Genomic DNA, 288,358 nt, shown 5'->3' with positions numbered 1-288,358 from the left:
ATCAGGACGCTGGAGTCTCTCAGTGTGCTGTGGATCAGGATGCTGGAGTCTCAGTGTGTTGTGGATCAGGATGCTGGAGTCTCTCAGTGTGTTGTGGATCAGGATGCTGGAGTCTCTCAGTGTGCTGTGAATCAGGATGCTGAAATCTCTCAGTGTGTTGTGAATCAGGATGCTGGAATCTCTCAGTGTGCTGTGGATCAGGATGCTGGAGTCTCTCAGTGTGTTGTGGATCAGGATGCTGGAGTCTCTCAGTGTGTTGTGGATCAGGATGCTGGAGTCTCTCAGTGTGTTGTGGATCAGGATGCTGGAGTCTCTCAGTGTGTTGTTGAACAGGATGCTGGAGTCTCTCAGTGTGTTGTGAATCAGGATGCTGGAGTCTCTCAGTGTGTTGTGGATCAGGATGCTGGAGTCTCTCAGTGTGTTGTGGATCAGGATGCTGGAGTCTCTCAGTGTGTTGTGGATCAGGATGCTGTAGTCTCAGTGTGTTGTGGATCAGGATGCTGGAGTCTCTCAGTGTGCTGTGGATCAGGATGCTGGAGTCTCTCAGTGTGTTGTGGATCAGGATGCTGTAGTCTCAGTGTGTTGTGGATCAGGATGCTGGAGTCTCTCAGTGTGCTGTGGATCAGGATGCTGGAGTCTCTCAGTGTGTTGTGGATCAGGATGCTGGAGTCTCTCAGTGTGTTGTGGATCAGGATGCTGGAGTCTCTCAGTGTGTTGTGGATCAGGATGCTGGAGTCTCTCAGTGTGTTGTGGATCAGGATGCTGGAGTCTCACAGTGTGCTGTGGATCAGGATGCTGGACTCTCTCAGTGCGTTCTGAATCAGGTTGCTGGAGTCTCTCAGTGTGTTGTGAATCAGGATGCTGGAGTCTCTCAGTGTGTTGTGGATCAGGATGCTGGAGTCTCTCAGTGTGTTGTGGATCAGGATGCTGGAGTCTCTCAGTGCGTTCTGAATCAGGTTGCTGGAGTCTCTCAGTGTGTTGTGGATCAGGATGCTGGAGTCTCTCAGTGTGTTGTGGATCAGGATGCTGGAGTCTCTCAGTGTGTTGTGGATCAGGATGCTGGAGTCTCTCAGTGTGTTGTGGATCAGGATACTGGAGTCTCTCAGTGTGTTGTGGATCAGGATGCTGGAGTCTCTCAGTGTGTTGTGGATCAGGATGCTGGAGTCTCACAGTGTGCTGTGGATCAGGATGCTGGAGTCTCTCAGTGCGTTCTGAATCAGGTTGCTGGAGTCTCTCAGTGTGTTGTGAATCAGGATGCTGGAGTCTCTCAGTGTGTTGTGGATCAGGATGCTGGAGTCTCTCAGTGTGTTGTGGATCAGGATGCTGGAGTCTCTCAGTGTGTTGTGGATCAGGATGCTGGAGTCTCTCAGTGTTTTGTGGATCAGGATGCTGGAGTCTCTCAGTGTGCTGTGAATCAGGTTGCTGGAGTCTCAGTGTGTTGTGAATCAGGATGCTGGAGTCTCAGTGTGTTGTGGATCAGGATGCTGGAGTCTCTCAGTGTGTTGTGGATCAGGACGCTGGAGTCTCTCAGTGTGTTGTGGATCAGGACGCTGGAGTCTCTCAGTGTGTTGTGGATCAGGATGCTGGAGTCTTTCAGTGTGTTGTGAATCAGGATGCTGGAGTCTCTCAGTGTGTTGTGGATCAGGATGCTGGAATCCCTCAGTGTGTTGTGGATCAGGATGCTGGAGTCTCTCAGTGTGTTGTGGATCAGGATGCTGGAGTCTCTCAGTGTGTTGTGGATCAGGATGCTGGAGTCTCTCAGTGCGTTCTGAATCAGGTTGCTGGAGTCTCAGTGTGTTGTGGATCAGGATGCTGGAGTCTCTCACTGTGTTGTGGATCAGGATGCTGGAGTCTCTCAGTGTGTTGTGGATCAGGACGCTGGAGTCTCTCAGTGTGTTGTGGATCAGGATGCTGGAGTCTCTCAGTGTGTTGTGGATCAGGACGCTGGAGTCTCTCTGTGTGCTGTGGATCAGGATGCTGGAGTCTCAGTGTGTTGTGGATCAGGATGCTGGAGTCTCTCAGTGTGTTGTGGATCAGGATGCTGGAGTCTCTCAGTGTGCTGTGAATCAGGATGCTGAAATCTCTCAGTGTGTTGTGAATCAGGATGCTGCAATCTCTCAGTGTGCTGTGGATCAGGATGCTGGAGTCTCTCAGTGTGTTGTGGATCAGGATGCTGGAGTCCCTCAGTGTGTTGTGGATCAGGATGCTGGAGTCTCTCAGTGTGTTGTGGATCAGGATGCTGGAGTCTCTCAGTGTGTTGTGGATCAGGATGCTGGAGTCTCTCAGTGCGTTCTGAATCAGGTTGCTGGAGTCTCAGTGTGTTGTGGATCAGGATGCTGGAGTCTCTCAGTGTGTTGTGGATCAGGATGCTGGAGTCTCTCAGTGTGTTGTGGATCAGGATGCTGGAGTCTCTCAGTGTGTTGTGGATCAGGATGCTGGAGTCTCTCAGTGTGTTGTGGATCAGGACGCTGGAGTCTCTCAGTGTGCTGTGGATCAGGATGCTGGAGTCTCAGTGTGTTGTGGATCAGGATGCTGGAGTCTCTCAGTGTGTTGTGGATCAGGATGCTGGAGTCTCTCAGTGTGCTGTGAATCAGGATGCTGAAATCTCTCAGTGTGTTGTGAATCAGGATGCTGGAATCTCTCAGTGTGCTGTGGATCAGGATGCTGGAGTCTCTCAGTGTGTTGTGGATCAGGATGCTGGAGTCTCTCAGTGTGTTGTGGATCAGGATGCTGGAGTCTCTCAGTGTGTTGTGGATCAGGATGCTGGAGTCTCTCAGTGTGTTGTTGAACAGGATGCTGGAGTCTCTCAGTGTGTTGTGGATCAGGATGCTGGAGTTTCTCAGTGTGTTGTGGATCAGGACGCTGGAGTCTCTCAGTGTGTTGTGGATCAGGACGCTGGAGTCTCTCAGTGTGTTGTGGATCAGGATGCTGGAGTCTCTCAGTGCGTTCTGAATCATGTTGCTGGAGTCTCAGTGTGTTGTGGATCAGGATGCCGGAATCTCTCAGTGTGTTGTGGATCAGGATGCTGGAGTCTCTCAGTGTGCTGTGGATCAGGATGCTGGAGTCTCTCAGTGTGTTGTGGATCAGGATGCTGGAGTCTGTCAGTGTGCTGTGGATCAGGATGCTGGAGTCTCTCAGTGTGTTGTGGATCAGGACGCTGGAGTCTCTCAGTGTGTTGTGGATCAGGATGCCGGAATCACTCAGTGTGTTGTGGATCAGGATGCTGGAGTCTCTCAGTGTGTTGTGGATCAGGATGCTGGAGTCTCTCAGTGTGTTGTGGATCAGGATGCTGGAGTCTCAGTGTGTTGTGGATCAGGATGCTGGAGTCTCTCAGTGTGTTGTGGATCAGGATGCTGGAGTCTCTCAGTGTGCTGTGAATCAGGATGCTGAAATCTCTCAGTGTGTTGTGAATCAGGATGCTGGAATCTCTCAGTGTGCTGTGGATCAGGATGCTGGAGTCTCTCAGTGTGTTGTGGATCAGGATGCTGGAGTCCCTCAGTGTGTTGTGGATCAGGATGCTGGAGTCTCTCAGTGTGTTGTGGATCAGGATGCTGGAGTCTCTCAGTGTGTTGTGGATCAGGATGCTGGAGTCTCTCAGTGCGTTCTGAATCAGGTTGCTGGAGTCTCAGTGTGTTGTGGATCAGGATGCTGGAGTCTCTCAGTGTGTTGTGGATCAGGATGCTGGAGTCTCTCAGTGTGTTGTGGATCAGGATGCTGGAGTCTCTCAGTGTGTTGTGGATCAGGATGCTGGAGTCTCTCAGTGTGTTGTGGATCAGGACGCTGGAGTCTCTCAGTGTGCTGTGGATCAGGATGCTGGAGTCTCAGTGTGTTGTGGATCAGGATGCTGGAGTCTCTCAGTGTGTTGTGGATCAGGATGCTGGAGTCTCTCAGTGTGCTGTGAATCAGGATGCTGAAATCTCTCAGTGTGTTGTGAATCAGGATGCTGGAATCTCTCAGTGTGCTGTGGATCAGGATGCTGGAGTCTCTCAGTGTGTTGTGGATCAGGATGCTGGAGTCTCTCAGTGTGTTGTGGATCAGGATGCTGGAGTCTCTCAGTGTGTTGTGGATCAGGATGCTGGAGTCTCTCAGTGTGTTGTTGAACAGGATGCTGGAGTCTCTCAGTGTGTTGTGAATCAGGATGCTGGAGTCTCTCAGTGTGTTGTGGATCAGGATGCTGGAGTCTCTCAGTGTGTTGTGGATCAGGATGCTGGAGTCTCTCAGTGTGTTGTGGATCAGGATGCTGTAGTCTCAGTGTGTTGTGGATCAGGATGCTGGAGTCTCTCAGTGTGCTGTGGATCAGGATGCTGGAGTCTCTCAGTGTGTTGTGGATCAGGATGCTGTAGTCTCAGTGTGTTGTGGATCAGGATGCTGGAGTCTCTCAGTGTGCTGTGGATCAGGATGCTGGAGTCTCTCAGTGTGTTGTGGATCAGGATGCTGGAGTCTCTCAGTGTGTTGTGGATCAGGATGCTGGAGTCTCTCAGTGTGTTGTGGATCAGGATGCTGGAGTCTCTCAGTGTGTTGTGGATCAGGATGCTGGAGTCTCACAGTGTGCTGTGGATCAGGATGCTGGACTCTCTCAGTGCGTTCTGAATCAGGTTGCTGGAGTCTCTCAGTGTGTTGTGAATCAGGATGCTGGAGTCTCTCAGTGTGTTGTGGATCAGGATGCTGGAGTCTCTCAGTGTGTTGTGGATCAGGATGCTGGAGTCTCTCAGTGCGTTCTGAATCAGGTTGCTGGAGTCTCTCAGTGTGTTGTGGATCAGGATGCTGGAGTCTCTCAGTGTGTTGTGGATCAGGATGCTGGAGTCTCTCAGTGTGTTGTGGATCAGGATGCTGGAGTCTCTCAGTGTGTTGTGGATCAGGATACTGGAGTCTCTCAGTGTGTTGTGGATCAGGATGCTGGAGTCTCTCAGTGTGTTGTGGATCAGGATGCTGGAGTCTCACAGTGTGCTGTGGATCAGGATGCTGGAGTCTCTCAGTGCGTTCTGAATCAGGTTGCTGGAGTCTCTCAGTGTGTTGTGAATCAGGATGCTGGAGTCTCTCAGTGTGTTGTGGATCAGGATGCTGGAGTCTCTCAGTGTGTTGTGGATCAGGATGCTGGAGTCTCTCAGTGTGTTGTGGATCAGGATGCTGGAGTCTCTCAGTGTTTTGTGGATCAGGATGCTGGAGTCTCTCAGTGTGCTGTGAATCAGGTTGCTGGAGTCTCAGTGTGTTGTGAATCAGGATGCTGGAGTCTCAGTGTGTTGTGGATCAGGATGCTGGAGTCTCTCAGTGTGTTGTGGATCAGGACGCTGGAGTCTCTCAGTGTGTTGTGGATCAGGACGCTGGAGTCTCTCAGTGTGTTGTGGATCAGGATGCTGGAGTCTTTCAGTGTGTTGTGAATCAGGATGCTGGAGTCTCTCAGTGTGTTGTGGATCAGGATGCTGGAATCCCTCAGTGTGTTGTGGATCAGGATGCTGGAGTCTCTCAGTGTGTTGTGGATCAGGATGCTGGAGTCTCTCAGTGTGTTGTGGATCAGGATGCTGGAGTCTCTCAGTGCGTTCTGAATCAGGTTGCTGGAGTCTCAGTGTGTTGTGGATCAGGATGCTGGAGTCTCTCACTGTGTTGTGGATCAGGATGCTGGAGTCTCTCAGTGTGTTGTGGATCAGGACGCTGGAGTCTCTCAGTGTGTTGTGGATCAGGATGCTGGAGTCTCTCAGTGTGTTGTGGATCAGGACGCTGGAGTCTCTCTGTGTGCTGTGGATCAGGATGCTGGAGTCTCAGTGTGTTGTGGATCAGGATGCTGGAGTCTCTCAGTGTGTTGTGGATCAGGATGCTGGAGTCTCTCAGTGTGCTGTGAATCAGGATGCTGAAATCTCTCAGTGTGTTGTGAATCAGGATGCTGCAATCTCTCAGTGTGCTGTGGATCAGGATGCTGGAGTCTCTCAGTGTGTTGTGGATCAGGATGCTGGAGTCCCTCAGTGTGTTGTGGATCAGGATGCTGGAGTCTCTCAGTGTGTTGTGGATCAGGATGCTGGAGTCTCTCAGTGTGTTGTGGATCAGGATGCTGGAGTCTCTCAGTGCGTTCTGAATCAGGTTGCTGGAGTCTCAGTGTGTTGTGGATCAGGATGCTGGAGTCTCTCAGTGTGTTGTGGATCAGGATGCTGGAGTCTCTCAGTGTGTTGTGGATCAGGATGCTGGAGTCTCTCAGTGTGTTGTGGATCAGGATGCTGGAGTCTCTCAGTGTGTTGTGGATCAGGACGCTGGAGTCTCTCAGTGTGCTGTGGATCAGGATGCTGGAGTCTCAGTGTGTTGTGGATCAGGATGCTGGAGTCTCTCAGTGTGTTGTGGATCAGGATGCTGGAGTCTCTCAGTGTGCTGTGAATCAGGATGCTGAAATCTCTCAGTGTGTTGTGAATCAGGATGCTGGAATCTCTCAGTGTGCTGTGGATCAGGATGCTGGAGTCTCTCAGTGTGTTGTGGATCAGGATGCTGGAGTCTCTCAGTGTGTTGTGGATCAGGATGCTGGAGTCTCTCAGTGTGTTGTGGATCAGGATGCTGGAGTCTCTCAGTGTGTTGTTGAACAGGATGCTGGAGTCTCTCAGTGTGTTGTGGATCAGGATGCTGGAGTTTCTCAGTGTGTTGTGGATCAGGACGCTGGAGTCTCTCAGTGTGTTGTGGATCAGGACGCTGGAGTCTCTCAGTGTGTTGTGGATCAGGATGCTGGAGTCTCTCAGTGCGTTCTGAATCATGTTGCTGGAGTCTCAGTGTGTTGTGGATCAGGATGCCGGAATCTCTCAGTGTGTTGTGGATCAGGATGCTGGAGTCTCTCAGTGTGCTGTGGATCAGGATGCTGGAGTCTCTCAGTGTGTTGTGGATCAGGATGCTGGAGTCTGTCAGTGTGCTGTGGATCAGGATGCTGGAGTCTCTCAGTGTGTTGTGGATCAGGACGCTGGAGTCTCTCAGTGTGTTGTGGATCAGGATGCCGGAATCACTCAGTGTGTTGTGGATCAGGATGCTGGAGTCTCTCAGTGTGTTGTGGATCAGGATGCTGGAGTCTCTCAGTGTGTTGTGGATCAGGATGCTGGAGTCTCTCAGTGTGCTGTGGATCAGGATGCTGGAGTCTCTCAGTGTGCTGTGGATCAGGATGCTGGAGTCTCTCAGTGTGTTGTGGATCAGGATGCTGGAGTCTCTCAGTGTGTTGTGGATCAGGATGCTGGAGTCTCTCAGTGTGTTGTGGATCAGGATGCTGGAGTCTCTCAGTGTGTTGTGGATCAGGATGCTGGAGTCTCTCAGTGTGTTGTGGATCAGGATGCTGGAGTCTCTCAGTGTGTTCTGAATCAGGTTGCTGGAGTCTCTCAGTGTGTTGTGAATCAGGATGCTGGAGTCTCTCAGTGTGTTGTGGATCAGGATGCTGGAGTCTCTCAGTGCGTTCTGAATCAGGTTGCTGGAGTCTCTCAGTGTGTTGTGAATCAGGATGCTGGAGTCTCTCAGTGTGTTGTGGATCAGGATGCTGGAGTCTCTCAGTGTGTTGTGGATCAGGATGCTGGAGTCTCTCAGTGCGTTCTGAATCAGGTTGCTGGAGTCTCTCAGTGTGTTGTGGATCAGGATGCTGGAGTCTCTCAGTGTGTTGTGGATCAGGATGCTGGAGTCTCTCAGTGTGTTGTGGATCAGGATGCTGGAGTCTCTCAGTGTGTTGTGGATCAGGATACTGGAGTCTCTCAGTGTGTTGTGGATCAGGATGCTGGAGTCTCTCAGTGTGTTGTGGATCAGGATGCTGGAGTCTCTCAGTGTGTTGTGGATCAGGATGCTGGAGTCTCTCAGTGTGTTGTGGATCAGGATGCTGGAGTCTCTCAGTGTGTTGTGGATCAGGATGCTGGAGTCTCTCAGTGTGTTGTGGATCAGGATGCTGGAGTCTCTCAGTGTGTTGTGGATCAGGATGCTGGAGTCTCACAGTGTGCTGTGGATCAGGATGCTGGAGTCTCTCAGTGCGTTCTGAATCAAGTTGCTGGAGTCTCTCAGTGTGTTGTGAATCAGGATGCTGGAGTCTCTCAGTGTGTTGTGGATCAGGATGCTGGAGTCTCTCAGTGTGTTGTGGATCAGGATGCTGGAGTCTCTCAGTGCGTTCTGAATCAGGTTGCTGGAGTCTCTCAGTGTGTTGTGGATCAGGATGCTGGAGTCTCTCAGTGTGTTGTGGATCAGGATGCTGGAGTCTCTCAGTGTGTTGTGGATCAGGATGCTGGAGTCTCTCAGTGTGTTGTGGATCAGGATGCTGGAGTCTCTCAGTGTGTTGTGGATCAGGATGCTGGAGTCTCTCAGTGTGTTGTGGATCAGGATGCTGGACTCTCAGTGTGTTGTGGATCAGGATGCTGAAGTCTCTCAGTGTGTTGTGGATCAGGATGCTGGAGTCTCTCAGTGTGTTGTGGATCAGGATGCTGGAGTCTCTCAGTGTGTTGTGGATCAGGATGCTGGAGTCTCTCAGTGTGTTGTGGATCAGGATGCTGGAGTCTCTCAGTGTGTTGTGGATCAGGATGCTGGAGTCTCTCAGTGTTTTGTGGATCAGGATGCTGGAGTCTCTCAGTGTGCTGTGAATCAGGTTGCTGGAGTCTCAGTGTGTTGTGAATCAGGATGCTGGAGTCTCTCAGTGTGTTGTGGATCAGGATGCTGGAGTCTCTCAGTGTGCTGTGGATCAGGATGCTGGCGTCTCTCAGTGTGTTGTGGATCAGGATGCTGGAGTCTCTCAGTGTGTTGTGGATCAGGATGCGGGAGTCTCTCAGTGTGTTGTGGATCAGGATGCTGGAGTCTCTCAGTGTGCTGTGGATCAGGATGCTGGAGTCTCTCAGTGTGTTGTGGATCAGGATGCTGGAGTCTCTCAGTGTGCTGTGGATCAGGATGCTGGAGTCCCTCAGTGTGTTGTGGATCAGGATGCTGGAGTCTCTCAGTGTGTTGTGGATCAGGATGCTGGAGTCTCTCAGTGTGTTGTGGATCGGGATGCTGGAGTCTCTCATTGTGTTGTGGATCAGGATGCTGGTGTCTCTCAGTGTGTTGTGGATCAGGATGCTGGAGTCTCTCAGTGTGTTGTGGATCAGGATGCTGGAGTGTCTCAGTGTGCTGTGGATCAGGATGCTGGAGTGTCTCAGTGTGTTGTGGATCAGGATGCTGGAGTGTCTCAGTGTGCTGTGGATCAGGATGCTGGAGTCTCTCAGTGTGTTGTGGATCAGGATGCTGGAGTATCAGTGTGTTGTGGATCAGGATGCTGGAGTGTCTCAGTGTGCTGTTGATCAGGATGCTGGAGTCCCTCAGTGTGTTGTGGATCAGGATGCTGGAGTCTCAGTGTGTTGTGGATCAGGATGCTGGAGTCTCAGTGTGTTGTGGATCAGGACGCTGGAGTCTCTCAGTGTGTTGTGAATCAGGATGCTGGAGTCTCTCAGTGTGCTGTGGATCAGGATGCTGGAGTCTCTCAGTGTGTTGTGGATCAGGATGCTGGAGTCTCTCAGTGTGTTATGGATCAGGATGCTGGAGTCTCTCAGTGTGCTGTGGATCTGGATGCTGGAGTCTCAGTGTGTTGTGGATCAGGATGCTGGAGTCTCTCAGTGTGTTGTGGATCAGGATGCTGGAGTCTCAGTGTGTTGTGGATCAGGATGCTGGAGTCTCTCAGTGTGCTGTGGATCAGGATGCTGGAGTCTCTCAGTGTGTTGTGGATCAGGATGCTGGAGTCTCTCAGTGTGTTGTGGATCAGGATGCTGGAGTCTCAGTGTGTTGTGGATCAGGATGATGGAGTCTCTCAGTGTGTTGTGGATCAGGATGCTGGAGTCTCTCAGTGTGTTGTGGATCAGGATGCTGGAGTCTCTCAGTGTGTTGTGGATCAGGATGCTGGAGTCTCTCAGTGTGTTGTGGATCAGGATGCTGGAGTGTCTCAGTGTGCTGTGGATCAGGATGCTGGAGTCTCTCAGTGTGTTGTGGATCAGGATGCTGGAGTGTCTCAGTGTGCTGTGGATCAGGATGCTGGAGTCTCTCAGTGTGTTGTGGATCAGGATGCTGGAGTCTCAGTGTGTTGTGGATCAGGATGCTGGAGTCTCTCAGTGTGTTGTGGATCAGGATGCTGGAGTCTCTCAGTGTGTTGTGGATCAGGATGCTGGAGTCTCTCAGTGTGTTGTGGATCAGGATGCTGGAGTCTCTCAGTGTGCTGTGGATCAGGATGCTGGAGTCTCTCAGTGTGTTGTGGATCAGGATGCTGGAGTCTCTCAGTGTGTTGTGGATCAGGATGCTGGAGTCTCTCAGTGTGTTGTGGATCAGGATGCTGGAGTGTCTCAGTGTGCTGTGGATCAGGATGCTGGAGTCTCTCAGTGTGTTGTGGATCAGGATGCTGGAGTGTCTCAGTGTGCTGTGGATCAGGATGCTGGAGTCTCTCAGTGTGTTGTGGATCAGGCTGCTGGAGTCTCAGTGTGTTGTGGATCAGGATGCTGGAGTCTTTCAGTGTGTTGTGAATCAAGATGCTGGAGCCTATCAGTGTGCTGTGGATCAGGATGCTGGAGTCTCTCAGTGTGTTGTGGATCAGGACGCTGGAGTCTCTCAGTGTGTTGTGGATCAGGATGCTGGAGTCTCTCAGTGTGCTGTGGATCAGGATGCTGGAGTCTCTCAGTGTGCTGTGGATCTGGATGCTGGAGTCTCAGTGTGTTGTGGATCAGGATGCTGGAGTCTCTCAGTGTGCTGTGGATCTGGATGCTGGAGTCTCAGTGTGTTGTGGATCAGGATGCTGGAGTCTCTCAGTGTGTTGTGGATCAGGATGCTGGAGTCTCAGTGTGTTGTGGATCAGGATGCTGGAGTCTCTCAGTGTGTTGTGGATCAGGATGCTGGAGTCTCAGTGTGTTGTGGATCAGGATGCTGGAGTCTCTCAGTGTGCTGTGGATCAGGATGCTGGAGTCTCTCAGTGTGTTGTGGATCAGGATGCTGGAGTCTCTCAGTGTGTTGTGGATCAGGATGCTGGAGTCTCAGTGTGTTGTGGATCAGGATGATGGAGTCTCTCAGTGTGTTGTGGATCAGGATGCTGGAGTCTCTCAGTGTGTTGTGGATCAGGATGCTGGAGTCTCTCAGTGTGTTGTGGATCAGGATGCTGGAGTGTCTCAGTGTGCTGTGGATCAGGATGCTGGAGTCTCTCAGTGTGTTGTGGATCAGGATGCTGGAGTGTCTCAGTGTGCTGTGGATCAGGATGCTGGAGTCTCTCAGTGTGTTGTGGATCAGGATGCTGGAGTCTCAGTGTGCTGTGGATCAGGATGCTGGAGTCTCTCAGTGTGTTGTGGATCAGGATGCTGGAGTCTCAGTGTGTTGTGGATCAGGATGCTGGAGTCTCTCAGTGTGTTGTGGATCAGGATGCTGGAGTCTCTCAGTGTGTTGTGGATCAGGATGCTGGAGTCTCTCAGTGTGCTGTGGATCAGGATGCTGGAGTCTCTCAGTGTGTTGTGGATCAGGATGCTGGAGTGTCTCAGTGTGCTGTGGATCAGGATGCTGGAGTCTCTCAGTGTGTTGTGGATCAGGATGCTGGAGTCTCTCAGTGTGTTGTGGATCAGGATGCTGGAGTCTCTCAGTGTGTTGTGGATCAGGATGCTGGAGTGTCTCAGTGTGCTGTGGATCAGGATGCTGGAGTCTCTCAGTGTGTTGTGGATCAGGATGCTGGAGTGTCTCAGTGTGCTGTGGATCAGGATGCTGGAGTCTCTCAGTGTGTTGTGGATCAGGATGCTGGAGTCTCAGTGTGTTGTGGATCAGGATGCTGGAGTGTCTCAGTGTGCTGTGGATCAGGATGCTGGAGTCTCTCAGTGTGTTGTGGATCAGGATGCTGGAGTCTCAGTGTGTTGTGGATCAGGATGCTGGAGTCTCAGTGTGTTGTGGATCAGGACGCTGGAGTCTCTCAGTGTGTTGTGAATCAGGATGCTGGAGTCTCTCAGTGTGCTGTGGATCAGGATGCTGGAGTCTCTCAGTGTGTTGTGGATCAGGATGCTGGAGTCTCTCAGTGTGTTATGGATCAGGATGCTAGAGTCTCTCAGTGTGTTGTGGATCAGGCTGCTGGAGTCTCAGTGTGTTGTGGATCAGGATGCTGGAGTCTTTCAGTGTGTTGTGAATCAAGATGCTGGAGCCTATCAGTGTGCTGTGGATCAGGATGCTGGAGTCTCTCAGTGTGTTGTGGATCAGGACGCTGGAGTCTCTCAGTGTGTTGTGGATCAGGATGCTGGAGTCTCTCAGTGTGCTGTGGATCAGGATGCTGGAGTCTCTCAGTGTGCTGTGAATCAGGACGCTGGAGTCTCTCAGTGTGTTGTGGATCAGGACGCTGGAGTCTCTCAGTGTGTTGTGGATCAGGATGCTGGAGTCTCTCAGTGTGCTGTGGATCTGGATGCTGGAGTCTCTCAGTGTGTTGTGGATCAGGATGCTGGAGTCTCTCAGTGTGCTGTGGATCTGGATGCTGGAGTCTCAGTGTGTTGTGGATCAGGATGCTGGAGTCTCTCAGTGTGCTGTGGATCAGGATGCTGGAGTCTCTCAGTGTGTTGTGGATCAGGATGCTGGAGTCGCTCAGTTTGTTGTGGATCAGGATGCTGGAGTCTCTCAGTGTGCTGTGGATCAGGATGCAGGAGTCTCAGTGTGTTGTGAATCGAGACGCTGGAATCACTCAGTGTGTTGTGGATCAGGATGCAGGAGTCTCTCAGTGTGCTGTGGATCAGGATGCTGGAGTCTCTCAGTGTGCTGTGGATCAGGATGCAGGAGTCTCAGTGTGTTGTGAATCAGGACGCTGGAGTCTCTCAGTGTGTTGTGGACCAGGATGCAGGAGTCTCTCATTGTGTTGTGGATCAGGATGCTGGAGTCTCTCAGTGTGTTGTGGATCAGGATGCAGGAGTCTCAGTGTGCTGTGGATCAGGATGCTGGAGTCTCTCAGTGTGTTGTGGATCAGGACGCTGGAGTCTCTCAGTGTGCTGTGGATCAGGATGCTGGAGTCGCTCAGTTTGTTGTGGATCAGGATGCTGGAGTCTCTCAGTGTGTTGTGGATCAGGATGCTGGAGTCTCTCAGTGTGTTGTGGATCAGGATGCAGGAGTCTCTCAGTGTGTTGTGGATCAGGATGCTGGAGTCTCTCAGTGTGTTGTGGATCAGGATTCTGGAGTCTCTCAGTGTGTTGTGGATCAGGATGCTGGAGTCTGAGTGTGCTGTGGATCAGGATGCTGGAGTCTCTCAGTGTGTTGTGGATCAGGATGCAGGAGTCTCAGTGTGCTGTGGATCAGGATGCTGGAGTCTCTCAGTGTGTTGTGGATCAGGATTCTGGAGTCATTTGGAAATGTCTCCCATTTTAGATGGACAACATGGACTGGTTTTTACCAAGCCCACGATTTTGGGCTGCATGGCTGTGGGCCGAAGATTGTTCAGGCAAAGGCCCACCATGGAGGTGCATTCCAGGGGGGCCCATCCGAATCTCCTGGCTGCACCGAGGCTCCATGGTGGCCCCCCCCGCCCACCCCCCCCCCCCACCGCTGGGCGATGGCAGCAGAATTACAATATTTAAATGAATGGGATGAATACATTTATATCAACTTACCTTTAATCTTCCCAGCCCGCCCCATTCCTTAGTGCATAGGCCAGCACTCCTGTGCCTTCAATTCTCTATCTCGGGAAACCCAGCATCACACTGTTGAGGAGGGGGAGGAGTTAATATTTTCATTGTGGGGGTGGGGAATGGGGTCAAATAAATGTAATGGCTGTCGGAGATGGTGGGATGGGGTGAAGTCTGGTGGGGAAACGGTCAGATTTAAAAGCTAAGTGTTTTGGGGGAGGGGCAATTAGTTGATGTAACTGTTATTGGGGAGTGGGGAAGGGGCATTAGAAATTTATTTGTTACATTTTGGGGGGGTATATCTTTAAAAATGTAAATATGCCGGCAGGGCTGGCTGTCTTTTAAAAATGGTGCCAGCGCCCGTGCACAGGCAGCTGATGCCATTGCGGGTGAAGGACAGCCTGTCCACTTTACATGATTGGGGGGGGGAGGTTAGGGGCGGGCTGCCCCGACGATTTAAATGAGCCGTCGCGTGGGAGATCGTGGCAGCTGTTTGGCGTGTGGCCCACAGGTGCATGCTGCCATTTTTTGAGCTGGCTCTTAAAATCCAGCCCCATGAGTGGGAAGCAGCTATGGATTTTCTTTCCAGGTCAACCCAGCCACAAAGTGGATGGAGACCAGGAGAGACCCAAGAGATAAGCTTTTAAATGATACTTTTACTTTCTTGGTGGGGTCAGGAGGTTCAGGAGTGCTTACCTGGCCCAACAAGGAAAGCATGCAATCCGTGCCCACTCTCCCAATTGTGGACCCCCCACCCCCCACATCCCCCCCCCCCCCCCCCCACCAACGGGGAGTCCTGGCAGCCAATCCTCCATTACCTGTTGCCACTGGATATCCTTCGTGTGGGGAATCGGCCAGGGAAATTTTCATGCCCGGGTCCCATTATTGAGTGGGTGGGCAGGAAGTTAACTCACCAACACTATTTCCTGACAGATACCCATTGGCAATTAAAATCCAGTCCAAAGTGATGGTTGGCAGGCTTCAATTATTTTAGTGCAGTTACAGTTAAGAGTAAGAATTATCAGTTGCTCATAACAGCAAGCCAACTTGCGTAAGCTCTTCCATTTCTTTCTCCAGAAAAGACAGCACTCTCCTGAAATAAATACAACCACACAGTCTAGAGATGGAGTACAGTAGGCATGGCGAAGATTGCAGAGGGTGTGATAAGTTTTTTTTGAGTATGTAAACTGCTGGGTAAAGTTTTTGTCATAAAAATAGAAGGGGTGTATCTCTTGCTGCAGATCAAGTTGTATCTGAGGTTGGCTCTTGGCAGCCCTCGAATCCTCCACGAATTGAGCTCTGTCCCTTCAACCTGGTCTCATTCTAAAGTTTTCCCTGGCTTGGAAGCTGTGTTTGAGGGAAATGCAAATGGAATAAGTAATGGTGAATAAAAGACATAAGTAGGTGGTTATATTTTTCTTCGCTTTCAGCATAAAAGGATTCCTCCTTTCAAACCACGTGGGTGAGAGGTGATTTGTTGTCTTATTCTTTTGGCAGTAGTTTTCCTTGACATCAAAATTGCCATGGGTGCTGAACAGAATATTTAATTTCTTAAACAATGGTGAAAATGTGTATAATTGTATATTGTACAAGTATAGTAGAATTCCCCTTTAACATGTTAATTAAGTTGAAGATCAGGCAACACTTTTGACAAATCATAAAGAACCAAACCTCGGCTTGCTGTTAGGGATACAATTCCTAATATTGTGATTCATTAGTGGTGTCATTTATTTAAAAACATCTTAATGATTCATGGCAGCTATGTTTTTGCACTGCAGTGCCAACTGCAACACTCGTAGGCTTAAGCTCCAATAAATTTCAATGAGTTAGTAATGATGCTGCAAAGCATATCATTAGGGACTGATGATTCAGAATCCTTAAAATACACTATATAAAAGAGTCCCAGTATTCAAGGTCAACAGCTTTGGAATTCTAATCTCTTTTTTTGGCTTTCGTATAGTGTGTACATTTTAATTAATAATTTAGTAAGCTAAATAAAAGGGTACTCTTTCTACTGACACAATCTTCAGCTTCAGTCAAATAGCAGCTTTCATGCAGAAAGAGACCCGCAAAAGCATTCGACCTAGTTTCAGAAAGTTTCAAGGCCTTTTTCAAAAAACCGAGTTACTTTGGAAAAATAACCTTTGATGTTTCTGAGAGTCTTCAGCAACTGGAGGCAATAGCTTAAAAAGTGGGAAATGGAGTTTTGAAAGCACATTATTGTCTCAGTTGCTCCCTTTTATGTTCTCATTGCTTTCTCCTTTTGCTCGACCTGGTAGAAATGGAAGTCTAGAAAGAGTTGTGGTGATCTTCATAATCCATAGCTCTAGGCTACGTACAAACCTGAATTTCCTGAGTTTTCCAATTTGTGCGCAAGATTCCTCACGGCCCGCACATACAGGGAAGATTACCCTCACAAAGTCTGAATCAATGTTCCTATTCACTTGTCATATGGTCTTCCACTTTCGCATGCATCCACGAATGAGGCAGCAGCACCAAAAACAACCCCATAAAATTAGACCAGGACACACCAGAAAATAAGGAATATAAGAGCAAATAGAACCAAATTGCCTGGTGTTCAATGGCCAGATTGTCAAGAAAAGGAGGCATTAGTACGTGGCATTGGGTCACAGTTTAGATACTGCTGGATTAGGTAATGGATTGCTCTGCAGTTGTTGATAAGGGAGATTGGAAGCCTGGGATCAGGAGATAAGAGGCCATGGAGAGGGAACAAAGACTGGGGTTAGGTGTTAAGAGCATAGGTAGAAGGAACAGAATCCCACAGTTGGGAGATAGGAGGTTGGGGAGGGGAACAGAGGCCCAGGGTTGGGAGATACATTGTTATTATCCTGTAGTTTTTTTCTTTTCCGGGAAGTATGCAGTGTGCCTTTAAGGCTATAACAAGATCAGTACTGCTTTAAGGCAGCAAACTCCATGGACTGAGTCTAAGGATGCATTCTTGTTGCCATAGGATACAGTGACTCAGGACCAAGGACACAAGATACATTGTTGCTGATTGACATGTGAAAGTAGCTGAAAAACTGGCTTTTGAGACACAGTTAACAGAGACACGGTCAGACAGCTGGAGCAGCATATACTGAATGAAATGAGAGCTCTCCCTTGGTTTATTTAAAACCTATTTATTATAGTCTCAGAATTCTGATGTCAAGCCAGATTAATTTCTTAAAAGAAAATAACCAATTCCTTTAATTACTGAACTGTAATTGCTGAAATTCATCGCTGGAAAAGAAGAGCATCAATTTAACTCTTGAATTAGACGATGGACTGTTCTGCTGTTGAAGAAACTTTTTTTTTCCCCATCGGACGGCTGTGAGGACTTCAAGCAACCTTGGACTGTTCCACATTGGAAGATTTCACTTCGGCAGGAGCGCAAGGACATTAATTTTTCTATTTTAAATGTCATTTATATCTTAGTAGTGTTTAAGAATTTAGTTTTTATAGTTACTTTGTTGATCTAAAGACACCTGGTTTGGTTAGCCTCATTCAGGAGTTAATAGATGGTCTTTAATTTGTAAAGTTTAAAAATGATATGTTAGGCGATCTGTGGAGGGACGGGATTGAATTAACAGTGCATTTCTCCCACCACAATCAGAATCGTATATTTTGATTAAGGCTCTGTCTTGAGTGGTCGGTCATAACATATTAATTGGGGGCTTGCTCGAGATTGAATCACATATTAATTAGGGGCTCGCTCGAGATTGAATTATATATTAATTGGGGGCTTGCTTGAGAGTGAATCATATTTAATTCAGTGGCTCATGTCTGGGATCAGAATCAGACTAATTTGGAGAGATCACATTTGGAATCATAATAATTACTCGTTTCTTGGATAACATATTTAAATTGGGGTCTTGCATTTGGCATCATTTTTATTTCTCTCGCATTTGGGTTCATAGCAATTGGAAATTCAATTGCTGGGATCTAAGTCTAATACTAATTACAAAGAAATAAAAAATCCAGGTCTCTTGTCGAATAACATCCAGTCTATACCATTGTAATGGCATTAGTGGTTGCAGCAGAGTTTTTAGGAAAGCAGAATGTTTCCCTGAGTGACTTGATAACTTTAACTAAGAACAAGTTAAAAGAATTGGCAGCGAAATTGGGGTAGGAATTGAAATTAGGTGCCAAAAAGGCAGAGATAATTGACATAATTGCCGAATATCTGGAATTAGTAGATGACGACGATGATGATGATGATGATGATGAGGGGCAATATGAGGAATAAGAAGGTTGTAGATCCGAGAGTGATGCAGTGGCATTGGCTAGGATTCAGTTAGAAACAAAAAAACGTGAGATGGAAAAACAATTAAGAAAACTTGAACTTCAGAGAGAGAGTGAAAGAGGAGAGGGAATTTAAGTTAAAAGGGATAGAACTAAGTCAGAGGGGTAGTCTTAAAAGTTCGGGTCAGAAAGAATCTGAATTTAGATCAGGACACAGCGAAAAGTTGTTTAAATTTATACAGACTTTTCCTAAGTTCAAGGAAAGGGACGTACATGCATTTTTCATATCTTTTGAAAAAATAGCCAAACAGATGAAATGGCCGAAAGAAAGCTGGACATTGCTCATGTAAGGCAGGCTGGTAGGCAGAGCTCATGAAGCTTATGCCATGCTTCCTGAAGAGGCTTCTGCAGATTATGAGATGGCAAAAAGGGCTATTCTCACTGCGTATGAGTTAGTCCCTGAAGCTTACAGTCAGAAGTTTAGGAACTTACGGAGATTGGCTGGGCAGACGTATTTAGAATTTGAGAGGGTGAAGCAAATGGATATTGACCGTTGGATACAGGCATGAAAGATGGAAACCATATATGAGAACCTTCGAGAATTGATTCTCTTAGAAGAGTTTAAAAACTCCATTCCTTCAGTAGTGAGAACTCATTTGATAACCTGAAAGTTTTGAAAGGTAGGCAAGCAGCAGAGATTGGTGATGATTTTGAGCTTGTGAATAAGGCACCCTACTTGTCCGTCACTCCCATAAACCCGAGAAGGATAGAAAGTGGGAGAGTGAAAGGTAGGCAAGTAGCCGGGGACAAGAAGGAACAGCTGGGAATGCCCCAGGATCACCTCCTCAGGTCAGAAAGGAAGGTGCTGAGGGTAGAAGAGTGGTTCGCAAGCCAAAGTGTTATCATTGCAACAAAACAGGTCATCTTCGTTCAGAGTGCTGGAAATTGTGAGGAAAACCCTGAGGACATGTTGGGGTACGCAAAGCTAGTGCAGAGGAAAAGACTCTGACTGAAAATATAACAGACCAGGCATTAGCTTTAAAGACAGTTGTGAAACCAGATACTAAAACTGAAAGGAGTGTAGAGGTTAAGAATAAAATACCCAAGAGTTATAAGGAATTTTTGTCAAAGGGGAGAGTAACTTGTATCCTGTGAGTGAGGTAGGAAAACCTATCATTATACTCACGGACACTGGAGCAACCCAAACATACTTGCTGGGGAAAGGTATAATGTTTCCATCAGAGAGCGCCTTGAATGCTAAAGTTTTAGTTAATGGAATTGGCGGGCGGTATAAACCCATACCTTTGTATAAAGTACACCTAGAGAGTGACTTAATATCTGGGATAGTAACTGTAGCTGTTGTCCACAGTTTACCAGTAAAGGGAATTGATCTACTCCTAGGAAATGATTTTGCTGGATCAAAAGTATCAGTTTCTCCTATAGTTACAGAGGAACCAAGTGAAATTAAGGAAACTGAGCAATTACAGGAACAAGTTCTGGGAATATTTCCTGCGTATGTAAGCAATGGCTAAACATTGTCGGAGGTAAAAGGGGCACCACAAATGTATAGCCAAGTATCTGAAACCTTATTTGGGGATTTAGATAATCCAAATGAGATGTTTAACAGATCGTCTATCATTGCAGCACAGCAAGTTGATCCAGAGATATACCAAATAGCACAGACGGCTCTTTCAGAAGCTGAGGCGAAAGGAGTTCCAGAAGACTACTATTTTGCAAACAGGGTTTTGAGGAGGAAACTGAGACTGCCTCATAGAGCTGCTGATGAAGACTGAACAGTTGTTGAACAGATCGTGGTACCACCTAAATATCAACAAGGTTTATTAAGGTTAGCACCTGACACCTTTTGCAGGACATAGGGGAATTCGGAAGATCAAATCACGCATAAGCCAACATTATTACTGGCCAGGTCTTACAAAGGATGTGAGGCAATTTTGTAGGACATGCCAAACCTGTCAAATGGTGGGAAAACCACAACCTACCATAAAACTAGGGGATAAAGTATTAGTGTTGTTACCATTGCAGGGAGAACCATTAAAAGCATGGTTCAGTGGCTCATATAGAGTGATCAAAAGATTGGGTAAGGTAGATGACTTAATTGACACCCTTGATTTCTGGAACAAGAATTGGCTGTGTCATAGTAATATGCTCAAACAACATTATCGCAGGGAGGAGGATGAGCCAGTACAGGTATGTCAGGTAATCAGGACTGTTGAGAAGGAAAAGGATAGTGAGGATGAGGCAGAAGCAGGCCCAGGAAATTCTCAGATTGAACTTCCAACGATCCAATTAGCGAATACGGAATGGCTAGGAAAATTAAACAATCGGCTTTTAACACTTAGAGGCAAAACAGTGTCAAGTCCTAACCAGGGTTTTCACAATATTTCAAAAGGTTTGTAGGGATAAGCCAGGATGTACAACCCTAGCCGCACATGATGTGGGTATAGGGGGAACAATTCCTTTAAAGCAACACCCTTGCCGCTTAGATCCAGCCAGACAGGCCCAAGTGGAAGCAGAGGTACAATGCATGCTGAAGAGCAGCTGAGTTGAACCTAGTCAGGACAGATGGAATTCGCAGGTGGTCTTGATGTCTAAACCTGGTGCGTCCGCTCAAACTTGCATAGACTCTAGAAATGTAACTGCGGTAAAGAAGGCAGACTTCTACCCAAATTCTTATTTAAAGGACTGCATGGACCGAATGGGCAACACCATGTGTCTTAAAGAAACAGATGTGTTGGAGGGATACTGTCAAATTCGTTTGACACCCCAGGGTAAGAGAAAATCAGCTTCTGTTACACCAGACAGGGTTTTCCAGTGTCAAGAGATGCCACATAAGTTATGGGTACTTGAGAAAATTCTCAGAGAAAAGTGAACCCAATAGTGGTCTGTGCTCCGAGCTGTGCAGTTCACCTTGCCAAGGTGATGGACAATAGGGACAGTTGGAAGGAAAACACGAAACAACTGGAAAACTATGCATGAAAATTTGAAATGGGTTAATTGGGACAACATTGTTTCTAATTTAAAGCTGAAAATGTTCTGGTGGAACTTGTTGCTGTAATATTACCATTTTATAGAGATTGTATACCTGTAAATGCAGGAAAAAATGTGTTAGCTTTTTTTTTTCAAATTGTATTTTTTACACATAGTAATGAAACGCATTTCAGGAATGGTGTATAATCCGCCAGGGGTGAAGGTGTTATGATCCTGTAGTTTTTTTTTCCCGGGAAGTATGCAGCATGCCTTTAAGTCTGTAACAGGATCAGTACTGCTTTAAGGCTGCAAGCTCCATGGGCTAAGTCAAAAGATGCATTTTCATTGCCACAGGATACAGCCAGCTTCAAATATGCATTCTCATTGCTGTAGGATACAGCGACTTAGGACCAAGGACACAAGATACATTGTTGCTGATTGACATTTGAAAGTAGCTGAAAAACTGGCTTTTGAGACACAGTTAACAGAGACACGGTCAGACAGCTGGAGCAGCATATACTGAATGAAATGAGAGCTCTCTCTTGGTTTATTTAAACCCTATTTATTACAGTCTCAGAATTCTGATGTCAAGCCAGATTAATTTCTTAAAAGGAAATAACCAATTCCTTTAACGGCTGAACTGTAATTGCTGAAATTCATCATTGAAAAAGAAGAGCATCAATTTAACTGTTGAATTAGACGATGGACTGTTCTACCGTTGAAGAAACTTTTTTTCCCCCATCGGATGGCTGTGAGAACTTCAAGCAACCTTGGACTGTTCTACATTGGAAGATTTCACTTTGGCAAGAGCGTAAATATGCAAGGACACTACTTTTTTATTTTAAATGTTGTTTATATCTTCGTTGTGTTTAAGAATTTAGTTTTTATAATTAAACAGCTAATTAGTTGATCTAAAGACACCTGGTTTGGCTAGCCTCATCCAGGGGTTAATAGATGGTAGAATTTGGCTCGGTCTTTCTTTAATTTGTAAAGTTTAAAATGATATGTTAGGCGATCTGTGGAGGGACGGGATTGAATTAACAGTGCATTTCTCCCACCACAATCAGAATCGTATATTTTGATTAAGGCTCTGTCTTGAGTGGTCGGTCATAATGTATTAATTGGGGGCTTGCTCGAGATTGAATCACATATTAATTAGGGACTCACTCGAGATTGAATTATATATTAATTGGGAGCTTGCTTGATATTGAATCATATTTAATTCGGTGGCTCATGTCTGGGACCAGAATCAGACTAATTTGGAGAGATCACATTTGGAATCATAATAATTACTCGTTTCTTGGATAACATATTTAAATTGGGGTCTTGTGTTTGGCATCATATTTATTTCTCTCACATTTGGGTTCATAGCAATTGGAAACTCAATTGCTGGGATCTAAGTCTAATACTAATTACAAAGAAATAAAAGAACCAGGTCTCTTGTCGAATAACGTCCAGTCTATACCATTGGAATGGCATTAGTGGTTGCAGCAGAGTTTTTAGGAAAGCAGAATGTTTCCCTGAGTGACTTGATAACTTTAACTAAGAGCAAGTTAAAAGAATTGGCAGCGAAATTGGGGTTGGAATTGAAATTAGGCGCCAACGAAACAGAGATAATTGACATAATAGCTGAACATCTGGACTTAGTAGAAGAAGATGATGATGATGAAGGGCAATACGTGGAATAAGAAGGTAGTATGTCCAAAAGTGATGCAGTGGTATTGGCTAGGATTTAGTTGGAAACAAAAAAGCTTGAGATGGAAAAAGAATTAAGAAAACTTGAACTTCAGAGAGATAGTGAAAGAGAAGAGAGGGAAGTTAAGTTAAAAGAGATGGAACTAAGACAAAGGGGTAGTCTTAAATCCAGGGAAAATTCAGGTCAGGAAGAATCTGAATTTAGATCAGACACAACAAAAAGTTGTTTAAATTTATACAGGCTGTTCCTAAGTTCGAGGAAGGGGACGCAGAGGCATTTTTCATATCTTTTGAATAAATAGCCAAACAGATGAAATGGCTGAAAGAAAGCTGGACATTGCTCATGCAGGGCAGGCTGGTAGGCAGAGCTCATGAAGCTTATGCCATGCTTCCTGAAGAGGTTTCTGCAGTTTATAAGATGGCAAAAAAGGCTATTCTTGCTGCGTATGACTTAGACCCAATATTGTATACAAAGGTCAACTAATCACCCTTGTGCATTCTCTTAGTGCCTGCCTTCCGCGTGTCTTTGCCTGGCCGTGTGCTCCTATACAGTGCTATCCCAGTATCTGCAGCATGGCTGTTGGAAGGCTGCTGGCTTTCGGTAGGGAGACTGCAGATGGCCTTGTGGAATGTCTTCGAGTGGCTCTGTCCATAAAATGTCCGGCATTGGACAACATAGATGGCAGCAGCCTGGGCTGGCTGACTAACAAGCAGAGTGACAATGGTGAGAAGAAGAATTCTGTCTTACTGAGAGAGGGGAACGTCAGTGTTCCATGGAGTCACTGACACTCCCCTGGTGTGGGGGCTAGGTGGGGAGACACCTTAGTAATCCTCGGAATATATTGGATGACAGAACGCTGGACTGCTGTGAGACCCTGCAAGCCCCTTTGAACACTGGTATCTCTACCCAGGATGGCAACAGTCAGAACTTGTGTGGCAGCAAGCTCAGCTTGCATGACTTCAGTATGAGCTTTCACTGTAGCTGCCAGGCATTCATTGGCTTCTGTTTGTGCTGCAATGGAAGCTGAGGCATCGGCCATCCGATGCTGCATCATGGTTGAATCTGCATGTGGGCTAATGGAGTTGGCCAGCACTTCCACATTGGAAAAGATGGGCTCAAGCTCTGTGCAAAACCTTGTGCCAAGCTGGTGCCAGACTCCTCTATGCTACTTGCCATTGACCATAAGCTTTCTGGCAGGCCTGCCAATGCACCAAGCATTTCATTGTGCATGCCCATCAGTCTTCCGCTGTAGGCCACCCCATCTAAGTCCTAATCTGACCCCTCTGCAGCAGAAATCATGTGCGACCTCACCCTTCAGCGAAATGGCACCTATGCTACCTTTGTCCCCTGCCCTGGCTGCAGGATACTAGTGCCCTGTTTTCTCACCATGTGCTAATCCCGTCTTCATGCTATCCTCTAAAGTATAGGCATGTCAGTGTCAGAACTGGTGGCTGTGAATGTGTGAGTGAGTGATGGCATTTCTTCTTCATCGCTGTCCTCTTGCTCTTTTGCCTCTTGCTCTTCCACCACTGCCTGGCCAGGTTACAGTTCTTGGGTATCTAAAAGGAGAAAGGCAGGCAGTAGAACTGTGGTGAGTGGAACAGGGAAAAGCAAGAGGTGCATGCTTACACTGTCTGCAGCTTGTAAATCAGAAGAGATTGTGGGATGAAAGTCAATAGAGATATGAGAAGGACGATGAGGTAATAGGATATTGTCATCTTCTATGGTTTAGCTCTGCTACTGGCCATGGTTTCAGCCATGACCACTCAATGACTCTCAGCACCGTCTCCTCCTTTGAAGTAAGGACTTGCAGCCGTGCCTGTCCCCTGCCGGTTCAGCCCTTTTGCCTCCAGTTATGCGCCACCTTATTCTGCAAGAGAGAGTGAAGTGTGTCAGTGAGTGTGGTGCAATGTGTTTGAGTGATGTGGCCATCATGGTTGAATAGCTAGCAGTGTGTGCAAACTTTGAGATATGGTTACGAAGCTTGTAGCAGCGCTAAGTGCATAAGGTGACGGGAAGTTATGAATGTTGGATATCAGTCTTGATTGATGGAGATTGTTGGCAGTTGAGTGATGGGGGATGTGGTGTATTGAGCAGTGTGTGATGTGAGTGGTGCAGTTGGTAGGATATGGCATTTGAGGATGAATTCACTAACCTTGGCTATTTGTGTGAGGTTGAACCTTTTACAGCTCTGCATCCAGGTCCTCGGGGCTCGACTGCTAACATTGACCATCACAGCTATTTAGTCTCACAGCCTTTGCCAAGTTTGTCTGAAGAGTCTCCTGGTCCCCTGTGAACAGAAGACATCTCTTCTCCTCTCTGCCTCCTGTCCTAAGGCCTCCAGTGCAGCGTTGAAAAATCTTGGAGCCCAGTCTCTGCCATTATAGAGTGTTTCCACATCAAAATCACTCAGAATGACTTCCAGCACCTGCCCCAACCACAATGCACCTCCCCTTTAAGAGGTGCAGGCTAGCTTTAAGTAGTACAAACCCGACTTAATGCATTCTTGCCTCTCTCAATTTTGAAGCCCCTGCTCAGGCATGGAGCCGGTCAACAGCATGCTTAGCATTGGTTACACTCTACAATCATTTAGATTAGCAGGCAGCATGACATTTGCATGCTGTTTGCATCGGAAGAAATGGGTGCGGGTGCTCCTGTATTGGGATCCCTGCGTTTGTTTTCAGGGCCTGTTCAATTTTGTGCTTAATTTCAGTTTTTAAGGGCCAGTTTGCCTATCCTATGTTCTTAAGAAACACTCTATCCCAAGTCACATAGGAGAGGAAAGGGGAAGGAGATCCATCACACGTGGTCTCTGGCCCCATTACATTGCCATGTGATTTTTGGGATTTCCCAGGGAAGGCATGGGGAGTGCTTGTTCCAGCAAAAGGTGTAAGCAGGTGCAGGGAAGGTAATAAGGTGGTCGAGATTGTACATACCTCACCTTACCTTCTCAATGACAGAAGAAAATATACTCTGAGGGGTGTCTGGAAGAATGGGACTTTAGGCTCTTCACACGCTCCATCCTCAACAAAGGATCGGGAAGAACAAGACAGAAAAAACCAGAAGACCAAGAAGGTAAGTCAACTGTTTTTTTAGGGATAGCAGGACATGAATTGGCACTGGAGGCCTTCAGACAATTGTTTCTGGGCAGCGGCCAGGAAGTTCTGATGTTATTGGCCATTACCACTGCTACAGGCTGTTCTGGTGAAAGGTCCTGTCAAGGGCTGGGCACTCTCCTCAGGTGCACTGGGCCTAGACAACTAACCTGAACAAGAAGCATGGTAAGATTTAGCTCAGGTCTGGTAAAGTGCACTTCAGGTGTATTCTACCTGACCAGTGCTCCAGCAAGGGGAACAGAGTCAGGGCAAAAAAAAAAAAAATCAGCCTTTCGTTTTCCCTCTGCCCTAGTGCTGCACATTGGTTTACAGACTGTTATATTTTACCTAATGAGCACGAACATGGAAAATGGAACATCAGGGCAGAGAGAGTGTTTCGGGCTGATGGGTGCAGCACCGGAGGTATTAGTATTGTGGTGCACAGGAGGAGGGATGCCATGATTCCTCAAGGGCCACCCTCAGAAGGGAATGGGAGCAGTTGGCCAGGGAGGCCAATTCCGAGTCTGGACACGAGGACCTGGCAGTAGTGCTGCAAGAAGTCTAGTGACTACAAATGGGTGCTCATGGTCAGTGAGTGCATCCTCATATGGCTCAGTCACAGCATCCTCCGGAGGAGGTGAAAGAGTAATAGCACAACCCTAATGAAGAGGTCCCATACTTGATCTGATACTTACAGTCACCAGCTCAAGTACTGGCACTGTACATAGCTTGGAAGCATGTATAGAGTTGGGATCAGCATGTGGTGAGTCATTCGGGCATCAGTGGGCTGCAGCCAGGCCGGGGGAAAGGATGGTTCATTTGTTAGCTTGCCAGAGGGTGAGGCACTGACGGGTTCTGCTCCAGAGGACTCAGATGAGGCTGGCATGCAGGATAGTGCTGAATGGCATGCACGCTGAGACACTGGGTGCATTGGCTGGCCTGCCAGGCAGCCTCCTGTCACTGTCAAGGAGCATGGAGATGTCCAGCTCCAAGTTGGCAGAGGGCATTGCACAGAGCTTTCCGTCTCCACAGCCTTTTCTCCATCTTCCTGTGTCTGGACATGTCACCTAATCTTTGGCCCTCACTGTGAAGATGCAGCAACACTTTCTGGCAAATGTAGAAACTCACCACAACACCTCCCAAAGCACGTTCAGAGTACTTCCAGTGACATTGCAATAGCAGAGGCCTTACCTGCAATTTGAATGCTGGCCCTTTAACTAATGCTGGTGCAGGTCCCATATTGTAGTTTAGCACTTGTTTGCAGTTAGCAGCGTGACATGCAAATTCATGGCCTGGATCTGTGTGGTCCAAATTAGATAACCTGGCCTCACATCACAAGAACATAAGAAATCGTAGCAGGAATAGGCTGTTCAGCCCTTTGAGCCAGCTCTACCATTCAGTAAGATTATGGCTGATTTTCTACCTCAACCCCACCATCCTGCACTATCCCTATATCCTTATTCCCATAGTACTAAAAATCTATCAGCCTCTAATTTGAATATATTCAATGACTAAGCATCCACAGCTCTCTGGGGTAGAGAATTCCAAAGATTCACAACCCTTTGAGTGAAGAAGATTCTCCTTATCTCTGTCCTAAATAGCCGATCCCCTTATTTTGGAACAGTGACCCTGTGTTCTGGATTCCCCAGTCGGGGGAAACATTTCTCAGCATCTACCCTTTCAAGCCCCTGAAGAATTTTATATGTTTCAATTAGATAGGCTCTCATTCTGCTAAACTCCAGGCCTAGTCTACTCAATCTCTCCTGATAGGACAATTGCCTCATCCCAGGGATCAATCTATTGAGCCTTTGTCGCACTCACTCTAAGGTAAGTGTATCCTTCCTTAGGGAAGGAAACCAAAAGTATACACAGTATTCCAGATGTGGTCTCACCAAGGTCCAATATAATTACAGTAAGACTTCTTCACTCTTGTACTCTAATCCAGGGTTGTCCAACATATGGACCGTGAGCTAGGATCCGGCCCGCCAAAGGTTTCCATCCAGCCCGCGGCTGTTCCTCATTCTTGTCAATGCTCCATGAGTGGAGATGGGAAATTTTCTTTTGTCTTCCTGCAGAGTGACCTTTTTAAAAGCATCACACTGTCAGTTTCACAGATGACAGCTGCTGAAGCAGGAATGTGCTTCCTAACATCGGACAGATTTGGGGTTTTCTGATGTTTTTGAAAAGCCCACCGGAAAACTCCGAATCTGTCCTATATTGGGAAGCACATCCCTGCTTCAACAGCTGAGCTGTGAAACTCAGCGCAATGTTTTTAAACAAACTGACCAACCACAAAGCTGCTGTGCTGAGTGCTCCCGCTCAGTGCAACCATCAGAGAGAGACGGAGAGAGAGAGAGGAGGAAAACAGAGAGAGGGGGAGAAACAAAGAGAGAGGGGACAGGGAGAGAGGGGGGGAAAGCAAAGAGACGGGGAAACAGAAAGGGAGGGGGAGAAACAAAGAGAGAGGGGACAGAGGGGAAAACAAAGAGAGTGTGTGGGGGGAAAGTAGAGAGAGAGGGGAAACATAGAGGGACAGAGAGATTGAGTGGGGGGAACAGAGAGAGAGGGGGCAACAAAAAGAGGGCAGCACAGAGAGAGGGGGAACAATACAGAAATGGGGGAACACAGGGAGAGACAGAGAAGAGAGATAGGAACACAGGAAGATAGGAACAGGAGTAGGCCATTCAGCCCCTCGAGCCTGTCCTGCCATTCAATGAGATCATGGCTGATCCGCGGCCTAACTCCATATACCTGCCTTTGGCCCATATCCCTTAATATCTTTGCTTAACAAAAATCTATCTATCTCAGATTTAAAATTAACAACTGTTCCAGCTTCAACTGCTGTTTGTGGGAGAGAGTTCTAAACCTCTAAAACCCTTTGCATGAAGAAGTACTTCCTAACATCTCTCCTGAACGGTCTGGTCCTAATTTTTAGACTATACCCCCTAGTTTTAGAATCTCCAACCAGTGGAAATAGTTTATCTTTATCTAGCCTGTCTTTTCCTGTTAATATCTTGAATACTTCAATCAGATCACTCCTTAACCTTCTAAATTCTAGCAAAAACAGGCCTAATTTGTGTAATCTCTCCTCGTAACTTAACCCCTGTAGTCCAGGTATCATTCTTGTAAACCTACGTTGCACTCCCTCCAAGGCCAATATATCCTTCCTATCACTCCTGAAAGATGGACATCTATCCTGAATACTCTGCATCGCTACATCTTGCGAGGGCAGAGATTGACTACTTATACAAGCAAAAACAATGCCAGGTATGTCACTAAATCAGTTTTCAATATAATGGCGAGAAAGTAAGTGAATAAAATAGTCTTCTCATTTTAAGCTTCTTCACAAAAATGCACATTTGTTGTTTTTATTCGTAAGATAAATTTTTAACTTTAACTTTATCTTTCAAGATTTGCTCACCAGCCCCCTGGGCCGCGCAAAGATCACAATGCTGCCCTCTACCCGAAAAGGTTGGACCCCTGCTCTAATCCCTTTGTAATAAAGGCTAACATACCAATTACCTTCCTAATTGCTTGCTGTACCTTCATGTTAACTTTCTATGATTCATGCACAAGGACCACCAGCTCCCTATGAATACCAACACTTCCCAGCCTCTCACCATTCAGAAAATATTCTGCTTTTTTATTTTTCCTACCAAAGTATAGCTTCACACTTTACCCCATTGTATTCCACCTGCCACATTCTTGTTCACTCACCCAACCTGCCTGTATCCTTCTGCAGCCTCTTTGTGTCCTCCTCATAGCTTACTTTCCCACCTAACTTGGTATCGTTAGCAAGATGGATATGTTACACTCAGTCAGTAATACAGATTGTAAATAGCTGAGGTCCAAATAATGATCCTTGTGGTACCCCACTAGTTACAGTCAGACAACCCAAAAATGTTTCGTTTACTCCTAGTTTTTGTTTTCTGTCCATTAACCAATTCTCAATCCATGCTACTGTATTACCCCCAATCTCATGAGTCATAATTTTGTGCAATAACCTCTTGTGTGGAACCTTCTTGAATGTTTTTTGAAAATCCAATATACTACATCCACGGGCTCCCCCTTATCCATCTTATTATTTACACCTTCAAAAACCTCTAACAGATGTGTCGGACACAATTTCCTTTTCATTCATCCGTGTTGACTCTGCTTAATCGTACTTGGATTTTCTAAGTGCCCTGTTACCAAGTCCCTGATAATAGATTCTAACATTTTGCCTACTACTGATGTTAGGTTGACTGGCCTACAGTTCCCCATTTTTGCTCTTCCTCCTTTCTTAAATAGTGGGATTGTTTGCTACCTTCCAATCTGAGGGAACTGTTCTAGAATCTAAGGAATTCTGGAAGATCAAAACTAATGCATTCACTATCTCTTCAGCCATCTCTTTTAAAACCCTCAGATGCAGGTCATCAGGTCCAGGGGATTTGTCACCACTTAGTCCAATTAATTTCTCCAGTACTATTTCTTTATTTATACTGATTTTTTAAAGGTTCCTCATTCTTGCTCAACTCTTAGTTTCCTCTTATTTCCAGGATGCTTTTTGTGTCTTCTATCATGAAGACAGATCTAAAGTATTTGTTTAATGCCTCTGCCATTTCCTTTATTCCCTATTATAATTTCACCTTTCTCTGCCTTTACTGGGCCCACATTTACTTTCACTAGTCTTTTTCTATTTGCATACCTATAGAAGGATTTATAATCTGTTTTTATGTCTCCTGCTAGTCTACTTTCATATTCATTTTTACTCTTCTCAATTACTTGGTCCTCCTTTGCTGCATTCTAAAATCCTCCTAATCCTCAGGTTTACTGCTCTTTATGGCAACATTCTAAGCCTCTTTTTTTTGATCTAATACTATCTTTAACTCCTCTTGTTAGCCACAGTTGGACCACCTTTTCTGTGGGCATTTGTGCTTAAAGGATTTTTTATTTGTTGCAAATTATACATTAATTCTTTAAACACCAGGCATTGCTTGTCTACCATTTTATCTTTTCATGTAGTTTAATGTACGTTAGCCAACTTGCCCCTTGTACATGGTGTAGTTTGCTTTGTTTAGGTTTAAGACCCTTGTTTCGTACTTAACTCAATCACTTTCAAACTCAATATAAAATTCTATCATATTATGATCACTCTTGCCTACAGGCCCCTTTACTACAGGTTATTAACCCTTTCTCATTGCACAACACAAGATCCAATAGCCCATTCCCTAGTTGGCTCCTCAACATACTGATCTAGAAAACTATCCCATCAGTCAGTTGGGCTGTCTAACATAAGGATAGCGCTCCTTCACAGGCTTCCAGTCCACTTGGGTGCCTGCGGGGCTGCCCTTCTCAAGAAGTTGCACTATGAGGGCTGCACCGGAAGCAGCTGGCAGTGCTAGGCCTCCAGCAGCGCTACGGAGATGACATTCATGCCCAATCTCTCCTTTTGCAAAGGCACAGGCTCCTTGCTGAGATAATTGCATCATATTGTACCAGCAATCAGTAGCAGGAAGACTGACCAATTTTCCACACTCTATGCCATGGTGCTGAGGCCCATAGTGCTGGTCACTTCCCCAACACACAGCAGAAATAAATGTGGGACCATCTTGGTCTGTATCTTTGTGGCATTCTGCAACCCTACAACCCTTCAAGATGATGTGCTCCTTTAATTCTGGCCTCTTGTACATCCCCCACTCCCTCACCCCAACATTGGTGGCCCTGCCTTCAGCTATCCAGACCCTAAGCTCTGGAATTTCCTCCCTAAACATCTCTGCCTCTCTCCTTCTCTCTTCCCCTTTAAGGCACTCCTTGCAACCTACCTCTTTGACCAAGCTTTTACTCACCTGTCCAAGTAGCTCTTTATCTAGCTTGTCAAACTTTATCTGGTATTTCCTGTGAAGCACTTTGAGATGTTTTACTATGTTAAAGGTGCTATATAAATTCAAGTTGTTGTAAGGCTCAGCGATTCACTGGATAAATTTGCTGAGCTTTGGGAAAGCTCTTGTACAACAATTCAACTTGGACATAATGTTGGACAGTGTCTTTCAGATCAGTTGGAGCAAGTACAGTTAAGTGCTTTCATTTTGCCTATAGACAATATTCTGTGAACATGGCCACATTTTACTGAATCAATTTATTTTTATCATCATGCAGCACAAAGAATGTTGAGACAAGCATTTGAGACAAGGCAAACTAAAACTACTCACATCTACAAGCAACAACCTATTCATAAGTATCAGCTGATGAACATTTTTTTCAGTTTAATCGTTTTTCTTTCCCACAGAGACCATGGGCGTGAGTAGCCCTACATACCTTTTAGATGTATCTGTACTAAAGGCACTATGCTGGCAGTCTCATAACAAGTCAACACAGAAACAATGGGCTGCATATTTGGAAAGACATGGCATTCACTTTACAGCTTTATATATATTTAATAAGATTACAGGATTCTTTTCAAGGAAATCACAAAATCCACACATAGGCTATTGCTTTTGACATGAAAAACTAATTCCAGTCCTTTGTCACAATAAAAACTCTAAACTCACAAGTGATTTCTGTGAAATAATTTTTCAGGATTCTCTGTAGCTCGTCTTAGAAAAACACTAGGGATTCATCGGCAGCAGCAGGCTCATCCTTTGCCATGCCAATGACACGATTCTGCAACTCAGTGCACCATACTATTCAGAGGCTAAAACCGAAACAATCTACCCCTTGCCTTTGTTACACAATCCTGCATTCAAGAACTGCTGCAGGTTTAAAAAATATGTGAGCTTACTGCTGTTACAGCAACAGAGCAGCGTGCCAAATAGCCACTGAGAGATACAGCTGCCTTCAGAAATCTCTTGAGTACGGCAATAAAACATCGAAGAGAAACAAGGAATATTCTAAAATTATTCGCAAGTATTCAGCATAAATAGAAATCAAGGAAATAGAATTAACATTGGAAGCAGGGTGGAGCTGAAATAATTTTGTTTAGGCTGTGCAGGTGATTTTGCAGGGCCAAACCCCAGTCTGTTTTTAAATGGTTATCTGTACATCCCCATGGAATGGAGGGCAGGCAGGTCAATCTGAAAGACAAATGGAGCAATTTTAACCTATCCTGCCCTTCAGATGCCATGCTAGTTTTACAGCACATCTGATTTAATCTTGATTGAAGTCAATGGAGAGTGATATTGGGAGGGATGTAGAACCGGTACTGCATCCAATCCAATGGGATTCCCGTTGGCTGGGTTTGGTTAAAATAATCCCCAACATCACAAATGAGTCATTCAGACATGCTTTAGTACAATCCAGAAGGAGCCCATTATTACTATTCAATCATTTTCAGCTACTCTTTGAACCACCACATTGTGTTTTCTTTTATTTGAGGTTTCACAAGTTGCTGTACTGGGACACACGGTGGTAGACAAATCTCACAAAGTGAGTGGCAATTATTGAGGTTGCTCTCAATCAGACCTGATATTTGTCCACTGAGTTACAGTGGATGGTATTGAGTCTTGGACCAGTCACATAAATACTGTGGCTGCAACAGCAAGTCAGAAACTGTGTATTCTGCGGAGAGTAACTCACCTTCTGACTCATCAAAACCTTTCCACCAACTACAAAGCGCAAGTCAAGAGAGTGTTTTTTTTATTTGTTCACAGGATGTGGCTAGCAAGGTCAGCATTTGTTGCCCATCCCTAACTGTGATTGGAAAGATGGTGAGCCACCTTCTTGAACTTCTGCAGCCCATGTGATGAAGGTACTCCCTCAGTGCTTTTAGGGAGGGAGTTCCAGGATTTTGACCCAGCGCTGATTAAGGAACAGCAATATAGTTCCAGGTCAGAATCGTGAGTCACTTGCAGTGGAATTTGCAGGTGGTGGAGTTCCCATGCACACACTGCCCTTGTCTTTCTAGCTGGTAGAGGTTGCAGGTTTGAGAAATGCTATTGAAGACATCTTGTCGATGGTACATACTGCTGCCGTAGTATGTAATTGCACTAGACAGAGTACAGAGGAGATTTACGAGGATGTTGCCAGGACTGAAAAATTGCGGTTATGAGGAAAGATTGGATTGGCTGTGGTTGTTCTCCTTGGAACAGAGGAGGCTGAGGGGAAATTTGTTTGAGATGTACAAAATTGTGACATGACCTGGATAGAGTGGATGGGGAGGGCCTATTTACCTTAGCAGAGAGATCAGTGACTAGGGGGCATAGATTTAAAGTGATTGGTAGAAGGATTAGAGGGAAGATGAGGGAAGTTTTTTTCACCCAGAGGATGATGGAGGTCTGGAACTCACTGCCTGAAAGAGGCAGAAACCCTCATCTCATTTAAAATATGTTTGGATGTGCACATGAAGTGTCATAACCTGCAGGGCTACGGACCAAATGCTGAAAGTGGCAATAGGCTGGGTGTTTTCTTTTGGCCGGCGCAGACACAATGGGCCAAGTGGCCTCTTTCTGTGCCATAGACTTTCTATGATTCTATGATTCTAAATGATGTCAAGTAGTTTATACTCGCATGTTGGTCCTCTCACCACCTGCTGCAGGCCCAGTTTGGCAGTTATGTCCTTCAGGACTCAGTCAGCTCGGTCAGTAGTGGTGCTACTGAGCTAATCTTGGTGGTGGACATTGAAGCCCCCCCACCCAGAGTACATTCTGTGCCCTTGCTACGCTCAGTGTTTCTTCCAAGTGGTGTTCAACTGTATTAATTGATCAGCTGAGGGGGGGAGATAGGTGGTAATCAGCTATGTTTGTCCTGATGCAATGAGACTTCATGAAGTCCAGAGTCAATATTAAGGACTCTCAGGGTCACCCCCATGACTGTATATCACTGTGCTGCCATCTGTGGTGGGTGTGTCCTGCCGGTGCAACAGGACATACATAGGGATGGTGATGCAGGAATCTGGATGTTGGTTGTAAAGTATGTTTTTGTGAGTATGACTGAGCTGTGGCTGATTATGGAATACTCTCCACTTGCTTGCACAAGTGCAGTTCCAATAATACTGAAGAAGCTCGACACCATCCAAGATAATGCAGCCCACTTGATTGGCATCCCATTCGCCACCTTAAGCATTCACTCCCTGCACCACCGGCACACAGTGGCAGCAGTATCTTCTTCTTCTTAGGCCGTCCTTCAAGATCGAGGATCACTTGCTTCAACTCTGGTTCTGTATGTTTTAATATGGATAAAGTGTCTGATGCGTGAACCGCAGACTCTACCACATGTAGGGCAGGTGGTGTTTGAAGAGTTGAATAGGCAAGTTACGTGGGGGACTGAGCACTCCTTCCACTGCCTGGACTTGGCCTCCGCGTGCTCCTGTCGATGTCTCCCAAGGGGCTTTGTGTCTTCCAGAATGTTCCTCCTCCATTTTGAGCAGGCCGGGGATTCCTATGAATTAGTGAGGATCTTAGATCTCTTAAGAGATGCTTTGAGAACACCTGTAAAGTATTTCCTCTGTCATCCTGGGAGTCTCTTGCCCCAGCGATGTACGGAGTAAAGCAGTTGTTTCGGGAGCATGGTGTCAGGCATGAAACAACATGATTGGCCCAGCGAAGCTGCTTTTGGGAGATTAGCACCTCAATGCTGGGAATGTTGGCTTGGGATAGGAGGCTGACATTAAACCACTAATCCTCCCAACAAATTTGAAACATTTTTGGAGAGACAGTGGTGGTGGTATTCTCCAGTGCCTTGAGGTGCCTGCTGTAGATTGTTCAAGTCTCTGAAGCATATAGGAGCACCGGAATCACCGCTGCCTAATAAACCATGACTTTAGTCCCAGGTTTGAGGTCCTGATCCTTGAATACTCTTTTCCCTAGCCATCCGAAGGTTGAGCTGGCACATTGAAGACATTGGTAAATTTTGTCATCTATGCCTGCCTTCACTGAGAGGAGACTCCCAAGATATGGAAAGTTGACTACATTTTCCAGGGTCTCATCATGGATCTTGATCAATGTTGAGTGATGTTGTGCTGCAGGAATGGGTTGCTTTCTGGGTAAGGCCCATCCTCTCATATGCTTTGGTGAAGAAATTAACAATGATTTGGAGCTCAGCCTCCTGGTGAGCACAAATACAAGCGTCGTCTGTGTACTGAAGCTCCATAACTGAGGTTGGAGTGACACTGGTTTTGTACTGGAGGCAATGAAGGTTGAATAATTTCTTGGCCATCCTATAAATTATCTCCACTCCTGTGGGGAGAATGCTGGAGCTGAGGTGCAGAACTATGGCAAGAAAGATTACAAAGAGGGTTGGTGCAAATGACACAGCCTTGTTTGACCCCAGTCTTCACTGAGATAGGGTCCATGATTGTTAATTGTACATCAATTGTGTTTAATTCTATGTAGGTGGAGGGTGTTAATTGGGGTCTTACTTGAGCACATTTATGGATACACTTACTGAAACTGAGTAAGGAGCTATATGTCTATAACCTTTACTCTGAATAAATCTAAGACTGTGTAAAGATTGGCTCCAGTTTCATCATTCAACTGGCTTTCTGCAGTATAACAATAGTTGTCCCATTAGTAAGGATCACACTTGCATGTCATCATGTAGTAGAGAAGGGTGGGGACAAATTTCTGAGGGCAGCCAAATTTGAGGAGGACTCTCCATAAACTCTCATGATTTATGGAGCCAAAAGCTTTCACAAGGTTGGAAAAGGTTCTGCATAGCAGTTGTTGCTCCCTACATTTTTCTGGATTTTGGGTGGAGTAATTTCTCCTCATCTCAGTCCTGAAGAATTGGCCCCTTATCCTGAGACTGTGTCCCTGAGTTCTAGATTCCTCAACCAGTGATAAAAATCTCTCAGTTTCTACCCTATCAAGCCCTTTCAAAATCTTGGATGTCTCAGTTAGATCGCCTCTCATTCTTCTAAACTCCAGAGAATGTAGGATTGAGAAGGATCCTTGCAGTGATCTTCCCTTGAATTGCCACAACTGGATTTGTCTTCTTTCCTGAAGATGGTCATGACTACAGCATCCCTCAGATCCCCTGGCATGTGCTCCACTTCCCAGATGAGGGATATGAGGTTGTACTATTACGCCAAGAGCATATCTCTGCTGTGTTTTAGGCTTGCAGCAGGGATTCTGTCTGCTCCCAAGGTCTTGTTGTGTTTCAGCTGATGAATGTCTTTTTTAACTTCATTTTGGGCCAGGGTAGCATTGAGACTGAGCCAGGTAGTGTACTGAGGGATGGAGTCGATGACACTCAGGTCAAAGACTGAGGAGCTCTTTGAAAGTTCCCTCCAATGGGCACTGACTGTCTCCCTGTCTTTGATGAGCTCTTCTCTGTTCTTGGCTCTCAGCGGGGTGGGCTCTAGGATGTTTGAGCCATGGACAGTCTTAACAGCACTGAAGAACCCACCCATGTTGTGGTTGTGTGCAAGCTGTTGGATTTCCCATGCTTTTTCCACCTGCCATTTGTTCCTCATGCCTCGGGTTTGTTGTTGTACTGCTGCCTTCAGATAGCCATAGGCTAGCTGCTTCTCTCTTGAAGTGTAGTGATGTTTCCAGTCTATGAACATTTTGCATTTACGCCCAATTAGCTCCTGTATCTTTTTGACATTCTTGCCAAACCAGTCTCTGTATTTCCTGGTAAAGAAGCCAAGAAACTCTTCACAGGTGCTGATTAAGGTTGGACTTTAGAGTGGACCAGGCATTGTGGACATACTGCGGCTTCAGTTGGCCTAGAACAGAGGTTGCCTGTGAGGCACTGGTTGATGAGAGCTGCCTTTGTGGGAGCTTTGAGACTTTTAATGTTAATTTTTTTGTGGCAGTGTTTCTGTTGCCTGTTTTTTTTTTAGAGATACAGCACTGAAACAGGCCCTTCAGGCCACCGAGTCTGTGCTGACCATCATCCACCCATTTATACTAATCCTACACTAATCCCATATTCCTACCACATCCCCACCTGTCCCGATATTTCCCTACCACCTACCTATACTAGGGGCAATTTATAATGGCCAATTTACCTACCAACCTGCAAGTCTTTTGGCTTGTGGGAGGAAACCGGAGCACCCGGAGAAAACCCACGCAGACACAGGGAGAACTTGCAAACTCCACACAGGCAGTACCCAGAATTGAACCCGGGTCGCTGGAGCTGTGAGGCTGCGGTGCTAACCACTGCGCCATTAGGGGTCAGATTGATGGGGATGATAGATTGGATTAGGCAGTGATTGGTGCAGCAGTCGTCAGCACCAGTCATGGCGTGAGTGACACAAACATCCCTATGATCTCTCACTCGAGTGTCAGTGCTTAAATCCTGGGTGTTGCCATGAGGTCTTGTGCTTGTTTCTTTGACAAAACTGTGTGTTGGTTATGACAAGGTAATATTCTAACCATTGCGTCAGAAGAAGGACTCCTTCGGAGTTTGCTTTCCCTACTCCTTCCTTGCCAATCACACCCTTTCAGAGGTTCATGTCCTTCCGGACTCTAGCATTAAAGTCACCAAGGAGAATCAGATTGTCCCCTGCTGGGAACTGGGTTAGGGATTGCTCGATACTGGAGTAGAATCCCTCTTTGGCCTCGCCTGTTGCATCCAGGTTAGGAGCCTGTGTGCTGACAACAGTGGTGTACTGATTCCTTGTTAGGGCGCCAGAGGATCATGAGGTGCTCGCTTATCCCACAGGGGGAGTCACTGAGACACCAGACAAGCTCGATCTTGATGGTGAAACCCACCCCATGAAAGCGCCATTCCTCTTCTGGATTGACTTCCAGAAAAAGGTGTACCTGCCGCCATGTTCCTTGAGCTGGCCTTCTCTTGCCCACCATGTCTCACTTAGGGCAGTGAGATCAATGTCATGGTACCTGAGTTCCCAAGCTATGATCGTGGTGCGGTGCACAGGTCTGTTGTTGTTGGAGTTGTCCATGAGGGTCCTGATGTTCCAGGTCCTGAGCTTCATTTTGAGGAGTGAAAGATGCCTGTGGGTGATTTCCTTTGATGTGCGGTGGCCGTTGCACACCAGCTACCACACGGTTTGGATAGAGCTACGTCTTGATCCAATGGCAACGAGGTCCTAGACGATTGGAGACCAGACCCTGCTGCATAACATTAACACAGCCAACAGAGACACACACCAGGTGTGTAGACAGGCACAGAGACACGCACAGATTCCCCACACCCCCCAGCCTGCTCCAACCCTAAAAATACCATAACCCTAAATGCATTAATTACACACCTAACCACCCCAAGAAAACTCTAAACCTAAAACTTAAACCTTCAAAATCTAAAAGGTCTTAAAAAAAAACAAGTCCCTAAAAAATACACTAAAACCCTAAAATCATGTGATGTCTCTCAAAAAATCTGAAATCTAAAATCTAGGGGGAAACAAATACATTGTGGTTGTTTTCCACAATGTGTCGCAAAGTATTCAGCACAGTTATCGGACCCCAGAACCCAGACCCTCCCCAGCTCTCCCAGGCTCTGGACCACCGGCTTTCCCTGACTCTAGGCCCCGGGATCTCCCCAGCTCTGGGTCCGGGGCACTCCTCGGCTCTGGACCCTGGGATCTCCCTGGCTCTGGGTCCTAGGATTTCCCTGGCTCTGGGCCCTGGGATCTCCCCAGGCCCCAGGCTCCACCCGGCTTCATGGCCCAGGCTCTCCCAGGCTCCGGGCCCCCGATCTCTCCAGCTCTGGGCCCCGGGATCTCCCCAGCTCCAGGCCATGGGATCTCCCCGGCTCTCTGCCTCAGGATCTCCCTGGCTCTGGGCCGTGGGATTGCCCCAGCTCTGAGCCAGGGATCTCACTGGTTCTAGGCCCTGGCATCTCCTCGGCTCTGGGCCCCGGGATCTCCCGGCTCTGGGGCCCAGGCTCTTCCTAACCCTGGTCTCCAGACACCTGTCTCTATCATAGTCTTGCTGTCCCTGTGCCCGGGGTCTTGGGTCAGGCCTGCGCTGATCTGCCCTGAGCTGTGGTGAGTGTCGGCCCCGCTTGCCTCCATCACTCGCACAGCTCCATCATGAGTCCAGCATTCACCTCATTCCACAGAGAGGCTGCAATGTATAGATGCACTGCAGCAACTCACTTCTTTGACAGCATCACCCAAACCCACTACCTCCACCACCTAGAAGGAGAAAGGCAGCAGGCACATGAGTTCCAAGTTACACACTTTCTTGACTTGGAAATATATCAGCATTGCTTCATCGTTGCTGGTTCAACATCCTGCAACACCCTCCCTAGCCGAACTGCGGGAGCATCTTCACCACACAGGCTGCAGTGGTTCAAGAAGGCGGTTCACCACCAACTTCTCGAGGGAAATTCGAGATGGACAATAATTGCTGACCTTGCCAGCAATGCCCTGGCATCCTATGAATGAATTTTTTAAAATGCTAATTTCTTTAAGAATCTCAGGCAAGATATGTGGCACAGTAGCACTTTTACAGTGCCAGGATGATGGAATGCAAATTCAGTTCCTACCTGTCTGTTGATGAAAATAAATAACTTGAATGGAAATAGCACCTTCCACAACCTCAGGATGTCCCACAAAACGTGACAACAAATGAAATACTTCTGAAGTGTTGTCACTGTTAGAATGTAGGGAAATTGCAACAACCAATTTTCACACAGTAAGGTCCATAAATAGTAATGGAATGTATGACCAGTTAATCTGTTTTAATATTGTCGGTAAAGGAAAAATATTGGCCAGGACACCAGGAGAACTTCCCCATGCTTCTTCAAAAAGTGCCATGGGATTTTTTTTACATCCACCTGAGAGGACAGATCTGGCCTTGGTTTAACATTTCAATTAAATGTCTCAAGGGGGCAGTGTGTCATTGGTGTCAGTATGTCATTCAGACAAGTCACAATCTTCACCAATTTTCTTTGCTGAAACAAACTCAACAGAAACCAAGAAAAAGCGAAAGGCAGTGAAATTTGGCTTCATAGTGTGTGTTTTGTCAGCGTTATGGGTGGTGTTTTCCCTCCACAATGGTGTCTCTGGTGCCGATACACAGTTCTGGCGCTCGCCACACTGGACGCCATTTTGGTGAGGGTGTGAGCATGCATGCAGGCAATGTCCTCTGGAGGGATGCAGAGTTGTTGCGCCGATCAGCGTGTAATGCCGGCTTGATACCAGTGCTGCCATTTTGTAGCTTTTTGGAGCTCAGTGCTCCAACTAGGGCTGCGCAGTGGTTAGCACCGCAGCCTCACAGCTCCAGGGACCCGGGTTCGATTCTGGGTACTACCTGTGCGGAGTTTGCAAGTTCTCCCTGTGACCGCGTGGGTTTTCGCCGGGTGCTCCGGTTTCCTCCCACAGCCAATGACTTGCAGGTGATAGGTAAATTGACCGTTGTAAATTGCCACTAGTGTAGGTAGGTAATAGGGAATATGGGATTACTGGAGGGTTAGTATAAATGGGTGGTTGTTGGTCGGCACAGACTCGGTGGGCCGAAGGGCCTGTTTCAGTGCTGTATCTCTAAATAAATGAAATAAATAAATAAACTAATACCCTGTCCTGATCCTCCAGCCTCCCTTAACCTTGCATGGCTGAACAAACATTCAGCAGCATGAAGGACCCCCTCCCCCGACTAGGGCTGTTTAAAGGGATCATCAACTACTTTCAGTTACGGATTGATTTCTATTGGCTGTTGTTGCAATTGTAGAAGTGTTTGCTGGTTTCCAGAGCTGTTTATAGTTGCTGATGTCTATGTGGATTTTGTTCTGACTTCAAGGATTCTGCACAAACCACTTGCTCCCAAACATGGTGCAGTGGTTTGCAACCCCCTTAGACTACAGCGTGCAGATCAAGAATTGGTCTCTTCCATCACCAATGATCATGCCAGCTACCGTAGAAACAAGTCTTCCCATGATCTTGGCTTGTGAAGAATGTTCCATCAGACTACAGCATGACAGGAAAAATGAGTGGAGGTGACACAGAGCAGGCTAAACTGCTCGAAGAGGGAGGAGGAGGAGGAGAAGGGCTCTCAGCAGGAGTCCATAGGCACCCAGGGTACTCAGGGAGCATATCTTCTACCTGAAGCTCAGAAAGGAACAGTGTGTCAGATTCTCTACTTCACTATGAAGGTCCTCACTGAAAACTGTTACCTGCTGCAGCCATAACTGCAACATCAGAGTAGGCCAGGGACGGCATTTCTAGTGGCTGCGAAGAAGACCATGGCCATGAGCTTTTATGCATCTGGCACCTTCCATGCTGGAAGCTGGAGTTATTTGCAACATTTCCCAGTACATCATCCACTGTTGCATTAGGGAGGTCACTGAGACTCTATTGCCGGTATTTTATGGGGCCCCAGGGAGCAGATGGAGAGGTGGGAGTGGGGGGGAAGGGGTCCTAAAAAATCAGGTGGGAGGGCGGTGGATGGCGTACCAGTCACCTTCCTGACACCCCTGGCATTTTGCCAGCGGTAGGGAAGGTGGTGGACAGCCCTCCCACCCAGAGGCCAATTGAGGCCCTTAAATGGCCAATTAAGAGCCACGTAAGGGCTTTCTCCCATCACTACTTGTATTTTACCAACAATGGGGGGGGGGGGGGGGAAGCCCTCCCCCATGTGGTGAGACCACCAGTTATACCCCAGTAGCCTCCCTGCTGAGGCATCAGCAGACGCTGCACCATCGTCAGGTCTACAAGTGTGGTGATAGAGTTGATCACCATTTCCATGCTGAAAAGGATGGGCTCCAATTTCTGCACAAAGCCCAGTGCATGTTGGTGCCTGATAATGACTGCAGACTTATTGGCAGGCCTGACAATGCACCAAAGCATTTCATTGTGCATACCTATCAGCCTTTTTTCTGTACGCTTCCCCACTGAAGTCCTCATCTGAGTCCTCTGCAGCAGAATTCATGTGCGACTTCACCCTTTGGCGAGCTGGTACCTGCGCTACTATTGTCTCCAGCCTTGACTGCAGGCCACTCTTGCCCATTGTTATGCAGATCCCGCCTCAGTGCTACCCTCTAAAGTACACGCACTGTCAGCATCTGAGCTGTGCGAGAGCGAGTTACAATGTCCATTCTTCATCACTGTCTTCCTGCTCTTCCACCTCTTTCTCCTCCACCACTGCCTGACCAGCTTGCAGCTTTTGGGTATTGGAAAGGAGAAAGGCACAAGGGTAGGGTTGTGCTGAGGGGGTGGGGAGGGGGGGTGGGAAAAGCAAGAGCAAGCTTACGACATATACACCTTGGAGATCAGAAAAGATTAAGAGATGAGGGGGAAGGGGGAATGTAAGCAGGAGGATTATGTATCAGGATACCGTCATCTTTGATGCTTTCAGCCCTATCGCTGGCCACGGTCTTAATAATGGCCGCACCAATAATGGCAACCATTAGGGGCAGTCATGCCTGTCCCCTGCTGGTTAGGTGCTGCCTCCTGTCATGCAGCATCTTGTCCAGTAAGAGAGAGGGAAGTCTGTCAGTTAGTGTGGTGCAATGTCCTCACTGTTTGGGTGATGTTGCTGTCATGGTTGAATAGCTGGCGGTGTGTGCAAGCTGTGAGATGTAGGTATGAGGCTTGCAGCAGTGCAAAGTGTGTGAGGGTGAGGTGAATGTTAGATATGAGGCTAGTGCAGTAGTTGGTGGGATATGGCACTTGAAGATAAATTCACAGACCTTGATGATTCATGTGAGGCCAATGAACTTCCTGCAGCACTGCATCCAGGTTGTCAGGGCTAGACTGCTGGCAATGACTACCACGGCTATCTGCTCTCACTGCCTTTGCCAAGTTTGTCTGGGAGGCCTCCTGGTCCCCTGTGGTGAGAGGATCTCTCTCCTCCTGTCCTGATCCTTCACTAAGGCATTCAGAGCAGCATCAGAGAACCTTGGAGCATGCTCCCTACGCTGTTGCACCATAATTCAGTGCTCTTACTCAGATTCTTTTCTGCAACCAGTTCCAGCACCTTCTCGAACCAGAATGCAATTCTCTTTAAGAGGTGCAGGATAGCTTTAAGAGTTGCAGGCTAGCTTTTACTGGTGCTTACTTGGGCCCCCTTGCATCGAATGCAACTGCCACTGGTTAATTACACATTGTGATACCCATGCCCATTTTCAGGCTCGGTCCAGTTTCACAATCAGTTTTCACATTCTGAAATAGACTGAGTATACGAATCTCAGCGTTAGGAATATGTGGGTTGAATTTATAAAGGGACTCCAATCTCCCAGTACTTCTCCAGGTTTTTCACCAATCACCTGCCTAAGTTATTGTGGAAAAGTGGGAGAACTCCTTTTACCCTTGGATATGCCAGAGTGTATCAATAGAAAAATTCAAGATAATAAAGATCGACAAACCTTCATAAAGTGTGCCCTGAGAACTGAAATGAGGAGAAATTTCTTCACTCAGTGGACAAGGAATTTTTGGAATTCTCAACCCCATTGAGAATATTCAAGACTGAGGCCGATAGATGTTTGGGCACCAAGGGAATCAAGGGATAAGGGATATGGTGGGAAAGTAAAGTTGATGTGCAAGAATGGGCTACTCCTGCTCCTATTACTGATGCTGGTATGTTCTTGCGAGCATTTTTTTTGTTCAGTCAACTTTGAACAAATTGAAATGCGGGGAAAGAAATTTGTCGTTGCCCAGTTTCAGGTGTAAAGGCAGCCAGAGACCCTGAAAAATAGCCTGACCAGTATCATCATGGAAATCTTTCAGGTGTTCTTGGGTGTAGAACATTTGTCCCTGAAATTGGACTTTGTTGCACCCGTTTGTAAAAGGTCCAATTTTAACTCCATAGTTTTCTCTTTTGATGGTTTCTGACTGAATTTCTTTCCTATTTTGCCAGAAAAATGAGGATAGATTTTTTTGAGTCCTCATCTGTGAAGAATATACATATCAGAAAATTACAGGTGTGCTGTCCGCATAATTCTCTGTCACAATCACAAACAGGGAAGTGGAAAAATTATCCATTAACTGCTTGCTGGTGTATGATTCTATGGGTGCCGGCACTCTCTAATGAGCATTATTTATGGGTGTATTGTGTTACAGCCACGTGGTGAGGGATGTGGGTCTTCCCACTGTTCAACTCCCACCCGACCGCATCAGGTGTTTTTTGATATTTGGATTTAAGCCTTTTGTGTTTTATTTGTCAAATAAACAGACAGTGACAGGTTTTCTTGTAGGTTTAATCAGAAGATTAATTATTTATTGAGCATTGTCCCGAAATTGTCACAACCGCATCCACTCACGCATTCACTATCACATGCATTCTCAAGAAAAGATAGATAGAAAAGTACAGGGTAAAAATGGTTCAGAGTTCAGGTTGTAAAAGTCTGTTGTTTCAGGAATAACGTGTGGAATCCTCTCGGAAGGTGAATTTTACAGTTACAGGCCTGGTGCTGGTTGCCTGGTAATTGCTGGGCTGTTGCAGCCTTCTGGCAGTCCACTCCGGTTGAACAAGGTGCTGATGGCTTAGTTCAATTCTCACAGGTAGTTTTTACAAAGGCACTCTCTTGTCTCTGCTCATCACAGCAGGTCTCAGCTGTGTTGGCTGGATATGATCTCTGTCTTTTTCTCTCTCTCTCTGTCCCAGCCTGGCTGGAATTCAAGATGGCTTATTGTTGCTGTACTGTGAGAGCTGAGAAAAGATCAGTGATGTTGTCTCTGGTCCTGTCCTGAAAAGACTGCCCCTCTGTTCCTCAAAACGATTATCTTTTAAGGTGAATATTTTCACAAGGATTGGCCTCACCCATGTGACTTCAGGTTTCAGTCCCAGCTGGGCTGTATAATGGCCTTGATGATGGCCCCATTTCTGAAGAGATGAGGATGATTCACACTCCATTGTAATGGAGGTTATTCAGAGATAAGGGGCTGAATTTTGTTGAGTTCCTGACATCAGGATCCATGGTGGGGAGGGCGGGGAGGGGGTGGGCCAGAAAATCATACTGGCAGCGGCTTACCACGGGGCCTGACGCTGGGAGTGCCGGGCCTGATCTTCCCAGCGGTGGCAAGGCTCTGTGGCGGATCCCCCGCCGCTGGGTGACGGGACCTGACTTTAAATATTGAAATAAGGTAAATGAATACATTTAAATAAAATTGACAGCGATCTTACTGGCTGGACGGGATCTTCCATGTGGCTGCCAGCACTCACATGCCTTTACTTTCCCGTCCAGGGAAAGCTGCCGCAACCGAGGTGGGGAAGGGGGGTACTGAGGATTTTTTGTGTGTTGGGTTGGGGGGGGGGGGGTCAAATCAGCATGTTTAGTGTAGAGGAGGGGGGAAGGAGTGTCCTCTGCACTTTGAATAGTTGTTAGGGGGAGAGGGCAACTATTATATGTAAGTGTTATTATGGGGGAGGAAAGGGTCAGTTTTTTTTACGGTGTACTGGGGGGTTTGGGTTTAAATATTTAAATTTAGCGGCAGGTCTGGCTGCCCTTTAAAAATGGTGCCAGCACCTGCACAGAGACAGCTGACGCTGTTGCCAGCACACAGAGCTCGCCCCCACCATGTGTTTGGGGGAGGGCAGACTGACCAGCGTATTATCGAGCCACCGCATGCTAGGTCACGGCGGCATGTCAGCGCGTGGCTTGCACGTGTGGGCCGCCTATATTTTGCCCGCCGCCGCTCCCAGTGGTAGAAGGGTTAAATCCAGCCCAAGAAGTCTGAGGAAGGTCTTGTCTCTTTGGGCTGGATTTTACCAAGCCGTCGGCATCAGGCTCAATGGCGGAAGGTTGCCTGAAGATGGGTCCGGAAAAGACGCGCCACAGATCTCGATGCCAGGAGCGCCCAGCCTGATCTTCCCGGCAGCGGTGAGGCTCCATGGCAGCACACCTACCCTCCACCCCACCACTGGACAATGGGACCTCAATTAAAATATTCAAATGAATAAATTTACATAGACTTACCTGCAATATTGAGGGCCCACCGCAATCTTTGGCATGGCGGCCAGCAGAACTGTGTCTTCCATTCCCCGTCCGGCGAATGACGGCACGACACTGGTGAGGTGGGGGGTGTAAATAAAATTCTCAGTGCGGGAGGTGGGGGCACGGGAGCAAATAAATGAAAAGTGTGCAGGGAATGGTGGGAAGGGTTGAACTTCAAACTTTGTGCAGTCTGTTGGGGGAAGGTCACTGTTAAAATGTAAGTGTTTTGGGAAGAGACGGTTGCCCACCTCCTTCTGGAATGTGTCTTTGCAAAGCAGTTGTGGAAAGAGATGCGGTGGTTTTTGTCGAGGTTCATCCCAAGCAGCTCTGTAACACAGGGGTCTGTGCTCTACGGGCTGTTCCCAGGGACACACACCGTGATAAACATCAACTGCTGCTGGAGGCCTATCAATTCGGTGAAAGACGCCCTTTGGTCTGCCCAAAACTTTCTGGTCTTCCAGCGCAAAGAGTTGTCCACAACCGAATGTTGCAGACTGGCACATTCCAAGGTCCAGGACTACGTGCTGAGGGACGCACTAAAGCTTGGGGCAGCTGCAGCAAGGGCTCAATGGGGAAAGACCACAGTGTCAGGTCCCCCCACCAAGCTGAACTGAGGGGCTGGATCCATGGAAAACCCCTCGAACTGTATCTGGAAAATTTTTGTTTGTTGTAAAATGTATATGGCTGGAAAAATGAAATGGAAGGGTTGTGAGGCAACTCACTCCTGTATTGAAGGAAAATGATCTCCTTTGCACTCTTTGTATTTTTTGACTTGGTGCTGTTTGGAACTGTTTTGTCATGTATTTTTTACAGATTTTTATGAATAAAGTATATTTTGGAAATAAAAAAAAGTTTTGGGGGCGGATAGAGCAAATAGTTGTAATTGTTATTGGGTGATGAAAAAGGGCGTTAGAAATTTGTTTATTTAATTTTGGGGAGTATGTCATTAATAATTTTAATTGGGTGGCAGGGCTGGCTGCCCTTTAAAAATGGCGCTAGCGCCTGCACATAGGCAGCTGTACCATTGCTGGGGACGGACAGCCCCCCCCCCCTCCACAAGATTGGTTGGGAGAGGGGCGGGGGGGCGGCCCTGGCTATTTAAATGAGCAGCCGCGCTTGAGATTGCAGCAGCTCTTTGGGCCGCCATTTTCTCAGCTCACCGCCCTCTTAAAATCCAGCCCATTGTGTTTGGGTATCGCTCACATCCTGGTGTGATTATCCGTCACATTTCCATGCAGATGGGGCTTAATTGGTTTTCTGTCTTAGTAGACATGGATGTGGATTTGAGGTCAAGAGATGCTGAGAGTCATGTGTTTTGTCCTCCATTTTGTTGACAGCACATTGTCCATTTTTTAAAAGAAGAGCATTTCTATAACTCTTCAGTTTGAGTTCTGTGTTTTCTATCGCTGCACTTTGTGTGAGCGTAACACTTAACGGTGAGACTCAGTACCCTCTTCTACTGTGTGGAATAAGGAGGAGGGCTTGAGGGCAATAGGGGCAATACTGATTGGTGAAAAGAGAGATTTTTTTAAAGTTGTGCTCCTTAATTCAAAACCTAAATGGGTTGAAGTGGTGAAATTCCCAAAATCGCACTTATGATGTTTGAGTTCATATTTTTTGTTTATGAAAGTGGTTTAATTTGAGTGAGGCAATTTAATATAAAAAGATTGAGACAATTATTGAGACAACTATTGGCTTAGTGGGCAGCTTGGCAGGATGTCCAAGTGCATGTTGGAAGACCAGGAGGGATAATTAAAAATGAGAGACTCTCATTAAAGACAGCTAATGGAAAAAGAGAATTAATATTTACAAATGGTCTCCACTCTCTATTCCCAAAGTAAACTGTGTGTTGGCAAATGGTACAAGTGTGTTTTTGACACTGATTATTGCTGAAAGTTTGAGTGGCGATTACTGCAGCTAGGAATTACATTTTGGAGTGATTTTCTGGCATCACGTTGATCTTGATTGTTAGTCTATGGGAGTGTGAGATAGCCCAGGAGAAATTGACCCCCTTCCTCACATTGAGAGCTTCTCCAAAGCAGGTATGTCATTCATTATTAGTATGTTTGTATGCCATTATCACAGAGGAGAAGAAGGAGCAGGAAAGGATGGAGGAAAAGGCAGTGAAGCAAGCATTAAGAATTTTTTACCCTACCACCAAAGAGGCAATGGACCAACTATGCCAGCTACTGCCTGAGAAGCTGCAATGGCAATTATCTGCCTACACCATCAAGGTGATGACTGCACTCAACTGTTATGGCACTGAGCTATTCGAGGCAGCCCCGAGGGAATTTTATAATAATAGCTAAGGCTTCAGTATGGGCCTGCATTTGTCAGGTGATGGCCGTACTTTTCAGGAGGGCTGGGGAAATCATTGACTCCGGCATCACAGAAAGTCAGCTGGAAATTGGGTCATCCAGTTGTACAGGGTTGCTAGATTTCCCAAGGTCCAGGGTTCAAATGAAGGCACTAACATTGCTTTGTGAGATCTCACACTTGAACCTCACCCAACAGGGAGGGTTTCTATCCTTATGTATGGATGTGTGAAACAACATGTGAAGGATCCAGTATATCAACACAAGATATGCTGGATGTTGGTATGATGCATTCATCCTTCAGAAATCATCCCTCCCTGGGTTCTTCAATGAAAAGAAATCATGTCAACAAATGACTTGTGGGTGATGAGGCAAACCCCTTGCACCCAAGGATAATAACTCCACTGAGAGTTGCACAAACAGTAGCAACAGAAGAGCACTAATGAGGCACATACATCAACACGAGTTGTTATGCAGAGGACCAGAGCAGACTTAAAGATTCAAGATAGTCAGGCGGAGTCAACATGGTTTTGTGAAAGGGAAATCATGTCTAACCAATTTATTGGAGTTCTTTGAAGAAGTAACATGTGCTGTGGATAAAGGTGAACCAGTGAATGTACTGTATTTAGATTTCCAGAAGGCATTTGATAAAGTGCCACATTAAAGGTTATTGCAGAAAATAAAAGCTCATGCTGTAGGGGGTAGTAACATATTGGCATGGATATAAGATTAGCTGGCTAACAGGAAACAGAGAGTAGGCATAAATGGGTCATTTTCTGGTTGGCAAGTTGTAACAAGTGGTGTGCCACAGGGATCAGTGCTGGGGTCTCAACTTTTTACAATTTATATAAAAGACTTGGATGAAGGGACCAAAGGTATGGTTGCTAAATTTGCTGATGACACAAAGATAGGTAGGAAAGTAAGTTGTGACGAGGATGTAAGGAAGCTGCAAAGGGATATAGATAGGCTAAGTGAGTGGAAAAAGATCTGGCAAATAAAGTATAATGTGCAAAAATGTGAAATTGTCCATTTTGGTAGGAAGAATAAAAATGAAACACATTATCTAAATGGTGAAAGATTGCAGAGCTGTGAGATACAGAGGGATCTGGGTGTCCTAGTACATGAATCACAAAAGGTTCAGCAAGTAATTAGGAAAATTTATAGAATATTATCGTTTATCGCGAGGGGAATTGAATGCAAAAGTAGGAAGGTTATGCTTCAGCTATACAGGGCATTGGTGAGACCATATCTGGAGTACTGTGTACAGTATTGGTCTCCTTATGTAAGGCGTTGGAAGCAGTTCAGAGGTTTACCAGACTAATACCTGGAATGGGTGTGTTGTCTTATGAGGAAAGATTGGACAAGCTAGGCTTGTATCCGCTGGAGTTTAGAAGAGTAAGAGGTGACTTGATTGAAACATATAAGATTTTGAGGGGTCCTGACAGGGTGGATGTGGAAAGGATGTTTCCCCTTGTGGGAGAATCTAGAACTAGAGGTCACTGTTTAAAAATAAGGGGTGGCCCATTTAAGACAGAGATGAGGAGAATGTTTTTTCTGTCAGAGGTTCGCGAGTCTTTGAAACTCTTTTCCTCAAAAGGTGGTGGAAGCAGAGTCTTTGAATATTTTTAAGGCAGAGGTAGATAGATTCTTAATAAGCAAGGGGGTGAAAGGTTATCGGGGGTAGACGGGAATGTGGAGTTGAGGTTACAATCAGATCAGCCATGATCTTATTGAATGGCAGAGCAGGCTCGAGGGGCCGAGTGGCCTACTCCTGCTCCTAATTCATATGTTCGTAAAGGGGCACTTTCACTACAGGTCGCAAGAGGTTTTGCATTATGCTTCAGTTTGTGTGTCCAACACAGTTGCAGCCTGCTGAGCCCTGCATTTGGCTTTGCCAAACAAAATGGCCTGGACTGTGACGTTCCTGTGCAAGTGGCCCTGGCAGTATTGGAGACAGATGTACATGAAGGAAAGCAGTGACTTAAACAACTCTTCAGTGACTGTTGCAAGAAACATCAAAGCACAACTCTTCACTGAAGTCATCTTTTCTCTGTAACACAATCTACCTTTGACCAGAAACGTACTTCCTTCGTTACCACTTTCAAATAAAGGAACATTCCCTCATTCTAGTACCCATCCTTTAATAGCAGGCCTCTTTGTCCTGACATGACCATACTAATAATAATCATCTAAGTAAATAAGTGCACTCATTCCTGTATAACCAATCACCATCAATAACAGGGTATGACATCAGGATACATTATCTTTTAATACAACAAACTCCAAAGTGAACACAAGCCTCGAGCTACTGCTATTCTGCTGGGCCCTGGATCTATGTGCCTACTGATCAGCAGGCTGGCTGGTCTTAAGGCAGCTATCAAGATCTTGAAAAATCTGACAGAAAGCAGACTGCATCCTGGTCACCATGGTTTGGATGCCAATATATAGGATACCATCAATTCTATCCTGCACCCTGCCGCCAGAGCTGGTCTATACTTCTGTGGAGCTGGAGGCATCGACTGCTCCCTGGCCACGTTTTAGGGGACGTGCTGCAGATTTCAGTGAAGCTGCGACACACTTCATTGTTTTCTACAAACAAGAACAAGCTTCCTTGCTGTTGCCGCAAATGAGGGTTGGAGAGACTGGAGTCACACCTGTCAGTTTCCACACCTCTTTGGAGACTGACCTCTGGGGCTGTAAATAGGTATGATTTGCCTCAAATATCATTTTCTTCCTGTGAGCACCCATGAGTTTTGGGTCCCACAACTCTGAAGACATGGGCAGCCTTCTCCTCAGCCTCCACTGGGAAGGTAACACCTGACTCACTCACTCCCCAGTCTTTCACTCCCTTGTGCTCTGTAAATCACACAATGCCCCATTCTCATTAACATTATCAAAGTCCCACTGATGTTTTTCTGAGGACATGAGCACTTTAATATGGGGATTTTCCCTCCAGTCACTACCTCAGGCAAATATTGTACAGAGGTTTCTTCTACAATCTGATTAAGTTAATTTGGTCAAAGCTATCAATTAAGGGCTATCTCCCTGAAGACACTGGACAGCAGATGTCAAAGATCTCTGAAGGTGGGGGAGGGAGGGGCTGAAATTGAAGGAAGAGCTTTTAAGGTTCTGAATGCAAGTATTGAATGAGAGGTGATCTCACTGAAACCTACAAAATACCTAAAGGGTTAAACAGGGTAGATGCAGGTAAGATGTTTCCCCTGGTTGGGGAGTTTAGCACCAGGGGACACAATTTCAAAATAAGAGGGAGGTCACTTCGGACCAAGATGAGGAAACATTTCTTTAGAATTAGAATTAGAACATTACAGCGCAGTACAGGCCCTTCGGCCCTCGATGTTGCACCGACCTGTGAAACCATCTGACCTACACCATTCCATTTTCATCCATATGTCTAACCAATGACTACTTAAATGCCCTTAAAGTTGGCGAGTCTACTACTGTTGCAGGCAGGGCGTTCCACGCCCCTACTACTCTCGGAGTAAAGAAACTACCTCTAACATCTGTCCTATATCTAGCTCCCCTCAACTTAAAGCTATGTCACCTCGTGTTTGCCATCACCATCCGAGGAAAAAGACTCTCGCTATCCACCCTATCTAACCCTCTGATTATCTTATATGTCTCTATTAAGTCACCTCTCCTCCTCCTTCTCTCCAACGAAAACAACCTCAAGTCCCTCAGCCTTTCCTCGTAAGACCTTCCCTCCATACCAGGCAACATCCTAGTAAATCTCCTCTGCACCCTTTCCAAAGCTTCCACATCCTTCCTATAATGCGGTGACCAGAACTGCACGCAATACTCCAGGTGCGGCCTCACCAGAGTTTTGTTCAGCTGCAGCATGACCTCGTGGCTCCGAAACTCGATCCCCCTACTAATAAAAGCTAACACACCATATGCCTTCTTAACAGCCCTATTAACCTGGGTAGCAACTTTCAGGGATTTATGTACCTGGACACCAAGATCTCTCTGTTCATCTACACTACCAAGAATCTTCCCATTAGCCCAGTACTCTGCATTCCTGTCACTCCTTCCAAAGTGAATCACCTCACACTTTTCCGCATTAAACTCCATTTGCCATCTCTCAGCCCAGCTCTGCAGCCTATCTATGTCCCTCTGTACCCTACAACATCCTTCGGCACTATCCACAACTCCACCGACCTTCGTGTCATCCGCAAATTTACTAACCCACCCTTCTACACCCTCTTCCAGGTCATTTATAAAAATGACAAACAGTAGTGGCCCCAAAACAGATCCTTGCGGTACACCACTAGTAACTAAACTCCAGGATGAACATTTGCCATCAACCACCACCCTCTGTCTTCTTTCAGCTAGCCAATTTCTGATCCAAAGCTCTAAATCACCTTCAACCCCATACTTCCGTATTTTCTGCAATAGCCTACTTTGGGGAACCTTATCAAACGCCTTACTGAAATCCATATACACCACATCCACTGCTTTACCCTCATCCACCTGTTTGGTCACCTTCTCGAAAAACTCAATAAGGTTTGTGAGGCACGACCTACCCTTCACAAAACCGTGCTGACTATCGCTAATGAACTTATTCTTTTCAAGATGATTATAAATCCTGTCTCTTATAACCTTTTCCAACATTTTACCCACAACCGAAGTAAGGCTCACAGGTCTATAATTACCAGGGCTGTCTCTACTCCCCTTTTTGAACAAGGGGACAACATTTGCTATCCTCCAGTCTTCCGGCACTATTCCTGTCGACAATGACGACATAAAGATCAAGGATCTCCTCCCTGGCTTCCCAGACAATCCTAGGATAAATCCCATCTGGCCCAGGGGACTTATCTATTTTCACACTTTCCAAAATTGCTAACACCTCCTCCTTGTGAACCTCAATCCCATCTAGCCTAGTAGTCTGAATCTCAGTATTCTCCTCGACAACATTTTCTTTCTCTACTGTAAATACTGACGAAAAATATTCATTTAACGCTTCCCCTATCTCCTCTGATTCCACACACAACTTCCCACTACTATCCTTGATTGGCCCTAATCTAACTCTAGTCATTCTTTTATTCCTGATATACCTATAGAAAGCCTTAGGGTTTTCCTTGATCCTATCTGCCAATGACTTCTCGTGTCCTCTCCTTGCTCTTCTTAGCTCTCCCTTTAGATCCTTCCTGGCTAGCTTGTAACTCTCAAGCGCCCTAACTGAGCCTTCACGTCTCATCCTAACATAAGCCTTCTTCTTCCTCTTGACAAGCGCTTCAACTTCTTTAGTAAACCACGGCTCCCTCGCTCGCCAACTTCCTCCCTGCCTGACAGGTACATACTTATCAAGGACACACAGTAGCTGCTCCTTGAATAAGCTCCACATTTCGATTGTGCCCATCCCCTGCAGTTTCCCTCCCCATCCTACGCATCCTAAATCTTGCCTAATCGCATCATAATTTCCTTTCCCCCAGCTATAATTCTTGCCCTGCGGTATATACCTGTCCCTGCCCATCGCTAAGGTAAACCTAACCGAATTGTGATCACTATCACCAAAGTGCTCACCTACATCTAAATCTAACACCTGGCCGGGTTCATTACCCAGTACCAAATCCAATGTGGCATCGCCCCTGGTTGGCCTGTCTACATACTGTGTCAGAAAACCCTCCTGCACACACTGGATAAAAACTGACCCATCTAAAGTACTCGAACTATAGTATTTCCAGTCAATATTTGGAAAGTTAAAGTCCCCCATAACAACTACCCTGTTACTCTCGCTCCTGTCGAGAATCATCTTCGCTATCCTTTCCTCTACATCTCTAGAACTATTCAGAGGTCTATAGAAAACTCCCAACAGGGTGACCTCTCCTCTCCTGTTTCTAACCTCGGCCCATACTACCTCAGTAGACGAGTCCTCAAACGTCCTTTCTGCCGCTGTAATACTCTCCTTGATTAACAATGCCACACCCCCCCCCTCTTTTACCATCTTCTCTGTTCTTACTGAAACATCTAAATCCCGGAACCTGCAACATCCATTCCTGCCCCTGCTCTACCCATGTCTCCGAAATGGCCACTACATCGAGATCCCAGGTACCAACCCATGCTGCAAGCTCACCCACCTTATTCCGGATGCTCCTGGCATTGAAGTACTCAGAGAGTTGTGAATCTTTGGAATTCTCTACCCCAGAGGGCTGTGGAATCTCAGTTATTGAGTATGTTTATAGCAGAGATTGACAGATTTCTAAATACCATTGACGTAAAGGGATATGAGGATAGTGTGGGAAAAAGCATTGAGGTGGATGATCAGCCATGATCGTATTGAATGGCAGAGCAGGCTCGATAGGCTGAATGGCCTACTCCTGCTCCGATGTTCCTATTGCTGTCAGAGACCTGCAGGTACATGTGCACAAATCGTTGAAAGTGGGACAGCAGGTTGAGAAATCGGTTAAAAAAGCATGCAGGCTCCGAGGCTTTATAAATAGAGGCATAGAGCACAAAAGCAAGGATGTTATGATGACCCTTTATAAAACACTGGTTCAGCCTCAACTGGATTATGTGTCCAATTCTGGACTTTAGAAAGGATTTGAAGGCTTTAGAGAAGGTGCAGGAAAGATGTACGAGAATGATTCCAGGATGAGGGACTTTAGTTACATTGATCTATTGGTGAAGTTGGGTTTGTTCTCCTTAAAGATGAGAAGGTTGAGAGGAGATTTGATAGAGATGTTCAATCATGAGAGAGCTAGACAGAGTAGATAGAAAGAAACTGTTCCCATTGACAGAAGGGTAGAGAGCCTGAGGGCACAGTTTTAAGGTGATTAGCAAAAGAGACAAAGGTGCATGAAGAAAAACCTCTTTATGCAGTTTGTGGTTAGGATCCAGAATGCACTGTCTCTAAGGGTGGTGGAGGTAGATTCAATCATAGCTTTCAATAGGGATTGTGTAAGCACCTGAAGGAAAAAGAAATTGCAGTGCTACAGGGAAAGGGCAGGGCGTGGGACTAGCAGAGTTGCACTTGCAGAAAGCCGGCACAGACACAGTGGGCCAAATGGCCTCCTGCTGTGTTGTAACCATTCTATGATTCTATTCTACACTCCATGAACCCAAGCTAATGCCCCTTTAACTGGAGTGTAATGTGAAGGGATAGTTTTACAGCTGTTAATTTTAGAGATTGAGAAGTGTACTGATGTTTAGGGTGCCCAAGGAAGAAAATGTAGAATAACCATTGTGTTACCTTATCTGTCCTGGCCATTTAACTTTTAATTTCACTGGGATGTGGTCCTGAGGATGAATGTCATTCCCCTCCATATGACATGAGAGACATTAGGTTGTTGCAAATATGTCAGCCATGGCTCAGTTGGTAACTCTCTGAGTCACAAGGTTCTGGGTTCATGTCCCACTCCAAGAATTAAGGCTGATGCTCCAGTGTAATATTGAGGGAGTGCTGCATTGTCAGAGGTGTTGTCTTTTGGATGAGACATTACACCGAGGCCCTATCTGCTTGCTTGGGTGGATGTAAGAGGATCCCTTGGCACTATCTGAAGAAGAGCAGGGGAGTTATCCCCAGTGTCCTGGCCAATATCTATCCCTCGATCAACATCACAAAAAAACAGATTACCTGGTCATTATCACATTGCTGTTTGTGGGAGTTTGCTGTGCACACATTGGCTGTTGTGTTTCCTACATTACAACTGTTGCTACACTTCAAAATTACTTCATTGGTTGTAAAGTGCTTTGAGACACTGGTGGTCATGAAAAGCACTATATAAATGCAAGTCTTCCTTTTCTTTCATCCTCCCATGGAGACCCAGCAGTCTCTCTCTTCTGCTGAATCTCCTCAGAGAGGATTTGGAGATCACTCTCACTTAAATTGTGGGCTCTTCTTCTGTTCCTTACATTACCCTTGTCCCTTCTGTCTGTCAGTGCCACATCATCCAGTGAAGACATTCTTAAAAAGTAGGATAGAATCACGCTTGAGTTATCCAGTGCAGCTACCTGACAGTGAGGTCAGAGATCCAAGGAGTATCTACTTACCTGCTGCTGCAATCTTCAACCAAACTTGGCTTTTATTTCCAAGCAACCCAGCACATCACTACTGTTTTATGTGGGATGTGCACTGAATTACTCCAATGACTATGTGAATAAGCTAGTGGATTCAGCTCTGCAAAGCATTGTTGGGCACAATTAGTGCAAATCGCCAAATGGCATTTTGGGGCCAAGAAGGGTGTTTAAATATGAAGCTGAAGTTGTTGTAGGAATCTTAGTCTATTGACATTCAACATGCCCAACAAAGGCAGAGCTACAACAGCAAAGCCAATAAAAAGTTGAACTACATAACCAAAACAGTAAAATACAGGTCAGAGAAAGTGGTGATTCCTATGTTCATGATCAAACTGTTCAGTACAGAGCTCAGACTTCACCTTGAGCATCGTGTTTTGTTCTGATTGCCAAGAAACAAGAGAAACACTTCAATCATTGGAGGTAATACAGCGTAGAGCATCAAGTTGATCCTTTTGTGTCAGGTGTCTGAATTAAGAGGAAATATTGGCAAAGCTTGTACATTTCGTTCTTGTAAGGGGGCGTCTGAAGGCTGCATTTATATGGGTCGATTTTAATTCTCAGCAGGTTTTTGGCAGTAAACTGCAGAAGATAGTCCACAGCAGTATCAGGCCACGATAATTTTAACCACTGGGCCTCACTAGCACACAACCAGTTCACTCTCTGAAGGGCAGAGAGTGGCAGCAAGCAGCTCCTGGCCTTCTGAAAATCGGGCAGCCTCCTGGCACTGACCAGCACGCAGGTTGGCTTGGTGGAGGGGTTTCCCGGATTGTTTCATGGGAGGCAATGATGATGGAGTCTGCAGCAGGGAAGATCTAAACTTTCCTTGTGCGGTTTGAAGGAGCGCTGCTATTTCCCAGATTCCACAAAGGAAAGGAAAAAACCTCACTCAGGCCTGTTCTTGTCTTGACCCTCTTCTGACTTTCTTCAGTCTGATGGACAAGTGGCAATGGTTTCCTCATTCAGGCCCGAGTTAAAAGGCCACCAGAACCCAATAATGTCATTGAACCCTCATTCCCTCTCCGAGCTCATCTTATCCATGAGACCCACCTCCTGCTCACTCGATCCTATTCCCACTAAACTGCTGACCACCCCACTTCCCCTCCTGGTCACTATGTTTGCTGATATTGTTACTGGGTCTCTCTCTTCAGGTGTTGTCCCTCCCTCCTTTAAATCTGCCATCATCACCCCTCTCAAATAAAACAACCCTTGACCCCACCATTCTTGCAAACTACCATCTTCAACCTTCCTTTCCTCTCCAAAGTCCCAAATCTGTGCCTATCTTTCCTGGAACCCCATGTTTGAATCCTTCCAATATGATGTGTTTCAATCCCTGCCACAGTAACGAATCAGTTCTTATCAAAGTCACAAATGACATCCTATGCAATTGTTACAAAGGTAAACTTTCCCTCCTTGTCCTTCTTGACCTGTCTGCAGTCCACACCATCCTCCTTCAATGTCTCTGCAATGTCATCCAGATGGGTGAACTGCTCTCGCCTGCTTCCATTCTGATCTATATAATTGCAACCTGAGTATTACTTGCCAATGCTTCTCTTCCCACTCACACACCATTACCTCTTGTGTCCTCCAAGGGTCTATCTTTAGTCCTCTCCTATTTCTCATCTACATGCTGCCCCACAGCAACATCATCTGAAAGCATAGAAGCAGTTTTCACATGAATGCTAATAACACTCAGCTCTATCTGAGCACCACCTCTCTCAACTCCTCCACTGTCTCTAAATTATCAGACTGCTTATCTGACATCCAGTACTGGATGAACAGAAATTTCCTTCAATTAAATGCTGGGAAGACCAAAGCCATTGTCTTTGGTTGCCTCTACAAACTCGGTTCCCTAGCTACTGACTCCATCCCTCTCCTTGGCAACTGTCTGAGGCTGAACCAGGCTGTTTGCAAACTTGGTGTCATATTTGACCCCACGATAAGCATCCGACCACATATTTACACTATAACCAAAACTGCCTCCATAACATTGCCCAACCCCACCACTACCTCAGCTCATCTGCTGCTGAAATCCTCATCTATGCCTTTGTTACCTCTAGACTTAACTATTCGAATGCACACCTGGTCAGCCTCCCACATTCTATCCCCACCCCACTACTATACTTGAGGTCATCCAAATCTTTTCTGCTATGTCCTTACTCACACTAAATCACATCCACCAATCACTGCAGTGCTCGCTGAACTACATGAGCTCCTCTTTGGCCCCATCTGTTGCTTCTAGGGTTGGAACATACCCGCTGATGACTGCGCCATGCTGTTTCTGGTTTAGGGTGAGCCGGAGGGTCATGAGATGATCGTTTAATCCACAAGGGGGTCGCTGAGGCGGTTGGGTAGTTCATTTTATATGGTGAAGCCAACCCCGTGTAGTCGGTGCACTTCTTCTGGTTTATCTTTCCAGAAGGTGATGTATCCACCACCTTGTTCCTTGAGCTGGCCTTCTCCTGTCCACTGTGTCTCACTCACGGCAGCAATATCAATGTTGTAGCGGTGGAGTTCTCAGGCTATGATAACAGTATGACATTCAGGTCTGTCGCTGCTGGGGTTGTCTGTGAGAGTCCTGATATTCCAGGTCCAAAAGTTCATTTTGAGGGGGAGTAAGATGCCTGTGCATGGGTCGTTTTAGCGTGGGGTGGCCATTGTACACTGACTACTTCACGGTCAGAGTGAAGCAATATCTTTGGCCAATGGCAGGGATGGCTAAGATAATTGGAGACCAGGCTCTACTACACGGATGGGGACTAATACATACATATAGCCAACATGTTCAGCTGGCGAGCCCAGAAGCTGGGGGGGAATGTGAGCTGTGAGGGGGATGCAAAGAAGCTCCAATGTGATTTGGACAAGTTGGGGGAGTGGGCAAATGCATGGCAGATGCAGTGTAATGTGGATAAATGTGAGTTTATCCACTTTGGTTGTAAAAACAGAAAGGCAGATTATTATCTGAATGGTGATAGATTGGGAAAGGGGGAGGTGCAACAAGACCTGGGTGTCCTTGTACACCAGTCGCTGAAAGTAAGCATTCAGGCGCAGCAAACAATTAGGAAGGTGAATGGTATGTTGGCCTTCATTGCAAGAGTACAGGAGCAAGGATGTCTTACTGCAGTTGGACAGGGCATTGGTGAGACCACATCTGGAGTATTGTGTGCAGTTTTGGTCTCCTTATCTGAGGAAGAAAGTTCTTGCCTTGGAGGGAGTTCAAAGAAGATTTACTAGGCTGATTCCTGGGATGGCAGGATTGACGTATGAGGAGAGATTGGGTTGACTAGGCCTGTTTTCACTAGTGTTTAGAAGAATGAGAGGGGATCTCATAGAAACCCATAAAATACTAACAGGACTAGACAGGCTAGAGGCAGGGAGGATATTCCCGATGGCTGGGGAGTCCAGAACCAGGGGTCACAGTCTCAGTATACAGGGTATGCCATGTAGAACAGAGATGAGGAGAAATTTCTTCACGCAGAGGGTGGTGAACCTGTGGAATTCTCGACCGCAGAAGGCAGTGGAGGCCAAGTCATTAAATATATTCAAGAAGGATATAGATATATTTCTTAATGCCAAAGGGATCAAGGGATATGGGGAGAAAGCGGGAACAGGGTACTGAATTAGACGATCAGCCATGATCTTTTTTGAATGGCAGAGCAGGCCCGATGGGCCGTATGGCCTACTCCTGCTCCTTTTGCTATGTTTCTATGCTTCTATGCAGGCCTTGTGAACCTGCATTACAAAGAGGAATTCTACTCCAGTCTTGATTGCTTGTTGTCGCATGTTCGCAAGGAAGACAAGCTGACAGAGACAGACAAAAAGAGAGTGAGGAGCACAGCAGGAGCTGAGGTTTAAAAAGCGCGCCAAAAGCCCAGAGTCAGAGAGCGGAGATAGACAGAGAGAGTGTGAGAGAGAGAGGGAGGAGCACAGTGGGGGCAGAGCAGGAGAAAAATTCGAAAAGTGACATCAGAGTGACACCACTATCAACAGTGAGAGCAGGGAAACAGAGAGCCGCCGGAGTATTTGGTTCTTGCTTCGGTACAGTGGAAGGAGCTGTTTGGTGAGTACCTGGTAAACTGTGACATCACAGGCAAGCAGGTAGGTGATTGGTTTGGGAAGAAATTACCAGTTTGGTGAGTATCTGGTGAGTGATTAAGGTCCATTCTAATCCTAATATTTAAAATAGTAAAGACTTTAGTGGTAAGCTTAATAAAATATATAAAAAAGGAAAATAAAATAAATAATTGAATAAGATAATTAAGTAGTTCATTAAACCACATTAAGGATGGCAGGACACATGATATGTCATGGCTGCAGCACGTGGGAGCTCCTGGATGCCAGTGTGATCCAGGGCAAACACGTCTAAAGTAAGTGTTTGCGGCTCGAAGAGCTTCGGCTCAGAGTCATTGAACTGGAGTCCGAGCTGCAAACACATCAGGGAGGGGGAAAGTTACCTGGACATTTTGTACCAGGAGGTGATCACACCCCTTAGGATAGGGTCTTCTGATTTGCTCAGTGGTCAGGGACAGGAGAGTGTGGCTGCAGCTGAGGCAGGTAAAGGGACCCAGAGGGCAGGAGTGCAGGAGCCTCAGCCTTTGCAAGTGTCCAACAGGTTTGAGGTTCTTTCAGCTTGTTTGGATGAGAGTGGGAGCTGAAGGGTGGATGAGCAACCTGACCATGGAAACATGGTATAGGAAGCCATTCAAGTGGAGGGAGAAAAAAGGAATGTAGTGGTAGTAGGGGACAGTATAGTTAGAGGGATTGACACTGTTCTCTGCAGCAAAGAGCGAGTGTCCAGACAGCTGTGCTGCCTGCCCGGTGTCAGGGTTCAGGACATCTGCTCAGGGCTGGAGAGGAACTTACAGTGGGAGGGGGAGGATACAGTCATCATGGTCCATGTCGGTACCAACGACATAGGCAGGACAAGGAAAGAGGTTCTACATAGAGAGCACCAAATTAAGAAGCAGAACCTCAAAAGTAATAATCTTTGGATTATTACCTGATCCACGTGAAAATTGGCACAAGGCAAATCAGATCAGAGAAATTAATGCGTGGCTCAAAGACTAGTGTGGTAGAAGTAGGTTCTGGGTCGTGGGGCTCTGGCACCAGTACTGGGGGAAAGTGGTGACTGTACCATTGGGATGGTCTACACCTGAACTGTGCCAGGGCCGGTGTTCTTGCGAGCCACATAACTAGGAAAGTGGAGAGGGTTTTAAACTAAATAGTGGGGGCAAGGGATCGAATTTGGGAAGATATGATAAATCAAGAAATAGAGACAAGGCAAGAGAGAAAGGTATTAATATGGGAAATGATAAACAGACTCTAACAGGAAGGGACAGATCATACAAATCTGAGAGTAAATCAACAGATAAGCTAGAGGTTACAAAAATAATAAAAGGACAAACTGAAGGCTCTGTATCTGAATGCACTTAGCATTCGAAACAAAACAGATGAACTGAGAGCACAAATAGAAATAAATAAGTACAATCTCATAGCCATTACAGAGACATAGCTGCAGGATGACATTGATTGGGACCTGAATATTGAAGGGTACATGGCATTTAGGAAGGACAGGAAACTAGGAAAAGGTGGAGGGGTAGCTCTGTTGATTAATTATGGTATTAGCGCAATAGAGAGGAATGACCTAAGTTCAGGAAACCAGGATGTCGAAGCAGTTTGGGTCGAGATGAGGAATCATAAAGGCAAGAAGTCACTTTGGGAGTGCTGTCCAGGCCACCTAACATTAACCACACCGTAGGACGGGGTATAAAGGAAGAAATAATGGCAGCCTGTCAGAAAGGTACAGCGATAATTATGGGGGATTTTAACCTACATATAGACTGAAAAAATCAGATGGGCAGAGGTAGCTGAGATGAGGAGTACATAGAATGTTTTTGGGATAATATCTTGGAACGATACGTCTGGAGCCAACCAGAGAGCAGGCTATACTAGACCTGGTATTGTGCAACGTGATAGGATTAATCAATAATCTCACAGTTAAGACATCCGAGGTAGCAGCGATCATAATATGATAGAATTTTACCTTCAGTTTGAGGGAGAGAAGAGTGGATCTAAGACTAGTATTTTAAACTTAAATAAGGACAATTATGAGGGCATGAAAGCAGAGCTAGGTAAAGTGAATTAGGTTAAGGGATAGGTCAATAGAGATACAGTGGCAGACATTTAAGGGGATATTCCAGAATACACAGAATAGATACCTTTCAACGAGAAAGAAAAATTCCAAGGGTGGGACCCGCCAGAGTTAAAGATAGTATCAAACTTAAAGAAAAAGCCTATAATTGTGAAAAGAAGGGAGGCAGTTCAGAAGATTGCACAGAATATAAAAAACAGCAAAGAATGACTAAAAGATTGATAAGGAAGGTACAATTAGAGTACGAGAAAAAGCTAGCTATAAATATAAAGACAGATACTAAGAGTTTCTACAGATATTTTTTTAAAGTGTTAACAAAGTGAACATTGGTCCTATAGAAAGCAAGTCTGGGGAATTAATAATGGATAATATGGAAATGTTTGATGAATTGAACAGGTATTTTGCATTGGTCTTCACTATTGAGGATACAAGTAACATCCCAGTATTAGCTGTAAGTCAGGAAATGGAAGGGAGGGAGGAACTCAAGAAAATTAGAATCACCAGGAAAGTGGTACTGGACAAATTGTTGGAACTGCAGGCTGACAATCCCCGGGTCAAAGAACAACGAACAAAGAAAATTACAGCACAGGAACAGGCCCTTCGGCCCTCCAAGCCTGCGCCGATCCAGATCCTCTATCTAAACATGTCGCCTATTTTCTAAGGGTCTGTATCTCTTTGCTTCCTGCCCATTCATGTATCTGTCTAGATACATCTTAAAAGACGCTATCGCGCCCGCGTCTACCACCTCCGCTGGCAACGCGTTCCAGGCACCCACCACCCTCTGCGTAAAGAACTTTCCACGTATATCGCCCCTAAACTTTTCCCCTCTCACTTTGAACTCGTGACCCCTAGTAATTGAATCCCCCACTCTGGGAAAAAGCTTCTTGCTATCCACCCTGTCTATACCTCTCATGATTTTGTACACCTCAATCAGGTCCCCCCTCAACCCCCGTCTTTCTAATGAAAATAATCCTAATCTACTCAACCTCTCTTCATAGCTAGCGCCCTCCATACCAGGCAACATCATGGTGAACCTCCTCTGCACCCTCTCCAAAGCATCTACATCCTTTTGGTAATGTGGCGACCAGAACTGCACGCAGTATTCCAAATGTGGCCGAACCAAAGTCTTATACAACTGTAACATGACCTGCCAACCCTTGTACTCAATAACCCGTCCGATGAAGGAAAGCATGCCGTATGCCTTCTTGACCACTCTATTGACCTGCATTGCCACCTTCAGGGAACAATGGACCGGAACACCCAAATCTCTCTGTACATCAATTTTCCCCAGGACTTTTCCATTTATTGTATAGTTCACTCTTGAATTGGATCTTCCAAAATGCATCACCTCGCATTTGCCCTGATTGAACTCCATCTGCCATTTCTCTGCCCAATTCTCCAATCTATCTATATTCTGCTGTATTCTCTGACAGTCCCCTTCACTATCTGCTACTCCACCAATCTTAGTGTCGTCTGCAAACTTGCTAATCAGACCACCTATACTTTCCTCCAAATCATTTATGTATATCACAAACAACAGTGGTCCCAGCACGGATCCCTGTGGAACACCACTGGTCACACGTCTCCATTTTGAGAAACTCCTTTCCACTGCTACTCTCTGTCTCCTGTTGCCCAGCCAGTTCTTTATCCATCTAGCTCGTACACCCTGGACCCCATGCGACTTCACTTTCTCCATCAGCCTACCATGGGGAACCTTATCAAACGCCTTACTGAAGTCCATGTATATGACATCTACAGCCCTTCCCTCATCAATCAACTTTGTCACTTCCTCAAAGAATTCTATTAAGTTGGTAAGACATGACCTTCCCTGCACAAAACCATGTTGCCTATCACTGATAAGCCCATTTTCTTCCAAATGGGAATAGATCCTATCCCTCAGTATCTTCTCCAGCAGCTTCCCTACCACTGACGTCAGGCTCACCGGTCTATAATTACCTGGATTTTCCCTGCTACCCTTCTTAAACAAGGGGACAACATTAGCAATTCTCCAGTCCTCCGGGACCTCACCCGTGTTTAAGGATGTTGCAAAGATATCTGTTCAGGCCCCAGCTATTTCCTCTCTCGCTTCCCTCAGTAACCTGGGATAGATCCCATCCGGACCTGGGGACTTGTCTACCTTAATGCCTTTTAGAATACCCAACACTTCCTCCCTCCTTATGCCGACTTGACCTAGAGTAATCAAACATCTGTCCCTAACCTCAACATCCGTCATGTCCCTCTCCTCGGTGAATACCGATGCAAAGTACTCGTTTAGAATCTCACCAATTTCTCTGACTCCACGCATAACTTTCCTCCTTTGTCCTTGAATGGGCCAATCCTTTCTCTAGTTACCCTCTTGCTCCTTATATATGAAGTCCTGATGGACTTCATCCTCAGGTCTTAAAAGAAGTGGCTAGTGAGATAACTGATGCGTTGGTTTTAATTTTCCAAAATTCCCTAGATTCGGGGAAGGTTCGGTTAGATTGGAAAATAACCAATGTAACTCCTTTATTCAAAAAGGGAGGGAGACAGAAAGCAGGAAACTACAGGCCAGTTAGCTTAACATCTGTCTTAGGGAAAATGTTAGAAGCTATTATTAAAGACATTATAGCAGGGCACTTAGAAAAATTGAAGGTAATCAGGCAGAGTCAACATGGTTTTGTGAAAGGGAAATCATGTATAATCAATTTTTTGGAGTTCTTTGAGGGAGTTCCATGTGCTGTGGATAAAGGGGAGTTGGTGGATGTATTGTACTTTGATTTCCAGAAGGCATTTGATAAGGTGCCACATCAAAGTTTATTGCAGAAAATAAAAGCTCATGGTGTAGGGGGTAACATTTTGGCATGGATTGAAGATTGGCTAGCTAACAGAAAACAGAGAGTAGGCATAAATGGGTCATTTTCTGGTTGGCCAAGATGTAAGGAGTGGTGTGCCACAGGGGTCTGTGCTGGGGCCTCAACTTTTTACAATTTATATAAATGACTTAGTTGTAGGGACCGAAGGTATGGTTGCTAAATTTGCTGATAACACAAAGATAGGTAGGAAAGTAACTTGTGAAGAGGACATAAGGGGGCTACAAAGGGATATAGATAGGGTAAGTGAATGGGCAAAGACCTGGCAAATGGAGTATAATGTGGGAAAGTGGGAAATTGTCCACTTTGGCAGGAAGAATAAAAAAGAAGCCTATTATCTAAATGGTGAGAGATTGCAGAGCTCTGAGATGCAGAGGGATCTGGATGTCCTAGTGCATGAATCACAAAAGGTTAGTATGCAGGTACAGCACGTAGTTAGGAAAGCTAATAGAATGTTATTGTTTATCACAAGGGTAATTGAATACAAAAGTTGGGAGGTTATGCTTCAGCTATACAGGGCATTGGTGAGACCACATCTGGAGTACTGTGTACAGTACTGGTCTCCTTATTTAAGGAAGGATGTAAATGCATTGGAGACGGTACAGAGAAGGTTTACTAGACTAATACCTGGAATGGGTGGGCTGTCTTATGAGGAAAGATTGGACAAGCTAGGCTTGTATCCGCTGGAATTTAGAAGAGTAAGAGGTGACTTGACTGAAACATATAAGATCCTGAGGAGTCTTGACAGAGTGGATGTGGAAAGGATGTTTCCCCTTGTGGGAGAATCTAGAACTAGGGGTCACTGTTTAAAAATAAGGGGTGGCCCATTTAAGACAGAGATGAGGAGAAATTTGTTCTCTCAGAGGGTCGTGAGTCTTTGGAATTCTCTTCCTCAAAAGGCGGTGGAAGCAGAGTCTTTGAATATGTTTAAGGCAGAGGTAGATAGATTCTTGATAATCAAGGGGGTGAAAGGTTATCGGGGGTAGGCGGAAATGTGGAGTAATCAGTTCAGCCATGAACTTATTGAATGGCAGAGCAGGCTCAAGGGGCCAAGTGGCCTACTCCTGCTCCTAATTCGTATGTTCGTATGCTCTCATGTTCGTGTTCTTCTCGCACACTTCAATGCTAGAGTTGGAAGGGACACAAACCTTTGGAAAGGTGTGTTTGGCAAGAAAGGTGTTGGAAGGGCTAACACCAACGGAGTCCTTCTTCTGATGAAATGCCTTGAACGTGGCCTGATCATAATGAACAACCTATTTCACCAGAGAAACAAATACAAGAACTCATGGCAGCACCCTCTTTCCAGGCATTTTCATTTGTTTGACTATACCATCGTCCAAGTGAGGGACCGCAAGGATGTTCGCATCACCTGTGTCATGCTAGGAGCCGATGACTGCTGGACCACCCATCGCCTACTCCGAGCTACTATCTCCATAAAACCAGACCAAAAACGGCAGCAGCAACCGAAGCAATGCTGCAGGAAAATCAATGTCGATGGTATCAAGGATTCTGTGAAGAAAGACCTACTCAGGCAGCATCTTAGAAACAACTTGGCGAAGCTCAACTAACAGGAACCACAGAATGTCCACAATGCCTGGTCTGCCCTCAAAGTTACCATAATCAGCACTTGCAAAGATCCTCTTGGTTTCTCAACTGGTTTGACGAGAACAACCAGGAGATCCAGGAGCTAGTAAATTGCAAACACAAGACGTTCCTGAACTGGAAGCATCACCAAAATCCGAGCGAAAAAAAGTAGGTATACAGACAATTGAAGGCCAAGGGTCAACAAAAAACTCGTGACCTAAAGAACAGCTGGTGGGCTGAAAGAACGCAGGAAGTACAGCAACTCTCTGTCAGCCACAACATGCGTGGATTCTTCAGCACAGTCAAGACCATTTACAGCCCAAGTACCCAAGGACCTACCCCACTGAGAGTAAAGAATGGAGTGGCACCGATCAAGGACAGAGAGGCAGTCAGCGCACATTGGAAGGAGCACTTTGAAGATCTCCTCAATCGTGGCTCAGTCCTTGATGCAAGTGCCCTCATCCACATTCCACAGCATGCTACCCACCACAACCTCAGCACAGCCCCAACCCGACATGAGATCAGAAAGGCCATCCAACAGCTAAGAAACAATAAGGCCGCCGGCGTAGATGGGATTTCCGCCAAAATTCTAAAATACGGTGGAGAAGCACTCTTGACACAAATACATGGTCTCATCTCCCTCATCTGGAAGGAGGAGAGCATGCCAGGGGATCTCCGAGATGCCGTAATTGTGACCATCTTCATAAAAGGCGACAAGACCGACTGGAGTAACTACAGAGGGGTATCCCTGCAGTCCCCCACAGGGAAGGTCATCGTAAGAGCCCTTCCCAACCGCATCCTCCCCTGGCTGAAGAGCTCCTACCGGAATCACAATGTGGATTCCATCCATCAAGAGGCAGTGGACATGATCTTCACAGCAAGCCAACTCGAAGAAAAATGTAGCAACCTTTATACATGGCCTTCTTTGACTTCACAAAGGCCTTCAAATCTATCAACCAGGAGGGATTATGGAACATCCTCCTCAAATCTGGCTGCCCGGAGAAATTCATCACCATCCTCCGCCTGCTACATGACCACATGCAAGCTCTAATCCTTATAACGGATCTCCCACTGACCCAAGCAAGGCTGTGTCATCTTTTCCATCTTCCTCGCCGCAACTCTCCATCTCATCTCCCCGAAGCTCCCTGCCAGAGTAGATCTACTCTACAGGATGAGTGGCAAACTATTTAACCTTTGTCGCCTCCAGTCCAGAACTAAAGCCATTCCAACCTCTGTCATCGAGCTGAAGTACGCTGATGATGCTTGCGTATGTGCACACTCAGAGGCCGAGCTTCAAACCCTCGTCAATGCATTCACGCAGGCATATGAAAGAATGGGTCTTAAGCTAAACATCCAGAAGACAAAGGTCCAGCCTGCTCCTGCAACACAAAACGGCCCTCGACTATCAAGATCCATGGCGAACCATTGGACAATGGGATGTTGGCCTGAGAGAAGACACTGATGTTGCAGCACCTGTCCTACCACTGAATTTGTAGGATATTGCGGAGGCACCGCTGATGATATTTCCCCAGGACTTTGAGATGTTTGCTGTACAGTGTCCACGTTTCTGATGCATACAGGAGGGCAGGCAACACCGCGGCCCTGTAGACCATGAGCTTAGTGCCAGGTTTGACAATGATCGCTTCCCATACCTTGGAAGCCTCCTCTCAGCAAGGGCAGACATCAACGATGAAACTCAGCATTGCCTCCAGTATGCCAGCGCAGCCTTCAATCGTCTGAGGAAAAATGACAAAGACCTCAAACCTGGCACCAACCTCATGGTCTACAGGGCTGCAGTGTTACCTGCCCTCCTGTATGTGTTGGAAACATGGAAACTGTACAGTAGACATCTCAAAGCCTGGGAGAGATATCACCAGCTGTGCCTCTGCAAGATCCTGCAAATTCAGAGGCAGGACAGGTGCTCCAATATCAGTGTCCTCTCTCAGGCCAACATCCCCAGTATTGAGACACTGGTCATGGCTACTCAGTTACGCTGGGTGGGCCACATCATCCACATGCCTGGCACAAGACTCCCAAAACAAGCTTTCTACTCCGAACTCCGTCACAGCAAGAGACTACCTGGAGGGCAGAGGAAATGCTTCAAGGATGTCCATACATCCTCCCTGAAAAAGTGTGACGTCTCCACCAATTCATGGGAATCTCTTGCCCGAGACTGACCAAAATGAAGCAGAAGCATCCGCGACAGTGCCAGCCAGTTCAAACAACATCGACATGCCCAGGCAGTGACCAATTGCAAACAGCGGAAGGAGCGTTCGGAATGTTGAGCATCCCATTCACTCGCCTCACCAAACACCACCTGCCCCACCTGTGGCAGAGTGTGCGGATCCAGAATTGGACTATTCAGTCACTAAGGACCCACAACCCCGGAATGAAAGAAAGTCAACCGCGTTCCTAAGGGACTCCCTAAGTAGAGAAGACATTAGCTCCCAGTTAAGCAATGATTGCGCAATGCTCCGCAACATCCTCAGATACTGAAGCAGTCCATGCAGAAATGCAGCAAAACCTGGACAATATCCAGGCTTGGGCTGATAAGTGGCAAGTAACATTCGCGCCACACAAGTGTCAGGCAATGACCATCTCCAACAAGAGAGAATCTAACCATCTCCCCTTGACATCCAATGGCATTACCATCACTGAATCCCCCACTATCGACATCCTAAGGGCTACCATTGACCAGAAAGTGAACTGGAGTAGACATTTAAATACTGTGGCTACAAGAGCAGGTCAGAGGCCAGGAATCCTGCGATTAGTAACTCACCTCCTGACTCCCCAGAACCTGTCCACCATCTACAAGGCACAAGTCAGGAGTGTGATGGAATACTCTCCACTTGCCTAGATGGGCACAGACCAAACATCACTCAAGAAGCTTGACACCATCCAGGGCAAAACAGCCTGCTTGATTGGCACCCCATGCGCAACATTCACTCCCTCCACCGACGCACAGTGCCAGCAGTGTGTACCATCTACAAGATACACTGCAGCAACGCACCAAGGCTCCTGAGACCTTCCAAACCCATGATCTCTACCAAGGACAAGGGCAGAAAATGCATGGGAACACCACCACCTGCAAGTTCCCCTCCGAGGCATACACCATCCTTACTTGGAACTATATCGCCGTTCCTTCACTGTCGTTGGGTCAAAATCCTGGAACTCCCTTCCTGACAATACTGTGGGTTTACCTACCTCAAATGGACTGCAGCGGTTCAAGAAGGCAACTCACCACCACCTTCTCGAGGGCAATTAGGGATGGGCAATAAATGCTGGCCTGGCCAGCGTCGCCCACATCCCATGAATGAATTTTAAAAATGCCTTGATTTAAAAGTTTTCATCCTTGCTTTCAAATTCCTCTATGGCCTCGCTCTTCCTTATCTCTGTAATCTCCTTTCGTCCCATAACACTCCAAGATATCTGCACTCCTCTAATTCGGGCCTCTTGAGCATCTCAGATTTTAGTTGCTCTCCCATTGGTGTCTGTGCCTTCAGCTGCCAAGGCCCTAAGCTCTGAAATTCCCTCCCTATACCACTCCACCTCCCTACCTATTTTAATTTTTTTAAGACACTCTTTAAAACCGACCTCTTTGACCAAGCATTTGCTCACCAGTCCTAATATCTGCTTACATGGCTCAGTGTCAAATTTTGCTTTATAACAGTCCTGTGAAGCAGCTTGGGATGTTTTATTATGCTAAAGGCATTAAATAAATACAAGTTGTTGTTGTAAAATCACAGTGGTGCAGCAGTGAATACTCTTCTATAGTTCAGTTTTGATCAATTGTACCAGAGTCCTCTCTATAAATTTTAATATGAAGGCATTTCACCATCTGCTCTGGTGTTACATTGAAATGTTATTCATAAACTCCTATGAGCTGCTTGTACTTTAACATTCTGAAACCTTTAGAGTAACATATTCAATTTGTTAGCTTTCAAAGCTGTACAATGCAATTTGTATTTTCATTTAATTCTCCTTGCAGCTATACAGTAACTTTTTCTAATGTCAGACCATCAACAAAATAAAGGGGAGGAAGGTTTTGTTAAGATAGATAACATTTTCACTTATTCTAACTTTTTTCTTTCCTTGACTTTCTTTTTTATTCATCACCCAGATTATACCGCTGGCTCTAGTTTTAGTGGCAGGAAGGAGGGGCTGAATGGCCTATTTCTGTTCCGATATTCATATGAACTAGCTACAGTTGGATTATTGCATGCATTTCTAAGCACTCCATTATAGGAATGGTATTAGAGCCATGGAAAGAGTACAATGAAAATTCACTATAATTATGTCAGGAATAACAGGTCAAAGTAATTAAGGAAGACTTGGAAAATTGGGACTTTTTCACAGAAAGAGAATATTAAAGGGAAATCTAATGTGAGTTTTATAAACTCTGTAAGGTTTTGGGAGGGTAAATAGGTAAAACGTTGTTCCCACAGGGTGGTGAATCAGTAACATGGGGATATACACTTAGGATTATCAGAAGGAAACTGAAGGGTAAGTCCAAAGAAATTTCTGTGCACAGAGGGTTCTTAGAACAGGGAATATTTTATCACAAATTACTGAAATGACAGCTATTGCGATGGAATTTAGAAGTGAACTGCCTGAGTATTTAAAAAAGAATATAAAAGATTACAGGGAAAGGGCAGAGAAGTAGGATTAGAGTAAATAGCTCCAATGGAAGAGCTTGGATGAGCACAAGTGTAATGGACTGGGCTTCTGATGCAGTAATTTCTATGATTCTAAGTTATTTACATAGGAAAACATCCCAAGATGCTTCACAGAGGGTAAGTAGACAAAAATTGATGAACGACTAATTTGTCATTAATGAGCAAATCTTCTCTTTCGCATCTCATTCAACTCCCATGTGGCGTTTCTCAAACGTTTCTGCTGCACTGGGCCCTGGAGTTTTCTCGTTTTGGGAACGTTCCTTCTAACGTTGTATCGAACAAAATGTACAAAATTGTTCCTCAAATATTAGAAGTATTTTATATCTCAGAGATAATTTGATAAACAATGTTGAATTTGGTTCTCTCACATTCTCCATAGTGAGATGCAATGGAGGTTAGTTTGGAGAGAGGTTGAAAAGTGGTTCTTAGTGGGTGCTGTACTAATAAGACATACCTGTTTAAAAGTTTGGTTTTAGCATGCAATTCTGGGGCTAATTGGTGATAACCGTGATTTACAATTGCCTAGAGGAACTGAAGCAGAGACTTGCAGGTTTAGCAGTCAAGCACCGATTGGGAGCAACTTTCGTCGAGAGGTACATGTAACCTCCAATTCTGCTGGACATGTGGCATGTACTGGCTGATACACAATGAGGGAGAGGACTCACAGGTTCTCAGCAGCACTGGAAGTCCTGGAGGACGAAGCTCCGAGGAGGATGGAAGTCCTGGAGGACGAAGCTCCGAGGAGGATGGAAGTCCTGGAGAACGAAGCTCCGAGGAGGATGGATGCCCTGTACCTGCATGGAGGAAGGAGCTTACCTCTCCCTCCTGTCCCTCTCTCCTATAGATGCTGGCTCTGCCTGGCCTTATCTTCCCCTTGCATTCCTCTTCCAAACCAAGGAGATCCCCTAACAAGATCCCCATCAACAAGCACTTCCTTTGGCCTGGTGACTGCTATATGGTCTCCAATGAGGTTCAGTTGCTCAGCACTCACTGTCTTTAGGAGAAATCTTCAGATAATCCGCGGGAAAAAAATGTTGATAAGAATCTTGGTGAAGTTGTGACAAATTGCCTCAGAAAGTCTTCCAATGTGTCTCAAAAGTCTTCAAACGAAGTATAGTCAGTCCATCTCCAGCAGCAAGTGAATAGTGAAAGCTAAGCATGGCTTTAAGTAGCATTCGAAATACTTGGCATCAGTTTACTTCCTATTGTTAGGCGAGGTTCTTAATTGCAGCACTAGCCAGCAAAACGGCAAGCAACCTCTTTAATGAGCACTAACAGGTAAGTTAATTGTCAATCAGTCTTAACAATCCTAACGTGCATGTCAACTACTTTGCAAAGCTGGTGTCTTATGCTAAAGGTCGCCTAAATCACTGTTGCAGCTCAAGACGCCATCTTGGCCACTTCAGAGACTATTTAGCATTTCAAGTATCCATGGAAAATCATCCCCTAATTCTTTGCTACAGAAGTTCTTTTTGCATTTCCTCCATCACTTCCTCCAACAGTGGTAGCTTTGTCAGCATTCTTCAACGATCAAGAAACATGTAAATCATTGAAAAGTTTGTATATTCTCTGATTTGATTTGCCTTCTGATGATTATAAAAGCCCACAAGATGTTAATTTATTTTTCTGATTCATAGGTTGTTTGCACTCTTCCTCTATTTAATCCTTTAGAACATTAATTGTTTCCAATCACCCAGCTACCAGTTTTCTTGGTTTATTGCCAAGCTCAGAATAGTGCCTTATTAAGATGAGTGCATACTCTGTCCACTCCATACTAATTGTATTTAATTGGTACTTAGTGGATGAATTTTTTCGTTAAAGCTGTGGTGAATGGCTTACCTGCATTTCCTTGGCTAGCTTTTGTGTTGTTTCCAATGGTTTACTTACATTTATTACTTTAAGCATTGTCAAGGCACGGTAATAATTCTCCTAAAATGCCTCCCAAACTGTGGCAGGCATGTCAGTGGGCCCAGCAACACTGGGAAATAAGACTGAGGCCAGTAACTTCCTCAGAAGTGTTCCTGCACCATCACTGTATCTTTCTGGAAGTGCTGTGGAAACCCTGATTATATGTATAAACAGAGTTTAAACGGCACTGCCGACATTTGGGTGGCAAAGCAAAAGCAGTTCTGAGGAAATTCTGGGCCATAGTTTCTAATTATTTTTGATCACATGTAATTCGTGATTTCATGAATTGGTTTATGTCATTAAGAATATGCGTGCATGTTCAGAAATATGTCAGTTTCAGAGATTCTTGTAACCCTGACTAAATTTTATGCTAAAATAAAAGCAAAATACTGCAGATGCTGGCAATCTGAAACAAAAACAAAAAGTGCTGGAAATACTCAGCAGGTCTGGCAGCATCTGTGGAGAGAGAAGCAAAGTTAACATTTCAGGTCTGTGACCTTTCATCAGAACAGTTCTGAGCCACCTTCTTAAACTGTTACAGTCCATCTGGTGCGGGTACACCCACAGTGCTGTTAGGCTGGGAGTTTCAGGATTCTGATCCCATGACAGAGAAGAAACGATGATATCTTTCCAAGTCAGGATGGTGTATGACTTGGAGGGGAACATTCAGGTGGTGGTCTTCTCATGCTTCTTCTGTCATTGTCCTTCAAGGTGGATGAGGTCGCAGGTTTGGAAAGTGCTTTAGAAGGAAGCATGGTGAGTTGCTGCACTACATCTTGTATGTGGTACACACTACCACCACTGTGCATCGGTGGTGGAGGGAGTGAATGTTTAAGGTGGTAGATGGGGTGCCGATCAAGCAGGCTGCTTTGTCCTGGATGGTGTTGAGCTTCCTGAGTGTTGCTGGAGCTGCACCCGTGCAGGCAAGTGGTGAATATTCCATCACACATCTGACTTGTGCCTTGTAGATGGTGGGCAGGCTTTGGGGAGTCAGGAGGTGGGTAACTCGCCACAGAATTCCCAATCTCTGACCTGTTCTTGTAGCCATAGTATTTATGTGGCTGCTCCAGTTCAATTTCTGGTCAATGGTAACCCCCAGGAGGTTAATCTGTTAATTGTGGATCAATGTTTTGAGTATATGCAGGTGAAGGGTGTTAATCAGGGTCTTAATTGAGCACCTATAAGCTGATCCTCACTGATACTGGCGGAGGTTTTTGAGTGAGGAGCTAAAGTTTGTACTCCCTTCACTATATATTTATATTTTTATATTTAGAGATACAACACTGAAACAGGCCCTTTGGCCCACCGAGTCTGTGCCGACCAAGAACCACCCATTTATACTAACCCTACAGTAATCCCATATCCCCTACCACCTACCTACAAATTGTCAGGGTATGATTACCCTTCAATGTTCTCTGAGTCTGAACCATATGACCAGTGGAAGAAAGAGGTGGCTATTTCGACCCGGGTTACATGTCTACCAAAGAGGAAATAAGGTTTGGCCTTGTCGTTGTCACTTCCTACCAAAAGTAAAATCGGAAGTAAAGTGTTTTGTGAACTGGATGCTCGTCAGTTCGATACTGATGAAGGGTTGGATCTTCTGTTAGAATTCTTGGATGAAATTTACAAGAAAGATGACTTATTTAATGCGTATGAAGCTTGTTCAGACTTTGATAGATTTTTGGAAAACAAATGGTTATTCAATGGAGGAATATATCATGGACTTTAACAGACTGTATAGAAGATTAAGGAAATTCAATTTGGGGATCCCTGGTTCAGTGTTAGCATTTAAATTGCTAGATTGTGCTAGGGTGTCACATATGGACAGGCTCCTGGTTCCAACTGGGGTTCAGTTCATGGACGAAGACTCCCTGTTGGATCAAATGTCTGCTACCTTAAAGAAATTCCTGGGCAAACAGTCATTTCCTGCAGCCCTGTTAGAACAAACAGGGAATTCTGCGGTGACAAAAAGAATGGAGGACTCAATGTCTACTAGATTTTGAAATGGTCCTGGTACTGGAAGCAGGCATAAGTACAATGGAAGAGTTAAAGACAGGAGGAATGAGGATGAAAGCACTTTTAGCAGGTCTGACTATTATAGCAATTGGAACAGCAATTGTAGGTAAATGAATCCCAGGAATACCCAAGGAACAGTTAATAGGTGCTTCCGATGTGACTCAAAAGTATCATTATGCAATGAACAGCCCTAAGTGGAGGGGCAGAGTCCTCAAAATAACACACGATACAGAGAATTCTGAGGCAGAAGAGGAAGATACTCATGAATCTGAGTGAATTGTACCAGTCACAAGGAGTTTTAGTCCTGTGATGAATATTTTACTTGCAGATTCTTTCAACTGTGCTGTATTGGATAGTGCTTGCACGTTGACAGTATGTGGAACTGACTGGTTACAGTGTTATAAAAACAAGAAATGCTGGAACCACTCAACAGGTCTGGCAGCATCTGTGGAAAGAGAAGTGAGTTAACGTTTCGGGTCAGTGACCCTTCTTCGGAACCGTTACAGTGTTACAGTGTTATCTGGATTCACTCAGTAGTGAAGATCGATACAAACTTAAGGAGTATAAAAGTACTACTAGCTTAATGTTTGATGATGACAACATATTGAAGTCACTGAAGAGAGTAGCAATTCCATGTAAAATAGCTGGGGTAAGCCACTATATCAGTGCTGATGTAATATCTAGTGAGATACATTTACTGTTGAGTAAGCCTTCAATGAAAAATGCACAAATGAAACTTGATATGGAGCATGATAAGGCAATTGTATTTGGGAAGTCAGTAAATTTGCAGTTTGCCCAGTCAGGGCATTATTGTATCCCCTTAACAAATCCTGACGTTTCTCGTCAGAGTATTAGAAAAGTACTACTGGCATCAGGTGTTAAGAATCAAAGAGATAAAAGGCAAATTGTCTTAAAGTTGGACAGAAAATTTGCTCACCCTTCTTGTCAGAGATTTAAAAAACCTGCTAAAGGATGCAGGTGTGATTGATGCAGTGTATAAGAGGATAATAGAAGGGATTAGTGCAAAGTGTGAAATCTGTGCAAAGTATCAGAGGACACTATCATGTCCTATTGCCGGCCTTCCATTGACGTGTGACTTTAATGAGGTAGTTGCCATGGATGTAAAGGTATGGGACAAAGACATGAATATTTTCATTCTACATTTTATAGACCTAGCAACTAGATTTAGTCTTTCTACAATAATAAATAGTAAGGACAAAAAGGTAATTATAGACAAAATTATGGAGAAATGGATAGGGACTGGGCTTGGGGAACCAACTAAGTTTCTGACTGATAATGGAGGGGAATTTGCCAATGACAAGTTCAGAGACATATGTGAAAACATGAACATTATGGTTATGAATATTGCAGCTGAAAGTCCTTTCAGCAATGGGCTTTGTGAGAGGAATCACACAGTGGTTGATGAAATGCTGCATAAAATCTTAGATGATCAGCCAAACTGCAAGTTGACAGCTTCCCTGGCATGGGCAGTTCATGCGAAGAATTCATTTCAAATGGTTGGAGGATATAGTCCCTTTCAATTGGTCTATGGGCGGTATCCCAAATTGCCTTCTGTACTGTGTGACAGTCCTCCTGCTCTAGAAGATACCACAATTAGTTCAATTTTTTCTGCACATTTTAATGCTTCACATGCAGGGAGATCTCTGAGAAAATTCAGAGAGCTCTGAGGCATTGTACAAGGCCATCTGAGGTGGAATTTAATTCAGGTGATTTGGTGTGTTATAAGAGAGAGGGTCATAGGGAATGGAAGGGCCCTGGTAAGGTAATCAGTCGGGATAGTAAGACAGTAGTTATCAAGCATGGAAATCAAACTGTTAGGGTTCATTCCTCACGATTAATCGGGGTTAATTACAAAATCTCAGAATCTGAGCAGCTGATAGAGGGAAAAGAGGCATCTTGTACCTCAAATACTCACGTGTTTTGTGATGAAGATCCTGAGGAACAGAATACGGCAGATCAAGGGTTGGATAGTAATGTGAGCGACCATGATGCTCGGGAAAGAGCTATCACATCCAAAGACCAATTGCCCCGCGTTGGTACTCGGGTGACATATATTCCAGAGGTCTAATAAATGGAGGGATGCAACAATTGTGGGATGTGCAGGAAAATATTAGTTAAATGTTCAAGATGATAGCCAAGAAGCAAGGTCCATGGACTGGCAGAGTGGGGTGAAAAAGTGGAGGGTAAGAAAGCACAGTGCCACTTCCAGTAGTGGGTCAGGAAGTAACTCTTGTGTAAGGAAACAATCATGTACTGGAGAAAGGGCCTCTGATAATGTGCAAGGGAAATCTTCTAGCAGTAGTCCTGAAATACATCAAAGTGCTAATAGAGGCCATAGTCTAAACAGATTTCCCAATAAAACTAAGGCGAGAGAGCAGTCTCGAAATAGAACTAGAAGCAGAAGTCCTTGTGACCATGAGTTTTAGTAATTGCCAGTAAACATGAAGATAAACTAATAAGAGAAGCAAAACATAAGGAATTAGAGAGTTGGAGAGAGTTTGTAATTTATTTGGAGGTACCAGATAGGGGATATCCAGCCTTGTGACATGGATGGATTTGCACTGAAAAAGCCCTTCCCGATGGAACTTATAAGGCTAAAGCGAGGCTAGTTGCGAGTGGTTTTGAAGATCCATTGGGTGATACCGATGTTAGAGTGGACTTTCTGACAGCTGGTAAAGTAATCTTGAAAATCTTTTTGGCTCTTTTAGACACATATTCATGGGAGTGTAGAACCATTGACATAAAAGCCGCATTTCTGCAAGGTGATACTTTTCAGAGAGAAGTATATCTGAAACCACCTGAAGAGGCAGCAGATGCAGAAGGAAAATTATGGAAACTGAACAAATGTGTCTATGGGCTTAATGATGCTTTCAGGGTGTGGTATTTCTCGGTGAGATCTAATTAATTGTGTTCAACTAAAAGCAGATCCTGCGACGTTTTATTGGTATCATAAAGAGAAACTTTCAGGCTTCTTCATGATGCATGTTGATGATTTCTTATGGGGTGGTACTGCGGATTTTGAGAAATATGTTATTAATAAGATTAGGGCAGAACTTAAGATTAGGAGTCAGGCTTGTGGGGCCTTTAAATATATTGGTTCCGATATTAAGCAGACTAAGTCTGGAATAAGTTTAAATCAACAATCCTATTTATAGAGTGTTACTCCCATCCCGGTTAATCGTATTAGGTGATAACAGAAAGGTGATTATCAGTCTAAAGCAGAGATTGAGCAATTGCAAAGCTTGGTTGGTCACTTAAACTGGTTGGGCTCTCAGACTAGGCCCGATACTAGTTTTGATGAGCTGAAGTTAAGCACGATGATTAAACATTCAAAAGTTGAGAATGTTTTAAGGGCAAATAAAACATTAAAAAATACTAAATCTGGAGAAATGTGTACTGAAGTTCCCATCTTTGGGTGACCTAAAGAACATGAAGCTAATAATTTTTCATGATGCTTCACATGTTAATCTTCCTGATGGGTATTCGAGTGCAGCTGGTTTCATAATGTTTCTAATGGGTGAAAATGGGAAATGTTGTCCTTTAGTTTGAGAGGTCACGAGAAAAGAACAGGTTGTTAAAAGTACTTTAGCTGCAGAAATACTGAGTCTTGTTGGGACAGTGGATATGGGGTTCTATTTGTCAACTATTTTGGGTGAAATTCTGAAAAGGGACATAGTGAAGTAGGATACAGATTGAATGTTATGCGGATAATCATTCTTTGTGAGATAATGCACACTTTACAAAAATTGTGAGTGAGAAAAGACTACATATTGACCTTGCTCGTTTGAAACAAATACCGGAGAGAAAGGAAATCCCCAAACTTAAATGGGTAAATGCAAGTCATCAACTATCTGATTGTTTCACAAAAAGAAATGCGAGTGCAAAGAAATTGTTAGGGGTGCTGGGGTCGGGGGGTGGGGGTTGGTGGAGGTGGCATCTCACAATATAATACTTTGTACCCAATATGGAAGTTATTTTGATTTATTTTGAAATGTTCTTTGAGCACGTTAATCCAAGTTGTATTATAAAAGAAAGAAGGGAATCTGCTAATCTGTTAATTGTATATCAATGGTTTGGGTATATGCAGGTGAAGGGTGTTAATTGGGGTCTTAGTTGAGCACTTATAAGCAGACACTCACTGAGACTGGCAGAGAGCTTTGTGTGAGGAGCTACATGTTTGTAATCCTTTCGCAATAAATGTGAAACTGAGTGAAGATAGCATTATCCTTCCATAACAAGCTTTTTGGAGTTTAACACAGGATGTTGATACTGGGGAATTCAGTGATGATAATGCAGTTGAATGTCAAGGGGAGATGGTTAGATTGTCTTTTATTAGAAACCGTCATTTTCTGGCACTTGTGTGGCATGAATGTTACTTGTCACTTATCAGCCCAAGCCTGGATGTTGTCCAGGTCTTGCTACATATTGACACGAACTGCTTCAGAATCTGAGGAGTTGCAAATGATACTGAATGTCATACAATCATCAGTGAATATCCCCACTTACGACCTTATAACGGAGGCAAGGTCATTGATAAAGCTGCTGAAGACGTGTGGGCTTAGGACACTAACCTGTGGAATGTACTGGGGCTGGGATGATTGACCTCCAACAAACACAATCATCCTCCTTTGTGTTAGGTGCGACTCCAACCAGTGGAGAGTTTTCCCCTTGATTCACATTGATTTCTGTTTGGCTAGGGCTCCTTGATGCCATACTCAGTCAAATTCTGCCTCAATATCAAGGGCAATCACTCTCACCTCACCTCTGGAGTTCAGTTCTTTTGTCCATGTTTGGACCAAGGCTGTAATGAGGTCAGGAGCCGAGTGGCAATTATCCACATAACCAAGCTGAGCATCGATGAGCAAGTTATTGCTGTTTAAGTGGCTTTTGATAGCACTGTCGACGACACCTTCCATCACTTTGCTGATAATTGAGAATAGACTGATGGGGCAGTAATTGGCTGGATTCAATTTGTCCTGCTTTTTGTGGGTAGGACATACCTGGGCAATTTTCCACATTGTCGTTGTTGCTGTACTGGAATAGCTTGACTAGGGGCACAGCTAGTTCTGCAGCACAAGTCTTCAGTACCTTATCTAGCCCTCTCATAATCTTGTACGTCTCTATCAAATCTCCCCTCAATCTCCTTTGCTGCAAGGAGAACAACCACAGCTTTTTCAATCTCACCTTGTAATTAACATCCCTCATTCCTGGAAACATTCTGGTAAATTTCTGTTGCACCCTTTCAAGGACCCTAACATCCTTCTTAAAGTGTAGTAATCAGAACCGGATGCAAAACTCTAGCTGTGGCCTAACCAGAGCCCTAGAAAGATTCAGCATAATATTCCTACTTTTATACTGTTACGACCAGGTGAGAAAGGTGTCTTGGGGTCTTTTACTGTCTTCACCTGGTCTTATTGTAACAGCGTATAATTTTTAAACACACTGTGTTTTGAGCTCCCCCTTTGTGAATCCTTGTTCACAGCTTTCCAATTATAAGGCAAGGAAATGAGCACACCAGGTTTTCTTTAGGTTAAAAGAAGAAAAGTGAAATGTATTAAACTTTAAACATAAACTCTAATACGGTTAACGTCTATGGATATACGGCACGCCCACACTAACATGCACGCAATACACACATGCAAATTGGGACAGAAAAGAGCAGAAGAAAAATAAAATGGAGAGGTTTGAGGCAATATCAAAAGGGGCTTTCTTGTTACTGTCTCTGTGTTTCCAGCTTGCCGTAGAGTCTTTGATTGTAGACAGCTCTTACTTTTCGTTGGGGCCCAGTATTCTTCTTAAACCTTGTTCACTGGAGGAGACTTTTCTCTCTTGGGGTTCATATATCTTCAATGGTTTCCAAAGCTGGTGAGAGCGAGATGAGAGCAGACAGGAGAGAGGTGTTCTCAGTCCAGGAGCTAACAGCCTTCTGATTTCAAATTCCTTGATGGAAGCTTAAATTCAAAAAACTCCAACAGTGAGCCAGCCATGTGACCAAACTGGTCTGACCACGTCTGTTTGTGTATTCGGCCATCTTAGCAGTTAACCTGGAATGCTAACCTTTCCACCTTTAATGTTTGGTAATGAAAAGTCCATTGTGGATTAAACTGGAGCAGGGAACAGTCCCTTTATTCTTTGAAGTACTGTCTGTGGATATACTAATATCTCTCTCCAGCCTAAGTCTCTGATTGTTTTTTTAAAGCAAGTTCTTTCTTCACCAACAACTGTTTAAAATCAATGTTCATGTGACGAAATTAATTTTCCTCATTCTTGGCATGCGGGGGGCTTGCCTGACAATACTCAATACCTATATTTGAGAAACCGAAGATCCCATATGCTTTGCTATCTACTTATTCAATATGTCCTGCCACCTTCAAAGCTCTATGCACATGAACCCCCCAGTTCCCTCTGTCCCGGTATAGGCTTTAGAACTGTGCTGTTTAATCTATATTTCCTCTCCCTATCCTTTCTGCCAAAATGCATCATCTCACACGTCTCTGTATTAAATGCCATCTGTCACTTGTCTGCCCATTCCATTAGTTTATCGATGTCCCATTGCAATTCATTGGTATCATCCTCACTGTTTGCCACTCCTCCAAGTTTGGCATCATTGGCAATTTTTGAAATTTTACTCTGTATTCCAATATCCAAGTCATTCATATATATCAAAAAAGGCTGTGGCCCTAGCACTGAACCTTGGGAATCATTGTCTACCATCTTCCAGTCTGAAAAAGAACCATTTACCAAGACTCACTGTTTTCTTTCCTTAAGTCAATTTTTTATCCAAGTTGACACTGACCCTCTTATTCCATGAGCATCAATTTTATTAACTAGCCTTTTATGTGGTACTTTGTTGAACACTTTCTTAAAATCCATATAGATAACATCCATGACATTCCCTTCATCAACCTTCTCTGTTACTTCATCAAAAAATTAAAATAGATTGGTCAAGCATAATCTGCCTTTTAGAAATCCATGCTGTCTATCGTTAATTAACTCAAACCTCTCTAAGTGCCTGTTTTATCCATGATTATTGTTTCTAAAACCATGCCCGCCACTGATGTTAAACTGTCTGGCCACTAGTTACAGGGATTGTCCTTACACCCTTTCTTGAATAAGGATGGCACATTTGTCACTCTCCAATCTTCTGGCACTTTCCCTGTATCTAGGGAAGATTGGAAGATTGTGGCAACCACTTCTGCTATGTCCACTCCACTTCCTTTAGCAACCTCGGTTGCAAGCCATCCGGACCAGGTGACTTATCCACTTTAAGCATAGCCAGCCTTTCCAGTACATCCTGCCTATCAAATTTCACCCCATCCATTAACTCTACCATCTCCACGTCTGCTGATATTTTGTCAGCATCCTCTTCCTTAGTAAGCAGTGATACAAAGTACTTGTAAAATATTCCAACATTGCCCAGTGCCTCTAAGTATATATCACCCTCTTTGTGCCTAATAGGCTCTGCCCCACCTCTTACTACCTGCTTACTATTTACATGCCAGTAGAATATTTTTGGGTTCCCTTTTATATTAACTGCCATTCGATTCTCATATTCGATCTTTGCCAGTGTCCTGTAGCTTCTTTTTTCCAGGAATATGCGGTTTGCCTTTAAAGCTTGTAAAGGATCAGTATTGCTTTAAGAACCAGCAAGCTTCAGGAGTTATAGGAAGGTGCATTATTGTTGCCTTAGAAACAGCCATTTGGAGATTGCGATTCAAAGGGTGCATTCTTGTTACCATAGATATAGCCACTGGGAATGAGTATTAAGCAATACATTTGTTACAATTCAATTTTGAACTGGCCTTTTAGTTGAAGACAGTTCTCACAGAACACAGACACAGAGGAAACACAGACACAGACAGCTGTGGTGTTTAGCACCTGAAAAAAGAGCTCTCAGCCATTTAAATTAAAGGAATAGGATTTTAGTCTGTTTAATTATTATCTCTCAAAATTCTAAAAAAAAGTCAAGCCAAAATAGAGATCTCTGGTAATTTAAACTGAAGGAAGGGAAGTTAGACTGTGACAATCTCTCAAAAGCTCTAAAGTCAGATTGATTCTATTGAAAGTGTTTGCAAGTTGTTAATTGTTGAAATCTATCGTGGAGGAAGGAAAGCATCACCTACTGCTAGAGTTAGACTACGGACTATTCTACTGTGGAAGAACCTTTTTTTCATATCGGACGGCTGCAAGGACTTCAAGCAACATTCTGTGAGGACTTCAAGCAACATTGGACAGTAAATTTACAAGGACTCTAATTGTTTCTATTTTAAATGTTGCTTATATCTTCATAGTGTTTAAGAATTTAGTTCTTCTAATTAAAGAGTTAATTTGTTGATTCAAAGACACCTGGTTTGGTTAGCCTCTTTCGGGGGTTAATAGATGGTACAATTTGGCTGGGTCTTTCTTTAATTTGGAAAGTTTTTAAATGAAATGTTAGGTGACCTGTGGAGCGACGGGATTGAATTAACAGTGCGTTTCTCCGACCACAATCAGAATCATATATTTTGATTCGGGCTTTGGCTGGAACAGTCAGTCATAACACCAGTCATATTTTCCTCTTAAATTATCCTCTCAAATTACTGTCTTTGGCCTGGCTCTCCCTTGAAGAATTCACCCGACATGTATCATACACCCTCTTTTTCTGCTTCATCATCTGCTCTATCTCCCTTGTCACCTACGGAAGCCTGGTTTTGCTACCCTTACCTTCCACCTTTGTTGGAATGTACCTAGCCTGTACCTGAAGCATTTCTTCCTTAAAGATAACCCATTGTTACGTTACAGTTTTTCCTGTCAAACTTTAGTTCCTTTTTACCCTAGATCCCTTCTGATACCATTGAAGTTAGTCTTCTTCTAATTTAGAAGTTCTACTATGGATTGTTCCTTGCTCTTCCCCATTACTAATCTAAACCAATGATCACTCTTACCCAAGTGATCCCCCACAGACACTTGATCCACTTGGCCCACCTCAAACCCCAGGACCAGATTCAGTGATGCCTCCTTCCTAGTTGGACCAAGAACATATTGGTTCAGGAGGTTCTGCTGAATACATTTCAGAAATTCTTCCTCCTCCTTACCCTTTACTCTAACAATATCCCGATTGATTTTTGGGTAATTAAAGTCCCCTAATGTCACCACCTCTATCTCTCTCTTACTATTTGAGGTCTATATAATACCCCCAGTAGTGTGATCATAACCTTTCTGCTTCTTAACTGTAACCAAATGGATTCTGCCTTTGCCCCCTCAAGGATATCCTCCCCTTTCCAACAACACAATGTCTTCCCGAATCAGTACTGCCAACCCACCTCCCTTTTTTACTTTCCCTATCTTTTCTGAACACTTTGTATCCTTGAATCTTAAGTGCCTAGTCCTCACCATTTTTAAGCTGTGTTTCCATTATTGCCACTACATCATATTCCCATATGGCTGTTTGTGCTTGTCGCTTGTTATGACCAAGGCTGGAGTAATGCACTGTTAATTCTGTCCCACTACTCCACAGGTCACAGCATATTAGTAAAGTTTCCCACCTACTGGAAAATAGACAAATTAAACACTTTATCCCCCAGAATAAAGCATACCAAACCACGTTTCTTTAAAGAACAACAAAATTAACTATTTCTTAAGAAACTAAATCTTAAACAATAATGGGATAAATCTATATATATGAAAAGATTTTATAACTTTTTATTCTTCCTAACCCTCATGCACACACACATACATTTAAAACCCAATGGTTAACTGGTTTTCAAAGGATGTTTTGAATTACAACAGTTTCTTAGAAATAATAAAATGATTAGTTGTCATGGTCTGGTAGGATATTTCCAGACCGGTGAGGTGTCCCAGAGTCGAATTGTTGGATGCCACTCAAAGACTATCTAAGTGAGATTGATGAACAGTCTGTGATGGGTAGGCATTCAAGGAAATTCATCTGCAGTAGGTGTCACAGAAGGTTTTCCATCAGGAGTGCAGCAACAGATCTACTTGGATTTTGAAGTGGCAGTCTAGCAATAGAAGCTTTCTTGAGATTTCAAGATCTCTCAAAACATAAAAGGCAACACGAATCACTCATGAGGCAGGGATTCTTCGGAGACTGGAGGCAACCGCAATCTGCCACACCCAAAATACAAGGTTTCCTCTCTTCCTCTCAAAGCAGTGTTCTTCCACAGAGTGTAGCAACTCCTCCTTTTCTGGGTCTTTTCTCTCTCTTCAGGCAGGTCAAAACCACACCTTAAATGTAGAATGTCTTTCTAAGAGATGCAAGGCTTCTTTTGCAGAGTGGTAACACTTTTCTGGGTCTTACTCTCTTTCTAGGCAAGGTAAAGCAAAGATTTCAAAGCCTGCTCCTTGTAGAGTTCACTAGTCTCTTTTAATCCCAAAATGAAACTAAAACTTTCAACAGTCAATTCACAAGACAGTCATAAATATTCCTGGTTGCTTAGTAACAGGTCTTGCAGTCCGCACTCTTCAAACACCAAGCCTCAGCGTTCACTGTTCACAGAAAGTCCTTTTTTCTCAGTATTTTAAAAACACACAGAGTTCTTAGCTTTAAAAAAAAACTTGTGACAAGCTCAGCAACCTTATTCACCACACTTTGTGTATTTACATACATGCATTGTAAACCTGTCTTTATATTCCTCATAGTCCTTCATATTCTGCTCCTATCTAATATGGTACTACTTCCTTGACTAGTACTATCAAACACTCTCACTCCTTTTTTACTTCTGTATGCTGATGCCCATCCCCCTGTCAATTTAGTTTAAACCCTCCCCAACCACACTAGTGACTCTCCCTGACAGGACATTGGTCCCAGTGCTGTTGAGGTGCAACCCATTCCATTTGAATAGGTGTCTTCAGCCCCAGAACTGGTCCCAATGTCCAAAGAATCTGAAGCCCTCGCTCCTGCCTCAAGCCATGCATTGATCCTCCCTATCTTCCTATTTCTATTCACTGGCGTGTAGCGCTAGGAGTAATTCAGAGATTACTACCTTCGAGGCCCTGCTCTTTAACTTGTGATGAACATAGGGAGAGAGGAAGTATTAATAGGATTAGCATTCTTGAAAGTTGATAAATTTGCAGGGCCAGATGAAATGTACCCTAGGCTGTTAAAAGAAGCAAGAGGGGAAATAGCAGAAGGTCTTACCATCATTTTCCAGTCCTCACTGGATACAGGTGTGGTGCCGGGGGATTGGAGAACTGCTAACATTGTACCTCTGTTTAAAAAGGGAGTGAAGGACAGACCGAATAATTACAGGCCAATCAGTTTAACCTCAGTAGTGGGCAAATTTATTGGAATCTATTCTGAAAGACAGGATAAGCTGTCACTTAGAAAGGCACAGGTTAATCAAAGATAGTCAGCATGGATTTGCTAAGGGAAGATCTTGTTTGACCAAGCTGATTGATTTTTTTGAAGAAGTAACAAGGAAGATAGATTTTAGCAAGGCTTTTGACAAGGTCCCACATGGTAGATTGGTTTAAAAAAATAAAATCCCATGGGATCCAGGGAAGTGTAGCAAGGTGGATACAAAATTGGCTCAGTGGCAGAAAACAAAGGGTAATTGTTGATGGGTGTTTTAATGACAGGAAGGCTGTTTCCAGTGGCGTTCTGCAGGGCTCAGTACTGGATCCCCTTCTTTTTGTGGTATATATTAACGATCTGGACATAAATGTAGGGGGCATGATCAAGAGGTTTGCAGATGACACAAAGATTGGCCCTGTGGTCGATAATGAGGAGGATAGCTGTAGGCTGCAGGAAGAAATCCCAAGGCGTTTTATAAGTATATTAAGGGCAAGAGGATAACCAGGGAAAGAGTGGGGCCCATTAAGGGCCAAAATGGCAATCTGTGTGTGGAGTTGGAGGACATGGTGAGGTTTTGAATGATTACTTTTCATCTGTGTTCACTATGGAGAAGGACGATGTAGGTGTCGAGATCAGGGAGGGGGATTGTGATATACTTGAACAAATTAGCATTGAAAAGGAGGCAGTATTAGCAGTTTTAGCGGGCTTAAAAGCGGATAAATCCCCAGGCCCAGATGAGAGGTATCCCAGGCTGCTATGTGAGGCAAGGGAGGAGATAGCAGGGGCTCTGACACAAATTTTCAAATCCTCTCTGGACACAGAAGAGGTACCAGAGGACTGGAGGACAGCAAATGCGGTACCATTATTCAAGAAGGATAGCAGGGATAAACCAGGTCAGTGGTAGGGAAACTAGTGAAAAAATTCTGAGACAGGATTAATCTCTACTTGGAGAGGCAGGGATTAATCAGGGATAGTCAGCATAGCTTTGTCAGGGGGAGATCGTGTCTAACAAATTTGATTGAATTTTTCGAGGAGGTGACTAGATGTGTAGATGAGGGCAAAGAAGTTGATGTAGTCTACATGGACCTCAGTAAGGCTTTTGATAAAGTCCCGCATGGGAGATTGGTTAAGAAGGTAAGAGCCCATGGGATCAAGGGTAATTTGGCAAATTGGATCCAAAATTGGCTTAGCGGAAGGAGGCAGAGGGTGATGGTCGAGGGTTGTTTTTGTGAATGGAGGCCTGTAACCAGTGGTGTACTGCAGGGATTGGTGCTGGGACCCTTACTGTTTGTAGTGTACATTAATGATTTCGGCTTGAATATAGGAGGAATAATCGGCAAGTTCGGAGATGAGACGAAAATTGGTGGTATCATAAATAGTGAGGAGGAAAGCCTTAGATTACAGGACGATATAGATGGGCTGGTAAGATGGGCGGAGCAGTGGCAGATGGAATTTAATCTTGAGAAGTGTGAGGTGATGCAATTTGGGAGGACTAACAAGGCAAGGGAATATACAATGGATGGTAGGACCCTAGGAAGTACAGAGGGTCAGAGGGAGCTTGGTGTACTTGTCCATAGATCACTGAAGGCAGCAGCACAGGTAGATAAGGTGGTTCGGAAGGCATATGGGATACTTGCCTTTATTAACTGAAGCATAGAATATAAGAACAGGGAGGTTATGATAAAGCTGTAAAAAACTCTAGTTAGGCCACACCTGGAGTACTGTGTACAGTTCTGGGCACCACATTATAGGAAGGATGTGATTGCACTGGAGAGGGTGCAGAGGAGATTCACCCGGATTTTGCCTGGGCTGGAGCATTTCAGCTATGAAGAGAGACTGAAAAGGCTAGGGTTGTTTTCCTTGAAGAGGAGAAGGCTGAGGGGGGACCTGATTGAGATATACAAAATCATGAGGGGCATTGAAAGAATATATAGGAAGAAACTTTTTCCCTTAGCAGAGGGGTCAATAACCAGGGGGCATAGATTTAAGGTAAGGCGCAGGAGGTTTAGAGGGGAGTTGAGGAAAAAGTTTTTCATCCAGAGGGTGGTTAGAATCTGGAACCCACTGCCTGAAGGGAAGGTAGAGGCAGGAATCCTCAACATTTAAGAAGTATTTAGATGAGCACTTGAAATGCCATAGCATACAAGGCTACGGGCCAAGTACGGGAAAATGGAATTAGATTGGATGGGTGCATGATGGTCGGTGCAGATGCGTTAGGCTGAAGGGCCTGTTTCTGCGCTGTATAACTCTATGACTCGATATTGATGGTCTGGTCAGATGGACAGAAAAGTGGCAAATGGAATTTAATCCTGAGAAATGTGAGGTGATGCATTTGGGGAGGTCAAAGAAGGCAAAGAAACAGATGATTAATGGGAAAATACTGAGAAGTGTAGAGGAAGTGAGGGACCTTGGAGTGAATGTCGACAGATTCCTGAAGGTAGCAGGACAGGTCGATAAGGTGGTTAAGAAGGCATATGGAATCCTTTCTTTTATTAGCCGAGGTGTAGAATATAAGAGCAGGGAGGTTATGCTGGAACTGTATAACTCATTGGTTAGGCCACAACTTGAGTATTGTGTGCAGTTCAGGTCACCTCATTACAGAAAGGATGTAATTGCACTAGAGAGGGTACAGAGGAGATTTACGAGGATGTTGCCAGGACTGGAAAAATGCAGCTAAGAGGAAAGATTGGATAGGCTGCGGTTGCTCTTCTTGGAACTGAGAAGGCTGAGAGGGGCCTGGATAGAGTGGAGGTGAAGCAGAGAGGTCAATGACAAGGGGGAATAGATTTAAAGTGATTGGTAGAAATATTAGAGGGGAGATGAGGAAAAGCTTTTTCAGTCAGAGGGTGGTGGGGGTCTGGAACTCACTGTCTGAAAGGGTAGTTGAGGCAGAAACCCTCAAGTCATTCAAAAGGAGTCTGGATATGCACCTCAAGTGCCGTAATCTGCAGGACTACGGACCAAATGCTGGAAGGTGGGATTAGAATGGATGGATCAATTTTCAGCTGGCACATTCATGATGGGCCAAGTGGCCTCTTTATGTGCCTTAAACTTTCTATGATTTCTATGATTCTACTTAGCTGCTGAAATCTGACCATAGGACCTCAATACCTGCCCTCTCTCTGTTGTTGGTACCAATATGTACCACAACTTCTGGCTCCCTCCCTCCCCCCCTGCAGAATATTCTGCACGCTCTCCATGGTGTCCTTTACCCTGGCACCAGGGAGGGAACATACCATGCGGGACTCATGATGGCGGTTACAGAAATGCCTGTCTGTGCCTTTAACAATGGAATCTCCTATAACAACTACATTCCGACTCTTTGCAGTTCCCTCCTGTACAGTCTCTTGCCCATTGGTGCCATGGTCTGGACTGCACTCTTTCAAGGTGTCATCACTCCCAGGAGTTTCCGAAGCTGAGTACCAGTTTGAGAGTGGAACACACCCTGAAGGCTCCTGCACCTCCTGCCTCATCCTATTCTTCTGTATGGCCACCTACCTAGTATCCTGAGCTCCTACTACCTGTGGAGTGACCACCATCTGGAGTGCATGATCCAGGAAACTCTCATCCTTCCTGATGCTCCAAAGTGACTCCAGCTGCCCCTGAAGCTCAGAAATCCTGACCTTGAGCTCAAGCAGCAGAAGACACTTCCGACACACGTGGTCCCTCAAGACACATGAAGTGTCCTGAAGTTCCCACATGGAGCAGGAATTGCAAGAAACAGGTTTCAGCTGCCCATCCATAACTTAAAAGAAAATCACGATTCCCTCATTTAGACTCCAGTTAGTATTTTGTATAAACTACAAATTTTAATTAATGTCTCTGGACCTGCTCTGTGCTAATACTCTTATTAATTCACTTACTTTTATACTTACCCCAATTGAAATTTTATTAATTAAGCGAAGCTGTAAATTTAATACAGTCCTTTATAGTTTCCCGGTCCTAGTTTAAATCACTGCCTTTGTTTAGAGAGAAAATAAAAACATTAAAACTCACCAAGCAATCACCCACCTGCTGTCCTCTGATATCACTTATTGTTTTCTTTTGTAAACACCGTGGAAGATCGACTCTTCCCCCGCTCTGATTTATCAGCTGCTGCCACCAATCAGATCCACTCTTCTCCTGCTCTGATTTATCAGCTGCTGCCGCCAATCAGATCCACTCTTCTCCTGCTCTGATTTATCAGCTGCTGCCACCAATCAGATCCACTCTTCTCCTGCTCTGATTTATCAGCTGCTGCCGCCAATCAGATCCACTCTTCTCCTGCTCTGATTTATCAGCTGCTGCCGCCAATCAGATCCACTCTTCTCCTGCTCTGATTTATCAGCTGCTGCTGCCACCAATCAGATCCACTCTTCTCCTGCTCTGATTTATCAGCTGCTGCTGCCACCAATCAGATCCACTCTTCACCTGCTCTGATTTAACAGCTGCTGCCACCAATCAGATCCACTCTTCCCCCGCTCTGATTTATCAGCTGCTGCCACCAATCAGATCCACTCTTCCCCTGCTCTGATTTATCAGCTGCTGCCACCAATCAGATCCACTCTTCCCTTGCTCTGATTTAACAGCTGCTGCCACCAATCAGATCCACTCTTCCCTTGCTCTGATTTAACAGCTGCTGCTGCCACCAATCAGATCCACTCTTCCCCCACTCTGATTTATCAGCTGCTGCCACCAATCAGATCCACTCTTCCCTTGCTCTGATTTAACAGCTGCTGCTGCCACCAATCAGATCCACTCTTCCCCCACTCTGATTTATCAGCTGCTGCCACCAATCAGATCCACTCTTCCCCCACTCTGATTTATCAGCTGCTGCCACCAATCAGATCCACTCTTCCCTTGCTCTGATTTAACAGCTGCTGCCACCAATCAGATCCACTCTTCCCTTGCTCTGATTTAACAGCTGCTGCCACCAATCAGATCCACTCTTCCCCCACTCTGATTTATCAGCTGCTGCCACCAATCAGATCCACTCTTCCCCCACTCTGATTTATCAGCTGCTGCCACCAATCAGATCCACTCTTCCCCCACTCTGATTTATCAGCTGCTGCCACCAATCAGATCCACTCTTCCCCCACTCTGATTTATCAGCTGCTGCTGCCACCAATCAGATCCACTCTTCCCTTGCTCTGATTTAACAGCTGCTGCCACCAATCAGATCCACTCTTCCCTTGCTCTGATTTAACAGCTGCTGCCACCAATCAGATCCACTCTTCCCCCACTCTGATTTATCAGCTGCTGCCACCAATCAGATCCACTCTTCCCCCACTCTGATTTATCAGCTGCTGCCACCAATCAGATCCACTCTTCCCCCACTCTGATTTATCAGCTGCTGCCACCAATCAGATCCACTCTTCCCCTGCTCTGATTTATCAGCTGCTGCCACCAATCAGATTCACTCTTCCCCTGCTCTGATTTATCAGCTGCTGCCACCAATCAGATCCACTCTTCCCCCACTCTGATTTATCAGCTGCTGCTGCCACCAATCAGATCCACTCTTCCCCCACTCTGATTTATCAGCTGCTGCCACCAATCAGATCCACTCTTCCCCTGCTCTGATTTATCAGCTGCTGCCACCAATCAGATTCACTCTTCCCCTGCTCTGATTTATCAGCTGCTGCCACCAATCAGATCCACTCTTCCCCCACTCTGATTTATCAGCTGCTGCTGCCACCAATCAGATCCACTCTTCCCCCACTCTGATTTATCAGCTGCTGCTGCCACCAATCAGATCCACTCTTCCCCCACTCTGATTTATCAGCTGCTGCCACCAATCAGATTCACTCTTCCCCTGCTCTGATTTATCAGCTGCTGCCACCAATCAGATCCACTCTTCCCCCACTCTGATTTATCAGCTGCTGCTGCCACCAATCAGATCCACTCTTCCCCTGCTCTGATTTATCAGCTGCTGCCACCAATCAGATTCACTCTTCCCCTGCTCTGATTTATCAGCTGCTGCCACCAATCAGATCCACTCTTCCCCCACTCTGATTTATCAGCTGCTGCTGCCACCAATCAGATCCACTCTTCCCCCACTCTGATTTATCAGCTGCTGCTGCCACCAATCAGATCCACTCTTCCCCCACTCTGATTTATCAGCTGCTGCCACCAATCAGATCCACTCTTCCCCCACTCTGATTTATCAGCTGCTGCTGCCACCAATCAGATCCACTCTTCCCCCACTCTGATTTATCAGCTGCTGCTGCCACCAATCAGATCCACTCTTCCCCCACTCTGATTTATCAGCTGCTGCCACCAATCAGATCCACTCTTCCCCCACTCTGATTTATCAGCTGCTGCCACCAATCAGATCCACTCTTCCCCCACTCTGATTTATCAGCTGCTGCCACCAATCAGATCCACTCTTCCCCCACTCTGATTTATCAGCTGCTGCCACCAATCAGATCCACTCTTCCCCCACTCTGATTTATCAGCTGCTGCCACCAATCAGATCCACTCTTCCCCCACTCTGATTTATCAGCTGCTGCTGCCACCAATCAGATCCACTCTTCCCCTGCTCTGATTTATCAGCTGCTGCTGCCACCAATCAGATCCACTCTTCCCCCACTCTGATTTATCAGCTGCTGCCACCAATCAGATCCACTCTTCCCCCACTCTGATTTATCAGCTGCTGCTGCCACCAATCAGATCCACTCTTCCCCTGCTCTGATTTATCAGCTGCTACTGCCACCAATCAGATCCACTCTTCCCCTGCTCTGATTTATCAGCTGCTGCCACCAATCAGATCCACTCTTCCCCTGCTCTGATTTATCAGCTGCTGCTGCCACCAATCAGATCCACTCTTCCCCCGCTCTGATTTATCAGCTGCTGCCACCAATCAGATCCGCTCTTCCCCCACTCTGATTTATCAGCTGCTGCTGCCACCAATCAGATCCACTCTTCCCCTGCTCTGATTTATCAGCTGCTACTGCCACCAATCAGATCCACTCTTCCCCTGCTCTGATTTATCAGCTGCTACTGCCACCAATCAGATCCACTCTTCCCCTGCTCTGATTTATCAGCTGCTGCCACCAATCAGATCCACTCTTCCCCCACTCTGATTTATCAGCTGCTGCCACCAATCAGATCCGCTCTTCCCCCACTCTGATTTATCAGCTGCTACTGCCACCAATCAGATCCACTCTTCCCCTGCTCTGATTTATCAGCTGCTACTGCCACCAATCAGATCCACTCTTCCCCTGCTCTGATTTATCAGCTGCTGCCACCAATCAGATCCACTCTTCCCCTGCTCTGATTTATCAGCTGCTGCCACCAATCAGATCCACTCTTCCCTTGCCCTGATTTATCAGCTGCTGCCACCAATCAGATCCACTCTTCCCCTGCTCTGATTTATCAGCTACTGCCACCAATCAGATCCACTCTTCCCCTGCTCTGATTTATCAGCTGCTGCCACCAATCAGATCCACTCTTCCCCTGCTCTGATTTATCAGCTGCTGCCACCAATCAGATCCACTCTTCCCTTGCCCTGATTTATCAGCTGCTGCCACCAATCAGATCCACTCTTCCCCCACTCTGATTTATCAGCTGCTGCTGCCACCAATCAGATCCACTCTTCCCCTGCTCTGATTTATCAGCTGCTACTGCCACCAATCAGATCCACTCTTCCCCTGCTCTGATTTATCAGCTGCTGCCACCAATCAGATCCACTCTTCCCCTGCTCTGATTTATCAGCTGCTGCTGCCACCAATCAGATCCACTCTTCCCCCGCTCTGATTTATCAGCTGCTGCCACCAATCAGATCCGCTCTTCCCCCACTCTGATTTATCAGCTGCTGCTGCCACCAATCAGATCCACTCTTCCCCTGCTCTGATTTATCAGCTGCTACTGCCACCAATCAGATCCACTCTTCCCCTGCTCTGATTTATCAGCTGCTACTGCCACCAATCAGATCCACTCTTCCCCTGCTCTGATTTATCAGCTGCTGCCACCAATCAGATCCACTCTTCCCCCACTCTGATTTATCAGCTGCTGCCACCAATCAGATCCGCTCTTCCCCCACTCTGATTTATCAGCTGCTGCTGCCACCAATCAGATCCACTCTTCCCCTGCTCTGATTTATCAGCTGCTACTGCCACCAATCAGATCCACTCTTCCCCTGCTCTGATTTATCAGCTGCTACTGCCACCAATCAGATCCACTCTTCCCCTGCTCTGATTTATCAGCTGCTGCCACCAATCAGATCCACTCTTCCCCCACTCTGATTTATCAGCTGCTGCCACCAATCAGATCCGCTCTTCCCCCACTCTGATTTATCAGCTGCTGCTGCCACCAATCAGATCCACTCTTCCCCAGCTCTGATTTATCAGCTGCTACTGCCACCAATCAGATCCACTCTTCCCCTGCTCTGATTTATCAGCTGCTGCCACCAATCAGATCCACTCTTCCCCCACTCTGATTTATCAGCTGCTGCTGCCACCAATCAGATCCACTCTTCCCCTGCTCTGATTTATCAGCTGCTGCTGCCACCAATCAGATCCACTCTTCCCCTGCTCTGATTTATCAGCTGCTGCTGCCACCAATCAGATCCACTCTTCCCCCACTCTGATTTATCAGCTGCTGCCACCAATCAGATCCACTCTTCCCCCACTCTGATTTATCAGCTGCTGCTGCCACCAATCAGATCCACTCTTCCCCCACTCTGATTTATCAGCTGCTGCCACCAATCAGATCCACTTTTCCCCCACTCTGATTTATCAGCTGCTGCCACCAATCAGATCCACTCTTCCCCCACTCTGATTTATCAGCTGCTGCTGCCACCAATCAGATCCACTCTTCCCCCACTCTGATTTATCAGCTGCTGCTGCCACCAATCAGATCCACTCTTCCCCTGCTCTGATTTATCAGCTGCTGCTGCCACCAATCAGATCCACTCTTCCCCTGCTCTGATTTATCAGCTGCTGCTGCCACCAATCAGATCCACTCTTCCCCCACTCTGATTTATCAGCTGCTGCCACCAATCAGATCCACTCTTCCCCCACTCTGATTTATCAGCTGCTGCTGCCACCAATCAGATCCACTCTTCCCCCACTCTGATTTATCAGCTGCTGCCACCAATCAGATCCACTTTTCCCCCACTCTGATTTATCAGCTGCTGCCACCAATCAGATCCACTCTTCCCCCACTCTGATTTATCAGCTGCTGCTGCCACCAATCAGATCCACTCTCCCCCTGCTCTGATTTATCAGCTGCTGCTGCCACCAATCAGATCCACTCTCCCCCTGCTCTGATTTATCAGCTGCTGCTGCCACCAATCAGATCCACTCTTCCGCAGCTCTGATTTATCAGCTGCTGCTGCTGCCACCAATCAGATCCACTCTTCCCCCGCTCTGATTTATCAGCTGCTGCTGCTGCCACCAATCAGATCCACTCTTCCGCAGCTCTGATTTATCAGCTGCTGCTGCTGCCACCAATCAGATCCACTCTTCCCCCGCTCTGATTTAACAGTTGCTGCTGCCACCAATCAGATCCACTCTTCCTCTGCTCTGATTTATCAGCTGCTGCTGCTGCCACCAATCAGATCCACTCTTCCCCCGCTCTGATTTAACAGTTGCTGCTGCCACCAATCAGATCCACTCTTCCTCTGCTCTGATTTATCAGCTGCTGCTGCTGCCACCAATCAGATCCACTCTTCCGCAGCTCTGATTTATCAGCTGCTGCTGCTGCCACCAATCAGATCCACTCTTCCCCCGCTCTGATTTAACAGTTGCTGCTGCCACCAATCAGATCCACTCTTCCTCTGCTCTGATTTATCAGCTGCTGCTGCCACCAATCAGATCCACTCTTCCGCAGCTCTGATTTATCAGCTGCTGCTGCCACCAATCAGATCCACTCTTCCTCTGCTCTGATTTATCAGCTGCTACTGCCACCAATCAGATCCACTCTTCCCCCGCTCTGATTTATCAGCTGCTGCTGCTGCCACCAATCAGATCCACTCTTCCGCAGCTCTGATTTATCAGCTGCTGCTGCTGCCACCAATCAGATCCACTCTTCCCCCGCTCTGATTTAACAGTTGCTGCTGCCACCAATCAGATCCACTCTTCCCCTGCTCTGATTTATCAGCTGCTGCTGCCACCAATCAGATCCACTCTTCCCCTGCTCTGATTTATCAGCTGCTGCTGCCACCAATCAGATCCACTCTTCCCCCACTCTGATTTATCAGCTGCTGCTGCCACCAATCAGATCCACTCTTCCCCTGCTCTGATTTATCAGCTGCTGCTGCCACCAATCAGATCCACTCTTCCCCCGCTCTGATTTATCAGCTGCTGCCACCAATCAGATCCACTCTTCCCCTGCTCTGATTTATCAGCTGCTGCTGCCACCAATCAGATCCACTCTTCCCCCACTCTGATTTATCAGCTGCTGCTGCCACCAATCAGATCCACTCTTCCCCTGCTCTGATTTATCAGCTGCTGCTGCCACCAATCAGATCCACTCTTCCCCCGCTCTGATTTATCAGCTGCTGCCACCAATCAGATCCACTCTTCCCCTGCTCTGATTTATCAGCTGCTGCTGCCACCAATCAGATCCACTCTTCCCCTGCTCTGATTTATCAGCTGCTGCTGCCACCAATCAGATCCACTCTTCCCCTGCTCTGATTTATCAGCTGCTGCTGCCACCAATCAGATCCACTCTTCCCCCACTCTGATTTATCAGCTGCTGCCACCAATCAGATCCACTCTTCCCCTGCTCTGATTTATCAGCTGCTGCTGCCACCAATCAGATCCACTCTTCCCCCGCTCTGATTTATCAGCTGCTGCCACCAATCAGATCCACTCTTCCCCTGCTCTGATTTATCAGCTGCTGCTGCCACCAATCAGATCCACTCTTCCCCTGCTCTGATTTATCAGCTGCTGCTGCCACCAATCAGATCCACTCTTCCCCTGCTCTGATTTATCAGCTGCTGCTGCCACCAATCAGATCCACTCTTCCCCTGCTCTGATTTATCAGCTGCTGCTGCCACCAATCAGATCCACTCTTCCCCCGCTCTGATTTATCAGCTGCTGCCACCAATCAGATCCACTCTTCCCCTGCTCTGATTTATCAGCTGCTGCTGCCACCAATCAGATCCACTCTTCCCCTGCTCTGATTTATCAGCTGCTGCTGCCACCAATCAGATCCACTCTTCCCTTGCCCTGATTTATCAGCTGCTGCTGCCACCAATCAGATCCACTCTTCCCTTGCCCTGATTTATCAGCTGCTGCCACCAATCAGATCCACTCTTCCCCTGTCCTGATTTATCAGCTGCTGCTGCCACCAATCAGATCCACTCTTCCCCTGCTCTGATTTATCAGCTGCTGCTGCCACCAATCAGATCCACTCTTCCCTTGCTCTGATTTAACAGCTGCTGCTGCCACCAATCAGATCCACTCTTCCCCTGCTCTGATTTATCAGCTGCTGCTGCCACCAATCAGATCCACTCTTCCCTTGCTCTGATTTATCAGCTGCTGCTGCCACCAATCAGATCCACTCTTCCCCTGCTCTGATTTATCAGCTGCTGCTGCCACCAATCAGATCCACTCTTCCCTTGCCCTGATTTATCAGCTGCTGCTGCCACCAATCAGATCCACTCTTCCCTTGCCCTGATTTATCAGCTGCTGCCACCAATCAGATCCACTCTTCCCCTGTCCTGATTTATCAGCTGCTGCTGCCACCAATCAGATCCACTCTTCCCCTGCTCTGATTTATCAGCTGCTGCTGCCACCAATCAGATCCACTCTTCCCTTGCTCTGATTTAACAGCTGCTGCTGCCACCAATCAGATCCACTCTTCCCCCACTCTGAATTGTCAGCTTCTGCCACCAATCAGATCCACTCTTCCCCCGCTCTGAATTGTCAGCTTCTGCCACCAATCAGATCCACTCTTCCCCCGCTCTGATTTATCAGCTGCTCGCACCAATCAGATCCACTCTTCCCCTGCTCTGATTTATCAGCTGCTGCCACCAATCAGATCCACTCTTCCCCTGTCCTGATTTATCAGCTGCTCCCACCAATCAGATCCACTCTTCCCCCGCTCTGATTTATCAGCTGCTGCTGCCACCAATCAGATCCACTCTTCCCCTGTCCTGATTTATCAGCTGCTCCCACCAATCAGATCCACTCTTCCCCTGTCCTGATTTATCAGCTGCTCCCACCAATCAGATCCACTCTTCCCCCGCTCTGATTTATCAGCTGCTACTGCCACCAATCAGATCCACTCTTCCCCTGCTCTGATTTATCAGCTGCTGCCACCAATCAGATCCACTCTTCCCCTGCTCTGATTTATCAGCTGCTGCCACCAATCAGATCCACTCTTCCCTTGCCCTGATTTATCAGCTGCTGCCACCAATCAGATCCACTCTTCCCCTGCTCTGATTTATCAGCTACTGCCACCAATCAGATCCACTCTTCCCCTGCTCTGATTTATCAGCTGCTGCCACCAATCAGATCCACTCTTCCCCTGCTCTGATTTATCAGCTGCTGCCACCAATCAGATCCACTCTTCCCTTGCCCTGATTTATCAGCTGCTGCCACCAATCAGATCCACTCTTCCCCCACTCTGATTTATCAGCTGCTGCTGCCACCAATCAGATCCACTCTTCCCCTGCTCTGATTTATCAGCTGCTACTGCCACCAATCAGATCCACTCTTCCCCTGCTCTGATTTATCAGCTGCTGCCACCAATCAGATCCACTCTTCCCCTGCTCTGATTTATCAGCTGCTGCTGCCACCAATCAGATCCACTCTTCCCCCGCTCTGATTTATCAGCTGCTGCCACCAATCAGATCCGCTCTTCCCCCACTCTGATTTATCAGCTGCTGCTGCCACCAATCAGATCCACTCTTCCCCTGCTCTGATTTATCAGCTGCTACTGCCACCAATCAGATCCACTCTTCCCCTGCTCTGATTTATCAGCTGCTACTGCCACCAATCAGATCCACTCTTCCCCTGCTCTGATTTATCAGCTGCTGCCACCAATCAGATCCACTCTTCCCCCACTCTGATTTATCAGCTGCTGCCACCAATCAGATCCGCTCTTCCCCCACTCTGATTTATCAGCTGCTGCTGCCACCAATCAGATCCACTCTTCCCCTGCTCTGATTTATCAGCTGCTACTGCCACCAATCAGATCCACTCTTCCCCTGCTCTGATTTATCAGCTGCTACTGCCACCAATCAGATCCACTCTTCCCCTGCTCTGATTTATCAGCTGCTGCCACCAATCAGATCCACTCTTCCCCCACTCTGATTTATCAGCTGCTGCCACCAATCAGATCCGCTCTTCCCCCACTCTGATTTATCAGCTGCTGCTGCCACCAATCAGATCCACTCTTCCCCAGCTCTGATTTATCAGCTGCTACTGCCACCAATCAGATCCACTCTTCCCCTGCTCTGATTTATCAGCTGCTGCCACCAATCAGATCCACTCTTCCCCCACTCTGATTTATCAGCTGCTGCTGCCACCAATCAGATCCACTCTTCCCCCACTCTGATTTATCAGCTGCTGCCACCAATCAGATCCACTCTTCCCCCACTCTGATTTATCAGCTGCTGCTGCCACCAATCAGATCCACTCTTCCCCTGCTCTGATTTATCAGCTGCTGCTGCCACCAATCAGATCCACTCTTCCCCTGCTCTGATTTATCAGCTGCTGCTGCCACCAATCAGATCCACTCTTCCCCCACTCTGATTTATCAGCTGCTGCCACCAATCAGATCCACTCTTCCCCCACTCTGATTTATCAGCTGCTGCTGCCACCAATCAGATCCACTCTTCCCCCACTCTGATTTATCAGCTGCTGCCACCAATCAGATCCACTTTTCCCCCACTCTGATTTATCAGCTGCTGCCACCAATCAGATCCACTCTTCCCCCACTCTGATTTATCAGCTGCTGCTGCCACCAATCAGATCCACTCTCCCCCTGCTCTGATTTATCAGCTGCTGCCACCAATCAGATCCACTTTTCCCCCACTCTGATTTATCAGCTGCTGCCACCAATCAGATCCACTCTTCCCCCGCTCTGATTTAACAGTTGCTGCTGCCACCAATCAGATCCACTCTTCCTCTGCTCTGATTTATCAGCTGCTGCTGCTGCCACCAATCAGATCCACTCTTCCCCCGCTCTGATTTAACAGTTGCTGCTGCCACCAATCAGATCCACTCTTCCTCTGCTCTGATTTATCAGCTGCTGCTGCTGCCACCAATCAGATCCACTCTTCCGCAGCTCTGATTTATCAGCTGCTGCTGCTGCCACCAATCAGATCCACTCTTCCCCCGCTCTGATTTAACAGTTGCTGCTGCCACCAATCAGATCCTCTCTTCCTCTGCACTGATTTATCAGCTGCTGCTGCCACCAATCAGATCCACTCTTCCGCAGCTCTGATTTATCAGCTGCTGCTGCTGCCACCAATCAGATCCACTCTTCCCCCGCTCTGATTTATCAGCTGCTGCTGCTGCCACCAATCAGATCCACTCTTCCGCAGCTCTGATTTATCAGCTGCTGCTGCTGCCACCAATCAGATCCACTCTTCCCCCGCTCTGATTTAACAGTTGCTGCTGCCACCAATCAGATCCACTCTTCCCCTGCTCTGATTTATCAGCTGCTGCTGCCACCAATCAGATCCACTCTTCCCCTGCTCTGATTTATCAGCTGCTGCTGCCACCAATCAGATCCACTCTTCCCCCACTCTGATTTATCAGCTGCTGCTGCCACCAATCAGATCCACTCTTCCCCTGCTCTGATTTATCAGCTGCTGCTGCCACCAATCAGATCCACTCTTCCCCCGCTCTGATTTATCAGCTGCTGCCACCAATCAGATCCACTCTTCCCCTGCTCTGATTTATCAGCTGCTGCTGCCACCAATCAGATCCACTCTTCCCCTGCTCTGATTTATCAGCTGCTGCTGCCACCAATCAGATCCACTCTTCCCCTGCTCTGATTTATCAGCTGCTGCTGCCACCAATCAGATCCACTCTTCCCCTGCTCTGATTTATCAGCTGCTGCTGCCACCAATCAGATCCACTCTTCCCCCGCTCTGATTTATCAGCTGCTGCCACCAATCAGATCCACTCTTCCCCTGCTCTGATTTATCAGCTGCTGCTGCCACCAATCAGATCCACTCTTCCCCTGCTCTGATTTATCAGCTGCTGCTGCCACCAATCAGATCCACTCTTCCCCTGCTCTGATTTATCAGCTGCTGCTGCCACCAATCAGATCCACTCTTCCCCCGCTCTGATTTATCAGCTGCTGCCACCAATCAGATCCACTCTTCCCCTGCTCTGATTTATCAGCTGCTGCTGCCACCAATCAGATCCACTCTTCCCCTGCTCTGATTTATCAGCTGCTGCTGCCACCAATCAGATCCACTCTTCCCTTGCCCTGATTTATCAGCTGCTGCTGCCACCAATCAGATCCACTCTTCCCTTGCCCTGATTTATCAGCTGCTGCCACCAATCAGATCCACTCTTCCCCTGTCCTGATTTATCAGCTGCTGCTGCCACCAATCAGATCCACTCTTCCCCTGCTCTGATTTATCAGCTGCTGCTGCCACCAATCAGATCCACTCTTCCCTTGCTCTGATTTAACAGCTGCTGCTGCCACCAATCAGATCCACTCTTCCCTTGCTCTGATTTATCAGCTGCTGCTGCCACCAATCAGATCCACTCTTCCCCTGCTCTGATTTATCAGCTGCTGCTGCCACCAATCAGATCCACTCTTCCCTTGCTCTGATTTATCAGCTGCTGCTGCCACCAATCAGATCCACTCTTCCCTTGCTCTGATTTATCAGCTGCTGCTGCCACCAATCAGATCCACTCTTCCCCTGCTCTGATTTATCAGCTGCTGCTGCCACCAATCAGATCCACTCTTCCCTTGCCCTGATTTATCAGCTGCTGCTGCCACCAATCAGATCCACTCTTCCCTTGCCCTGATTTATCAGCTGCTGCCACCAATCAGATCCACTCTTCCCCTGTCCTGATTTATCAGCTGCTGCTGCCACCAATCAGATCCACTCTTCCCCTGCTCTGATTTATCAGCTGCTGCTGCCACCAATCAGATCCACTCTTCCCTTGCTCTGATTTATCAGCTGCTGCTGCCACCAATCAGATCCACTCTTCCCCCACTCTGATTTATCAGCTGCTGCCACCAATCAGATCCACTCTTCCCCCACTCTGATTTATCAGCTGCTGCTGCCACCAATCAGATCCACTCTTCCCCCACTCTGATTTATCAGCTGCTGCCACCAATCAGATCCACTTTTCCCCCACTCTGATTTATCAGCTGCTGCCACCAATCAGATCCACTCTTCCCCCACTCTGATTTATCAGCTGCTGCTGCCACCAATCAGATCCACTCTCCCCCTGCTCTGATTTATCAGCTGCTGCTGCCACCAATCAGATCCACTCTCCCCCTGCTCTGATTTATCAGCTGCTGCTGCCACCAATCAGATCCACTCTTCCGCAGCTCTGATTTATCAGCTGCTGCTGCTGCCACCAATCAGATCCACTCTTCCCCCGCTCTGATTTATCAGCTGCTGCTGCTGCCACCAATCAGATCCACTCTTCCGCAGCTCTGATTTATCAGCTGCTGCTGCTGCCACCAATCAGATCCACTCTTCCCCCGCTCTGATTTAACAGTTGCTGCTGCCACCAATCAGATCCACTCTTCCTCTGCTCTGATTTATCAGCTGCTGCTGCTGCCACCAATCAGATCCACTCTTCCCCCGCTCTGATTTAACAGTTGCTGCTGCCACCAATCAGATCCACTCTTCCTCTGCTCTGATTTATCAGCTGCTGCTGCTGCCACCAATCAGATCCACTCTTCCGCAGCTCTGATTTATCAGCTGCTGCTGCTGCCACCAATCAGATCCACTCTTCCCCCGCTCTGATTTAACAGTTGCTGCTGCCACCAATCAGATCCTCTCTTCCTCTGCTCTGATTTATCAGCTGCTGCTGCCACCAATCAGATCCACTCTTCCGCAGCTCTGATTTATCAGCTGCTGCTGCTGCCACCAATCAGATCCACTCTTCCCCCGCTCTGATTTATCAGCTGCTGCTGCTGCCACCAATCAGATCCACTCTTCCGCAGCTCTGATTTATCAGCTGCTGCTGCTGCCACCAATCAGATCCACTCTTCCCCCGCTCTGATTTAACAGTTGCTGCTGCCACCAATCAGATCCACTCTTCCCCTGCTCTGATTTATCAGCTGCTGCTGCCACCAATCAGATCCACTCTTCCCCTGCTCTGATTTATCAGCTGCTGCTGCCACCAATCAGATCCACTCTTCCCCCACTCTGATTTATCAGCTGCTGCTGCCACCAATCAGATCCACTCTTCCCCTGCTCTGATTTATCAGCTGCTGCTGCCACCAATCAGATCCACTCTTCCCCCGCTCTGATTTATCAGCTGCTGCCACCAATCAGATCCACTCTTCCCCTGCTCTGATTTATCAGCTGCTGCTGCCACCAATCAGATCCACTCTTCCCCTGCTCTGATTTATCAGCTGCTGCTGCCACCAATCAGATCCACTCTTCCCCTGCTCTGATTTATCAGCTGCTGCTGCCACCAATCAGATCCACTCTTCCCCCACTCTGATTTATCAGCTGCTGCTGCCACCAATCAGATCCACTCTTCCCCTGCTCTGATTTATCAGCTGCTGCTGCCACCAATCAGATCCACTCTTCCCCTGCTCTGATTTATCAGCTGCTGCTGCCACCAATCAGATCCACTCTTCCCCCGCTCTGATTTATCAGCTGCTGCCACCAATCAGATCCACTCTTCCCCTGCTCTGATTTATCAGCTGCTGCTGCCACCAATCAGATCCACTCTTCCCCCGCTCTGATTTATCAGCTGCTGCCACCAATCAGATCCACTCTTCCCCTGCTCTGATTTATCAGCTGCTGCTGCCACCAATCAGATCCACTCTTCCCCTGCTCTGATTTATCAGCTGCTGCTGCCACCAATCAGATCCACTCTTCCCCTGCTCTGATTTATCAGCTGCTGCTGCCACCAATCAGATCCACTCTTCCCCCGCTCTGATTTATCAGCTGCTGCCACCAATCAGATCCACTCTTCCCCTGCTCTGATTTATCAGCTGCTGCTGCCACCAATCAGATCCACTCTTCCCCTGCTCTGATTTATCAGCTGCTGCTGCCACCAATCAGATCCACTCTTCCCTTGCCCTGATTTATCAGCTGCTGCTGCCACCAATCAGATCCACTCTTCCCTTGCCCTGATTTATCAGCTGCTGCCACCAATCAGATCCACTCTTCCCCTGTCCTGATTTATCAGCTGCTGCTGCCACCAATCAGATCCACTCTTCCCCTGCTCTGATTTATCAGCTGCTGCTGCCACCAATCAGATCCACTCTTCCCTTGCTCTGATTTAACAGCTGCTGCTGCCACCAATCAGATCCACTCTTCCCCTGCTCTGATTTATCAGCTGCTGCTGCCACCAATCAGATCCACTCTTCCCTTGCTCTGATTTATCAGCTGCTGCTGCCACCAATCAGATCCACTCTTCCCCTGCTCTGATTTATCAGCTGCTGCTGCCACCAATCAGATCCACTCTTCCCTTGCTCTGATTTATCAGCTGCTGCTGCCACCAATCAGATCCACTCTTCCCTTGCCCTGATTTATCAGCTGCTGCCACCAATCAGATCCACTCTTCCCCTGTCCTGATTTATCAGCTGCTGCTGCCACCAATCAGATCCACTCTTCCCCTGCTCTGATTTATCAGCTGCTGCTGCCACCAATCAGATCCACTCTTCCCTTGCTCTGATTTAACAGCTGCTGCTGCCACCAATCAGATCCACTCTTCCCCCACTCTGAATTGTCAGCTTCTGCCACCAATCAGATCCACTCTTCCCCCGCTCTGAATTGTCAGCTTCTGCCACCAATCAGATCCACTCTTCCCCCGCTCTGAATTGTCAGCTTCTGCCACCAATCAGATCCACTCTTCCCCCACTCTGAATTGTCAGCTTCTGCCACCAATCAGATCCACTCTTCCCCCGCTCTGATTTATCAGCTGCTCGCACCAATCAGATCCACTCTTCCCCTGCTCTGATTTATCAGCTGCTGCCACCAATCAGATCCACTCTTCCCCTGTCCTGATTTATCAGCTGCTCCCACCAATCAGATCCACTCTTCCCCCGCTCTGATTTATCAGCTGCTGCTGCCACCAATCAGATCCACTCTTCCCCTGTCCTGATTTATCAGCTGCTCCCACCAATCAGATCCACTCTTCCCCTGTCCTGATTTATCAGCTGCTCCCACCAATCAGATCCACTCTTCCCCCGCTCTGATTTATCAGCTGCTGCTGCCACCAATCAGATCCACTCTTCCCCTGCTCTGATTTATCAGCTGCTGCTGCCACCAATCAGATCCACTCTTCCCCTGCTCTGATTTATCAGCTGCTGCCACCAATCAGATCCACTCTTCCCCTGTCCTGATTTATCAGCTGCTCCCACCAATCAGATCCACTCTTCCCCCGCTCTGATTTATCAGCTGCTGCTGCCACCAATCAGATCCACTCTTCCCCCCCGCTCTGATTTATCAGCTGCTGCTGCCACCAATCAGATCCACTCTTCCCCCGCTCTGATTTATCAGCTGCTGCTGCCACCAATCAGATCCACTCTTCCCCCCCGCTCTGATTTATCAGCTGCTTCTGCTGCAGTCCTTTTCAATTTGTTGGAACTCCCCCCGTGGACTCTCAGACAACATGCAGTGGTGCTACTCTGAGATGTTTGCATGCATTTAAGAGATTTTTGGAAACCTACAGAGTACCGTAGACTGTGTTGCAACTGTCGAGGAGCTTTAGTGGATAGATGATCCAATCCATTGCTCTCCACTGTGTTAGCTTCTATTAAGATCCTGAGCTTCAATTTACACATGACCCTTAATTCTAGACCATTTAGGCTGGGGTATTAGATGGGAGTATCTTGATGGCAGGATTCATGCCCTTTAATGCTAGCCAAAGGTCTGTCCCCCAGAAATCCCTGGTCATCAGTAAATGCAGCTTTGGATGTCGAACATCGATATGCGAGGATAAGGAATTATCCTGAAAGTGCAGTGGAGCATTGGCTTGTCATCGCCGAAGCAGCACATATGCCCCACCCTCCATCACTTGTATTGTGGTACACAAAAGCAGTTACCAGATATTACTGGAGGGGATGCTGAGTGTTGAAGGCATGTGAATGATTTTCTATGGGATCATTCCTATCAGAACATTTCAATTTTGACAGCTCATTTGGTGCAGATATTACAGTAATTCTGAGTATGAACTCCAATGCAATTTTTTGAAATTAAAATATATCACTTTTTTTTCCAAATCATGGCAGTTCCGCAAGTATACGGACAGTAACTGTAAAATAAAGCTTGTTAATGCACTTATACAAGGGAGTGCAACCTTAAGCAAAAAAGCAACAGCCATGAGCCGTGAAACCACACAATACAGACATTTACAATAATGAAGTTCTCAGTGGTACACAGCAAGAACCTCCATTGCTAGCAGCGATATCCAGATGCAAAATTATGGGCTTTGGTCTCTAATTGTCATTGCTCGAAGACTTACAAGCACGACATCCCAGTGTTCCTCTTCCCTCCAACCCCATCAGTGCATTCTGCACACTGGCATCACCCTTGCATTTTTTTTATTGGCTCCAACAGATAGTTGCCGAAAGCCAGTGGGTGCTGTAATGCTAGGGCTAAAATTGTCCAAGTTAATAACAATTTGAAAACTAACATTGATGTAAAGAATTGCAGACAGCACCTCAACAAATTCAAAGAGTGCTAAGTGTGAAACTGGCTCATAATAAATGCCTGTAAAGCAGTAGCAAAGGCACATCCTTGTCACCCAGAACAAATTGCTGATTGCTGGATAAAGAAAAACAGCCAGGTATCTTAACCTCATGTACAAGGAGATGAGCACCTCCTCCAGGTGCTCCACTCAATTATTTTTCAGTATTTCATGTCATTTATCCTGCAGCAAGATCTGTTGTGTAATTTATAGAAATACAACATATTACACGATGTAAGTCACAGCCTGTAATGTTTATTGTGCACTTTTTTCTGTTTTCAAGATAGTGAGACAGCAGGTGACAAGTGGTAAGAAATGTTTTTGATGCTGTGTAGACTGGATTTTATTTACTTAACTGGTTGGCTGTCTTGCCAGTTTGTTGACCCCATTGATACATCACCTGCCACCCTTCTCTCTGCAGTTCTGGGATATCACTAGATAGGCCTCCTTGAGTCCCCTGCTGACGAGATTGGTGAGATTACTGAGAGAGGTTAGAGTGCTATCATGGGAGATCAACCACTCCTCTGAACTTTTGAAGAGTAACTTTTTAGTAATTTTAGGAAACAGTTCAGAGTTTATCTACAAGATTATAGTGAAGTTAACAGCTAACTTTTCACTGTGAAAATATCAATGTCATATATTCAGCCTTTTTGAAAATTCAGGGGCCACAAAATTCGGCTCAGTGATGCCCATTGTTGCAGATTAGTTGCTGATTGATTTCTACTGGCTCTGTCTGAGTTTGTAGTACTGTGAGTTTTTGACTGCTGTTTAAATGTGTTGAAGTTGACAAGGAGTGGTGCTGCATGTGGAGATGGCCTTGAGTCTGACTTCAAAGATTCTTGTCAGATCACTTGATTCCAGTCATGGATCATGTAGTTATTGTCCCCTTTGGTCTGTAGCATGATAGAGAGATTGATCAGAGGTGACAGAGGTGCACAAGCAAAGGAGGAAAACGGGAGAAGGGCGCTCAGTAGGAGGCCTTATCCACTAGGGTCTTCAAGGAGCATTTTTCTTAGTTTTATCTAAACCAGGAACAGTGTGTGCATCGTTTTACAAAGGAGGTGCTCATGGAAATCTGCCACCTCTTGCAGGCAGACCTGCAGCCTGAGAGCAAAGCAAGGATGACGTTGCCAGTGGTTGTGAAGGTGATCATGGCCATGAATGTCTTCACTTTGGGAGCCTTCCAGGTGACATGTCTAACATCTCCCAGTTCACAGCCCAGTGCTGCATAAGGGAAGCAACTGATGCCCTTTAGGCCAGGAGAGGAGAATACATTATCTTCTTTCTGACCAAGAAGAACCACAAAATCACAGAATAATAAAGCGCAGAAGAGGCCCTTCGGCCCTTCGGCCCATCGAATCTGCACCGATGCATTAAAGACCCCTGACCTGTCTACCAAATCCCATTTGCCAGCACTTGGCCCATAGCCTTCAATGCTATGACGTGCCAAGTGCTCATCCAGGTACTTTTTAAAGGATGTGAGGCAACCCATCTCTACCACCCTCCCAGGCAGTGCATTCCAGACTGCCACCACCCTCTGGGTAAAAAAGTTCTTCCTCAAATCCCCCTTAAACCTCCTGCCCCTCACCTTAAACTTGTGTCCCCTCGTAACTGACCCTTCAACTAAGGGGAACAGCTGCTCCCTATCCACCCTGCCCATGCCCCTCATAATCTTGTACACCTCAATCAGGTCACCCCTCAGTCTTCTCTGCTCCAGTGAAAACAACCCAAGCTTATCCAACCTCTCTTCATAGTTTAAATGTTCCATCCCAGGCACCATCCTGGTGAATCGCCTCTGCACCCTCCACCAGTGCAATCACATCCTTCCTATAATGTGGCGACCAGAATTGCACACAGTACTCCAGCTGTGGCCTTACCAAAGTTTTATACAACTCCAACATGACCTCCCTGCTTTTGTAATCTATGCCTCGATTGATAAAGGCAAGTGCCCCATATGCCTTTTTCACCACTCTATTAACCTGCCCTTCTGCCTTCAGGGATCTATGGACAAACACGCCAAGGTCCCGTTGTTCCTCGGAACTGCTCAGTGTCAGGCCATTCATTGAATACTTCCGTGTCACATTACTCCTTCCAAATTGTATCACCTCACACTTTTCAGCGTTAAATTCCATCTGCCACTTTTCTGCCCATTTGACCATCCCGTCTATATCTTCCTGTAACCCAAGACACTCAACCTCACTGTTAACCACTCGGCCAATCTTTGTGTCATCCGCGAACTTACTGATCCTACCCCCCACATAGTCATCGATGTCGTTTATATAAATGACAAACAATAGGGGACCCAGCACAGATCCCTGTGGTACGCCACTGGACACTGATTTCCAGTCACTAAAACAGCCGTCTGTCATCACTCTCTGTCTCCTACAGCTAAGCTAATTTTGAATCCACCTTATCAAGTTACCCTGTATCCCATGTGCATTTGCTTTCTTGATAAGTCTCCCATGTGGGACCTTGTCAAAGGCTTTGCTGAAATCCATGTAAACGACATCAACTGCACGACCCTCATCTACACACCTGGTCACATGCTCAAAAAAATTCAATCAAATTTGTTGGGCATGACCTCCCTCTGACAATTCCTAATCAAATTTTGCCTCTCCAAGTGGAGATAGATTCTCTCCTTCAGAATTTTCTCCAATAGTTTCCCTACCACTGACATGAGACTATAGGGTCTATAGTTCCCTGGCTTATCTCCACAACCTTTCTTAAATAGTGGGACCACATTAGCTGTTCTCCAATCCTCTGGCATCTCCCCGGTGGCCAGAAAGGAATTAAAAATTTGGGTCAGAGCCCCTGCAATCTCCACCCTCGCCTCCCACAGCATCCTAGTTCACAAATCGTCTGGACCTGGAGATTTGTCCACTTTTAAGCCTTCCAAAACCTCCAATACCTTGTCACTCCCTATAACAATTTGTTCAAGAGCTTCACAGTCTCTCTCTCTGAGTTCCATATCTACATCCTCATTCTCTTGGGTGAAGACAGTTGTGAAGTATTCATTCAACACCCTACCAATGTCCTCTGCTCCACCCATAGATATCCCCCTTGGTGCCTAATGGGTCCTACCCTTTCCCTGGTTATCCTCTTCCCATTGATATACTTATAGAATATCTTGGGATTTTCCCTACTTTTACAGAGCTTTCTCATATCCCCTCTTTGCTCTCCTAATTGCTTTCTTAAGCTCCATCCTACACTTTCTGTACTCCACTAATGCTTCCACTGATTTGCTCTCTTTGTATTTGCTAAAAGCCTCTCTTTTCCTACTCATTGTACCCTGAATGTTTCTGGTCATCCATGGTCCTCTGGGCTTCTTTCTCCTACCTATTACCCGAGAGGGAACATGTTGGGCCTGTACCCTCCCCATTTCCTTTTTGAATGCTGCCCACTGCTTTTCTGTAGATTTCTGTAGAAGCAAGCAGAGCATGCATATGGCATCGCCAGGAAAGGGAGCTTCCCCATGGTACAGGGTGCCGATGACTGCACATGTGTGGCTTTGAGGGCGTCTCATTTAAATGCAGGGAGGTACCACAACTGCAAAGGGTTCCGCTCCCTAAATGTGCAGTTGGTGTGCGACCACGCTCAGCACATCATGCAGGTGAATCTCCAGTATCCTGGGAGTAGTCAGGATGCCTTCATTCTATGCCAGTCTACTGTTCCCTCAATATTTGAGCCAGTAGGTCAAATCAGAGGAGGGCTGCTGGGCGGCAAGGGCTATTCGTTGACCACCTGGCTCATGAATCCAGAGCTTAACCCAACCACACATGGCCAGCATGCATAAAATGAGAGCCATGTTGCCACATGAAACGTCATTATTGGTGCTCAACCAACGGTTCCGCTGCCTGCACTGTTCTGGAGGAGCACTTGCCAGAGTGTGTGTCGCGATACATCGTGGTCTGCTGTACCCTACATAACCTCGCCATCATGAGGATATAGCCCTTGCCATCAGGGAAATAGCAAGCAGCTGAGAAGAGGAGAGAAAAGAGGAAGAAGAGGTAGAGCAGGAGAAGGAGGAAGGGAGGAGGCAACCAACGCAGCCCCTTCCTGGCCGGGCTGACAGTGATTGCCTCACCTGACTATGGTTTCTGTGAAGACAACCCCAAATCCTCATTGTGCAACAGTCACACACCTTAACATCCCTATGATACTGACCACCTTGGCCACAATGCTGAAATAAAATCTATCACAAAACTACCACTCCAAAACAAATTTACTAAACAAACTATACTATACTGGTCAGTGTGCTGTTAATATTAAATGAGGATAGTAGACTTTGGGTCAAAGTAACAGGAGTTTATTTACAGGGGTCTTATCTCTAACACTGAGCAACACTGTGCAGACTCGTGATATCACAGCCTGTGATGATGGTTAAGGTCTATATACATCATCTACCCAGCAACACCAAGTCTCTGACTTCCTTCATCAAGGCTGTAATGCTGTGGGGTTCTCACGACTCTGCCATAGTCTGTTCTACTTTAACTTGTTTGGGGTATTGGGTCTTTCAGTTCTTCTTCCTCACTTTCCTGTGTGTGAGTGGAACTATCAGATGACTCATGTTCTCTGTCTTCACTGACGTCTGGGTTATCTATTGTTGGTTATATCTTCAGTTCATCAGCTCCCGCTAGTAGCCGATTCTCTTGATTTATATCTCTTCTGAATGGTATCATCCCTTTGCGAGATGGAGGAGAACCATAACTGTCCCTTTGGCGTGAGGGAGGTCCTCTTGAGCCACTTCCTCTTTCCCCCATTCCTCCACTTTGTGTTGGCCTTGATGGAAGGGGCCTTTTAGGTGGTGGTACATTCCTCTTAAGGTAGCACTGTTCTTTCTCCTGAATCCATTCACCTTGCCCACCTTTCTGAGGGGCCTCTGATTCCTCCTCAAATCCTCCTAGGAGGACCATGGCTTCTTGGGGTGGAGGTGGTCCACGTCGTCTACTATTTTCAAATACTGGTCTAGTTGCTTGCTCTACTTTAATGGGTTTTCCATGCAAAGGCTTTCCATTCATTTCCCTTACATCTCCTGGACGTTCGAAGGTAACAAAAGCAAACCCCATCGACTTATTTGTTTCACGATCTTTTATTCTACTATTCTTCCATATTTGCTAAACACTGCTTTAAGTGCCTTTTCATTTGTTTCAGCATTCATACCACCAATGAAGAGTTTTCTGGATGATCTGCTTCCACCCTACGTAACATCTGTAAGGCTAAGCGCATTCTTTTGCTAAGCAGCGGATAGGCTTGGTTCCTAATAACATATAGGGTTTCCAAGATGGTGCCATTTCTGTGTGTTATGGTTGTTTGTATTTATCCTACAACCTTCAACTGAATCCCTCCTGGCTCATATAGTTTCTTGTTGATTTTCCAAACGCCTTTCCTTCCTCAACCATGGTGTATTTTCAGATAGGACAAAAATACTGTTCTGTATCTAACTTGAAGTTTGTATTATGTTTCCCACTAAGATTTCTGCTTTACAGGAAGCTTTGTTTTTCTCTTGCACTTCCCGAAGGAAGGGAATATTGATCATTTGTTTCCCTTTTATTTCATCTTTTTTTTGCTAGTCTGCAGCATCTGTTGAATTTCATCCTTTCTACGATAAAATTCTTTCTGATCTTAAAGTAGCCCTCCAAGGCTTTTATTACTTCGATATATGGGGTTTCCTTTCCATCGATCCCCAGGTTAGTCAAAATGTCGTCCGCACTGTCTCCCAATGGTGTACAGTAAAACACTGGCCTGTTCCCTGTGTGGTCGTGCCGTTAAATCCGACATAGAATGGTACCTGTCAAATCTTCAAATCCATCTCAGCCATGCCTTGGCCTGGTTGAGCCCTGCTGCGCGCTCAAAGCTCTCCATGCTTCTCACTGATGTTTTCAAGATCTTCTGTCTTTACCCTACAAAGGTCATTTTTAAAACTGTCACTATATACTATACTGGTCAGTGTGCTGTTAATATTAAGACTGCATTTGCTGACAATGCAACCACTAAGTGGTGCAATACTTGCACATGTGCCAACGCAGCCTCATGCACTGATACATCGCTGTGACATTTTTGGCAGCTACTCAGTTTATCACAAAAACAAAAACAAATGAAACCCAAATGCCCACAATGGCTGCAATCGCTGCCTCTATCCCACCCCAACAGTACCTCCTGCCATCACATTTCTCTTCGCCGCTGCCTCCCGTGCCCAACAGCTCCACACCTCATCACTTCTCCCTCTTCAGCCACTCACTCTTTGCTTCACCCCCCCCCCCACCTGTGGGCCACTCGCTCCCGGCCTCGCCACTTCATCCCCTCTGCTCCCCACTCCCTCCTGCTTCTGCTCCCCACTCCATCCCACTCGCATTCTCCCTCCACTCCCCTGCCTATCTTGTCACTCTCTCTTGCCCCCACTTCCTCTGTGCAGGGAAGAAAGGGAGTGATCGCAGGAGGGAGCAGGGAGCAGAAGTGGGAGGGAGCGGGGAGCAGAAGTGGGAGGAAGTGGGGAAGCAGAGGCAGTGCAGAGGGGAGGAAGCGGAGAGGTGGGGAGTGAGCAGCTGACAGGTGGTGGTGGGGGGGGGATGTGAAGCGGGGAGTGAGCAGCCGAGGGTGGAGAAGTGGGAAGGCAGGGAGCAAGCGGCAAGCAGACATTGCAGTACATGATGATGTTTTTGCATGCATGCGTGAATTAGTCGTGGCAAGCCGGATGCTGACAGCAAGGGTCCATTCTGCACATGATGTCAGTCCTGGGCTGCGTTGTCAGGAGTCACTTTGTAATATTAAATGAGGATAGTAGACTTTGGGCCAAAGTAACAGGAGTTTATTTACAGGGGCCTTATCTCTAAGGCATCTACATTAACACTGAGAAACACGAGGTGCAGACTCGTGACATCACATCCTGTGATGATGCTTAAGATCTATATACATCATCTACCCAGCATTAGCTTATGTACATTATACTACACAAGCCATTAAATAGTCCATACAAAAGTCAACCAATCATACCTTTGCATTCCATTAGTGCCTGTCATGCCTTGCCTCGCCCAGTACTCATCTGAAGTGCCTCTCCTGTGGGTTCAGTACAGCTGGCAGAAGGCTGCTGACTTTCAGTGCGGGAGACTGAAGTTGGCCTTGTAGGACGCTCTCAACAACTCTGGGCCTCAAAGGACTGCACCACCTCATAGTGGACAGCAGCAGTCTGGGCTGGCTGGATGGTAGGCAACAGCCAGGACACTGACAGGAGGATGAATGCTGTCATCCTGAGAGAGGGAGGACAGCAGGTCTGTGCTTCATAGAGCCACTGCTATTACCCTGGAACAGAACCTCAGCAATCCTAGTCATCTGAGATAAGAATAGAAAATGCTGGAAATACTCAGCGGGTTAGGCAGCATCTGTGGAGAGAAAAACAGTTTAACGTTTCAGGTCTATGACCTTTCATCAGAACTGGAAAAAGTTAGAGATGTAACAGAGGCAGGGAAAGTGGGAGGGGAGGAAAAGAACAAAAGAGTGATAGGGTGGAAAGCAGGAGAGATTAAATGGCAAAATCCCAGTAATCTGTCGAGGCCAGATTTCTGGATTGCTGTGAGACCCGGCAAACCCCTTCAAACACAAGTATCCACAGTCATGATGGCAGCAGTCTGAGCCTGCTTGAGAGCAAGCTGAGATTGCATGACCTCCATCTGAACTTCCACTGCAGCACTCAAGCATTGGGTGGCTTCTGCCTGTGCTGCAATGGAAGCTAAGACACTGGCCATCAGACGCTGCATCATGGTTAAATCTGCAAGTGTTCTCCACCACTTCCCTGCTGGAAAGAATGGGCTCCAAGACCTGTGCAAAACTCCATGTCAAGTTGGTGCCAGACTTGTCCCTGTGCTTTGGCAGTGACAACATGTTTTCTGGAAGGCCTGCCAATGTAGCAAGCATTTTGCTGTGCATGCCCAATTGCCCTTTTTTGTGCACCACCCTGATAAAGTCCTCATCTGAGTCCTCTGCAGCAGAACTGGTGGGCAACCTCGTCCTCCAGGGAGCAGGTACCCACGTGACCCTTTCCCTTTGCCCTGGCTTCACTCGTGCCTGGTGAGTCAACACGTGCAGATTCCACCTGTAATACCTTCTAGAGAATGACAGTGTAAGATTCTGAGCTAGAGGCTGCCAGTGTGAGATAGAGTGATGGTCCTTCAACATCATCAGTTTACTGCTCCTTTTGGATTTCATGCTCCTGTGCCACTGCTTGTTTCTGTGCAAGGTCTTGTGTATCTGAAAGGAGAAAGGCACAAGGGTCAGTTTGCTGGGAGGGAAGGGGGAAGAGGTGCGTGCTTACACCATCTGCAGCCTGTAAATCAGAAAAGAGTGAGGGATGCGGGGGAAGTGGGATGTGGGAAGGTGGATTAGATAGAAACATGCAGTCATCTTCTATGGTTTCAGCCTTGCTGCTGGTCATAGCCTCAGTCATGGCTGTTAATTGCGTATCAATTGTTTAATTATATGCAGGTGGAGGCTGTTAATTGGGGTCTTCCTTGAGCATTTAGAAGCAGACATTTACTGAGACTGGTGAAGGTTTGAGTGAGGAGCTACATGTTTGGAATCCTTTTACCCTGTACAATAAATGTGAAACTGAGTAAAGATAGGCTCCAGCATTATCCTTCCACGAGCTTTCTGGAATTTAACAATGGCCACACCAATTATTGCAAGCACCATCTCCTCCATTGGAGTAAGGACATGTAGCTGTGCCTGTCTCCAATTGGTCAGATTGCTGCCTGCAGTTGTGTGCCACCTTGTCCTACTGGAGAGAGGGAAATATGTTAGTGAGGGTGGAGTAATGTATTTGAATGATATGATTGTCATAGTTGAATAGCTGGCAGTGTGTGCAAGATGTGAGATGTGAGTGTGAGGCTTGCAGCAGTGCTAAATGTTTGAGGGTGAGGTGAAATTATAAAAGTTATGAATGCTAAGCATGTGTCGTGCTTGATAGAGAATGTTAGTAGGTGAGTGTGTGGTTGGGGGGTGCGAATTGCAAAAGGAGTAATGTGTGAGGCTAATGGTTCATCTGTAAGAACATGACAATTGTAGATGCATTCACCAACCTTGTCCACCTGTGTAAGGTCATTAAACCTCTTCTTGCACTGCATCCAGGTACTCAGGGCGAGACTGCTTACATTGACAGCGATGACAACCTACTGGCTCTGCCTTCTCAGTATCTGCCTGGAAGGCCTCCTGGCCCCCTGGGGTAGAGAACCTCACTCGCCTCTTGTCTAACCCCGCACCAAGGTTTCAATTGCTGCATCAGAGAACCTTGGAGCATGTTCTCTGACCTATTGCACCAGTTCCAATCGGCTTCCTTCTCAGTATGTCGTCTGCAACCAGTTGTAGCCTGGCTTTAAGTAGTACAGGCTAACTTTAACTGGAGCTAGCTTTGCCCAAGCGTGGAGCTTCTGCTGAGGAATGCAGCCACGCAAGTCTATTTTTGCTGCTCAAACCTGCTGTTGTTCCTACATCATCTGGCCTGAGATCTTTACATTTATCTGTGGTAATGAATTAAGCCTGTGGCTAACTAAAGAAAATGCAAGATTGCAGTAATTATGCAAAACGCAGGAATTCGCGAAATAATCATTACTGCAAGCAGTATAATTATGTTTCAAATCCCATAATCCATGATCAAAATTTCAAAGAATAAGTGTGCTTTTGGTGCCTATTGATAGTAATCACCACAAAATCTTCATATTAATAAATACTACAATCCATTAAATGAGTTTGTATGTCTGCAGACAGAGGATTCATAACAGTTATATGCATGATTTCAAATAGCAAACCAGATATCAAAATCTGTAACTCAGATGCATAACGGACAATGAAATTAATGTTTTCCCTTCTTGCTATGAATGAAAGAAGCTCTAGAGCAGGCACTGGTGCTACACTTGTTGAACCTGTTATTATGCCACCAATTATATTAGCAATCTTTTGCATGACTACCAAAGAATGACTCAGGATAAGGCTTGTGGGATCATAAGGACCAGCATGGACCCATGTGACCTGCTCCAAGGGAGTCACGGGTCTAAGATTTATAAGCATTTATAAGTATCACAAGTACAACTGAATAAATCATGCAGTTTGTGTTTGTTCAGAATTAGCTTGACTCCCCCTCAGCTTTACAGACAACAAAATTAAACTGAAATAAGTGTGAGACAAGATTCAGGCTGCAGCGAGTTTCTTTCAAACTCCTTGGCCTGGAAATTCATTTAGAAAACCAGCAATTTCCTGGTAGTTTAGAGGCAGAAAACAGCGTATAAATTAGCCATTGCGATTTAATAATAAACTCCTGCCCCAAAAGTTGACACTAGGGCCTAGAAAGTCATTGACACTGCACCTGTTTTGCAGGGGCACGACAGACACCTAGGAATTCAATATGACGGGCAGTATGCATGCACACGTACCGAGATGAAAGTGCTCCTTTTGCTACAATGGTAAAGGCTGAAGAATCCAGGGCACATGTCTGACACTAGCGTTACGCTATTTGGAAATGCTGTTTCAGGAACACACCTTTGAGATTGCACTAGTGGCTGCAACAATTGCTTAATCTGAGTCTTGAGCCTTGAAGACGATAGCCAATTCCACTTGATGCCTTAGCGATCGCCTGCATCCCACAGCACCCCACCCCCAACCCAGACCTATCTAAGAGCTATTGTCATCAATGTGAAATTCAAATTCACTTCACCAGCTCAGCTTCCAGCTGTCATTACCATTCACTGTGGGCCTGTACCACAGCATATAAATGGAGGCAAATCAGTACAGTCAAATTGACTCTACAATTTCCCCCAATTAACCTGACCACAGGAAACAATGTCACTATATAAGTAGTAGTATTTTTCTATAATTTTCCCAGCACAAGGTTTTTTGTTACTTGGTTTCCTAAAGCTTCACTGAAGCATTATTCTGGCATTAAAGTAAATGCTGGAACAGATGACAATTTGGACTGTGAAAATAGATTCCGATGGGAGTCCCTCTCTTCCTCTGTAACAAAGAGAAGGTATATGAGGAAATAAAAGAGGTTAGATTGGAGGAACTTAGAGTATTGTGACACAGAAGGCACATGTTTTCAGAGTCATGCCCACTCTGTAGTGTGTAAAGACTGGAAAGTTTTAGATTTATTGGGAGCGGAGAGACAGAGAGAGAGGAGCACGGTGGGGGCGGAGAGACAGAGAGAGAGGAGGACGGCGGGTAGGAGAGACAGAGAGAGAGGAGCAGGGCAGGGTGGAGAGACAGAGAGAGAGGAGCACGGCGGGGGCAGAGAGACAGAGAGAGAGGAACACGGCGGGGACGGAGAGACAGAGAAAGAGGAACATGGCGGGAGCGGAGAGACAGAGAGAGAGAGGAGCACGGCGGGAGCGGAGAGACAGAGAGAGAGGAGCACGGCGGGGGCAGAGAGACAGAGAGAGGAGCACGGCGGGAGCGGAGAGACAGAGAGAGAGGAGCACGGTGGGAGCGGAGAGACAGAGAGAGAGGAGCACGGCGGGAGCGGAGAGACAGAGAGAGAGGAGCACGGCAGGGGCAGAGATGCAGAGAGAGGAGCATGGCGGGAGCGGAGAGACAGAGAGAGAGAGCAGCACAGCAGGGGCGGAGAGACAGAGAGAGAGGAGCACTGCGGGAGCGGAGAGACAGAGAGAGGAGCACGGCAGGGTGGAGAGACAGAGAGAGAGGAGCACGGCGGGGGTGGAGAGACAGAGAGAGAGGAGCACAGCGGGAGCAAAGAGACAGAGAGATAGGGGCAAGGCAGGAGTGGAGAGACAGAGAGAGAGGAACATGGCGGGGGCGGAGAGACAGAGAAAGAGGAACACGGCGGGAGCGGAGAGACAGAGAGAGAGGAGCATGGCGGGAGCGGAGAGACAGAGAGAGAGGAGCACGGCGGGAGCGGAGAGACAGAGAGAGGAGCACGGCGGGAGCGGAGAGACAGAGAGAGGAGCACGGCGGGATTGGAGAGAGAGAGAGAGAGGATCACGGTGGGAGTGGAGAGACAGAGAGAGAGGAGCACGGCGGGAGCGCAGAGGCAGAGAGAGAGGGGCATGGCGGGAGTGGAGAGACAGAGAGAGAGGAACACGGCGGGAGCGGAGAGACAGAGAGAGAGGAGCACGGCAGGAGTGGAGAGACAGAGAGAGGAGCACGGCGGGAGCGGAGAGACAGAGAGAGAGGAGCACGGCGGGGGCGGAGAGACAGAGAGAGAGGAGCACAGCGGGAGCGGAGAGACAGAGAGAGAGGAGCACGGCGGGAGCGCAGAGACAGAGATAGAGGAGCACGGCGGGAGCGGAGAGACAGAGAGAGAGGAGCACGGCGGGAGCGGAGAGACAGAGAGAGAGGAGCACGGTGGGAGCGGAGAGAAAGAGAGAGAGGAGTACGGCGGGAGCGGAGAGACAGAGAGAGAGGAGCACGGCGGGGGCGGAGAGACAGAGAGGAGCACGGCGGGGTGGAGAGACAGAGAGACAGAACCACGGCGGGGGCAGAGAGACAGAGAAAGAGGAGCACGGCGGGAGCGGAGAGACAGAGAGAGATGAGCAGGGCAGGGTGGAGAGACAAAGAGAGAGGAGCACGGCGGGGACGGAGAGACAGAGAAAGAGGAACACGGCATGAGCGGAGAGACAGAGAGAGAGGAGCACGGCGGGAGCGGAGAGACAGAGAGAGAGGAGCACGGCGGGAGCGGAGAGACAGAGAGAGGAGCACGGCGGGGGCAGAGAGACAGAGAGAGGAGCATGGCGGGAGCGGAGAGACAGAGAGAGAGGAGCAGAGCAGGGGGGGAGAGACAGAGAGAGAGGAGCACGGTGGGGGCGGAGAGACAGACAGAGAGGAGCACGGCGGGGTGGAGAGACAGAGAGAGGAGCACGGCGGGAGCGGAGAGACAGAGAGAGAGGAGCACGGCGGGAGCGGAGAGACTGAGAGAAAGGAGCACGGTGGGAGCGGAGAGTCAGAGAGAGAGGAGCACGGCGGAAGCGGAGAGACAGAGAGAGAGAAGCATGGCAGGGGCAGAGAGACAGAGAGGAGCACGGCGGGGTGGAGAGACAGAGAAAGAGGAGCACGGTGGGAGCGGAGAGACAGAGAGTGATAAGCAGGGCAGGGTGGACAGACAAAGAGAGAGGAGTACGGCGGGGGCAGAGAGACAGAGAGAGAGGAACATGGCAGGGATGGAGAGACAGAGAAGGAGGAACACGGCAGGAGCGGAGAGACAGAGAGAGAGGAGCACGGTAGGAGAGGAGAGACAGAGAGAGAGGAGCACGGCGGGAGTGGTGTGACAGAGAGAGAGGAGCACGGCGGGAGCGGAGAGACAGAGAGAGAGGAGCACGGCGGGACCGGAGAGACAGAGAGAGAGAGGAGCAAGGTGGGGGCAGAGAGACAGAAAGAGGAGCATGGCGGGAGCGGAGAGACAGAGAGAGAGGAGCACAGCAGGGGGGGAGAGACAGACAGAGAGGAGCACGGTGGGGGTGGAGAGACAGAAAGAGAGGAGCACGGCGGGGTGGAGAGACAGAGAGAGGAGCACGGCGGGGGCAGAGAGACAGAGAAAGAGGAGCACGGCGGGAGTGGAGAGACAGAGCGAGAGGAGCACGGCAGGAGTGGAGAGACAGAGAGAGAGGAGCAGGGCAGGGTGGAGAGACAGAGAGAATGGAACATGGCGGGGGCAGAGAGACAAAGAGAGAGGAGCACGGCGGGAGCGGAGAGACAGAGCAAGAGGAGCAAGGCGGGAGTGGAGAGACAGAGAAAGAGCAACATGGCGGGGGCGGAGAGACAGAGAAAGAGGAACACGGCGGGAGCGGAGAGACAGAGAGAGAGGAGCACGGCGTGAGTGGAGAGACAGAGAGAGAGGAACACGGCGGGAGCGGAGAGACAGAGAGAGAGGAGCACGATGGGAGCGCAGAGACAGAGAGAGAGGGGCATGGCGGGAGTGGAGAGACAGAGAGAGAGGAGCACAGCGGGGGCGGAGAGACAGAGAGAGGAGCACGGCGGGGGCGGAGAGACAGAGAGATAGGAGCAGGGCGGGAGCGGAGAGACAGAGAGAGGAGCACGGCAGGGGGCGGAGAGACAGAGAGAGAGGAGCACGGCGGGGGCGGAGAGACAGAGAGAGAGGAGCACAGCGGGAGCGGAGAGACAGCGAGAGAGGAGCACGACGGGAGCGCAGCGACAGAGAGAGAGGGGCATGGCGGGAGTGGAGAGACAGAGAGAGAGGAACACGGTGGGAGCGGAGATACAGAGAGAGGAGCAAGGCAGGGGTGGAGAGACAGAGAGAGAGGAGCACAGCGGGAGCGGAGAGACAGAGAGAGAGGAGCACCGTGGGAGCGGAGAGACAGAGAGAGAGGAGCACGGCGGGAATGGAGAGACAGAGATAGAGGAGCAGGGCGGGAGCGGAGAGACAGAGAGAGAGGAGCACAGCGGGAGCGGAGAGACAGAGAGAGAGGAGCACGGTGGGAGCGGAGAGACAGAGAGAGAGGAGCACTGCGGGAGCGGAGAGACAGAGAGAGATGAGCACGGTGGGAGCGGAGAGACAGAGAGAGAGGAGCACGGCGGGAGCGGAGAGACAGAGATAGAGGAGCACGACGGGAGCGGAGAGACAGAGAGAGAGGAGCACGGCGGGAGCGGAGAGACAGAGAGAGAGGAACACGGCGGGAGCGGAGAGACAGAGAGAGAGGAGCACGGTGGGAGCGGCGAGACAGAGAGAGAGGAGCACGGCGGGAGCGGAGAGACAGAGAGAGAGGAGCACGGCAGGGGCAGAGATGCAGAGAGAGGAGCATGGCGGGAGCGGAGAGACAGAGAGAGAGAGCAGCACAGCAGGGGCGGAGAGACAGAGAGAGAGGAGCACTGCGGGAGCGGAGAGACAGAGAGAGGAGCACGGCAGGGTGGAGAGACAGAGAGAGAGGAGCACGGCGGGGGTGGAGAGACAGAGAGAGAGGAGCACAGCGGGAGCAAAGAGACAGAGAGATAGGGGCAAGGCAGGAGTGGAGAGACAGAGAGAGAGGAACATGGCGGGGGCGGAGAGACAGAGAAAGAGGAACACGGCGGGAGCGGAGAGACAGAGAGAGAGGAGCATGGCGGGAGCGGAGAGACAGAGAGAGAGGAGCACGGCGGGAGCGGAGAGACAGAGAGAGGAGCACGGCGGGAGCGGAGAGACAGAGAGAGGAGCACGGCGGGATTGGAGAGAGAGAGAGAGGAGCACGGCGGGGGCGGAGAGACACAGAGAGGAGCACCGCGGGAGCGGAGAGACAGAGAGAGAGGATCACGGTGGGAGTGGAGAGACAGAGAGAGAGGAGCACGGCGGGAGCGCAGAGGCAGAGAGAGAGGGGCATGGCGGGAGTGGAGAGACAGAGAGAGAGGAACACGGCGGGAGCGGAGAGACAGAGAGAGAGGAGCACGGCAGGAGTGGAGAGACAGAGAGAGGAGCACGGCGGGAGCGGAGAGACAGAGAGAGAGGAGCACGGCGGGGGCGGAGAGACAGAGAGAGAGGAGCACAGCGGGAGCGGAGAGACAGAGAGAGAGGAGCACGGCGGGAGCGCAGAGACAGAGATAGAGGAGCACGGCGGGAGCGGAGAGACAGAGAGAGAGGAGCACGGCGGGAGCGGAGAGACAGAGAGAGAGGAGCACGGTGGGAGCGGAGAGAAAGAGAGAGAGGAGTACGGCGGGAGCGGAGAGACAGAGAGAGAGGAGCACGGCGGGGGCGGAGAGACAGAGAGGAGCACGGCGGGGTGGAGAGACAGAGAGACAGAACCACGGCGGGGGCAGAGAGACAGAGAAAGAGGAGCACGGCGGGAGCGGAGAGACAGAGAGAGATGAGCAGGGCAGGGTGGAGAGACAAAGAGAGAGGAGCACGGCGGGGACGGAGAGACAGAGAAAGAGGAACACGGCATGAGCGGAGAGACAGAGAGAGAGGAGCACGGCGGGAGCGGAGAGACAGAGAGAGAGGAGCACGGCGGGAGCGGAGAGACAGAGAGAGGAGCACGGCGGGGGCAGAGAGACAGAGAGAGGAGCATGGCGGGAGCGGAGAGACAGAGAGAGAGGAGCAGAGCAGGGGGGGAGAGACAGAGAGAGAGGAGCACGGTGGGGGCGGAGAGACAGACAGAGAGGAGCACGGCGGGGTGGAGAGACAGAGAGAGGAGCACGGCGGGAGCGGAGAGACAGAGAGAGAGGAGCACGGCGGGAGCGGAGAGACTGAGAGAAAGGAGCACGGTGGGAGCGGAGAGTCAGAGAGAGAGGAGCACGGCGGAAGCGGAGAGACAGAGAGAGAGAAGCATGGCAGGGGCAGAGAGACAGAGAGGAGCACGGCGGGGTGGAGAGACAGAGAGAGATAAGCAGGGCAGGGTGGACAGACAAAGAGAGAGGAGTACGGCGGGGGCAGAGAGACAGAGAGAGAGGAACATGGCAGGGATGGAGAGACAGAGAAGGAGGAACACGGCAGGAGCGGAGAGACAGAGAGAGAGGAGCACGGTAGGAGAGGAGAGACAGAGAGAGAGGAGCACGGCGGGAGTGGTGTGACAGAGAGAGAGGAGCACGGCGGGAGCGGAGAGACAGAGAGAGAGGAGCACGGCGGGACCGGAGAGACAGAGAGAGAGAGGAGCAAGGTGGGGGCAGAGAGACAGAAAGAGGAGCATGGCGGGAGCGGAGAGACAGAGAGAGAGGAGCACAGCAGGGGGGGAGAGACAGACAGAGAGGAGCACGGCGGGGGTGGAGAGACAGAAAGAGAGGAGCACGGCGGGGTGGAGAGACAGAGAGAGGAGCACGGCGGGGGCAGAGAGACAGAGAAAGAGGAGCACGGCGGGAGTGGAGAGACAGAGCGAGAGGAGCACGGCAGGAGTGGAGAGACAGAGAGAGAGGAGCAGGGCAGGGTGGAGAGACAGAGAGAATGGAACATGGCGGGGGCAGAGAGACAAAGAGAGAGGAGCACGGCGGGAGCGGAGAGACAGAGCAAGAGGAGCAAGGCGGGAGTGGAGAGACAGAGAAAGAGCAACATGGCGGGGGCGGAGAGACAGAGAAAGAGGAACACGGCGGGAGCGGAGAGACAGAGAGAGAGGAGCACGGCGTGAGTGGAGAGACAGAGAGAGAGGAACACGGCGGGAGCGGAGAGACAGAGAGAGAGGAGCACGATGGGAGCGCAGAGACAGAGAGAGAGGGGCATGGCGGGAGTGGAGAGACAGAGAGAGAGGAGCACAGCGGGGGCGGAGAGACAGAGAGAGGAGCACGGCGGGGGCGGAGAGACAGAGAGATAGGAGCAGGGCGGGAGCGGAGAGACAGAGAGAGGAGCACGGCAGGGGGCGGAGAGACAGAGAGAGAGGAGCACGGCGGGGGCGGAGAGACAGAGAGAGAGGAGCACAGCGGGAGCGGAGAGACAGCGAGAGAGGAGCACGACGGGAGCGCAGCGACAGAGAGAGAGGGGCATGGCGGGAGTGGAGAGACAGAGAGAGAGGAACACGGTGGGAGCGGAGATACAGAGAGAGGAGCAAGGCAGGGGTGGAGAGACAGAGAGAGAGGAGCACAGCGGGAGCGGAGAGACAGAGAGAGAGGTGCACCGTGGGAGCGGAGAGACAGAGAGAGAGGAGCACGGCGGGAATGGAGAGACAGAGATAGAGGAGCAGGGCGGGAGCGGAGAGACAGAGAGAGAGGAGCACAGCGGGAGCGGAGAGACAGAGAGAGAGGAGCACGGTGGGAGCGGAGAGACAGAGAGAGAGGAGCACTGCGGGAGCGGAGAGACAGAGAGAGAGGAGCACGGTGGGAGCGGAGAGACAGAGAGAGAGGAGCACGGCGGGAGCGGAGAGACAGAGATAGAGGAGCACGACGGGAGCGGAGAGACAGAGAGAGAGGAGCACGGCGGGAGCGGAGAGACAGAGAGAGAGGAACACGGCGGGAGCGGAGATACAGAGAGAGAGGAGCAAGGCAGGGGTGGAGAGACAGAGAGAGGAGCACGGCGGGAGAGGAGAGACAGAGAGAGAGGAGCACCGTGGGAGCGGAGAGACAGAGAGAGAGGAGCACGGCGGGAATGGAGAGACAGAGATAGAGGAGCAGGGCGGGAGCGGAGAGACAGAGAGAGAGGAGCACAGCGGGAGCGGAGAGACAGAGAGAGAGGAGCACGGTGGGAGCGGAGAGACAGAGAGAGAGGAGCACTGCGGGAGCGGAGAGACAGAGAGAGAGGAGCACGGTGGGAGCGGAGAGACAGAGAGAGAGGAGCACGGCGGGAGCGGAGAGACAGAGATAGAGGAGCACGACGGGAGCGGAGAGACAGAGAGAGAGGAGCACGGCGGGAGCGGAGAGACAGAGAGAGAGGAACACGGCGGGAGCGGAGATACAGAGAGAGAGGAGCAAGGCAGGGGTGGAGAGACAGAGAGAGGAGCACGGCGGGAGAGGAGAGACAGAGAGAGAGGAGCATGGCGGGAGCGGAGAGACAGAGAGAGAGGAGCACGGCGGGAGCGGAGAGACAGAGAGAGGAGCACGGCGGGAGCGGAGAGACAGAGAGAGGAGCACGGCGGGATTGGAGAGAGAGAGAGAGGAGCACGGCGGGGGCGGAGAGACACAGAGAGGAGCACCGCGGGAGCGGAGAGACAGAGAGAGAGGATCACGGTGGGAGTGGAGAGACAGAGAGAGAGGAGCACGGCGGGAGCGCAGAGGCAGAGAGAGAGGGGCATGGCGGGAGTGGAGAGACAGAGAGAGAGGAACACGGCGGGAGCGGAGAGACAGAGAGAGAGGAGCACGGCAGGAGTGGAGAGACAGAGAGAGGAGCACGGCGGGAGCGGAGAGACAGAGAGAGAGGAGCACGGCGGGGGCGGAGAGACAGAGAGAGAGGAGCACGGCGGGAGCGGAGAGACAGAGAGAGAGGAGCACGGCAGGAGTGGAGAGACAGAGAGAGGAGCACGGCGGGAGCGGAGAGACAGAGAGAGAGGAGCACGGCGGGAGCGGAGAGACAGAGAGAGAGGAGCACGGCGGGAGCGGAGAGACAGAGAGAGAGGAGCACGGTGGGAGCGGAGAGAAAGAGAGAGAGGAGTACGGCGGGAGCGGAGAGACAGAGAGAGAGGAGCACGGCGGGGGCGGAGAGACAGAGAGGAGCACGGCGGGGTGGAGAGACAGAGAGACAGAACCACGGCGGGGGCAGAGAGACAGAGAAAGAGGAGCACGGCGGGAGCGGAGAGACAGAGAGAGATGAGCAGGGCAGGGTGGAGAGACAAAGAGAGAGGAGCACGGCGGGGACGGAGAGACAGAGAAAGAGGAACACGGCATGAGCGGAGAGACAGAGAGAGAGGAGCACGGCGGGAGCGGAGAGACAGAGAGAGAGGAGCACGGCGGGAGCGGAGAGACAGAGAGAGGAGCACGGCGGGGGCAGAGAGACAGAGAGAGGAGCATGGCGGGAGCGGAGAGACAGAGAGAGAGGAGCAGAGCAGGGGGGAGAGACAGAGAGAGAGGAGCACGGTGGGGGCGGAGAGACAGACAGAGAGGAGCACGGCGGGGTGGAGAGACAGAGAGAGGAGCACGGCGGGAGCGGAGAGACAGAGAGAGAGGAGCACGGCGGGAGCGGAGAGACTGAGAGAAATGAGCACGGCGGGAGCGGAGAGTCAGAGAGAGAGGAGCACGGCGGAAGCGGAGAGACAGAGAGAGAGGAGCATGGCAGGGGCAGAGAGACAGAGAGGAGCACGGCGGGGTGGAGAGACAGAGAAAGAGGAGCTCGGTGGGAGCGGAGAGACAGAGAGAGATAAGCAGGGCAGGGTGGACAGACAAAGAGAGAGGAGTACGGCGGGGGCAGAGAGACAGAGAGAGAGGAACATGGCAGGGATGGAGAGACAGAGAAGGAGGAACACGGCAGGAGCGGAGAGACAGAGAGAGAGGAGCATGGTAGGAGAGGAGAGACAGAGAGAGAGGAGCACGGCGGGAGTGGTGTGACAGAGAGAGAGGAGCACGGCGGGAGCGGAGAGACAGAGAGAGAGGAGCACGGCGGGACCGGAGAGACAGAGAGAGAGAGGAGCAAGGTGGGGGCAGAGAGACAGAAAGAGGAGCATGGCGGGAGCGGAGAGACAGAGAGAGAGGAGCACAGCGGGGGGGAGAGACAGACAGAGAGGAGCACGGCGGGGGTGGAGAGACAGAAAGAGAGGAGCACGACGGGGTGGAGAGACAGAGAGAGGAGCACGGCGGGGGCAGAGAGACAGAGAAAGAGGAGCACGGCGGGAGTGGAGAGACAGAGCGAGAGGAGCACGGCAGGAGTGGAGAGACAGAGAGAGAGGAGCAGGGCAGGGTGGAGAGACAGAGAGAATGGAACATGGCGGGGGCAGAGAGACAAAGAGAGAGGAGCACGGCGGGAGCGGAGAGACAGAGCAAGAGGAGCAAGGCGGGAGTGGAGAGACAGAGAAAGAGCAACATGGCGGGGGCGGAGAGACAGAGAAAGAGGAACACGGCGGGAGCGGAGAGACAGAGAGAGAGGAGCACGGCGTGAGTGGAGAGACAGAGAGAGAGGAACACGGCGGGAGCGGAGAGACAGAGAGAGAGGAGCACGATGGGAGCGCAGAGACAGAGAGAGAGGGGCATGGCGGGAGTGGAGAGACAGAGAGAGAGGAGCACAGCGGGGGCGGAGAGACAGAGAGAGGAGCACGGCGGGGGCGGAGAGACAGAGAGATAGGAGCACGGCGGGGGCGGAGAGACAGAGAGAGAGGAGCACAGCGGGAGCGGAGAGACAGCGAGAGAGGAGCACGACGGGAGCGCAGCGACAGAGAGAGAGGGGCATGGCGGGAGTGGAGAGACAGAGAGAGAGGAACACGGTGGGAGCGGAGATACAGAGAGAGGAGCAAGGCAGGGGTGGAGAGACAGAGAGAGAGGAGCACAGCGGGAGCGGAGAGACAGAGAGAGAGGAGCACCGTGGGAGCGGAGAGACAGAGAGAGAGGAGCACGGCGGGAGTGGAGAGACAGAGATAGAGGAGCAGGGCGGGAGCGGAGAGACAGAGAGAGAGGAGCACAGCGGGAGCAGAGAGACAGAGAGAGAGGAGCACGGTGGGAGCGGAGAGACAGAGAGAGAGGAGCACTGCGGGAGCGGAGAGACAGAGAGAGAGGAGCACGGTGGGAGCGGAGAGACAGAGAGAGAGGAGCACGGCGGGAGCGGAGAGACAGAGATAGAGGAGCACGACGGGAGCGGAGAGACAGAGAGGAGCACGGCGGGAGCGGAGAGACAGAGAGAGAGGAACACGGCGGGAGCGGAGATACAGAGAGAGAGGAGCAAGGCAGGGGTGGAGAGACAGAGAGAGGAGCACGGCGGGAGAGGAGAGACAGAGAGAGAGGAGCATGGCGGGAGCGGAGAGACAGAGAGGAGCACGGCGGGAGAGGAGAGACAGAGAGAGAGGAGCACGGCGGGGGCGGAGAGACAGAGAGGAGCACGGCGGGGTGGAGAGACAGAGAGACAGAACCACGGCGGGGGCAGAGAGACAGAGAAAGAGGAGCACGGCGGGAGTGGAGAGAAAGAGAGAAATGAGCAGGGCAGGGTGGAGAGACAAAGAGAGAGGACCACGGCGGGGGCAGAGAGACAGAGAGAGAGGAACACGGCGGGGACGGAGAGACAGAGAAAGAGGAACACGGCAGGAGCGGAGAGACAGAGAGAGAGGAGCACGGTGGGAGCGGAGAGAAAGAGAGAGAGGAGTACGGCGGGAGCGGAGAGACAGAGAGAGAGGAGCACGGTGGGGGCGGAGAGACAGACAGAGAGGAGCACGGCGGGGTGGAGAGACAGAGAGAGGAGCACGGCGGGAGCGGAGAGACAGAGAGAGAGGAGCACGGCGGGAGCGGAGAGACTGAGAGAAAGGAGCACGGCGGGAGCGGAGAGACTGAGAGAAAGGAGCACGGCGGGAGCGGAGAGACAGAGAGAGAGGAGCACGGCGGAAGCGGAGAGACAGAGAGAGGAGCATGGCAGGGGCAGAGAGACAGAGAGGAGCACGGCGGGGTGGAGAGACAGAGAAAGAGGAGCACGGCGGGAGCGGAGAGACAGAGAGAGATAAGCAGGGCATGGTGGACAGACAAAGAGAGAGGAGCACGGCGGGGGCAGAGAGACAGAGAGAGAGGAACATGGCAGGGATGGAGAGACAGAGAAGGAGGAACACGGCAGGAGCGGAGAGACAGAGAGCGAGGAGCACGGCAGGAGAGGAGAGACAGAGAGAGAGGAGCAGGGCGGGAGTGGTGTGACAGAGAGAGAGGAGCACGGCGGGAGCGGAGAGACAGAGAGAGAGGAGCACGGCGGGACCGGAGAGACAGAGAGAGGAGCAAGGTGGGGGCAGAGAGACAGAAAGAGGAGCATGGCGGGAGCGGAGAGACAGAGAGAGAGGAGCACAGCAGGGGGGGAGAGACAGACAGAGAGGAGCACGGCGGGGGCGGAGAGACAGAAAGAGAGGAGCACGGCGGGGTGGAGAGACAGAGAGAGGAGCACGGCGGGGGCAGAGAGACAGAGAAAGAGGAGCACGGCGGGAGTGGAGAGACAGAGCGAGAGGAGCACGGCAGGAGTGGAGAGACAGAGAGAGAGGAGCAGGGCAGGGTGGAGAGACAGAGAAAGAGCAACATGGCGGGGGCGGAGAGACAGAGAAAGAGGAACACGGCGGGAGCGGAGAGACAGAGAGAGAGGAGCACGGCGTGAGTGGAGAGACAGAGAGAGAGGAACACGGCGGGAGCGGACAGACAGAGAGAGAGGAGCACGACGGGAGCGCAGAGACAGAGAGAGAGGGGCATGGCGGGAGTGGAGAGACAGAGAGAGAGGAGCACAGCGGGGGGGAGAGACAGAGAGAGAGGAGCACGGTGGGGGCGGAGAGACAGACAGAGAGGAGCACGGCGGGGTGGAGAGACAGAGAGAGGAGCACGGCGGGAGCGGAGAGACAGAGAGAGAGGAGCACGGCGGGAGCGGAGAGACTGAGAGAAAGGAGCACGGCGGGAGCGGAGAGACTGAGAGAAAGGAGCACGGCGGGAGCGGAGAGACAGAGAGAGAGGAGCACGGCGGAAGCGGAGAGACAGAGAGAGGAGCATGGCAGGGGCAGAGAGACAGAGAGGAGCACGGCGGGGTGGAGAGACAGAGAAAGAGGAGCACGGCGGGAGCGGAGAGACAGAGAGAGAGAAGCAGGGCATGGTGGACAGACAAAGAGAGAGGAGCACGGCGGGGGCAGAGAGACAGAGAGAGAGGAACATGGCAGGGATGGAGAGACAGAGAAGGAGGAACACGGCAGGAGCGGAGAGACAGAGAGCGAGGAGCACGGCAGGAGAGGAGAGACAGAGAGAGAGGAGCAGGGCGGGAGTGGTGTGACAGAGAGAGAGGAGCACGGCGGGAGCGGAGAGACAGAGAGAGAGGAGCACGGCGGGACCGGAGAGACAGAGAGAGGAGCAAGGTGGGGGCAGAGAGACAGAAAGAGGAGCATGGCGGGAGCGGAGAGACAGAGAGAGAGGAGCACAGCAGGGGGGGAGAGACAGACAGAGAGGAGCACGGCGGGGGCGGAGAGACAGAAAGAGAGGAGCACGGCGGGGTGGAGAGACAGAGAGAGGAGCACGGCGGGGGCAGAGAGACAGAGAAAGAGGAGCACGGCGGGAGTGGAGAGACAGAGCGAGAGGAGCACGGCAGGAGTGGAGAGACAGAGAGAGAGGAGCAGGGCAGGGTGGAGAGACAGAGAAAGAGCAACATGGCGGGGGCGGAGAGACAGAGAAAGAGGAACACGGCGGGAGCGGAGAGACAGAGAGAGAGGAGCACGGCGTGAGTGGAGAGACAGAGAGAGAGGAACACGGCGGGAGCGGACAGACAGAGAGAGAGGAGCACGACGGGAGCGCAGAGACAGAGAGAGAGGGGCATGGCGGGAGTGGAGAGACAGAGAGAGAGGAGCACAGCGGGGGCGGAGGGACAGAGAGAGGAGCACGGCGGGGGCGGAGAGACAGAGAGATAGGAGCAGGGCGGGAGCGGAGAGACAGAGAGAGGAGCACGGCAGGGGGCGGAGAGACAGAGAGAGAGGAGCACGACGGGAGCGGAGAGACAGAGAGAGAGGAGCATGGCGGGGGCGGAGAGACAGAGAGAGAGGAGCACAGCGGGAGCGGAGAGACAGCGAGAGAGGAGCACGACGGGAGCGCAGAGACAGAGAGAGAGGGGCATGGCGGGAGTGGAGAGACAGAGAGAGAGGAACACGGTGGGAGCGGAGATACAGAGAGAGGAGCAAGGCAGGGGTGGAGAGACAGAGAGAGAGGAGCACAGCGGGAGCGGAGAGACAGAGAGAGAGGAGCACGGTGGGAGCGGAGAGACAGAGAGGGAGGAGCACGGCGGGAGCGGAGAGACAGAGATAGAGGAGCACGGCGGGAGCGGAGAGACAGAGAGAGAGGAGCACAGCGGGAGCGGAGAGACAGAGAGAGAGGAGCACGGTGGGAGCGGAGAGACAGAGAGAGAGGAGCACGGCGGGAGCGGAGTGACAGAGAGAGAGGAACACGGCGGGAGCGGAGATACAGAGAGAGAGGAGCAAGGCAGGGGTGGAGAGACAGAGAGAGGAGCACGGCGGGAGAGGAGAGACAGAGAGAGAGGAGCATGGCGGGAGCGGAGAGACAGAGAGGAGCACGGCGGGAGAGGAGAGACAGAGAGAGAGGAGCACGGCGGGGGCGGAGAGACAGAGAGGAGCACGGCAGGGTGGAGAGACAGAGAGACAGAACCATGGCGGGGGCAGAGAGACAGAGAAAGAGGAGCACGGCGGGAGTGGAGAGAAAGAGAGAAATGAGCAGGGCAGGGTGGAGAGACAAAGAGAGAGGAGCACAGCGGGGGCGGAGGGACAGAGAGAGGAGCACGGCGGGGGCGGAGAGACAGAGAGATAGGAGCAGGGCGGGAGCGGAGAGACAGAGAGAGGAGCACGGCAGGGGGCGGAGGGACAGAGAGAGAGGAGCACGGCGGGAGCGGAGAGACAGAGAGAGAGGAGCACGGCGGGGGCGGAGAGACAGAGAGAGAGGAGCACAGCGGGAGCGGAGAGACAGCGAGCGAGGAGCACGACGGCAGCGCAGAGACAGAGAGAGAGGGGCATGGCGGGAGTGGAGAGACAGAGAGAGAGGAACACGGTGGGAGCGGAGATACAGAGAGAGGAGCAAGGCAGGGGTGGAGAGACAGAGAGAGAGGAGCACAGCGGGAGCGGAGAGACAGAGAGAGAGGAGCACGGTGGGAGCGGAGAGACAGAGAGAGAGGAGCACGGCGGTAGCGGAGAGACAGAGATAGAGGAACACGGCGGGAGCGGAGAGACAGAGAGAGAGGAGCACAGCGGGAGCGGAGAGACAGAGAGAGAGGAGCACAGTGGGAGCGGAGAGACAGAGAGAGAGGAGCACGGCGGGAGCGGAGAGACAGAGATAGAGGAGCACGGCGGGAGCGGAGAGACAGAGAGGGAGGATCACGGCGGGAGCGGAGAGACAGTGAGAGAGGAACACGGCGGGAGCGGAGATACAGAGAGAGAGGAGCATGGCGGGAGCGGAGAGACAGAGAGGAACACGGCGGGAGAGGAGAGACAGAGAGAGAGGAGCGCGGCGGGGGCGGAGAGACAGAGAGGAGCACGGCGGGGTGGAGAGACAGAGAGACAGAACCACGGCGGGGGCAGAGAGACAGAGAAAGAGGAGCACGGCGGGAGTGGAGAGAAAGAGAGAAATGAGCAGGGCAGGGTGGAGAGACAAAGAGAGAGGAGCACGGCGGGGGCAGAGAGACAGAGAGAGAGGAACACGGCGGGGACGGAGAGACAGAGAAAGAGGAACACGGCAGGAGCGGAGAGACAGAGAGAGAGGAGCACGGCGGGAGCGGAGAGACAGAGAGAGAGGAGCACGGCGGGACCGGAGAGACAGAGAGAGAGAGGAGCACGGTGGGGACAGAGAGACAGAAAGAGGAGCATGGCGGGAGCGGAGAGACAGAGAGAGAGGAGCACGGCGGGAGAGGAGAGACAGAGAGAGAGGAGCACGGCGGGAGCGAGGAGACAGAGAGAAAGGAGCACGGCGGGAGCGGAGAGACAGAGAGAGAGGAGCACGGCGGGGGGCGGAGAGACAGAGAGGAGCACGGCAGGGTGGAGAGACAGAGAGACAGAACCACGGCGGGGGCAGAGAGACAGAGAAAGAGGAGCACGGCGGGAGTGGAGAGACAGAGAGAAATGGGCAGGGCAGGGTGGAGAGACAAAGAGAGAGGAGCACGGCGGGGGCAGAGAGACAGAGAGAGAGGAACACGGCGGGGACGGAGAGACAGAGAAAGAGGAACACGGCAGGAGCGGAGAGACAGAGAGAGAGGAGCACAGCGGGAGAGGAGAGACAGAGAGAGAGGAGCATGGCGGGAGCGGAGAGACAGAGAGGAGCACGGCGGGAGCGGAGAGACAGAGAGAGAGGAGCACGGCGGGGGCAAAGAGACAGAGAGAGGAGCACGGCAGGAGCGGAGAGACAGAGAGAGAGGAGCACGGCGGGAGCGGAGAGACAGAGAGAGAGAGGAGCACGGTGGGGGCAGAGAGACAGAGAGAGGAGCATGGCGGGAGCGGAGAGACAGAGAGAGAGGAGCACAGCAGGGGGGGAGAGACAGAGAGAGAGGAGCACGGCGGGGGCGGAGAGACAGACAGAGAGGAGCACGGCGGGGTGGAGAGACAGAGAGAGAGGAGCACGGCGGGAGCGGAGAGACAGAGAGAGAGGAGCACGGCGGGAGCGGAGAGAAAGATAGAGAGGAGCACGGCGGGAACGGAGAGCCAGAGAGAGAGGAGCATGGCAGGGGCAGAGAGACAGAGAGGAGCACGGCGGGGTGGAGAGACAGAGAGAGAGAGCCACGGCGGGGGCAGAGAGACAGAGAAAGAGGAGCACGGCGGGAGCGGAGAGAGAGAGAGAGATAAGCAGGGCAGGGTGGTGAGACAAAGCGAGAGGAGCACGGCGGGGGCAGAGAGACAGAGAGAGAGGAACACGGCGGGAAGGGAGAGACAGAGAAGGAGGAACACGGCAGGAGCGGAGAGACAGAGAGAGACGAGCACGGCGGGGGCAGAGAGAAAGATAGAGGAGCACGGCGGGAGCGGAGAGACAGAGAGAGAGGAGCACGGCGGGAGCAGAGAGACAGAGAGAGAGGAGCATGGCGGGAGCGGAGAGACAGAGAGAGAGGAGCACAGCAGGGGGGGAGAGACAGACAGAGAGGAGCACGGCGGGGGCGGAGAGACAGACAGAGAGGAGCACGGCGGGGTGGAGAGACAGAGAGAGGAGCACGGCGGGGGCAGAGAGACAGAGAAAGAGGAGCACGGCGGGAGCAGAGAGACAGAGCGAGAGGAGCACGGCAGGAGTGGAGAGACAGAGAGAGAGTAGCAGGGCAGGGTGGAGAGACAGAGAGAATGGAGCACGGCGGGGGCAGAGAGACAGAGAGAGAGGAGCACGGCGGGAGCGGAGAGACAGAGCCAGAGGAGCAAGGCGGGAGTGGAGAGACAGAGAAAGAGCAATATGGCGGGGGCGGAGAGACAGAGAAAGAGGAACACGGCGGGAGCGGAGAGACAGAGAGAGAGGAGCACGGCGTGAGTGGAGAGACAGAGAGAGAGGAGCACGGCGGGAGCGGAGAGACAGAGAGAGGAGCACGGCGGGGGCGGAGAGACAGAGAGAGAGGAGCACAGCGGGGGCAGAGAGACAGAGAGAGGAGCACGGCGGGGGCGGAGAGACAGAGAGATAGGAGCAGGGCGGGAGCGGAGAGACAGAGAGAGGAGCACGGTGGGCGGCGGAGAGACAGAGAGAGAGGAGCACGGCGGGAGCGGAGAGGCAGAGAGAGAGGAGCACGGCGGGAGCGGAGAGCCAGAGAGAGAGGAGCACTGCGGGAGCGGAGAGACAGAGAGAGGAGCACGGCGGGGGCGGAGAGACAGAGAGAGGAGCACAGCGGGAGCGGTGAGACAGAGGGAGAGGAGCAGGGCGGGAGCGGAGAGACAGAGAGAGGAGCACGGCGGGAGCGGAGAGACAAAGAGAGATGAGCAGGGCGGGAGCGGAGAGACAGAGAGTGAGGAGCACGGCAGGAATGAAGAGACAGAGAGAGGAGAAGGGCGGGAGCGGAGAGACAAAGAGAAAGGAGCACGGTGGGGGCGGAGAGACAGTGAGAGAGGAGCACGGCGGGAGCGGAGAGACAAAGAGAGAGGAGCAGGGCGGGAGCGGCGAGACAGAGAGAAAGGAGCACGGCAGGAATAGAGAGACAGAGAGAGGAGAAGGGCGGGAGCGGTGAGACAGAGAGAGGAGCAGGGCGGGAGCGGAAAGACAGAGAGAGGAGCAGGGCGGGAGAGAAGAGACAGAGAGAGGAGCACGGCGGAAGCGGAGAGACAAAGAGAGAGGAGCAGGGCGGGAGCGGAGAGAGAGAGAGAGAGGAGCACGGCAGGAATGGAGAGTCAGAGAGAGGAGAAGGGCGGGAGCGGTGAGACAGAGAGAGGAGCACGGCGGGAGCGGAGAGACAGAGAGAGAGGAGCAGGGCGGGAGCGGAGAGACAGAGAGGGAGGAGCACGGCGGGAGCGGAGAGACAGAGAGAGAGGAGCACATTGGGAGTGGAGAGACAGAGAGAGGAGAAGGGCGGGAGCGGGGAGACAGCGAGGGAGAAGCATGGCGGGAGCGGAGAGATAGAGAGACATGAGGATGGCGGGGGTGGAGAGACAGAGAGAGAGGAGCACGGCGGGAGCGGAGAGACAGAGAGAGAGGGGCATGGCGGGAGCGGAGAGACAGAGAGAGAGGAGCACGGTGGGGGCAGAGAGACAGAGAGAGAGGAGCACGGCGGGATTGGAGATCCAGAGAGATAGGAGCACGGCGGGAGTGGAGAGACAGAGAGAGAGGAGCACGGCAGGGTGGAGAGACAGAGAGAGAGGAGCACGGCAGGGTGGAGAGACAGAGAGAGAGGAACAAGGCGGGAGAGGAGAGCCAGTGAGAGAGGAGTATGGCAGGGTGGAGAGACAGAGAGAGAGGAGCACGGCGGGAGCAGAGAGACAGAGAGAGAGGAGCACGGCAGGGTGGAGAGACAGAGAGAGAGGAGCAAGGTGGGGGCAGAGAGACAGAGAGAGAGGGGCATGGCGGGAGTGGAGAGACAGAAAGAGAGGAGCACGGCGGGAGCGGAGAGACAGAGAGAGAGGAGCACGGTGGGGGCGGAGAGACAGAGAGAGAGGAGCACGGTGGGGGCGGAGAGACAGAGAGAGAGGAGCACGGCGGGAGTGGAGAGCCAGAGAGAGAGGAGCACGGTGGGGGCGGAGAGACAGAGAGAGAGGAGCACGGCGGGAGTGGAGAGCCAGAGAGAGAGTAGCACGGCGGAGGTGGAGAGAAGAGAGAGAGGAGCACGGCGGGAGCGGAGAGACAGAGAGAGAGGAGCACGGCAGGGTGGAGAGACAGAGAGAGAGGAGCAAGGCGGGAGCGGAGAGACAGAGAGAGAGGAGCACAGCAGGGGGGGAGAGAGAGAGAGAGAGGAGCACGGCGGGGTGGAGAGACAGAGAGAGAGGATCACGGCGGGAGCGGAGAGACAGAGAGAGTGGAGCACAGCGGGAGCGGAGAGACAGAGAGAGAGGAGCACGGTGGGAGCGGAGAGACAGAGAGAGAGGAGCACGATGGGAGTGGAGGGACAGAGAGAGGAGAAGGGCGGGGGTGGAGAGACAGAGAGAGAGGAGCACGGCGGGAGCGGAGAGACAGAGAGAGAGGAGAAGGGCGGGAGCCGAGAGACAGAGAGGAACACGATGGGAGTGGAGAGACAGAGAGAGAGGAGCACGGCGGGAGTGGAGAGCCAGGGAGAGAGGAGCACGGCGGGAGCGGAGAGACAGAGAGAGGAGCACGGCAGGAGCAGAGAGACAGAGAGAGAGGAGCACGGTGGAGGCGGAGAGACAGAGTGAGAGGAGCACGGTGGGAGTGGAGAGCCAGAGAGAGAGGAGCACGGCGGGAGTGGAGGGACAGAGAGAGAGGAGCATGGCAGGGTGGAGAGACAGAGAGAGAGGAGCACGGCGGGGGTGGAGAGACAGAGAGAGAGGAGCACGGCGGGAGCGGAGAGACAGAGAGGAGTACGGCAGGGTGGAGAGACAGAGAGAGAGGAGCAAGGCGGGAGTGGAGAGACAGAGAGAGAGGAGTGCGGCAGGGTGGAGAGACAGAGAGAGAGGAGCACGGCGGGAGCAGAGAGACAGAGAGAAAGGAGCACGGCAGGGTGGAGAGACAGAGAGAGAGGAGCACGGCGGGGGCAGAGAGACAGAGAGAGAGGAGCACAGCGGGAGCGGAGAGACAGAGAGAGAGGAGCACGGCGGGAGTGGAGAGACAGAGAGAGAGGAGCACGGCAGGGTGGAGAGACAGAGGAAGAGGAACACGGCGGGAGCGGAGAGACAGGAGCACGGCGGGAGCGGAGAGACAGAGAGAGGAGCACGGCGGCGGCGGAGAGACAGAGAGAGAGGAGCACGGCGGAGGCGCAGAGACAGAGAGAGACGAGCACCGCGGGTGCGGAGAGAAGGAGAGTGAGGAGCACGGCGGGAGCGGAGAGATAGAGAGAGAGGAGCACGGCGGGAGTGGAGAGACAGTGAGAGAGGAGCACGGCGGGAGCGGAGAGACAGAGAGAGAGGAGTACGGCGGGAGCGGAGAGACAGAGAGAGAGGAGCACGGCAGGGTGGAGAGACAGAGAGAGAGGAGCAAGGCGGGAGTGGAGAGACAGAGAGAGAGGAGTATGGCAGGGTGGAGAGACAGAGAGAGAGGAGCACGGCGGGAGCAGAGAGACAGAGAGAGAGGAGCACGGCAGGGTGGAGAGACAGAGAGAGTGGAGCACGGTGGGGGCAGAGAGACAGAGAGAGAGGAGCACGGCAGGGTGGAGAGACAGAGAGAGAGGAGCACGGCGGGGGTGGAGAGACAGAGAGAGAGGAGCACGGCGGGAGCAGAGAGACAGAGAGAGAGGAGCACGGCAGGGTGGCGAGACAGAGAGAGAGGAGCAAGGCGGGAGTGGAGAGACAGTGAGAGAGGAGTATGGCAGGGTGGAGAGACAGAGAGAGAGGAGCACGGCGGGAGCGGAGAAAAAGAGAGAGAGGAGAAGGGCGGGAGCCGAGAGACAGAGAGGAACACGATGGGAGTGGAGAGACAGAGAGAGAGGAGCACGGCGGGAGTGGAGAGCCAGGGAGAGAGGAGCACGGCGGGAGCGGAGAGACAGAGAGAGGAGCACGGCGGGAGCAGAGAGACAGAGAGAGAGGAGCACGGTGGGGGCGGAGAGACAGAGTGAGAGGAGCATGGCGGGAGTGGAGAGCCAGAGAGAGAGGAGCACGGCGGGAGTGGAGAGACAGAGAGAGAGGAGCACGGCAGGGTGGAGAGACAGAGAGAGAGGAGCATGGCGGGGGTGGAGAGACAGAGAGAGAGGAGCACGGCGGGAGCGGAGAGACAGAGAGAGGAGCACGGCAGGGTGGAGAGACAGAGAGAGAGGAGCAAGGCGGGAGTGGAGAGACAGAGAGAGAGGAGTACGGCAGGGTGGAGAGACAGAGAGAGAGGAGCACGGCGGGAGCAGAGAGACAGAGAGAAAGGAGCACGGCAGGGTGGGGAGACAGAGAGAGAGGAGCACGGCGGGGGCAGAGAGACAGAGAGAGAGGAGCACGGCGGGAGTGGAGAGACAGAGAGAGAGGAGCACGGCAGGGTGGAGAGACAGAGAGAGGAGCACGGCGGCGGCGGAGAGACAGAGAGAGAGGAGCACCGCGGGTGCGGAGAGGAGAGTGAGGAGCACGGCGGGGGCGGAGAGATAGAGAGAGAGGAGCACGGCGGGAGCGGAGAGACAGTGAGAGAGGAGTACGGCGGGAGCGGAGAGACAGAGAGAGAGGAACACGGTGGGAGCGGAGAGACAGAGAGAGAGGAGCACGGCGGGAGCGGAGAGACAGAGAGAGAGGAGCACGGCGGGAGCGGAGAGACAGAGAGAGAGGAGCACGGCGGGAGTGGAGAGACAGAGAGAGAGGAGCACGGCGGGAGCGGAGAGACAGAGAGAGAGGAGCACGGCAGGGTGGAGAGACAGAGAGAGAGGAGCAAGGCGGGAGTGGAGAGACAGAGAGAGAGGAGTATGGCAGGGTGGAGAGACAGAGAGAGAGGAGCACGGCGGGAGCAGAGAGACAGAGAGAGAGGAGCACGGCAGGGTGGAGAGACAGAGAGAGTGGAGCACGGTGGGGGCAGAGAGACAGAGAGAGAGGAGCACGGCAGGGTGGAGAGACAGAGAGAGAGGAGCACGGCGGGGGTGGAGAGACAGAGAGAGAGGAGCACAGCGGGAGCGGAGAGACAGCGAGAGAGGAGCACGACGGGAGCGCAGAGACAGAGAGAGAGGGGCATGGCGGGAGTGGAGAGACAGAGAGAGAGGAACACGGTGGGAGCGGAGATACAGAGAGAGGAGCAAGGCAGGGGTGGAGAGACAGAGAGAGAGGAGCACAGCGGGAGCGGAGAGACAGAGAGAGAGGAGCACGGTGGGAGCGGAGAGACAGAGAGAGAGGAGCACGGCGGGAGCGGAGAGACAGAGATAGAGGAGCACGGCGGGAGCGGAGAGACAGAGAGAGAGGAGCACAGCGGGAGCGGAGAGAAAGAGAGAGAGGAGCACAGTGGGAGCGGAGAGACAGAGAGAGAGGAGCACGGCGGGAGCGGAGAGACAGAGATAGAGGAGCACGGCGGGAGCGGAGAGACAGAGAGAGAGGAGCAAGGCAGGGGTGGAGAGTCAGAGAGAGGAGCACGGCGGGAGAGGAGAGACAGAGAGAGAGGAGCATGGCGGGAGCGGAGAGACAGAGAGGAGCACGGCGGGAGAGGAGAGACAGAGAGAGAGGAGCGCGGCGGGGGCGGAGAGACAGAGAGGAGCACGGCGGGGTGGAGAGACAGAGAGACAGAACCACGGCGGGGGCAGAGAGACAGAGAAAGAGGAGCACGGCGGGAGTGGAGAGAAAGAGAGAAATGAGCAGGGCAGGGTGGAGAGACAAAGAGAGAGGAGCACGGCGGGGGCAGAGAGACAGAGAGAGAGGAACACGGCGGGGACGGAGAGACAGAGAAAGAGGAACACGGCAGGAGCGGAGAGACAGAGAGAGAGGAGCACGGCGGGAGCGGAGAGACAGAGAGAGAGGAGCACGGCGGGACCGGAGAGACAGAGAGAGAGAGGAGCACGGTGGGGACAGAGAGACAGAAAGAGGAGCATGGCGGGAGCGGAGAGACAGAGAGAGAGGAGCACGGCGGGAGAGGAGAGACAGAGAGAGAGGAGCACGGCGGGAGCGAAGAGACAGAGAGAAAGGAGCACGGCGGGAGCGGAGAGACAGAGAGAGAGGAGCACGGCGGGGGGCGGAGAGACAGAGAGGAGCACGGCAGGGTGGAGAGACAGAGAGACAGAACCACGGCGGGGGCAGAGAGACAGAGAAAGAGGAGCACGGCGGGAGTGGAGAGACAGAGAGAAATGGGCAGGGCAGGGTGGAGAGACAAAGAGAGAGGAGCACGGCGGGGGCAGAGAGACAGAGAGAGAGGAACACGGCGGGGACGGAGAGACAGAGAAAGAGGAACACGGCAGGAGCGGAGAGACAGAGAGAGAGGAGCACAGCGGGAGAGGAGAGACAGAGAGAGAGGAGCATGGCGGGAGCGGAGAGACAGAGAGGAGCACGGCGGGAGCGGAGAGACAGAGAGAGAGGAGCACGGCGGGGGCAGAGAGACAGAGAGAGGAGCACGGCAGGAGCGGAGAGACAGAGAGAGAGGAGCACGGTGGGGGCAGAGAGACAGAGAGAGGAGCATGGCGGGAGCGGAGAGACAGAGAGAGAGGAGCACAGCAGGGGGGGAGAGACAGAGAGAGAGGAGCACGGCGGGGGCGGATAGACAGACAGAGAGGAGCACGGCGGGGTGGAGAGACAGAGAGAGAGGAGCACGGCGGGAGCGGAGAGACAGAGAGAGAGGAGCACGGCGGGAGCGGAGAGAAAGATAGAGATGAGCACGGCGGGAACGGAGAGCCAGAGAGAGAGGAGCATGGCAGGGGCAGAGAGACAGAGAGGAGCACGGCGGGGTGGAGAGACAGAGAGAGAGAGCCACGGCGGGGGCAGAGAGACAGAGAAAGAGGAGCACGGCGGGAGCGGAGAGAGAGAGAGAGATAAGCAGGGCAGGGTGGTGAGACAAAGCCAGAGGAGCACGGCGGGGGCAGAGAGACAGAGAGAGAGGAACACGGCGGGAAGGGAGAGACAGAGAAGGAGGAACACGGCAAGAGCGGAGAGACAGAGAGAGAGGAGCACGGCGGGAGAGGAGAGACAGAGAGAGAGGAGCACGGCGGGAGTGGAGTGACAGAGAGAGAGGAGCACGGCGGGAGCGGAGAGACAGAGAGAGACGAGCACGGCGGGGGCAGAGAGAAAGATAGAGGAGCACGGCGGGAGCGGAGAGACAGAGAGAGAGGAGCACGGCGGGAGCAGAGAGACAGAGAGAGAGGAGCATGGCGGGAGCGGAGAGACAGAGAGAGAGGAGCACAGCAGGGGGGGAGAGACAGACAGAGAGGAGCATGGCGGGAGCGGAGAGACAGAGAGAGAGGAGCACGGCGGGAGCGGAGAGAAAGATAGAGATGAGCACGGCGGGAACGGAGAGCCAGAGAGAGAGGAGCATGGCAGGGGCAGAGAGACAGAGAGGAGCACGGCGGGGTGGAGAGACAGAGAGAGAGAGCCACGGCGGGGGCAGAGAGACAGAGAAAGAGGAGCACGGCGGGAGCGGAGAGAGAGAGAGAGATAAGCAGGGCAGGGTGGTGAGACAAAGCCAGAGGAGCACGGCGGGGGCAGAGAGACAGAGAGAGAGGAACACGGCGGGAAGGGAGAGACAGAGAAGGAGGAACACGGCAAGAGCGGAGAGACAGAGAGAGAGGAGCACGGCGGGAGAGGAGAGACAGAGAGAGAGGAGCACGGCGGGAGTGGAGTGACAGAGAGAGAGGAGCACGGCGGGAGCGGAGAGACAGAGAGAGACGAGCACGGCGGGGGCAGAGAGAAAGATAGAGGAGCACGGCGGGAGCGGAGAGACAGAGAGAGAGGAGCACGGCGGGAGCAGAGAGACAGAGAGAGAGGAGCATGGCGGGAGCGGAGAGACAGAGAGAGAGGAGCACAGCAGGGGGGGAGAGACAGACAGAGAGGAGCATGGCGGGGGCGGAGAGACAGACAGAGAGGAGCACGGCGGGGTGGAGAGACAGAGAGAGGAGCACGGCGGGGGCAGAGAGACAGAGAAAGAGGAGCACGGCGGGAGCAGAGAGACAGAGCGAGAGGAGCACGGCAGGAGTGGAGAGACAGAGAGAGAGTAGCAGGGCCGGGTGGAGAGACAGAGAGAATGGAGCACGGCGGGGGCAGAGAGACAGAGAGAGAGGAGCACGGCGGGAGCGGAGAGACAGAGCCAGAGGAGCAAGGCGGGAGTGGAGAGACAGAGAAAGATCAACATGGCGGGGGCGGAGAGACAGAGAAAGAGGAACACGGCGGGAGCGGAGAGACAGAGAGAGAGGAGCACGGCGTGAGTGGAGAGACACAGAGAGAGGAGCACGGCGGGAGCGGAGAGACAGAGAGAGGAGCACGGCGGGGGCGGAGAGACAGAGAGAGAGGAGCACAGCGGGGGCAGAGAGACAGAGAGAGGAGCACGGCGGGGGCGGAGAGACAGAGAGATAGGAGCAGGGCGGGAGCGGAGAGACAGAGAGAGGAGCACGGCGGGCGGCGGAGAGACAGAGAGAGAGGAGCACGGCGGGAGCGGAGAGGCAGAGAGAGAGGAGCACGGCGGGAGCGGAGAGCCAGAGAGAGAGGAGCACTGCGGGAGCGGAGAGACAGAGAGAGGAGCACGGCGGGGGCGGAGAGACAGAGAGAGGAGCACAGCGGGAGCGGTGAGACAGAGGGAGAGGAGCAGGGCGGGAGCGGAGAGACAGAGAGAGGAGCACGGCGGGAGCGGAGAGACAAAGAGAGATGAGCAGGGCGGGAGCGGAGAGACAGAGAGTGAGGAGCACGGCAGGAATGAAGAGACAGAGAGAGGAGAAGGGCGGGAGCGGAGAGACAAAGAGAAAGGAGCACGGCGGGAGCGGAGAGACAGAGAGAGGAGCACGGTGGGGGCGGAGAGACAAAGAGAGAGGAGCAGGGCGGGAGCGGCGAGACAGAGAGAAAGGAGCACGGCAGGAATAGAGAGACAGAGAGAGGAGAAGGGCGGGAGCGGTGAGACAGAGAGAGGAGCAGGGCGGGAGCGGAGAGACAGAGAGAGGAGCAGGGCGGGAGAGAAGAGACAGAGAGAGGAGCACGGCGGAAGCGGAGAGACAAAGAGAGAGGAGCAGGGCGGGAGCGGAGAGAGAGAGAGAGAGGAGCACGGCAGGAATGGAGAGTCAGAGAGAGGAGAAGGGCGGGAGCGGTGAGACAGAGAGAGGAGCACGGCGGGAGCGGAGAGACAGAGAGAGAGGAGCAGGGCGGGAGCGGAGAGACAGAGAGAGAGGAGCACATTGGGAGTGGAGAGACAGAGAGAGGAGAAGGGCGGGAGCGGGGAGACAGCGAGGGAGAAGCATGGCGGGAGCGGAGAGATAGAGAGACATGAGGATGGCGGGGGTGGAGAGACAGAGAGAGAGGAGCACGGCGGGAGCGGAGAGACAGAGAGAGAGGGGCATGGCGGGAGCGGAGAGACAGAGAGAGAGGAGCACGGTGGGGGCAGAGAGACAGAGAGAGAGGAGCACGGCGGGAGTGGAGATCCAGAGAGATAGGAGCACGGCGGGAGTGGAGAGACAGAGAGAGAGGAGCACGGCAGGGTGGAGAGACAGAGAGAGAGGAGCACGGCAGGGTGGAGAGACAGAGAGAGAGGAACAAGGCGGGAGAGGAGAGCCAGTGAGAGAGGAGTATGGCAGGGTGGAGAGACAGAGAGAGAGGAGCACGGCGGGAGCAGAGAGACAGAGAGAGAGGAGCACGGCAGGGTGGAGAGACAGAGAGAGAGGAGCAAGGTGGGGGCAGAGAGACAGAGAGAGAGGGGCATGGCGGGAGTGGAGAGACAGAAAGAGAGGAGCACGGCGGGAGCGGAGAGACAGAGAGAGAGGAGCACGGTGGGGGCGGAGAGACAGAGAGAGAGGAGCACGGTGGGGGCGGAGAGACAGAGAGAGAGGAGCACGGCGGGAGTGGAGAGCCAGAGAGAGAGGAGCACGGTGGGGGCGGAGAGACAGAGAGAGAGGAGCACGGCGGGAGTGGAGAGCCAGAGAGAGAGTAGCACGGCGGAGGTGGAGAGACAGAGAGAGAGGAGCACGGCGGGAGCGGAGAGACAGAGAGAGAGGAGCACGGCAGGGTGGAGAGACAGAGAGAGAGGAGCAAGGCGGGAGCGGCGAGACAGAGAGAGAGGAGCACAGCAGGGGGGGAGAGAGAGAGAGAGAGGAGCACGGCAGGGTGGAGAGACAGAGAGAGAGGATAACGGCGGGAGCGGAGAGACAGAGAGAGTGGAGCACAGCGGGAGCGGAGAGACAGAGAGAGAGGAGCACGGCGGGAGCGGAGAGACAGAGAGAGAGGAGCACGATGGGAGTGGAGGGACAGAGAGAGGAGAAGGGCGGGGGTGGAGAAACAGACAGAGAGGAGCACGGCGGGAGCGGAGAGACAGAGAGAGAGGAGAAGGGCGGGAGCCGAGAGACAGAGAGGAACACGATGGGAGTGGAGAGACAGAGAGAGAGGAGCACGGCGGGAGTGGAGAGCCAGGGAGAGAGGAGCACGGCGGGAGCGGAGAGACAGAGAGAGGAGCACGGCAGGAGCAGAGAGACAGAGAGAGAGGAGCACGGTGGGGGCGGAGAGACAGAGTGAGAGGAGCACGGCGGGAGTGGAGAGACAGAGAGAGAGGAGCACGGCGGGAGCGGAGAGACAGAGAGAGAGGAGTACGGCAGGGTGGAGAGACAGAGAGAGAGGAGCAAGGCGGGAGTGGCGAGACAGAGAGAGAGGAGCATGGCAGGGTGGAGCGACAGAGAGAGAGGAGCACGGCGGGGGTGGAGAGACAGAGAGAGAGGAGCACGGCGGGAGCGGAGAGACAGAGAGAGAGGAGTACGGCAGGGTGGAGAGACAGAGAGAGAGGAGCAAGGCGGGAGTGGAGAGACAGAGAGAGAGGAGTACGGCAGGGTGGAGAGACAGAGAGAAAGGAGCACGGCGGGAGCAGAGAGACAGAGAGAAAGGAGCACGGCAGGGTGGAGAGACAGAGAGAGAGGAGCACGGCGGGGGCAGAGAGACAGAGAGAGAGGAGCACAGCGGGAGCGGAGAGACAGAGAGAGAGGAGCACGGCGGGAGTGGAGAGACAGAGAGAGAGGAGCACGGCAGGGTGGAGAGACAGAGGAAGAGGAACACGGCGGGAGCGGAGAGACAGGAGCACGGCGGGAGCGGAGAGACAGAGAGAGGAGCACGGTGGCGGCGGAGAGACAGAGAGAGAGGAGCACGGCGGGGGCGCAGAGACAGAGAGAGACGAGCACCGCGGGTGCGGAGAGAAGGAGAGTGAGGAGCACGGCGGGAGCGGAGAGATAGAGAGAGAGGAGCACGGCGGGAGCAGAGAGACAGTGAGAGAGGAGCACGGCGGGAGCGGAGAGACAGAAAGAGAGGAGTACGGCGGGAGCGGAGAGACAGAGAGAGAGGAGCACGGCAGGGTGGAGAGACAGAGAGAGAGGAGCAAGGCGGGAGTGGAGAGACAGAGAGAGAGGAGTATGGCAGGGTGGAGAGACAGAGAGAGAGGAGCACGGAGGGAGCAGAGAGACAGAGAGAGAGGAGCACGGCAGGGTGGAGAGACAGAGAGAGTGGACCACGGTGGGGGCAGAGAGACAGAGAGAGAGGAGCACGGCAGGGTGGAGAGACAGAGAGAGAGGAGCACGGCGGGGGTGGAGAGACAGAGAGAGAGGAGCACGGCGGGAGCAGAGAGACAGAGAGAGAGGAGCACGGCAGGGTGGCGAGACAGAGAGAGAGGAGCAAGGCGGGAGTGGAGAGACAGTGAGAGAGGAGTATGGCAGGGTGGAGAGACAGAGAGAGAGGAGCACGGCGGGAGCGGAGAAAAAGAGAGAGAGGAGAAGGGCGGGAGCCGAGAGACAGAGAGGAACACGATGGGAGTGGAGAGACAGAGAGAGAGGAGCACGGCGAGAGTGGAGAGCCAGGGAGAGAGGAGCACGGCGGGAGCGGAGAGACAGAGAGAGGAGCACGGCGGGAGCGGAGAGACAGAGAGAGAGGAGCACGGTGGGGGCGGAGAGACAGAGTGAGAGGAGCACGGCGGGAGTGGAGAGCCAGAGAGAGAGGAGCACGGCGGGAGTGGAGAGACAGAGAGAGAGGAGCACGGCAGGGTGGAGAGACAGAGAGAGAGGAGCATGGCGGGGGTGGAGAGACAGAGAGAGAGGAGCACGGCGGGAGCGGAGAGACAGAGAGAGGAGCACGGCAGGGTGGAGAGACAGAGAGAGAGGAGCAAGGCGGGAGTGGAGAGACAGAGAGAGAGGAGTACGGCAGGGTGGAGAGACAGAGAGAGAGGAGCACGGCGGGAGCAGAGAGACAGAGAGAAAGGAGCACGGCAGGGTGGGGAGACAGAGAGAGAGGAGCACGGCGGGGGCAGAGAGACAGAGAGAGAGGAGCACAGCGGGAGCGGAGAGACAGAGAGAGAGGAGCACGGCGGGAGTGGAGAGACAGAGAGAGAGGAGCACGGCAGGGTGGAGAGACAGAGAGAGGAGCACGGCGGCGGCGGAGAGACAGAGAGAGAGGAGCACCGCGGGTGCGGAGAGGAGAGTGAGGAGAACGGCGGGAGCGGAGAGATAGAGAGAGAGGAGCACGGCGGGAGCGGAGAGACAGTGAGAGAGGAGTACGGCGGGAGCGGAGAGACAGAGAGAGAGGAACACGGTGGGAGCGGAGAGACAGAGAGAGAGGAGCACGGCGGGAGCGGAGAGACAGAGAGAGAGGAGCAGGGCGGGAGCGGAGAGACAGAGAGAGAGGAACACGATGGGAGCGGAGAGACAGAGAGAGAGGAGCACGGCGGGAGCGGAGAGACAGAGAGAGAGGAGCACGGCAGGGTGGAGAGACAGAGAGAGAGGAGCAAGGCGGGAGTGGAGAGACAGAGAGAGAGGAGTATGGCAGGGTGGAGAGACAGAGAGAGAGGAGCACGGCGGGAGCAGAGAGACAGAGAGAGAGGAGCACGGCAGGGTGGAGAGACAGAGAGAGAGGAGCACGGCGGGGGTGGAGTGACAGAGAGAGAGGAGCACGGCGGGAGCGGAGAGACAGAGAGAGAGGACCACGGCAGGGTGGTGAGACAGAGAGAGAGGAGCAAGGCGGGAGTGGAGAGACAGTGAGAGAGGAGTATGGCAGGGTGGAGAGACAGAGAGAGAGGAGCAAGGTGGGGGCAGAGAGACACAGAGAGAGGGGCACGGCGGGAGTGGAGAGACAGAAAGAGAGGAACACTGCGGGTCGGAGAGACAGAGGAAGAGGAACACGGCGGGAGCGGAGAGACAGGAGCACGGCGGGAGCAGAGAGACAGAGAGAGGAGCATGGCGGGAGCAGAGAGACAGAGACAGGAGCATGGCGGCGGCGGAGAGACAGAGCGAGAGGAGCACGGCGGGGGCGGAGAGACAGAGAGTGAGGTGCACGGCGGGAGCGGAGCAACAGAGAGAGAGGAGCACGGCGGGAGCGGAGAGACAGAGAGAGAGGAGCACGGCGGGAGCGGAGAGACAGCGAGAGAGGAGCACGGCGGGAGTGGAGAGACAGAGAGAGAGAAGTACGGCGGGAGCGGAGAGACAGAGAGAGAGGAACACGGTGGGAGCGGAGAGACAGAGAGAGAGGAGCACCGCGGGAATGGAGAGACAGAGAGAGGAGCACAGCAGGAGTGGAGAGACAGAGAGAGAGGAACACGGTGGGAGTGGATAGACAGAGAGAGAGAAGCAGGGCGGGAGCGGAGAGACAGAGAGGGACGAGCACGGCGGGGGCGGAGAGACAGGGAGAGGAGCACGGCTGGAGCGGAGAGACAAAGAGAGAGGAGCAGGGCGGGAGCGGAGAGACAGAGAGAGAGGAGCACGGCAGGAATGGTGAGACAGAGAGAGGAGAAGTGCGGGAGCGGTGAGACAGAGAGAGGAACACGGCGGTAGCGGAGAGACAGAGAGTGAGGAGCACGGCGGGGGTGGAGAGACAGAGAGAGAGGAGCACGGCGGGAGCGGAGAGACAGCGAGCGAGGAGCACGGCGGGGGTGCAGAGACAGAGAGAGAGGAGCACGGCGGGGATGGAGAGACAGAGAGAGAGGAGCACGGCGGGAGCGGAGAGACAGAGAGAGGACCACAGCAGGAGCGGAGAGACAGAGAGAGAGGAGCACGGCGGGGGCGGAGAGACAGAGAGAGACGAGCACGGCGGGAGCGGAGAGACAGAGAGAGGAGCACAGCGGGAGCGGAGAGACAGAGAGAGAGGAACACGGTGGGAGTGGAGAGACAGAGAGAGAGGAGCACGGCGGGGGCGGAGAGACAGAGGGAGGAGCACAGTGGGAGCGGAGAGACAGAGAGGGAGGAGCACGGCGGGTGCGGAGAGACAGGGAGAGGAGCACGACTGGAGCGGAGAGACAAAGAGAGAGGAGCATGGCTGGAATGGTGAGACAGCGAGAGGAGAAGGGCGGAAGCGGTGAGACATAGAGAGGAGCACAGCTGGGGTGGAGAGACAGAGAGAGAGGAGCACGGCGGGAGCGGAGAGACAGAGAGAGAGGAGCAGGGCGGGTGCGGAGAGACAGCGAGAGAGGAGCACGTCCGGAATGGAGAGACAGAGTGAGGAGAAGGGCGGGAGCGGTGAGACAGAGAGAGGAGCACGGCGGGAGCGAAGAGACAGAGAGAGAGGAGCAGGGCGGGAGCGGAGAGACAGAGAGAGCGGAGCACGGCGGGAGCGGAGAGACAGAGAGAGGAGAAGGGCGGGAGCGGAGAGACAGAGAGGGAGGAGCACGGCGGGGAGTGGAGAGACAGAGAGAGGAGAAGGGCGGGAGCGGAGAGACAGTAAGGGATGAGCACGGCGTGAGCAGAGAGACAGAGAGAGAGGAGCAGGGCGGGAGCGGAGAGACAGAGAGAGAGGAACACGATGGGAGTGGAGAGACAGAGAGAGAGGAGCACGGCGGGAGTGGAGAGCCAGGGAGAGAGGAGCACGGCGGGAGCGGAGAGACAGAGAGAGAGGAACACGATGGGAGTGGAGAGACAGAGAGAGAGGAGCACGGCGGGAGTGGAGAGCCAGGGAGAGAGGAGCACGGCGGGAGCGGAGAGACAGAGAGAGAGGAGCACGGCGGGAGCGGAGAGACAGAGAGAGGAGAAGGGCGGGAGCGGAGAGACAGAGAGGGAGGAGCACGGCGTGGAGTGGAGAGACAGAGAGAGGAGAAGGGCGGGAGCGGAGAGACAGAGAGGGAGGAGCACGGCGGGAGCGGAGAGATAGAGAGAGATTAGAATGGCGGGGGTGGAGAGACAGAGAGAGAGGAGCACGGCGGGAGCGGAGAGACAGAGAGAGAGGAGCAGAGCGGGAGCGGAGAGACAGAGAGAGAAGAACACGATGGGAGTGGAGAGACAGAGAGAGAGGAGCACGGCGGGAGTGGAGAGCCAGGGAGAGAGGAGCAAAGCGGGAGCGGAGAGACAGAGAGAGAGGAGCACGGCGGGAGTGGAGAGACAGAGAGAGAGGAGCACGGTGGGGGTGGAGAGACAGAGAGAGAGGAGCACGGTGGGAGTGGAGAGCCAGAGAGAGAGGAGCACGGCGGGAGTGGAGAGACAGAGAGAGAGGAGCACGGCAGGGTGGAGAGACAGAAAGAGAGGAGCACGGCGGGAGCGGAGAGACAGAGAGAGGAGCACGGCGGCGGCGGAGAGACAGAGAGAGACGAGCACCGCGGGTGCGGAGAGAAGGAGAGTGAGGAGCACGACGGGAGCGGAGAGATAGAGAGAGAGGAGCACGGCGGGAGCGGAGAGACAGGAGCACGGCGGGAGCGGAGAGACAGAGAGAGGAGCACAGCGGGAGCGGAGAGACAGAGAGAGAGGAACACGGTGGGAGTGCAGAGACAGAGAGAGAGGAGCACGGCGGGGGCGGAGAGACAGAGGGAGGAGCACAGTGGGAGCGGAGAGACAGAGAGGGAGGAGCACGGCGGGTGCGGAGAGACAGGGAGAGGAGCACGACTGGAGCGGAGAGACAAAGAGAGAGGAGCATGGCTGGAATGGTGAGACAGCGAGAGGAGAAGGGCGGAAGCGGTGAGACATAGAGAGAAGCACAGCTGGGGTGGAGAGACAGAGAGAGAGGAGCACGGCGGGAGCGGAGAGACAGAGAGAGAGGAACACGGCGGGAGCGGAGAGACAGGAGCACGGCGGGAGCGGAGAGACAGAGAGAGGAGCACAGCGGGAGCGGAGAGACAGAGAGAGAGGAACACGGTGGGAGTGGAGAGACAGAGAGAGAGGAGCACGGCGGGGGCGGAGAGACAGAGGGAGGAGCACAGTGGGAGCGGAGAGACAGAGAGGGAGGAGCACGGCGGGTGCGGAGAGACAGGGAGAGGAGCACGACTGGAGCGGAGAGACAAAGAGAGAGGAGCATGGCTGGAATGGTGAGACAGCGAGAGGAGAAGGGCGGAAGCGGTGAGACATAGAGAGGAGCACAGCTGGGGTGGAGAGACAGAGAGAGAGGAGCACGGCGGGAGCGGAGAGACAGAGAGAGAAGAGCACGGCGGGAGCGGAGAGACAGAGAGAGAGGAGCAGGGCGGGTGCGGAGAGACAGCGAGAGAGGAGCACGTCCGGAATGGAGAGACAGAGTGAGGAGAAGGGCGGGAGCGGTGAGACAGAGAGAGGAGCACGGCGGGAGCGAAGAGACAGAGAGAGAGGAGCAGGGCGGGAGCGGAGAGACAGAGAGAGCGGAGCACGGCGGGAGCGGAGAGACAGAGAGAGGAGAAGGGCGGGAGCGGAGAGACAGAGAGGGAGGAGCACGGCGGGGAGTGGAGAGACAGAGAGAGGAGAAGGGCGGGAGCGGAGAGACAGTAAGGGATGAGCACGGCGTGAGCAGAGAGACAGAGAGAGAGGAGCAGGGCGGGAGCGGAGAGACAGAGAGAGAGGAACACGATGGGAGTGGAGAGACAGAGAGAGAGGAGCACGGCGGGAGTGGAGAGCCAGGGGGTGAGGAGCACGGCGGGAGCGGAGAGACAGAGAGAGAGGAGCACGGCGGGAGCGGAGAGACAGAGAGAGGAGAAGGGTGGGAGCGGAGAGACAGAGAGGGAGGAGCACTGTGGGAGTGGAGAGCCAGAGAGAGAGGAGCACGGCGGGAGCAGAGAGACAGAGAGAGGAGAAGGGCGGGAGCGGAGAGACAGAGAGGGAGGAGCACGGCGTGGAGTGGAGAGACAGAGAGAGGAGAAGGGCGGGAGCGGAGAGACAGAGAGGGAGGAGCACGGCGGGAGCGGAGAGATAGAGAGAGATTAGAATGGCGGGGGTGGAGAGACAGAGAGAGAGGAGCACGGCGGGAGCGGAGAGACAGAGAGAGAGGAGCAGGGCGGGAGCGGAGAGACAGAGAGAGAGGAACACGATGGGAGTGGAGAGACAGAGAGAGAGGAGCACGGCGGGAGTGGAGAGCCAGGGAGAGAAGGAGCAAAGCGGGAGCGGAGAGACAGAGAGAGAGGAGCACGGCGGGAGTGGAGAGACAGAGAGAGAGGAGCACGGTGGGGGTGGAGAGACAGAGAGAGAGGAGCACGGTGAGAGTGGAGAGCCAGAGAGAGAGGAGCACGGCGGGAGTGGAGAGACAGAGAGAGAGGAGCACGGCAGGGTGGAGAGACAGAGAGAGAGGAACACGGCGGGAGCGGAGAGACAGGAGCACGGCGGGAGCGGAGAGACAGAGAGAGGAGCACGGCGGCGGCGGAGAGACAGAGAGAGAGGAGCACGGCGGGGGCGCAGAGACAGAGAGAGACGAGCACCGCGGGTGCGGAGAGAAGGAGAGTGAGGAGCACGGCGGGAGCGGAGAGATAGAGAGAGAGGAGCACGGCGGGAGCGGAGAGACAGTGAGAGAGGAGCACGGCGGGAGCGGAGAGACAGAGAGAGAGGAGTACGGCGGGAGCGGAGAGACAGAGAGAGAGGAGCACGGCAGGGTGGAGAGACAGAGAGAGAGGAGCAAGGCGGGAGTGGAGAGACAGAGAGAGAGGAGTATGGCAGGGTGGAGAGACAGAGAGAGAGGAGCACGGCGGGAGCAGAGAGACAGAGAGAGAGGAGCACGGCAGGGTGGAGAGACAGAGAGAGTGGAGCACGGTGGGGGCAGAGAGACAGAGAGAGAGGAGCACGGCAGGGTGGAGAGACAGAGAGAGAGGAGCACGGCGGGGGTGGAGAGACAGAGAGAGAGGAGCACGGCGGGAGCAGAGAGACAGAGAGAGAGGAGCACGGCAGGGTGGCGAGACAGAGAGAGAGGAGCAAGGCGGGAGTGGAGAGACAGTGAGAGAGGAGTATGGCAGGGTGGAGAGACAGAGAGAGAGGAGCACGGCGGGGGCGGAGAAAAAGAGAGAGAGGAGAAGGGCGGGAGCCGAGAGACAGAGAGGAACACGATGGGAGTGGAGAGACAGAGAGAGAGGAGCACGGCGGGAGTGGAGAGCCAGGGAGAGAGGAGCACGGCGGGAGCGGAGAGACAGAGAGAGGAGCACGGCGGGAGCAGAGAGACAGAGAGAGAGGAGCACGGTGGGGGCGGAGAGACAGAGTGAGAGGAGCACGGCGGGAGTGGAGAGACAGAGAGAGAGGAGCATGGCGGGGGTGGAGAGACAGAGAGAGAGGAGCACGGCGGGAGCGGAGAGACAGAGAGAGAGGAGCAAAGGCAGGGTGGAGAGACAGAGAGAGAGGAGCAAGGCGGGAGTGGAGAGACAGAGAGAGAGGAGCACGGCAGGGTGGAGAGACAGAGAGAGAGGAGCATGGCGGGGGTGGAGAGACAGAGAGAGAGGAGCACGGCGGGAGCGGAGAGACAGAGAGAGGAGCACGGCAGGGTGGAGAGACAGAGAGAGAGGAGCAAGGCGGGAGTGGAGAGACAGAGAGAGAGGAGTACGGCAGGGTGGAGAGACAGAGAGAGAGGAGCACGGCGGGAGCAGAGAGACAGAGAGAAAGGAGCACGGCAGGGTGGGGAGACAGAGAGAGAGGAGCACGGCGGGGGCAGAGAGACAGAGAGAGAGGAGCACAGCGGGAGCGGAGAGACAGAGAGAGAGGAGCACGGCGGGAGCGGAGAGACAGAGAGAGAGGAGCACGGCAGGGTGGAGAGACAGAGAGAGGAGCACGGCGGCGGCGGAGAGACAGAGAGAGAGGAGCACCGCAGGTGCGGAGAGGAGAGTGAGGAGCACGGCGGGAGCGGAGAGATAGAGAGAGAGGAGCACGGCGGGAGCGGAGAGACAGTGAGAGAGGAGTACGGCGGGAGCGGAGAGACAGAGAGAGAGGAACACGGTGGGAGCGGAGAGACAGAGAGAGAGGAGCACGGCGGGAGCGGAGAGACAGAGAGAGAGGAGCACGGCGGGAGCGGAGAGACAGAGAGAGAGGAGCACGGCGGGAGCGGAGAGACAGAGAGAGAGAAGCACGGCGGGAGCGGAGAGACAGAGAGAGAGGAGCACGGCAGGGTGGAGAGACAGAGAGAGAGGAGCAAGGCGGGAGTGGAGAGCCAGAGAGAGAGGAGTATGGCAGGGTGGAGAGACAGAGAGAGAGGAGCACGGCGGGAGCAGAGGGACAGAGAGAGAGGAGCACGGCAGGGTGGAGAGACAGAGAGAGAGGAGCACGGCAGGGTGGAGAGACAGAGAGAGAGGAGCACGGCGGGGGTGGAGAGACAGAGAGAGAGGAGCACGGCGGGAGCGGAGAGACAGAGAGAGAGGAGCATGGCAGGGTGGTGAGACAGAGAGAGAGGAGCAAGGCGGGAGTGGAGAGACAGTGAGAGAGGAGTATGGCAGGGTGGAGAGACAGAGAGAGAGGAGCAAGGTGGGGGCAGAGAGACACAGAGAGAGGGGCACGGCGGGAGTGGAGAGACAGTAAGAGAGGAACACTGTGGGTCGGAGAGACAGAGGAAGAGGAACACGGCGGGAGCGGAGAGACAGGAGCACGGCGGGAGCAGAGAGACAGAGAGAGGAGCATGGCGGGAGCAGAGAGACAGAGAGAGGAGCATGGCGGCGGCGGAGAGACAGAGCGAGAGGAGCACGGCGGGGGCGGAGAGACAGAGAGTGAGGAGCACGGCGGGAGCGCAGCAACAGAGAGAGAGGAGCACGGCGGGAGCGGAGAGACAGAGAGAGAGGAGCACGGCGGGAGCGGAGAGACAGCGAGAGAGGAGCACGGCGGGAGCGGAGAGACAGAGAGAGAGAAGTACGGCGGGAGCGCAGAGACAGAGAGAGAGAAACACGGTGGGAGCGGAGAGACAGAGAGAGAGGAGCACGGCGGGAATGGAGAGACAGAGAGAGGAGCACAGCAGGAGTGGAGAGACAGAGAGAGAGGAACACGGTGGGAGTGGATAGACAGAGAGAGAGAAGCAGGGCGGGAGCGGAGAGACAGAGAGGGACGAGCACGGCGGGGGCGGAGAGACAGGGAGAGGAGCACGGCTGGAGCGGAGAGACAAAGAGAGAGGAGCAGGGCGGGAGCGGAGAGACAGAGAGAGAGGAGCACGGCAGGAATGGTGAGACAGAGAGAGGAGAAGTGCGGAAGCGGTGAGACAGAGAGAGGAACACGGCGGTAGCGGAGAGACAGAGAGTGAGGAGCACGGCGGGGGTGGAGAGACAGAGAGAGAGCAGCACGGCGGGAGCGGAGAGACAGCGAGAGAGGAGCACGGCGGGGGTGCAGAGACAGAGAGAGAGGAGCACGGCGGGGATGGAGAGACAGAGAGAGAGGAGCACGGCGGGAGCGGAGAGACAGAGAGAGGACCACAGCAGGAGCGGAGAGACACAGAGAGAGGAGCACGGCGGGGGCGGAGAGACAGAGAGAGACGAGCACGGCGGGAGCGGAGAGACAGAGAGAGGAGCACAGCGGGAGCGGAGAGACAGAGAGAGAGGAACACGGTGGGAGTGGAGAGACAGAGAGAGAGGAGCACGGCGGGGGCGGAGAGAAGAGGGAGGAGCACAGTAGGAGCGGAGAGACAGAGAGGGAGGAGCACGGCGGGTGCGGAGAGACAGGGAGAGGAGCACGACTGGAGCGGAGAGACAAAGAGAGAGGAGCATGGCTGGAATGGTGAGACAGCAAGAGGAGAAGGGCGGAAGCGGTGAGACATAGAGAGGAGCACAGCTGGGGTGGAGAGACAGAGAGAGAGGAGCACGGCGGGAGCGGAGAGACAGAGAGAGAAGAGCACGGCGGGAGCGGAGAGACAGAGAGAGAGGAGCAGGGCGGGTGCGGAGAGACGGCGAGAGAGGAGCACGTCCGGAATGGAGAGACAGAGTGAGGAGAAGGGCGGGAGCGGTGATACAGAGAGAGGAGCACGGCGGGAGCGAAGAGACAGAGAGAGAGGAGCAGGGCGGGAGCGGAGAGACAGAGAGAGCGGAGCACGGCGGGAGCGGAGAGACAGAGAGAGGAGAAGGGCGGGAGCGGAGAGACAGAGAGGGAGGAGCACGGCGGGGAGTGGAGAGACAGAGAGAGGAGAAGGGCGGGAGCGGAGAGACAGTAAGGGATGAGCACGGCGTGAGCAGAGAGACAGAGAGAGAGGAGCAGGGCGGGAGCGGAGAGACAGAGAGAGAGGAACACGATGGGAGTGGAGAGACAGAGAGAGAGGAGCACGGCGGGAGTGGAGAGCCAGGGAGAGAGGAGCACGGCGGGAGCGGAGAGACAGAGAGAGAGGAACACGATGGGAGTGGAGAGACAGAGAGAGAGGAGCACGGCGGGAGTGGAGAGCCAGGGAGAGAGGAGCATGGCGGGAGCGGAGAGACAGAGAGAGAGGAGCACGGCGGGAGCGGAGAGACAGAGAGAGAGGAGCAGGGCGGGAGCGGAGAGACAGAGAGAGAGGAGCACGGCGGGAGCGGAGAGACAGAGAGAGGAGAAGTGCGGGAGCGGAGAGACAGAGAGGGAGGAGCACGGCGGGAGCGGAGAGATGGAGAGAGATTAGAATGGCGGGGGTGGAGAGACAGAGAGAGAGGAGCACGGCGGGAGCGGAGAGACAGAGAGAGAGGAGCAGGGCGGGAGCGGAGAGACAGAGAGAGAGGAACACGATGGGAGTGGAGAGACAGAGAGAGAGGAGCACGGCGGGAGTGGAGAGCCAGGAAGAGAGGAGCAAAGCGGGAGCGGAGAGACAGAGAGAGAGGAGCACGGCGGGAGTGGAGAGACAGAGAGAGAGGAGCACGGTGGGGGTGGAGAGACAGAGAGAGAGGAGCACGGTGGGAGTGGAGAGCCAGAGAGAGAGGAGCACGGCGGGAGTGGAGAGACAGAGAGAGAGGAGCACGGCAGGGTGGAGAGACAGAGAGAGAGGAACACAGCGGTGGTGGAGAGACAGAGAGAGGAGCACGGTGGGAGCAGAGAGACAGAGAGAGAGGAGCACGGCAGGGTGGAGAGACAGAGAGAGAGGAGCAAGGCGGGAGTGGAGAGACAGAGAGAGAGGAGTACGGCAGGGTGGAGAGACAGAGAGAGAGGAGCACGGCGGGAGCAGAGAGACCGAGAGAGAGGAGCACAGCAGGGTGGAGAGACAGAGAGAGAGGAGCACGGCGGGGGCAGAGAGACAGAGAGAGAGGAGCACAGCGGGAGCGGAGAGACAGAGAGAGAGGAGCACGGCGGGAGTGGAGAGATGGAGAGAGAGGAGCACGGAGGGTGGAGAGACAGAGATAGAGGAGCAAGGTGGGGGCAGAGAGACAGAGAGACAGGAGCATGGCGGCGGCGGAGAGACAGAGAAAGAGGTGCACGGCGGGGGCGGAGAGACAGAGGGAGACGAGCACGGCGGGAGCGGAGAGACAGAGAGTGAGGAGCACGGCGGGAGCGGAGCAACAGAGAGAGAGGAGCACAGCGGGAGCGGAGAGACAGAGAGCGGGGAACACGGTGGGAGCGGAGAGACATAGAGAGAGGAGCACGGCGGGAGCGGAGAGACAGAAAGAGGAGCACAGCGGGAGCGGAGAGATAGAGAGAGAGGAACACGGTGGGAGTGGATAGACAGAGAGAGAGGAGCAGGGTGGGAGCGGCGAGACAGAGAGAGGAGCTCAGCGGGAGCGGAGCTCAGCGGGAGCGGAGAGACAGAGAGGGAGGAGCACGGCGGGGGCGGAGAGACAGGGAGAGGAGCACGGCTGGAGCGGAGAGACAAAGAGAGAGGAGCAGGGCGGGAGCGGAGAGACAGAGAGAGAGGAGCACGGCAGGAATGGTGAGACAGAGAGAGGAGAAGGGCGGAAGCGGTGAGACAGAGAGAGGAGCGCGGCGGGAGCGGAGAGACAGAGAGAGAGGAGCACGGCGGGGGTGGAGAGACAGAGAGAGAGGAGCACGGCGGGAGCGGAGAGACAGCGAGAGAGGAGCACGGCGGGGGTGGAGAGACAGAGAGAGAGGAGCACTGCGGGAGCGGAGAGACAGAGAGAGGAGCACAGCGGGAGCGGAGAGACAGAGAGAGAGGAGCATGGCGGGGGTGGAGAGACAGAGAGAGAGGAGCACGGCGGGAGCGGAGAGACAGAGAGAGGAGCACGGCAGGGTGGAGAGACAGAGAGAGAGGAGCAAGGCGGGAGTGGAGAGACAGAGAGAGAGGAGTACGGCAGGGTGGAGAGACAGAGAGAGAGGAGCACGGCGGGAGCAGAGAGACAGAGAGAAAGGAGCACGGCAGGGTGGGGAGACAGAGAGAGAGGAGCACGGCGGGGGCAGAGAGACAGAGAGAGAGGAGCACAGCGGGAGCGGAGAGACAGAGAGAGAGGAGCACGGCGGGAGCGGAGAGACAGAGAGAGAGGAGCACGGCAGGGTGGAGAGACAGAGAGAGGAGCACGGCGGCGGCGGAGAGACAGAGAGAGAGGAGCACCGCAGGTGCGGAGAGGAGAGTGAGGAGCACGGCGGGAGCGGAGAGATAGAGAGAGAGGAGCACGGCGGGAGCGGAGAGACAGTGAGAGAGGAGTACGGCGGGAGCGGAGAGACAGAGAGAGAGGAACACGGTGGGAGCGGAGAGACAGAGAGAGAGGAGCACGGCGGGAGCGGAGAGACAGAGAGAGAGGAGCACGGCGGGAGCGGAGAGACAGAGAGAGAGGAGCACGGCGGGAGCGGAGAGACAGAGAGAGAGAAGCACGGCGGGAGCGGAGAGACAGAGAGAGAGGAGCACGGCAGGGTGGAGAGACAGAGAGAGAGGAGCAAGGCGGGAGTGGAGAGCCAGAGAGAGAGGAGTATGGCAGGGTGGAGAGACAGAGAGAGAGGAGCACGGCGGGAGCAGAGAGACAGAGAGAGAGGAGCACGGCAGGGTGGAGAGACAGAGAGAGAGGAGCACGGCAGGGTGGAGAGACAGAGAGAGAGGAGCACGGCGGGGGTGGAGAGACAGAGAGAGAGGAGCACGGCGGGAGCGGAGAGACAGAGAGAGAGGAGCATGGCAGGGTGGTGAGACAGAGAGAGAGGAGCAAGGCGGGAGTGGAGAGACAGTGAGAGAGGAGTATGGCAGGGTGGAGAGACAGAGAGAGAGGAGCAAGGTGGGGGCAGAGAGACACAGAGAGAGGGGCACGGCGGGAGTGGAGAGACAGAAAGAGAGGAACACTGTGGGTCGGAGAGACAGAGGAAGAGGAACACGGCGGGAGCGGAGAGACAGGAGCACGGCGGGAGCAGAGAGACAGAGAGAGGAGCATGGCGGGAGCAGAGAGACAGAGAGAGGAGCATGGCGGCGGCGGAGAGACAGAGCGAGAGGAGCACGGCGGGGGCGGAGAGACAGAGAGTGAGGAGCACGGCGGGAGCGCAGCAACAGAGAGAGAGGAGCACGGCGGGAGCGGAGAGACAGAGAGAGAGGAGCACGGCGGGAGCGGAGAGACAGCGAGAGAGGAGCACGGCGGGAGCGGAGAGACAGAGAGAGAGAAGTACGGCGGGAGCGCAGAGACAGAGAGAGAGGAACACGGTGGGAGCGGAGAGACAGAGAGAGAGGAGCACGGCGGGAATGGAGAGACAGAGAGAGGAGCACAGCGGGAGTGGAGAGACAGAGAGAGAGGAACACGGTGGGAGTGGATAGACAGAGAGAGAGAAGCAGGGCGGGAGCGGAGAGACAGAGAGGGACGAGCACGGCGGGGGCGGAGAGACAGGGAGAGGAGCACGGCTGGAGCGGAGAGACAAAGAGAGAGGAGCAGGGCGGGAGCGGAGAGACAGAGAGAGAGGAGCACGGCAGGAATGGTGAGACAGAGAGAGGAGAAGTGCGGAAGCGGTGAGACAGAGAGAGGAACACGGCGGTAGCGGAGAGACAGAGAGTGAGGAGCACGGCGGGAGTGGAGAGCCAGGGAGAGAGGAGCAAAGTGGGAGCGGAGAGACAGAGAGAGAGGAGCACGGCGGGAGTGGAGAGACAGAGAGAGAGGAGCACGGTGGGGGTGGAGAGACAGAGAGAGAGGAGCACGGTGGGAGTGGAGAGCCAGAGAGAGAGGAGCACGGCGGGAGTGGAGAGACAGAGAGAGAGGAGCACGGCAGGGTGGAGAGACAGAGAGAGAGGAACACAGCGGTGGTGGAGAGACAGAGAGAGGAGCACGGTGGGAGCAGAGAGACAGAGAGAGAGGAGCACGGCAGGGTGGAGAGACAGAGAGAGAGGAGCAAGGCGGGAGTGGAGAGACAGAGAGAGAGGAGTACGGCAGGGTGGAGAGACAGAGAGAGAGGAGCACGGCGGGAGCAGAGAGACCGAGAGAGAGGAGCACAGCAGGGTGGAGAGACAGAGAGAGAGGAGCACGGCGGGGGCAGAGAGACAGAGAGAGAGGAGCACAGCGGGAGCGGAGAGACAGAGAGAGAGGAGCACGGCGGGAGTGGAGAGATGGAGAGAGAGGAGCACGGAGGGTGGAGAGACAGAGATAGAGGAGCAAGGTGGGGGCAGAGAGACAGAGAGACAGGAGCATGGCGGCGGCGGAGAGACAGAGAAAGAGGTGCACGGCGGGGGCGGAGAGACAGAGGGAGACGAGCACGGCGGGAGCGGAGAGACAGAGAGTGAGGAGCACGGCGGGAGCGGAGCAACAGAGAGAGAGGAGCACAGCGGGAGCGGAGAGACAGAGAGCGGGGAACACGGTGGGAGCGGAGAGACATAGAGAGAGGAGCACGGCGGGAGCGGAGAGACAGAAAGAGGAGCACAGCGGGAGCGGAGAGATAGAGAGAGAGGAACACGGTGGGAGTGGATAGACAGAGAGAGAGGAGCAGGGTGGGAGCGGCGAGACAGAGAGAGGAGCTCAGCGGGAGCGGAGCTCAGCGGGAGCGGAGAGACAGAGAGGGAGGAGCACGGCGGGGGCGGAGAGACAGGGAGAGGAGCACGGCTGGAGCGGAGAGACAAAGAGAGAGGAGCAGGGCGGGAGCGGAGAGACAGAGAGAGAGGAGCACGGCAGGAATGGTGAGACAGAGAGAGGAGAAGGGCGGAAGCGGTGAGACAGAGAGAGGAGCGCGGCGGGAGCGGAGAGACAGAGAGAGAGGAGCACGGCGGGGGTGGAGAGACAGAGAGAGAGGAGCACGGCGGGAGCGGAGAGACAGCGAGAGAGGAGCACGGCGGGGGTGGAGAGACAGAGAGAGAGGAGCACTGCGGGAGCGGAGAGACAGAGAGAGGAGCACAGCGGGAGCGGAGAGACAGAGAGAGAGGAGCATGGCGGGGGTGGAGAGACAGAGAGAGAGGAGCACGGCGGGAGCGGAGAGACAGAGAGAGGAGCACGGCAGGGTGGAGAGACAGAGAGAGAGGAGCAAGGCGGGAGTGGAGAGACAGAGAGAGAGGAGTACGGCAGGGTGGAGAGACAGAGAGAGAGGAGCACGGCGGGAGCAGAGAGACAGAGAGAAAGGAGCACGGCAGGGTGGGGAGACAGAGAGAGAGGAGCACGGCGGGGGCAGAGAGACAGAGAGAGAGGAGCACAGCGGGAGCGGAGAGACAGAGAGAGAGGAGCACGGCGGGAGCGGAGAGACAGAGAGAGAGGAGCACGGCAGGGTGGAGAGACAGAGAGAGGAGCACGGCGGCGGCGGAGAGACAGAGAGAGAGGAGCACCGCAGGTGCGGAGAGGAGAGTGAGGAGCACGGCGGGAGCGGAGAGATAGAGAGAGAGGAGCACGGCGGGAGCGGAGAGACAGTGAGAGAGGAGTACGGCGGGAGCGGAGAGACAGAGAGAGAGGAACACGGTGGGAGCGGAGAGACAGAGAGAGAGGAGCACGGCGGGAGCGGAGAGACAGAGAGAGAGGAGCACGGCGGGAGCGGAGAGACAGAGAGAGAGGAGCACGGCGGGAGCGGAGAGACAGAGAGAGAGAAGCACGGCGGGAGCGGAGAGACAGAGAGAGAGGAGCACGGCAGGGTGGAGAGACAGAGAGAGAGGAGCAAGGCGGGAGTGGAGAGCCAGAGAGAGAGGAGTATGGCAGGGTGGAGAGACAGAGAGAGAGGAGCACGGCGGGAGCAGAGAGACAGAGAGAGAGGAGCACGGCAGGGTGGAGAGACAGAGAGAGAGGAGCACGGCAGGGTGGAGAGACAGAGAGAGAGGAGCACGGCGGGGGTGGAGAGACAGAGAGAGAGGAGCACGGCGGGAGCGGAGAGACAGAGAGAGAGGAGCATGGCAGGGTGGTGAGACAGAGAGAGAGGAGCAAGGCGGGAGTGGAGAGACAGTGAGAGAGGAGTATGGCAGGGTGGAGAGACAGAGAGAGAGGAGCAAGGTGGGGGCAGAGAGACACAGAGAGAGGGGCACGGCGGGAGTGGAGAGACAGAAAGAGAGGAACACTGTGGGTCGGAGAGACAGAGGAAGAGGAACACGGCGGGAGCGGAGAGACAGGAGCACGGCGGGAGCAGAGAGACAGAGAGAGGAGCATGGCGGGAGCAGAGAGACAGAGAGAGGAGCATGGCGGCGGCGGAGAGACAGAGCGAGAGGAGCACGGCGGGGGCGGAGAGACAGAGAGTGAGGAGCACGGCGGGAGCGCAGCAACAGAGAGAGAGGAGCACGGCGGGAGCGGAGAGACAGAGAGAGAGGAGCACGGCGGGAGCGGAGAGACAGCGAGAGAGGAGCACGGCGGGAGCGGAGAGACAGAGAGAGAGAAGTACGGCGGGAGCGCAGAGACAGAGAGAGAGGAACACGGTGGGAGCGGAGAGACAGAGAGAGAGGAGCACGGCGGGAATGGAGAGACAGAGAGAGGAGCACAGCGGGAGTGGAGAGACAGAGAGAGAGGAACACGGTGGGAGTGGATAGACAGAGAGAGAGAAGCAGGGCGGGAGCGGAGAGACAGAGAGGGACGAGCACGGCGGGGGCGGAGAGACAGGGAGAGGAGCACGGCTGGAGCGGAGAGACAAAGAGAGAGGAGCAGGGCGGGAGCGGAGAGACAGAGAGAGAGGAGCACGGCAGGAATGGTGAGACAGAGAGAGGAGAAGTGCGGAAGCGGTGAGACAGAGAGAGGAACACGGCGGTAGCGGAGAGACAGAGAGTGAGGAGCACGGCGGGGGTGGAGAGACAGAGAGAGAGCAGCACGGCGGGAGCGGAGAGACAGCGAGAGAGGAGCACGGCGGGGGTGCAGAGACAGAGAGAGAGGAGCACGGCGGGGATGGAGAGACAGAGAGAGAGGAGCACGGCGGGAGCGGAGAGACAGAGAGAGGACCACAGCAGGAGCGGAGAGACACAGAGAGAGGAGCACAGCGGGGGCGGAGAGACAGAGAGAGACGAGCACGGCGGGAGCGGAGAGACAGAGAGAGGAGCACAGCGGGAGCGGAGAGACAGAGAGAGAGGAACACGGTGGGAGTGGAGAGACAGAGAGAGAGGAGCACGGCGGGGGCGGAGAGAAGAGGGAGGAGCACAGTAGGAGCGGAGAGACAGAGAGGGAGGAGCACGGCGGGTGCGGAGAGACAGGGAGAGGAGCACGACTGGAGCGGAGAGACAAAGAGAGAGGAGCATGGCTGGAATGGTGAGACAGCAAGAGGAGAAGGGCGGAAGCGGTGAGACATAGAGAGGAGCACAGCTGGGGTGGAGAGACAGAGAGAGAGGAGCACGGCGGGAGCGGAGAGACAGAGAGAGAAGAGCACGGCGGGAGCGGAGAGACAGAGAGAGAGGAGCAGGGCGGGTGCGGAGAGACGGCGAGAGAGGAGCACGTCCGGAATGGAGAGACAGAGTGAGGAGAAGGGCGGGAGCGGTGATACAGAGAGAGGAGCACGGCGGGAGCGAAGAGACAGAGAGAGAGGAGCAGGGCGGGAGCGGAGAGACAGAGAGAGCGGAGCACGGCGGGAGCGGAGAGACAGAGAGAGGAGAAGGGCGGGAGCGGAGAGACAGAGAGGGAGGAGCACGGCGGGGAGTGGAGAGACAGAGAGAGGAGAAGGGCGGGAGCGGAGAGACAGTAAGGGATGAGCACGGCGTGAGCAGAGAGACAGAGAGAGAGGAGCAGGGCGGGAGCGGAGAGACAGAGAGAGAGGAACACGATGGGAGTGGAGAGACAGAGAGAGAGGAGCACGGCGGGAGTGGAGAGCCAGGGAGAGAGGAGCACGGCGGGAGCGGAGAGACAGAGAGAGAGGAACACGATGGGAGTGGAGAGACAGAGAGAGAGGAGCACGGCGGGAGTGGAGAGCCAGGGAGAGAGGAGCATGGCGGGAGCGGAGAGACAGAGAGAGAGGAGCACGGCGGGAGCGGAGAGACAGAGAGAGAGGAGCAGGGCGGGAGCGGAGAGACAGAGAGAGAGGAGCACGGCGGGAGCGGAGAGACAGAGAGAGGAGAAGTGCGGGAGCGGAGAGACAGAGAGGGAGGAGCACGGCGTGGAGTGGAGAGACAGAGAGAGGAGAAGGGCGGGAGCGGAGAGACAGAGAGGGAGGAGCACGGCGGGAGCGGAGAGATGGAGAGAGATTAGAATGGCGGGGGTGGAGAGACAGAGAGAGAGGAGCACGGCGGGAGCGGAGAGACAGAGAGAGAGGAGCAGGGCGGGAGCGGAGAGACAGAGAGAGAGGAACACGATGGGAGTGGAGAGACAGAGAGAGAGGAGCACGGCGGGAGTGGAGAGCCAGGGAGAGAGGAGCAAAGCGGGAGCGGAGAGACAGAGAGAGAGGAGCACGGCGGGAGTGGAGAGACAGAGAGAGAGGAGCACGGTGGGGGTGGAGAGACAGAGAGAGAGGAGCACGGTGGGAGTGGAGAGCCAGAGAGAGAGGAGCACGGCGGGAGTGGAGAGACAGAGAGAGAGGAGCACGGCAGGGTGGAGAGACAGAGAGAGAGGAACACAGCGGTGGTGGAGAGACAGAGAGAGGAGCACGGTGGGAGCAGAGAGACAGAGAGAGAGGAGCACGGCAGGGTGGAGAGACAGAGAGAGAGGAGCAAGGCGGGAGTGGAGAGACAGAGAGAGAGGAGTACGGCAGGGTGGAGAGACAGAGAGAGAGGAGCACGGCGGGAGCAGAGAGACCGAGAGAGAGGAGCACAGCAGGGTGGAGAGACAGAGAGAGAGGAGCACGGCGGGGGCAGAGAGACAGAGAGAGAGGAGCACAGCGGGAGCGGAGAGACAGAGAGAGAGGAGCACGGCGGGAGTGGAGAGATGGAGAGAGAGGAGCACGGAGGGTGGAGAGACAGAGATAGAGGAGCAAGGTGGGGGCAGAGAGACAGAGAGACAGGAGCATGGCGGCGGCGGAGAGACAGAGAAAGAGGTGCACGGCGGGGGCGGAGAGACAGAGGGAGACGAGCACGGCGGGAGCGGAGAGACAGAGAGTGAGGAGCACGGCGGGAGCGGAGCAACAGAGAGAGAGGAGCACAGCGGGAGCGGAGAGACAGAGAGCGGGGAACACGGTGGGAGCGGAGAGACAGAGAGAGAGGAGCACGGCGGGAGCGGAGAGACAGAAAGAGGAGCACAGCGGGAGCGGAGAGATAGAGAGAGAGGAACACGGTGGGAGTGGATAGACAGAGAGAGAGGAGCAGGGTGGGAGCGGCGAGACAGAGAGAGGAGCTCAGCGGGAGCGGAGCTCAGCGGGAGCGGAGAGACAGAGAGGGAGGAGCACGGCGGGGGCGGAGAGACAGGGAGAGGAGCACGGCTGGAGCGGAGAGACAAAGAGAGAGGAGCAGGGCGGGAGCGGAGAGACAGAGAGAGAGGAGCACGGCAGGAATGGTGAGACAGAGAGAGGAGAAGGGCGGAAGCGGTGAGACAGAGAGAGGAGCGCGGCGGGAGCGGAGAGACAGAGAGAGAGGAGCACGGCGGGGGTGGAGAGACAGAGAGAGAGGAGCACGGCGGGAGCGGAGAGACAGCGAGAGAGGAGCACGGCGGGGGTGGAGAGACAGAGAGAGAGGAGCACTGCGGGAGCGGAGAGACAGAGAGAGGAGCACAGCGGGAGCGGAGAGACAGAGAGGGAGGAGCACGGCGGGTGCGGAGAGACAAAGAGAGAGGAGCAGGGCGGGAGCGGAGAGACAGCGAGAGAGGAGCACGGCAGGAATGGTGTGACAGAGAGAGGAGAAGGGCGGAAGCGGTGAGACAGAGAGAGGAGCACGGCTGGGGTGGAGAGACAGAGAGAGAGGAGCGCGGCGGGAGCGGAGAGACAGAGAGAGAGGAGTACGGCGGGGGTGGAGAGAGAGAGTGCGGAGCACGGCGGGGGTGGAGAGACAGAGAGAGAGGAGCACGGCGGGAGCGGAGAGACAGAGAGAGAGGAGCACGGCAGGGGTGGAGAGACAGACAGAGAGGAGCACGGCGGGAGCGGAGAGACTGAGAGAGAGGAGCACGGCGGGGGCGGAGAGACAGAGGGAGAGGAGCACGGTGGGGGCGGAGAGACAGAGAGAGAGGAGCACGGCGGGGGCGGAGAGACAGAGAAAGAGGAGCACGGCGGGAGTAGAGAGACAGAGAGTGAGGAGCACGGCGGGAGTGGAGAGACAGAGAGAGAGGTGCACGGCAGGGTGAAGATTAGAAATCATAAAGGCAAGAGGTCACTTGTGGGAGTGCTGTACAGGCCACCTAACATTAACACACAGTAGGAAAGGGTATAAGGGAAGAAATAATGGCAGCTTGCTGGAAAGGTACAACGATAATTATGGGGATTTTAACTTACATATAGCCTGGAAAAATCAGATGGCCATTGGTAGCCGAGATGAGAGTACAAAGAATGTTTTCAGGATAATTTCTTGGAACAGTACATTCTGAAGCCAACCAGAGAGCAGGCTATACTCGACCTGGTATTGTGCAACGAGATAGGATTAATCAATGACCTCATAGTTAAGGCACCCCGAGGTCGCAGCAGTCATAATATGATTGAATTTTACATTCAGTTTGAGGGAGAGAAGAGTAGGTCCAAGACTAGTATTTTAAACTTAAATGAGGGCAATTATGAGGGCATGAAAGCAGAGCTAGCTAAAGCGAACTGGCAAATCAGGTTAAGGGATAGGTCAATAGAGATGCAGTGGCAGACATTTAAGGGGATATTTCAGAATACACAGAATAGATACATTTCAACGAGAAAGAAAAATTCCAAGGGTGGGACATGCCATCCGCGGTTAACTAAAACAGTTAAAGATCATATCATACTTAAAGAAAAAGATGATAATTTCTCAAAGCTGGGAGGCAGGTCAGAAGATTGGACAGAATATAAAAAACAGCAAAGAATGACTAAAAGATTGATTAGGTATAATTAGAGTACGAGAGAAAGCTAGCTGGAAATATAAAGACAGATAGTAAGAGTTTCTATAGATATTTAAAAAAGAAAAGAGTTAACAAAGTGAGCATTGGTCCTACAGAAAGTGAATATGGGGAATTAATAATGGATAATAAGGAGACGGCAGATAAACTGAACAGATATTTTGCAATGGTCTTCACTATTGAGGATACAAGTAACATCCCAGTATTAGCTGTAAGTCAGGAAATGGAACGGAGGGAGGAACTCAAGAAAATTACAATCACCAGGGAAGTAGTACTGAGCAAATTGTTGGAGCTGCAGGCTGACGATCCCCGGGTCTTGATGGACTTCATCCTGGGCTCTTAAAAGAAGTGGCTAGTGAGATAGTTGATGCGTTGGTTTTAATTTTCTAAAATTCCCTAGATTTGGGGAAGGTTCCATTAGATTGGAAAATTACCAATGTAACTCCTTTATTCAAAAGGGAGAGAGACAGAAAGCAGGTAACTACAGGCCAGTTAGCTTAATATCTGTCTTAGGGAAAATGTTAGAAGCTATTATTAAAGACGTCATAGCAGGGCATTTAGAAAAATTCAAGGTAATCAGGCGGAGTCAACATGGTTTTGTGAAAGGGAAATCATGTTTTACCAATTTATTGGAGTTCTTTGAGGGAGTTACATGTACTGTGGATAAAGGGGAACTGGTGGATGTATTGTACTTAGATTTCCAGATAAGGTGCCACATCAAACGTTATTGCAGAAAATAAAAGCTCATGTTATAGGGGGTAACATATTGGCATGGATAGAAGATTGGATAGCTAACAGGAAACAGAAAGTAAGCATAAATGGGTCATTTTCTGATTGGCAAGATGTAAGGAGTGGTGTGCTGCAGGGATCTGTGTTGGGGCCTCAACTTTTTACAATTTATATAAATGACTTAAATGAAGGGACGAAAGGTATGGTTGCTAAATTTGCTGACGACACAAAGATTGGTAGGATGGTAAGTTGTGAAGAGGACATAAGGGGGCTACAAAGGGATATAGATAGGTTAAGTAAGCGGGCAAAGACCTGGCAAATGGAGTATAATGAGGAAAAGTGTGAAATTGTCCACTTTGGCAGGAAGAATAAAAAAGAAGCATATTATCTAAATGGTGAGAGATTGCAGAGCTCTGAGATGCAGAGGGGTCTGGGTGCCCTAGTGCATGAATCGCAGAAGGTTAGCATGCAGGTACAGCACGTAATTAGGAAAGCTAATAGAATGTTATTGTTTATCGTGAGGGAAATTGAATACAAAAGTAGGGAGGTTATGCTTCAGCTATATAGGGCAGTGCTGAGACCACATCTGGAGTACTGTGTACAGTACAGGTCTCCTTATTTAAGGAAGGATGTAAATGTGTTGGAGGCAGTACAGAGAAGGTTTACTAGACTGATACCTGGAACGGGTGGGCTGTCTTACAAGGAAAGATTGGACAGGCTAGGCTTGTATCCGCTGGAATTTAGAAGAGTAAGAGGTGACTTGATTGAAACATATAAGATCCTGAGGAGTCTTGATAGGATGGATGTGGAAAGGATGTTTCCTCTTGTGAGAGAATCTGGAACTAGGGATCACTGTTTAAAAATAAGGGGTGGCCCATTTAAGATTGAACTGAGGAGAAATCTTTTCTCCCAGAGGGTCATGAGTCTTTGGAATTCTCTTTCTCAAAAGGCAGTGGAAGCAGAGTCTTTGAATATTTTTAAGGCAGAGGTAGATAAATTCTTGATAAGTGAGGGGGTGGAAGTTTATCGGAGGTAGGTGGAAATGTGAAGTAATCAGTTCAGCTATGAACTTACTGAATGGCGGAGCAGGCTCGAAGGGCCAAGTGGCTTACTCCTGCTCCTAATTCATATTTTTGTATGTTCATATCTTTAATGAGTAGCCCTTGTTCCTGAGAATCCATCCCTGAGTGTGAGCAGGAGACCTGAAATGATGAGGCACCTAGGACTATCAAAGTATGTAAGCATCATGGCTGCTTCCTGGGAAGCAGGAAATGCTTTTGGTGGTTGCAGACCAGTTGAACATTTATTGAATGGAAGCCCTTCCTGTTGATGAAGGCGGATGGTTGGTACGTGGGAGACTTGATGGCCACATGTGTACAGTCTATCACACCTTGTACCTGGGGGAATCCAGCTATGGCCCTGAAAATGATGGCCCTCTCGGCCGGACTGTCAGTGTCAGTCCAATACTGCACATAGTCGCCGGCCCTCTTGAACAGAGCATTGGTCACCTCCTTGATGCAGTGATGGGCTGCTGGCTTGGAAACGGGTCGATCCCTGGAAAGATCCAGACGCATAGCTGTTTAATGCCATGGTCATCTTTAAGGCCACTGGCACAGAGTGGTCGCCAAATCCCAGCGGTCCCAAATCGTCCTGCCGAAGGCCACATAAGTTGGTGACGGCCTCCATGGAGAGGTGTAATCTTTGCTGACCGTGTTACTCGGACATTTGGAGGTAGGTGATGTGAATCCTGCAGATTCTCTGGTGTACATGGGCCCTTCTTGGCCTGGCCAGCTGCTGTTGTTCTCATCATGGAGCCCAGGGTCAGGCCCAGCTGCCTCTCGGGCCTCCTTCTGTAGGAGACGCCTCAACATGGCAAGGGGATCAAAAGCACAGGGTGTATGAGACCCATGGCAGTTGTCCTGGGATCTTCAGATTGCTTCAGATGCAGATGACCCTGCCTTGGCAAATATGTTTATCACTGCTCGGTGGAATGCCTGATGTACCTCAGAACTCAAACTTACTGATGGGCCACCATCTTTTCCAGCAGTGTGAAACCACACACACACAGCAGTTATGATACACTCCAATGCCCACCCACACCCAACCTAAACCCTCGCAGAGCCTACGATAGACACAACCCCCTTGCAGTGCCCCCGATTCACCCAACCTCATTGCAGATCTTAAATCAGCAGAGCGACAATGGCCTCAGAACCCCCCAGCTTCTCCTATTCTGCAATGGTCAGGATACTTCCCTATTGCAGCACTGAGGCCTCTCGCCTTCGTGTCACCAGCTTTTAATGGTTGCAAAGCTGAAGGCTCATGAGTGCCGCACACCATCAACAAGATCATGGTCCAGTAATTAAATCAGAGATATTTACATTTAAATTCATGTTAAACAGCACTGCAGCAATTTAAAATAGGCTCCCATCACATCATGGCATCGATACCACCATGGTACTTCCCTGCCTCTGACAAAATCAGGAATGTATGGAATGACACCGGATTCCAGGGCGGACAGCTCTGCTGCTATTCTCCGTCCCCCCACAACACCCAGGGATTTGTTGGCTTTTAGCCCATTAATTTCACCAGTGTTTTTTCTTTACCAATACTAATATCCTTAAGTCCTTCATTTTCTCTAGACTCTTGATTCCCATTACATACAGAATGTTTTTTGTGTCTTCTACTGTGAAGACAGATAAAAAGTATTCATTTAACGTCTTTGCCATTTCCCTATTCTCCATTATTTCTCCTGCCTCTGCCTCTAAGGGATAAATGTTTGCTCTCGTTAATCTATTCATTTTTACATACCTACAGAAACATTTACAAACTGCACAAAGTACAAAACTAGCATCTTTAACCTGAATAAAGCAAACTACATAGATATGAGGGGCATGTGGCTAAGGTAGATTGGGAAACGAGATTAAAAGCTATTAGCAAACATTTAAAGAATTATTCACAATTTGCAATGATCATACATTCCCTTAAGGAATAAAAACTCCACAGGAAAAATGGTCCAACTACACATAACAAGACAAGTTAAAGATAGTATTAGATTAGAGAATTGAGAGCGTTTTAAAATTAAGGTGACAAAGAAACTGAAAAATAAAGAGAAAGTCGGATATAAGAGTAAAGTAGTAAGAGACATAAAACAGATTGTAAATGTTTCTGTAGGCATGTAAAAACAAAAAGATTGTTACATACATCTATAATTTCCTGATCTATACTCTGCTCAACACGACAACTACAACTGTTAGGGGGCCTATAAACAACTCCCACCAATGTTTTCTGCCCCTTATTGTTTCTTAGCTGCATCCAAACAAATTCTACATCTTGATTTTCTGAGCTAAGATCCTTTCTCTCTATGTCATTATCCCATCCTTTATTATCAGTGCTATACCCATTCCTTTTCCATTTTGCCTATTTCTTCTAAAGGTCAAGTCTGCTGGACTACTTAATTCCCAACCTTGTCACTTCGCAACCACGTTTCCATAAAGTCCTATTCATTCATCTATTTTGTTGTGAATATTGACTCTGGAACCCATGAAGTCTCATGGCATCAGGTCAAACATGGGCAAGGAAACCTCTGGCTGATTACCACCTACCGCCCCACCTCGGCTGATGAATCACTGCTTCTCCATGTTGAACACCAATTGGAAGAAGCACTGAGGGTGGCAAGGGCACAAAATTGTACTCTGGGTGGGGCTCTTCAATGTCCAGCATGTCAGAGAGTCCTGTGAGTCCCATCTCACTGACAGTACCCATGATTGTGTTGTGTGGCACTCGTCTAACTGGACTCGCTGCTAGACTGGTATGCGGCAGTGGTGAGGGAACAAAAAAGGGCATCCATGAGGCCCTGAGGGCCAGCAGCAGCAGAATTGCATTCAACCACAATCTGTAACTTCAAGGCCCGGCATATCCCCCACTCTACCATTACCATCAAGCCATGGGACCAACCATGGTTCAATGAAGAGTTCAGGAGGGCATGCCAGGAGCACCACCAGGCATAGATAAAAATGAGGTGTCAGCCTGGTGAAGCTACAACCCAGAACTACTTGCATGCCAAACAGCAAAAGCAGCATTCAATAGATAGGGCTAAGAAATCCCACAACCAACAGATCAAATCTAAGCTCTGCAGTCCTGCCACATCCAGTTGTGAATGGTGGTGGACAATTAAACACAGGAGGAGGAGGTTCCACAAATATCCCATGCTCAACAATGGGGGAGCCCAGTACATCAGAGCAAAAGATAAAGTTGAAGCATTTACATCCATCTTCAGCCAGAAGTGCTGAATGGATGATCCATCTCAGCCTCCTCCTGAGGTCCCCAGCATCATAGATGTCAGTCTTGGCCAATCAGATTCACTGCACATGATATCAAGAAATGGCTGAAGGCACTGGATACTGCAAAGGCTATGGGCCCTGACAACATTCTGGCAATAGTACTGAAGACATGTGCTCCAGAACTAGCTGCACTGCGAGCCAAGCTGTTCCAGTACAGCTATAACACTGGCATTTTCGGCAATTTGGAAAATTGCCCAGTTTTGTCCTGTCCACAAAAAGCAGGACAAATACAAACCAGCCAATTACCGCCCCATCAGTCTACTCTCGATCATCAGCAAAATGATGGAAGGGGTCATTAACAGTGCTATCAAGTGGCACTTGATCACCAATAACCTGCTGATTGACGCTCAATTTGGGTTCCGCCAGGGCCACTCAGCTTCTGACCTCGTTACAGCCTTGGTCCAAACATGGACAAAGAGCTTAACTCCAGAGGTGAGGTGAGAGTGACTGCTCTTGACATCAAGGCAGCATTTGACAAAGTATGGCATCAAGGAGCCCTAGCAAAACTGGAGTCAATGGGAATCAGGGGAAAAACTCTCTGCTGGTTGCAGTCATACCGAGCGCAAAGGAAGATGGTTATGGTTGTTGAAGGTCAATGATCTCAGTCTCAGGAAATCACTGCAGGATTTCCTCAAGGCAGTGTCCTCGGCCCAACCATCTTCAACTGCTTCATCAATGACCTTCCCTCCATCATAAGGTCAGAAGTGGGGATGTTCACTGATGATTGCACAATGTTCAGCACCATTCATGACTCCTCATGATACGAAGCAGCCCATGTCCATATGCACAAGACTTGGCAACATCTAGGCTTGGGCTGATAAGTGGTAATTAACATTCGCACCACACAAGTGCCAGGCAATGATCATCTCAAATAAGAGAGAATCTAGCCATCTCCCCTTGACATTCAATGGCATTACCATTGCTGAATTCCCCACTATCAACATCCTGGGGGTCACCATTGACCAGATATTGAACTGGACGAGGCATATAAATGCTGTGGCTATAACAGCAGGTCAGAGGCTGGGAATTCTGCAGCAAGTAACTCACCTCCTGACTCCCCAATGCCTGTCCACCATCTACAAGGCACAAGTCAGGAGTGTGATGGAATACTCTCCACTTGCCTGGATGGGTGCAGCTCCAACAACGTTCAAGAAGCTCAATACGATCCAGGACAAAGTAGCCCGCTTGATTGACACCCCATCCACTACCTTCAACATTCACTCCCTTCACCACTGAAGCACAGTGGCTGCAGTACCATCTACAAGATGCACTGCAGCAACTCACCAAGGCTCCTTAGACAGCACCTTCCAAATCCGTGACCTCTACCACACAGAAGGACAAGGGCAGCAGATGCATGGGAACACCACCACTTGCACGTTCCCCTCCAAGTCACATACCATTCTGACTTGGAACTATATCGCCATTCCTTCACTGTCACTGGGTCAAAATCCTGGAACTCCCTTTCTAACAGCATTGTGGGTGTACCTACACCACATGGACTGCAGCGGTTCAAGAAGGCAGCTCACCACTACCTTCTCAAGGGCAATTAGGGATGTGCAATAAATGCTGGCTTAGCCAGCGACTCCCACATCCCCCGGACATGTAAATGCCACTTTCGCTAACACAGAATGCTTTAGAAAGCATGGCAGAGAATATCATGCAAAACAGGACAGAAGCCAACACAAAGCCCTGCTTTACTCCCATTTGCGACTGGGAAGGCATCAGAAGACTCTTTTCTGTCCAGGACATGAGCAAACATGTCTTTGTGGAATTGCCATACCATTTTGGCAGCTTTTTCCCGGGCAGCCAAATTTTGCCACGATCTTCCATAGGCTCTCACAACTAACTGTGATGAAGGCTTTGGTCAGATCAACAAATGTTGAGTACAAGTTGCAATTCTGCTGTTGGCATTTCTCCTGGAGTTGACGTACAGCAAACACCATGTCAGCTGTAGACTCTGGTAGAAGTCCTGTTCAAGCTGCAGTGTCAAGTGGTTTAGCAGGACTCTTGCAAGTATTTTCCCAGCAAGGCACAGTAGGGAGATTCCTCGGTAGCTGTTGCAAATTCAGCAATTTCATGTCGTTTTGTAAAAGTGAACAATTGATGCATCTTTGAATTCCTGAGGAATGGTTTCTTGGTTCCACATTATCTGGAATAGTTTGCTGAGTTTGTCAGTGAGTATTGTGCCTCCTGTCTTGTATACAAGGGGCCCATATTGCTTCTGACCACCCTGTTTTTCCTAATATAATAGTAAATACTTTTTGCGTTGATTTTGATATCTATTGCAAGTTTCTTTTCACATTCCCTTTTTGTAGCTCTTATTGTCTTATTACATCTTTAGTCGTCCATGGCTGTTTTTATTTCAACAAGTAGAGCACTCGCCCTCAGGGTATAAATGGTTCTGTAACACATTTAATTCCTTTTGGAACACCTCCCACTGATCTTCTGCTGTTTTACCCATTAAGAAACTTGCCTTGTTTACTGTGAACAACTTTTGTCTAATTGCATTGAAGTCACCCTTATCTAAGTCTAGAATCTTAGTAGCTGTTTCGCAATTCTCCCTTTCAAACACTCCGTCTCACTGAATCATATTATGATCACTATTAGATAAATGTTCACACACCATTAGGCTGTTTATTCATTACTAAATCTAATATGGCATGACCCCTTGTTGGTTCTCGGACATATTGTTGCAGAAAATTATCCCAGACACACTCAAAAAACTCACTAACTTTCTGACATGTGCTAGTCTACTTATCCCAATTTATATGAAATTTAAAGTTTGCCATTAAAATCACTCTGCTTTTGCCACATGTTTGTCAGGGTTTCTATGCAACTCCAACTACAGTCTTAAATCCTCTTCTATTTCTTAACTCTATCAATAAAGTATCCACTGCCTGCTTAATTCTTGTTAGATCCTCTCTTACCATTGAAGTGATTTCATCCATAATCACTAAGACTACTTCTGCTTTTGCCACATGTTTGTCAGGGTTTCTATGCAACTCCAACTACAGTCTTAAATCCTCTTCTATTTCTTAACTCTATCAATAAAGTATCCACTGCCTGCTTAATTCTTGTTAGATCCTCTCTTACCATTGAAGTGATTTCATCCATAATCACTAAGACTACTTCTCCCCCTCTACAATTTTGCCAATCTTTCCTGAAGGCCTTATAATCTGGTATATTTAATTTGCAATCCTGACCATCTTGCAGCCATGTAACATTAACGATGAACAGCATTAAAGAGGAACAGAACAAGGGGACAGGAATGGGGGAAGCAATTGCATCCTATATGTGCTTGCCTATCCTTGCATCTTTATCTATTCATACACACTCTGTCTCTTGTCCTTTATTGCTTTAATTTCTCTCATTATGCTTTCATACTAATTACTTCTCCCATTTAACCATCTCCCACTTAAGCAGACAACAGAATATATTTATTTTCCTGTATATGTATTAATGTCTCTTTCCTTCTCAATTATTCTGTTCCCTTTTAAATGCTGCTCATCAGTAATATGTTCCAGTTCTGACTGAGAGTCTGCGCATCCAAAACATTGGCCTAAAACCCATAGTCAAAATAACAGCTAGGTGAATAGCACTCACTGTTATTTAGGTGGAAATGCCACAGAAAGTTCAGGTGATGGCAGATGTGCAATTAAATGCAGAAATTGAAAAGTTGCTGTTGTAAGTGCAATGCTCCACCATCAGCTTTGCAAAAACAGCATCTCATTGTCTGACTCCCCATTCAAAAGCATTGAACGATGCAAAGTTCCTGTACTTGCGTGGTAGATATGAAGTAAATGTGTCTCAAAAATGAAGTCAAATCAGTTCAAGTCCACATACTGTTTAAGTGACTTGATAAATGTTAATTACTACCAGTCAACTTCTCTGTCACTGAAAATTAACTATTACAGTCTCATTCCTTCAGGTTTTAATTGATGTTGAAGATTGCTTCTGAAAAAACTTGACTTTTTTTTTCCTTTTTCTTTCTTTTTGCTCTCGCTTAATCTATTGTTCTGTCTCTCTATTTCTCTAACTGTACCTATTTGACATTGAATTCACTATTCTAAATTGTAATTCCTTCTCAGTCTTTGCATGGTTATTATTAGAATCTTCCAATCTTATTGGTTAAAGGCAGCACTGTTGCTCGCCCTGTTTACTGAAGCACCATGTGCCCAATAGAGGGCACGACATCACTTTCGCTCCCACTTCCAGCAATTTGCAGGGCAAACTATCATTTAATTTAAATGGGCAAGGAGAAGTCTAACTAACAGTGGGTGCTGCTTGTTAGCATTGCCACAGCAATCTTTGGGCCAATAACTTGTCTCTGCACAGATGCTGCCTGACCTGCTGAGTGTTTCACTATTTGTTGCAGGTTCTTTCTTTAAACAAATCATGATTTCAGAAGACATTCAGAATTTGTTCCTTAATGTTATTACTGCTTCAGATGGTGCTGCCAGCATGAAATAAAATGTACTCATTTTAAATATATGTTGAAAATTACTGTCATCTGGAAAAACTTCTGCAGCTTATGAACTGGCAAAAGTTAAAAAGGTAAACTATGATGGGTACTGGTATGCTGTGAGCTTTAAACCATCATTTGTTTCCCATTTATAAACAGAAATAAGCAAAGCCACACTAATCCAACGTTTTTAAAACCCCAGAGTACAAAATACTCGAGATGACAACGACCAGCCACTCTAGATTTCTAACAGCCACCAAGTTACCAATGCCAAGTTTTTGAGCGGAGCACTGCAGGTTTGTGGTACAGGCACAAACAATTCCGGTAATGGCATACTGGATTTTGCGGCAAAAGACCTCTTCATTTGCCTAGGCTCCTTGGGAATGGAAAACATGTAAGGAGCATCGGATCTGCCAACCGACTGGCTGCCATTCACAAACTGTTGCCATGCATGCGTGCTCTTAATTGGAGCAACCCTATTTTTCAGATCAAAAATTGGCTTAAGGACAGAAAACAGCGAGTCATGCTAAATGGTTGTTTTTCAGACAGGAGGATGGTAGACGGTGGTATTTCCCAAGGTTCAGTGCTTGGGACCACTGCTTTTTTTGATATATAATTGGCTTGGATATTGGAATACAGAGTAAAATTTCAACATTTGCCAATGATACCAAACTTGGAGGTGTGGCAGACATGAGGATGATACCAATCAACTGCAACAGGACATCAATAGACAGTAGAATGGGCAGACAAGTGGCAGATGGAATTTAATACGGAGAAGAGTGAAATGATGCATTTTGACAGAAGAGATAGGGAGAGGCAATATAGACTAAATGGCACAGTTCTAAAAGTGTACAGGGACAGAGGGACCTGGGGGTACATGTGCATAGATCTTTGAAGGTGGCAGAACATATTGAGAGAGTAGTTAGCAAAGCATATGGGATCTTGAGCTTCATAAATAGAGGTCTTAAGTACAAAAGCAGGGAAGTTATGCTGAACCTTTATAAAGCTCTGGTTAGGCCATAACTAATGTATTGCGTCCAGTTCGGGTCTCCACATTTTAGGAAGGATGTGAAGGTCCTTGAGAGGGTGCAAAGGACATTTACCAGAATGGTTGCAGGGATGAGGGAATTTAGCTATAAGGTTATGTTGGAGAAGCTGGGGGTGTGCTCCTTGGAGCAAAGGATATCGAGGGGAGATCTAATAGAGAAGTACAAGATTATGACAGGTTTAGCGAAGGTAGACAAAGAAAAGTTATTCCCATTAGCTGATGGTACAAGGGCTAGGGGACACAGAATGAAGGTTTTGGGCAAGAGATGCAGGGGCAATGTGAGGAAGAACTATTTAAGTTGCAGCTGGTAATGACCTGGAACTCACTGCATACGAGGGTGGTGGAAGCAAAACAATCAAAGATCTCAAAAGGAAATTGGATGAGGGAAGTAAACTTGCAGCAGTACAGGGATTGAGCAAGGGAATGGATCTGACTGGACTGCTGTACAGACAGCTGGCATTGATTCGATGGGCCAAATGGCCTCTTTCTGTGTGGAATTGACACTTTGACTCTATGACACAAATCACCAGCTGTATTTTGAAAGAATGAGTACAAAATGCAATATGAGAAAATCTGATGGAAGGGTGATCTGATCAAGGTGTTTAAAATGGTAAAAGGATTCAATAGGGTAGACATAGAAAAATTCCTTCACTGAAGCATACGAGAGGATGGACCTTTCTTTAAAATCCGGAAAACTAAGGTCTACTTCCAACCCACTGCCCCAGCCTAACATTGTCTTCCATCGATCAGGATCCATGGCAAGACCCTGGAAATCGTGGGCCATTTTCCATATCTCAGGACTCTCCTTTCAACGATAGTAGACATAGATGACGAAATCCACCACCAGCTTCAATGTGCCAGCTCTACCTTCAACTAACTGAGGAAGAGAATATTCAAGGATCAAGACCTCAAATCCAGGACTACGGTCATGGTGTACCAGGCAGCAGTGATGCTATTGCTTCTATATGTTTTGGAGACCTGAATAATTCACAGCAGGCATTTCAAGACATTGGAGAAATACCACCAATGCTGTCTCCACAAAATCCTTTAGAAGTGTTGGGAGTGTAGGTGGTCTAAGGTCAGCATCCTCTCCCAAGCCAATATTCCCAGAATCAAGGTGCTAATCACCCAGAACCAGCTTCGCTGGATGGGCCACATCACTCACATGCCTGACACCAGCCTCCGGAAGCAACTGCTCTACTCTGAGCTTCGCCACGGCAAAAGACTCCCAGGAGGACAGCGGAAATTCTTTAGGGACATTTTCAAAGCATCCCTGAAGAAATCCAACATACCCACCAACTCATGGGAATCCTGGTCCCTCGACCGCTCAAAGTGAGAAGGGGCATTCAGGATGGTACTGAGCACCTCGTGAGATTTCGACAGGAACAGGGGAAGTCAAGTCCAGCGGAAGGAGCACACAGCTCCCCAAGTAACTCACCTATCCAACTCTTCAAACACCACCTGCCCCATAGGTAGTGGAGTCTGCGGTTTTCACATCGGACTCATTAGCTATGTTAGAACGCACTGAACCAGAGTGGAAGCAAGTCATCCTCAGTGCTGAGGGACTACCTAAGAAGGAGAAGAATTTCCTCTCATGGGGGAGTCAAGAAGGCAGGGACATAATCTTAAAGTTAGAGATATGTGATTTAAAAGGGAGATTAGGAAGCATTTTTTTCAAAGAAAAGTAGTAGATGTCTGAAATTCTCTTCCCTGAAATGCTGTGGTTGCTATGAAAATTGAAGCTTTCAAGACTGAGATTGCTAGGTTTTTGTTAGGCAATGGCCAAGGGATATGGAAAAAAGGTAAATGGAGCAGAGATACAGATCAGCCCTGACCTAATTGGATAGCAATGCAGGCTCGAGGGGCTGAGTGGCCTATTCCTGTTTTTAATGTCCCTATGAAACCCTGCACATCTTGCTGGGGGAGCTGCTGTCATGCAAAGGCAGTGACTCAAGCTGTCCAAAAATAGGTCCAGCAGATCTGACAGCAAAGGCAGAAGAAATTTTCAGGCATCTGCAGAAATGTAAAGGGAAGTGGGCTTTTATTTTCATTTAGGTTGTCAGTGGACTCTCGTTCAAACTGATGAAATTCAGCCTGAGGCCAGTGGTGCCAGTGGTGTACATACCAGAAGCAGGCTCTCCATTCCCCACGCCTTTCTGCCGCCACAAAATATTATTATTCATTAGTGTGGACAGTGTATGTTTGGAAGGGTTGTGGAAAGATAACAAGTGATAGGTGGAGACCAAAAGATGGCTGTTCAGTGTCAGTAGTATAATGTGCTTCATGCTTTTTGCGAGAGCAACTTGTGTGTTTTCATGAGAATAACACTGTGGCTGACAGGCAAGAAGTGTCTCCTACTGGAAGCAGTTCATCATCACAAATCCCCTGGCCTACACATTGGATCTTTTCATGTTGACCTTTTCCTCTTCCCCATTCCCTACAGCCTCCCTGTGGACATACAGGCCATAGGGACCGCCTCGTCCTATAGCATGCTTATCCTCTATTGATGTCAAAAGTGTAAATAATTTTTTTTATTTGTTCATGGGATGTGGGCATTGCTGGTTAGGACAGCATTTATTGCCCATCCCTAATTGCCCTAGAGAAGGTGGTGGTGAGCTGCCTTCTTGAACCGCTGCAGACTTTGGGGTGTAGGTACACCTACAGTGCTGTTAGGAAGGAAGTTCCAGGATTTTGACCCAGCGACAGTGAAGGAATGGCAATATAGTTCCAAGTCAGGATGGTGAGCGGCTTGGAGGGGAAGTTGCAGGTAGTGGTGTTCCCATGAATCTGCTGTCCCTGTCCTTCTAGATGGAAGAGGTCATGGGTTGCCAATCAAGTGGGATGCTTTGTCCTGGATGGTGTCGAGCTTCTTGAGTGTTGTTGGAGCTGCACCCATCTAGGCAAATAGAGATTATTCCATCACACTCCTGACTCATGCCTTGTAGATGGTGGACAGGCTTTCGGGAGTCAGGAGGTGAGTTACTCGCCACAGGATTCCAAGCCTCTGACGTGCCTTCAGCTGTTTCATGATATCACGTGAAGTGAATCAAATTGGCTGAAGACTGGCATCCGTGATGCTGGGCACCTCAGGAGGAGGCTGAGATGGATCATCCACTCAGCATTTCTGGCTGAAGATGGATGCAAATGCTTCAGCCTTGTCTTTTGCACAATGACGTGCTGGGCTCCCCATCATTAAGAATGGGGATATTTGTGCAGCCTCCTCCTCCTGTTGTTTAATTGTCCACCAATATTCACAACTGCATGTGGCAGGACTTCAGAGCTTAGATCTGATCCATTGGTTGTGGAATCGCTTACCTCTGTCTATCACATGCTGCTTCCACTGTTTGGCATACAAGTAGTCCTGGGCTGTAGCTTCACCAGGTTGACCCCTCATTTTTAGGTATGCCTGGTGCTGCCCCTGGCATACCCTCCTGCACTCTTCTTTGAACCATGGTTGGTTCCCCAGCTTAATGGTAATGGTAGAGTGGGGGATGTGCCAGGCCATAAGGTTACAGATTGTGGTTGAATACAATTCTGCTGCTACTGATGGCCCACAGCGCCTCATGGATGCCCAGTTTTGCATTGCTAGATCTGTTCAAAACCTATCCTATTTAGCCTGGTGGTAGTGCCACACAACATGATGGAGTGTATCCTCAATGTGAAGATGGAATTTCATCTCCACAAGGACTATACAGTGGTCAATCCTCCCAATACTGTCATGGGCAGATGCATCTGTGACAGGTCGATTGGTGAGGATGAAGTCAAGTAGGTTTTTCCCTCTTGTTGGTTGCCTCACCACCTGCCGCAGACCCAGTCTAGCAGCTACGTCCTTTAGGACTTAGTCAGCTCAGTCAGTAGTGGTGCTCCCAAGCCACTCTTGGTAATGGACATTTAAGCCCCCCACCCATAGTATATTCTGTGCCCTTGCTACCCTAGTGCTTCTTCCAGCACTAAATCTCTAAAGTGTTGTTGGGCCTGATGGACAAAATTATCCTCCTCATCCAATTCTTGTACCACAATTGGAATACCAAAGGGATTCTTATCTTCAAACATTCTGACTGCAACCTGTAATGCAGCAGTAATTAAAAAGACTACAAAGTCTCATCTGGCAAAGTGTAATGACAATGCAAAAATGCACAGATCAAAAGCTGAATGCTAAATCCAAAAGTACAGAAATGCTTAATGCAAATAAACAACAATTTTCCAAAAAATTCCAATAACAGTAGTCTTGCATCAAAGATTATATTAAACTAAACCAGCCCAAGGCAAAATGATATGGATGAGCCCTGTCCTACTTAAATAACAGAATAGGCTCAAGGGGCTGAATGGCCTACTTATGTTCCTGTGTTCCAAGAGATGCAGTCAAGAAGAATATTTTGCATTCGTTTTTCTGATAAGGATGAAACGTGATGGTGTCGAAAATATACTGATCAGCACAAATAACCAGTCTGAATGCATAATAATACTCAGTGACTTGAAACAAATCTTTTTCCCAAAGGCTATATAGTAAATTTCAAGTATAAATGCTGCACAAGTAATTAATGTAGACATACAACTGAATTATCTCATGACCTTAATGTTGGCTGGAATATAATAAATTAGTTTAAACGTATTTATTAAGCTTACAGAATACTATTGAGGGTAAGAAGAAAATTCTGCAGTTTCTGCCACCTCTGGTCAGTAGATTAAGTGCCTTATTAATATGCTTTTCACATGAGTTAGCAAAACTAACCTTGAGAACAAAATTAAGCTGCAAACTTACAAAGTGGTTAAACTGCAAATCGTAATTATTCCTCAATTTCTTACCCATAGTGCGTTTTCTTGAAACATCAGTTACCAAAATTTTTGAAAGGAGCAAAATGAACACGTTGGGGTTGATTTCAAATAACTTTGCCCTGTGTGAATGGGACAGTAATAGCCTCAGTATATGGTTGGCAGTGATGCAGCTGGCTCCATTTTCAAAGGGGCCTTCCACCAGGTGTCCAAAGCACCCACCTGTATCAGTTGATGGGCCTCTTTTAATATGAAATTTAGGATTCTATGACATAAATAGAACCTTTAACGCCACTTTAGGTCAGAACCGGTCAGACCCTGCTCTGTCCACCTTGACCAGTTCCACAGGCAATGGGACCAAAGAGGCCAAGCCAACAGAAAGTGTCAGGTTCCTTTTGTGGGCCCTGGAGGAGCAGGAGTGCATCTCCGGTGTCCACAAAAAAGAATCTGTGCCACTGCCGCCCTGGGACACACACCACCATGTTCACGAACCCCACCCCCATCCCCACCACCACCACCCCAACACCATCACACATCCCCCCTCTGCTGCCCTTAACCTACCTTGATGGTGGTTGCCCCGGCACGATCTTGAGGACACAATCCAGTGAGCTGTATCAAGATGCCTGTTTGGCCACCAGCACACATACCAAATTTAAATGAAGTCAGGGCCTCAAAATACCAAGGACCTCCGCACTGCCTGAGCAGGCAGCTGGCCAGTCTGCTCCCCAGACAGTCATGCAAAAGCCAAAATCAACCCTGTTATATTTCTAATTGTGTTTGTTCTAAGTTGAAGTTTGATAGAAACCTTTTGCTACAGATTTTAGCAGAACTTTTTTAAAATACGGATTAAGATGTCTGGAAGCATTTAGGATTGAGCATCAGAAATTACCACAAGAATCATTATATTAACATTTTAACATTTCTAAGCACACGTGCAGGTCAAGTGAAAATAATGTGAACATGTCTGGAGCATGACATCTGGATAGCACTACAGCACCTCTGGAGGCCAAGTTGGCAAAAGAACAGCTCAATGTAGCATTAAGTTATACAGAAGGTCCCAGGTTCAAGTTAATGCTTGTGGAGTGTGTATCTTATGTTAAGCAAAGTTGCAGCTGGGGGGCTGCAATAGACCTCAACTGGCAAACTCTCAGCTTTCCTCAGTTGGTAACACTGATCAGATGGTTAACAGGTTTCAAGCTCCATAGCAAGGCCTAAGCACATCGGCTAGGGTGACTCCCTCATTGCAATTAAGAGGGTGTGCTGCATTGTCAGAGGTGCTAGCATTTAGATGAGATATTAAACTGAAGTCCTGTCTATCTATCTTGGTGATTCAGGGGACATTAAAGATTCCATGGTATTATTCATAGAAGTTAAGGGAGCTTTCTTGGTGTCTCAGCCAACAATCCTCCCTCAAAGAAAAGAACAAAGAAAATTACAGCACAGGAACAGGCCCTTCGGCCCTCCAAGCCTGCGCCGATCCAGATCCTCTATCTAAACCTGTCGCCTATTTTCTAAGGGTCTGTATCTCTTTGCTTCCTGCCCATTCATGTATCTGTCTAGATACATCTTAAAAGACGCTATCGTGCCCGCGTCTAAATTAACATCACCAAAAATAGTATGCATGGTCATTCATCTCATTGCTGTTTTTGGGAGCTCTTTGTGTACCAAATGCCTAGCACACATAATAATAACTGCCTTCAAAAATTAATTCATAGTGGGTGAAGTTTTGAGATCTTTCTGAGTGCGTTATGGCATCATATAAATGCAAGCCTTTCTCAGCATTCCCTGCGCTAGGAAGGGGAAGAATGAGTTGGATTCCTCCTCCTGAGTGGCCTCTGGATTAAAACAGGATTGGTCTTGGCTGTGATGTCCTCCGAGAACAAATAATCTGGCAACAGTCATACTCTAGGCTCATCTACGAATGACGGCCATTTAGGCATACTGGTGGTGACTCATGTAATTACACCCATAGTAAGAACCAGAGTATGGAGAAGTGGGTGTCAATTTAAAGGGAACTAAGTATGGCCCTATGCTGCTTTTTTGCAGATCTGCAGCTTTATACTGGGGCAATAAATCTCCCTGGTAATCAGGCTGGGGCATTAGTCCCCGTGAACCTATTTAAAATATATTACCATCGCCAGCATCACCATCACAGCAACTGTCACCACCATGACGGTCACTGTCATCACCACCATCACCGACATCACCATCATCACAACTGTCACTATTACCACCACTGCAACCACCATGACTGTAACTATCAGCACCAGCATCACCACCATCACCACCACCATTATCACCACCATCACCACCACTATCACCATCACCACCATCACTACCACCACCACCATCGCTATCACCACCGGCAGCATCACCACCATCACCACCACAAGCACTACCATCACTATCACCACCACCAGCACCACCACCACCGCCAGCATCAGCATCACAACCACCACCATCACCACAACCACCACCACCAGCACCACCGCCAGCACCATCACCACCACCAATACCACCACTACCAGCACCACCAACATCACCACCATCACCATCACTATCACCAGCACCAGCACAAGCACCACCACCATCACCACCACCACCATCACCAGCACCACCATCATCACCATCACTAGCACCACTACCATCACCATCACCACTACCATCACCAGCACCACCATCACCATCACCAGCACCACCATCACTAGCACCATCTCCACCACAACCATCACCACCACCATCACCACCATCACCACCACCACCATCAGCACCACCATTACTACCACCACTATTACCACAACCACCATAACTAGCACCACCACCACCATCAGCACCACCACTACTACCACGACCACCACCATCATCACTACCACCATCACAGTCATCACCACCATTACTGCTACCACCATCACCACCACCATCACTACCACCACCACGATCACCACTATCATCACCACCACAACCATCACCACCACTACCATCACCACCACCACCACCACCATTGCTACCATCACCATCACTACCACCAACATCACCACCACCACCATCACAGTCATCACCACCATTACTGCTACCACCATCACCACCACCATCACTACCACCACCACCATCACCACTACCATCACCACCACAACCATCACCACCACTACCATCACCACCACCACCACCACCATCACTACCATCACCATCACTACCACCAACATCACCACCACCATCACTACCGTCACTACCACCACCACTTCTACCATCACCACCATCACTACCATCACCACCACCACCATCACTACCACCACCACCACCACCACCATCACTACCATCACCACCACCACCATCACTACCACCACCACCACCACCACCATCACTACCATCACCATCACTACGACTACCATCACTACCACCACCACCACCATCACTACCTACACTCACCCAATGAACTTTATGTTATTGGAACGGCAAGGGGGAGGACAGGGAGCTTGTTCTAATCTGCAGCTTCCTGATCTGACTTAGTTTCTTCCTTGAAGAAGCTACATAACTATTTCGTAGCTGATCTTGATTTTGGTGAATGTATTGTTGCAATTTGTTGAAAGTTTGAAATCTGCTCTTGTGATTTCAGATGTATTAGAGGCAAATATTATGCTCAATAACTCCACCTCATCTGTAATGTGTGGCAACTGGCTGTGCTTCTTGAGAGGATGGTGAGAATGGAGAGTTATGCATTTTTCACTAGTCATTGCAGTTTGTCTGAAAATTATGTAGTCTTGAGTAAATCTAGGAGTAATCCAACTGCCAGACGAAAATGTGATCTTTCATAGAGATGCCCTTGTCATATTGATTGTCAGATGGAGAAGAGCAGGTAATGAACTTCAGCTTTTTGGCCAATTCTGCACTGTGCCTTTGATTAAACCAGGCCTATGGGACAGTTTTAATGTTTGGATAGGCTGTGACATTCTGTAGCATTATATATGATCTACTTATCTTGATTTAGATAAAGCCCAGAGTCCTGCTTTTAACACTGCTTGCCTTGTGGGGACAGTGCAGGTGGGGGATAAAGATCTGCTGTCTTCCTGACACAGCCCCCCAACTTTTTTAACTTCTGGGTTTTCAGGAGCATAAATATTAGAATGTCGAGGTCTGATGATACAATTCAGACCCCAATGAAATATTAACTGTGCGATGCAAGCAGCATTGGGCCAGAAGGGTCCCAGGTAAGCAGTATGTTTGTGTTTAAAGGTTCTTGCTGCACAGGAGGAGCAAGCATGCTCCTTTGGGTCCAACGAGGAGATCTGGGGCCTCCTCTACTCCAGGAATGTAGTTATTCTGACCCATGCTCCTTAGTGTAGATACAACTATATATATGAAAGATCAGGTCACATATTGATTAGATTACTTAAGGGCATGTAAAGTGTAAGAATTTCATATTTGCCAATATTACTACCGCAAATATTAAGTCAATAATGTTGCCCTTGATCTGACAGAACAAGAAAAAAGATATAAGAAGAAATGAATTAAAACTGATAATTTCTAACAAGGAATTTACACACAAAACACTAAACTTTTCTTTCCAGATGCTGTGCATTTCCACCATTTTAAAAGTAAGTACAAATAAAAAATAAAAAAAACAAATAAAACCACTGAAAATAATGAAAAACAAATGTTATAAACCATTACACCACTATTAAAACAGAAATATAAATGAATCCCAGTTGCTCACAGTGGAAAGTTTGGCCTTTCTACTCCAAATTGAGTTTTAAGTTTCCATTTAAAGAAATTTCTGGTTTTGGTTAATGCTTATTAATTTTAAACTTTGACTGTTAGGCATGTGCTTGAAGTTGAAGACAAATTTCCTAACATCTTCATTATCCATTTCTCCTACTATTTCTTAAAGCATCACAGCTTGTAAAGTCCTGGGGCACATAGGAGGCAAGATGATTCTACTGTCCGTCCTATGGATACATCCTTGGTGCCATTTGAAACTCCAGGGCCAGGATAATTTGCAAAAGGTGGAGACCCAGCATAATTGGGTCCTGTCCCAAATAATGGTAATGTTGTACAACATGGGCCAGGAATTTCAGAGCTCATATGTACCATTTTCCCACATTTCTGCCTCAATAAAACTGCCTGTATAAATGGGCATCAAGGACTGCGATTCAATCTTTGAGGATTTTGGAGAGGGGGTGAATTGTGGGGCTGAATTTTCACCACAGAGGCGGGAAACAGGATTTGGGATTGTTTTTGGGTCAGGAACCTGCCTCTGGTGGGAAACTGATTAAAGTCCCGATTTTCATAGGGGTGAGCACATAATTGATATGAAGACAGGATTCCTGTCCGATTAGAGCAAGTGGGAGTGGGAACGGGTGCAGATGAAGTGGGGGACTGATTTAGACTCTCTGGGGCAGCCATCACTGAGGCTGCTAGTCGTCCTGACGGAGACAGCTGCTGATTGTGCCAAAGCCTTCAAGCGCACAGAGGGAAGTGAGGTGTCAATGGAGAGCCTGGGATGAAAGGTCACAGACCTGAAATGTTAACTCTGCTGCCTGACCTGCTGAGCATTTTCAACACTTTCTGTTTTTGTTCTTTCCATGCCATGTCCCTCAACCTGGGTCAGAGGAGCTCAGTTGAAACGTTCTTGAATCAGAAGATTCCTGGCACACATGGCATCCTCATGAGCCCTTCGCTCCCCGAGCCGTACCCGAACACCTCCTGGTGCAGCAGGGGCACCTTTCTCTTCAGCATCACCTCCCTCTGCCTCCACTTCTCCCTCCTCTTTCACCTCCTGCTCTTGCTCCTCCCCCCATGAGCTGTCTCCTTCCAGGACCTCACCGTCCTCAAGGACCACAGGTGCCTGGAGGGCCACATTATGGAGAACGCAGCAGACCAACACAATGACTGAGACCCTTACAGGACAGTTTTGGAGGGTCCCATCCGACCTACCCAGGCATTGGAAGTGCATCTTGAGAAGCCTGATGTCCTGCTCAATGGTTGTCCTAGTGAGCAGGTGGCATTGGTTGTATTGCCTCTGTGCCTCTATCTGGGGCTCCCGTAGAGGGGTCAGTAGCCATCTCTTCAAGGAATATCCTTGTCCCTGAGGATCCATCCATGTACTTTGGAGGTTGGTGTGATGATCCAAGGCAGCCTGGACTGACGGAGGAAAGTGAGCACACATGGAGGAAGCTCTTGTTGTGGTCGCAGACCAGTTTCACGTTGAGGGATTGGAAGCCCTTCCTATTGATGAATCTGATTGGGCGGTCGCTGGGTGCCTTGATGGTCATATGGATGCAATTAATCATGCCCTGCACCTGAGGAAATCCAGAGATGGAGATGAAACCCAATGCCCTCTGTCCCTGTGAGGCCACGTCTGTTGTGAAATGAATGCACTGTCCAGCTCTGGCCAAGAGGGTATCAGTGACCTATGAGATGTTGTGGTGTGATGCTCTTTGTGAGATGCCACTAAGGTCTGCAGTTGATCTTTGGATGGAGCCAGAAGCAATGAAGCTTAAAGGCACAGTGACTTTGACGGCTACTGGCAGAGCATGGTGACCAGTGCTACAAGGTGCGAGGTCTTCAGTGATGAGGGCATAGATGTCTGTGACCATCTGCCTAGAGAGTCACAGTCTCCTGCAGCACTGGGTTTCAGTCATCTCCAGGTACTTCTGTCTGCGGTGGTAGATCCTGGGTTGAGGTTTTGGCCTCTACGCCCCTCTTTTCTCTCCCGTACCCTCCTGCTATTTGGGGTTCTGCCATTCCTGCGGAGTGTGTTGCCCCTCATCGCAAATGGGCCCAAAATCTGACAGATGCGCAACCATTGCCAGCTGCAGTCTTTTTTGTGGACAAGTGGCCCCCCCAATTGTGGTTGGCAGCCTTTCCCCCTTCTCTTCTGCCCCTACGATGCCAAGTGGGTGACAAGCCCTTTCAGTGCCTGAGCGCTGAATGCACACTCTCCCCGCCACGTGCGCAGTGCCAAGCACACTTCCCTTCCAAAAGTCGAGCTTGTCTCTACCCTACTGACCTCTTGTGGGGCTGGGGTGGTTCCTTGGGACAGCCATGACTGGCTGGACACTCTGTACCCACCTCCCTTCAGCTGGTCAGCAAGGGACAGCACGTGTAACCCATGCGTCCCTGTCAAAGTTTCAATCTCCACCTCTAACAAGCTCTTAACAAGCGCCTAATGACTTTTATTGGCCTCAATCGGGCAGCAGACGGGATCGCTGTCCTGCCTTTCCTCCTGCCCTTGTGAACATTGCTGGTGCCAGGCAGCAGCGGTACTTTTGGGCCCCCACCCCATTTGCCTCCATTCCCGAAATTTCAGCCCATGAATTGTTTGAGAGTGAGATGAGTGATACTATGATGCAGAAAGGGAAAATTTTAGGTAAGTTAGTTAAGCTAAGGAAGACAAAGCACTGGGTCCCATAGAATACATCATAGGATCTGGGAGGATTAAAGGAAATTGCAGCCATTGTATTTTAGGGCTTTATTGAGTGTTGATGTATGCTGAAGGACTGGTGAGTCACTAACGTAGCAGCTGTTTTTAAAAAGGGAGACAGAACTAATCCAGATAATTACAAGCCAGTTAGCTAAACATCTGCAATCGGGACAATTTTAGTAATTTTAATTAGGAGGAAATTATCATGCATCTAGATAAAAAAACAAATGTAGACAACAGACAAACTTCATAGAATGTGTTTGACAAACTTCATAGAATTCTTTGAGGGTGTGTCTGCCAAATGATTTGGATATAGGTCCAGAGGGAGTGGTGTTGAAATTTGAAGACAATACCAAAATAGGAGGTACAGTTAATTTTTTTGAAGACCAAAGGAAAATGTGAAAAGATATTGCTAAGGGAGGGGAATGGGCTCAAAAGTCATCGAGTCATAACGACACAGAAGGAGGCCATTTGGCCCATCGAGTCTATGCCAGCTCTCTGCAGAGCAATCCAAACAGTCTCATTCCCCAGCTCTATCCCCTGGCCCTGTAAGTTTATTTCTCTCCAATTTCCTTTTGAAATCATTTATCGTCTACACTTCCACCATCCTTGTCGGCAGCGAGTTCCAGGTCATTACTATTCGCTGCGTAAAAAAAGTTCTTCCTCGCATCCCCCCTGTATTTCTTGCCCAAAACTTTAAATATGTGTTCCTTAGTCCTTATACCATCAACTAAAGTGTCAGATAGAATTCAATCAAAGTGAGATGATGCATTATGATTTTAAAAATATCAATTATAAATAATAGTTAGAAGTAATCAGAAGAACCTCACTCTACCTGCCACTAATTTGTAGGTAGGCTAGATGCTGTGGAAGAGCAGAGGTATTTAGGGACAGGGATTCACAGAACATTAAAGACATCACCTCAGGTTGATAAGGCTCTAAAACGAAAATTGTAGGTTTTATCTCAAGCTGTATAGAATATAAAAGAGGTATGATGAGTTTATATAAAACCTTGAGACCTCAGTTAGAGTACCTGTACAGTATTGAGTTCCACACCATGGTAAAAATATTGAGGCTTTAGAAGGGGTACAACCCAGATTCATAAGGTTTCTCTCTGTTATGAGGAAATACAGATATGAAGAGTTGAAATGTCTTTTATTGTTGGAGCAATGTAGATTACTGGGCAATATAATATAAATGTCTGAAATTATGAACGGTTGGGAGAAGGTAGATAGAAGCAGACTGTATCCAGTTGTTGAATGGTCACAAATGAGGTGCCATAGATACAAAATTAAATGTAAGAGATTTATAACAGAGGGCAGGGGAAACTCTTCAAAAAGACAGATTGGGGTTGAAGCAGATACTATGCCAACATTCAAGATTAGATTGTACAGGTGGACAAAGAAAAAAGGGTTGAAGTGATATGGGAACAGGATAGGTAAAATGTATCGCATGGAGAGTGAATGCCAACATGGACTGGTTGGGACGAATAACCTGTTCTGGATGTAACTTGTATGCATTTCTATGTAAAAATGGTGGAACTAAATTTTAAAAGCCCTGCAGCCAGAGTGGTGAGATTTCCAGCAGTTATTTCCAGCCTGATTTTGTTGATGCTTTCTGATTTTTTTTACTGGTCTCAGATACTTTTCCATTTGCTTCCATGCCATAATCTGTGGGGCTTTCATTAACCCTTCACTTTTCAAACAAGGCAGAACAGATTTCCCATTGGGAATTCCCCTGTATCTTTACCTTTTTTGGAAAATAAAAGGGGTCACTGGGGACAACACTAATATAAGCCAATCAGCGCACAGACATGCATTATGCAAGTTACGGATGCATTATTTGATAGCACAAGTAATTTCATCCACCTCCACATAGGTCATCATAATAACATAAAAGGACACATTTCCATAAGCTTTAAAATACTCATGGACAAAGACGAGAGTGGTCCTAAAGGAAGAGTGCTAAATTGGGGGAAGGCCAACTATACCAAAATTCGGCAGGAGCTGGGGAATGTAGATTGGGCGCAGCTGTTTGAAGATAAATCCACATTTGATATGTGGGATGTTTTTAAAGAGAGATTGATTAGCGTGCAGGAGAGACATGTTCCTGTGAAAATGAGGGATAGAAATGGCAAGATTAGGGAACCATGGATGACAGGTGAAATTGTGAGACTAGCTAAGAGGAAAAAGGAAGCATACATAAGGTCTAGGTGGTTGAAGAAAGACGAAGCTTTGAAAGAATATCGGGAATGTAGGACCAATCTGAAACGAGGAATTAAGAGGGCTAAAAGGGGTCATGAAATATCTTTAGCAAACAAGGTTAAGGAAAATCCCAAAGCCTTTTATTCATATATAAAGAGCAAGAGGGTAACTAGAGAAAGGATTGACCCACTCAAGGACAAAGGAGGAAAGTTATGCGTGGAGTCAGAGAAATTGGGTGAGATTCTAAATGAGTACTTTGCATCGGTATTCACCGAGGAGAGGGACATGAAGGATGTTGAGGTTAGGGACAGATGTTTGATTACTCTAGGTCAAGTCGGCATAAGGAGGGAGGAAGTGTTGGGTATTCTAAAAGGCATTAAGGTGGACAAGTCCCCAAGTCCAGATGGGATCTATCCCAGGTTACTGAGGGAAGTGAGAGAGGAAATAGCTGGGGCCTTAACAGATATCTTTGCAGCATCCTTAAACACAGGTGAGGTCCCGGAGGACTGGAGAATTGCTAATGTTGTCCCCTTGTTTAAGAAGGGTAGCAGGGATAATCCAGGTAATTATAGACCGGTGAGCCTGACGTCAGTGGTAGGGAAGCTGCTGGAGAAGTTACTGAGGGATAGGATCTATTCCCATTTGGAAGAAAATGGGCTTATCAGTGATAGGCAACATGGTTTTGTGCAGGGAAGGTCATGTCTTACCAACTTAATAGAATTCTTTGAGGAAATGACAAAGTTAATTGATGAGGGAAGGGCTGTAGATGTCATATACATGGACTTCAGTAAGGCGTTTGATAAGGTTCCCCATGGTAGGCTGATGGCGAAAGTGAAGGCGCATGGGGTCCAAGGTGTACGAGCTAGATGGATAAAGAACTGGCTGGGCAACAGGAGACAGAGAGTAGCAGTGGAAGGGAGTTTCTCAAAATGGAGACGTGTGACCAGTGGTGTTCCACAGGGATCCGTGCTGGGACCACTGTTGTTTGTGATATACATAAATGATTTGGAAAAAAGTATAGGTGGTCTGATTAGCAAGTTTGCAGACAACACTAAGATTGGTGGAGTAGCAGATAGTGAAGGGGATTGTCAGAGAATACAGCAGAATATAGATAGACTAGAGAGTTGGGCAGAGAAATGGCAGATGGAGTTCAATCAGGGCAAATGCGAGGTGATGCATTTTGGAAGATCCAATTCAAGAGTGAACTATACAGTAAATGGAAAAGTCCTGGGGAAAATTGATGTACAGAGAGATTTGGGTGTTCAGGTCCATTGTTCCCTGAAGGTGGCAACGCAGGTCAATAGAGTGGTCAAGAAGGCATACGGCATGCTTTCCTTCATCGGACGGGGTATTGAGTACAAGAATTGGCAGGTCATGTTACAGTTGTATAAGACTTTGGTTCAGCCACATTTGGAATACTGCGTGCAGTTCTGGTCGCCACATTACCAAAAGGATGTGGATGCTTTGGAGAGGGTGCAGAGGAGGTTCACCAGGATGTTGCCTGGTATGGAGGGCGCTAGCTATGAAGAGAGGTTGAGTAGATTAGGATTATTTTCATTAGAAAGACGGAGGTTGAGGGGGGACCTGATTGAGGTGTACAAAATCATGAGAGGTATAGACAGGTTGGATAGCAAGAAGCTTTTTCCCAGAGTGGGGGATTCAATTACTAGGGGTCACGAGTTCAAAGTGAAAGGGGAAAAGTTTAGGGGGGATATGCGTGGAAAGTTCTTCACACAGAGGGTGGTGGGTGCCTGGAACGCGTTGCCAGCGGAGGTGGTAGACGCGGGCACGATAGCGTCTTTTAAGATTAATCTCAACAGATACATGAATGGGCAGGAAGTAAAGAGATACAGACCCTTAGAAAATAGGCGTCATGTTTAGATAGAGGATCTGGATCGGTGCAGGCTTGGAGGGCCGAGGGGCCTGTTCCTGTGCTGTAATTTGCTTTGTTCTTTGTTCTTTGACACTGCAATTTTACAGATTGGCAGGATTCCCAAATGTTTGGGGGCTCAGAGGTTGCACCCATATGTGTCCACTTAATCAATACCACCACTATGTGAATATAAAAGGATTCCATTCTGAACGTGCGGCTCGTTTGAGATCAGAAGCACCACATCATGCAATCAAATGCTCACTTCCCTACTGGGACCATAATGTTTTCATTATAAGCCATTACAGCATGCCAGCATTCTTCCAACCTGAAAGGGATATTTTGGGGTGGCTCCTGAGCTGCTATCATTTGCATCCACGAATGATGATATATGTGCGGCAATCCAAGATATGAGATGAGGATTGATATAATTGTGTCCAATCAGCCATAAGAGATACAATTGAACAAGCTTTAGGCACGTTTCAGGAGCCAGAATCAATCTGGAGGAGCTCCAGAATACTAGTTGACTCAGCTCTAAGGGACCATAGTTGTATGCTATCTGCTGCACAAATTTGCTCTGCAAAGAGACCTGTGTTATTTCCAAATTTCTGACCATGTTTTCGCAAAAACGATTTGAAAAAAACATTAAATTTAAATGTTCGAGTTTAAAAGCAAAATGTGCTACCAGAAGCTCCAAGATGAAAGATGGCTAATATGCGAAAGGCAGTTATTTTTCCAAAAGAGTGTAAATAACAAACCATTTATTATCTGTCTCGGTAATCAATAAACACCGCATACCCATTGTGTTGAAAAATCTCTGGTCCTGTGTGCTTTGCAGGGGAGCTCTCTGGCTTGCCTTTCCTTCTGGCTCTGAACAGATAGACAAAATTACAAACAGAAACATAGAGCAGAATTTTAACTGCCAAAAGGAGGCGAGTTCAGGTGCAAGTGGGGGGTTGAAGCCCCAAAAAGAGGTGTTGGGTCAGAAACACAACAGGATCCCACCCACTTCTGGGTTTAACCCTGGCAGGTTTGCAGCTAAGTGGGAAAGCCCTGTCAAGCCTTCAGGTAAGTCATTAAAATATTTAAATCCACTATTCGCTCAGGATTTAACCCAAAATACCAGCTTTAACAGTCAGTGTATGGGTTTCCCAACCTGTGTGGAACTTGCCAGCCACAAGCAGGCGAAAACACAGTGGGGGTGATTCTTCAGTGAAGCTGACAGGCTGGGAAGCCTTTAAAGAGTGAAACTGAAAAGCCACAGTCCTGCTGTGAGAGGCTGGTGCTCACAGCACTTCTTCTGAGAATGCGCTTTCAATGCTTGACAGGTGATTTCCATCTTCCTGTAAGTCATTTCACCTGACTTGGACTTCACTCTTCTTGATCTGCACTTCCCTGCTGTTAGCCTTCATTGCAGCATGGGAGCAGCTTATTCAGCTCTACCCCCTCACCCAGGTTGTCTGCCTCTCCCTGGAGTTCTACGCTCTCCTCCTGCAAGGATAGAAAGTAGAATTCTAAATGTGAAAAATGTATTGTTTAGAGAGGAGTGAAGGATAATATTTGTGGAGGGTGACTGTGAGGCATGCATGTAAGATGGCACAAAGATGAGGGCGTGTGTCAGTGTTGGCTGTTCAGATGGGGATGTGAGGAACTGCCTGGAGAGAGAGGAATGAGTGGAGCTGCAAGGTGTGTTCGTCTGAGGAATGCTGTGAAGGAGAATGCTGGGAATATCAGAGAGTGGGGCTTGACACCTGAAAGTGTTACACCTCTCACTTTCCTGCCCTGCTAAAGTCCTTGAACCTCTTGGGATACTGTATCCAGGTCTGAGGGACCACACTCCTGCTGCTCACTTCCTTGGCCACTTCTATCCAGGTTGCTTGGTTAGAGAAGCTGGTCTCTTCCTCCTGTCCTTGGAAAACATCACCTTACTCCAGTCCCTCAGTCCCTCAGATCCTGCAGCAGGACCTCCAATAAGAATCAGAGGCCAGGGTGGGGGTGGGGGCGGTGGTGGCAGCAGGGGTGAACCTGCCCAGTTCTTCTCTCCATTCCTGTGGTTGCTGAAGCCTCGGGAATCAACGTACAGTTCAGCCATTCTGACCCTACTGGGGTCCCTTTAATTAGAAATCCTTCCTTTGACAGATGTGGTGTGTCATCACACCTGCCCTAAGTCATTGGTTGGGAAACCCAGATGCGGGATGCTATTGAGTTGAAGAGCCATAGAAAAGCCCACTTCAATTACAAACAGATTCCCAACCCGCTACCAGCTCCCCCACTGTGTGTGAGTCTGTTATGTTAAGATTCTGCCCAAAAACAGATAGTCTGGCCCAACAAAAGCTGCAAAGCCAGTCAGGTTTTAAACAGAAGGGACAAGATTTTCCTGACCTCAGAAGGAAAATACGGCAGGATAGTTATGTGTTACTTTGTTTAAGCTAAGCAAGATAACCCACTGGTCTGGGAAAATGTAGCATTCTCAGTACAAGTTGTACAATATTCCTGATCTTAACTGTTGGTCTGTAAAATAAACTACCATAATGATACATATCTGGCCTTGCCTCACCAGGTGTTTTCTTGGTCCACCTTTGAAAAGATTAGTGATATACAAGGGGACATTTGCAACAAACACAAAGACCACGTTTAGTGGCAGGATTTTTTGATCTCACTTGGGGCAGAAATAGAGGTAGGCAGGTACTAAAAATAGCAGCCTTTCCTGCCGCCAGTGAGTTCCATCAGCACAGGTGAAGGTGGTCCCCGAAAAGCCACCCGATTCAGGAATAAGGCCAATTAAAGTAGTTAACGAGCTCATTGAGAACTCGCTGATGGACAGTTTGGGACTTTAGTGGGGGTGCATGGGTTGAATGCTAGGTCAGGGACAGCCCAGGTGCATGGAGGTGGCAACACAGTGGGGAGCCAGTCATGGCCACATCATCAACTTAAGAGGGCCCATAAAAGGGGGCATGGCTGAGAAGGACACTCAGCCAATGGCACATAGGTGTCATTAGGTACGCACAGATTGCGGGGAAAGTGTTCTCTATGCGCTCAGGTATCTCACAAATGGCTGCACACCACTACATCTTGCACTGATCTCCTATTTGTGAGAGCTGCGCAGTACATTCAATTCAGACAGATGGGGCCTCGCAGGCACAAAGGGCAGTGGGTTTCACCTCCATTACTGGATTCCCCAATGTGCAGGGGTGAAGGCTTGTGTCTGTTTGTGGCTGAGATGCACGTGGCAGTTGTCCTCGTCATGGAGGTGTCAGTGGGGGCATCTCCAGATGCTGCTGCACCGTTGACAATCCAGGGGCATCCTCTGTCACAGAATCATAGAAATGTTACTGTGCAGAAGGAGGCCATTCAGCCCATCATGTCTGGACCAGCTGTCTGAAAGAGCAATTCACTCAGTTCCATTCCCCTGTCTTCTCCCCATAACCCTTCACATTCTTCCTTTTCATGTAACAGTCTAATTCCCTTTTGAATACTTCAATTGAACTTACCTCCACTACACTCTCAGGTAGTACCTTCCAAACCTTAACCACTCTCTGCATGAAAAGGCTTTTCCTCGTGTCACTTTTGCTTCTTTTACCAAATACTTTAAATCTGTGCCCTCTCGTTCTCGATCTTTTCACAAGTGGGAACAGTTTCTATCTGCTCTGTCCAGACCCCCATGATTTTGAAAACCACTAGGAAGTCACCTTTCAGCCTTCCATTCTCCAAGAAAAACAGTCCTAACTTCTCCAATCTATTTTCGTAACTGAAGTTCCTCCTCCATGGAACCATTCTCGTGAATCTTTTCTGTACTCTCTCTAAAGCCCTCACATCTTTCTTCAGTGCGGCGCCCAGAACTGAACGCAATACACCAGCTGAGCTCTAACTAGTCTCTTATACAAGTTCAACATAACTTCCTTGCTCTTGTACTCTATACCTCTATTAATAAATCCCAGGAGACTGTATGGTTTATTAACTGGTCCTCAACCTATCCTGCTACCTTCAATGACTTATGCACATATACACCCAGGTCCCTCTGCTCCTGCACCCCCTTTAGAATTGTACCCTTTATTTTATATTGTCTCTCCATGTTTTTCCTATCAAAATGAATCACTTCACATTTCTTTGCATTGAACTTCATCTGCCACCTGTTTGCCCATTCCACCAACTGTCTCTGTCATTGCACCTTTCTGTCAATGTCCTTTTGGAGTTCTACACTATCCCCCTCACAGGTAATAATGTTTCCAAGTTTCGTATCATTGGCAAACTTTGAAATTGTGCTCTGTACACCAAGGTCTAGGTCATTAATATATATCAGGGAAAGCAAGGGTCCCAACACTGACCCCTGGGGAACTCCACTACAAACCTTCCTCCAACCCAAAAAACATCCATTAACCACTACTCAATTTCGTATCCGTGTTGCTACCATCCTTTTTGTTGCATGAGCTATAGCTTTGTTCACATGTCTGTTGTGTGGCACTGTATTAAACACCATCACCCCCGAGTCTAAGGAAGACTGAAAAATTATGGACAGTGCCTCTGCGATTTCCACCCTCACTTTCCTCGGTATCCTCGGATGCATCTCATCCGGTCCTGGTGCTTTATCCACTTTAAGTACTGACAGCCTATCTAATACGTCGTCTTTATCAATTTTAGTGTCTGAATTACCTCCTCTTTCACCATCGCCTGGGTTGCATCTTCTTCATTGGTAAAAACATATGCAAAGTATTCATTTAATACCTCAGCTATGGCCTTTGCCTCCATGTGTAAATCCTCTTTATGGTCACCAATCGGCCCCACTCCTCCTTTTACCACCCTTTTACTATTTATATGTCTATAGAAAACTTTGGAATTCCCTTTTATGTTAGCTACCAGTCTCTTTTCATGCTTTCTGTTTGCTTCTCTTATTTGCTTTTTCACTTCCCCTCTGGACTTTCTATATTCAGCCTGGTTCTCTATAGTAATTTCCACTTGGTATTTGGCATAAGCACACTTTTTCTTAATCTCTACATCTTTTGATACAACACCGAAACAGGCCCTTCGGCCCAATGAGTCCGCGCCGACCATCAACCACCCATTTATACTAATCCTATATTAACCCCATTTTCCCTCTCACATCCCCGCCTTCCCTCAATTCTCCTACAACCTAGCTACACTAGGGGCAATTTTTACAATGGTCAATTTACTTATCAACCCACAAGTCTTTGGCATATGGGAGGAAACCAGAGCACCCGGAGGAAACCCATGCAGTCACAGGGAGAACTTGCAAACTCCACACAGACAGTACCCAGAACTGAACCCGCGTCGCTGGAGCTGTGACTGCTAGCCACTGCGCCACTGTGCTGCTCTGGATTTATTTGCCCTGCCTTCCTACCTTTCCCCTTCAAGGGAACACACCTTGACTGTGCGCAAAGTATCTCCTTTGAAGGTAGTCCATTGTTCAGCTACTGTTTTTCCTGCCAACTTTTGACTCCAATTTATTCACCCCAGCTCCATTCTTACCCCATTGAAGTTGACTTACTCCCAGTTACTGTCACTGGGTCCTGCTGCATAAATGATCCCTCAGTCAGAGGGGCCAAGGAGGCTGATGATGATGATGGTGTCTATAAGGGGTGGACTTCACTGGTGACAGCCTCAGCTCTTGGTTGGCACTCCAGCTGGCTGTAGAAGAACACCAGCTGGGACACAACTGGCATCCACTCCAAACAACTCTGTGCCAGCAGTGCCACTGACTGGTCAATGCTACAGAGTGTGGCATGCATTCTGTGCCTTTCAGTGTACTGCTCCTGTATCCACTCCACTCAGAGTGCTGTCGCATATGACAATTCATGGGTTTGGCCACTCTCTCAATAGAGGAGAACATGTCTTCATACCCTGAGCTATGGTTGCGCACATGAGCTGAATGGATTCCTCCATTCTCAGCCCATGACTCCGCACTGCCTCAGGGAACTCCGACATGTGAGAACACATCTGCTGCTGCTGGTCTAGGTAGAGCCTCCTTTCTGGTGACGCCCGAGACACTGCATCTGTGACCAGCTGAGCATGGCTGTGTCTGTCGTCCACTCTCTGAGGGGTGTAGTATTTGATTGATCTGAGTTTGATTTTATTAGTCTGTCCATGTATCTGTGTTCACTGTGTTTGATTGCTTAAGCCTATGGGTGGAGCTGAAGAATTTGAAACGGAAACTAAAAGAGTAAGACGAGATTGTTCTACAGATAACACAGTGTTCTGAGAAAACATTGTACTGAAATCATGTGAGTGCTGAGATATTTTATAGTGCTGTAAATAAATCATTTGGTGATTTAATACAAGTGTGATATCTGCATTGCTCAGAGATAAATCAGATATATTATATCCAGCAATGCAACATAAACATAACAAGGGAGACTGTCCACCACTGCCTCTGCTGCTGTCAACTCCTCCTGCTCACTAGTGCCATGATCTTCACCTAGTGCTACCCTATCTAATCACGCATGAGGACCCACCAATGTGAGTGTATCTGAGCTTGTGGAGGGTGTGCTTGTAGGATGTGATGGTGCTTGCTCTGATGTCTCTGTTCCTGCGATTTCCCTGGCGCAGACACAGGAATCAGTTGGTCCCTCTCCACATCAGAACCTGCAGGAGACACAAGAAGGAGATCATGAGAACGAACCTTGGAGAGCAGAAAGCCCTGCAGTGCTGAGGTTTCCCAATGCAGCTGAGCTTGTGGATGCTGTCAGACAAGGAGGAGTGCACTCCACCCCTTCATCTACAGATTGCAATATCTTTTCACCCTCTTCCCAAGTAATGTCCATCTCGCCTTCCCCCACTTGCTCCTGGGGATGGGCCACCCTACAATCTCCATAGCTCCCTCCTCCATGACAGTGACAATTTGAAGACAGGGCACTCCTCCTCCTGTCAGCCCCCTTTCTCGGGCATCGTGCACCCTTTTCTCCTGAAAGGACAAAAGAGAGACAGAGAGAAGGCTCTGCTGGCCTCTATGGCCAATGCCATGAGCTCATTGAGATAGGAAGCTGTTTGTATCAGTGCAGGGAAGTCCTCAGCAGTGATAGAGCTCTGGGTCTTGCTGAGGGGTTAATAATACCCTGGGCATGTTCAAGTGCAACATGCACCCTCAGGCTCCTCAGCTGGAGTGTCTGCTGGAAGTAGAATACCCAGAGGCCTGTCGTGAGGGTTTGACCTTGCACTCACCATGCCAGAATGAATAAGGTCATTGAGCCGTTTGCGGCACTGGTCTCAGTTCCTTCTGACCACACATCAGCTGCTTACGGTCTCAGCAACCTCAATCCATGCCAGCTTGGTTTGAGAGGGTGGCCTTCTCCTGCTACCCTCTGGAAAGAGGGCCTCCCTCCTCTTCCTCACTGCATCAAGGAGGATCTCTAGGGTGGCGCCGGCGAAGCATGGAGCTGCCCAGCCCTGGGTGCCAGCCCTCAGCCTTTCTTCTCCCATCACTGGTGCATCCGTTCCCTCAGTCAAATGGCAATCAAAGTAAAGACTGCCGTGGTCTGTTCAAATCAGACACGCACCTGCACAGTCCCGCCTCCATTCCTGCCCCCGTGGCTGCTAATTGTCCTCCATTCCCTCCCTCTAGCCAATTAACAGGCCACCTCTGTGAAAAGCAGAGGCTGTGACTGCATCCCCCACCGCCCCGGGGCGGGGTCAGGCCCTGGAAACGGTCCCGATGTCAGTTTCCTGACCCCTAAGGAAAATCAGGCCCCAGATCTTAAGTAGATTATGTCACACACCACACTATCATACAGTTAGATATTGAGCAGTATAGGCACACCTCTAAATGTAATGGCTTGGATTTTGTGGTCAGCACTGAAGAAATGGTGCTTGCTATTCTTATACTTATAGCTGCCCACAGAATTTTCATGGGCTTTTGAGTGGCAACTTGGTTACTAGAGATCCTTATCAGTGCAGCACCCTCAATGCAGCACCCTCAATAGGGGATCTCTGGCACGTGTAAGCAGGGCAGGCAACAGCAAGTATCTTTGACCAATCCAATTGAAGACTCCTCACCAAGGCACAAGGCTAAATATTTGATAGTCCTCAAAAACAGGCAGGGGGATTGCAATCCAGAATTACCCTGTGCCCAATCGAAGAGGTGCAGGCACCATGCAGACATTGTGCTGTCTGCTAATTTCCATGGTTTTGGCATGCAGCCCAGCACAGAATACACTACTGAGTGGCTGCACACCTCAACAGAGGGCTCAAGTTTGCTCGAGACTTGCATTACTTAAAGCCAGCCTGCACCTCTTAAAGGCTAGGTGCATTGTGGCTGCAACAGGGGCTGAAACTGCTTGGACAATAATTGAAGACCTTCAGGAATGCCCCGAAATGGCACAACAGGCAAGAGAACGGCAGTGGGAGCAGATTGTTATGGCGGTCAATGCCAGCAGTGTGGCGCCAAGGATCTGGATACAGTGCCGCAAGAAGTTTAATGATCTCACACGAATGGTCAAGGTCAGTGAATGCATCCTTACATGCAATATCCTACCAATTGCACCACTAGCCTCACACACTGCTCTATTCACCACACTCTTTTCAGTCACCTACCAACAATCTATATCAAACATGCCTCAAACCTCACACTTGGCACCGCTGAAAGCCACACACTCACAACTTACACGCGCTGCCAGCTATTCAACTGTAACAAGCACATTACACAAACACATTGCAAAAACACTCTATGGGCAGAATTTAATGATGGCTGATGGAATGGGAAGTAAGACGGGGAAGGGAGGTAGGATCACACAGATTGTTGAGCTTCTGTCTTTTTTGCTGCCAACTGCTAAGTCTCTTCAACTCGCCACTCTTCAGCCCCCCACTTTATGGCTGTCCGCCAGCACTGGCGATCACTGGCAACTGACTCCCACGACTTGTGATCAATGTCACAGGACTTCATGTCGCATTTGCAGACGTCTTTAAAGCGGAGACATGGACGGCCGGTGGGTCTGATACCAGTGACGAGCTTGCTGTACAATGTGTCCTTGGGGATCCTGCCATCTTCCATGCGGCTCACATGGCCAAGCCATCTCAAGCGCCGCTGGCTCACTAGGGTGTATATGCTGGGGATGTTGGCCACCTCAAGGACTTCTGTGTTGGAGATACGGTCCTGTCACCTGATGCCAAGGATTCTCCGGAGACAACAAAGATGGAATGAATTGAGACATTGCTCTTGGCTGATATACGTTGTCCAGGCCTTGCTGCAGTAGAACAAGGTACTGAGAACACAGGCTTGATACACTCGGATTTTTGTGTTCCATGTCAGTGCGCCATTTTCCCACTCTCTTGGCCAGTCTGGACATAGCAGTGGACACCTTTCCCATGCGCTTGTTGATTTCTGCATCGAGAGACAGGTTACTGGTGATAGTTGAGCCTAGGTAGGTGAACTCTTGAACCACTTCCACAGCGTGGTCGCCGATATTGATGGATGGAGCATTTCTGACGTCCTGTCCCATGATGTTCATTTTCTTGAGGTTGATGGTTAGGCCAAATTCATTGCAGGCAGCCGCAATCCTGTCGATGAGTCTCTGCAGACACTCTTCTGTGTGGGATGTTAATGCAGCAACGTCAGCAAAGAGGAGTTCCCTGATGAGGACCTTCCGTACTTTGGTCTTCGCTCTTAGACGGGCAAGGTTGAACAACCTGCCCCCTGATCTTGTGTGGAGGAAAATTCCTTCTTCTGAAGACTTGAACGCATGTGAGAACAGCAGTGAGAAGAAGATCCCAAACAGTGTTGGTTGCAAGAACACAGCCCTGTTTCACGCCACTCAGGATAGGAAAGGGGACTGATGAGGCACCGCTATGCTGAATTGTGCCTTTCATATTGTCATGGAATGAGGTGATGATACTTGGTGGACATCCAATCTTTGCTAGGAGTCTGAAGAGACTACATCTGTTGACGAGGTCAAAGACTTTGGTGAGATCTATGAAAACAACTTATAGGGGCATCTGTTGTTCGCAGCATTTCTCCTGTAGCTGGCGAAGAGAGAACAGCATGTCAATGGTGGATCTCTCTGCTCGAAAGCCATGCTGTGCCTCAGGGTAGACATGCTCAGCCAGCTTCTGCAGCCTGTTTAAAACGACTCAAGCAAAGACCTTCCCCGCTATGGGGCGGCACAGTGGCGCAGTGGTTAGCACCGCAGCCTCACAGCTCCAGCGACCCGGGTTCAATTCTGGGTACTGCCTGTGCGGAGTTTGCAAGTTCTCCCTGTGACCGTGTGGGTTTCTGCCGGGTGCTCCGGTTTCCTCCCACAGCCCAAGACCTGCAGGTTGATAGGTAAATTGGCCATTGTAAATTGCCCCTAGTGTAGGTAGGTGGGAGGGGAATTGAGGGGATGTGGTAGGAATATGGGATTAATGTAGGATTAGTATAAATGGGTGGCACAGACTCGGTGGGCCGAAGGGCCTGTTGCAGTGCTGTATCTCTAAATAAAAAATAAAATAAATATGCTGAGCAGGGAGATTCCACAGTAGTTGTTGCAGTCACTGCAGTCACCCTTGTTCTTATAGAGGGTGATGATATTGGCATCACGCATATCCTGTGGTACTGCTCCCTCATCCCAGCACAGGCAAAGCAGTTCATGGAGTGCTGAGAATATAGCAGGCTTGGCACTCTTGATTATTTCAGGGGTAATGCCGTACTTTCCAGGGGCTTTTCCACTGGCAAGAATATCAATTGCATCACTGAGTTCTGATTTTGTTGGCTGTTCATCCAGCTCGTCCATGACTGGCAGATTCTGGGCTGCATTGAGGGTGGTCTCAGTGACAACATTTTCCCCGGAGTACAGTTCTAGGTAGTGCTCCACCCAGCGGTCCAGTTGCTTGCTTTGGTCACAGATCGTGACCCCTGATTTAGACTTGAGGGGGGCGATCTTCTTGATGGTTGGCCCAAAAGCTCTCTTAATGCCATCATGCATTCCTCTGATGTTTCTGGTGTCGGAGGCCAGCTGAATACGACTGCATAGGTGTTGCCAGTAGTCATTTGCACAGTGCCTGGCTGTTCTTTGTGCAGCGCTTCTGGCTACTTTAAGTGCTACGGATGTTAACTCACCGAGGGCTTTCTTGTAGTTCAACAGTGCAATGCGCTTAGCGGCTATGACAGATTCCAGCTCTTCAAAGTGAGATTGAAACCAGTCTGCATTTTGCTTCTCATGTTTGGCATTGGTGGTTATTGCTGAGTCTTCGATGGCGTCTCTGATGCGGGCCCACTTGGTCTCTGCATCCCCTGTAGGAGTGTTTTGAAGGGCTTTTTCAAGTTAATTTAGAAACTTGTGTAACAGTTGTGGATAAGAAATTCTGTTAGTGTTGATGCGCGGGCGGCCCTTCTGCTTGGAGTGATGTAGCTTCTTTGGTTTGAGTCTAACTTTGCTGCACACCCGGGAGTGGTCGGTGTCGCAGTCCGCACTGTGGAAGCTGCGTGTGATTTGGACACTGTTTATAGAGGCTCGCCTTGTGACGATGAGGTCCAGCTGGTGCCAATGACATGATCTTGGGTATCTCCATGAAACCTGGTGACAGGGTTTAGTATGAAAGAACGAGTTGGTGATGCAGAGGTTGTGATAGGTATACAACTCCAGCAGTCTCTGTCCATTCTCATTCATCCTTCCAATGCCGTAGTGCCCAAGGCAGGAGGGGCATGAGTCATGGTCGGCCCTGTCCCTGGCATTAAAGTCCCCCAGCAGGAACAAATGTTCGGTATTGGGAATGCTACTAATGATATTATGCAGTTCTTCGTAGAACTGGTCTTTAACTTCAGGTGGGGAGCAGCAGATACCTCACATATATCCACGTTAAAATGCATCTGCCATGCATTTACCCACTCACCCAACTTGTCCAAATCACATTGGTGTCTCTTTGCATTTTCCTCACAGCTCACATTCCCCCTCAGCTTTGTGTCGTCTGCAAACTTGGAAATGTTACATTTAGTTCCCTCACCCAAGTCATTAATATATATTGTGAATAGCTGGGGCCCAAGCACTGATCCCTGTGGTACCCCACTAGTCACTGCCTGTCACCTGGAAAATGACCCATTTATTCCTACTCTCTGTTTCCTGTCTGTCAACCAATTCTCAATCCATGCCAGTATATTAACCCCAATCCCATGTGCTTTAATTTTGCACACTAACCTCTAATGTGGGACCTTATCAAAAACTTGTGAAAATTCAAATACACCACATCCACTGATTCTCCCTGATCTATTCTACTCGTTACATCCTCAAAAAACTCCAGTAGATTTGTTAAGCATGATTTCCCTTTCGTAAACCCATGATGACTTTGTCCAATCCTGTTTATGCATGGTGTTATGGTTAAGGAGCATAGAGGAGTCCATTTCCAACTTGTTACAGTACTTCACGCAGAGCTTAAAGCTCATCCTTTCCAGTGTGGATGTGGTGGCCAACTCCATGAGAACACTTGTGGACACAACGATGATACAGCGTCTGATGGTTAATGTAGTATAATGTATATTAGCTGTTGCTGGGTAGATTATATATTTAGACTTTAAGCATTGTTACAGGATGTGATGTCATGAGTCTGAACCTCGTGTGGTTCAGTGATAATGTAGGTGCCTTAGCGATTAGAACCCTGTAAACAAACTCCTGTTACTTTGACCCAAATTCTTCTATCCTCAACTAATATTAACGGCACACTGACCCAGTGTAGTATATGGTGGAAGCGGTAAAAATGACCTTTGTAGAGTAAAGACAGAAGATATCGAAAACATCAGAGAGAAGCATGGAAAAGTCGATACCCTTACCAGCAAGCTTCAAGCGAGCAGTGGGGCCCAATCAAGCCGAGGCGTGGCCGAGATGGATCCAAAGGTTTGGCAGGTATCATTCTGCATCAGGTCTAGCAGCACATCAGACAGGAGCAGGTCAGTACTTTATGCCATGGGGGACAGTGAGGACGACATTATAACTAACATGGGGATCGATGAAAAGGAAATTACGTATGCTGAAGTAATAAAAGCCTTGGAGGAATACTTTATCAGAAAGAATGTTAACTTAGAAAGAGCAAAATTCAACAAATGGACCCAAAAAAGATGGCAAAAGTAATGATTCTTTCATTAATGTTGGATTAATGCGGAGGATTGCGACTACGGGAGCTTGCGAGAGGAACTGATTAAGGACAGAATAGTAGTTGGGGTCATAGATAAAGGGCTGCCACACCAGCTTCAGTCAAAAGAGGATTTGACTTTGCAAAAGGCCATTCTGCTGTGCAGGCAGGCGGAGATCCGAAAATTTAGCCAACTATTAGTTCGGGCAGATTGGGGGAGCCAACCTTGAAAATTCTAGAAAATGTTGAGTTTGTGGAGAAGCCAGAGAATAATGGTGCCAGAAAGCTCGAGAGGTAGGAAAGACATCTACAGGTACTAAATTTCAGTGGGTGTGGCCGAGAGCGGCGCTGGTGGGAACTTTGCACAGCCCAGGAAGCTGAATGCTTCTGGTCCAAGAAAAGGGGGCACTTTCAGTAGGTCTGTCGCAGCAAGAAACAAATGCTACAGACTAGCAAAAAAAAGATGAAATAAAAGAGAAACAAACAATCAATATTTCCTTCCTTGGGGAAGTGCAAGAGAAAAATTAATATTGCTGGGAAGCAGAAATCTTAGTGGGATAAAATAAAACCAACTTGAAATTAGATACTGGAGCAGCAGTTTCTGTCCTATCTGATAAAACAATATGGCTGAGGAAGGAAAGGCATTTGGAAACCAACAAGAAATTATACAGGACGGGAGGAATTCAATTAAGGGTTGTAAGAGAAATACAAACAACCTTAACACCTAGGAATAACACAATTCCCGGAAACCCTATATGTTATAAAGAACCAAGCCTGCTCACTATTCAGTAAGAAAGCTTGTTTAGCCTTACAGCTGTAATGCAGGGTAGAAGAGATCAAAGGACAAGAGAAACAGCTCAGCAATTTTAGAGCTGAATTCCCCAAATTATTTGAAGGTTTGGGAAAATTAAAAACAGAGTATCACATTACTCTCAACAAAGAGGCAGAACCGATATGTTTATGCACACCAAGAAAGGTCTCACACCCACTTCTGGAAAAGGTAAAGAAGAAAATCGATGCCAGTTATTTCCACAGCAACTAAACCCACAAGGTGGTGCTCTGGGATGGTTACAGCAAGGAAAGCAAACGGATTTGATAGGATTTGTGTGGACCTTACCCAACTCAATAAAGCTGTAGAGAGAAAGCTTCACCCTATGGTGTCAATCGACAGCAGCCTTGCCAAATTGGGTAAAAGCTCCATATTCACTAAATGAGACACAAATGGCAGATTTTGGCAGTTGCCTTTAGATGCAGAGTCTAAATTGTTTATTACACCCTTCGGAAGATTCTATTTCAACAGATTGCCATTTGGTATTGCGTCAGCACCAGAGATATTCCAGTGGACAATGTCAAGAATCCTGCAAGGCTTACAGGGGATATGGATGATGTTCTAATTCATGGAGAAAACCGAGCAGTACACGACCCAAGGGTAAGCAGGTACTGCATGGATTACGAGAGGCTGGTCTCACAGCCTGTGTATTCTCACAGTAAACAGTGACGTTCCTTGGCCACATAATTGATGGATCCGGCATCAAGATAGATTCACAGAAGACGAAGGCAATAAAAGATTTTCGAGAGCCTACGAACATAGATTTACAGCGATTCATGGGTATGGTTAACCTGGTAAAGAAATTCCTACCAAATCTAGCAACTATTAACAAGGCTTTATGACAACTGCTAAAGAGCAGCGATGCCTGGTGCTGGGGAGACTGCCAGAAAAATTCTTTCGAAACGATCAAGGAAATGTTAACTTCATCAGAAGTATAATCACACTATGATACAGAGCTTGCGACCATTATTGTAGTGGGCGCATCGCCAACAGGATTAGGTCCAGTCTTGTTTAAGATTCAAAATGATAGATGACGCAGGCCTTTGTACTTTGTCTCTCATTTGTTGACAGAAACAGAACAAAGGTACGCAGTAATCGAGAAGGAAGCATTGGCAGCAACATGCGCATGAGAGAAATTTTCGGACTACGTACTGGGCCTCAAGGTCAAGATCGAAACTGACGACAAGCCACTAGTGACATTGCTTAATTCAAAGGAACAAGCAAAATTATCCCCAAGGGTACAAAGATTTCGACCAAGACTAATGAGATATGACACAACAACTGAATATGTCCCAGTAAAACAGTTGGAAACACCTGACGCATTATCAAGAACATCAATTGCTATACCTGAAGTGGTAGATGTCTCATTCCTGGACAATGTGGAAGTCTTTGCTTTAGCTATAACCAAAGATTTGCTGACAACTGCTCAAAGATTACGCCAAATTAGAAACCTGCAGAAAGAGGACGAAGTCTGCGAAAAAGTAAAACAGTTTTGCCAAAAATGTTGGCCAGAATATATGCCTAATAACCCGGTTTTAAGAAAATATCATGAGCAAAGAAGTGATCTTACTATTGTGGATGAGTTACTAGTCTACAACAAAAGACTGGTTATTCCAAAGTCTTTAAGCTTGAACGTCCTAGATAAACTACATCAATGGCACGTAAGAATCCCGAAGTGTAGAGCAAGAGCAAGAAACTCAGTATGGTGACCTGTTGTTTCCAAGGAGATCAAAGAGATAATTTCCAGGTGTATCACATGAGCTACTATCAGACAAACACGAGAGAGCTCCTGATGTTGCCCATCCAAGCTATGGGAGAGCCTGGAAATGGACCTGTTTGAACATAAAGGGAAGATTTTTCTTATTGTCATTGACCATTACTCCAGATGGGTTGAAGTCAAACCAATACATGGCCAGAGCTCTGAAATTGTAATCAAATCATTAAAAGAAATTCTCGCCACACATGGCATTCCAGTGCCAGTGATCTCAGATAATGGGGCACCAATATTCTGGGTGGGAGGTTTGCTAGAGCTCTTCGGGAGGGTTTAAACTAGTTTGGCAGGGGGATGGGAACTGGAGCCATGGATCAGTGGATGGGGTAGCTGTTGAACAGGCAGATACCGAGTGCAGAGAGTCTGTGAGGAAGGTTAGACAGTTGACAGGGCAAAGTTGCAGCCAGTATGATGGGTTGAAGTGTGTCTATTTTAACGCAAGAAGTGTCAGGAATAAGGGTGATGAACGTAGAGCATGGATCAGTACTTGGAGCTACGATGTTGTGGCCATTACGGAGACGTGGATATCACAGGGCCATGAATGGATGTTGGATGTTCCGGGGTTTAGATGTTTCTAAAGGAATAGGGAGGGAGGTAAAAGAGGTGGGGGAGTGGCATTGTTAATCAGGGATAGTATCACAGCTGCAGAAAGGGAGGTCGTCGAGGAGGGTTTGTCTACTGAGTCATTATGGGTGGAAGTCAGAAACAGGAAAGGAGCAGTCACTTTGTTGGGAGTTTTCTATAGACCCCCAATAACAACAGAGACACAGAGGAACAGATTGGGAGGCAGATTTTGGAAAGGTGCAGAAGTAACAGGGTTGTTGTCATGGGTGACTTCAACTTCCCTAATATTGATTGGAACCTCCTTCGTGCAAATAGTTTGGATGGAGCAGTTTTTGTCAGGTGTGTCCAGGAAGGTTTCCTGACTCAATATGTAGATAGGCCGACTAGAGGGGAGACTATGTTGGACTTGGTGCTTGGCAACGAACCAGACCAGGTGGCAGATCTCTCGGTGGGAGAGCATTTCAGTGATAGTGATCACAACTCCCTGACCTTTACTATAGTCATGGAGAGGGACAGGAGCAGACGGGATGGGAAAATATTTAATTGGGGGAGGGGGAATTACAATGCTATTAGGCAGGAACTGGGGAGCATAAATTGGGAACAGATGTTCTCAGGGAAATGCACAACAGAAATGTGGAGGTTGTTTAGGGAGCACTTGCTGCGACTGCTGGATAGGTTTGTCCCGATGAGGCAGGGAAGGGATGGTAGGGTGAAGGAACCTTGGATGACAAAAGATGTGGAACAGCTAGTCAAGAGGAAGAAGGAAGCTTACTTAAGGTTGAGGAAACAAGAATCGGACAGGGCTCCAGAGGGTTACAAGGTAGCCAGGAAGGAACTGAAGAATGGACTTAGGAGAGCTAGAAGGGGACATGAAAAAGTCTTGGCGGGTAGGATTAAGGAAAATCCCAAGGCGTTCTACACTTATGTGAGGAACAAGAGGATGGCCAGAGTGAGGGTAGGGCCGATCAGGAATAGTGGAGGGAACTTGTGCCTGGAGTCGGAGGAGGTAGGGGAGGTCCTAAATGAATACTTTGCTTCAGTATTCACAAGTGAGAGGGACCTGGTCGTTTGCGAGGACAGCGTGGAACAGGCTGATATGCTCGAACAGGTTGAGGTTAAGAGGGAGGATATGCTGGAAATTTTAAATGATATGAGGACAGATAAGTCCCCGGGGCCAGACGGGATATACCCAAGGATATTACGGGAAGCGAAGGAAAAGATTGCTGTGCCTTTGGCGATGATCTTTCCATCTTCACTGTCCACTGGAGTAGTACCGGATGATTGGAGGGTGGCAAATGTTGTTCCCTTGTTCAAGAAAGGGAATAGGGATAACCCTGGGAATTATAGACCAGCAGTCTTACGTTGGTAGTGGGCAAATTATTGGAGAGGATTCTGAGAGACAGGATTTATGATTATTTGGAAAAGCATGGTTTGATTAGAGACAGTCAGCATGGCTTTGTGAGGGGCAGGTCATGCCTCACAAGCCTTATTGAATTCTTTGAAGATGTGACAAAACACATTGATGAAGGAAGAGCAGTGGATGTGGTGTATATGGATTTTAGCAAGGCATTTGATAAGATTCCCCATGGTAGGCTCATTCAGAAAGTAAGGAGGCATGGGATTCAGGGAAAGTTGGCTGTCTGGATACAAAATTGGCTGGCCCATAGAAGTCAGAGTGTGGTGGTAGATGGAAAGTATTCAGCATGGAGCTCGGTGACCAGTGGTGTTCCACAAGGATCTGTTCTGGGACCTCTGCTCTTTGTGATTTTTATAAATGACTTGGATGAGGAAGTGGAAGGCTGGGTTAGCAAGTTTGCCGATGACACGAAGGTTGCTGGAGTTGTGGATAGTGTGGAAGGCTGTTGTAGGTTGCAACGGGACATTGACAGGATGCAGAGCTGGGCTGAGAAGTGGCAGATGGATTTCAACCTGGAAAAGTGTGAAGTGATTCATTTTGGAAGGTCGAATTTGAATGTGGAATACAGGATTAAAGACAGGATTCTTGGTAGTGTGGAGGAACAGAGGGATCTTGGGGTCCATGTCCATAGATCGCTCAAAGTTGCCACCCAAGTTGATAGGGTTGTTAAGAAGGCGTATGGTATGTTGGCTTTCATTAACAGGGGGATTGAATTTAAGAGCCGCGAGGTTATGCTGCAGCTCTATGAGGCCCTGGTTCGACCACACTTGGAATATTGTGTTCAGTTCTGGTCGCCTCATTATAGGAAGGATGTGGAAGCTTTAGAGAGGGTGCAGAGGAGATTTACCAGGATGCTGCCTGGACTGGAGGGCATGTCTTACAAAAAAGATTGAGGGAGCTAGGGCTTTTCTCATTGGAGCGAAGAAGGATGAGAGGTGACTTGATAGAGGGGTACAAGATGATGAGAGGCATAGATAGAGTGGATAGCCAGAGACATTTTCCCAGGGTGGAAAGGGCTATCACCAGGGGGCATAATTTTAAGGTGATTGGAGGAAGGTTTCGGGGAGATGTCAGAGGTAGGTTCTTTACACAGAGAGTGGTGGGTGCGTGGAATGTGCTGCCAGCGGTGGTAGTAGAAGCAGATACATTAGGGGCATTTAAGCGACTCTTGGATAGGTACATGGATGATAGTAGAATGAAGGGTAGGTAGTTAGTTTGATCTTAGAGTAGGTTAAAGGTTCGGCACAACATCGTGGGCCGAAGGGCCTGTACTGTGCTGTACTGTTCTATGTTCTATGTTCTAATTCGCGAATGAAGCCTTCAAGATTTCGCAGAAACGTATGGGTTTACCCATGCTTCAAGTTCATCGAGGTATCCCCAGGGCAATGGAGAAGCATAGAGAGGTGTTCGAACCATGAAAATGCAACTGAAAAAGAATGAGGATTTTCAACTGACTATTAAACTATTGATCACCGCCACTCCAGAATGGGTTAAATCCATGTGGGTCTAGCAGCATATGTGGAGAGAGAAGCAGAGTTAACATTTCAGGTCAGTGACCCTTCATCAGACCTGGCAAATATTAGAAATGTAAAAGGTTTTAAGCAAGTAAAGCGGGGGTGGGGCAAGAGATAACAAAAGGCAAGGTGTTGATAGGACAAAGTCACAGAGAATAACTGACCAGAAGGTCATGGAGCAAAGGCAAACGGTATGTTAATGGTGTGGTGAAAGACAAAGCGTTAGTACAGAGAGGGTGTTAATTAACAGAAAAATGAACAGCCCCGACCCCAAGCACAAACATGAAAAGAAACAGTGGGTAGGCACAGTAGAAACAAACTAAACAAACTAAAATAAAATAAACAAATAAAAAATAACTAAAAATAAAACTAGAAAGGGGGCCCATCATGTTCTGTATGTATTGCATTCAATGTTCAGTCCGGCAGGCTGTAATGTGCCTAATCAGTAAATGAGGTGCTGTTCCTCGAGCTTGCGTTGATGTTCACTGGAACACTGCAGCAATCCCAGGACAGAGATGTGGGCATGAGAGCAGGAGGGAGTGTTGAAATGGCCAGCAAGCAGAAGCTCGGGGTCGTGCTTTCGGACTGAGCAGAGGTGTTCTGCAAAGCAGTCACCCAATCTGCATTTGGTCTCCCCAATGTAGAGGAGACCACATTGTGAACAGCGAATACAGTATACTACATTGAAAGAAGTACAAGTAAATCACTGCTTCACCTGAAAGGAGTGTTTGAGGCCTTGGAGACTGAGGAGGAGGTAAATGGGCAGATATTACACCTCCTGCGATTGCAGGGGAAGGTGCTGTGGGAAAGGAATGATGCGGTGGGGGTAATGGAGGAGTGGACCAGGGTGTCGCAGAGGGAACGATCCCTTCTGAATGCTGATAGGGGAAGGGAGGGGAAGATACGTTGGTAGTGGCATCATGCTGGATGTGGCGGAAATGGCGGAGGATGATACATTTCTAATATTTGCCAGTTCTGATGAAGGGTCACTGACCTGAAACGTTAACTCTGCTTCTCTCTCCACAGATGCTGCTAGACCTGCTGAGTATTTCCAGCATTTCTTGTTTTTATTTCAGATTTCCAGCATCTGCAGTATTTTGCTTTTATTTTAGTGTTTAATTCACTGCCACTTCTCTTCCAGGAATGCCTACCTTGAAGAAGTTCTGCTCTTCTCTCCGACAGGATTTTCGTTTGTCTCTTTTACCTTGTTCACCTTCATTGCTTTTTATTTCCCTCCTGGTATTTGACAAAGTATCTACCAAAACTCGTTTTCACAGCCACATCTCCTTCCTCAGTGACTGTTTCTGGCTTCGACTTATTCCACATAGATTCCAACTGAAGTTTTATCCTTCATGGACTGCTACTCTCGCCGCATCCTGAGATCCACACTCAGTGCCATGCGCCGCCACATGTACACACTGGACCTCTCTCTCCAGAAGCATCGCCTCACCTTATCTCAAAGCTGTTCTACTCCGCAGTTTCATTTCATCTTTCGTCTCATCCGACGCATTAACAAAAAACCTTTTTTCTTCCTTTCAGGTGTCAAGGAACGCAAGCTCCTGCAGCTGTTGTGGACTAATGCCCCTCCAGATCCTTCTTCCCCTTCACTTCCCTCTGACCCCATCCCTTCTGATCTGACCCCTTGCCGTGTATTCACTATACCCTCTGACCTCCCCCTCTCTGACCCTGAACGTTCTGTACTCAGCAAAGGTCTCAGTTTTATTCTCTTACGCCTCCACCTGAATGAATTTCGCGCTCGGCATGATGTTGAGCTCTTCTTCCGTTGCCTTTGCCACCGGATTCACTTCTTTGACCAGGAGTCCTCCCACTGACCAGCAGACCCATTCACCCACCTCAGCATTCCTTCTCTACCTGGACCCCTCCCTCTGGCCTCTTACCTGCTCTTGATCTTTTCATTGAAAACTGTCAGCGAGACATCAGCCATCTCAATTTCCCTGCCCTCCTCACTCACTGTAACCTGGATCCCTCTGAACTTGCCACACTCCGTTCTCTCAGGTCTAACCCCGACATTGTCATCAAACCTGTAGACAAGGGTGGTACCGTTGTTAGCTGGCGTACCGACCTCTACCTTGCAGAGGCTCAGCGCCAACTCTCAGACACTTCTTCCTACCTCCCCCTGGACCATGATCCCACCACCGAACATCAAGCTACTGTCCACAGGACTGTCACTGACCTCATCTCCTCTGGAGATCTTCCTTCTACAGCTTCCAACCTCATAGTCCTGCAACCCCGGACAGCCTGCTTTTACCTTCTTCCCAAAATCAATAAACAGGACTGTCCCAGCAGATCCATTGTTTCAATCTGTTCCTGCCCTACTGAACTTATTTCTTCCTATCTTAACTCTATTTTTTCTCCCCTGGTCCAGTCTCTTCCCAGCTACATCCGTGACTCTTCTGATGCTCTATGTCATTTTGACAATTTCCAGTTTCCTGGTCCTAACCGCCTCCTCTTCACTATGGATGTCCAATCGCTCTACACCTCCATCCCCCACCAGGACGGTTTGAGGGCTCTCTGCTTCTTCCTGGAACAGAGGCCCAACCAGTCCCCATCCACCACCACCCTCCTCCGCCTGGCTGAATTTGTTCTCACATTGAACAACTTCTCCTTCAACTCCACTCACTTCCTTCAAGTAAAAGGTGTTGCTATGGGTACCCGCCTGTCTTTTTGTGGGGTATGTCGAGCATTCCTTGTTCCAGTCCTACTCAGGCTCCCTCCCCCAATTCTTTTTCCGGTACATTGATGACTGTATCGGTGCCGTTTCCTGAATCTGCCCGGAAATAGAAAACTTCATCAACTTTGCTTCTTATTTCCAACTTTCTCTCACCTTTACATGGTCCATCTCTGACACTTTCTCTCTTCCTCCCTTTTTAAATAGTGGGGTTACATTAGCTGCTTCTCTGTCTCCTTCTCTGGGGATAGGCTGTCTACTAATATTCACTCTCAACCCACTGATTCCCAAAACTACCTCAACTACACTTCTTCACACCCTGCCTCCTGTAAGGAATCTATTCCATTCTCCCAGTTTCTCCGTCTCCGACACATCGGCTCTGATGATGCTACCTTCCATGACAGTGCCTCTAGAAACATAGAAACATAGGAACATAGAAAATAGGAGCAGGAGAAGGCCATTCAGTCCTTCGAGCCTGCTCTGCCATTCATTATGACCATGGCTAATCATCCAACTCAGTAACCTGTTCCGGCTTTCGCCCCATCCTCTTTGATCCCTTTGGACCCAAGAGCTGCATCTAACTCCTTCTTGAAAACATACAATGTTTTGGCCTCAACTGCTTTCTGTGGTAGCAAATTCCACAGGCTCACCACTGTCTGGGTGAAGAAATTTCTCCTCATCTCAGTCCTGAAAGGTTTACCCCGTATCCTTAGACTATGACCCCTGGTTCTGGACTCCCCCACCATCAGGAACATCTTTCCTGCATCTACCCTGTCAAGTCCTGTTAGAATTTTATAGGTTTCTATGAGATCCCCCCTCACTCTTCTGAACTCCAGCAAATATAATCCTAACCGACTCAATCTCTCCTCATACGTCAGTCCCGCCATCCCAGGAATCAGTCTGGTAAACCTTCGCTGCACTTCCTCTATAGCAAGAACATCCTTCCTCAGATAAGGAGACCAAAACTGCACGCAATATTCCAGGTGTGGCCTCACCAAGGCCCTGTATAATTGCAGCAAGAAATTCCTGCTCCTGTGCTCAAATCCACTCGCTATGAAGGCCAACATACCATTTGCCTTTTTTACCGCCTGTTGCACCTGCATGCTTACCTTCAGTGACTGGTGTACAAGAACACCCAGGTCTCGCTGCGTATTCCCTTCTCTCAGTTTATAGCCATTCAGATAATAATCTGCCTTCCTGTTTTTGCTACCAAAGTGGATAACCTCACATTTATCCACATTATACTGCATCTGCCATGCATTCACCCACTCACTCAATTTGTCCAAATCACCCTGAAGCCTCTCTGCATCCTCCTCACAACTCACCCTCCCACCCAGTTTTGTGTCATCTGCAAATTTGGAGATGTTACATTTAGTTCCCTCATCTAAATCATTAATGTATATTGTGAATAGCTGAGGCCCGAGCACAGATCCCTGCAGTACCCCACTAGTCACTGCCTGCCATTTGGTAAAAGACCCATTTATTCCTACTCTTTGTTTCCTGTCTGCCAACCAATTTTCTATCCAACGCAATATACTACCCCCAATCCCATGCGCTTTAATTTTACACGCTAATCTCTTATGTGGGACTTTGTCGAAAGCCTTCTGAAAGTCCAGATAAACCACATCCACTGGCTCCCCCTCATCAACTCTACTAGTTACATCCTTGAAGAATTCCAGTAGATTTGTCAAGCATGATTTCCCTTTCGTAAATCCATGCTGACTCTGCCCGATTCTACCATTGTTCTCTAAGTTCTTCTTCTTTGGCCTCCTTGTCTCGGGAGACAATGGGTAAGCGCTTGGAGGTGGTCAGTGGTTTGTGGAGCAGCATAAAGGCCAATACTAGAGTGACAGACTCTTCCACAGGTGCTGCAGATAAAATTGGTTGTCAGGCAGTTGGCTCTCCCCTTGCGCTTCTGTCTTTTTTCCTGCCAACTGCTAAGTGCTCTACTCTAATTGCTCTGCTATAAAATCTTTGAGAATGGATTCTAGAATTTTCCCCATGACTGACGTCAGGCTAATTGGTCTATAATTCCCTGCTTTCTCTCTATCTCCCTTTGTAAGGGTCACATTAGCTACCCTCCAATCTGTAGGAACTGTTCCAGAGTCTATAGAATCTTGGAAGATGACCACCAACGCATCCACTATTTCTAGGGTCACTTCCTCAAGTACTCTGGGATGCATAACATCAGGCCCTGGGGATTTATCGGCCTTCAATCCCATCAATTTCCCCAACACCATTTCTCTACTAATATTGATTTCCTTCAGTTCCTCTCTCTCACTAAGCCCTGTGTTCCCCAACATTTCTGGGATGATATTTGTGTCCTCCTTTGTGAAGACAGAACCAAAGTATGCATTTCGTTGGTCAGCCATTTCTTTGTTTCCCATAATAAATTCCCCTGTTTCTGACTGTAAGAAACTCCTTGCTCAGCATGATAGAGCCTCCCTCAAATGGCTCGGAACGCATACTGTCCATCCGACTGCTCACCACCTCTGGCCCAGTACACCTACTCAGCATCTATGCTCCAACACTCTGCTCCCCACATGAAGCTAAAGATCAGTTCTATGAGGAACTCCATAACATCATTAGCAGCATCCCCAACACTGAACACCAATTCCTGCTGGGGGACTTTAATGCCAGGGTTGGGGCCGACCATGACTCATGGCCCTCCTGCCTTGGGCGGTATGGCGTTGGAAGGATGAATGAGAACGGACAGAGACTGCTTGAGTTGTGTACCTATCATAACCTCTGCATCACCAACTCGTTCTTTCACACTAAACCCTGTCACCAGGTTTCATGGAGGCACCCAAGATCGCGTCGTTGACACCAGCTAGACCTCATTGTCACAAGGCGAGCCGCCTTAAACAGTGTTCAAATCACACACAGCTTCCACAGTGCGGACTGCGACACCGACCACTCCCTGGTGTGCAGCAAGGTTAGACTCAGACCAAAGAAGTTGCATCATTCCAAGCAGAAGGGCCACCCGTGCATCAACACGAGCAGAATTTCTCACCGACAGCTGTTACAAAAATTTCTAAAGTCACTTGTAACAGCCCTTCAAAACACTCCCACAGGGAATGCTGAGACCAAGTGGGCCCACATCAGAGACGCCATCTATGAGTCAGCTTTGACCACCTACGGCAAAAGTGTGAAGAGAAATGCAGACTGGTTTCAATCTCATAATGAAGAGCTGGAACCTGTCATAGCTGCTAAGTGCATTGCACTGTTGAACTACAAGAAAGCCTCCAGCGATTTAACATCCACAGCACTTAAAGCAGCCAGAAGTACTGCACAAAGAACAGTCAGGCGCTGCGCAAACGACTACTGGCAACACCTATGCAGTCATATTCAGCTGGCCTCAGACACCGGAAATATCAGAGGAATGTATGATGGCATTAAAAGAGCTCTTGGGCCAACCATCAAGAAGATCGCCCCCCTCAAATCTAAATCAGGGGACATAATCACTGACCAATGCAAACAAATGGACCGCTGGGTTGAGCACTACCTAGAACTGTACTCCAGGGAGAATGTTGTCACTGAGACTGCCCTCAATGCAGCCCAGCCTCTACCAGTCATGGATGAGCTGGACATACAGCCAACCAAATCGGAACTCAGTGATGCCATTGATTCTCTAGCCAGCGGAAAAGCCCCTGGGAAGGACAGCATTACCCCTGAAATAATCAAGATTGCCAAGCCTGCTATACTCTCAGCACTACATGAACTGCTATGCCTGTGCTGGGACGAGGGAGCAGTACCCCAGGACATGCGCGATGCCAATATCATCACCTTCTATAAAAACAAAGGTGACCGAGGTGACTGCATCAACTACCGTGGAATCTCCCTGCTCAGCATAGTGGGGAAAGTCTTTGCTCGAGTCGCTCTAAACAGGCTCCAGAAGCTGGCCGAGCCCGTCTACCCTGAGGCACAGTGTGGCTTTCATGCAGAGAGATCGACCGTTGACATGCTGTTCTCCCTTCGTCAGATACAGGAGAAATGCCGTGAACATTGATCTCACCAAAGCCTTTGACCTCGCCAGCAGATGTGGTCTCCAGACTACTAGAAAAGATTGGATGCCCACCAAAGCTACTAAGTATCATCACCTCATTCCATGACAATATGAAAGGCACAATTCAACATGGTGGCTCCTCATCAGACCCCTTTCCTATCCTGAGTGGTGTGAAACAGGGCTGTGTTCTTGCACCCACACTTTTTGGGATTTTCTTCTCCCTGCTGCTCTCACATGCGTTCAAGTCTTCAGAAGAAGGAATTTTCCTCCACACAAGATCAGGGGGCAGGTTGTTCAACCTTGCCCGTCTAAGAGCAAAGTCCAAAGTACGGAAAGTCCTCATCAGGGAACTCCTTTTTGCTGATGATGCTGCTTTAACATCTCACACTGAAGAGTGCCTGCAGAGTCTCGTCGACAGGTTTGCGGCTGCCTGCAATGAATTTGGCCTAACCATCAGCCTCAAGAAAACGAACATCATGGGGCAGGACGTCAGAAATGCTCCTTCCATCAATATTGGCGACCACGCTGTGGAAGTGGTTCAAGAGTTCACCTACCTAGGCTCAACTATCACCAGTAACCTGTCTCTAGATGCAGAAATCAACAACCGCATGGGAAAGGCTTCCAATGCTATGTCCAGACTGGCCAAGAGAGTGTGGAAAAATGACGCACTGACACGGAGCACAAAAGTCCGAGAGTATCAAGCCTGTGTCCTCAGTACCTTGCTCTATGGCAGCGAGGCCTGGACAACGTATGTCAGCCAAAAGCGACATCTCAATTCATTCCACCTTCGCTGCCTCCGGAGAATACTTGGCATCAGGTGGCAGGACCGTATCTCCAACACAGAAGTCCTCGAGGCGGCCAACATCCCCAGCTTAGACACACTACTGAGTCAGCGGCGCTTGAGATGGCTTGGCCATGTGAGCCACATGGAAGATGGCAGCATCCCCAAAGACACATTGTACAGCGAGCTCGCCACTGGTATCAGACCCATCGGCCGTCCATGTCTCCGCTTTAAAGACGTCTGCAAACGCGACATGAAATCCTGTGACATTGATCATAAGTTGTGGGAGTCAGTTGCCAGCGTTCACCAGAGCTGGCGGGCAGCCATAAAGCCAGGGCTAAAGTGTGGCGAGTCGAAGAGACTTAGTAGTTGGCAGGAAAAAAGACAGAGGCGCAAGGGGAGAGCCAACTGTGTAACAGCCCCGACAAACAAATTTATCTGCAGCACCTGTGGAAGAGTCTGTCACTCTAGAATTGGCTTTTATAGCCACTCCAGGCGCTGCTTCACAAACCACTGACCACCTCCAGGCGCTTATCCATTGTCTCTCGAGATAAGGAGGCCAAAGAAGAAGAGAAGAAGAAGAAGCGACCTGCATTTGACTTCACCAATCTTTTTCTCTTCACATACCAATAGAAACTTTTAGTCAGTTTTTATGTTCCCCACAAGTTTGCTCTCGTATTCTATTTTCCCCTTCTTAATCAAACCCTTGCTCCTCCTTTGCTGAATTCTAAACTGTTCCCAATTGTCAGGTCCGTTGTTTTTTCTGGCAAATGTATTTGCCTATTTTGTGGATATAATGCTATCTCTAATTTCCCTTGTAAGCCATAGTTTTTCTACCTTTTCCATTTTACTTTTGTGCCAGACAGGGATAAACAATTGTTGCAGTTCATCCATGCGCTCTTTAAATATTTGCCATTGCCTATCCACCGTCATCCCTTTAAGTAACGTTTCCCAATCCATCATAGCCAACCCGCGCCCCATACTTTCGTAGTTTCCTTTACTAAGATTCAGGACCCTAGTCTCAGCATCAACTATGTCACTCTCCATCTTGATGAAGAATTCTATCATATTATGGTCGCTCATCCCCAAGGGGTCTCACACCACTAGATTGCCAATTATTCCTCTTTCATTACACAATACCCAGTCTCGGATGGCCTGTTCTCTAGTTAGTTCTGATATGTCTTCCTTTTTCCTCAACCGAGGATTCCCCCACACTGTGGTTGACAGGGCCCTCAACCATGTCCGGCCCATTTCCCTCACCTCTACCCTCACCCCTTCCCCTCCCTCCTAGAACAGTGACAGGGTTCCCCTTGTCCTCACTTTCCACCCCACCAGCCTCCACATCCAAAGGATCATCCTCCGCCATTTAAGCCACATCCAGCGTGATGCCACTACCAAATGCATCTTTCCCTCCCTTCCCCTGTCAGCATTCCGAAGCGATCATTCCCTCCGCAACACCCTGTTTCACTCCTCCACTAGCCCCACCACATCGTCCCCTTCCCACGGCACCTTCCCCTGCAATCGCAGGAGATGTAATACTGTGCATTTAGCTCCTCTCTCCTCACTATCCAAGGCCCCAAACACTCCTTTCAGGTGAAGCAGCGATTTACTTGTACTTCTTTCAATTTAGTATACTGTATTTGCTGCTCACAATGTGGTCTCCTCTACAGTGGGGAGACCGAACGCAGACTGGATGACCGCTTTGCAGAACACCTTCGCTCAGTCCGCAAGTATGACTCTGAGCTTCCGGTTGCTGGCCATTTCAACACACCCCCCTGCTCTCATGCCCACATTTCTGTCCTGAGATTGCTGCAGTTTTCCAGTGAACATTAATGCAAGCTCGAGGAACAGCATCTCATTTACCAATTAGGCACACTACAGCCTGCCGGACTGAACATTGAGTTCAATAATTTCAGAGCATGACGGGCCCCCCTTTTTATTTTTATTTTTAGTTATTTTTTCTTTTTTCTTTGTTTATTTTATTTTAGTTTGTTTCTACTGTGCCAACCCACTGTTTTCTTCTGTTTGTGCTTGGGGCCAGGGCTGTTCATTTTTCTGTTAATTAACACCCTCTCTGTACTAACGCTTTGTCTTTCAGCACACCATTAACATACCGTTTGCCTTTGCTCCCTGACCTTCTGGTCAGTTATTCTCTGTGACCTTGTCCTATCAACACCTTCTCTTTTGTTATCTCTTGGCCCACCCCCGTTTTACTTGCTTCAAACCTATTACATTTCTAACCTTTGCCAGCTCTGATGAAGGGTCACTGACCTGAAAAGTTAACTCTGCTTCTCTCTCCACAGATGCTGCCAGACCTGCTGAGTATTTCCAGCATTTCTTGTTTTTATTTCAGATTTCCAGCATCTGCAGTAGTTTGCTTTTATTTTATTGACTCCATGTGAGTTGCTAATGGGTAGGAGGTTAAGGACACAACTACCCAAACTTCCCAGAAACCTTCAGCCATGAATCGGTGCAGAAGATTGGGAAAGGGTGGGGGTGAGAGACGAGAAAGAGATGTCAATCCAAACAGAGAATCACAATAGACACTACAGAGCAAAAAATCAAACAGACCTACAACCTGGAGATTTGGTTTGGATTAAAGATCAGGGTTGATATGAGGAATTGATGGAGAAATCTTCATTATCCTCGATCGTACATAGTCCAGACAGACCAAGGATGGATAAGGAGAAATAGAAGATCTTTGTTGCTGACACCTCAGAAAAAAAAGAATGGGGAAAAATCAAGAGAATCATCTACCAGAGAGAGCTGACGAATCGGTGGTACAACCAACAACATATCACCAAGACGACAGTGACTGTAGAGAACCTGTGTCATCCAGTAGTTCCACTCACCTACAGGAAAGTAAGGAAGAAGAACTGAAAGACCCAATATCCCACGCAAGTGAAAGAAGAACACGCTGCAGCAAAGTCGTGAGAACCCTACAGCATTATAGACCTGATGAACGAAGTCAGAGTCTTTGGGGAAGATGTACATAATGTGTATAATGTACATAAGCCGTTGTTCGGTAGATTATGTATATAGACCTTAAGCATCATCACGGGATGTGATGTCACGAGTCAGAATCTCGTGTGGCTCAGTGTTAATGTCCCAGCCTTGGAGATAAGATCCCTGTAAATAAACTACTGTTACTTTGACCCAAAGTTCACTATTCTCATTTAATATTAACGGCACATTGGCCAGTATAGTACAGTTGATGGGCTGAATTTTACCAGCCCCTCGACATCGGGAGTCATGGCGGGAGGTGGTGCTTGTAAAATACTTGCGGGAGCGGCCTGCCACGACTCCAGACGCCGAGAAGGCCCTGCCGCATATTACCAGCGGCGGCGGGGCCTCGGTGCTGCCCCCCACTCCCATCGCCAAGTGGTGAGGCCTTCATTTCAATATTAAAATGCATTAAAATAGATGTTAATGAACTTACCTAGACCGGGTGGTCATTCCATGGTGATATTATGGGCGCTCACCGCTACTCGCGCGTCTTCGGAACTGCGAACGGAGATCGCGATGGCAATAGAGTTTAGTCAGGGTCAGTGTCGTAAAACAGACATTGGGGAGTGGGGGGGGGTGTGGGGGGTGGGGTGGTTGAAAGGGCCTCCAGGTTGCAATAACATTTTAATCACAAATGGACACAAATTCCCCTTTAAATATTACAATCTCATCTAAGGGCTTGAAGCCCTTTAAAATGGTGCCGGCGCCTGTGCTGCGGCACCGGACGCCATTGCCGGGGAGGCAGCAGACGTCCTCTCTACATCATCGGGGGCAGTCGTTCCGCCTTCTCCATTTAAATGAGCCCCCGCACAAAATATCGCGGGAGCTCAGTGGCGGTGCTTACATGTCGGAAGGCCGCCGAATTCAAAGCACGCCGCCGCAATTTGCAGCGCACTAATAAAATTCAGCCCAGTGTCTCATTCCATTGCAGCACAAGCAGAACCCACGCAACGTTTGACTGCTTCTGTGGAAGCTCAGACTGAGGTCATGAAATCTTTGCTTGTTGTCATGAAAACCCTGCTTAGTGCCATGCAGGCTCAGACTGTTGCCATCGTGGCTATGGATACTAGTGCTCAAAGGGGCTTGCTGGTTCTCACAGCAGTCCAGCTATCTGTGCTCCAACACATTTCTAGGATTGTTGAGACTCTATCCCGGGGAGAGTGACAGTGGCTCCATGGAACATGAACCTACTTTCCTCTCTCAGGATGACAGCATTCATGCTCCCACCACTACCTCTGGCAGTGCCTCTGCTATTGGCTGTCAGCCCTCCAACCCAGACTGCTGACACACATGCTGAGGCGGTGCAGTCCGAAGCCATGCCTTCAAAACCCAGAGCTCCTCGAGGTTGTCCTATAAGGCCATCTGCTGTCTCCCCCACTGAAAGTCAGCAGCCTTCCACCAGCCATTTTGCAGCCACTGGGGTAGCACTGGGTAGGAGCACTAGGACAGGTAAAGGCACTTGCAAGAGAGGCACTAAGAGGATGCACAAGGGTGAATAGTTGAGTATTGGATGGAGTATTGGATGTTGTATTGGATAAAGTTGGATTTGGAAGGGTTGTTTTCAGGATTGTGGCCAAAAGGATGCTGTAATGGTCCATAATAGAGGGATGGTAAGGTGGGGAAGTGTTGAGCAAAGGGGGTCTGGGTTTTAATTCAGGGGAATCAGAGCCTGATGATGCACTCATGGACAACCTGTCTGGAATGTGAATGGGCTGGCTGCCTTCTCCCTTCCTCCTCTACCTCCTCCTCCTGAGGTAGTTGGTTTACCTTTGGTGGTAAGGGCTGTGCCTTTATGATGGGAAGGTTGTGGAGGATGCAACAGGCCACCACGAATTGGAACATCTGCTCTGGCAGATACCGGAGGGCACCTCCTAAGCAGTCCAGGGAAATGAACTGTTGCTTCAGCACCCCGATAGCCTGCTCATTGATGTTGCTCATTGCAGCATGGCTCTCATTGTATGAGTGCTGGCCACATATGGTGGGGTTGCTCAGGACAGTCACCAGCCAGGTGTACAGTGAATAGCCCTTGTTGCTGAGCAGCCATCCTCTGCTTCGATGTGGTGGCTGGAAGATTGCTGGATCAGCGGATTGGCACAGGCTGAAAGCTTCATGACTACTGCCAGGATAGCGGGCATTCATCAGCATGATATATTGGGCATGGTTGCACACCAGTTGCGTGTTTTCAGTACATCTTCCCCACAGGAACATATGGGGACATAGGAACAGGAGTAGGCCGTATAGCACCTTGAGCCTATTCTGCCATTCAATGAGATCATGACTGATCTGCGACCTAACTCCATATATCCGCCTTTGCCTCATGTCCCTAAACACTTTTGGCTAACAATAATCAATCAATCTCAGTTTAACTAAAGCCCCCGCAATGAGGAGCAAGTGGTGTGCTCAAAGGCCTTTCAGAAGCACACAATACCTTCCCAACATCCATCACCACTCCCTACTGAGTTAACCAACTTTTCACAACGCCTTCAACAACCCAGCACTTCCACTAACTTTACAAGAGCAACTAGATAATAAAAAGCAACTAACCAGCAAGTTAGATGGTGATGCTTTTAAATAGCGCTCATGGGACAGTGGGTAAGGGGGGTCCCTCTTAGTGCTGAATGCATTTTTGTTATACCTATTTCCGAGAGGGACATTAACTAAAACGGCAAGATCGAAAATGGCAGGCTGGGCATCTAATCGACGTAAGAAGCTTACCCGTTATACCTGTGCTAACACCCTCAACAATATGGTGTTAGGTTGTGCCATGCTAGAAGTAGTCAGGAGCGGTGCAGATGCCATTTTTCACATCAACTGGCACCCATAGTGCTGAAACTGCCAACACTACAGAGCCCAATTTTGCAGCCACAGAGCCTAAATCAAGAATAATTCATTAGAATGCAAAATCATGTACAAAAAACAAAATAAGGACAGTGAAAGAATGTGATTAAAAGAGAGAGAGAGATAAAAGAGACAGAATTTATTTTTTTAAATCACCAACATTAATTAAAATCTGAAAGACTGAGACATCAGATTTTTAAAAGTAAATTTTCAGTGCCAGAAAGATTTAAGGTTTATCATGCGGTTAAAAATTCACCTACACTTGAATGTATCAGCCCCAGCTTTTTCTGCCATGTTTAGTGGGTAAGTACACCAATTTTGTGCTCTTCATGTATTTTAATGCCAAGTCGCTTGGCAGGATACTGCTGTAGTGAGGTTTTTGGAGGAGCAGGGTAAATTCAACAGCAACTTCCTGATTTCTATACTTACCTTTGGGCAGCACAGTGGTGCAGTGATTAGCATTGCAGCCTCACAGCTCCAGTGACCTAGGTTCGGTTCTGGGTACTGCCTGTGTGGAGCTTGCAAGTTCTCCTGTGAGCACGTGGGTTTCCGCCGGGTGCTCTGGTTTCCTCCCAAAGACTTGCAGGTTAATAGGTAAATTGGCCGTTGTTAAATTGCCCCTAGTGTAGATAGCAGTAGGAGAATTGAGGGAAGGTGGGGATGTGGTAGGGAATATGGGATTAATGTAGGATTAGTATAAATGGGTGGTTGATGGTCAGCACAGACTCGCTGGGCCGAAGGGCCTATTTCAGTGCTGTATCTCTCTATGACTCTATAAATGCACATGGGCAGATGCCAGTAGTTGATGTTCCATTTACTCCATAATAACAGTGAGTACTGATATCCTCACCATTATTCTTCATGCAAAATCTGGGCCATTATGTTCAGAACCACATATGAGATTGAGCAGCAACAATTTACTCAGGAGACTAAGGTATGTTCTATACACAAGAAACAGGAATTGTCCAACCCAGCCAAGTACTGTCCCATCAGTCTACTCTCAATCATCAGTAAGTCTCCTTAGACAGCACCTTCCAAACTCATGACCTCTACCAACTAGAAGCACAAGGGCAGCAAATACATGGGAACACCACCACCTGCAAGTCACACACCATCCTGACTTGGAACTATATCACTGTTCCTTCACTGTCACTGGGTCAAAATCCTGGAACTCCTTTCTTAACAGCACTGTGGGTGTACCTACCTCACATGGACTGCAGTTGTTCAAGAAGGCAGCTCACCACCACCTTCTCAAGGGCAATAAATGTGGCCCAGCCAGTGATGCCCACATCCCATGAATGAATAAAAAAAGACTATTTAAGGTTTAAGTTTGGCATCCTCAGATAGAGGAGCATCAGCAGCCTAAAGGGTATGTGGTTGAGAATGTCCTTGTCAATTGCAAAAGACATTAATATACTCTTATACAGGAAGCCTTCTCTTGACTTCATAGCTGGTCAGTGTATTAACAGTTATTTCTACATCATTTTTCTTCCTTTCATCATCATCTGCTGCTCATTCTCTATGCCCAATAACTCACTAAGGTCCCACTCATATTACTTCATGAAGGCAACTTCCAGATCTCTCCAAAAGCAAATTCTGCATGTGCAACAACTTTAGTACCACTATAATTTTATTGTCAATCTCTACTGCATGTGTGTATGTGCTTGTGCTTCCTAACTCCATACTTCCTCTTGGTGTTACCATGTGACATACAAGGTCTTAAATTGTTCTTCATGCTTTATCCTGCAATGCGCTGCCATTTGTAACACACTGTTCAATGTTTTCCAATGATTGCATTAATTCCTGATGCACTGACAGCATTGTTCTCTTAAATGCAAACTCAAGAGCTGTGGGTGGCCAAGTTCTTCAGCTAAAATGTGATCCCTCCTCATCCTCCACCCAGCCACATCTTCCTCCGCACATGCCAGCACTAGTTGCTTTTGCTCATTTGTGCTATGTGTGGAACCCAGTCCACTCCCTTCTGTCACACCATTTAATTACCTGGCAGCCTAGTGAGAGGTTTTGAGGATGTACATGCCATTGTCGAAGAGTGTGGATGTTGTGTGAAAGGCGGCAGAGGTGAGGTAAGCAATAGTGAGGAGAGTAGCAGGTGAGTGTGTGAGTAATAACAATGACCACATTTTAGAAGTATTTAATTGGCTATAAAGCAATTTGGGTCATACTGAGGTCAGGAAGGGCATGATACACAATATGCAAATTTTCTTTTCTTTTTAGAAAGAGGTGAAGTGTAGTGCATGATTGTAGGAGAGTGAAGGGGACCAGAGGAGGTAAGGCTTGTGAGTAGGGGGGGCTATAGGTGGTGCAGAACTGCAGAAAGACTCATACAAGATCTGAGTCAGGAGTCCTACCCTAGTATGCAATCTAAATTGCACCGCCCCTTTAAGAGGAACAAGTTGCCTTTACATAGCATCATGAACATGTCATTTTCAGGCACAGGAGTAGGCGAGCTTCCAAGGAACAGTATGAGTAGTACTGGCAGCCCACCTATTCAATATTAATGAGATACAGGAACCAATATCTCTATTTAACAGTGTCTATTTGTCAAAACGTGTGCAATGCCAATGTGGAACCCACAAATGGATGTGGATCAATTTCTTCCCTGTACATTCTCAAAAGTTGTAGTTGAGTCCTCTTGCCTTGCCTGACCTGGGTAAGATCATTAAACTTTTTCCATCACTGAGTAGCTACACAAGGCTGTTCAATTGGCACATCTTTCCACTAAAATACTGTAACTTTCCTCAGGATCCTCCTTCTGATAGTTTCAAAGACTTCAATGGAAATGAAAATCGGAGCGATGTATAATGGGCGTCTGACTCATTATTGCCTATTTTACACTATCCCCCAAAGTCAAAATTAACCAAAGGGAGCTGTCTTAATGCATTCACTGTTAGTGAAGCTATTATTAGTAATTAGCTCTGACATTCCGTACCAAGATAAAATAATTTTGGCACGTTACTAAGTTCATCATGACCTGTTATGTAGAAATGGAAAACAGTCATGGGACTATATGAAGGAATCATCAAAACTGCTGAGAAGTCATGAAGTTACACCTTTTTGAACAACTACTCTCCACCATAAGAATGTAAGCAGCAATGATAGGCCATTCGACCCTTCGATCCCGCTCCACTATTCACTTAGATTACAGCTGATCTTCTACCTCAACTCCACTTTTCCATCTATCCCCATATTCCTTAATTCCCTGAGTATCTAAAAATCTCTATATTGAATATACTCAACAACTGAGCATCCACAGATCTCTCGGGTAGAGAGTTCCAAAGATGCACAATCCTTTGAGTGAAGAAATTTCCCCTCACCTCAGTCCGAAATGACTGACCCTTTATTCTGAGACTGTGACCCCTAATTCTAGACTCACCAGTCCGGGAAAATATCCTTCCAGGATCTACCCCGTCAAGCCCTGAAAGTATTTTATTTGTTTCAATGAGGTTACCTCTTATTCTTTCATTGCACTCCCTGAGGTAAGTATATCCTTCCTTAGGTAAGGAAACCAAAACTGTACACAGTTCTCCAGGTGTGGTCTCAACAAGGCCCTATATAATTTCAGTGAGGCTTCTTTACTCTTATACTTCCATCACTTTGTAATAAAGGCTAACATACCATTTTCTTTCCTAATTGCTTGCTGTACCTGCATGCTAACTTTCTGTGAATTGTGCATAAGGACACCCAGGTCCCTCTAAATACTAACATTTCCCAGTCTTTCACCTTTTAAAGATATTCTGCCTTTCTATTTTTCCTACCAAAGTGGATAACATCAAATTTCTTGACATTATATTCCATCCGCTGCTTATTTCATCTACCTATATCCTTTTACAGTTTCTTTGCGCTCTCCTCACTGCTTACTTTCCCACTTAGCTCTGTATGATCAGCAAACCTTGATACATTATACTTGATCCCTTTACCTCAGTCTTCAACATAAATTATAAATAGCTGAGGCTCCAGCATTGATCCTTGCAATGCCCAACTAGTTAAAGCCAGCTAACCCAAAAATGAATCGGTTATTTCTACGCTCTGTTTTCTATTCGTTAACCAATTCTCAGTCCATGTTAATATATTACCCCAATCCCAAGAGCTGTAATTTTGTGTAATAACCTCTTGTATAGCACCTTATCGAATGCTTTTTGAAAACCCAAATACACTACATCCACTGGTTCCCCTTTATTTACCATGCTAGTTACAACCTCAAAAATCTAACAGATTTGTGAAAGATGATTTCCCTTTCATAATGCTTTCGGAAGGATGTAAAGGCTTTAGAGAGTATGCAGAAAAATTTATGAGAATGGTTGCAAGGATGAAGGACTTCAATTACCTGGATGGTTTGGAGAGGCTGAGGTTGTTCTTCTTAGAAGAGAAGGTTGAGAGAAGGTTTGATAGAAGTATCCAAAATCATGGAGCACCAAGAGCAGGGTTCGGCAACCTTTTTTACCTGAAGAGATTTTTTTTTTAATTTGCCTAAAATAAAAATTATTGGGAGTCGCAAGATGAAAATTGGGAATCTCTAAACCAAATACATGGCAGATTGCCAACTGTCTCTGATAGAATGAAAAGTTTGCATATAAATTAAATAAAATACATGTATTGAATTTATATATCATTAGAAAGTAAATCTAAATTAAATAGAACAAACTCTGAATTATCGTATTTTTTTTACTTTTTTTGTGTTTTGTTTCTTCATTTCTCCAGTATATGCATTTTTATGTGTCAAGTTGCATGAATTATGTATAAGCATGCTAAAAACAAAATGTAAACATGGTGAACCGTATTAATTTAATGGAAAAACTGCACCTTTCCACTTTGAATAAAAAGTAATACGAAATTTATATATAAAATTGAAAGAATGCTTTTTGTCTTTGTGTTTTAATAACATATCTTGTAATAAATGGAATTTTTAATACTATAATTGTGTCAGTAAAGTCATCTTTAAAACAAACTTTAACTTAAGATGAGTAAAACTAAGACAATTTTTCAGATATTGATTCTCCTGATTAAATAATGCACAGAATAATTTATCTTGTCAGAACTATAATGATTGCAACCATAAAATCTGTTCCTCTAACCAAATACATTATTTATAACTATGGTGTAGCTAAACATCTCAAAAATGTTTATTTAGAGCATAATGATGTTTATCATTAAAATAATCATTTTAAACCATAAAATGCAGCATAATGATAAGCCTTTAATCCCCACAATAAAAACACAGCTCTGACTTTTCTTGATTTAATTTTTTAGGCTTTTTTCATGATAATGTTATCCACTGAAAATGGTTGACGGCCGCAAATGAGATGTTAAACAGCCACACGTGACTCGGGAGCTGCAGGTTGCAGACCCCTGGTCTAGACACAGTAGATAGAGAGAAACTGCTCCCATTAGCGGAGGAGTCAAGAACCAGTGGACACAGATTGAAAGTGATTGGACAAAGAACCAAAGAGTACATGAGTTGATATATTTTTGCGCAGTGAGTAATTACGATCTGGAATGCACTGCCAGGCAGGGTAGTGAAGGCAGACTCAATCATGGCTTTCAAAGGGGAATTGGATAAGCACCTGAAAAGAAAAATTCGCAGGGCTACAGAGAAAGGGCTGGGGAATGGGACTAGCTAAATTGCTCTTGCAGAATGCCAGCATGGGCTCAATGGGCCAAATGGACTCCTTCTGTGCTGTAACCACTCTATGATTCTATGATTCTAAATTCGTATTGGCTCTGCCCAATCTTATTATGATTTTCTAAATGACCTGTTACCACATCCCGAATAATAGATTCTCACATTATCCCTACTACTGTTGGCCGTCTAACTGTCCTATAGTTCCCTGTTTTCTCCTTCCCTCCTTTCTTGAATAGTGGGATATATTTGCTACCTTCCAATCTAAAAGCTAGGGAATTCTGGAAGATCAAAACAAATGCATCCACTATCTCTGTAGTCATCTCTTCTAAAACTCAAAGATGTAGGCTATTAGGTGAAGGGAATTTGTTGGCTTTTACTCCCACTAATTTATCCAGTACTCTTTCTTTACTAACATTAATTTCTTTAATAAAAACAGGAAGTGCTGGAAATACTCAGCAGGTCTGGCAGCATCTGTGGAGAGAGAAGCAGAGTTAACGTTTCAGGTCTATGACCTTTCATCAGAACTGGCAAAGATAGAAAAGAATTAGGTTTTAAGCAAGTGAAGTGGGGTGGGGGTGGGCGTGTTTGGTGGGGAAGAGAATAAAAGGGAAGGTCTGTGATAGGGCAGTGGGCAATAGAGATTAAATAACAAAGCTGTCATGGAACAAAGGCAAAAAGCATATTAATATTTGTGATGAAAGACAAAGCATTAGTCCAGAGAGAGTGTTAATGGCAGAGTAATGGGCAACTCTGTCCACATGAAAAACAGGCACATGGCTAAAATATAAAATAATAAAAAAAGAAACATTTAAAAAAAAGGCAAGTCATGCTCTGAAATTGTTGAACTCAAGGTTGAGTCCGCGAGACTGTAGAGTGCTAATTTCTTTACGTTCTTCTTTCTCAATAGACCCTTGCATCGCCACTATTTACAGAATGTTCTTTGTGTCTTCTACCATGAAGACAGCTACAAAGTATTTATTTAATGTTCCTGTCATTTCCTTATTATAATTTCTCCTGTCTCTGCCTGCAAAGGATCCACATTTATGTTTGCTAATTGATTCCTTTTTACTTACCAATTGAAGCTTTTACAATCTAATTTTATGTTTCTCGCTACTTTACTCTTGTATTCTATTTTTTTCTTTCTGTATCAGTTTCTTAGTCATCCTTTGCTGACATCTAAAATCCTCGCAATCCTCAGGCTTACTATGCTTTTCTGCAAACTATAAGCCTTTTCCTTTAATCTAATACTACCTTTAACTTCTCTTGTTAACCACATTTGGACCACTTTCCCCATGGGGTTTTTAACTCCTTAAGGGAATGTATATTCATCAATAATTATGAATTATTGCCTTAAATGTTTGCCATTGCTTGTTTACCATCATATATTTTAATCTAGTTTCCTAATCTACCTTAGCCTACTCTGTCCTCACCTAAGTAGATTGCTTTATTCAGATTTAAGATCCTAGTTTAGCACTTAACAAAATTACTCTCTAACTCAATATAGAATTCTATCACATTATGATCACTCTTCATCAGGACCTCCATTACTACAAGGCTATTAGTTAACCTCGTCTCATTGCACAATTCTAGATCTAAAATAACGTATTCCCTTCAACACACTCATCTGGAAAACTATTTTGAATGCATTCCAAGAACTCGTCCTCCACATTATTGCTGCAATTTGGTTTTCCCTATCTATATGACCTAGAGTAATCAAACATCTGTCCCTAACCTCAACATCCGTCATGTCCCTCTCCTCGGTGAATACCGATGCAAAATAAAATAATTTACAAAACAACCATTCTTTATCAACTTTATCCAACAAAACACAGAACAAATTCTATACAATACTCAACTACTTACACTTGTGTTCCAACCCAGTGGTTGCAGCATGCCTGGTGGAAGACTGCTGACTTTCAATTTGGAGGGGACTGAAGATGGCCTTGCAGGATACCTTCCTGCAGGTCTGGCCCAAGAAGGCTTGGCTTTGGACTGCTCCTCCTCGGCATGGGTGGCAGCAGTCTGGGCTGGTTGGCTGACAGGCAAGAGCAAAGGCACTGTGGAGTGGCAGTGGTGGGCACATGAGTGCTATCACCCAGAGAAGGGAAAGCAGGTCTGGGCTCCAAGGAGCCACTGTCACGCACCCAGGCAAGGCCTCAAAAATCAGAGTACTCTTCTACAGTACATTGCTGGAATACTGCGAGACCCTGAAAGCCCCTTTGAGCACTGGTATCTACAGCCTTGATGGCAGCAGTCTGAGCCTTCATGGCAGCATGCTGAGATTTCATGGCCACAATCTGAGCTTCTACTGCAGCACTCAGACATTGGGTGGCTTCTGTTTGTGCTGCTATGAATGCTGAGAAATCGTCCATTAGTCACTGCTTCATGGATGGGTCTGCAAATGCTCTCATGGAGCATGTTAGAAAGGATGGGCTTCAAGCTCTGCACAAAGTCCTTTGCCAAGTTGGAGCTGGACTCCTCCCTGCTCCTTAACAGTGACAACAATATTTCTGACAGACCAATGTTGTACAGAAGGGAAGATACACATGAGACCAGAGAAGTCAAGAGTATTTGTAAGACTTAAGTCGGGGACAGAGATAGGAAGGGATTTAAACACAAGGATATAGATGTTAAATTTGAAGTATTGGAGGATCAGGAGCTGATGTAGGTCAGGGAGGACATGAGTGATGGTGGCTTGGTGTGGGATAGGATTTCAGCAGCAGAGTTTTTGATAAGCTAAAGTATACAGAGGATGGAGAATTGGATGTCGGCCAGGAGAGCAACAGAACCGTTGAACTTGCAAGACGGGCTGAGATATGGGTGGAAGGGTGAATCCAAAGGTGGAAATAGGCAGTCTTTGTGACCGAAAGATTACATGGTCGGAAGCTTAGCTTGGTGTCCAATAAGATGCTGAGGTTACAAACATTCTGGCATGAACTGAAATGGTGGCTGGAATCAATGTCAGGCATATGGAATTGATGGTGGAGGCAAAATGTAATGGCTTCCATTTTCTCAATGTTGAACATGCAGTCTAACAACAAAGAAGCAATGGAGGGGTTGAGAAGATTTGTGGAGATTTATACCTGGGTGTTAACAAGGTACATGCGAAAGCTGAAACTCATTTCTGCGGCTGATATCACCAACGGCCAACACGCAGATGAGGAACAGGAGATACCAGCTCAAAGGCTATGGAAACCAAATCATTCATAATTTTATAGGTTAACAACCATTCACAGGTCAATTACTTAGGATATTTGTCCCTGTAAGTGCATCTGCTATTACAATAAACTTCAAGAGAGTTTTTCAGTCTTTTTATTTGCACTTGAACGTGATGTCAAAATTATGTAGAATAACATCTAGCAGAAAGTTTTCCAGAAACGCTCTAAAGAATAATGCATATGAAGTGTCCCATTTGTATCCCATCCTGTAATTATATTCCCCTATTACTCACAGAAAAGGCTAGCAAAAAGCAATAATTGCAGTAGAAAAAAGAAGCCGGGGTTATCTTTGCATTCCAGGATGATCCTGGAAGCATGTGCAATTTTGGCAGATGAAAGCAGGACCCAATAGGACTTTGTGTCATTCCAGCCAGATCTGGCAGTGAATGGCTAAACACGGTATCCCTTCATGCCTGTGTCCCTTGAACTTAAGGGAATGGAAATGAAGGTCAATCCAGGGGGACCAGCCAGGGTGAAAGAGTGAAATGATTTTAATGGCGTCTTGGGCACCAAATGTGGAGCTGAGTGTGTGGTTGAGCAGATTGATAGTTGTAGAAATATTGTGGTGAATGCAGGGCCAAAGGCTAGACAGTTGGGATTTTGAAAGTTCAGTTGTAAGTGAATAGTGAGAGAGTTTTTTTTCCAGGGAAGCAAGTAAGGCTTGAAGGCGGAGGGGGGATATGGGTGGAGAGTGACACAAGGAAGCGATCGGAGATGGCCTTTTCTGTAATTAACATAATGGGAGTAGACAGCCTACTTGAGTTGGCAAGGTTAAGGGGATGGATGTGAATACAGATAGGGGACTTTATGCAGAGAACAAAGAACAAAGAACAGTACAGCACAGGAACAGGCCATTCAGCCCTTCAAGCCTGTGCCAATCTTGATGCCTGCCTAAACTAAAACCTTCTGCACTTCCGGGGTCCGTATCCTTCTATTAAGGGAGGATAAGAAAGTGGTGAACTCGGAGGAGAAAGAGCATGATAAATTGAGATGGAGGCTGAAATCACCAAGTATAAGAAGCTGCTCGGTGAAGAAGCTGAGTGAGAAAAGCTATGAAGATATCTCAGTGAGAAAATGTTTATGGTACTTGGGTGGGCAGTAGAGAATAAAGATCTTAAATAAGAGGGGAGACGGGTGGAAAAAGACGAGATGCTCAAAGGAGGAGAAAGTGCCAGAGGAATTGGGAGACAGACCAAGGTTTGATTTGATGATAAGAGCCACACTGTCACCATGACATTTGGAGGGGCCAAACATGGCAAGTATAGCCAGGGGAGGAGGCTTCATTTAGGGGAAATGTATCATCACTGTGGGAAGAGAACTATTGGGGACATTTAAAGTGAACTAATCAATTAACTATAGTCTACTAACAAAATAACCTCGGAGCTGCAGAGACAGCTTATCAGAAATGACTTCATAACTTCAGGGCTGCAGAGGCAACTTATCAGCAGAAACAGACTAACAAGCAAAAACTAACGGGGCAGCTACAGACTGCTTATTAGTAGCCTATTGTACAACAATCAGCCTAAAGGTTCACAAGGAGATAAGGGGATGGGAAACTGGAGGAAGAAGTTAAAAACAAATTGACAAGGCAGTACCCCAATCAGGCCCCGACACCAAGAAACTGCAGAAGTTTGTAGACCAATTGGGAACAAAGAGTAGGTGTTACTGATTTGTATGAATAACTATAATAAGGCTTGATTTGGCGCGAAGAGTTAGTTAGTGGGTGGGGGGGGGGTTAGTTCAGGGTTAGTTTAGTGTGTGTGTTGCTTTTAGTTTTAGTTCAGTTCATTGTTCAGTTTTCTGAACATGTAACAATTAAGTACTGCAATAAAGTTTCTTAAAGCTACAGTCGGACTTCGTTTCTCTTTGTGCAACTAATGGGATCCAACAATTTGGCGCAGTCGGCAGGATCGCTGGAGGATAAAGACCAAAGCACTGGACATCGGACCTTTATCGGGCCCTGGAGGTAAGAACTCCTCTTTGTTTTAACAAGTCCTTGGCCGTTGTCTAAACTCGGTACTCCACCACGCGATCCCGAACCTTTCTGTTCAGTAACTCGAATCCACTCAGGGGGAATACGGAAGACGGAAACCCCCAATATTCAGGCACTTTATTCAGCGGTATTCGGCGTAATACCGACCCACGGGCTTCAAAGGAAGCTCCATCGGCTCGAGTTTATCTGTAAAAATACCCAGTTATACCGATCCTACGGCATTGATAAAATGACTGACGAAGGCAACCGACAGTTACCAACTACCGCCAAAGTGGGGCGGGCCCCACTTGACGTTCCTGAAGATGAAATCCTTCGGCAGTTAAAAGACTATATAGAGCAACAGTTTGATTTGGCTAAAACATACACTGAAATTGGGCAAAAATATGGCACCTCCACGGGACAGTGGTCCCTGGAAGATATAAAGAGAGTTTGGGTAAGGATAAAGAATGGAGCCAATGGTCCCTGGCCGATAAAGGCCAGAGGGCTCATGACAAAGTTTATGGCAGAGTGACATAAAAGACTATGTTTTAGAGTAAAAATAAGTTACTGTGTCTTTGATTTGAATGTGTGAATGTTGGAAGCTTCCAAGAATGAATTGAATGTGCCTGGGATGTACAGCTTGTGTTCTGTACAACTTGTGTTCTGTCGAACTGACTGTTGTTAACTCTTTGTTGTCTGGCTTTGATGTTGAAAGCCTGGGTCTATTAAGTTGTTTGGAATTGAATGGGTGAGAAAAGTGATTGTTGAGTGAAATTATTAATTTCAATTTAGGATTGTGCACCCAGTAATGGGATCCAAGAATTAATTGTTGTATCCCATTAGTTGCACAAAGAGAAACGAAGTCTGACTGTAGCTTTAAGAAACTTTATTGCAGTACTTAATTGTTACATGTTCAGAAAACTTAACAATGAACTGAACTAAAACTAAAAGCAACACATACACTGAACTAACCCTGAACTAATCTAAAACTAAAAGCAACACACACACTAAACTAACCCTGAACTAACCCCCCCCCCCACCCACTAACTAACTCTTCGCGCCAAATCAAGCCTTATTATAGTTATTCATACAAATCAGTAACACCTACTCTTTGTTCTCAATTGGTCTACAAACTTCTGCAGTTTCTTGGTGTCGGGGCCTGATTGGGGTACTGCCTTGTCAATTTGTTTTTAACTTCTTCCTCCAGTTTCCCATCCCCTTATCTCCTTGTGAACCTTTAGGCTGATTGTTGTACAATAGGCTACTAATAAGCAGTCTGTAGCTGCCCCGTTAGTTTTTGCTTGTTAGTCTGTTTCTGCTGATAAGTTGCCTCTGCAGCCCTGAAGTTATGAAGTCATTTCTGATAAGCTGTCTCTGCAGCTCCGAGGTTATTTTGTTAGCAGGCTATAGTTAATTGATTAGTTCACTTTAAATGTCCCCGATGGTTCTGTTCCCACAATCACTCTCAGCCAGGTTTCTGTCATGGCCATGACATTGATGCAGTAATCTACAATAAGATCATGGATTGCAAGGTTCTTGTTCAGTCATTCTGGAAAGAGATGCAGAGAGGGGCAGTGATAACTGATCCACTGGCACAGTCCACAGGGTCAGCACTGGGAGGGGTGAGTTGGACAAGATTGGCAAGATTAGCCCCCAGCGGTCACACTGGACAGGAAGGTTGGAGGGAGAATGGGATGGAGCAGCTAGAGTTGCCTCTCGCAAGGAGGCAGCAGCGAACCTTAGATGGGCTCTTTGGAGGATGCCAGGAGAGGCACAAAGGAAAGAGGGAGAGGGAGTCAAGCCTGAGATGGCAGAATGAGAGTAGAAAGATCAAGGAGTGCTGAAGAATTGTGGTAGGGATTAAGGAAGACCAAGTATCCAAGAGAGGGGAAATGAAAGGAGTTATGACAACTGGAGAAAGGGATCTAGGAAGAGTAAAGAGAAAAGAAGTAAAAAAGGGGAAATTTCTGCACTATAATGAGTATTAGGAGACATGAGTAGAAACAGGTTAATATGTAGTTTAAAGAACAGCAGAAAGATACAGAAATGAACAACCAGAATAATTGAAGGGATGGGCGGATTGGATGATGTCGAGCAATTATGCAAATTGTGCATGTTCTCACTGGAAAAGAGAAGGCTGTTTCTAGGATTCTAAAGGGACTAGATAATTCCTACCATGACAAGCTATTCCACCTTATCCAAAACAGTAGAACCGAAGGACATGGTCTGCACTTAAAGAAGGCATAAATTCAAAACTGATCAGCTGAAACATTATTGTGAGCAAACAGTTAATCTACGGAATCGACTCCCTTCATTCAAATTCAGATAGATTTCTTTCAGAAATTCACATTTTTGGATACAATATACGAGTAATTGGAGAAATGACTGTCAGATCTTCCAGTAATGGCATTTAGCAAGACTGATATTTAACTTGCTTCACAGACTTTATTCAGCCATCTTCACTCTACAGATACAGTCCTTCAACATGTGCTATCTAACCATTAAATCCCTAGGTCAGAGGACGTCCTAACTGGTACAGCATGTACCGTATAGTATATATGTAAGTACTGTATTATGTGTAATATGATAGTACCATATTTTATCTAATATGCAAGTCCACATAACACTCAGTTATCATCATGACATTCCTCTCTTAACAGACTGAAAACATGTCCATGATATTCTGGCATTACTCAAATGCACATTGGATAAAATCCTCATATCCCTTGAGTGGTTTCCTCTGATGCTTGGCTCTGCCTGCCATCTCAGGAACTTTGGTTATCGCCCCTCGACTTGAGGGTAACAGTTTCCTTTCAGGAGCCTTCATCTGTGCTTCTGGACTGCAAGCTGTCAGCCTGCTGTCAGAAACTCTGGAGTCTCTGGTCCCTGGGCCAGGTGCCCATCTGAACCTCATCTCAAAGTCAAACTGCTATTTACTGTTCCACCATCTGCACATCTTGATCAGGAATCAGATTTAACTCAGAATCTGGGTTCTGTATCATAAAACTTCTGTGACACTGATATTTCTTGACGTCTGACATGTTTTTTGTCATATTCTACTCCTTGTGGTGGCCTCACAGTCACCCTATTTCCAATATTGGAAATAACATTTTACAGTTCTGGAAAGAATGTTGTGTCCTTCTTGCTTGGACTCTCTCATCTAACCAACACCTCATCACCTGGCATCACATCAGACTCTCTGGCACCCCTTCTGTGATCTGCATATAACTTTGACATACTATTCTTCTCAACATCACAATCTCAAACTTCTTGATCATCAATGATGTCTCTAATTTCCAGCATCTTGGTGTGGATTTTGGATCCAAACAGCAACTCTGTTGGGCTCTTCCCTATCATAGTATGTGGAATTGCTCTGTACACAGCCACATACGACAGAAGTGCCCCTTCCAGGCTTTGCCTTCAGCTTGAGCAATTCCCATCCACTTCTCTAGAGATTGGTTCTGAAGTTGCACAGACCTGCACTAGCTTGTAACCATTTTGGCGTCACTCTGTGGTGATGAATCCCTGCAACCGGTATGTAGTCAGCAAACATCTGTGAGATAAATTGCCACCCATTGTCTGAGTACAACGTAACTGCCTCACTATGCCTCGCAAATATCTCAGTCAGTGCTGTCACTGTTTTCTCTGCTTTTGTAGACATCATCACAACATACTCATAGTAGTGATTATAATAGTCAATCACAATCAGAATTGAATCCCCTGATGGAAACGGACCAAAATATCTACAGCTACATCTTCCCATGATCCGGCTGGTAGCAATGTGCGGCGTTTGGTTCAGGTGGGTTGGGTCGGCTAATGATTTGACATCCATGACAAGATTTGACATTTTTTTCTGCATCCTTCTCCATTCCAGGCCACCAAACCTTGGTTCTGAGGTTCTGCTTCATATCAACCACTCTTAAATGACCTTCATGAGCTAATGACAACATCTTATTCCTTAGATGCCTTGGTACTATGAGTCTGTTGCCTCTGAGCACACATTTCCCCATTGTGCAGAATTCATGTCCCACAGCAACTTGTGTATACACTTCTCCCAGTCTACTGTCTGGATCCTCTGCCTGATGTCTTCTAGTTCTGTATCTCTGCTTGACTCTCTCTCTATCTCCCTAGTTGTCATTGCTGTATGTGTTGAGTGTACCACTACAAATCACACAAGCAATTCTGCTTTCTTTTCTAGGTAGACCCTTCTATCTTGTCCACCTTCAGTGCTCTTCATAGTGAATCCGGAATGTTCATCTTCCCTGCAGTGTGACTAACCTTGTACTTGTATTGCTAAAGTCTAAGTACCCACCTCTCAATCCGAGCACATGGTTTTCACCTCGGAGTGTATATTGCCTCCAGTGGTTTATAGTCTGTCAGCAACTCAAATTTGATGCCAAACAAGTAAGCATGAAATCTTTCACATGCCTAGACCAATCCCAAGCCCTCTTTCTCTGTCTGAGAATATCAACTCTATCAGAGACCAGCTTGCGTAGCATGTGTCTGTATTAGCACTGCTCCTAGTCCCATCGGACTGGCATCTGCAATGATCTTCAATGATGCTTGGGAATTGTAATATCCAAGAGTGTGAGCACTCATCAAACCTTCCTTCAGTGCTCTGAATGCATCCTTCTGCTCTTGGCCAAAAACAAATCGTTCATTCTTTCTTATTAACTTCCTCAACGGATCAGCTATTGTCGCAAAGTCTGGTATGAATTTTCCACAATAATTTACAAGATCAAGAAAACTCCTCTCCTCAATGGCATGTTGTGGTTCTCTTGCCTCTGCCACTGCCTTAACCTTCTCTCTTGCTGGATTAATGCCTTGGCTTGTCAACTTGTGGCCCATGAATACCAGCTCTGACACTCCGAATAGGCATTTGTCTGCATTCATCGTTAGATCTGTAGCTTGCAACACCAATCTCAAACTCTCATCATGTTCCTCACAAGAGGCACCATAACCAATGAGGTCATCTGAAATATTGGCTGCTCCTGGGACACCTTGAATTACTTCATGCTTCTTGTGCTGGTAAATCTCAGATGCTGTGTTTATGCCAAATAACAGCCTTTTGTATTGGTACAGTCCAGAGTGTGTGACAAACGTCACCTTCCTAGAATCTGGGTGCAAAAGAGTATTGCATCTACAGTTGGTATGAGTTGGCATTATAATCACTGCCTCATTCACCTGTCTCATGTCAATACACAATCTTATGTCTCCATTTGGCTTGGGCAGTACCACTACTGGACTTACACAAGGTATTGCTCCATCTACTGGTTCAACAATATCTTGATCAATGAGCTCTTGGATTCTGGCTTCAACCTTGCTCCTCAATCCAAAATGTGTTCTTTGTCCAGGCTGAATAATTGGCTTGATGTTGTGATCGATGGTTAGCTTCACCCAATGATCAAGAAGGTTTCCTATTCCTTAGAAAACAGGTTGAACTCTTCCTTCAGTTCAGATTACGACTTCACCAAGTTCACCTTTAATCCAATATGCAACTCACCTAAGGCTTGAGCCATCTCTCTGCCCGTGAGTGGTTTCCCTTTCTCCTCGATGACCACAAACTCTGTATCCCTTTACATCACCTACTTGCGCTACTGCATTGAAACATCCAACAGTTCTTCACACATTTCCGAGATGTGCACTGATTCTGTTCTTCAGTTCTTTGCACAATGTCCTATCAATCACGTTGCTGTTACTTCCAGAATCCACAATGATGTCCACCTTCACTCCACCAATCAGCACTGAAACTTCTCCATGTTTCCCATCATTGACTGCAAACATGTATCCCTCATCACTTTCATCATCATTCTTCCCATCGTCTTATACTTGGCATGCATTTCTCTCTTGTTCATTCTTCTCTCCTCTGTTTTCCTTTCCAGACTTTCCTCTCTTCTCAGTTTTGCTTCTGCACTTCTTAACAAATTGCTCCTTTCCCCCACAATTTCTGCAGATTTTTCCTTTAGCAGGACAACAAGAATCCTTCCCAAAATGTCCCAAATTTCCACATTTGAAGCACTCTTTCTCAATCTTACTTAGGCTACTCCTACCTTGCCCTTTGGAGGATCTAAGCTGTTCAATTGGCTTGAGTTTGATCCAGGACTCCCTGAAGTTGAAGTGTTTGCATCCAACTTCATCAACTGGACTGAGCTTCCACAGCTTCAAAGGAAGCCGTCACCCTGAATATTTCCACCAAAGTTGACCCATCTTTTTCAAGAAACTTCCACTTCAAGTAGTTCAACTGGCAACTTTGTACAACCTAATCCCTGAGCTGATTGTCCAAATCATTTCCATAATTACATCCCTTAGATGCTCGGTGCAATCTAGTGACAAATTGCGCAACAGTTTCCCCATCTGTCTGCTTCATCTGCCGAAAAACAAGTCGCTGAAATGTTGCATTCAGCTTCACCACATAATGATTGTTTAATGCATCCACGGCCTTGTCATAATCATCCCATTCTCGTCACGACTGTCCGATCCTCCAGTAATGACACTTAGCAAGACTGAGAATTAATTTGCTTCACAGGCTTTATTCAGCCATCTTCACTCTACAGATACATTCCTTCAACATGTGCTATCTGACCTCTGAACTCACAGGTGGGATGACCTCCTAACTAGTACAGCATGTACCATATTGTATCTAATATACACGTTCACTCAGTTATCATCATCACAATGACATCTGGTAAATGTTGCATGTTTGGGGGGGAAAACAGTGATTTTGGACATATGGTTCCCAAAGCTCTCCTTGGCATTTCTGGGTCTATTGTGGACTAACTGATAAAAATTGATAGCTATGATTATTCAAAAATTCCATTATCATTGTATCATGTGACAATCAGGATGGTAGGAGGTCAACCAAATTGACCATAATCTTTTATCATTTAGCAATTTCCATGGCCATTGTACTGACCTTCTCTACTGAAAGGCTAAAGACAGTTTCCCAAGGCAAATAACAGCTGCAAGCAGTCACACTCCAGACCCTGAAATAAACCATACTTACTTGAAGCAGAGCCTGGTGCCCTTGGAAAGTGAGATAACAGCCTGACAAAGTGGAAATCAAGAAGTTTGAGAAAGGAAGTCATCTTCACCCATGTTAAAGTTATTGTTGTAGACAGGAATAGAGAGAGAGAGACAGCATTTTGCACCTGAAAAACAGGCGTGAAGCAAACGAATTTCTCAGCCCGTCTCCAATGTTAATTAACTGACTAAAATCAGTATATAAACCTGTTAAAACCAGGTGAGAAAGGTGTCTAGGGTTCCCTTTCAACCGTCACCTGGTCTTACTGTAACAGGGTTTTACTTTTTAAAACACATTGTGTTTTGAGCTCCCCTTTGGTGAATCCTTATTCACCGCTTTCCAATTATAAGGTAAAGAAATGAGCACAAACAGGCTTTCTTAGATTTAAAGAAGAAAGGTGAAATTTATTAAAACTTAAATTTAAACTCTAATTCGGTTGATGCCTACGGATACATGATGCGCCCACGCTAGCATGCATACATGATACATACATGAAAAAAAACGGTGCATTTCATTAAAAGGTTTGAGAGAAATATAAGAAACAGACAGAAAAACTGTACAGTTCTCTCATTCATTTCCATTCAATCATAAATTTTAAAGCTTATTAGAATTGTCTTTTCTGGGTGCCAGTGCTGCTTTAATTTCCCCTTTTTGGCATCCCAGTAACCATGTAGTTCTTTGGGGAGATTTTTCTTTAGTTTGCCATTGCCATGACTGCCTAGGGTCTTTGTCCCTGTTGAGGTCATTTTTTTTTTTCAGGAGAGTTAGTAGCGGGCAGTTCCATCCTGAATTCTCTTTCAGTGCTTTGCTGATTCATGCAAAGGCTTTTGACTTCAGGGGATGGGTGGTTCCCTTTTCCTCTGACTGTGAGGGAGGATTCTTTGTTAATCTCCCCTTTGTTCTCTGGGACTTTCCTGCCTACAAGAATTTGTACAGGCTCTACTGCAGGCCCCTGTGCCACTTCAACTAGATGAGGCATCACCCTTTGGTTTCTCTGCCCCCTAGAGATCTTTCTTTGTCTCTGCAGGTTCCTGTAAATGCTGTTAACAACTCTGATGGGGTACGTCTAGAGTCGCAATTATGTAGGAGGATGTGGGATCTAACTTTTCAAATTTTTTAGGTTGGTTGACTCGACAGTAGGGGTTTTCATCCAGGATTCCTCCCGGACTTCCTTTAACCTGCCCTCTGGTCACTTTTTCCCCTTCTCTTTCGAAACTTTTGCCAGCCGTGTGCCTGCCTGTCCCCTTTTGTTCTCGGCAGGGATCCCTTACAGTTCACCAGCCTTCTGCTCGAGGGTCCTCCTAACACCGGTACAGGACTTAGGGGTGCAGATTTCACTGTAGGTTGGGGTTTCTCCTAAACCTGGCACATGTGGCAACTCCTGCAGTACTCTACCACAAATTTGTGAAGTTTTGGCCAGTCAAACTGCTGTCTTATGCGGGCTTTGGTCTTCCGTATACCGGCATGTACAGCCACTGTAGTCTCTTGGGCCCTTCTTAATATTTCTCTCCAGTACCTCTGTGGCACCACTAACTGGTGAACTACTGCCCACTCCTTGCTCTCAGGTCTGTGAAGAGAACTCCATTTCCTCATCAGTACCTCATTCTTTAAATAATAGCAATCAGGGACTCCCTCTGCTTCATTTTCAGACTGGGCAGCCTGTGCTAACTCTTGCAATACTGGGTCAGCTCGCTGAGCCTCACCTAGGAAAAATCCATTCAATTCATTCCCTGGGTCTCCTAACTTTCCAAAGAAAGTCTCGGACAGGCAGACCTCCTGGTCATTTATCTGCAGTGTCAATGCAGTCTCCTTTGGGGGAGCTGGTTTGATCATGGCCTGACCCACTACACATTCAGGGAAACTGCAGAGAACCATCTCCTGCCACAGCCCTGTCTCTCTGACCTCCTGCAGTCTTTCTTTCACTACTGGAGGGGCTACCACATTCACCCCCGCCAGATCATTACCTAGGAGCAGCACAACCCTGTCCACAGGCAAACTAAGGACAATCCATACGGTCACTGGCCCTGAAACTAGGTCGCACTCTTGGTGCACCCGGTGTACAGGTACAGGCATATACTGCCCTCCAATACCATTCACCACAATTTTGGTGTTCACTGTAATCTCTGGGGGAAAGGTCAGGCCTTTTCCCAGTAAAAGAGATCTAGAGACCCCTGTGTCCCTGAGAATTACTTTGGGCTTGCTTGTCCCACTCAAGGAGTATGGGGTTACTTTCCCTACAAACACAAAACCTTGACAACCCTCAAGAATCCTATTAGCTTTTCCTGCACTGGTCATAGTAGACTTCCTGGGTTGCACTCTTACTGCAGTTAAAGTCACAGCTTGCTCTGCTGTACTTTCCATCAGGGTCCTGTCTTCGTTGAGCAGGTGTGTCCTGATTAACCCTATAGGTTTTCCCTTTAGTTTCCAGCAGTCAGTTTTTAAATACCCGGCTTTATTACAATGGAAGCATACAGGTCTCCGGGTCTCACTCTTGCTCACAGCACCTTCCTTTTTGGCTGGAGGAGGGCCCCCTGTGTCTCCTGCTTTCCTTTCTCTTCTAGGACTGCCTGGGCTTCCATCCTTCCCACCCTTTGTCCTGTTTGGATTTGTGGGGGTGATTAGGAGAGGTTCTTCCCTGGGAAACCGACTTATAAATTAAAGCAAACTCATCAGCCAGAACAGCCACTTGCCAGGCTCTCTGAACCTGCTGCTCCTCTACATGGGTCTTTATTGAGAGTGGGAGAGGCTGTTTAAATTCCTCTAACAGAATTAATTCTCAGAGATTCTCCTAGCTGAGCTGTACTTTAACAGCCCTCAGCCACTGGTCAAAAGCTAGCTGCTTACTTCTTTCAAACTCCAGATAAGTTTAATCAGCTTGCTTTTTGAGGAGTCTAAACTTTTGGCGATAGGCTTCGGGTACTAATTCATATGCCTCGAGGATAGCATTTTTGGTCAGTTCATAATTTGATAAACTCTCATCTGGCAACAAGGAGTAAACCCTCATGGGCTTTTCCAGTTAGCTTGCTTTGTAGTAAAAGAGACCAGGTCTAAGCTGGCCATTTTAGCTGCCTTGCCAGTTTCTCAAAAGACACAAAAAATTCTTCCATATTTTCATCATTGAATTGTGGGATTAGATAAACTAGTTTTAACAATCCTGTACCCAGCCTTGAATTACGCTCCTCAATATTTGCCATGCTTTCACTGGGGTTACTCTATCGCCCCATAGTTAACTCAAGCTGCTTCAGCTCTCTTTCTTCAGATTCTTACTGGAATATCCTTTCTTTCTCTCTCTCTTCTCTCTCTATTTCATCATATTCCTCCTGGAAAGCTCTCTCTTTTTCCCTTGCCTGCCTCTCTCACTCTTTTTCCTCTAATTCAAGTTTTCTTTGTTCCAATTGTAACTTTGCTAGCAGTATGTTGTCGGAGTCTGCTTCTCACACTTCTTCTGCTTCTTCAGACTCAAGGGGAAAATGGTTGGCCACTAGGCTTAGGAGTTCAGACTTCCTAGCCTTGCCATGTACAGTGATACCACACTGCTCAGCCATTTTCCTGAACAGCTCCATAGACAGTGCTTTTAACTTATCCCAAGTTTCTTCACCCTGGCTTGGAGAGCTACCAGCCTCAGTTGCACTCACAATTCACTCACACACAACCACAAGAAAACCTGTATTAATCTTGCTCTTTTTTGATTGGGAACAATTTGGCTTCCCACTTCTAATTTCTCTCATTTGACTGTGGGTAAAATTCTGGACTCTAGCACCCAAATTTCTGTTAAAACCAGGTGAGGAAGGTGACTAGGGGTCCCTTTCAGCCTTCACCTAGTCTTACTGTAACAGTGTTTTATTTTTTAAAACACACTGTGTTTTGAACTCCCCTTGGTGAATCCTTATTCACCACTTTCAAATTATAAGGTAAAGAAATGAGCACAAACAGGCTTTCTTAAGTTTAAAGAAGAAAGGTGAAATTTATTAAAACTTAAACTTATGCACTAATTCGGTTGATGCCTACAGATACACGACACGCCCACACTTGCATGCATAAGCGATACACACATGCAAATGGAGACAAAAAAGAGCAGAAGAAAGACAAAGTGGAGAGGAATGAGGCAATATCTGAAGAGGATGTTCCAGTTCTTCAAGCTCACTGTAGAGTCCTTGCTTGTAGGTAATTCTTGCTTTTCATTGGGGCCCAGTATTCCTCTTAAACCTTGTTCACTGTAGGAGACTTTACTCTCTTGGGGTTCATGTGTCTTCAATGGATTCCAAAGCCGGTGAGAAAGAGATGGGAGCAGACAGGAAAGAGATGTTCTCAATCTGGGAGACAGGGGCACTCTGCTAGTTCAAAACTCTGTGGCAAGTTCACATTCCTGAAACAGCCAGTTGGTCATGTGACTAAACTGGTCTGACCATGTCTTCTGTGTATTCGACATCTTAGCAGTTAACCTGGAATGCGAGCTCCTCCACCCTCAATGTCTGGTAACCAAAAGTCTATTGTGGATTAAATTGGAGCAGGGAATAGTCCCTTTGTCCTTTCCAAGTACTATCTGTTAAAATGCTGGTATGATCCTGTAGGGTTTTTTTTGGGAAGCATGCAGTGTGCCTTTAAGGCTGGAAAGGGAGTAGTACTGCTTTACGGTAGCAAGCTCTAAAAATTGAGTCAAAGAGTGCATTCTTGTTGCTTGGGATACAGCCATTCAGGACCAGAGATCGAGAGATACATTGTTACAATTTAATTTTGAACTGGCTTATAGTGGAAACAGACTGTTCGAACTGACACGGACAGACAGCTGGACCAGCATATACTGAATGAAATGAGAGCTCTCTCTTGGTTTATTTAAACCTATTTATTATACTCTCAGAATTCTGATGTCAAGCCAGATCAATTTCATAAAAAGAAAATAACCAATTCCTTTAACTACTGAACTGTAATTGTCAAATTCATCATGGAAGAAGAGAATCATTCAACTTCTGAACTAGATCACTGACTATCCTGTTGTTGAAGAACCTTTTTTTTCCCCCTTGGATGGCTGTGAGGACTTCAAGCAACTTTGGACTGTTCCACATTCGACAGGAGCGTAAATCTGCAAGGACTCTCATTTTTTTCTATTTTAAATGTTGTTTATATCTCAGTCGTGTTTAAGAATTTAGTTTTTCTAATTATACAGTTAATTTGTTGATTTAAAGACACCTGGTTTGGTTAGCCTCATTCGGGGGTTAATAGATGGTACAATTTAGCTGGGTCTTTCTTTAATTTGAAAAGTTTAAAATGATATTTTAGGCGCTCTGTGGACGGATGAGACTGAATCAATGGTGCATTTCTCCTACCAAAATCAGAACTGGATATTGTGATTGGGAGCTTTGACTTGAGCAGTCAGTCGTAACAATGCAAAAATGTCTTTCCAGTCAAGCGTCTGACGTTCTTTTTTTAAACAAGTTCTTCTTTATAACAGTATAAAATGCTCATGTGGCAAAATTAATGTGCCTCATTCTTGGCAGGTTGGGGCCTGCATGACAAAACCAATAAATTATAACAAGAATTTAACATCGAAGGATTCGATCAACCTGAATACTGAGACCAGAACCGTAGTGTGTTGAATCCCACAATTATTAGGTGTGATAATAACTCTTCTATTTGTCGCTTTATTCTTATGTACCATTGCATGTACGATATGCTTAATAAATATCTGAATGCTTGGCCATAACATTTCAAGAATATTACTGATAATGGGGACTAGATAAAGCATCTAATTATAGATATATGTATTCCCTAATAACAGCAACAAAATTGTTGCCTTACAAATTCTGTTAATATTCCAAGCTTTGTCAAATGGACTCTTAATTATTCTGGTCACAGCAATTATTCTGCTATCTGTAAGAAATATGTGTTTATTCAGCAGAGTAAGGGCCAATCATTGAGAGCAAACTGTCAAAATGAAATTGCAAAATGTCGCAGTGATTAGCACCGTAGCCTCAAAGCTCCAGTGGCCCAGGTTCAGTTCTGGGTACTGCCTGTGTGGAGTTTGCAAGTTCTCCCTGTGACCATGTGGGCTTCCACCAGGTGCTCTGGTTTCCTCCCACAGCCAAAGACTTGCAGGTTGATAGGTAACTTGGCCATTGTAAATTGCCCCTAGTGTAGATAGGTGGTGGGGATATGGGAGGGAATATGGAGTTAATGTAGGATTAGTATAAATGGGTGGTTGTTGGTTGGCACAGACTTGGTGGGCCAAAGAGCCTGTTTCAGTGCTGTATCTCTAAATAAATAAATCACGGTTCTATATTCTAAATGATTATCTAACACATTTAAATAATTATAATAAACTACAGTATAATTTGTACATTTATATTGAAGAACTGTGCAGTTATAACTGCAGAACGATTGTTGTGAGGGCAGCCAAAAACAATGCAGCATCAGGAAAATCTTCTTCACACCAATCAGTGTCAGAAAACAGGCCAAAAAAATACCCAATGGTTAACCAGCAGCCTCAAATGACAAACCAGCCACTAGTGTATTTAGTGGATTAATTCTTTAAATAGCGCTGCTGAAGTGGTCCTTCCTGCTGCTAGCGCCACATGTTGCTGAGCAAGTTTATCACGTAGCGTGTCGAGTGCTGAGTTAGCAAACTATCAGAAAGGACCCTTATTTAAATATCTTATTTTAATAATTTTGGTGTGCACCCTGGCCATCTGCAGAGTAGCCCCATCCAATATGACAAGCATTGCATTTCTGGCTCATAAAAATGCATGTGCCACACCCATCATATTGGATGCTTAGGTTTCCGTTTTGCGCCTGAAAAGATGGACATGGCACATTTGAATTTCTATACCCTTCACTCCAATGTAAATCAATAAAACCAGTAAATAGCCAAACTCAAGATGTCTAGGAATGACGAAAAAATGTACTTTGTAACCAATGACTAACTAAAACAAACAGCATCTATCATAATTAGCTAAGATAAACTGGAGTACTAAATTCTGCAGGGAGCTATAAATGTAACTCTGCAGGGATTTATGCATTTCCGTTGGCCACTTTTACAAAAAATATGAGGGAAGATTTCCTTTGTTTATTATTTGTCATAAAATTGTAAAAGTCATAAAAGGAATGCATTCATTCTGTTGTTACAAATAACAGGAAAAAATTCCAGCAAATGGTTATTCTAAACTTTGATGAGGTAACGACACAGCATATCACTGATTTTTTACAAGGATGTTGTTAAGCTTTACAATGTCATGAACTTGGTACAGAAATTCCACCTGGGGTCACAGGCTCAGTGGATTTCTCATAACTTTTATCCCATCAGACAACATGTTACCTTGGTATGCATAGCTACACTATCTGCTTGGAAAGTAGACCATTTACAGCTTGTGCGTCTGCTTATTAGCTGGGAGCATGATTAGTGTGTCTAATTCGTAGAGCGCAGAAGCCTCATTAATGCTTCAAATTTGATGTTAAAAGGTGTCTTAGTAGATCTTGCAGCTTCATCTTTGCTTCCTAACTAGCAGCACTGCTCACCCTGCGATGCGTTCATGGCTTGGCCGATTGGAGGCGGCTTCTATAAGCATAAGATTAGGATTTGTTTGACATGTTTTCTCTGGACATGTGGGCCTAGAAATTTGATCACATCCAAATTTGGGGTGCATGCTTCACGTGCCTAATGAGGCCGGCAACAGGACCACAGCAAATTGGGCCATTGGCCTCATTAGGATTATAACAGCGAGCTGTAGGCATCTATCACGGCCCCAGAAACAACTCCCTAGTTGTGGCAGAAGAGCAAATTCAGCCGGCTAAACCACTGAGTCAGGTGAGTCTAGGGTGGAAGGAGGAGGGGTTGCACAGTGGCTGGCAGTGGCTCGCAGTTTTAATGTGGAGCTCGGAAAAACAAGAGTGCTCTTCCCGACTCCATGTTCAGCTGCGCATTTTTTAAAATTACCTTTATGGTGGCAGCTCCCAGCCATCCCTTTAAGGATCTTTGGTTAAGCCATATATAGACCATAAATCCTGAATGCAACAGGCACAAAGCCTGTTGTGTTCAGGGTAAACCAATTTTCAGTTTGGGCCAAAAACAAGTAATTATTAGCATGTTCAAGTGCCTAATGCCTGTTTTAGGATGTCTCCACATCTGCATCCACTTTGGCTCGCAAAAATGGGCACAGCAAGATTCAATTCAATCTCTGTAATGCAGTGTTCAGTTTTGGCCCTGATTTTTTTTTTTACATTTCAAGACTTTTATTTTCAAATCCATTTCTAATACTCACATACTTTCAACTGCTATTTTGCTTGCATCAACCAAACTGGACAAGATGAAAATTCCTTTGGCAGTTCAATTTGCACTCCGCGGTTTGCTGCAATTGCTTGCACCTTGCAGCTGGGGAAATTCTGCTTAACAGTTAAAGTTTACCATCCACTTATGCTGATGAGGCAGGCCCATTGTAAAGGTGATGATTGTGCAGCTCAGGCAAACAATGCATCAATTGCCATCTGTTTCACACATCAGCACACTGCTGCATGACTGTTATTGAATACGTGATTGATGCAGTTTGAAAGGAGTTTGTTGCAGAGGTGTTGCGAGCCATGGTGACTTTGCCTGACACTAACAGTGCTGGGCTTCTGGTGGAGGTGGGATCCAGGCCCAGGGCCATCAGGAGACATAATCCTCTATCATCTCGGAATTAAAGTACAGCCTTCTGGTGCATTTTCTATTGGAAAGGTTGGGGCCTGCCCTACTGAATGTGTGAATACAGGGGTGTGGGTTCCTGCAAGACGGATGCCTCTAAGTAATGCCTGATGAGCCTATCCTTCCTGAGTTCCTCCACCTCATCCAGCACAGTTATAGAGGAATCCCTAATGAATACACCTGTGGTTTCTAGCTAAACATACAAAACATTTCATTTCCACAATGCAATGCTGAAACCGTTGAGAAGATTGAGAAAGACAAAACCCACAAAGAGTAAGAAAAATGATCCCGTAAGCAATAAAGTGTAACCAAATACATTTCTCTAAAAAAGATGGTCATTCTTTTGCCTGGTTGATGTCCTCTAGTGACCAGTAATGCCTTTTATGCAGAAGTTGATTTAGTGAGCAGGGTCACAGGGTTGGGGTGAGAAAGTCCAATGTTGAACATTACTGCATCATTTCAATCCAATTAGATCACGATGGGCAGGATTATGATAGGTGCTGTGAAATGTTCACATTGTGAGCAATGGAAAATTGGAACAGTGATTTTTAATGGTGGGGATTTTGGCATTAGGCCAACCCCCTTCTGTTTTCCACTTGCATCAGATTAAAATTCCACAGAAAAGACTCAGAAAACAGCAGAAAATATAGCTCTATTTCTTAGCATGGTTGCTTTAAATTGGAGAGCTTCTCTGAAAAGCTTTAGAAGAGGTATGGGGGTTAGGTTGGCTGATCCCTGAAAATGCGATTAACCCACACCTGTTCATTGTGTTGCAGGCAGCATGTAAGATTGGTATTGCCAGCTGTTTTTAATGATTTCTGCATATAGCCAGCACTACCCTTGCAGTTCACTGGCTGCACATATCAGCAGAGGATTCAATATCACCAGTGGCTATCCCTGTTAAAAGGCAGCCTGCACCTCTTAGAGGGGAAACATATTATGGCTGCTAGAAAAGGTGGGATTTTTTTCAAATCTGTGCTGGGTATAACTGAACATGTGAGGCAGAGAACACCAAAGTTTTTTAACAAAGCACTGAAGGTCTTGGTTTGAGGTGGAGTGAAGGAGAGAGATCCAATATCTGTGAGAGGGGGGAGGTAAGGACCCCTCCAGACATATGTTCAGCAGGTAGTGGGAACAAGTAGCAGCAGAGGTCAATGCCAGGATTGTTGTTCCAAGAACACAGATGCAGTGTATGAAGAAGTTTAATGATCTCACATGAGTTGTCAAGGTAAGTGAGTTCATCTTCAAATGGCATAGTATGCCAAATGCATAACTAACCTCATTCACTGCTCAATTCTCTACATCTTCATCACCCAACTACCAACGATCTCTATCAATCAGAACTCAACCTTCATTCATATGCTTTACCACACCCTCACACACTTAGCACTGTTGAAAGCCTCCAAACCATTACACACTGGCAGCTATTCAAACACAACAGCCACATTAGCCAAATATATTGCAGGATACTCACTGACACACTTCTCTCTTTCTTGTAGGAGAACCTGGTGCATAACATGTGGACAAGCATGTCTACTTGTCATTTCAGATAACCAAGAACTGCAACATTCCCAGTCAGAGGAGGAAGGGGAAGGAGACAGTGAGGATGAAGAGACAGTATCACTCAATCTTACACTTGCAGCTCCCAGCTCAGAGACTGAGACTGCCTATATTTTAGAGCCTAGAATAGAGGAGGAATTTGCACATAATGAGATACTGGGCATCAGTACATAGGAGCCAAAACAGGAGAAAAGGATAGCACAGATGCCAGCTTGCTGGAGGGTGAGGTCGCACATTGGTTCTGCTGCAGAGGGGTCAGGTGAGGACTATGATGGGCCAGGCTAGAGAAGACAGCTTTTGGGACCAAAGCCTTGGTGCACTGGAAAGTTTACTAGAAAGCCTATGCATAATGTCAAGGAACATGGAGGGGTCCAGCACCAACTTGGAACAGGGCTTTGCACAGAGCTTGAAGCCCATCCTTACCAACATGGAACAGGAGGTCACCTCCATCAACACACCTGTGGAACCCACCATGATGCACCATGGGATAGCCAATGTCACAGCTTGGATTGCTGCACATACAGCTTCATTTAAAGATCTGAGTGCTGTAATGGAGGCTCAGACTGCTGCCTTGTAAACTCAGACTGCTGCTATCGTTGCTCAGAATGTCATTATTTGAAGGGGCTTCCACGGCTTTATAGCAGTCTATCAATTTTTTCTCCAACAGATCAGTGGGATTGCTCCATGGAGCATTATTCTTCTGTATTCTCTCAGGATGAAAGAATATTCATGCTCCCACCCCTGGCACTCCGCAGTACCCTTGCTGTTTCCTGACAGCCAGCCAGCCGAGAGTGCTGCAACCCAAGCCGAGAAGGTGTAGACTGAAGCTGTGTCCTCTGGACAGTGAGTTGCTTGAGGTGACCATCCAAGGCCATCTGCAATCTCCTTAATTGCAGGTCAGCTGCTTTCCACCCCCAATCCTGCAGTCACTGTTTTATGATTGCTTCAAGAGTGATGTCCCTTTAAGAACTCAGTATGCCAATGAGCTAAGTGTCAGGATGTAGTCATGTGACTAGAAGTCACAATCACTCTGCAAACTGTAAAACCTTAGACAAAAGTTCTGTACATAGTTTGCTCTGTATTGTATATAATAGTTAGCTGTTAATAAACTTGTTTGAGATCTTCGACAAATTGGAATCCACACAACTCATTCTTTTACTTAAGACAATACAAAGAACACATGACATGGTGCAGCTGTGGTGAAAAGACAAAGCCATAACCTTGAGATCATGGGCAAAAACAGCAAACCAGTGAAGATACTTTAAAAAGTACCTGAAAAGAGTGAAATAAATATTGGCCCAAACAGTGGAAAGCAGAAAAGCTTACCTCCAGCTGTGGGACACATAGCACTGAAAGACAGGCTGCAGGTATATTCCTGTGATCAAGTGAGTCATTATGCCGACGATCAAGGGATCCTAGTTTTTAAAAAAAAACTTTGAAGCGCTTGAAAACATTTCTTTTTTAAATGCACCATAGGAGATGGGGGAAAAAAGGTGAAAACCCGATTCCTCTTTCAGGCTGATCGAGGTCAATGCCATTAAAGGAGGCATCTAGAAAAAAAAGTGTGGGAAGCCCCGCACAATGCAGAGACTCCATTCACACAGCCAAAGCTGAAAAAAACATTAAACCAGTCAACTGTGAAGAAGATAAACAAACTCTAGCAGCCAAAACTAAAAAAAATTAAACCACTCAAGCGAGAAGAACATAAACAATCTCTCAAAAAAAGCAAAGTGGAAAGTCCTTGAACTGCCCATTGGACAGTTGTTTAAACATAGAGGTTGATGTGCTGAAAGCAAAATAAACAGAGAACACTGTCAAGCACCTGCTACTCTCCATCAAAGCAGCTAGTCTAAATAAAAGGGAATTTCGTAAAGGGGAAACAGCCCAGAATTAATAGCACAAGTCTTAAAGCAGCTTTTAAGACACAAATAGACAAGTCATAATAAATACAAGGCTTCAGGCACACACAGAGCTGAACAAAGTAAAATACAGAGCTGAAAGCATAGAAAGCACAGAAAGCAGAAAGATGGATATAAAATTTCCCAGCTTGAATTGGAAGGCCATTGATATCCTATCTGAGTTCAAATGTTTTGAACAAAGAATGCAGTTATGCTTCACAGACCAAGCATTTGTAGAACCAGAGAAGCAAGCTGTGAAAATACTGATAGCAGTTGGAAATGAGGGGTAATACAGAATCAATACTTCTGGCTTATCTGAAGAGGGCCAGAAAGATCCCACAAAGATATGGAAAGTGCCAGAAGATCAGCTTTGGGTAAGAGTGAATTTCAGAATTCCTCACCTGGAATTGATGTCCTACAGGCAACAGCCACAGGAATCAATAGATCAATTAGTCAGTAGATGCCACAGTAAGGGCAACGAATGCGATTTTCCAGAAACTGAGCTGTCGGAGCAAATAATGGAACTAGTGATTGTCTCAACACCTATTGAAGCGTTTCAGAAAGACCTCTTGTGGAAAAAGAAAGGTCAGAGCATTAATGTGCTGCTGGAGGATGGCAGGAAGTATGAATCCATAGTAGCTGCACAATGGCATTTGCAAGCACGAGATGCAACCAACAGTATTGGCATGATAACCAGGTCACAAAAAGCAAGCAAGCTGTGTGGTAAGTGTGGTCTTGCCCACTCACCGTAAAGTTGTCCTGCATTTCAAGATCTGTGCAAGGCATGTGGAGCAAAAGCACACTGGGCCTGTCTATGTGAAAAATCTGGCTCCAAAGACACAGCCCGAAGTCACAATAGGACACAAACAAACAGAAGACAGGTGCAACAACAGGGCAACAGCAGAAACGAGAGCGCCAGAGACCTCTTCAAATGCAAGCCAATGTGCAATCTCCACAACGAAATAGACCTGAGACAAAGTGGAGTGATTTTCAGCCAGAAGACGATCAGGCATTTCACATTGTGAACCTGACACAAAGGCCTGGATTTCACATTTCGGCAGCCGTAAACTATGGCAGTCCACACATGCGGACTGCTCGTTGCGGAGCTGCTGCAATATTAAACACGACAGCTCATTTAAATGGCTGGAGCATACCACCCCTCTCCCCCACCCACCTCCCGATTATGTGGTGGGGCGGCGGTCTGTCCCTGGCAACAGCATCCAGTGCCACTACAACGGTGCTGATTCCAATTTTAAATGCTTCCAGCCCTTACATTTAACTTAAATTTCGAAAGGAATAGGCATGGAAATTAATTTTTAAAAATTAAAGAAATGTTTCTATCCCTTCTCCCACCACCACCACCTCCCCCCACCCACACCACACCCACCAATATCCACTGTAGGCCATTCCTTGCCCTCTCACCCCCCAAAATACTTAACTTGTGTTCCGGACCTTCCCCCCTTCAAAGTCTATGAACTTTTCACTTCAACCCCTTCCCACCATCCCCTCCACAAATCAGACTGATTTGACCCCGCTCCCCCCCCACCGCACTGAAATACTTACCTGCTCCCCCTCCACACCAGTATTCCGCATCAGTCTCCGGATGGAGATCCGAAGGCAAGGGAGTGCTGGCCGCTGGCAAGAATATCGCATTTGGACCGACGACGGGAGCGGATAATTATTTAATTCATAAATTGACATAAATTAACATAAACAAATTTTGACCCCACGGCTGAGTGGCAGGGGACCCACCACAAGACCTCCCCACCGCCGACTATATTGGTCCAGGCCTTCCCAGCGTCGAGGCCAGTTGCGGGCCTCTCCTGGAACCAGGACCCCTGACGTTGGGGGGCCTGTAAAACCCAGCCCATTGTGTTAATGAAATCAAACAACAGGAGGCTTTCGAACCTATTAATATCGCATGGTGTTGCATGGCACTACCATCATGCTAAATGGGATAGATTTCGAACAGATCTAGCAATGCAAAACACATCCATAAGGTGCTGTGGGCCATCAGCAGCAGCAGAATTGTACTGAAACAAAATCTGTAACCTCATGGCCTGGCATATCCCCCACGCTACCATTACCAAGAAGCCAGAGGATCAACCCTGCTTCAATGAAGAGTGCAGGAGGGCATGCCAGAAGCAGCGCTAAGCATACCTCAAAATGAGGTGACATCCTGGTGAAGCTATAACCCAGGACTACTTGCATCCAAAAACAGTGTAAGCAGCATGCGATAGACAGAGCCAAGCAATCCCACAACCAATGAATCAGATCTAAGCTCTGCAGTCCTGCCACATCCAATGGTGGTGGACAATTAAACTCCACAAATATCCCCATCCTCAATGATGGGGGAACTCAACACTTCAGTGCAAAAGACAAGGCTAAAGCATTTGCAACAATCTTCAGCCAGAAATGATGAGTGGATGATCCATCTCGGACTCCTCCTGAAGTCCCCAGCATCACAGATGCCAATCTTCAGCCAATTCGATTCACTCCATGTGATATCAAGAAACAACTGAAGACACTGGATACTGCAAAGGCTATGGGCCCTGACAACATTCCGGCAATTGTACTGAAGATCTGTGCTCCAGAACTTGCCGCGCCCTAGCCAAGCTGTTTCAGTATAGCTACAACAATGTCTTCTGCCCGACAATGTGGAAAATTGACCAGGTATTCCTGTACACAAAAGGCAGGACAAATCCAACTCGGCCAATTACCATCTCATCAGTCAACTTTCGATCATCTGTAAAGTGATGGAAGGTGTCATCCATAATGCTATCAAGCAGCACTCGCTTAGCAATAACCTGCTCAGTGACACTCAGTTTGGGTTCCGACAGGGCCACTCAGCTCATGGCCTCATTACAGCCTTGGTTCAAACATGGACAAAAGAGCTCAACTCAAGAGGTGAAGTGAGAGTGCCTGCCCTTGACATCAAGGCAGCATTTGACCAAGTATGGCATCAAAAAGCCCTAGCAAAACTGGGGTCAATGGGAATCAGGGGGAAAACTCTCCGCTGGCTGGAGTCATACCGAGCGCAAAGCAAGATGGTTGTGGTTGTTGGAGGTCAATCATCTGAGCTCCAGGACATCACTGCAGGGGTTCCTCAGGGTAGTGTCCAAGGCCCAACCATCTTCAGCTGCTTCATCAATGACCTTCTTCAATCATAAGGTCAGAAGTGAGGATGTTCGCTGATGGTTGCACAATGTTCAGCACCATTCGTGACTCCTCAGATACTGAAGCAGTCCGTGTAGAAATGCAGCAAGACTTGGACATTATCCAGGCTTGGGCAAGTAATATTTGCACCACACAAGTGCCAGGCAATGATCATCTCCAACAAGAGAAAATCTAACCACCTCCCCTTGACATTCAATGGCATTACCATTGCTGAATTCCCCACTATTAACATCCTGGGGGCTTACCATTGACTAGAAACTGAACTGGAGTAGCCATATAAACACCGTGGCTACAAGAGCAGGTCAGCGGTTAGGAATCCTGCAGCGAGTAACTCACCTCCTGACTCTCCAAAGCCTGTCCACCATCTACAAGGCACAAGTCAGGAGTGTGATGGAATACTCTCCACTTGCCTGGATGGGTGCAGCTCCAAAAACACTCAAGAAGCTCGACACCATCCAGGAAAAAGCAGCCCACTTGATTGGCACCCCATTTACAAACATTCACTCCTTCCACCACCAACGCACAGTGGCAGCAGTGTGTTACATGATGCACTGCAGCAACGCACCAAGGCTCCTTAGACAGCACCTTCCAAACCTGCGACCTCTACCAACTAGAAGGACAAGGGCAGCAGATGCATGGGAACATCACCACCTGCAAGTTCCCCTCCAAGTCACACAGCATCCTGACTTGGAACTATATCGCCATTCCCTCACTGTCACTGGGTCAAAATCCTGGAACTCCCTTCCTAACAGCACTGTGGGTGTACCTACCCCACATGGACTGCAGTGGTTCAAGAAGGCTCACCACCACCTTCTCAAGGGCAATTAGGGATGGGCAATAAATGCTGGCATAGCCAGTGACACCCACATCCCATGAATGAATAAAAAAAAAGATTCCCCAAAGCCTGTCCACCATCTACAAGGCACAAGTCAGGAGTGTGATGGAATACTCTTCACTTGCCTGGATGGGTGCAGCTCCAACAACACTCAAGAAGCTCAACACCATCCAGGACAAAGCAGCCTGCTTGATTGGTACCCCATTTACAAACATTCACACCCTCCACTACCAACGCACAGTGGCAGCAGTGTGGACCATCTACAAGATGCACTACAGCAACGCACCAAGGCTCCTCAGGCAGCACCTTCCAAACCCATGACCGCTACCACCTAGAAGGACAAGGGCAGCAGATGCATGGGAACATCACCACCTGCAAGTTCCCCTCCAAGCCATCCACCCTCCTGACTTGGAACTATATCGCCACTTCTTCACCGTCGCTCGGTCAAAATCCTGAAACTCCCTTCTGAACAGCACTGTGGGTTATCTTCCACACATGGACTGCAGCGGTTGATGATGGCTGCTCACCACCACTTTCTCAAGAGCAATTAGGGTGGGCAATAAATACAGGCCTAGCCAGCGACGCCTACATCCCATGAACGAATAATAAAAGGTCATGTGTCCAAAGAAAGGTAGCAAACACACACTCAGCGTTAAGATTGACACAGGGGCTAGTGCAAATATCCTCCCAGTCCGAATCCCGAAGGATATGTACCTGGGTCATTGGAACTTAGTGATACAACTGACAATGACAACTGCAAAGTTAACTGCATACAATGGTCACCCATCCCTTTCAGTGACAAACTAGCAATACAATGCAGCTATGACAAGTCGGCATGGAAACCACAAATATTTTACCTGGTAGACACAAATGGACCAGCAGTGACAGAACTACCAGTGTGTAAGGGCCTCAACATTACAATTATCCATGGTACACATTACAGAAGAAGAGAGCAAGGGTACCCGGATAGAATCAGTGCACGACCTACAACAAATGTACCCAGACAGGTACGATGCACCAGGAGATTTCAAAGGCAATGCTGTGCTGCTCCTCAGAGAGGATGCACTTCTGTCAATCGACCCTCCCAGAAAGTGCAGCATGCTCATACAAGAAAAACATTGGCATGGGTTGGATGACATGGAATGCAATGGCATCATCCATCGTGTGCATCATCACACAAACTGGTGCAGCTCAATTACATGCGTACTGAAGAAGGATGGAGCAATCAGTGTATGTCTAGATCCGAGGCATCTAAACCTCTCCCTAAAGAGATGCCCCGACAAGATTCCAACACGAGAGGAATTAAATCCTAAGTTCACAGGAGCCAAATTCTTCTCCCAGTTGGATGCTAAACATGGATATTGGTCAGTACACCTAGCTTGGGAATCTCAGGAAGTCACCACTTTCAGAACACCATTTGGAACATATTGCTTCCAGACACTGCCCTTCGGCTCAACTGTCAGTCAGGATCTGTTCCAGCAGCATATGGACAGAATTATATAAAACATGTCTGGATGTATATACATTGCCAATGATATCACGGTAATGAGAAAAACCAAAGAAGGGCATGATCGAAATCTTCACTCACTGAGTGCAATAGCTCCTCGTGAAGGGCACATTTTTAACAGCAAGAAATGCCAGGTGAATGTAAGTCAGATCAATTTCTTTGACTCCATTTACTCAGGTTGCGGAATCTGTCCTGACCCAGGGAAAGTTGAAGGCATATGTCTACTCCACAAGACAAAGAAGACCGACACAGATGTCTTGGATTTTTCAACTTCTTGGCACCATACATTCCAGATTTTTCTGACAAAGCATCATTGCTGAGAGAACTCTTGAAGAAAGACATACTATATGTCTGGCAGGAGGAGCATCAGCATATGTTTGAGTTTCTCAAACAAGCATTGTTGCAGAAACCTGTACCCTGCAGTACTACCATCCAAGGAAGAAGACAATCCTGAAAGTTGACGCATCACAAAAAGGGTTTGGAGCATGCATCCTGCACAATGGCAAACCAATTGTATTCAGATCCAAATGTTTATCCTCAGCACAATCCAATTAGTCAAACATAGAGCATGAAACTCTTGCTCTGGTATTAGGGAAGTTTCCACACCTACCTGACCACAAACTACTGGAAATGATCTGGCACTAACCATTGTCAAGCGCACCACCTCGACTACAGCGAATCTTAGTGAAAGTACAGGGGTACGACTTTGACGTTTATTACCAAATGGTCATCTTGGATACGCTGAGCAGATTGCCAAACCCAAACAAGAATAAAGAAGTTCCACTGGATCTACAAGTAGACAGCACGGACATCGAGGTGGAAGATGTGCTCGAAATCTATTTATTGCATTTTGGTCAACACAAGTGTGACCAATTGCAATCAGAAACAGCCAATGACCCACAAATGAAGGCACTGTGGAGGGTCATCATAGAGGGTTGGCCTGATATAGTAAAAGAGGTTCCAGAAACCCTCAGATGCTTTTGACCGTATAGAGATGAACTCAGTATCTCAACAGACATCACCTTCAAAGGAAAATAAGTGATTGTGCCCAAAGCTTTCCGACAGGACATCTTGTCACAACTTTCCAAAGACCATTGGCCACGGAGCAAATGAGACGATTGGCATGAGACACTGTTTATTGGCCAGGGATCAACAGTGACCTCAAAACACTATAGGGGATTTGCGAAGCATGCCAGAGCCACCAGCCACAACAAAGTAAAGAACCTCTACACCCTCATGAGATTCCGTCAATCCCTTGGTCCAAAATTGCCACTGATCTATTTTCCATCAATGGAGACAACTTTGTCTTAGTCACCAATTATTTCTCCAAATTTCCAACGACACTTCAAGCACGGTTGTTGCAGACACATTGAGAGCGACATTCAGTCTATTCAGTACACCTGAAGAAATTATTTTTGACAATGGGCCACAGTATACAGGCAAACCTTTCAGGAATATGTGTGCCAAATGGGGCGTAAACCATGTGACGTCCTCACCACATTACCCTAGATCTAACGGTGTTGCAGAGCGAATAGTTTGCACAATTAAATCACATATCCAGAAGTGTAGGGCAATGAAACAAGATTTTTGTGTTGCTATGCTCCACCTCAGTTACACCTATGGATATGGGCTTACCATCACCAACAGAGATCATGTTTGGCAGACAAGTGTGAATGATCTGGCCAAGCCATCATCTGTCCAAATTCTCTAAGACACAGGAGACACTGCTCGAAAAACAAGGGAGAATGAAGATGGTGCATGACTGACATGCAGGGGTGGAACTACTTCAGCTACACATAGGATAAAAGATCAGAGTCATACACCCCACAATGCGAACATGGGTACCTACAGAGGTATCCAGAGTAGGCAGTGAGCCTAGGTCATAGAGTCATAGAGTTATGCAGCACAGAAACAGGCCCTTCGGCCCTTCGGCCCAACGTGTCTGCACCGACCATCAAGCACCCATCCAATTAGAGGCCTGCTACCCGACCCGAACCCGACGGGACCCGATGGGACCCGACGACATGTCGGGTTCGGGTTGGGTCGGGCCCATCTTCCGGGTACGGCTTTCGGGCTAGGGTCGGATCAGGCCGAGTCCAGGTTGAATCAGGTCGGGTTGGGCCAGACACACATAGTAAGTGCTCTGCTGGTAAGTATTAAAAATAAAAAACTTAGCTGAACTGGGAGTCCGGGATGAAACTGAGTCTGTGCAGTGGGCAAGTGGACGTCACTATGACATCATCACGCATGCGCTGCAGCTTCGTCAGGTCCAGCTCGGGGCAGGTCAAGTCGGGGCAGGTTCAGGTCAGGTCGGGCTCGGGCAAAATCGGGGGACTCGGGCCGGGTCAGGCTCGGGTCCACTGTGGATTGGTTAGGTTCAGGTTGGGTTCTTTTTTCCCAACCTCAGCAGGCCTCTACATCCAATCCAATCACATTTTGCTGCACTTTGCCCACAGCCCTGTATGCTATGGCATTTCATGTGCTCATCTAAATACTACTTAAATGTTGTGAGGGTTCCTGCCTCTACCACCCCTTCAGGTAGTGTGTTCCAGATTCCAACCACCCTTTGGATGAAATCCAGCCTTGCATTATTTGCTTGTGCCTTAACAGGTCTATGTTTGCTCTGCCTTCCAGACTGGCTTAGTTTCTCTTCTATATTTGATTGTGCTTCACCCCCTACTGTACCTTCACTCTGTATCCCATCCCCCCTGCCAAATTAGATTAAACCCCCTCCAACAGCACTAGCAAACCTCCCAGCAAGGATGGGTCCTACGAAGTTACAACATCTAGCAGAGCCGTGCTGAGGAGGAACTGAAGCCAATTAAGAGAAGTGTGCAATACTCCAATTGTGCATAGTGGACCTGAAAGAACACACTCCACAATGAAGGTGTGATGGAACAACAAGATAACCAACATATTGACAGCATGTCCACAAACCAAAAACAGCCAAGGGTAATATCCATATCCCCAGATAGTTATACCGTAACTGGATCTGGAAATGTTGTCAAACCACCAAAACAATATAAGGAATCTTAAGGTTCTGCATATGTGAATTTCATAATCTATATCCCTGTGTAAATAATTATGATGTTATCCGATTTTATATGTTTTTACTTATAGTGTATGAGACTTCTCTTTGGAAAGAAAGGGGATGTTGTATGATTGCTTGAAGAGTGATGTCCCTTTAAGAACTCAGTATGCTAATCGTTCCCTCCGCAACACCCTGGTCCGCTCCTCCATTACCCCCACCAGCTCGTCCCCGTCCCATGGCACCTTCCCCTGCAATCGCAGGAGGTGTAATACCTGCCCATTTACCTCCTCTCTCCTCACTATCCCAGGCCCCAAACACTCCTTTCAGGTGAAGCAGCAATCTACTTGTACTTCTTTCAATGTAGTATACTGTATTCGTTGCTCACAGTGTGGTCTCCTCTACATTGGGGAGACCAAGCGCAGACTGGGTGATCGCTTTGCGGAACATCTCCGCTCAGTCCGCAAGCGGGACCCTGAGCTTCCGGTTGCTTGCCATTTCAACACTACCTCCTGCTCCCATGCTCACATCTCTGTCCTGGGATTGTTGCAGTGTTCCAGTGAACATCAACGCAAGCTCGAGGAACAGCATCTCATCTACTGATTAGGCACACGACAGCCTGCCGGACTGAACATTGAGTTCAATAATTTCAGAGCATGACAGCCCCCCATTTTACTTTCATTTTTAGTTATTTTTTCTTCCTTTTTTTTCACATTCTTTTTTACATTTTTTATAATCTTTTTTTTGCATTTATTTAATTTCATCTTAGTTTGTTCAGTTTGCTTACCCACTGTTTTTTTTCAGGTTTGCACTTGCTGCTGTTCAACATCCAGTGTATTAACACCTAATCTGCACTAATGCTTTGTCTTTCAACACACCATTAACATATTGTTTGCCTTTGCTCCGTGACCTTTTGGTCAGCTATGTGGCCTGGTCCAATCTAGACCTCCTTTGTTATCTCTTGTCCCACCCCCACCTCACTTGTTTATAACCTGTGACTTTTCTAATATTTGTCAGTTCCGCAGAAGGGTCACTGACCTGAAACGTTAACTCTGCTTCTCTTTTCACAGATGCTGCCAGACCTGCTGAGTGGTTCCAGCATTTCTTGTTTTTATTTCAGATTTCCAGCATCCGCAGTATTTTGCTTTTATTTTAGTGTTTAATTCACTGCCACTTCTCTTCCAGGAATGCCTACCTTGAAGAAGTTCTGCTCTTCTCTCCGACGGGACTTTCGTTTGTCTCTTTTACCTTGTTCACCTTCATTGCTTTCTATTTCCCTCCTGGTGTTTGATAAGGTATCTACCAAAACTCGTTTTCACAGCCACATCTCCTTCCTCAGTGACTGTCTCCGGCTCCGACTGATTCCACGTGGATTCCAACTGCAGTTTCACCCATCATGCTTTGAAACCACCCAGGATCACAGGTATCTCCGAGAAATACAACGTTCCTCGGACTGCTACTCTCGCCGCATCCTGAGATCCACACTCAGTGCTATGCGCCGCCACATGCACACACTGGACCTCTCTCTCCAGCAGCACCGCCTCATCTTATCTCAAAGCTGTTCTACTCCGCAGTTTCATTTCATCTTTCGTCTCATCCGATGCATTAACAAAAAACTTTTTTTCTTCCTTTCATGTGTTAAGGAACGCAAGCTCCAGCAGCTGATGGGGACTAATGCCCCTCCAGATCCTCCTTCTGCTTCACTTCCCTCTGACCCCACCTCTTCTGATCTGACCCCTTGCCGTGTATTCACTATACCCTCTGACCTCCCCCTCTCTGATGCTGAACGTTCTGTACTCAGCAAAGGTCTCAGTTTTATCCCCTTACACCCCACCTCAATGAATTTCGCGCTCGGCATGACGTTGAGCTCTTCTTCCGTTGCCTCCGTCTGCGGGCTCACTTCTTTGACCAGGAGTCCTCCCCCCGACCAGCAGACCCATTCACCCACCTCATGCATTCTCCCTCTACCTGGACCCCTCCCCCTGGTCTCTTCCCCACTCTTGATCTCTTCATTGAAAACTGTCAGCGAGACATTGGTCATCTCAATTTCTCTGCCCCCCTCACTCACTCTAACCTGTCCTCCTCCCAACCTGAGGCACTCCGTTCTCTCAGGTCTAACCCCGACATGGTTATCAAACCTGCAGACAAGGGTGGCGCTGTTGTTGTATGGCGTACAGACCTCTACCTTGCAGAAGCTCAACGCCAACTCACGGACACTTCTTCCTACCTCCCTCTGGACCATGACCCCACCACCGAACTTCAAACCACCGTCCAAAGGACTGTCACTGACCTCATTTCCTCTGGAGATTTTTCCCCTACAGCTTCCAACCTCATAGTCCCACAACCCCGGACAGCCCGCTTCTACCTCCTTCCCAAAATCCACAAACGGGATTGTCCCGGCAGACCCATTGTGTCATCCTGCTCCTGCCCCACTGAACTTAGTTCTTCCTATCTAGACTCTATCTTTTCTCCGCTGGTCCAGTCTCTTCCCACCTACATCCGTGATTCTTCTGACGCCCTACGTCATTTTGACAATTTCCAGTTTCCTGGTCCCAACCGCCTCCTCTTCACTATGGACGTCCAATCGCTCTACACCTCCATCCCCCACCAGGATGGTTTGAGGGCTCTCTGCTTCTTACTGGAACAGAGGCCCAACCAGTCCCCATCCACCACCACCCTCCTCCGCCTGGCTGAACTTGTTCTCACATTGAACAACTTCTCCTTCAACTCCACGCACTTCCTTCAAGTAAAAGGTGTCGCTATGGGTACCCGCATGGGTCCTAGTTATGCCTGTCTTTTTGTGGGATATGTTGAGCATTCTTTATTCCAGTCCTACTCAGGCCCCCTCCCCCAACTCTTTTTCCGGTACATTGATGACTGTATCGGCGCCATTTCCTGCTCCCGCCCCGAACTGGAAAACTTTATCAACTTTGCTTCCAACTTCCACCCTTCTCTCACCTTTACATGGTCCATCTCTGACACTTCCCTTCCCTTCCTCGACTTCTCTGTCTCCATCTCTGGGGATAGATTGTCTACTAATATCCATTATAAGCCCACCGACTCCCGCAGCTACCTCGACTACACTTCTTCACACCCTACCTCCTGTAAGGACTCCATTCCATTATCCCATGTTCTCCGTCTCTGACGCATCTGCTCTGATGATGCTACCTTCCATGACGGTGCTTCTGATATGACCTCCTTTTTCCTCAACCGAGGATTTCCCCTCACTGTGGTTGACAGGGCCCTCAACCGTGTCCGGCCCATTCCCCGCACCTCTACCCTCACCCCTTCCCCTCCCTCCCAGAACCGTGACAGGGTTCCCCTTGTCCTCACTTTTCACCCCATCTGCCTCCATATCCAAAGGATCATCCTCCGCCATTTCCGCCACGTCCAGTGTGATGCCACTACCAGTCGCATCTTCCCCTCCCTTCCCCTGTCAGCATTCTGAAGGGATCGTTTCCTCCGCGACACCCTGGTCCACTCCTCCATTACCCCCACCACCTCGTCCCCGTCCCATGGCACCTTCCCCTGCAATCGCAGGAGGTGTAATACCTGCCCATTTACCTCCTCTCTCCTCACTATCCCAGGCCCCAAACACTCCTTTCAGGTGAAGCAGCGATTTACTTGTACTTCTTTCAATGTAGTATACTGTATTCGCTGCTCACAGTGTGGTCTCCTCTACATTGGGGAGATCAAGCGCAGACTGGGTGACCGCTTTGCGGAACACCTCCTCTCAGTCCGCAAGCAGGACCCTGAGCTTCCGGTTGCTTGCCATTTCAACACTACCCCCTGCTCTCATGCTCACATCTCTGTCCTGGGATTGTTGCAGTGTTCCAGTGAACATCAACGCAAGCTCGAGGAACAGCATCTCATTTACCAATTAGGCACACTACAGCCTGCCGGACTGAACATTGAGTTCAATAATTTCAGAGCATGACAGCCCCCCATTTTACTTTCATTTTTAGTTATTTTTTCTTCCTTTTTTTTTACATTCTTTTTTACATTTCTTATAATCTTTTTTTTGCATTTATTTCATTTCATCTTAGTTTGTTCAGTTTGCTTACCCATTGTTTTTTTTCAGGTTTGCACTTGCTGCTGTTCAACATCCAGTGTATTAACACCTAATCTGCACTAATGCTTTGTCTTTCAACACACCATTAACATATTGTTTGCCTTTGCTCCGTGACCTTTTGGTCAGCTATGTGGCCTGGTCCAATCTGGACCTCCTTTGTTATCTCTTGCCCCACCCCCACCTCACTTGCTTATAACCTGTGACTTTTCTAATATTTGTCAGTTCCGAAGAAGGGTCACTGACCTGAAACGTTAACTCTGCTTCTCTTTTCACAGATGCTGACAGACCTGCTGAGTGGTTCCAGCATTTCTTGTTTTTATTTCAGATTTCCAGCATCCGCAGTATTTTGCTTTTATATCAGTATGCTAATGAACTGAGTGCCAGAATGTAGTCATGTAACTGGAAGCCATCGTCACTCTGCAACTGTAACTCTCTGGACAAAGATTCTGTATATTGTTTGCTCTGTATTGTACATAATAGTTAGCTGTCAATAAACATGCTTGAGATCTTCAAGGAATTGGAATCCACGTAACTCATTGTGTTACTTAAGACAACACAAAGAACACATGACAGTCACTGGTGAAGTATCTCATAGCAGCACTCAGATAGGAAAAGGCACATGGAAGACAGGCACTAAGGCAATGCACAAGGTTGATCAGTTTATTTTTGTATCCAATATGTCATGGTGAATTTTATAAAATTGAATTGGAATATGAATTTTCTGGCTGTTTTTATTGCGTTGTTGAAAAGAGGACACTCTGATTATCAGTGATAGAGGAAAGGTACTAAGTGTGGGACAGTTGGTGAATGGGGAAATGTTGCTCATGAATTATTTGAACATCTATGTCATTGCTACTTTTCATGTATTCTATTGATGTTTAATAAACTTGTTTGACAATGAAACCCTAAGACATGACAAGCAAACCCTAAGACATGACAAGCTAGCATAGCCTTCTTCTGCTAAATTTTGAAGTTGAGGAAGATCCCGTGAGGACAAGTGATAAAACGATTAAGACAAAACAAAGTGAAAAGCGTTCTCTGTTTGATCCCTGGGAGTGCTATTAATTCATTGAACTATCTGGGCAAGTGAAAGCAATCTCTCAGACTTAAGAGCAAGGGTTCATCTACGAGAATGGTCTGAGATAGTTAATTCAAATACTTTTTTATATCACAGAAAAACCTACTTCTCGTGTTTTCTTAACTTCTGATTGATTAAATGCCTCACTAAAAAAGAAAAACTGATCTCAGCAAAGGATTACTCCATCTTATCCAATTTCATTCTTGGATCACTGCCAATGATGAACAGTTCTCCCTACAAAGCAAACTCCTTCTTGTTGCCTTTTCTTTTGAGCAACATTACACATTAGGGCAAATTCTACAAGGGTGAGCTTCTGGTACAGTACCTGGTTAGCCAGGACTGTGAATCAAGAAATCACAGGTGTGCAAGGCTCCGCACCAGGACTGTGGATTTGGAAAATTTAACCAATTGTATTCAGAGTGTACGCAGATTACAATCTAAGAGTTTTTGTATTCGAATTTGATTTATTTGCCTAGAAATGCATTTGCATGCAAAAACAAGTGCAGATTTTTCCCCACCAGTTGGGATTTATGCATGCAGTATGAAAGATTCATGTGGCCTACTTATTATAACGATTTGTGTATTTTTCTCTCTTTCTTTGGCCTCCTTGTCTCTAGAGACAATGGGTAAGTGCCGAGAGGTGGTCAGTGGTTTGTGGAGCAGTGCCTGGAGTGGCTATAAAGGCCAATTCTAGAGTGACAGACTCTTCCACAGGCGCTGCAAATAAAATTGGTTGTCGGGGCTGTTACCCAGTTGGCTCTCTCCTTACACTTCTGTCTCTTTTCCTGCCAACTGCTAAGTCTCTTCGTATAACCTCTCTTTAGCCCCGCCTTTATGGCTGACCGCCAGCTCTGGCGATCGCTGGCAACTGACGCCCACGACTTGTGGTCAATGACACAGGACTTCATGTTGCATTTGCAGACGTCTTTAAAGCGGAGACATGGACGGCCGGTGGGTCTGATACCAGCGACGAGCTCGCTGTACAATGTGTCTTTGGAGATCCTGCCATCTTCCATGCGGCTCACATGGCCAAGCCATCTCAAGCGCCGCTGGCTCAGTAGGGTGTATATGCTGGGGATGTTGGTTGCCTCGAGGACTTCTGTGTTGGAGTTACGATCCTGATACCTGATGCCAAGGATTCTCCGGAGATAGCGAAGATGGAATGCGTTGAGAAATCGCTCTTGGCTGACATACGCTGTCCAGGCCTCGCTGCCGTAGAGCAAGGTACTGAGAACACAGGTTTGAAACACTCGGACATTTGTGTTCTATGCCAGTGTGCCATTTTCCCACGCTCTTGGCCAGTCTGGACATAGCAGCAGATGCCTTTCCCATGCGCTTCTTGATTTCTGCATCTAGAGACAGTTTACTGGTGATAGTTGAGCCTAGGTAGGTGAACTCTTGAACCACTTCCAGAGTGTGATCGCTGATATTGATGGATGGAGCATTTCTGACGTCCTGTCCCATGATGTTCATTTTCTTGAGGCTGATGTCTAGGCCAAATTCGTTGCAGGCAGCCGCAATCCTGTTTATGAATCTCTGCAGACACTCTTCTGTGTGGGATGTTAATGCAGCATCGTCAGCAAAGAGGAGTTCCCTGATGAGGACCTTCCATACTTTGGTCTTCGCTCTAAGATGGGCAAGGTTGAACAACCTGCCATCTGATCTTGTGTGGAAGAAAATTCCTTCTTCTGAAGACTTAAACACATGTGAGAGCAGCAGTGAGAAGAAGATCCCAAACAGTGTAGCTGCGAGAACACAGCCCTGTTTCACACCACTCAGGATAGGGGAAAGGGGTCTGATGAGGCACTGCTATGCTGAATTGTGCCTTTCATATTGTCATGGAATGAGGTGATGATACTTAGTAGCTTTGGTAGATATCTGATCTTTGCTAGTAGTCTGAAGAGATCATATCTGCTGATGAGGTCAAAGGCTTTGATGAGATCTATGAAGGCAACATAGAGGGGAATCTGTTGTTTGCAGCATTTCTCCAGTAGCTGGCGAAGGGAGAACAGCATGTCAATGGTGGATCTCTCTGCTCGAAAGCCACACTGTGCCTCAGGGTAGACACGCTCAGCCAGCTTCTGGAGTCTGTTTAAAATGACTCGAGCGAAGACTTTCCCCACTATGCTGAGCAGGGAGATTCCACAGTAGTTGTTGCAGTCACCGCGGTCACCCTTGTTCTTATAGACGGTGATGATATTGGCATCATGCATGTCCTGTGGTACTGCTCCCTCATCCCAGCACAGGCAAAGCAGTTCATGGAGTGCTGAGAGTATTGCAGGCTTGGCACTGGCACTCTTGATTATTTCAGGGGTAATGCCGTCCTTTCCAGGGGCTTTTCCACTGGCTAGAGAATCGATGACATTACTGAGTTCCAATTTTGTTGGCTGTTCATCCAGCTCATGCATGACTGGCAGAGACTGGGCTGCATTGAGGGCGGTCTCAGTGACATCATTTTCCCTGCAGTACAGTTCTAGGTAGCATTCCACTCAGCGGTCCATTTGCTTGCATTAGTCAGTGATCGTTTCCCCTGATTTAGATTTGAGGGGGAAGATCTTCTTGATGGTTTGCCCAAAAGCTCTCTTAGTGCCATCATACATTCCTCTGATGCAGCCAGCATTCTGCATTGTTCATTGGTTGTACACCTCAGGAGTGGGTGGTTGTGGTGGGGAGATATCTAGAGGCCAGGTCGCTACTGAAAGGCAGCCAATACATTTTGAAGGGGAGGTACATTCTGGTTAAAAACTTGGTAAGAAAATGGCTGAATGAGGGAGTGAGCCAACACCAATGGTCCCTGATGCTGCACTGGAGGACGTGATGCAGGCAGTGGAGAGCAGGAGGGATAATCCTTTTCCCCTCGGGAGCAGGTAGTCTGCTCGACATCTGATCAGAGGACAGTGAGAGGATATTGTTCAGGACATCAATGCTGGGAGCATTACCTCAAATGCATGACTGCATTGCAGGAAAATGTTCAATGATTTGACTATAGTTGTTAAAATAAGAACACTGCTGAAATATTTTCTCATAACCGTTGCACCACTTACAGATTCATTAATTGCAACACTCATGTGACTCACAAAACACCTTCACGACCTCACAGAACCATCACTATTAGAACCCTCACTTAACCATAACATATATCTCACACACATTGTCAACTATTGCACAGTAACAGCAAAATTCTTCAAACACCTCACAGCATACTTCCCTCTTTCTTGCAGAAGGTGGCACAGGACACCAGGCAATAGGCTGAGGAAGAGCTCATCTGCATAATCTCTGACCCTCCCCCCTTCAAGAGACAGCCCTGGCAATATGGGCAGAGAGGAGGCCGTGGACACTGGTGCTGCTGGAGGAGACATCACACAGAGTTTGTTTATACCTAATTCTCTTTGTCACTGCTGTTTTCTCCCTCACCCCATACACTTTGCATTTCAATTTGCAGAAGATTTTCACACCCATTTCCTTCTCTCTGCACTTCCTCACAACAGAACTTAACCCTTGTTATGGGTTAATTAGGACAATAATTAAGGATAGGGTGAGTGAACACCTTGAACATTTTCAGCTGATTAGCGCGAGCCAGCATGGATTTGTAAAAGGTAGGTCATGTCGGACAAACCTGTTGAATTTTTTGAAGAGGTGTCTAAAGTAATGGATAGGGAAATGCCTATGGATGTTTTTAATATGGACTTCCAGAAGACATTTGATAGAGTTGACCTTAACGTAATGGGAGGGTCGTGCTATCTCCTCATCAGCTGCTGTGAATTGATCAGCAAGCATTTCTTTAGATTTTGGAGCAGCTTCTGCTTCATTGGATATTCGCCTCAGGGTGCGCACCTCCACGCCAGTAGATGGTGGTGGCAGTGGAGAGTGCTGGGCTGGGGCAGTTTTCAGCACTCGGAAGTCCCTTCAGGTTAGGAGCAGTGTCTTTGGCGGGCTCGGTGGTGGAGCTAGAGAGCCACAGGCAGCAGGCAGAAGCATGGGCTGGAGATGAAACAGCTGGAGGGAGCAGCCTAAGGTCTGCGTCAGTGATTGGAAACGGTGCCAGCAAGGGGGAATTGGGGTGTGCATCCAGCTACCAATTTCCACAGGGAGCACAGAAGCCCCAGGGATCGACAGGCCCTGAGATGCTGAAGTGGCCTTTGCCAATCTGGATATCAAGGTAACCTGTGTCTCACGGGTTCAAGTGGAACTAGCAACAGGAGGGCTACAAGCGTGCCTGCTCTCAACTCTGTTTTTGCTGTCATTAAAGAACAGTATTTAAGTCTAAAACCCCCTTGCAAAGAGTGGGAATAAGAGGTCAAGAAAGTACGGTTCAGGATCACAAACCTGTACTGCTGAAGCGAGGCATTCCTGGGTCCCATTGTTTAACAAACAAGCCTGCAACACTGCTGAATTGAAGCAAAGAGTTAAACTGTGAACAGTTCTCCTGCTCAGGGTGACGAGCAACAGTCGTCCACTGTAATGAATCTGTTTAAGGTAAGTTTATTTTTTCATGAGTGTACTTTCATGTTTTGTGCCAATGGAATAAAGAGACACTGAGCTGGAACCTTCACGCGTTCAGTGTGCATTTTTGGCACTGTTGGCAGGATCCCACAACGCAGGCACCAAATCTTAGAAAATTTTATTTTGTGTGGCCAACAAGACCCAGGCAGCCACTTCTACCCAATGGTCATCACAGGCGACATTGTCATAACTAAACATCTTGCATAAACTCTCAATGTCTAATCATGTCTGAAGAGATGGAAGACATCTTGGCAGAGATGGATCATTTGGTTGAGGAACTAAAATGGGCTATGTTCATGAAGGAGGCTGAAGCAGCCCCAGCTCCAGTGGGATTATCTGCATAATCTCTGATCCTCCCCCCTTCAAGAGACAGCCCTGGCAATATGGGCTGGGGCAGAGAGGAGGCCGTGGCCACTGGTGCTACTGGAGGAGACATCACACAGAGTTTCTTTATTCCTAATTCTCTTTGTCACTGCTGTTACCTCCCTCACCCCATACACTCTACAGGTGTCCAGGCTTCACAGGATGAAGTTGAGTGTCTGGGCAGAGACCAGGAAGACACTCCCAATGTGTCCACCCTTAGCTTAGCAGAAGTCTTCACGCATTTTCTATCTACCAAATGGAAGGAAGCTGGATAGATTTGGAGGGAGACCAGAAACATCAAGAGACCCATCGGCTGAAGACTGGGTCGAGGATGTGCAGATAGTCATGGCATCCAGGGGCCTTAATTAGAGGGAGAAGACAGCATTCTTGACGGCACATCTGTTTGGGCAAGCCTGTAGAGAAATACTAGGGGTGTTCAGAAGAGCCCACAACTGATCTTTGAAATCCTGACAAAGGTATTCGGCAATAGCAGCAGTCTGCCACAGTTGCAGCAGAAATTCTATGGCTAGAAACAGACTGAAGGAGAGGACTTAGTCTCAGTATTCATTGAACTGCTAAACTTGTTTGACGGAATCCTCCTGGATCCTTCCTACAAACCAACAATGCAAACTCAATTGAAAAATTGCTTAGCAGAAGCGGTGACTGATGAAATTCTGCAGATGGAGCTGAGGAGACTTATCAACGACAAACCCCAAATGTCATTCTTTGATGCGTGTGATCACATTATCAAGATCATGGGAAAGGACAGGATTACCAAGACCCAGAGGGAGGCTACCATCAGAGAGGTGACTGTCGGCATTGACGGAGATGTAAGCATCATGCTGAAGAGACAAGCAGAGCAGATTGTTATGCAACAGGTACAGATCCAATCTTTGCTGGATGGAAGCTCGACACCATCCAAGACAAAGCAGCCCGCTTGATTGGCACCCCATCCACAAACATTCACTCCCTCCACCACTGACGCACAGTGGCAGCAGTGTGTACCATTTGCAAGATGCACTGCAGCAACGCACCAAGGCTCCTTAGACAGCACCTTCCAAACCCACGACCTCTTCCACCTACAAGGACAAGGGCAGTGCATGCATGGGAACACCACCACCTGCAAGTTCCCCTCCAAGCCACACACCATCCTGACTTGGAACTATATCGTCATTCCTTCACTGGGTCAAAATCCTGGAACTCCCTTCCATACAGCACTGTAGGTGTACCTATCCCACATGAACTGCAGCGGTTCAAGAAGGCAGCTCACCACCTCCAGACCTCCTGCACAACTTCGCCCAGTGTCCTTTCTTACCACACACCTTGTAGTTATATATGTAAGCTGACAATGGTGCTTCAGACTGCACTTGCCACACATCTTGCCTTGCTGAGATGACCTGGCTACCTTGCCTATGGTTGTTGCTCCAAGTATGCACCACCTGCTTGCAGCTATGGCCTTGAATTTCCTGCTTTCTTTCAGGAGACTTCAGATATTATACCCTTTCTCTTTGTCTAATAGCTCTTTCTGAAAAGCTTCTATCAGGGTAGACACAATGACCAATTCCATTATCCTTTTGGATAACTCTACCTCCACGAAATCACAGACTTTTCCTTTCTCACAGCATCTGCTTACAAATTGATTGATGGTCTCCTTGGACTGTTGTCTGTATGCCATCAGTTCTAGACAATGGATTCTAAAATTAATCTTGACAGTCAGCTGATCCTCTAATGTCGCCCAGAGTCTTGCTGGGTCCTTCAGTTCCACTTCAGATAGTCCTAAGCTGTTAATGCATGCAGCCCTTCATTGCCAATCGTGAATTTTATTTTGATCACTTGCTTGTCAAGCTCTGTGACAACAAAATCCAGAAGGCACAACTCTGCAAAGTTTGAAGAGTTGGAAATCATGGAGGAGATCTTGGGCTTTCCAACTCATTAATAGTATTTCGTAGTCATGGATCTAAATTTCTTGTCTGCAAGAATCCTTAGCGGGACCTTTCCCCTTTAATTGACTCCCTCTTTTTTTTGAGGCTTTCCATGAAGGAAAAATAAATTGTGGAGGTCTGCTGAGTCTACAGTGTTGGACTTCAGCCATGCCCTGAGTTCAGTGCTTGCAGTGTGGAATTTCAGCCTGCAATCAAGGAGAGTCTGCCCATGAAGCAATTATTGCAGGAAAACACACAGCCCTGATGTGAACACGCTCTGCTCACATTTCCCGTGCCTGATTCCGCTCGATTCCTGCCTTTTTAAGGCAGAGGTAGATACATTTTTGACTAACTAGGGAGTCAAAACGTATCGGGGGTAGGTGGAAAAATGAAGTTGAGGCCACAATCAAATCAGCCATGACCTTATTAAATGATGGAGCAGGCATGAAGGGGCTGAAAGGTCTACCCCTGCTCCTAATTCTTATGTTTGTATGTTACGTATGTTTTCTTGCCAGCCACCATTGAAATAAACAGTCCACTTTGTGTACTCACACTTTCCTGAGCACTGAATTCAGCAGGTGATCGTCGAACCTGGCAGTGTCAAGCCGCCGCCACTGCCACTACCTCCGACAATGTGTCATATTGTCCTAGTCTTCGGCGGACTCTGAAGGAAGAGATCGTTGTTCCTGATGTCTTGTTCAAGATCGCTGCACCCATTCAAAACCGCTGCTGAGCTTCTCTGCAGTACTGTTACTTTGATGCGTTCTGCTGCCTCCACACTGTGGTCTTCACAATGATGCCACTGCAGCCACCATATTATGTTATTTCTTTCTTCAGTAATAAGGTACCAGGCAAGCTGGAGTTGAATGGTTATTAAATTTTGGGTTCTTTATTGTGAAATAACAAGTTTGCAAGAGAGCTCTATCCGAAGAAGGGTCACTGACACGAAACGTTAACTCTGCTTCTCTTTCCACAGATGCTGCCAGACCTGCTGAGTGGTTCCAGCATTTCTTGTTTTTATATTTATCATACACGTGACTAGGTGACTAACACGACTCCAACTGCTCTATCACATGTTGGTTGACGTCACTTCCTGTGATGATGTATGAAGTATTCACACAGTTAAAGTGATATCACAACAGACAACACCTTGCAAACCTGCAACTTCTACCATCTGGAAGGACAATGGCAGCAGACGCATAGGAACACAACCACCTGCAAGTTCCCCTCCAAGTCGCACACCATTCTGACTACATTGCCGTTCCTCACTGTCACTGGGTCAAAATTCTGGAACTCCTTTCCTAACAGCACTGTGGGTGTACCTACACCAGATGGACTACTGCAGTTCAAGAAGGCCACCACCTTCTCAAAAGCAATTAGGGATGGGCAACAAACGCTGGCCTTGCCAGCGATGCTCACATCTCATGAAAGAATAGGAAAAAGGGCGTTTTCCAGAGGTCCAAAGAGGCTTAGGTGTCCAGTTACATAGATCATTAAAATGTCATGAACAGGTACAGAAAATAATCAAAAGTCTAATGGAATGCTGGTCTTTATATCTAAAAGACTAAAATGCAAGCTGATTAGACCACACCTAGAGTACTGTGAGCAGTTCTGGGCACAACATCTTAGGAAGGATAGTTTGGCCCTGGAGCGAATGCAGTATAGGTTTACCAGTATGAAACCTGGACTTCAAGGGTTAAATTTTGAGGAGAGATTACACAAACTAGGGTTGTATTCCCTGGAATTTAGAGGGTTAATGGATGATTTGATTGAAGTTTTCAAGATCTTAAGGGGAACAAGATAGTGTAGATACAGAGAAACGATTTCTGAGATGTCTGGGACAAGGAGGCAATTGATACTAGATCAATTGTTAATTTTAAAACTGATATTGATAAATTTTTATTAACCAAAACTATTAAGGGATATGGGGCAAAGGCGGGTAAATGGAGTTAGGTTGCAGATCAGCCATCACTGAATGGCACGGAATATGCTTGCGGGGCTACTCCTGTTCCTATGCCCCTTGTCCCTTTCTTTCATTTCATTTGCAGATAAAGACAACACCTCTCAGCCAGTGGAAGAAGACGAGGCAGTGTTGCACAAGATGCACCGTCACCTGATCTGACTGTCGCAATCAGCAGCTCAGATGCGAACAGTGCTATCCAAGTGTAAGATGTTTGTGTGTTTAGGTGGGATGTTGACTTGCTTTTGACCCACAAGGTACAAACTCTGGTTTCTTAATCAAGATAGAGAATTTATTAAGTACAGCAAGAATATACAAGTAATATTTAACCAACAGCAGCAGTCATACAGCAGGATATAGGGTGCCCTTGGTCCTTGCCTTCTGAACTGCTGTGGCGCCATCTGCTTTCTTGAGGAGTTCTGTTGACTGTAGGTTGGTTTCTTCTTGAATCAGAGCACCCCTAGTTGTCCAGCACCTGCCATTCGAGAGTTCCTTCCTTCCACATTAGGTTATAGTCCACCTTAATCCTTTGATTGGTCAGGTATGACCTCACCTTCTGTACATTGTCCCTTCTTGATTAATTTATAATAATCAGATTACAGCACATATGACCCTACCCTCTGTACATTGTCTTTGCAGACAGCTTGATGGCCCAAGTTATTGTCACACAATGGAGAATGTTTGGGGAACATTCAAGGCTATGGGCCAAGTGCTGGCAAATGGGATTAGGTAGACAGGTCAGGTGTTTTAATGCATCGGTGCAGACTCAATGGGCCGAAGGGCCTCTTCTGCACTGTATTATTCTGTGATTCTGTGATTCTGTTTGCTGTTCCCATCAACATTCCAGTCTTGAACAGTCTCTGAATATCTTAATTTGCATTATCATCCTTCATGAGGCCGACAAATCTCTCCCTTATGTGACTGAGTCTGTCTTAGTTGAAATGCAGAATGGGCATCTGGTCTCATAGCAACGCTACTTCTGCTATTGTTGTTACAGTAAACACCGTCTCCCACCATCTCCCCACTACAGTATACAAATATACATTTCATATTTAACAACATAATTCTAAACACATGTCCATAACTTAGTTCTAATCGAATATATTGATTGCGTATATCTAAATATATATATATATATATATACACACACACAAAGTATAGCTATTCCCGAGTATAACCGCAACATCACATAAAATCATTCCAACTTAAAACATAGCATTTCATATGAGTTTCATCTGACCATAACTTTCATAGATTCACCCCACAGATAAAACATGGCCGAGGTTAACCCTTTGGTTCCTCCACAAGCCCTGGTGCAAGGGTCTAGTTGTGGCTGCAGTAAGTGACATAGCTCAGTGACCGCCTCCTTAGTAAAGTGAAGATGCTTGATATATTGCTCCTCAGTAAAGTCAGACTAGAGAAGTGCTCCCTGAAGACCCTCTTTGGATATGGCTTCTTGTTCAGTGGCTGCCTTCTCCTGCTCCCATTTCTGGCTGCCTCCTTTGCTCTGTGGTGTCATCCTTGCTGTTCCCAATCAATCTCTATTGCCAAAGGCAGTCACAGAATCACAGAATTGTTACAGTGCAGAAGGAAGCCATTCGGCCTATCGTGTCTGCACCGGCTCTCTGAGTGAACAATTTACCTAATGCCACTCCCCTGCCTTCTCCCCGCAACACTGCACATTCTTCGTTTTCATATAACAGTCTAATTCCCTTCTGAATGCTTCAATAGAACCTGCCTCCACAACACTCTCAGAAAGTGCATTCCAGACCTTAACCACTTGCTGCGTGATAAAGATTTTCCTCATGTCGCTTTCGTTTCTTTTAACAATTACTTTAAATCTGTGCCCTCTCATTCTCAATCCTATGTGGAATGGGAACAGTTTCTCCCTACCTACGCTGTCCAGCCCCCTCACGGTTTTGAATACCTCTATGAAATCTCCTCACAGCCTGCTCTTCTCCAAGGAAAACAGTCCCAACTTCTCCAATGAGAACAAAAAGTGCCAGAAATACTCAGCAGGTCTGGCAGCGTCTGTGAAGAGAGAGAAACAGAGTTAATGCTTCAGGTTTGCGACACTTCATCAAAAATGGCAAAAGTTAGAAATGTAACAGTCTTTGAGCAAGTGAGGGGGGGAGGAGAACAAGAAGGAAGGACTGTGATTGGACGGAGAGGGGAGAGGTATAGGATGGAGAGGGGAGAGGTTAAATGGCAGATGTCATGGAACAGAATGCAAATGAAGTGCTAAATAATTGTAGCGAAAGACAATGCGTGAGTAGAGAGCGCTAATGCCAGAATAATGAACAGCTCTGTACAAAAGCAAAAACATGAACAACAAATTTAAGACTACATCAAGGTTAATAAATAAATAAAATTTAGAAAAGAACATATATAAAAAAATAAACAAAAAATAATGGGCTTATGGTCACAAATTATTGAGCTCAATATTGAGTCCAGAAGTCTGTAGAGTGCCTAATCAGAAAATGAGATGCTGCTCCTCAAGCTTGCGTCGATGGTCACTGGAACACTGCAGCAGACCGAGGACAGAAATGTGGGCATGGGAACATGGTAGAGAATTAAAAATGGCAAGCAACCAGAAACTCAGGATCTTGCTTGCGGACCGAGCGGAAGTGTTCTGCAAAGCGATCACTCAATCTGCATTTGGTTTCCCCAGTGTAGAGGAGTCTGCACTGTGTGCAGGGAATACAGTACACTAAATTGAAAGAAGTACAAGTAAGTTGCTGCTATACCTGGAAGGAGTGTTTGGAGCCTTGGATGGTGATGAGAAAGGAGATAAAAGGGCAGGTATTACACCTCCTGCGATTGCATTGGAAGGTGCCATGGGAAAGGGAAGAGGTGTCGGGGGGATGGAGGAGTGGATCAGGGTGTTGCAGAGGGAATGATCTTTTTGGAATGCTGACAGAGGAGAGGAGGAGAAGATGTGTTTGGTGGTGGCATCACGCTGGAGGTGGCGGAAATGGCAGAGGATGATCCTTTGGTTGTGTAGGCTGGTGGGGTGGAAAGTGAAGACAAGGGGAACCCCGTCACAGTTCTGGCAGAGAGGGTAGGAGTGAGAGCAGAAGTGTGGGAAATGGGTCGGACACAGTTGAGGGCCCTGTCAACCACAGTGGGGGGGTGGGGGGGGGTGGGAAACTTCGGTTGAGGAAAAAAGGAAGTCATATCAGAGGCACTGTTGTGGAAGGTTGCATCATTGGAACAGATGCGTTGGAAATGGAGAAACTGGGAGAATGGAATGGAATCCTTGCACGAGGCTGGGTGTGAGGAAGTGTAGTCAAGGTTGCCGTGGGAGTTGGTGGGGGGGGGGGGTGGAAATGGAGGGAAGTGTCGGAGATGGACCATGTGAAGGTGAGAGGAGGTTGGAAATGGAAAGCAAAGTTGATGAAGTTTTCCAGTTCGGGCGAGAGCAGGAAGCGGTGCCAATACAATCATCAATGTACCGGAAAAAGAGTTGGGCAAGGGGGCATGAGTAGGACTGGAACAAGGAATGTTCGACATATCCCACAAAAGCACAAGTATATAGGACCCATGCGGGTACCCTTAGCAACAGCTTTTATTTGGAGAAAGTGAGTGGAGTTGAAGAAGTTGTTCAATGTGAGAAAAGGTTTAAGCAGGCAGAGGAGGGTGGTGGTGGATGGGGACTGGTTGGGCCTCTGTTCAAGGAAGAAGTGGAGAGTTCTCACAGCAGCTTGGTGAGGGATTGAGGTGTAGAGAAATTGGACATCCATAATAAAAAGGAGATGGTTAGGGCCAAGAAACTGGAAACTGTTGAAATGACTTAGGGCATCGGAAGAGTCATGGATGTAGGTGGGAAGAGACTGGACAAGAGAAGAAAAAATAGAATCAAGATAAGAGGAAATAAAGTTGAGTGAGCAGGACGATGGGTCTACCGTGCCAGTCCTGTTTGTGTATTTTAGGAAGGAGATAGAAACAAGCTGTGCGGGGTTGCGGGAATATGAGCTTGGAAGCTGTAAAGGGAAGATCTCCAGAGGAGATGAGGTCAGCGACATTACTGGAGACAGTTGCTTGATATTCTTTTGAGGGGCCATGGTCCGGGGGAGGTAGGAAGAAGTGTCTGCGAGTTGACGCTCAGCCTCTGCAAGGTAAAGGTTGGTGTGTCAGAAAACAAGAGCACCAGCCTTGTCAGTGGGTTTGATAACAATGTCAGGGTTAGACTTGAGAGAACGGAGTGCAGCAAGTTCAGAGGGAGTTAGAGTGAGTGAGGGGGGCAGAGAAATTAAGATGGCCGATGTCACACCAACAGTTTACAATGAAAAGATCAAGTGTGGGTAAGAGGCCAGAGGGAGGGGTCCAGGTGGAGGGAGAATACTGGAGGCAGGTGAAAGGGTCTGCAGGTCGGGGTAGAAATCCCGTCGGAGAGAAGAGCAGAACTTCTTCAAGGTAGGCATTCCTACTTCTCCAATCTATCTTCACAACTGAAGTTCTTAATCCCTGGAATTATCCACGTGAATCTTTTCTATACCCTCTCTAATGTCTTCATATCCATGCTAATGTGCGGCTCCCAGAACTGTTCAGAATACTCCAGCTGAGGCCGAACAAGTGGCTTAGACAAGTTCAACATAACCTCCTTGCCCTTGTACTCTATGCCACTATTAATAAAGCCCACGATACTGTATGCTTTATTAACCACTCTCTCAACCTGCCACCTTCAATGACGTATGCACATATACACCCAGGTCCCTCTGCTCCTGCACCCCATTTAGAATTGTACCCTTTATTTTATATTGTCTTTCCATGTTCTTCCTACCAAACTGCATCACTTCACATTTTTCTGCATTGAACTTCATCTGCCACCTGTCCGCCCATTCCACCAACTTGTCTCTGTCCTTTTGAAGTTCTACACTATCTTCCTCACAGTTCACAATATTTCCAAGTTTTGTATCATCCTCAAATTATGAAATTGTGCCCTGTACACCAAGGTCTAGATCATTTATACATATCAGGAAAAGCAAAGGCCCAACACTGACCCCTGGGGAACTCCACTACAAACCTTCCTCCAGCCCGAAAAACATCCATTAACCACTACTCTTTGTTCCCTGTCACTCAGCCAATTCTGTATCTATGTTGCTACTGTCCCATTTATTCTATGAACTATAACTTTTCTCACAAGTCTGTTTTGTGGCACTCTGACCAACATCTTTTGAAGTCCATGTTATACCACATGAACTGCATTACCCTCATCAACCCTCCCTGTTACCTCTTCAAAAAACACCAGTAAGTTAGTTAAACATGATTTTCCCTTGAGGAATCCATGATGGCTTTCTTTAATTAACCACATTTGCAATTCTCCAGTCCTCTGACACCACCCCCAAGTGTAAAGAAGACTGAAATATTATGGCCAGTGCCTTGGTGACTTCCACTCTCACTTCCCTCAGTATCCTTGGATGCATCTCATCCGGTCCTGGTGCCTTATCAACTTTAAGTACAGACAGCCTATCCAATACCTCCTCCTTATCAATTTTAAACCCTTCTAGTATCTGAATTACCTCCTCTTTCACCATTGCCTGAGTTGCATCTTCTTCTTTGGTAAAAACTGATGCAAAGTATTCATTTAATGCCTTGGCTATGCCTTCTGCCTCCATGTACAAATCCCCTCATTGGTCCCTAATCGGCCCCATTCATCCTTTTCCACCCTTTTACTATTTATATGTGTATAGAAAACTTTGGGATTCCCTTTAATGTTAGCTGCCAGTCTCTGTTCATATTCTTTCTTTGCTTTTCTTATTTGCGTTTTCACTTCCCCTCTGAACCTTCTATCTTCAGCCTGGATCGCAATAGTATTCTCTACCTGGCATCTGTCACAAGAACAATTTTTCTTCTTTATCTTAATCTCTATCTCTTTTGTCACCCAGGGAGCTTTGGATTTGTTTACCCTACCTTTCCCCTTTGAGGGAACATACCTTGACTGTGCCCTAAGTATCTCTTCTTTGAAGATAGCCCATTGTTCAGCTACCGGTTTTCCTGCCAACATTCGACTCCAATTTATTCGTTCCAGATCCGTTCTTAGTCTGGTCTATCGAAGTTGGCCTTCCCCCAGTTAATTATTCTTACTCTGGAATGTTCTTTGTCTTTTTGCATAGTTAGCCTAAACCTTATGATCACTGTCCCCTAAATGTTCTCCTACTGATACTTGATCCACTTGGCCCACCTCATTCCCAAGAACTAGATCTAGCAGTGCCTACTTTCTTGTTGGACGAGAAACATACTGCTGTAGAAAATTTTCCTAGGAACTCTTGGCCCTCACTGCCCTTTACACTACTACTATCCCAGTCTATGTTTGGATAATTAAAGTCCCCCATTATAACTACCCTATAATTTTTGCACCTTTCTGTAATTTCCTTGCAGATTTGTTTCTCTATATCCTTCCCACTAGTTGGTGGCCTATAAACAACTCCGAGAAATGTAACTGCACCCTTTTTGTTCCTCATCTCTGGCCAAATAGATTCTGTCCTCAACCCCTCTGGGATATCCTTTTGCTACAGCACAGCAATGCTCTCCTTAATCAATACTCCCACTCCTTCCCCCTTTTTTCCCTGTCCTATCTTTCCTAAACACCTTGTATCCAGGAATCTTTACTACCCAGTCTTGCCCTTCATAGAGCTAGGTCTCTCTTATGGCCACAACATCATATTTCCACATGTCAAACTGCAGCAGTAACTCACCAATCTTATTAACACACTCCGTGCATTCACATACATGCACATTATCCCTGATTTAAACTTTCTATTACTTTCTCCTTTACTCCAACCCCACCTAATAACTTACTATTCTCTAGTGTTATCTATCTCACCCAATATTCTGTGCACTTTAGTATTTCTTTCTGACATTTCCTCCGGGTTCCTATCCCCCTGCCAAGTTAAGTTTAAACCATCCCCATAGTAATAGTAAATCGTCCTGCAAGGAAATTGGTCCCAGCTCTGTTCAGGTGCAACCTGTCCAGCTTGTACAGGTCCAACCTTCGCCAGAACTGGTCTCAGTGTCCCAGGAATCTGAAGCCCTCCCTTCTGCACCATCTTTCCAGCCTTGCATTCATCTGCACTATCCTCCTATTTCTGTACTCACTTGCACGTGGTACTGGGAGTAATCCGGAGATTACTACTTGTGAGGTCCTGCTTGCTAATTTCTTACCTAGCTCACTAAACTTTTTCTGCAGGACCACATCCTTTTTCCTATCTATGTTATTGGTCCCAATGTGGACCACAACTGCTGGCTGTTCTCCCTTCCCTCCTCAGGGTGCTCTGCAGCACCCTTGACCCTGGCACCAGGGAGGCAATACACCATCCTGGATTCATGTCTGTGGCCATAGAAACACCTGTCTATTTCCCTGAGTATCAAATCACCCATTACTATGCCTCTTTCAGTCTTCTTTGTGCCCCCTGTACAGTTGAGCCATCCATGGGGCCATGGTCCTGGCTGTAGCTGCACTCCCCAGATGAACTATCATTTTCCTCAGTATTTAGAACTGAATACCTGTTGAAGAGTAAGATGCACTCAGGGGTCTCCTGCACTATCTGCCTGTTTCTTCTTGACTGTCTGGCGGTCACACATTCCCCCTCTCCCTGCATACTCTTAAGCTGCGGACCGATCACATCTATAAATGTGCTATCCATGAAGCTCTCAACCTCACGGATGCACCGCAGTGATGCCAGCTGTTGCTGAAGTCCTAAAACCCGGGGCTCTAGCTGCTGCAACTGATGACACTTCCTACCCATATGGCTATTCAGTATACGAGAAGAATCCTGGAGTTGTCACATAGCATAGGATGTGCAGTCTTGAGGCTGGAGAAGCCCTGCCATTCCTTTATCTATTAGTAAATAACCTTGCTACTGCTAATAAACCTACCAGACCACCCACGAATGGAGCAAAACAATTTGTGAGGCAAAGAACACTGTTATGACCGAGGTGGGAGGAGTGCACTGTTTATTCTAGTTTCACTTCTCCACGGGTCACAACATATATTTAAATTTTTTCCCACTTACCGATACGGTAAATCATAGGCTCTATTTTTATCTCAGAATAAAACACACCAACCAGGTTTCTTTAATAAACAAAATTATCAGTTTATTATAAAATAAGTCTGAACCAGTAATGAAGAAAAGCATACACAGATTGAAATATTAAAGTTCACTTTTTACCTTAGCCCCCTCAAACTCACATACACATACATACACCGGTTAACTGGAAAAATAAAGGGATTTTGTTTTTAGAGCTCTATTACAGACAAAAAAACACGGGATGAATACTTGCTAATTCTTGAAGAAACAGCAGATGAGCAATGTTGTGTTCCAAAAACCGGCTCTTAGTCAGGCCTCCGAGTACACGTAGATGGGTCCCTGGGATCTTTTAAAACAGTTCTTTACAGACAGTGTTGAGATTTAGCAGGCTTTTCTTCAAAGACAGGAAATGAGATGAGTTGACACAGTGGACTTTTTTTAAAGAGATACAGCACTGAAACAGGCCCTTCGGCCTACCGAGTCTGTGCTGACCAACAACCACCCATTTATACTAACCCTGCAGTAATCCCATATTCCCTACCACCTACCTAGGGGCAATTTACAATGGCCAATTTACCTATCAACCTACAAGTCTTTGGCTGTGGGAGGAAACCGGAGCACCCGGCGAAAACCCACGCAGTTACAGGGAGAACTTGCAAACTCCGCACAGGCAGTACCCAGAATCGAACCCAGGTCCCTGGAGCTGTGAGGCGGCAGTGCTAACCACTGCGCCATCCAAGACTTCTCATGGTCTTTTAGAGAGGTACTGGAAAGGTGAGCTGGGTTGTAGTCTTCTCTCCTTCCTTGGGAATACTCCTCTCACTTTGGAAGTTCTCTTCCTTTTTATACAGTTCGATCCCAAAGCAAAACAATTCAAAAGCAAAAACAGACAACAGGAGGTCAACCTTTTGACCTCCATTAACCTTGACCTGTCAATTCTTTGTAAACAACTTCGCCAGGTGTCCAAAATTCTTTGTTGCTTATTGAGCTGAAAGTCAGGTGGTATCCCAGAAAAGCTTATTGTTGTTGCTAGAAGTCAGGTGGTTTCCAGGAAAGGCTTGTTTTCCCCACAAGACCTCTCAGTAACCCTTTTAAAAAACATTTCCATGGACTGTTTTTCAAAGTCAAGTGGATTTTAAATGACCCCCTTTGAAAACC

Source organism: Heterodontus francisci, chromosome 10 (assembly GCF_036365525.1).
Source record: "Heterodontus francisci isolate sHetFra1 chromosome 10, sHetFra1.hap1, whole genome shotgun sequence".
NCBI classification, from domain to species: Eukaryota; Metazoa; Chordata; class Chondrichthyes; order Heterodontiformes; family Heterodontidae; genus Heterodontus; species Heterodontus francisci.
This window is presented reverse-complemented; position numbering follows the sequence as displayed.